This window comes from Macaca nemestrina, chromosome 13 (assembly GCF_043159975.1).
Source record: "Macaca nemestrina isolate mMacNem1 chromosome 13, mMacNem.hap1, whole genome shotgun sequence".
Lineage (NCBI taxonomy): Eukaryota > Metazoa > Chordata > Mammalia > Primates > Cercopithecidae > Macaca > Macaca nemestrina.
The window spans coordinates 121525428-121798579 of record NC_092137.1 but is presented as its reverse complement, the minus strand read 5'-3'; the positions used below and the strand labels follow the sequence as shown (position 1 = coordinate 121798579).

Sequence of the window (273152 nt, the reverse complement as noted above, 5' to 3'; positions counted from 1 at the left end):
ACATAGCAGAGCAGGAGCAAGAGAAAGAGAAAGAGCGTAGGGGGACAGGCACAGTGGCTCACACCGGGAATCCCAGCACTTTGGGAGGCCAAGGTGGCAGATCACTTGAGGTCAGGAGTTTGAGAACAGCCTGGCCAACATGGTTAAACCCTGTCACTACAAAAAAACACAAAAATTAGCTGGGCGTGATGGTGCACACCTGTGATCCCAGCTATTCAGGAGGCTGAGGCCCGAGAATCACTTGAACCCGGAAGGCGGGGGTTGCAGTGAGCCAAGGTTGTGCCACTGCACTGCAGCCTGGGTAACAGAGCGAGACCCTGTCTTAAAAAAAAGAGAGAGAGAGAAAGAGAGCGCAGTGAGGCAGACGCCACACACTTTAAAATGACCAGATCTCGTGTGAACTCAGTTACGATTGCAATGACAGCACCAAGAAGACGGCGCTAAACCATTCATGAGAATTCCACCCCATGTTCCGACCACCTTTCATCAGGCCCCATCTTCAATACTGGGGATTACAAATCCACCTGAGAGTAGGTGGGGTCATGTGTTGAAATTGTGTCGGTGTGTGATTGTGTGTGTTTCCCACTGCACTCAGAATCCACTCATGTGTCATTGACCCCACACCGTCAGGTGGCTGCTGCCAGCCCTCTCCCCTCCTGCAGGCCTCTCCCCTCCTGCAGCCCTCTCCCCTCCTGCAGCCCTCTCCCCCTCTGCAGCCCTCTCCCCTCCTGTCCGCTGAGCCTCCCAGCTCTTCATGCTTCCCCTGCACACTGACCTTTTATATCTGTCCCTGGAGCAAACCAAGCCCATTTCCACCTGCTGTTCCCTCTGCGTGGAATGCTGTGTTCCCAGGTCTCCATTTGTTGACTCTGGGAGAAAAAGCCACTCTGAGAAAGAGGGATCTTAAATATTCACCTTCCATGTGACTTCCGTGTGTCCTTTCCTGACCTCCCGGCATATCCCCCATGTCCCTCTCACTTCAGGGTCTTTTACTGTCTCCACGGCCCTATTGCTTTCGAAAATGATCTCAGTTGTTAATTCCAAAATGGCAGCTCCCTTGGGGAGGGACCTTGCCTTCCGTACCGACCAGATCTCTAGTCTCTAAAGCAATATATAGTAGGTACTCAATAAACATGTACTGCATGAGTAAGTGATCCTTTTTTTTTTTTTTTCTTTTTTTTTTTTTAATGGAGTCTCGCTCTATCACCCAGGCTGGAGTACAATAGCATGATCTCGGCTCACTGCAACCTCCGCCTCCTGGGTTCAAGTGATTCTCCTGCCTCAGCCTCCCAGGTAGCTGGGACTACAGGTGCATGCTGCCACACCCGGCTAATTTTTTTGTATTTTAGTAGAGATGGGGTTTCACCGTATTGCCCAGGCTGGTCTTGAACTCCTGAGCTCAGACAATCCACCCGCCTCAGCCTCCCAAAGTGCTAGGATTACAGGTGTGAGCCACCACACCTGGCCAGATCTCTTTTAGAACGAAAGACAAACTATGACAATTAATCAGTGAGCAACCACAGGACACAAGGTTGGAGGTGCGGGCTAGGTCCTCTTTTTTTTTTTTGAGACGGAGTCTCGCTCTGTCGCCCAGGCTGGAGTGCAGTGGCGCGATCTCGGCTCACTGCAAGCTCCGCCTCCTGGGTTCACGCCATTCTCCTGCCTCAGCCTCCCGAGTAGCTGGGACTACAGGCGCCCGCCACCTTGCCCAGCTAGTTTTTTGTATTTTTAGTAGAGACGGGGTTTCACCATGTTAGCCAGGATGGTCTTGATCTCCTGACCTCATGATCCGCCCGTCTCGGCCTCCTAAAGTGCTGGGATTACAGGCTTGAGCACCGCGCCCGGCCATAGGGCTAGGTACTCTTAAAAGTGCCTAGCAGTGCAGTGCTGGACCAGACCCCTAGCCTGTGTATGCCTCAGCTTCCTCGTCACCAGACAGGCATAATCATCCCTGCCTTGCTTGCTTCACAGGCCTAATGTGGACTGGAGTGCTTTGGAGAAAGTTGAAACTGTACAGGTATCAAAGAATGTCTTCTAGAAGAGCTGCTCCCATAATTCTGCAGACGTATTATGCTTTTTCTTAATCCCCTGCTGAAGCAAATCAGAAGTTCATTGCTTCCTACTAGAATTTGCTACACGTTTGTTTTTCTGTAAGACCAAGACCCCAGGATCCAAGACCCTCTGATTAAAGATCAGAGTCCTGTGTCTCAGCAATGATTCTGTTTATTAAGCAAAGCAGAGACTGTCTGCTCAGCTGCATGTCATGTGTGCTGGATGCACTGTGGACGTCTGACTAGACACGAAGTGCTCCCCTTTGGGATGGACTGTCCCCAGAACTCTTCTCCTTGGATTCTTCCAACAGTCTTGAGTTCATTGAATTTTATATTTTCCATAAAAATGACTTATGAAATAAAAGGTTGCGATTTTTCATTTGTATATCTTTGTAAGATTTCTCACACGAGTAAATCCTCAAATCAGCGGGGGAAAACCTTTATCAGATTAAACGGAACAATATCGTATTTGTGTCTCTCTGGTGGAACTGCCAGGCAGTGACTCTGTCAATGGGTTGATATCTCAACACTCTGTTCATTCTAGACTCAGTGTCTCTTCTCATTTATGACGTTCCCCCACATCTCTGCTGTGACAATTCAGACTTTGTGCGGAGTGGCAGTGGGCAGTGACCGTCACATTTCCAATGAACATAAACGTCCTTTGTTCCGTAGGGATGGTGGCTGGAAAGTTTCCTTCGGAGGCGCTGCTAAACAAGCCGATTTTATTTCCTCAGGAAGGAAATAGAACGGTCTCCCAGATTTCCCTGCTTTTCAGAAGGCTTGGGGGCAAGTTTTTCAAGGTGTTCTGATCCCAAGTTTGCAGCAGCCTTTCCAAACAGAATTTATGCATTTATGAATTTATTTTGAGGCAGGGTCCTGCCCTGTCACCCAGGCTGGAGTGCAGTGGCACAATCATTGCTCACTGTAGCCTCAGCCTCCTGGGCTCAGGCGGTCCTCCCACCTCAGCCTCCCGAGTAGCTACGACTACAGGCGTGTGTCATCACACCAGGCTAATATTTTAATTTTTTGTAGACATGGGGTTTTGTTTTGCCATGTTGCCCAGGCTGGTCTGAAACTCCTGGGCTCAAGCGATCCACCCGCCTCGGCCTCCTGAAGTGCTGGGGTTACAGTTGTGAGCCACTGTGCCCAGCCAAAATCTTTTTGTTACCATCAGAGATGGTTTTCCCTGAATGGGGATGAGCAGGATTCATTTACAACTGGGTTCCTCAAGTGAGATCTAATGACACTTCCTCAGAAATAAAAATATTGCAGGGTCAGGTGCGGTGGTTCACGCCTATAATCCCAGCACTTTTGGGAGGCCAAGGCAGCAGGCGGATCATCTGAGGTCAGCAGTTCAAGACCAGCCTGACCAACATGGTGAAACCCTGTCTCTACTAAAAATACAAAATTTAGCCGGGCGCGGTGGCAGGCACCTGTAATCCCAGCTACCTGCGGGACTGAGAAAGGAGAATCACTTGAACCCGGGACGTCAAGGTTGCGGTGAGATGAGATCGTGCCACTGCACTCCAGCCTGGGTAACAGAGTGAGACTCTGTCTCAAAAAAAAAAAAAAAAAAAAAAAAATTTCAGAACCAGAAAACAGACTGTCCTAGAAGAGAAAGGTGAAGGAACAGAGCTGACCTCCGTCTTCTAGCTGAAGGAGTAATCAGGAGGAAAGACAGTGAGAATCTCATGGCACCCAGAGGAAATGCGGCCACTGTGGAGGAGGAATCGAATCTGCTGAGGCTGAGACACTCGGCTACCCAGTGGGTGTCTCTGGCAAAACACATGAGAAAATGCAAGCCCAGTTAGGGGAATCGTCTATCTCCCTGTTCTGACAGATAAATGAAAGTACTGAATTAATGACATTGCCGTAAAAGATTCCCTCTGGTCTCAGTCATCTCCTATCAAAAATAGGGATGGGTGTTGTATCCAGGTGACAGGAACCTGTGATTTGAACAGAGAATTAACTATAAAATGACGAGTTAATGGGTGCAGCACACCAACATGGCACACGCATACATACGTAACAAACCTGCACGTTGTGCACATGTACCCTGGAACATAAAGCGTAATAATAATAAAAAAGACTTGTTTACAGGTATAGAGTTTTTGACCACCGAAAGGACAAAACGGGAAGTCTAAGGTATCAGGGAAGTAGCAGTGGCTGGAAGCAAGCACCACCTCTAGGGCTGGGAAACTCAGAGATGAAAGAGAAAGATCTAGAGACTTCAAAGAGCTAAAACTCTGACCCTGCTGCTCCGCTGGTGCTGGTGTCTTCAAGGAGCACAATGAGGGGGTTCTGCGAGTGTCGGGAAATCTGCAAACGGCTGCGGAGGGAAGGAACTGGCAATGCCAGGGCGAGGAAGTGTTACAAGGACACGCTCTCAGGGGTGGGAAGCAGACAGGAAGGATCCAGTCCCTTTTCCTCCTGCCCCACAGTCTCCCTCAAATGCCTCTTGGGATAGCCTAACAGGGAGCGTCCGGCAAAGCAGAAGTATGGTTTGCAAAGCCAGACCCCGCATTGCCCAGTGGAGAAGAGTAGGTGGGTTTGGAGCTGAGAGACCGTGACTTAATAGCTGGCACCAGGAAGGGCCCATCTGTAAGGCTGCCCACCCGCTTTGGGCTTCCAGGAGTCTTCCTGCTTTTTACTGTTTCTGAAACAGTATTTACTTATATTGGTTTACCTTTGTGCTGCTGTGACAGCGTACCTGAGGCTGAGTCATTTATCATAAATGGACATGGATTTCTCACGGTTCTGGAGGCAGGTAGGTCCAAGCGGCTTTGGTATCTGGTGAGGGTCTGGTCTGTGTTTCCACAACGATGTCTTGAATGCTGTATCCTCCAGAGGGGAGGAACACTTATCTTCTCACATAGATTTGGGCCCACTATGCTGTTCTCCTCTAAAGGAAATCAGAGCTTGTTGGAAGGTGTCAACACAAGATGTCAGGGCACCCAAGAAGTAAGGTAAGCCTGGAACATGCTGCTGCTGTTAGAAAGAAGGGGAGCTATCTCCTTGTCTCAGGTAATGTTGGAAAGGGATGCGAAGAAGCCACAAATAGAAGACTCCCATTGCTAGAGTGAATTGCAGACTATGCATGGAAAATAATTATAATCATTGGTATAAACTGAGCCATGGGTCCATGAAGCTATTTTTTTTTTTTTTTGAAACGGAGTCTCGCTCTGTCACCCAGGCTGGAGTGCAGTGGTGCGATCTCGGTTCGCTGCAAGCTCCGCCTCCCGGGTTCACGCCATTCTCCTGCCTCAGCCTCCCGAGTAGCTGGGACTACAGGTGCCCGCCACCTCACCCGGCTAATTGTTTGTATTTTTAGTAGAGACGGGGTTTCACCATGTTGACCAGGATGGTCTCCATCTCCTGACCTCGTGATCTGCCCGCCTCGGCCTCCCAAAGTGCTGGGATTAGAGGTGTGAGCCACGGCACCCGGTCGATGGGGGATAGTTTCTTAAAGAAACTCACAGCGAATCTTCCCCGCAGAGCTGGCTGTCTGCTGGGCCTGCAGCTGCCACCTGGCAGGCATGGGAGATGGGGCCAGGCTGCTTCCTGAGGATGGCCGAGGGGTAAGGACGCTCTTTTCCCTCCTGTTTTTTTAAAATTGTACATCGATAATTTATAGTTGTATAAATTGTTGGAGTACAAAGTGATGGTATGACTTATGATTCTTTTTTTAGAGTGTGGGGGTCTTGCTCGGTTACCCAGGCTGGATTTCAGTGCCATGATCATAGCTCACTGCAGCCTCAAACTCCTGGCCTTAAGCGATCCTCTTGCCTCAGCCTCTCAAGTAGCTGGGAGTATAGGCATGTGCCACCACACCTGGCTAATTTTTTATACTTTTTTTTTTTTTTAGAGATAGGGTCTTGCATGTTGCCCAGGCTGGTCTCCAACTTCTGGCTGCAAGTGAACTTCCCGCTTCAGCCCCACAAAGTGCCGGGATTACAGGCATGAGCCTCCGTGCCCATCCATGATTTATGATTCTTGATGGTACCAAATTGAGCTACTAAACTAGCCGACCCGGAGTTGCCCTGCCTCGGGGCTGCCTGCGATGTGGGTTGACAAAGCCTCCTTGGTTAGGTCACTGGAATTAGGTTTCCTGTTGCTCGTGGCTGCAGACATCCTAACAGATATGCGAGGAGACCACCTCCAGCTCACCAAATCCACCCCCCTCCTTTCTTCTCAGTAATCAGTTTGCATTTGCTATTTCGTTCACGCTGTGTTCCCTACCCCCGCCTGCTTCTGCTCAGGTGGAGTGAGCCTCCTCCCAGCCAATTACTGGAAACTTCTGCCAAGCAGCATCTTGGAGCCTCTCTCACCCCAGTTCTCACCAAATACAGGCACTTCCTCGGAGAGGACGGCAGATGGCGCAGATTTAGCTTCTGTCCTGAGAATGAAGGTTCCAAACGGCAAGTCAACAGCAGGCACACTGGAAATGGGGTGCCTCCATCGCCTGGGGCTGTGGGCTGCCATCCCCCGCCAAGCGCTGGCTCTGCCACCAGTTCCGGTGACATGGGCAAGTCACTTCCTGTCGCCCTGGCCCCCAGCTCCTCATGTGTAAACACTGGGGTTGAACGGGCCTCTTCCAACTGGCTGGGTTTCATCTGTTGGCTGAGAACAATGGTCCCAGTGTGCCAGCCAAGAGCAAGCCTTTCACACCCAGACTCAGCCTCAGGGACTGCAGGGGCCAGCTCCCCCAGAGTGGCCCAGGACAATGATGTCAACTCTGAATCAACACCCACACAGAAAGGACCCAGTCCTTTCAGCCTCTCAGACTCTCTCAAACTGTAACGAAATGGCTGGAGGTTTTTTGTTTTGTTTTTGTTTGTTTGTTTGTTTGTTTGAGACAGAGTCTTGCTCCATTGTCCAGGCTGGAGTGCAATGGCGCAATCTCAGCTCACTGCAATCTCTGCCTTCCGGGCTCAAATGATTCTCTTGCCTGACCCTCCTGAGTAACTGGGATTACAGGCTCCTGCAACCTTGACTGGCTAGTTTTTGTATTTTTAATAGAGACGGGGTTTCACCATGTTAGCCAGGCTGGTCTTGATCTCCTGACCTCAAGTGATCCTCCTGCCTCGGCCTCCCAAAGTGCTGGGGTTACAGGTGTGAGCCACTGTGCCTGGCCTGAAATGGTTATTTGAAAGGATACGAGAAGTGGCGTAATCACAGAACCAGACCAAACTGAGCCTACTCTGTTGATAAGAGAATGTCAAGTTATCTGGTAGGTATAACCGAGCCAAAACTGCAAGTCATGTAGTCTGGGCACAATAGAAAAAGCTTTGACCTCTAACAGCACCGGAATCAATGATTTCTTCCTGCAGAGATAACAGGACTGGGACGTGACCAGAACCTGAACGCTGAAACCCTTTCAAAAGCAAGGGGTCCGCGGGCCTGGAAGATCTGGGGCTAAAATCTGCCTCAACATACCTTACCATAAATGGTTAAATTTGAAGCCCTCCGATCAGACCCTGCCAAGCCAACATTCCTAAATACTTCCCTTTGCCCTCTGACCCCTTAAAAAGCGCCCCACACCCCAAATTGGAGAGAGAGATTTGAGCTGTGCTTCCTGTCTCCTTGCTGGTCCGCCTCACAATGAAGCTTTTCTTTTGTCAAAGCTGGAGCGGGAATGTTGGCTTCTGTGCGGTCAGGCAACAAGCCCATTTGCTCGGTAATAGCTGGAGTGAGAGTACTGAGACAGAGATAAGACTTGGCTTCAACTCAACCCCACTGCAGCATTCCCACGGATCGCAGAACCCACACCACTACTCCACGCATGCCATCATGTTTAACCATGCCGTTTACTTAAAGAACTCTGGCCAGGCGCAGTGGCTCACATGTGTAATGCTAGCATTTTGGGAGGCCGAGGCAGGCAGATCGCTTGAGTCCGTAAGTTTTAGACCAGCTTGGGCAACATAACAAAACCCTGTCTCTCCAAAAAAATACAAAAATTAGCTGAGCATAGTGACAAACACATGTAGTCCCAGCTACGCAGGAGTCCGAGGTGGGAGGATCACTTGAGCCCAGGGAGGTCAAGTCTGCAGTGAGTCATGATGGTGCCACTGCACTCCAGCCTGGGCAATAGAGCAAGACCTTATCTCAAAAAAAAAAAAAAAAAAAAAAAAATCCAGGAACTGGCCTTAGGAGATAACCAAGGTTGCACAGTGTCCCCATCCCAGGAAGGAATTCTGAACAATTGATTTAAAGCTTTGTTGCTGCCAGCCAGACCACCAGGTGGCCCATTATTATTAAGGGGTCACAGTTATCCTGACCATGATAACCATGGCAATCAAATACGCTGACCTGAACACCCTACCCCTCATGAGGTCCGCCGGGCTCAGCCTGCTCGCCCTACCCCTGATGTCAATTTCTACGCTTTGTCTAATAAGAACATCTCTACTGGCTCTTTTTGGAGAGTCAGTCAGGAAATTCTCTCTCTCTCTCTCTCTCTCTCTCTCTGTCTCTCTCTCTTTTTATCGCTCTCTCTGCCTTTCTGTCACTGTCTTTCTGTCTCTGTTCTTCTGTCTCTTTCTCTCTCTCTTTGTCTCTCTCTGTCTCTGTCTCTCTCTCTGTCTCTGTCTCTTTCTCTGTCTCTCTGTCTCTTGCTCTCTCTGTCTCTCTGTCACTCTCTCTCTCTCTCTCCTCTCTAGTGCTGCCTCCCTTATGTCCGGGTGTGAGCTCTAATGAAGCCTCGTCTGGGAAAACTGTTTTGGCCTCATGTCAATTTCTCTTGCATGGAGAGCCCAACAACCTGTGGTGGGTAATCATTCCTTCTCTAATTATTTGCCCAGCACCTACCAAGCAGGCCCTGTCAGCGGGAGTCCTGCCTGCACTCCTCCCGGGGCGTATGCTCTCCACTCAGCTAGCTCGGACAGGTGTCCTTGGGGCTCCCCGCCAGGCAGGCACTGACCTCCTGCGGTCCAGCCGCCTTCTGCTCTCAGGGATGCCCCAGCTGGATCTCAGCCCAGCAATCCTGGGTCTCCAGCCTGCCGCTCCCCGCTGGGCTGCCTCCCACCGCCCGCTTGTTCCCAATTGTTCACACACGACATTGACAGGGACTGTCTCTGTTACGGGTTGAATGGCTGTGTTCCCCCTAAAGGAAACAAGAATAGTTCACCCCAAAATATACCTCTTTGGCTTATTTTGAGATGGCTCTTCAGAGAGGCCGCAAACACAAGAAGGGCTTTGAAAAGCTGCCTTTTGTGAGGGAGAGGTGCACCTGGAGAGCAAATCTACATTAGTGAAATCAATGCCCAGGCTTTCTCTGAGGTCTCTGTAAGCAAGTGGGGTATGGGGATTGGGGCATCCCAAGGATTATAGGAATTTAATCAACTGAAGCAATCAGCCTGTTTTGGGGGGTTTTTGTTTTGTTTTGTTTTGTGTTTTTTTGAGACAGAGTCTCACTCTTTCACCCAGGCTGGAGTGCGAGGCTGGAGCCGGGTGTGATCTCGGCTCGCTGAAACCTCCACCTCCTGGGTTCAAGGAATTCTCCTGCCTCAGCGTCCGGAGTAGCTGGGACTACAGGCTCCCGCCACCACGCCCGGCTAATTTTTGCATTTTTAGTAGAGACAGGGCTTCACCATGTTGACCAGGCTGGTCTTCAACTCCTGACCTCAGGTGATCCACCCACCTTGGCCTCCCAAAGTGCTGGATTACAGGCATGAACCACCACGCCCAGACTATCAGCCTGTTTTACAGCCTCCTGCCCTGCAGCCTGTTTCTTCCAAGCCCTGTTTAGAATGCAGTCACCCACTTGGTTCAAACCAGCTCCCAACAGACCCTAGCAACTTACAGATGAACCCAAGTGACCTTTCTTGTTACTGCGCCTGGACCTCTGGGATCCCTCCTCCACACGTGAGGACGCATCCTCTCCCCTCCATCGCCCTGTGAAACCCTCCTGTCACTCTCCCTCGGGGGACACTGCGTTGGAGAAAACGCCCAGGGTCCTCCCTACTTGGACCAGGTAATAAAACTTTCATTGATCAATGACCGGGCACGGTGGCTCAAGCCTGTAATCCCAGCACTTTGGGAGGCCGAGGCGGGCGGATCACGAGGTCAGGAGATCGAGGCCATCCTGGCTAACACGGTGAAACCCTGTCTCTACTAAAAAATACAAAAAACTAGCCGGGCGAGGTGGCGGCGCCTGTAGTCCCAGCTACTCGGGAGGCTGAGGCAGGAGAATGGCGTAAACCCGGGAGGCGGAGCTTGCAGTGAGCTGAGATCCGGCCACTGCACTCCAGCCTGGGCGACAGAGCCAGACTCTGTCTCAAAAAAATTAAAAAATTAAAAAAAAAAAACTTTTATTGATCAAAACCTGCATCCTCATGGAGCGTCGTTTGTTACTCGCCAGGCAAACAAACCTGGTTTTGGGGGTAATGCCTCCCTTATCTGAATCTAGGAAAGATTAACTCAGGAAAAAAAACACTAAAGTCTGACGTTTTTAAAGGTCTCAGAGAGAATCTTTTTACCAAAGGCCGCCATCTATTTTTTTTTTTTTTTTCAGTACAGATGGGGTTTCTTCATGTTGGTCAGGCTGGTCTTGAACTCCTAACCTCAGGTGATCCACCCGCCTCGGCCTCCCAAAGTGCTGGGATTACAGGCGTGAGCCACCGCGCCCGGCCTATCTATTCTTTCTGAGGGCAGTTCTAAGATTACCTGGGATACTTTCTTTATTTTTTTTATTTTTCTTTTTTGAGACAGGGTCTTGCTCTGTTGCCCAGGCTGGAGGGCAGTAGTGCAATGAAAGCTCACTGCAGCCTCAAACTGCCAGGCTCTAAGGATCTTCCCACCTTAGCCTCCCAAGTAGCTGGAACTACAGGTGTGCACCACCATGCCCAGCTAATTTTTAAAAATTATTTTCAGAGATGGAATCTCGCTATGTTGCCAGGGCTGGTCTCAAACTCCTGGGCTCAAGCGATTCTCCTGCCTCGGCCTCCCAAAGTGCTGGGATTACAGGCATTAGCCACAATGTCCGGCTGAGGGATATGTTCATCTGAACCACAAGACAGCTTTTGTTAGGCACACTTTCCCGTAACCTGTGTCTCCACCTCTGTAACCTCAAGATGATGTAAAAACTTCAGTGGCTTGACTCCTCCTTTGAGTCTTATATTTTGTATGTCTCTTGTGTTCATATTCATGTCAATAAATTTGTACATCCACACCAAAAAAAATTATATTTCTCTTTTTCCTGTTGTTTTTTTTTTCTCCTACCTCAACCTCCCTAGTAGCTAGGATTACACACTCAGCTAATTTTTGTATTTATTTATTTATTTATTTATTTTTTGAGACGGAGTCTCGCTCTGTCACCCAGGCTGGAGTGCAGTGGCCGGATCTCAGCTCACTGCAAGCTCCGCCTCCCGGGTTCACGCCATTCTCCTGCCTCAGCCTCCCGAGTAGCTGGGACTACAGGCGCCCGCCACCTCGCCCGGCTAAGTTTTTGTATTTTTAGTAGAGACGGGGTTTCACCGTGTTAGCCAGGATGGTCTCGATCTCCTGACCTCGTGATCCGCCCGTCTCGGCCTCCCAAAGTGCTGGGATTACAGGCTTGAGCCACCGCGCCCGGCCAATTTTTGTATTTATAGTAAAGATGAGGTTTCACCATGTTGGCCAGACTGGTCTTGAACTCCCGACCTCAAGTGATCTGCTCTCCTCGGCCTCCCAAAGTGTTGGGATTACAGGCGGGAGCCACCACACCCGACCCTTTTTTCCTATTGATCTGTCTTTTGTTACAGAGTTGTCCCAGCTAGGAACTTATGAGGGTTGAGAAAATAAATTATACATTTTTTTCTCCCCTTCACATGCAAATTCCTATGTTGATGTCCTCACCACCAGTGTGGCTATACTGGTAGATAGGGCCTATAAGGAAGCAATCAGGGTTAAACGAGGTGAAGTCATGAGAGTGGGACCGTGCTTTGCAGGCTGAGTGACCTTGTAAGAAGAGACACCACGGCTGGGCACGGTGGCTCACGCCTTTATTCCAACACTTGGGGAGGCCAAGGGAGGATGATTGCTTGAGTCCAGGAGTTTGAGACAAGCCTGGGCAACATGCTGAAATGCCATCTCTACAAAAAAGTACACAAATTAGCTGGGTGTGGTGGCACGCACCTGTAACCCCAGCCACTCGGGAGTCTGAGGCGTGAGTATCGCTTGAACCCGGGAGGCAGAGACTGCAGTGAGCTGAGATCGCATCACTGTGTCCGAGGTGTGTTAACCGGAGCAACTCCATCTTGACTAAGAGCTGGGTAAGATGAGGTGGAACCCTACTAGGCTGCTTTCCCATGCAGTTAAGGCATATTCCAAGTCACAGGATGAGACAGGAGGTCCTCACAAGATACAGGTCATAAAGACCTTGCCAATAAAATAGGTTGCAGTAAAGAAGCTGGCCGAATCCTACCAAAACGAAGATGGCCACAAAAGTGATGGTCTTCCTCACTGCTACACTCCCACCAGCGCCATGACAGTTTACAGATGCCATGGCAACATCAGGAAGTTACCCTATATGATCTAATAAAGACGGGCATGAATAATCCACCCCTTGTTTAGCGTATCATCAAGAAATAACCATAAAAATAGGCAACCAGCAGCCCTCGGGGCTGCTCTGTCTATGGAGTAGCCATTCTTTTATTCCTGTACTTTCTTTTTTTTTTTTATTTTTTGGAGACAGAGTCTTGGAGTCTCGCTGTCACCCAGGCTGGAGTGCAGTGGCGCCATCTCGGCTCACTGCAAGCTCCGCCTCCCGGGTTCACACCATTCTCCTGCCTCAGCCTCCCGAGTAGCTGGGACTACAGGCGCCGCCACCATGCCTGGCTAATTTTTTGTATTTTTGGTAGAGACGGGGTTTCACCGTGTTAGTCAGGATGGTCTCGATCTCCTGACCTTGTGATCCGCCGGCCTCGGCCTCCCAAAGTGCTGGGATTACAGGCGCCCGGCCTATTCCATTACTTTCTTAATAAACTTGCTTTCACTTTGCACTGAAGACTCGCCCTGAATTCTTTCTTGCAGGAGATCCAAGAACCTTCTCTTGGGGTCTGGATTGGGACCCCTTTCCTGTAACAACCATACTCAAGCCTGGGTGATGGAGCAAGACCCTGTCTCTAAATAAATAAGTAAGAAGGAAAAAAGAAAAAGCTCCTTTATTCCTTGTTGTGTTTCCGCTGTAACAGTGCCACTTAGAGGACAAGAGCCAGAAGCTTGGTTTGGATAGGGCGTGTAGTCGGTGAACAAACAAGAGACAGGCTCTGGCTGGAACAGGGTGGGTGGTTGGTCCAAGCCCGACAATTTTTCCTTAACATATGATACTCACTGGTTCCAAGTGCTGGGTGCTGTACACCCAGCAGACACATGGGTCCAGAAGACAGAGTTACAGGGAGGTTTAGAGAAGCGAGGGGTCAGGAGAATGGGGCAATGTCCAGGGCTGGGGACCAGGCGTGGCATTCCACTGCTGCAACTGTAGGCCTGTTGATTGTTCCCCTGGGACTGGCCAGAGCAGCCCCATCTTAGCATTCTCTTCCTGTGGCCCCATAAGAACTTGTAGAGTGGTTATAACACGTGTATTGGATTAGAGACTAAGGTACGCCATCCCAAAATAGACTTCTTTGACGTATTTCAAGATGGCTATTCAGAGAGCCCGCAGGCACAGGGGTAGCCCTGAAAAGCTGTCGTTTCGTAAAAGAAATTTACATCCATAAAGGAAATCTACATTAATCAACAGTGGATGCAAGCAGAAGCTTTCTCTAGGACCCCTTAGGTGTCGAAAGTCGGAGCTAGGAAGGATCATGTCACAGAAAGAGACTAGGCACCTGCCCAGACAGAGACTGTCACAAGCCATCACCACTCCGCAGGCAGTTCGAGATTACCTGAGACTTTAGCTGCATAATAAGACTTTTTTTTTTTTTTTTTTTTTTTTTTTTTTTGAGACAGGATCTTGCTCTGTCACCTAGGCTGGAGTGCAGAGGCATGATCATAGCTCATAGCTCACTGCAGCCTTGAACTCCTGAACTCCTGGATTCAGGTAATCGATCCTCCTACCTCAGCCTCCTGAGTAGCCGGAACTAGCAGCATGCACCATCATGCCTGGCTAACTAAAAAAAATTTTAGAGATGGGGGTCTCACCATGTTGCCCAGGCTGGTCTTGAACACCTAGACTCAAGCGATCCTCCTGCCTTGGCCTCCCAAAGTGCCGGGACTACAGGCGTGAGCCACCGCGCCCATACGATATTTTATTCACTATGCATTGCTTCCCCCACCCTCTCACAGCTTGTCACTACCTTCACCATCTGCCACCATCTGGTGTCATAACTCACTGCAGCCAGAAGTTCAAAACCCTATTCCAATGCTATAAAAACTTCAGGCCGGGTGCAGTGGCTCACGCCTGTAATCCCAACACTTTGGGAGGCCGAGGCGGGTGGATCACCTGAGGTCAGCAGTTCGAGACCAGCCTGGCCAACATGGTGAAACACCATCTTTACTAAAAATACAAAAATTAGCCGGGCGTGGTGGTGGATGCCTGTAATCCTAGCTACTCGGGAGGCTGAGACGGGAGAATTGCTTGAACCCGGGAGGCGGAGGTTGCAGTGAGCCGAGATCATGCCATTGCACTCCAGCTGGGCAATAAGAGCGAAACTCCATCTCAAAAAAACAAACAAAAACTTCAATCTTCTGGCCTTTCTTTGAGTCTTAACATTTTGTGAGACTCCCGTGTGTATGCATGTAATACATTTGTATGCTTTTCCTCCCGTTAAACTGTCTACTGTCAGGTGTTTTTATTTTTCTCAGAGACTCAAATATCAAATCTTCAAAGAGTAGGAGGAAAATTGTCTTCTCCCCAGTAGTTACTATTCTAGAGTCTGAGAAAATGTCATCACCACAAATATACTTGGGGAAATAACACAAAGGGAAAGAATTCTTTTCACAAAGGTACTCTTTGTAAAGAGAAGTTAGAATCGAGCTAGTGCCTGAGTCTAGGAAAATGTGTTAATCTTCTCAGGCTGCCATAATAAACATCACAGATTGGGTGGCTTAAACAAAAGAAATTGGCTGGGCGCAGCGGCTCACGCCTGTAATCCCAGCACTTTGGGAGGCCGAGGAGGGTGGATCACCTGAGGTCAGGAGTTTGAGACCAGCCTGACCAATATGGTGAAACCCCTTCTCTACTAAAAATACAAAAATTAGCCAGGTGTGGTGGTGGACGCCTGTAGTCCCAGCTACTCGGGAGGCTGAGACAAGAGAATTGCTTGAACCCGGAGGTGGAAGTTGCAGTGAGCTGAGATAGCAACACTGCACCCTAGCCTGAGTGACAGAGTGAGACTCTGTCTCAAACAAACAAACAAACGAACAAAAACAGAAATTTATTTTCTTCAGAACCATCTTCTCAACTAGGCCTTGCCTTTTAGGTTTCTGTGTTCATCTCTGCATTGTCCAATTTTAGCAAGAACCCTGCTAAGTTGGTTTAGCCAGAACCACCACCCTCATTATCTGATCACCCTTGATATCAGATCAGGTTCCTCATCTTCCCCACCCCCAAGGCGATGTCCCAACACCCTGGCCTGTGAGGTGGGTTTAGACAGAAGCCCTCTGACTCCTGAGGCTTCCTCTTAGTAGTTTTCCAGCCACTGAACCCCATCTGCCCCGGGTAGCTATGCATTTCCCTTTTCCTTGTTACATTTGGAATCAGGCCCACTCTGTCATCCCTGCTGCAGAGGCCCATTGCAGTAGAGCCTAAACCTATAGCCTGAGTAAAATAAACAAGTCTTGAATAAAGTCTGCCTTCCTGCCCTGAACAGGTACCATTTATTAATTTTTCTTTAATAATTAAGGTGCTGTGACTCAGATAGGATCAGTGTATAAGTCCGTTCTCACACTGTGATAAAGAACTGCCCAAGATTGGGTAATTTATAAAGGAAAATGGTTTAATTGATTCGCAGTTCCACAGGGAGGTCTCAGGAAATTTACGGTCATGATGGAAGGGTAAGCAAACACACGTCCTTCTTCACATGACAGCAGCAAGGAGAAGCGCAGAGCAAAGTTGGGGGAAAGCCCCTTATAAAACCATCAGATCTCATGAGGACTCACTCACTATCATCAGAACAGCAGCACAGAAGTAACCACCCCCATGATTCAATTACCTCCCACCGGGTCCCTCCCATCACACTAGGGGATTACAGGAACTACAGCTGAAGATGAGATTTGGGTGGGGACACAGCCAACCCGTATCAATCAGATTCATCGTTGGACTCCCGGGCTTCCCATCCAGCATCCTAAGTGTGCATCACTGAAGCCTTTAGTCTTCACTCCTGACTGATTTGGGATCCACTGGTGAGTCAGACTCCTGAACCATTGCTCCAGTCAACTGACTGTCGAAGTTGGTGAGCACAGATTCCTTTTTTTTCTTTTATTTTTTAATCATTTCTTTTTTTTTTCTTCTTTAAGTTCTGGGATACATGTGCTGAACATGCAGGTTTGTTACATAGGTATACATGTGCCATGGTGGTTTGCTGCACCCATCAATCCATCATCTAGATTTTAAGCCCTGCATGCATTAGGTATTTGTTCTAATGCTCTCCCTCCCCATGTCCCCCACCCCACAACAGGCCCCGGTGTGTGGTGTTCCCCTCCCTGTGTCCATGTGCTCTCATTGTTCAGTTCCCACTTATGAGTGAGAATATGCAGTGTTTGGTTTTCTGTTGCTGTGTTAGTTTGCTGAGGATGATGATTTCCAGCTTCATCCACGTCCCTGCAAAGGACATGAACTCATTCTTTTTTATGGCTGCATAGTATTCCATGGTGTGTATGTGCCACATTTTCTTTATCCAGTCTATCTATTATTGATGGACATTTGGGTTGGTTCCAAGCCTTTGCTATTGTAAATAGTGCTGCAATAAACATATGTGTGCATGTGTCTTTATAGTAGAATGATTTATAATCCTTTGGGTATATATCCAGTAGTGGGATTGCTGAGTCAAATAGTATTTCTGGTTCTAGATCCTTGAGGAATTGCCACACTGTCTTCCACAGTGGTTGAACTAATTTACACTCCCATCAACAATGTAAAAGTGTTCCTATTTCTCTGCATCCTTACCAGCATCTGTTGTTTCCAAACTTAATAACTGCCATTCTAACTGGTATGAGATGGTATCTCATTGTGATTTTGATTTGCATTTCTCTAATGACCAGTGATGATGAGCTTTTTTCATGTTTGTTGGCCGCATGAATGTCTTCTTTTGAGAAGTGTCTGTTCATATACTTCGTCTACTTTTTGATAGGGTTGTTTGTTTTTTTCTTGTAAATTTGTTTAAGCTCCTTGTAGATTCTGGTTATTACACCTTTGTCAGATGGAAAGATTGCAAAAATTTTCTCCCATTCTGTAGGTTACCTGTTCACTCTGATGATAGTTTCTTTTGCTGAGCGGAAGCTCTTTAGTTTAATTAGATCCCATTTGTCAATTTTGGCTTTTGTTGCAGTTGCTTTTGGTGTTTTATTCACGTCATCTTTGCCCATGACTATGCCCTGCATATCATGGCCTAGGTTTTCTTCTAGGGTTTTTATGGTTTTAGGTTTTACATTTAAGTTTTTAATCCATCTTGAGTTAATTTTTGTATAAGGTGTATACAATCTTATATAAGGTGTAAGGAAGGAGTATAAGAAAGATTGTATAAAGTGTATACAATCTTGTATAACATGTAAGGAGGGAGTCCAGTTTCTGTTTTCTGTATATGGCTAGCCAGTTTTCCCAGCACCATTTATTAAATAGGGAATCCTTTCCCGATTGCTCGTTTTTGTCAGGTTTGTCGAAGATGAGGTGGTTGTAGATGTGTGGTGTTATTTCTGAGGCCTCTGTTCTGCTCCATTGGTCTATATATCTGTTTTGGTACCGGTGTCATGCTGTTTTGATTACTGTAACCTTGTAATATAGTTTGAGGCCAAGTAGCATGATGCCTCCAGTTTTGTTGTTTTTGCTTAGTATTGTCTTGGCTACACAGGCTCTGTTTTGGTTCCATATGCAATTTAAAGTAATTTTTCTAGTTCTGTGAAGAAAGTCAATGGTAGCTTGATGGGAATAGCATTGAATCTATAAATTACTTTGGAAAGTATAGCCATTTTTCACGATATTGATTCTTCCTATTCATGAGCATGGAATTTTTTCCATTTGTTTGTATGTTCTCTTATTTCCTTGAGCAGTGATTTGTAGTTCTCCTTGAAGAGTTCCTTCACATCCCTTGTAAGTTGTATTCCTAGGTGTTTTATTTCCTTTGCAGCAGTTGTGAATGGGAGTTCACGCATGATTTGGCTCTCTGCCTGTCGATGACTGGTGTATAGAAATGCTTGTGATTTTTGCACATTGATTTTGTATTCTGAGAATTTGCTGAAGTTATTTATCAGCTTAAGGAGTTTTGGGGTTGAGACAATGGGGTTTTCTAAATATACAATTATGTCATCTGCAAACAGAGACAATTTGACTTCCTCTCTTCCTATTTAAATACCCTTTACTTCTTTCTCTTGCCTGATTGCCCTGGCCAGAACTTCCAATACTATGTTGAATAGGAGTGGTGAGAGAGGGCATCCTTGTCTTCTGCCAGTTTTCAGAGGGAATGCTTCCAGTTTTGTCCATTCGGTATGATGTTGGCTATGGATTTGTCATAAATAGTTCTTATTTTTTTGAGATATGTTCCAATAATACCGAGTTTATTGAGAGTTTTTAGCATGCTGAATTTCATCAAAGGCCTTCTCTGCATCTATTGAGATAATTATGTGGTTTTTGTCATTGGTTCTGTTCATGTGATGGATTACGCTAATTGATTTTCACGTGTTGAACCAGTCTTGCATCCCAGGGATGAAGCCAACTTGATCGTGGTGGATAAGCATTTTGATGTGCTGGTGGATTCGGTTTGCCAGTATTTTATTGAGGATTTTCACATCAATGTTCCTCAGGGATATTGGCCTGAAATTTTCCTTTTTTGTTGTTTCTCTGCCAGGTTTTGGAATCAGGATGATGCTGACTTCCTAAAATGACTTAGGGAGGAGTCCCCTTTTTTTCTGTTGTTTGGAGTAGTTTCAGATGGAATGGTACCAGCTTCCCTTTGTACCTCTGGTAGGATCTGGCTGTGAATCCATCTAGTCCCGGGCTTTTTTTTTGGTTGGTAAGCATTAATTACTGTCTCAATTTCAGAACTTGTTATTGGTCTGTTCAGGGATTTGACTTCTTTCTGGTTTAGTCTTAGAGGGTATGTATGTCCAGGGATTTATCCATTTCTTCTAGATTTTCTAGCTTATTTTTGTAGAGGTGTTCATAAGTATTCTCTGATGGTAGTTTGCATTTTTGTGGGGTCAGTAGTGATCTCCCCTTTATCATTTTTTTCTTGTGTCTATTTGATTCTTCTCTTTTCTTCTTTATTAGTCTGGCTGGTGGTCTATCTATTTTGTTAATCTTTTCAAAAAACAACCTCCTGGATTCATTGATTTTTTTGAAGGGTTTTTCATTTCTATATCTCTCTCAGTTTTGCTCTGATCTTAGTTATTTCTTGTCCTCTGCTAGCTTTTGAATTTGTTTGCTCTTGCTTCTCTAGTTCTTTTAATTGTGATTTTAGGGTGTCAATTTTAGATCTTTCCTACTTTCTGCTGTGGGCAGTTAGTGCTATACATTTCCCTCTAAACACTTCTTTAGATGTGTCCCAGAGATTCTGGTATGTTGTCTTTTTGCTCTCCTTGGTATCAAAGAACTTGTTTATTTCTGCCTTGATTTTGTTATTTACCCAGTAGTCATTCAGGAGCAGGTTGTTCAGTTTCCATGTAGTTGTGAGGTTTTGAGTGAATTTCTTAATCATGGGTTCTAATTTGATTGCACTGTGGTGTGAGAGGTTGCTTGTTATGATTTCCATTCTTTTGCATTTCCAATTTGCATTTCCAATTATGTGGTCAATTTTAGAATAAGTGTGATGTGGTGCTGAGAAGAATGTATATTCTGTTGATTTGGGGTGGAGAGTTCTGTAGATATCTATTAGGTCTGCTTGGTCTAGAGCTGAGTTCAAGTTCTGAATATCTTTGTTAATTTTCTGTCTTGTTGATCTGTCTAATATTGAGAGTGGGGTGTTAAAGTCTCCCCTAGGGAGATGTCATATCATTTACAAATAACGATACTTTATTCTCTTTCCTTTCGATTCTTATCAATTTCAATATTTTACTTTTCTTATTAATGCTGTTGGTCAAAATTTTTTCTGATCTTTATGAAAATCCGTCTCTACTAAAAATACAAAAAATTAGCCGGGCGCGGTGGCGAGCGCCTGTAGTCCCAGCTACTCAGGAGGCTGAGGCAGGAGAATGGCATGAACCCAGGAGGCGGAGCTTGCAGTGAGCCGAGATCGCACCACTGCACTCCAGCCTGGGCAACAGCGTGAGACTCCGTCTCAAACAAAAAAAAAAAAACAAAAAAAAAAAGAAAATCCATGTAAAATTTCTCTACTAAGTATATTATGTGCTGTAGGTTTTGACATTATAACTTTTGTAAAGTTTAGGTAGTTCTTTTTTTATTCCTAGTTTGCTCAGTTTTTAATAATAAATTGTGTTGAACTTTATTAAATGATTTTTCTACACTGAGATAATATTATCACTTTCTACTTTATTTTATTTTATTTTATATATTTTGAGATAGAGTCTCACTGTGTCAGCGGTGCGAACTTGGCTCACTGTAACCTCCACCTCCCAGATTCAAGTGATTCTCCTGCCTCAGCAACCCCAGTAGCTGGAATCACAGACATCTGCCACCACACCCAGCTAATTTTTGTATTTTTAGTGGAGATGGGGTTTTGCCATGTTCACCAGTCTGATCTTGAACTCCTGACCTCAAGTGATCCACCTCCTCAGGACCTCCTAAAGTGCTGGGATTACAGGTGTAAATCACTGTACCCAGCCTCTCTACTGTAGTTTATTAATACGGTGAAATACACTGGTGTATTTTCTGATGTCGAACCATCCTTGCATTTCTGGGTAAACGCTACTGGGTCAATCATGCACCTTGTTAAAAATGCACTGGGAGATTCAGTTAAATAATATTTTATTTATTTATTTATTTATATTTATATTTTTATTTATTTATTTATTTATTTATTTTAGATGGAGTCTCGCTCTGTTGCCCAGGCTGGAGTGCAATGGCATGGTCTCAGCTCACTGCAACTTCCACCTCCTGCGTTCAAGCGATTCTCCTGCCTCAGCCTCCTGAGTAGCTAGGATTAGTAGCTGGGATTACAGGCGCACGCCACCCTGCCCGGCTAATTTTTTGTATTTTTAGTAGAGACGGACTTTCACCATGTTGGTCAGGCTTGTCTCAAACTCTTGACCTTGTGATCCACCTGCCTCGGCCTCCCAAAGTGCTGGAATTACAGACGTGAGCCACCACGCCTGGGCCAATATTTTATTTTATATTTTTACATTTACATTTTTAAGAGAAATAATTACATAGTTTTCTTGTGTTGTCCTTATTTAGTTTTAGAAACAGGGTTATATTATGATAAAATTAACTGGTAAGGTTTGGCTCTTTTTCTGTTTTCTGGAGCTACTTAATAAGAAAATTTTAATGTCTCTTGAAATTTTGGAAGCACTCAACAATAAAATCAACTGGGCCTTTTTGGAAGCGGGGATTTTTGCCTACTACTTCTATTTTTAAAAGACTTAGTGTTCTATTCAAGCTCTCCATTTCTTTTTGTGTCATTCTGTCGTTTTATTTTTTCTAAAATATATCCACTTTCACCTAGTGTATTAGTATATAGTAATTTGTATCATCCTTTTATTATTTTTACATCTCTAGTCTATGTCTTGTTATTTCTACCTTTCTTCCTATATTTTATTTATATCTTCTGTTTTTCTTGATTAGTCTTGCCAAAAACATTATTAGTCTTTCCAAAGAATCAGTTTTAAATTTGTATTAACCTTCTGTATTTCATTGTTTTCAGCTCCTATTCTTATTATTTGCATCATTTTTCTTTCTTTGGTATGCTTTGAAGTTCTTTTCCAATTTATCGAATTGAACATATAGCTCACTTTTTGAAACCTTTCCTGCTTCCTAATGAACATATTTTAAAGTTACAATTTCCTTCTGTGCACCACTTTAGCTGTGTCCCATAAACTTTGAAACACAGCGTATGATTTCTTTCCATTCTTTTCATTCAGTTCTAATACTTCTTTTGTAATTTCCTTTCTAACCTAAAGGTTACTTAGAAATACATTGTTTAGTTTCTAAATAGAGAGATCCCACCATAACTATTTTGAAAATTTTCAAACATGCAGAAAAGTTGAAACAATAGGGCAATGAATGCTTATAGAGCTTACACTTCATTTCAAAAATTGTCCGTATTTTCCCACTTTTACTTTATTGCTATTCCTCTCTCTCTCTTCATTTCCCTTCCCTTTCCTTCATCTCTTATGTTATCTCCCTCCCACTTTCTATCCTTCGTTTGTTAGTGAGCCTTTAAAGGTTCATTGCAGACATGATGACATTTCACCCCAAAATATACTGGCATGAATCTCCTAAGAATAAGGATATTCATTTAGGAATGTTTAAAGCTAACCTTTCCCCCCGATTACATTGCAGACTAGCTGTGTGCTATCCTCTAAATCAGGTATCCTTCTATCTGATGGAAATGTCTGCAATGATGAAAAGGCTCTTCACTACCTAATATGGTAGCTGGTAGGCACAAATAGTTATTGAGCACGTAAAATTCAACTAGTGTCACCCAGGAACTGGATTGTGATTTTTATTTCATTTTAATTTAATTTAGACAACACCATGCAGCTAGTGGCTACTCTAGTGGATGGCACAGTTCTGAAGGGTATTGATCTTTTGGAATTTATTGAACCTTCATTTATGGCTTAACACAGTCTATTCTTGTAAATGTTCTACAAATGCTTGAAAGAATGTAAATTTTCTTAGTGGCTGTTGAATAGTAAGGGTTACCTACATATGATAGCGTGAGCTTAATAGTAAAATTGTTTCAATCTTGTGTTCTTTGATTTTTGTTCATTTGCTCTGTCCGTTTTTAAGAGGGATGTGTTAAAATCTCTAATCATAGATTCTGATCTCCTTCCTATGGTTCTTTCACTTGTTGCTGCTTGGTATATTTTAAAAGTATGTTCTTAGGTGTATTTAGGTTTATAACAGTTTAGCTTCTTGTTCTATTGCTTTTATTTTCTACGATGATATAACTTCCTTATTTGCCTCAAATTCTATTTTATTATATATTAAGATGGCTACCTCAGCTTCTTACTTATCTGGTGTATGTTTTTCTACCATTTTACTTCCAAATTTTCATGTCTTTTTGTTTTAATTGTGTTGTTTATAGTTCATCATTCCTTTTTCTGGATGAATTGTATTCCATTGTCTGTCTATACCACATCTTCTTGATCCATTCATCAGTTGACGGACATTTGTGTTGTGTCCATCTTTTGGCTGCTGTGGGTGGTGCTGCTATGAACATCCATCTACAAGTATTAGTTTGAATATCTGTTTCCAATTTCTGTTTCCAGTTCCTTGCGGTACACATCTAGGAGTAGAATTGCCGGGTCGTTGGGTAATTGTTAATTTTTGAGGAACCATCATACTATTTTCCACAATGGCTGTGACATTTTACATTTCCACCAGTAATGCACAAGGGCTCCAGTTTCTCCACATCCTCATCAACACTTGTTATTTCATTTTTGTTTTGTTTTGTTATGGCCAAGCTAGTGTATATAAAATATCTCATTGTGGCTTTGATTTTCTCTAATGACTAATGATGTTGAGCATCTTTTCATGTCCTTTGCCTTTTTTTTTTTTTTTTTTTTTTTTTTGAGATGGAATTTCGCTCTTTGTTGCCCAGGCTGGAGTGCAGTGGCACAATCTCGGCTCACTGCAACCTCTGCCTCCTGGATTCAAGCGATTCTCCTGTCTCAGCCTCCCAAGTAGCTGGGATTATAGGCGCTTGCCAACACGCCCAGCTAATTTTTGTATTTTTAGTAGAGACAGAGTTTCACCATGTTGGCCAGGCTGATCTCGAACTCCTGACCTCAGGTGATCTGCCCACCTCAGCCTCCCAAAGCGCTGGGATTACAGGCATGAGCCACCACACCCTGCACCCATTTTTTTTTTTTTTTTTTTGAGACGGAGTCTTGCTCTGTCGCCCAGGCTGGTGTACAGTAATGTCATCATAGCTCACTGTGGCCTAGAACTCCTGAGCTCAAGCAATCGTCCCCCACAGTCTTGTGAGTAGCTAGAACTGCAGGGACACACCATCAAGACCAGCTTCCTTTGCCCATTTTAAAACTGGGCTGTTTGGCTTCTTTTTTTTTTAATTGAGTTGTAGGAGTTCTTAATATATTATTGACACTAGACCCTTATCAGATATATAATTTGCAAATATTTTCCCTCATTTTGTGGGTTTATCTCTTTACTATATGGGTAGTGTCTTTTGGTAAACAAAAATGTTTAATTTTGATGGAATCCAGTTTATCTTGTCTTTTTTTTTCTGTTGTTTGTGCTTTTGTTGTCATATATATAGACACACACACACACACATATATATATATATATATATTTTTTAATCCTGAGACAAGGTCTCGCTCTGTCACCCCAGGCTGGAGTGCAGTGGTGCAATCTCAGGCTCGCTGCAACCTCCGCTTCCTGCGTTCAAACCGTTCTCCTGCCTCAGCCTCCCAAGTAGCTGGGACTACAGGCACGGGCCACCACACCCAGCTAATTTTGTGTCATATCTAAGAAACCATTCCCTAATCCAAGTCATGAAGATTTACCCCCATGCTTTTTCTAAGAGTTTCATAGTTTTAGCTCTTACATTGAAGTCTTTGATTTATTTTGAGGTAATTTTTGTATGTTTTTGCATATGTAGGGCTCTGACTTCATTCTTTTGTATGTGGCTATCCAGTTGTCCCAGCACCATTTGAAGAGACCATTCTTTTCTCTGTTGAATTGTTTTGGCAGCCTTGCCAAAAATTAATTGATCATAAATGTAACAGCTTATTTCTGGATTCTCAATTTTATTCCATTAAACGATATGACTATCCTTGTGCCATTACCACTCAGTTTTGATTACTGTAGCTTTAAAATAAGTTTTGAAATCAAGAAGTGTGAGTACTGTAACTTAGTTTTTTCTTCTCAAGATTATTTCAGCTATTTTGGGTCACTTGAATTTCTATTTGAATTTTAGAATCAACTTCTTGATTTCTGCAAAATAGGTGGGAAATTTGATGAATCTGTAAATCAATTTTGGGGAATATTGCCATCATAGCAATATTAGGCTTTCCAATTCATAAACACAGATGTCTCTCCACTTATTTAGCTTTTCTTTAATTTATTTTAGTGATTTTTGGGGGTAGTTTTTAGAGTACAATTATTGCAGCCGGGCGCAGTGGCTCAAGCCTATAATCCCAGCACTTTGGGAGGCCGAGGCGGGTGGATCACTTGAGGTCAGGAGTTTGAAACCAGCCTGGTTAACATGGTGAAACTCTGACTCTACAAAAGATACAAAAATTAGCTGGGCATGACGGTGCATGCCTGTAATTCCAGCTACTCGGGAGGCTGAGGCAGGAGAATTGCTTGAACCCAAAAGGCAGAGGCTGCAGTGAGCCGAGATCACACCACTGTACTCCAGTCTGGGCAACACAGTGAGATTTGGTCTCGAAATAAAAAAAGAAACCCACCTCTACTAAAAATACAAAAATTAGCCAGTCATGGTGGCTTGCAACTGTAGTCCCACCTACTCAGCAGGTGGCTGAGGCACAAGAATCGCTTGAACCTGGGAGGCAGAGGTTGCAGTGAGCCGAGATTGCACCACTGCACTCCAGCCTGGGTGACAGAGTGAGATTCAGTCTCAAAGGAAAAAAAAAGAAAAACTGGCCAGGCGCGGTGGCTCAAGCCTGTAATCCCAGCACTTTGGGAGGCCAAGATGGGCGGATCACGAGGTCAGGAGATCGAGACCATCCTGGCGAACATGGTGAAACCCTGTCTCTACTAAAAATACTAAAAAAAAATGAGCCTGGCGTGGTGGCGGGCGCCTGTAGTCCCAGCTACTTGGGAGGCTGAGGCAGGAGAATGGCATGAACCCGGGAGGCGGAGCTTGCAGTGAGCCCAGATCCGGCCACTGCACTCCAGCCTGGGCGACAGAGCCAGACTCCGTCTCAAAAAAAAAAAAAACTTTTCACCTAGAGCCAGGTGGACCTGAGTTCCGTGGTGGCTCCTCCTCTTCCAGTAACCTCCATTTTCCACCAGAAAAGGGGACAGTTGTGCGGATGAAACCAGCGCTCGAATGGACAGGGTCCAGCATATGGTTAGGTGCTGTGTTGCTATTTCTTCCTTCCTGTTGGCTACCAGCCTCGGGGACAGGCACGGGTGGCCTCAGCCCACCTGGCAGCCTCGCTTCCTGGCCCTGGGCAGCCCCTTCTTTCCCCACCCAGAAAGCACACGAACAAGCCCACCTGGCCACTGTGAGGCCTGGTGCCTCTGATGTAATTCAGCTAAAGAATTCGTGACCAGGTCATGCCCCTCCCAGACACTCCATCTCCTCCCATAACCCTTTCCCAGCTTTTGTTGGTATGAAGGACCTTAAAGCCAGAGAAGGCCGGGCGCGGTGGCTCAAGCCTGTAATCCCAGCACTTTGGGAGGCCGAGACGGGCGGATCACGAGGTCAGGAGATCGAGACCATCCTGGGTAATACAGTGAAACCCCGTCTCTACTAAAAATACAAAAACTTAGCCGGACGAGGTGGCAGGCGCCTGTAGTCCCAGCTACTCCGGAGGCTGAGGCAGGAGAATGGCGTGAACCCGGGAGGCGGAGCTTGCAGTGAGCTGAGATCCGGCCACTGCACTCCAGCCTGGGTGACAGAGCGAGACTCCGTCTCAAAAAAAAAAAAAAAAAAAAAGCCAGAGAAGACCATGAGTAAGACACAGACACTACAACAGTAGCAATTAAATATCTAAGGAAGACGTGGCCTTCCAGACAGGAAAATAGAATCAATCAGGAGATACAAATAATGGCCATGAAAGAAGCTAGCGACACAGCAAGAGTGACACTCAATGTTTTGCACTTGTTTAATACTCTCAGTGTCATCTGATGAAGGAGGCATTATTGTCATCCCCATCTTACAGATGAGGAAATCAAGGCACAGTGAGGCAATTTACCTCATCTGCAAAGTGGGGATGACGCTGAGTGTTGGTGTGAGCATCAAATGCATAACTACGCGTAAAGTGCCTAGAGCAGCTGGTGGGCTGGGAGCAGCGATCTATCTGAAGCACCCTTCTGCAATGTGGTTTTTCCAGTTAACATGGTATTTTTGAGATTCGTCTACGTGACACGCATAGCGCTAGCTCATTCGCTGTGTGACCACACGGCAGTTCACCCATTCTTTTGTTGGACACTGTAGAAGTTGGGTCTTCCCAGAAGCAGATACCAAGACAAAGTTGAACATATGAGACACTGACTGGGGGAAATGCCTGTGAAGGATACAGGGGGGTGAGCTGGCAAATGCTGCACTCAGATGCCTGGGAAAGGAGGGGGAAAGGAAAGAGGGTGGACAGGAAGAGTCTAGGGCTGCGGGGCTATTCTGGGAATTGTTGGGCCAGGCTGATAAGGAGTCCTCTAGACAATGTCACCATAACGGGCATCCCACATCCCCCAGGAAAGGGGATGCCCAGATACTGCCGCCCTGTACTTGCTACTTCTGCCTGGTGCTCCCACGTCAAAGACTGGAAGCAGCGCTGGGAAGCATGGCGTCAGGAAGGATGAGGCGGAGGGAAGCTCGTGACGGGCTGGGTCTGTCAACTGCGCTCCGCACAACAGGAGTCTGAGCAGGGCCTTTCTACAGCTGCCATGGGCGTGTGGGCTATTTCACACTTCTCTCAGCTTTACCCCAAGAAGTAGGGGTGACAGCTGCTCTCACTGCGTGCTGACAGAAATCGAATTTCTGGGCCTCATACGTTCACTGTGGCTGAAAAAACCAGCCTCGGGCCTCTCAGAGGCCAGCCCACAGCCCATCCCCCTAAGAGGATACACACTTCCTGACATCTCCTTGTGGCTGGGAGAACACACATTTGCTACACGGGTATGGGACCCTCCGTCCTCACAAATATCTTAAAAGGGTTCTACCTTAGGGTAAACCAAGGGCCTGCCTCCCCCCATTTTAGCCAATGGTCATATCCTCTTAGTCTCCATTTAGGGAAAGGACGGGCAGTCTGTTTCCTCCAATATAACACTTAGTGTTATGGTTGAATGTCCCCTCTAAAATTTGTGTTGAAGTTTTATTACCATTGTGAAGACCTTAAGAGGTGGGTGATGAGGCCGTGAAGGCTCTGCCCTCATGAGTGAAATACTATTATTATTGCAGGAGTGGGCTAGCCACTGAGGGAGTGGGTTCCTGATAAAAGGGTGAAGTTCAGTCCCCATCTTCCCTCCTACCCTCTGCCTTCCACCTTGGGATAACTCAATATGAAGGCCCTCGCTAGACGCAGGTGCCATGCCCTTGGACTTCACAGAACTGTGAACCAAAGAAACCCTTTTCTTTATAAATTGCCCAGTCTGTGGTGTTCTAACAGCAAAAAAGAAAAAAAGAAAAAAAAAAAAACGGAGTAAGACCCTTGGGCTCCTCCTTCCAAGTCCCTGTCAGCCCCAGGACTGCACATTCTCCTGTGGGGGAGACAGGGAAGGAGCCAAAATGTATTTGATCCTTTAAGTCAGTGGAATCCAAGGGCATCTGGGGGAGTCGGAGCGGTCCTGAACAGAAAGCCAGGAAGATGTTTAGGGCCAGAAACGAGGATTAGGAAGTGCCCTCCTCTCGTGGTCAGTCTCCATCTCAATCACTGTTTGGGTCCAAGTTGGCCCTTTTTTTTTGGGGAACTTTGTGGGGAATGGGGACCATTCAGGTGATCTGCCTCCATGTCAAGCCGTAAATGGCTCTGCTTGAGGCGGAAGGGAGTCTTGGCTGGGACTCAGCGATTCCAGATCTGGTCCCGACCATACCACGGGCTGCTGTGCAGCTGCGGGCAAGTCTTACAAAGTCTCTGCACCGGTTTCCTGGCTATAAAATGAGAATGTCACCCCCGACTGTGCCCCTCCCACTTCACGCAGATCTGAGAGAAACAGGCTGGCTGTGCCAGCAAACCAGAGGCACCAGCTCCAGATTCACGTGGGGACCCTGCCACCCATTCCTTCAAAGGAAGGGACTGGGGAGCAGGGCAGCTGGCAGCTAATCCCCTGTGCAGGTCGGACGGAGGAAGGGACCGTGCGCGGTTCTCTTCCCTCTGCCTCCAGGCTTAGGAGTCATCCCCAACGCGGGGGACCCGCAGGCCCCGCTGTAGACGTCTTCCAAGTGGAATTTCTTCAACAGCCCATCAGCAGACAGGATCAGGGCGTGCAGTGCAGGCGCAGGGGTGGGGGCTGCGAGCGCAGTGCCATCAGGGAGTAACGCCGAGGCCTCCTGAGCACAGCACGCTGGGGCCCTGTGTGCGCTGCGGGCCGGGGGCAGGTGACGTGGTGGACCCGGTCTCTCCCTCCCCCTCCAGCTGCTCTAACAGGAGGCCTGATGTGAAAGTCTGGACGAGGGAATTTTCCCACATCTCCAGGAAGGGGCCGGGGCAGGTGCCTGGAGCCAGCCCGGGCAGGCCTCCGCTTACAGAGGCTGAAGATCCCTGGTTGCAGTTTTACTTTCCTTTTACTGCGCGTATTGTGCCCTTGTGATAATGATGCATGACACGCTTCCTCCACTGTTTCACTCCAGTGACCTCGCGTCAAGGGAACCCATGAGTCTCAGGCTTCTAGGAAAGCGAAACTTAGTTGCAGCCCGCCTCCCTCCCAGCCTTACGGGCACCGCCTCCCACCCGGCCCGCAGAGGGCTCCTGGGGCAGGCCCACCTCGCTTCGCCTCGCCTCTCCCCTCTCCTTGTGCTTGGATCAGTCTGACCTCCCCATAGGCCCCCCAGCGCACCCTGCCTTTGCCATCTCTGCATGTGCGGCGCCTGCTATCTGCAAGACCCGCATCCATCCCCCTCTGCTTTCCAAACTTTCCCTGTAGGACCAGCTCAAAAGGCATCTCTTCTTCAGCTGTTCCTGCTCCCGGGACTAATATCACTAATATCGTCTTCCTCTTTCTCCCCCACTAGCGCTTCTTTGTCTGTTTTGGAGAGGTTTTGTTTTGGATAACTTTTTAATTGAGATGTAACTCACGTTATCGTAATATTCATCTTTTTAAAATGCACAGTTCAATAGTTTCTTGTACTCTATTCACAAAGTTGTGCAACCGACAGCGCAATTAATTTTAGGATATTTTCCTCACCCTAAAAAGAAACTCCTTATCCCTTAGTTGTCACTCCCCATTTCTGCCTCTCCCCGGCCCCTGGAAGCCACTAATCTACTTTCTGTTTCTGGATTTGCCTATTGTGGACACTTCGTATGGATGGAATCATGCGTGTATGGCCTTTGGTGACTGCTTTCCTTCTCTTAGCGTAATGTTTTCAAGGCTCATCATGATGTAGCCTGAATCAGTATTTCATTCCTTTTTAAGGACTAAATAATATTAATTTCCACCTTGGGGCCATTATGAATACTTCTCCTATCAACATTTGTGTGCAAATTGTGTGTGGAAGTGTTTTCAGTTCCCTTGGGTATATACGTAGGAGTGGAATTGCTGGCTCATATAGTCCTTCTGTGTTTAAGTTTTTGAGGAGTCACCACTGTTTTCCAAAGCAACTGTTTTTGGCTTTTTAACCAATATATAAACTCATTCTCATTGTCAAAAAACAAACAAGCAAACAAAAAATCCCCACATGCCAGTGAAATGTGTAAGTCCTCTCAATCACACCCCCATCCCAGTCCTTTCCCAGGGTCACTTCTCTTACCCTCCTGGACCCTTTGCTCTTCATATACCAACACACACACGCATTATTTTATGCACTTTTATATTCATGGCGTTTACTCTATGCTACATTCTGTATGTCAGAAACATAGTGATAACATATTCCTTGGGCTGCATGCAGTGGCTCACACCTGTCATCCCAGCACTTTGGGAGGCTGAATTAGGAGTGCTTGAGCCCAAGGAGTTCAGAACCAGCCTGGGCAACACAGCAAGACTCTGTCTCTACAAAATAATTTTAAAAATTAGCCGGGTGTGGTGGTGCCCACCTGTGGTCCCAGCTACTCGGGAGGCTGAGGTGGGAGGATTGCATGAGCCCAGGAGGTGGAGGCTGTAGTGAACTATAATCACGCCACTGCACTCCAGTCTGGATGACAGAGTGAGACCCTAGTTCCAAACAAAATAAAGTAAAAAAATCAAAAAATAAAAACTTATTCCTTGGAACCACATCACAATGTTCTATAATATGGATAAACCATGGTTGATATAACCACTTTCCTACTGGTAAATACATAAAGTTTGTTTCCAAGTGTTTTCCTGTCACAAGAATCGCTGCCAGGTCATTCTTGCAAGCAGTGAGCGACTTTCTGGAGTAGACACTGGTGGGCAATAGCGTATGAATAGTTTAAATTTTAGTAGATAATGCCTCCAATGTTTTGTGTAATCGATTTCTTTTTTGTTTGTTTTTGGTTTTGTTTTGGACAGGGTCTCAGTCTGCCATCCAGGCTGGAATACAGCGGCATGATCATAGCTCTCTGCAGCCTCAATCTCCTGGGCTCAGGCGATCCTCCCACCTCAGCCTCCCAAGGAGCTGGGACAGCAGGCACAGGCCACCACACCTGGCCAATTTTTAAATTTTTTTGTAGAGACAAAGTCTCCCTGTGTTGCCCAGACTGGACTTGAACTCCTGGGCTTAAGTGATCCTCCTCTCTCAGCCTCCCAAAGTGCTGGGATTACAGGCCTGTGCCACCTTGCCTGGCAGTGGAAAAGTTTTCTAACTGAAATGTTGTACCCTTTCACCATTTCACCATACAAGCAAGTTCTATTGTGTTGGTATCTTGTCGCTGTCCTAATTTGCACTTCCTGGGCTCTTGCAAAGTTTATTCTCATGTTTATTGACCCCATAAGTGATTGGATTGATTTCTCCATATGTGATCTTGAACACTCACTGCCAGCTATCTGTGCTTTTCTTATTGATTGTAGGAGTAAGTGTTTTGTAAGTTTCAACATCACTCCATTCTGTTATATGTGGTGAAAGTCTCTACTTGCCCTCTATTATCTTGCTTCTTAGTTCTATTCATGGTATCTTTTGTCACACAGAAGCTTTTTAAAAAATTCTGAGTAATCAAATTTATCAATCTCTCCTTTATGGCTTTAAAAAATACATGTGGCCAGGTGCGGTGGCTCACACCTGTAATTCTAGGACTTCAGGAGGCCGAGGCAGGAGGATCACCTGAGGTCAGGAGTTCGAGACCAGCCTGGCCAACATGATGAAACCTTGTCTCTACTAAAAATGCAAAAGTTAGCCGGATGTGGTGGTGGGCAACTGTAATCCCAGCTACTCAGGAGACTGAGGCAGGAGAATCGCTTGAACCAGGAGACAGAGGTTGCAGTGAGCCGAGATCATGCCACTGCACTCCAGCCTAGGCAACAGAGCAAGACTCTGACTCAAAAAAATATATATATATATATGTGTGTGTGTGTGTGTATATGTGTATGTATATGTGCATATGTGTGTGTATATATATGTGTATATATGTGTGTGTATATATATGTGTGTGTCTTTACTTCATTCTGCTCTATTGAGCTGTGATTGACAGATAAAATTTTATATACTTAAGGTATACAATATAATGTTTTGATATATGTATACATGATATATGTATATATTGTGATGTGATTACCATAATCAAGCTAATTAACATATCCATCACGTCATATAGTTGCCATTTTGGGAGTCTGGTGAGAACATTTAAGTCCACTATCCTAGCAAATTTCAAGTATACAATACCTTATCATTGTTAACTATGGTGGCCATGTTATACATTTAGGTCTTCAGAACTTATTCATCTTATAACTGAAAGTTTGTGCCCTTTGACCAGCCATCTCCCCATTTTCCCCACCCCCATCTCCTCTTAACCACCTTTCTACTCTGTTTCTATGAGTTCAGCTTTTTCTGTGTCTGGCTTATTTCACTTAGCATAATGTCCTCCGGGTTCAACCATGTTGTTGTAAATGATGGGATTTTCTTTTTTTAAGGCTGAAAAAGAAATACATACATATGACATTTTCTTTTTTTTTTTTTTTTTTTTGAGACGGAGTCTAGCTCTGTTGCCCAGGCTGGAGTGCAGTGGCCGGATCTCAGCTCACTGCAAGCCCCACCTCCCGGGTTCACACCATTCTCCTGCCTCAGCCTCCCGAGTAGCTGGGAGTACAGGCGCCCGCCACCTCGCCCGGCTAATTTTTTTTGTATTTTAGTAGAGACGGGGTTTCACTGTGTTAGCCAGGATGGTCTCGATCTCCTGAACTCGTGATCTGCCCGTCTCGGCCTCCCAAAGTGCTGGGATTACAGGCTTGAGCCACCGCGCCCGGCCACATATGACATTTTCTTTATCCATTCATCTATCAGTGGACACTTATGTTGTTTCCATATCTCGACTATTGTGAATAATGCTGGAGTGAACATAGCAGGGCAGCCATCTCTTCAAGATCCTGCTTCTATTTCCTTTAGATACATACTCAGAAGTGAGACTGTTAGATCATATGATAGTTCTATTCTTAATTTTTTGAGGAACCTGCATATTGTTTTCCTATTTTTTTAAGCCCTGCAATTGGAAACGCACTGTTTTTCGTAATGACTGTACCAGTCTGTATGCCCACCAGCAGTATATAAGGGTTCCTGTTTCTTCTTATCCTCACAACCACTTGTTACCTTTTGACTTTCTGACATTAGACATTCTAACAGGTGTGAGGTGATATCTCGTTATGGTTTTTATTTGCAGTTTTCCTGATGATTAGTGATATTGAGCACCTTTTAATATATGCATTGGCCATTGTTATGTCTTCTTTGGAGAAATGTCTATTCAGGTCTTTTGCCCAGTTTTAAATCAGGTTATTTGTTTTTCTAATATTGAGTTGTATGAGTCCTTTATATATTTTGGATATTAACTTACCCTTATTGAATATATGGTTTGCAAATATTTTCTACTGTTGCTTTTTCATTTTGTTGATTATTTCCTTTGCTATGCAGAAGCTTTTTAGTTTGATGCAGTCCCACTTGTTTTTGCTTTTGTTACCCATGCTTTGGATGTTATATCCAAAAAATCATTCTTCTAGGAGTTTTACAGTTTCAGGTCTTACATTTAAGTCTAATCCATTTTCAGTTGACTTTTGTGCATAGTGTAAGATAGGGTCCAATTTTTTTCTTTTTCATGTGGATATCCAGTTTTCTCCATACCATTGATTGAAGAGACTGCCATTTCCCTATTGTGTATTCTTGGTGCTATGTTGAAGATAAGTTGATCATATATGCATGGGTTTATTTCTGGGATCCTAATTCTGTTTTATGGATCTATTTTTCTGTTTTTATGCCAGTACCATACTGTATTGATTACTATAGCTTTGTAGTATAATTCAAAATCAGAAAGTGTGTTCCCTCAGCAGGTGCAGTGGCTTACACCTGTAATCCCAGCTATTTGGGAGGCTGAAGTCAGAGAATCACTTGAGGTTAAGAGTTTGAGACCAGCCTAGGCAACATACTGAGACTCAGTCTCTACAAATAAAAAAATAAAATAAAATAAAATAGAAAGCCAAGCATGGGCCAGGCGCGGTGGCTCAAGCCTGTAATCCCAGCACTTTGGGAGGCCGAGACGGGCGGATCATGAGGTCAGGAGATCGAGACCATCCTGGCTAACACGGTGAAACCCCGTCTCTACTAAAAAAATACAAAAAACTAGCCGGGCGAGGTGACGGGCGCCTGTAGTCCCAGCTACTTGGGAGGCTGAGGCAGGAGAATGGCGTAAACCCGGGAGGCGGAGCTTGCAGTGAGCTGAGATCCGGCCACTGTACTCCAGCCCCGGCGACAGAGCAAGACTCCGTCTCAAAAAAAAAAAAGCCAAGCATGGTAGCACATGCCTGGAGTACCAGCTACTTGGGAGACTGAAGCAAGAGGATAGCTCAAGCCCAGGAATTTGAGGTTGCAATGAGCTATGATTGTGCCAGCCTGGAGGACAGGGCTAGACTATATACATTTTTAAAAATCCTTTTACCCTCTTTCCTGACTTTTATTGGGCTGCAGGAGTTGAAGTTCTATTATTTTTCGCATGATTTGGAATTTATATATTTTGTTTGTAGCTCTATATTTTGTTTGTATGTTCTTTACCATACAAATTAAACTTTTTTTTTTTTTCATTTCTATTGTTAAAAATAACTTCTTCCTGGCTGGGCGTGGTAGCTCACACCTGTAATCCTAGTACTTTGGGAGGCCGAGGTAGGCAAATCATCTGAGGTCAGGAGTTCAAGACAGCCTGGCCAACATGGTGAAACCTTGTCTACTAAAAATACAAAAATTAGCCAGGCATGGTGGCAGGCACCTGTAATCCTAGCTACTAGGGAGGCTGAGGCAGGAGAATCGCTTGAACCCGGGAGGCAGAGGTTGCAGTGAGCCAAGATCGTAACATTACACTCCAACCTTGGCAGCAAGAGCAAGACTCTGTCTCAAAAAAATTTCAAAAATTTTAAAAACACTCTCCCTGATGAGAAAAGAACCTTAGCATGCTTTTTATTTTTTGCCACTCCACCCATGTTGATACCATCTGTGGTTTTCATTTCAAATTATTATTAATTTTTTACAATTAACGTTTACTTAGATTCAACTTTTTTTGCTTTTAATGGTTACAATCATACTAATTTTTCTTGTTTTTCTCTTTTTTCTGAAGTGATTCTTCTAATCATTTGTTTATAAAGTATCTGCTAAATGATAAACTTTGAGTCTTTTTATATCTGAACATTTCTTCATTTTACTCTCAGATTTGAATGAGGGAGTCGCTGCCTGTAGAATTTTAGATTTCAAAATTATTTCCTTATCAAAATGGAGACTTAAGACCTGTGCATAGGCCAGGCACAGTGGCTCATGCCTATAATCTCAGTACTTTAGGAAGCCAACACAAGTGGATCACTTGGACCCAGGAGTTCAAGACCAGCCTGGGCAAGATTGCAAGATCTCATCTGTACTAAATATTGAAAAATTAGTCAGGTGTGACAGCATGTGCCTGTAGTCCCAGCTTACTCTGAAGGCTGAGGTGAGAGGATCACCTGAGGCCAGGAAGGCGGAGGCTGCAGTGAGCCATGATCGCGCCACTGCACTCCAGCCTGGATGACAGAGTGAGACCCTGTCTCAAAAAGAAAAAAACAAACAAAAAAAGATATGTGCGTATTATTGTAGTAAATATGCTTCAATTAAAGAAAATCCCCCTGAACTTTGAAGGTATTGTTCTAATGTCATTCTGTACCAAGTATTGCTGAGAAACAGCCTACCGATAACATGATTCTAATTCTTTTGTGTGTGATCTGTTTTGGGGTGTTTTTTTTTCTTTTTGGGTTTTCTGTTTATCCCTGGTACTCTGAAATGTCACCAGTATGTGTCAAAATGAAAGTCTTCTTTTTCACTTACTCTGTTTGGCAACTGGTGGGCTTTTTCAACCTGAAAACCTGTGTCTTTCTTCAATTCTGAGAAATTGTTCTCTTATTTTTATTTTTGGTAGAGATGGGAGTCTTCTATCTTGGCCAGGCTGGTCTTGAACTCCTGGCCACAAGCAATCCTCCCACCTTGGCCTCCCAAAGTGCTGGGATTATAGGCATGAGCCACCATGCCCAGCTCTAATCTTTCCTTGAGTATTCTCTTTTGTCCATTTTCTCTGTTTTCTTCTTCTGGAATTCGTATCGAATGGTTATTTGAACTTCATCTATTCTGTTTATTCTCGTTTTATATATTTCATCTCTTGTTAATTTTGGAATGCATTCCGGTTGATTCCAGATCATTAATACATTTTTCAGCTACATACTTTCTGCTACTCACTCTATCTAATATTTTTTTTTAATTTTAATAGTCAAGCTTCTAATTCCAAAGGTATCTAGATTTTTCAATGCAATATCCTTTCACATGATTATAGTTATCCTAAAGCCCGGTTTGCGTGCTTTATTAACTCTGTTTTTTCAGGTATGAAGTCCTTTTTTTGTCAGTCATTTCCCTCATGATACTCACTGTTTTCAAATATTTGGCTTTTCTTGGCTGTGAGTTCACCTTTGGCTCTGAAATTCCTTGTTAGCCTAAGTGGCTGCTTGCAGAAAGGGGTGGGACACACAGCCATGTCTCGGTGCACCTGTGTAAAGTGGAATGAAGGGACGGGATGTGCTGCTGGGCAGGATGAGCCAATGGTGAACCTTCTGGATGTGGAAGCTTCCTGTTATCCATGGGAGTTGTTAATCCCTGGGGCTTTGTCTTGCCTCACACCCAGGTGTTCACCTCTCACTGCTCCCGCCCGTGGGAAGACACTTCTGTGACTCACCGTGTGGCCTCCGGTGAACATCCCTGGCTGTCCACTCTGTGAGCCTCTACGGGTCATGGTCAGCAATCATGGACCGCCTCCTGTTCCCAGCTCACAAGTTCTGAGTTTGAAGCATTCCTAGAGCTGCTCTCACCTTTGGCGGCCGTCCTCTCCTCTGGCTCGGTTTCCATATTTATTCTGATCCCACCTGTTTTCCACCTTTTATTGTGGTTTTGATTCACCAGGTTTTCCCTATGTTGTTTTATAGGGAAGAAATATATTTGTTTAAATGATTCTGAGCAATTTATAGAGACTTGGAATAAAAGGAGACAACCACATGTGCTCAGTCTATCATCTTGAAATGGAAGTTGAAAAGCTCTTAGTACAGGCTATTCTTTTTTTTTTTTTTTTTTTTTTTTTTTTTGACAGAGTCTCGCTCTGTCGTCCAGGCTGGAGTGCAGTGACATGATCTCGGTTCACTGCAACCTCTGCCTCCCAGGTTCAAACGAGTCATCTGCCTCAGCTTCCTGAGTAGCTGGGACTACAGGCACATGCCACCACGCCTGGCTAATTTTTGTATTTTTAGTAGAGATGGCGTTTCACCGTATTGGCCAGGCTGGTTTCACACTCCTGACCTTGTGATCTGCCCACCTCAGCTTCCCAAACTGCTGGGATTATATAGGCTATTCTAACCCTTACCACATTGAATATAATTATTTATTCCCCAATGTTGCTCCCAAGGACATAGGCAAGTCTGTGCTCATGCTAAGATGCCTTCTAGAGTCAGACGTTTCATTGTTCTTGGAATTAATTTGATGAATGAAGGAATGATTGCATCAGTGTGGTTATAACGAGGATCTAATTCTTATCCCATCATTTATAAGATAATTCCTTCTACCTGCCCGTCAGTCTTCCTATCTATAAAATTAAAGAAATGTTAGAGATCATTGCTTTCATTTCAGTCTTAAGGAATCCCATATTTCTTGTAGAGCACATGTGCTGGTAATGAACTCTATGTTTTTGTTTATCTGGGAATATCTTAATTTCTTCTTCACTTTTGAAGACAGCTTTGCTGGATACAGAATTTTTGATTCACAGTCCTTTTCCTCCAGTACTTATATCATTCCACTATCTTCTGGTCCCCATGATTTCTGATGAGAAGTTAGTTATTATTGAGGATAAGTTGTATGCACTTAAGTGGTTTTGTTTGTTTGTTTGTTTTTGTTTTTGTTTGCTACTTTAAAGATCCCATTGTCTTTGGTTTTTGACAATTTGACTACGATATACCTCGGTGTGGATCTCTTTCAGTTTATCCTTCTGAGGGTGGAGGTAGAGGAGCACATAGAGTGAGGACCAGCCTTTAAGTAATCCAACTTGCAATTCATTGAGCTTCTTGGATATATAGATTAATATTTTCAGAAAATTGGCCAGGAGCAGTGGCTCACGCCTGCAATTCCAACACTTTGGGAGGCTGAGGTTGGTGAATTACCTAAGGTCAGGAGTTCAAGACCAGCTGGGCCAACATGGTGAAATGCCGTCTCTACTAAAAATACAAAAATTAGCTGAGCCTTGTGGTGCACACTATAATCCCAGCTACTTAGGAGGCTGAGGCAGGAGAATTGCTTGAACCCAGGAGGCAGAGGATGCAATAAGCTGAGCTCTTACCACTGCACTCCCACTTGGGTGACAGAGTGAGATTCTGTCTCAAATATATATATATATTTTTTTCTTTTTTTTTCTAGAAAATTTGAAAACTCTTTGGACTTTACTTCTATAATTTCTTTCTTCCCCCTTATCTTCCTGTTCTCCTTCTGGTACTCCCTTTACATGTATGTTGGTGCATGTATTTGACAGTGTCTCATAGGTCTCTGGGGCTTTGTTCATTCTTCTTTTTTCCTTCTATACCTCAGACTAAATCATAATCATCTCTGTTAACCTATCTTCAAGTTCATTGATCCTTTCTCCTGCCAGCCTAAATATGCTATTGGACCCCACTAGTATTAGTGAATTTTTCTTCAAGTATTGTACTTTCCAACTCCAGAATTTCTATTTGGTTGTTTTTTTTAATAATTTTTATCTTTCTGATAGATTGATATTATGTATTTGGTGATACATCATTGGCACACTTTAAAAGATTTTTTTAGACATGGCTTTCTGTAGTTCACAGAAGATATTCATAATAGCTGATTTAAAGGTTTTGTCTAGTAAATCTAACATCGAGACTCTCTCAGGGGCAGTTTTTAGTGACTGATTTTTTCCTGTGCATAGGCCATACTTTCATACTTTCATATTTCTTTGCAGATCTCATAATTTTTCTTAAAAAACTAGAGCTTTTTAGGTAATATAATTTGGAAGTCCTGAAAATCAGACACTCACCCTTCCAGGGTTTGTTGTCGTAGCCAGTCTGTTGCTGCTGTTTCTGTGGGGCTTTTGTTGTTGTTGTTTTTCTGTTGTTTTTTGTTCACTTTCCTGGACTAATTCTGTAAAGTCTACATTCCTTGTAATGTGTAGCCAACTGAAGTCTCTGCTCAGTTAGATTAGTGGTCAGCTAATGATCAGACAGAGATTTCCTTAAATGCCTTGAGCTAGTATATCTTCCACCTTTTGACAAGGAGCTCCGTGTGTGGGTTGGGGCACACCTTCAATGCTCAGGTAGTTTCTAACTCTGTCTTACCCTTCGCTTCCTACTTTCACAAGGCCTCAAGGTCAGCCAAAGTGAGAGACTGGGGCCCTCTAAGTCTTTCCTGAGTGTGTATACAGCCTTGTAGATCCCCAGGCATTTATCGTAACTTTTCAAAGTTCTCTACGGACATCTCATTTCACAGATCTTCCTTTTAAATCTCTGGCCAGGCTCTTGTTTGCCTCAGCTAGTATCACAGACTTAGGCAGCTGTAATGTTAAACAATTGAAGCTGATTATGTTTGGCAAATATCCCAGGGACAGGGGTTTCCCATGGAGAGGGCCCCAAGTAGGGTTAAAGAATGACAACGCCCTGTGAATGAAGCTTTTCCAGAGAATGAAGATGTAGGTCAGATAGTGACAATAGTCTAGGGATGGAGTTTCCCGAGGAGCTCCCAGCTGAGTCTGTCCCTCCACCCTGAGTGGCTTCAAGGCTGCTGGTTTTCAAGACTACTGTGGAGCTAGAGGCAGAGGGGTGGGAGGAGTTAACACCACACACCCCCACTGCTCTTAGCAAAGTATAGCAGTTTATCTCATTCTTCAGATTATTGTTAGCCTCTGGTTAATTTCTAGAGTTCTGAAAAGGTTGATTTTGGTAATTTTGCCAGTAGTTTTACTGTTTTTCTGGAAGAATGGGTTTACAGAGGTCCTCACTCCACCGTTCCAGAAGGGTCACCTCTGGTTAGAGATCTTTTCTAAAATCAGGCTTTCTAGATGTTACCTAATAAGGTAGTGTTCACTGGAATTAGAATTAAAGTACTGCCTTCACCCTGAAGCTCTCTGGGCAGAGAAGGGGAAAATAAGACACTTAAAAGCATGAAAATACTTGCTTTAGGATCCATAGAAATCATTCCAAAGTATTGGGGTGACTGGAGGCCCTTGGTGAAAGTCCGTGGGCTACTGGGACTCACACAGGGCCCCTGATAACCATTCCAGTGCACTCTTGGGACCTTCCCCTGGGAGATGCCTTTTCCAGGGAAAGGGAGCTGCCATTTTTGAGTCCTTCTTCTCAGTTAGAAGTTGCATATTCACGCTCCTCACAACTTACTAACGAGAAAATTATCCTATTTCCATTTTACAGATGATGAAACTGAGGCTCATGGAGATCAACTCACATGCCCCAGGTCAGAGCACTCGTGGGTGGCAGTGAGGGGATCCCACTCCAGAGTGAAAGGTACTCAGGTGTCATCAAACCCAGCGTCCTGACCCTCTGTTTGGCTATGCGGTGGGCAGAAAGGCAGTGTGTGGAGGCGCCTCTACTTTCCATTTTGGGCACAACAGGTTCAGATTCCCTTCATGTAGCCCTCTCCCCCTGGAGTGGCCTCCCCAGCAGCCACAGAGCAGGGAACAACAGTAAAGTCACAGGCACAGCTTGCCCCTGCCAGATACCTGCTGAGGTGGGCTCCCAGGCCAACTCCTGCCTGCAGTCAGGGGCCAGAGCCTCAAGGCAGTGCCCCAAAATCAAGGGTGGCAAGGGCAAAAAGTCTGGTTGGGACTTGAGGACTGAAATTACAAGATTACCCCCTTCATGTGCTCAGTCCATGGGCCCGAGTGCCCAGAGGCCCACCCAGGCCACCCACAAGCCCAGATTGTGGGGAAGACAGAATGGCATGTCCCCAAATGCCACATCATCCTGAACAGCCCTCAGCTCCCACCCCACTCCCAGACTGCAAGCAAGAGGACACAGGCACTACAAAATCATTCAGGAAACACAAACTTTATTTTGATATCTCAGAAACTGGCAAGGAAATTACCACAGTGACAACAATACACGTTCACGTTATAAATCATCTTCAGATGCCTGGTCTCGCTGGGACCTCGCGCCCACCCTCAAAGGGAGGCAGGGCAGGTAACTACAGATCCACTCTACCGGGGACTTGTGGGAGGCAACCCAGCTTCCACGTGGAACTTGACGCATTCCATGTAGATACCTCCTGCTTCAAGTCCAGGTTCTTCAGTACCCAGGAGGTACAGGGCTTCACCAGACACGACAGATACCTGAACTCCCTCAGCTATAAAACACGGGATTGGGCCACCCTGTCTCTAAACAAAGCAACCCATCAGAAGGATAGCTCTGGCATGGACAGAAAGGGGTTTTTCCTTGCTCCCCTGTTGCGAAACAGGTGGAGGGAGCAGACAGCACCTCCCTGACTTCCTCTCTGCCGCACCTCTTGCTAATCAGCCCTTCTGACTCTTCCCTAGAAAGAAGGTAGGGCTGCGCCTCCTTCCTCTGCAGGAACCGGACTCAGATCTAGGCCTGGGCTGCCACTCATACTGGGAAGCCTCCTCTCACGAGCCTTCCTCAGTCCTCAGAGCAGGAGGGCCCTGCGTGGGGGCTACCGCCTCGATCTGCCAGCGGCACACAGGGCACTTGGCCGTATCCCTGAAGACCCGCCAGGCACAGCATCTGCAGAAGTATGTGTGGCCGCAGGGCACAAGGCAGGTGTTGGCAGCGTGATAGAAGCAGATGGCACACTCTTCTCCTGGTGTGGCTGGAAGAGGGAACAACACAGGTCAGGGCACATGGGGGAAGGGGCGGGCAACCCACTCACAATGTGACCACAGAGAATGACAGAGAAACATGTAGCTGTATTTTGAAGAATGTTACCTCGTGAGGAAATGCGTACAGTGTGATGAAGTGAAAAAAAGGGGGAAGAAAAAAACATATATATATATATATATATACACACACACACACACACACATACATAATCAAATTCCAATTTAGAGAAGGAAAACAAAGCACAGACAAGTCCCTGTATATACACATGTCTATATCGATGACCGAAAATACTGGAAGAAAATCCACCCAAGAGGTAATGGGTGATTTTTTTTTTAACTTTCCTCTTTATCCTTTAATCTTTTTTACTTTTTAGAGACAGGAGACTGTCACCCAGGCTGGAGTGCAGTGGTGTGATCACAGCTCGCTGCAGCCTCAGTCAGCTGGGCTCAAGCGATCCTTCCACCTCAGCCTCCCGAGTAGCTGGGACCACAGGCATGCCCCACCACCACATTCGGCTAATTTTTGTACTTTTTGTAGAGACAGGGTTTCGCCATGTTGCCCAGGCTGGTCTCAAACTCCTGGGCTCAAGCGATCCTCCTGCCTCGGCCTCCCAAAGTATAGGGATTACAGGTGTGAGCCACTGCACCCCACCTATCCTTTCATCTTTATTTCCATCGGCAAAGCATTTACAATGAATGTGGATGACTTTTTAAAGCAAGAATAACGCTGTCTGTTCATAAAAGTGCTCTTCTAGCTCACAGAGTAGGCCAACGCTCTCAAAGGCAGAGATGCCAGGTTGCTTTTAGGTTTCCAGTAGGCAGAGCCAAATCTTTTGGCCCAAAGCCTGAGAGAGACTTGAATGAACAACCAGGACATGGGCCTTCTCCCTCCTCTCCCAGGTGCTGGATTCCTGGGGAGTCCCTGCTGCTTGGGAAGGCACTCACCTTTGGGCTCAGCCACAGCCTTGTTGCTGAGGTCCCACGGCATGGCTGTTGGGAGCCGGCTGGCTGTGGGATCTGAGGGAGAGAGAGAAACTCAGGCCCAGGACGGCAAGCCCAAGTGCCCCCATCCCTGCTCCTGGCCCCGCAGCAAAGTGTCCAGTCTCCTTTCTTCCCTGGGTTACAATGCTGAGCCCCCATCCCCAAAGTTTAAGACCCTGTCCTGGCCATCCCTTCCCCAGCTTAACCCAGCTGAGAATCCAAGAATCCTTGGGGCTGGAGATTCTTCCTCCTGAGCCACCTTCCTTCAGGCCCCTCTTCTTTGCCCTCCAGCCACTACCTGAGTGGAGCCCCTTGGCCTAGCCACATTCCCAACCCAGATGGGCGTCAACATCTCCCAAGACCCTGGACAAACACAGGTTCAGGGCTCCACCCCAGACCCAGCAAATCACGCGCTTCAGGTGTGAGGCGCTGGCAGCTGTGACAAATGGTTTTAACAAATTTGCTGGTGCGAAGTGGGGATTGGACCACCGCCCAGCCCAGGAATGCCAATGTTTCTTGTTATGGGTATTACTGCCTCTCTGTGCTCCCCTGAAATCCACTTTCTTCTTGGGTGGCTAGAGGGATGGCTCTCCTTTCCCCACCCACTGACTGAGAGACTCAGCTTTCTCCCTGCGGGCACTCTCCATGCACACCTCTAGCCTCACCTGTGTGTTCCCTTTGCTTGCCACCTTTGTCTCTAGTGAACTCCTATTTAGGCTGAGAAGCCCAGCCCAAATGTTTCCTCCTTTGCGAAAGGAGGTGGGCACTCTAACAGGTGTTTTGGTTAACGGATGGCGGGAATGCTGGGCCTATCTGCTTGTCATTCTTTAGGGACAACACTGCCCTCCCTACCACTGGGCCTTGTCTATCTGGTGTCTCCAGTGCCCATCTTCACAGCTAACACTGGGCAGGGCCTGACGGAATAACTGAATGTGAACGTTCTTCCTGTGGCTCTGGATCGGTGTGGGGTGCCCCTGGAGCCCCCATCGCCCCACCTCCCCTGCGGGGTCCCCACGGTCGCCTCACCCAGCAGCTCGATGGCCTTGGTGGTCCCGTACACGTCCATCACGGCCCAGAGCGGGGCGCCCACGGGCACACCCTCGCGCAGCAGGAACCTGCAGCCGGCGTTGACCTTGGCGAAGAGGCGGCCGCGGCGGTCCACCCAGAAGCGGACCACGTCCCCCACGAGCGCGCAGCCCTCAGGCAGTACGGCCGCCCACGTCGGGCTCTGCTCCTCCAGGTCGGGGCACAGGAAGGGCGGCAGGCTGGGCACGGACACGCACGCGGGGTCCAGGCGCGTGAAGCCCACGCGGAGGCCGCCGCACCAGCCGCTCTCCTCCCGTAGAAGGCGCAGCGCCACGGGCTCGCCCAGGCGCACGGGCCGCTGGCTGAACACGATGCCGTCGTGGAACGTGGCGCGCCTGTGCGCGGTGCAGCCACGCGTGTCCAGACGCACCTGCGCGCCCTTGGTCTCGGCATGGAAGCGAAGTGCCTCCCGGGGCGCCTTGGCGTCTGTGGGTTGAGGACGGGGAGTGTCAGTGCTGGCCGGGTCTGGACCCACCAGCTCCCCAGAGAGCCCCCCAGTATCCCAGAGTCCCTCACACCTGAGAGCCACCTCGACCTTTCCCTAGGGACAATTTCCACCTCTCTGTTCCTGCAGAGATGTTGTGAAAACTGTAGGAACTGATGTCTATTTGTGCTCTGCCTGCGACCAATCTAGTAATGGTTATTATTGTTCAAGAGAAAGAGTAGGGTTAGTCAGGCATAAATATCTATACGTTTGTTATAGATGGTTTTTTTGTTTTCTTTTGTTTTGTTTTGTTCTGTTCTGTTTTGTTTTCAGAGATGAGGTCTTGCTGTGTTGCCCTGGCTGGTCTTGAACTCCTGGCCTCAAGTGATCCTCCCGCCTCTGCCTCCCAAAGCGCTAGGATTACAGGCATGAGCCACTGCACCCAGCCCATACATTTATTTATTCTATATGCACCTAAAAATGACGGAAGAGGAGACAGACAGATCTGCTGACTGTGGTCTGCTCCAGGAGGCCATCTGCTATTCCCTCTCTGCTTGTCTCTCCCGTTTTCCCACGGGGAACTGCATCACTTGTGAAAACCACGGCCCCCAGCAATGGTGATGTCCTTGTCCTGGGAGAGAAAGGGGCCTGGCTGCTCCTCACATGGTATGGGTGCAGGCTGGAGAGGGAGTCCCAGGTTAGTCCCTCAGAATCCTGGGTGAGGTCAAGCCTGGCTCTGAAACCAGGGGACTTCCCGCAGGACTCTGCCTGGTGGTCAGGAGTGGAAAGCACCTCACTGGGCAGCCCTTCCTCTCCACTCAGCCTGCAGGAAGCTCGTGGGGATTCCTACCGCAGAACTGCCTTAGCCAGCCTTGCCCCTCCCTTCCTGGCCCTGCGCTTTCTGGGCTGGGGGAGGGAGGCTGGCCGGCTGTTTGCTGTTGAAAATAAAAGGTGAATTCAATCAGAACTTAAGCCAGACCCCAGCCTAAGGAGCAAGGCCACTCCCCTCCCAGATCAGGTCACACTCCCCCGGCAAGGCAGGCACTCTGACCACACACAGGTTTCCACCCTCTAGCGGAGCCCAGGGCCAGGAGGTTCCATCTGGTCAGGCACCAGGACACCTTTGCAGTGACAGTGACTTTGTCCCTGACTTCCACAGGCCAAAGGTAAGCCTACCTGCAGTGACCTTTCCCTGGCATTAGGGACCAGTGCTCACCATGGCCTTGGGACTCTAACAGAGACCTGTGTATCTGCATTCACCCCTCACCCGTGCCCCACCCGTGCCTTCCCTCGATGCACTCATCCCTCCCCGTGAATCCCAGCAGGCCTGCCCAGCTCCCCGTGCCTCAAGGCTGCACCTAGGCAAGGAGAAGTCCCAGAGCCAGCACGCATGGAGAGCTGCAGCCAAGCTGGGGACCCTGACATCAGTGAACCTGGCCTTGTGCCCATGGTTGAGGCTGCTCCATGGAGGGCTGTGGGACCCCGGCTGTGCCATGGTTAACACCCCCATTCCAGACCTGCCCTGCTGCTGGCCCAGGCAGGTCACTGTCCTCCAGGGCCCGGCCTCCTCACCCACAGACAGCAGTGAGGTGCATGTCCAGCAAGGCCAGGCGTCTCGGGACACCTGTCTGGAGTCCTGTTCACTGCCTACCTGGCCAGGCACGGGGCTGGGGGTGCCAGGGCAAGCAGGGGCTCTTGGCACAACCAGCCACAGTCTAGGAGGGCAGAGGCCAGCCCTTTGGCTGCGTCACTGCCCATCCCTGAGGTGGGAACTAGAGAGAAGCTCTGGAGTGGGCCTGGCAAGAGCCTGGAGCAATGGCCCTCGATGAGGGGCAGTGCCAGAGATGGTGGCCGGCATCCGAGCCCTCTCTACAAACTGCCACACCCAATCCTGCTGCCATCCTAAGAGGCACACGGTGGGCAAGTGGCTGGCCCCGGCCCACAGCAATCAGGGGCAGAACTAGCGTCAATGAGGAGTTCTCCCAGCCTCACCCAGTGCAGCCCCTACAGGGAAAGAGGAAACTCTGGGGTCAGGGGAGCTGGAGCCCTGTCACGCTCAGTGCCATGGGCTTAGATGGGAACCAGCAGAGATGAGCCCGTCCTGGTCGGGGATGGAGTTTCCACCCCACCCTCTAGGCAGGTGCCAGGGACAGAGGCTGGCTCCACGCAGGACTGGCTCTGGGGGCGGGGAGGGGTGGAGGACGGGAGGTGACCTCACTGCTCCATTCACTTCCTGGATGAAGTGGGGAACTGGCTGGCTGGAGGCAGTCCAGGGAGGAGGGGAACTCCCCCGGAATGGCCTTAGGGTTGCACGAGGCCCTGGGAGCCCTTGAGAAGCAGGCCTTGCCCTGGAGAATAATTTGACAGTTTGCAAAGCTCCCCAATCCCTGCCTCAGGAGCCTTTTCAGCAGCCCTGTGTGGAGCTAAGTCCTCATGTCACCAGGGCTGGTGGGTGTCAAGGGTATGCGGTGGCTGCACAGGTCACTCCGCAGCCAGGGCACCTAAGCGGCCTCCTCTGTGCTGCTCACTCAGGCTCTGCCCCCTACCTCGGGCAGCTCCCTGGGACCTGGCAGGGCAGCAAAAGGTCCCTTAGGGCACAGCCTCTCATCTATGAAGACTCGGTCTGTCTGCATGGTCATGTCAGCTATTCACTGTGCACCACCAAGGCCGAGTGGGGCTGAAACCCAGCCTCGCCCCGCCAGCCCGGCAAGGGCCCGCAGGACCATGTCCACCTACCTCACACAGGGCTCTGTGCCTGGGCCTGGAGCGGGGTCGGGGCGGCCTGACGGGTGTGATCGCCACCTCCACTCCACCTGCCTCCTCCCACGAGGCCTGCAGGGATCCTCCCACACTTTGACCTGGGCAGCCCGGGACACCTCACTCCCAGGGTGGAGAGTGGCAGAGGTGGGCAGAGGCGGCTCTCCAAGCAGACCTGTCCCCAGTGGCTGGGCTGGCACAGGGTTCAGATCACCCTGGTGCCCAAGCACCCTCACACCTAGAGGCGGCCGCTCTTTCTTTTTTTTTTTTTTTTTTTTTTTTTTGAGACGGAGTCTCGCTCTGTCGCCCAGGCTGGAGTGCAGTGGCCGGATCTCAGCTCACTGCAAGCTGAGGCGGCCGCTCTTTCTATGGGTTCTATTTTCAGGCAGGATCCTGAGCTCAGAGAAGCTGAGTGCCCTGCCCATGGGGGATCTCTCCAATTACTCCACCCGCCCCGGGGTCCCCACTGCTGAGGGGATGGACTGCCTGCCGCAAAGCAGGGCCTCTGGGGTATCTCTACTCCGGGACAGGTAGACTCAGAGTCTAGATTCTCCAGGGTCTTGGAATCTGAGTGGGGCAGGGGCGGCCCCTTGCTCAGCGAGAGCCTCCAGGGATCTCCATCCTCACCACTCCTCCAGGCGTCAAGCCTTTCAGGGTGTCAGGCACCCACAGGCACTTTGCAGACTCTTTTTCTCCTCACCCCGCCTCGGGGGAAGCCCTCAGAGCTCGAGAAGGCTGTGCTAGTCATCTGTGTTTTTGCAGCCAGAAAGTGGGGGATCCCAGCCCTGCTCCTGGCCGCTGCACTCCCACGCCACCTCCTTTCAGGCCTGTCATTTCCCTGCCAAGCAACATTACTGTGACAGCAGCAGTAGCTCTTGGCACAGCCAACTACCAGTCTGTGAACCCATGGTGCCCACCAGGGAACCAAAGGCCCTGAGCCCAGGCTCCCAGCTCTTTACCTGGGAGGGCAGGTCCAGAGATGCCCAACTCCAATCACTGGTGCTAAAAGACCAGGTCCTCTATCTCCCCTGCACATGGCCCTTCCACTCGTGGACACCTGTGGCCTCAGGTGAGGCTCGCAGAGAAGCTTTGGGCCTATCACCCTTTTGATTTGTGTGTTTGATCTTACAAAGATCCCCGTAAGCCAGCAGGCATTGTCTCCAGCCTGGAGATGTAGAAACTGAGGCTCAGGGACAAAGTGACTTGCCCACAGCTCAACTCGGCAGAACGGGGACCCCACCAGCCCCCTAAACTTTACAATGGCCACATCTCTACTCCAGCAATAACACAGAGCACCCCTCCACTACCTGTACCCCCAGTCCAGAGACCAAGCTCAGGGCTCGCAGGAGGTCTACTCACTGGCCTCGAAGCAGAGCTGAGCACCCATCAGTCTAAGGTCCTCGGGCGTAGGTCCCCAGGTCTAGAAGGAACTGCCTGGAGAAGTCTAGTGGACAGTTTACCAAAGATTCAGCAGGTCTGGTTTTTATGGGCCAGAGATCACGTTACAAGGTTGATGATTAATTCGATGGTGCTGTCATGTGTTACTATATCCAGGGGATTTCCCAGTGATTTCTCCTGACTTGCAGCCCGACCTGCTGGAGCTGGCCGGCCTAAGAGAAGGAAGCAGGAATGGGGGACAGGCCTGGGTAGGTCTTACAGTAGCCTTGTTTCTCACTTCTGACCAATCTCAAGCTGGCTGTGCATTGTAATGGTCCAAGCATGTTAATAAATACCTATGCCCAGCCTCGCCCCCAAAGACTCCAGTTCCACTGGCCTGGGGTGGAACCCAGGCATCGGGAGTTTACAGAGCAACCCAGATGATTCTAATATACAGCCAGGGTGGAGATCCATTGCTGCAGACCCTGGTACACAGAAGGAACTCAATCTATGTTGTTGAAGCAGATTGAATTACATGTGCTGTATCCCAGGACCTGCGAAATTGTGCACCTCCAACAGAGAGGAGGGGTAAAGCAGACAGAAGAGGAGAGGAACTGATAGCCCTACAGATGGTCACACCAAAGGTCTAGCTCCCAATGTGTTAGCACTGGAAAAGAAGCCAAAGGTATTCTAGCCCCTCGATTTTTATTTAGGTTAGGAAAACTGAGGCGAAGGAGGCTCACTCTAACCTAGAGTGAGGGAGGGAAGGTGGCTTACTCTAACCTAGTGCTTCTCACTCTCATTGCAACATACTCTCAAATCTCCTAGGGATCTTGTTAAAATGCAGATTGACTCAGAAAGCCTGGGGCCCTAACTGAGATATGTGGACTCGACTTTTTTTTTTTTTTTTTTTTTCCAGGCGAGGTCTCACTGTCATTCAGGCTAGAGTGTAGTGGTGTGATCATGGCTCACTACAACCTCAAACTCCCAAGCTCAAGCGATCCTCCCACCTCAGCACCCTGAGTAGCTGGGACCACAGGTGCACCCCACCATGCCCAGCTAATATTTTTGATATTGTGAAGACAGGTCTAGCTATGTGGCCCAGGCTGGTCTCAAACTCCTGGCCTCAAGCAGTCCTCCCATCTCAGCATCCCCAAGTGCTGAGATTACAGGCACGAGCCACGGCACCTGGCCAAGTGGACCCCACTTTAGGTGGCAAGGGCCTGGTGGGTTTGGAGCCTTGTGAGTGCCCTGACCCTCAACCTGTGGGCTAAGCCCCTCCCAAGACCCCAGATGAAGGCCACAGTCAGTGACTGCTCGCCTAAGGGATGGCTAGCGCCCGGTGCGTGCTCCACCTTAGTGCGGGCTGCCTTGGGTGGTTCCCCAGAGGGCTGGAGTCGTGCACCTTGTTAATAAATCACACTCTCATGAGAGGTATGTATGGCATCTTATCAGGGAATTCACCTCTGAACCTCAGACTGTCTGGAAAGTTACCTGGCAAGCTACGGCCCTCAGGCCACCCAAAGCCAGCAGGCTGGGGTGGTGTAGTCGCATCAGAGGGACCTTGGGCCATGAGGCATCTGGGGGGCAGAGGGGGTCATTCTGAGGAGCTAAAGCCTGCATAAAGCCTCACATCCAGGGGACAGGCATGCCTGCCACACACTCCATGTTTGTTTATTGAACACACTGCCAGGGTTCAGGACATACCACCCCGAAATATGGCACCTTGGCATTTGAGAAAACAGCAGAAGCAGGAAGGCCTCACTCACCTTCCTTTCGCCCAAATCCCCTGAAGTAGGACCATGAGGCCATAAGGCCCATCCTTACCTCTGAAGACACAGGGACAGAGAGAAGAATCTGAACAGGCCTGGCCAACTCTCCCCAGTTTATTACCCCTTCCCCCTAATTTAGCCAATCACTTCTCCACAATGCCCACTCTTCATGAAACCAACGCATAAAAATACATGTCCCCATTTCTTTGGGTCTTCATTTCTGAAGGTCCCTGTGTCATGTAAAATTTACATGAACTAAATTTGTGTGCTTTTCTCTTGTTGACCTGTCTTTTGTTATAGGGGTCCTAGCCATGAACCCAGCAATGGGTGAGGAAAGATTCTAGTTTTCTACTTTTTCTCCCCTGCACAATGCTCCCGTTCTTTTTTTTTTTTTTTTTTTTTTTTTTTTGAGATGGAGTCTCCCTCTGTCGCCCAGACTGGAGTGCAGTGGTGCGATCTCGGCTTACTGCAACCTCTGCCTCCCGGGTTCAAGCAATTCTGCTGTCTCAGCCTCCCAAGTAGCTGGGACTATGGTGCGCTCCACTACGCCCAGCTGATTTTTGTATTTTTAGTAGAGATGGGGTTTCACCATGCTGGCCAGGATGGTCTCGATCTCTTGACCTCGTGATCCACTCGCTTCGGCTTCCCAAAGTGCTGGGATTACAGGCGTGAGCCACCGCGCCTGGCCCGGAATGCTACCGTTCTAAGTCCAGAACTTACCCGGTAGTCCTCATGGCAACTCCTCCAAAAGGTCCTGTTGATTGTCATCATTTCCATTACACACGTGGGGAAACTGAGGCACACGACGGTGACGCAGCTGGTTCAGCTTACTAGGCATGAGGTGACAGGCTGAGGTTCAGCCCAGGTATCGCGGCTGGAGACGGTGTGCCTGGGCCCCTCCACCGCCACTCGCCGCGGAGACTCCCCTCTGGGAGCGCCCCCCAATTAGCAATGTCTCCCCCACTGTACTGCGCGGGCACAGAGCAGGAGCTTTGTGGACAGGCCTGACTGGCTGCTGGGTGGGACGTGGAGGCTGCCCCGCTGCAGACGGCACCCGCCAGCCCCGCTGCAGACCTTTGCTCCGAGACTGGCGGGCGCTGGCCCCGGAGTGCGGGGCGGCCTCGGCCGGGCCGGGACTGCGGCGGCCTCTGCTGGCGGCGCTCAGTACTGCAGGAGGCGCCGAGGGTCCGGGAGCCCCCGAAGCCGGGAGGGGCGCCCCCGAGGCAGGTCCGCCGCGCTGCCGAGGCTCACTGCACCGCAGCTCCCGCACGCCCGCCTCCCGGGGTGGGCGGCAGCCTCGCTGGGACCCCTCCGCAGCAGTCGGTCCCGCTTGCCTAGAGCCCGATCGCTACACCTGTCTTCCCGCAGGTCATCTCTCAAGACGCCGCCCGCGCTCCGGGAAGAGCCGGGCACAGGAGGACGCCGCGGCTGCCCTGCGCCCACGCCCGCCCGCGGCCCCGCGGGACCGGAAACCAGCCCAACCTGGGGCACTGTCAGGCAGCCCGGTCCCTCGTGGGCCCTGCCACTAAGGCCCTGGGACGCCTGCCTGTGACACTTGCCAGCCCTCATCCGTTCCCCGGGCCGAAATCTCAGAGGGCAGAGGCTGCCCCCCCTGGAAACCAGCCCCAGAACATCAGGGCCGCGCGCGCTGTGGGCGGCAGGCCAGGCGCGGAGGGGCCAAACAGGGCAGCGCCGGGAGCTTTTGCACAAGGCACCCCTCTGCCAGCCTCACGGCCCAGCCATGCCACCCCCGTGAAGCCGGTGTGCTGGCCCACAGCAGCGCTCTGCACAGCAGCCCCAGCCTGGAAACAGGCGAATGTCCACTGTCGGGGCAGCTGCACACCTCAGATCCCCAGGAATGCAGGGCCCCTTCCCCGGAGGCCAAGGCCAGTGTCCCCCCCACACCCAGTCCAGGCCTATGCTTCCCCGGGTCTGCCGCCTAAGCAGCCCTGTCCCTGATCTCTGTCTCAGAGGCTGCTCCCGGCCCAGCTCCCCACGCCCATCAGCAGGACCTGAACTGCCACATATGCACGCCATGGAATACTGTGCCAGTGAAAACCAATTACTGCTGCCTGCACCCACGTGGATAAACCTCACCGCCGTGAGGCTGATGTAAGGGAAGACCCAAGAGCACCGCGTGTTGCCACTCATAGGAGGTTCAGGCAAAACCCATCCTTGGTGTTTGAAGCAGGACAAGGCTCCCTTTGGGAGCTGGTGATTGGCAGGGACACGGGAAGCCTGTGGGGAGCTGGAAACGTCCTGCACCTTGATCATGGTCACACCGGTGCGTAGACGCACAAACAAATCCTTCCAGTCGGACCCTCAAATCATACGTAGATCGCGTCTTCGTGTTATGCTGGCTAAGCCCTTCCAGCCCTAACAGTGTCACTCTAGCGGAGCATCCCCACTGCCTGGGACAGGACCGGCTCTGGAGGCTGGAGGGCTTGACCAGCACTGCCGCCCGGTGGCCGGCAGCGGAACTGACCACGGCCTAGTGCCCTGGAGGGAACGGGCCACAAAGGCTCCGCCCGGACTGCACCTGTGCCCTAGGCGCCGCCCTCAGCCACCCAGCCAGCCTGCACCACCAGCACCCAACAACTCTGGGGGTCCAGCAAGCCCTCTGGGCCAATAGCTGCAGCTCCCACGGGGCCTTGGGGGTGGGAGGGAGGAGAGAGAGGCCAGCATGTAGCACAATACCAGCCCAGAGTTATAAACAGGTCTGCACTGTCACCTCCGCCCTGTCGCAGTCCTCCTGGGTCCTGATTCTGCCGGGCGCCTCCACGTCTCTCCGCCCTCCTGGTTCTGCCCCGCCAGCATGGGAGCGCCCACTGGGCATGAATGGGGAGCCTGCCAGAGAGGCGAGCTGGAGGAGAGAGGCACAGCTTCCAGGCCTGGCGTGGCTGCTCATGCCCCCGCGTGAGGGAAGGGTCAAGGGAAAGGTGTACACTCTCTTCTTTTGGTTTCTTGTTTTCCTTTTCCCCGTGCCCTCTCACCCTATACACAATTGTCAGGGTGTCTGTCCTGGGAAGACACCTGGTACCTGCCCTGGTGGTGCCTGCCCTGTGTGGTGTGTGTGTGTGCGTGTGCATGTGCATGCGTGTGTGTTCAACAGGAATTGATTTGGCGCCTGCTATGTGCCAAGCACTGTCCCAGTTCTGGGTAACCAGAGATGGAAGGAAACCCAATCCTCATCCTTCAGCCACTTTGTGCATGCCCTGGAATTTATGTAAGTGCTACAAGAGGCCAAACTGACGGCTGGGAAGACCAGCATTGTCGTGGGGTTGTTATGTCCGGGGAATGGGTGAAGGTTTTGTGGAAGAAGAGATATTAAAATTGTGCCCTGAAAGGTAAATAGGATTTCAACAGCCAAGGAAAGAATGAAAGGCATCTCAGGGAGAAGGAATACACACACAAAAGCATAGGAACGGAGACATGCTGCACGCTCTATGGTTGTATCAGGTAGGATTAGGATTGCCTGCATGCAAGAGAATGTCCAAAAGGACGGTGGCTTGAACAAGGCGTGTTCATTTCTTTTTCACATAAAATAAGCTGAAGACAGGCAGTCCAGCTAGTCGTGACACCTCTGCAGCCACAGGGCACCCAGGCTTTCTCCGCCATTCAGCTCCACCGTTCTGGCACCGGCCTCAAGGTCATATTTCTCAACCCATTCACAGATGCTTGTATGTGTATCATATGTTCACATATTATAAATTAGCAAAGTAGAATGCTTAACAATGTTTTTATCTCATTCAACCTCTGGTTTACAGATAAGGAATGAGTTTCCCAGAGCCTTAAACTCCTGTAGTGACTGAGAGGCATCAGCACCTGCCCCCTGATTCCACCTCAGCCTCACTCCGCCTTCCCAGAAGAAGGAAAAAGGAAGTGACAACAAGGAAGGGGTGAGGCTTACACCAGGAAAGTCAAACTCCCAGAAATCCCCAGCTAACTTCTACTTACATCTCACTGGCCAGTACTGGGTCCTAAGCCTACCCCTAGCTGCAAGGGATGATGGGAAGTGTACCCCTAGCTGCAAGAGATGATGGGAAGTTTGCCACTCCCATCAAAATCAGGGTTCTGCCACATACTTAATTAACAACAAATTAACCTACATTTGTTAAATGGCTACTGTTTTAAGGACCTGGCTCAAGTCTTTACCTCTAGATACCTCCAGATTGGGGATACTCTCCCGTTATGTTGGCCTTGCTGCATTGCATCACACTTACTCACAACTTTCTCCAGTAACTACATGATAAGCTTTCTGAAGTCAAGGACTATTGTGGCAAGGATGAAAATAAGCTAGTGTAGAAAAGCGCTTGTGAAATTTTCTGTGCTGTACATACACAAAGTGATATTTTCATTATCAATGGCAGGAATGCTTTTTACGCAATCTCCCCCACCCCGGCTGCTATGGTTTGAATGTGTTCCCTCAAAATTCATGTGTTGGAAGCTTGTCCTCATTCTGATGGCATTAAGAGGTGAAACCTTTAAGAGGTGATTAGATCATAAGGGCTCTGCCCTCGTGAATGGATTGATGCTATTACGCAAGAGTGAGTGAGGCATTATCGCCGAGGGGTGGGCTCCTGATAAAAAGGATTAATTCGGCCGATTTCCTCTCTCTGTCTCTCCTGCCCTTGCTTTCACCTTCTGCCTTTTGCCACAGAGTGGCCCTCACCAGATGCTGGCACCATGCTTTTGAACTTCCCAGCCTCCAAAACAGTGAGCCGAATAGATTTCCATTCATTATAAATTACCCAGTCTGTGGCATTCTGTGACAGCAGCAGAAAAAGAACTAAGAGGCGAGTGGCACTGTCTTTGCACACAGTGCGCTCAGCGTGTGTGTCTACTCTATCGTTCAGTATAACATTTATACATCCCCCTCCCGCCTCCCACCCTCCAGCTTCTGCTGGGTGTGCAGGAGCTCAGGCACCACGGTGGGCCTCTATATGCCCCAGGATGCTGTCTCCAGGTGGACAAAAGTGAGTCTAAGAGGAGTGGGACACTGAAGCAAGCACTTCCTCATCCCCCTGTGCCAGCGTGGCAGGTCTCCGTATGAAGGCTGGAGGCCTGGGGCGGCCTGTGAGGAGGAAGGGAGAGAAGTGGAGAGGTAAGGACAGACTGAGCTGGAAGGAGAATGAGGGGGGACTGCATACAGATGAGGTCTAGAGATAGCCTTTGCCCCATCCCAGAAACCAAAGCCTACAGTCCTCTGCCCTCAGTCTGCAAGGCTCCGCCCAGCCCCGCACTGGGTGCTTCTCTCAGCAGCCCTGAGCAGAGGGCAGGAGGCAGGCTGTAAGCCTAGGGACTGCACCAGGCTGGCTTTTCACATGCTAGTCTCACTGCATCTTCACATCATCGCCCAGAGGTGTTTCCATTTCACAGGTAAGGAAAGTGAGGCCCAGAGATCTAAGTGGGCTGCCCAAGGCCACCCGGTAAGGGACAGGGCTGGGGGTTGATCTGACTCTGAATTCCATGCCTTTTCACAGGACTGTGCCTCTGACGCAGGCACCAGCAGGCACCGAGGCCTCATCCCTGAGCGGACAGTGCTACACCCGTGGGGGCAAGGCAGCAGCCCTGCAGGGGGAGATGCCTGGTTGCCACCCTCCCCATCTGTGGCTGCTTCCTCCCCCTCCACAGCGGGCAGGAGCAGTTTCATGGAGCTGGGAGTCTTGTGGGTTCCCCACTTCCTGGAGGCTCCTCAACTCTTCAATCTGGATGAATCTGGGGGCAGGTCAGAAAAAGCTGTCTCTTGGACCGGTGCAGTGGCTCACGGCTGTAATCCCAGCACTTTGGGAGGCCAAGGTGGGCTGATCTCTTGAGATCGGGAGTTTAAGACCAGCCTGGCCAACATGGTAGAACCCCGTCTCTACTAAAAAAAAAAAAAAAAAAAAAATTAGCCGTATGTGGTGGTGCACGCTTCTGCAGTCCCAGCTACTTGGGAGGCTAAGGCACGAGGATTGCTTGAACCCAGGAGGCAGAGGCTGCAGTGAGCCAAGATCATTCCACTGTACTCCAGCCTGGACAACAGAGACTCCATTAAAAAAAAAAAAAAGAAAGAAAGAAGGAAGGAAAGAAGGAAGGAAGGAAAGAGGGAAGGAAGGAAGGAGGGAAGGAGGGAAGGAGGGAAGGAAGGGAAGGAAGGGAAAGAAGGGAAGGAAGGAAGGAAAGGAAGGAAGGAAGGAGGGAAGGAGGGAGGGAGGGAAAGATGGAAGGAAGGAAGGAAGGAAGGAAAGGAAGGGAAGGAAAGGAAGGAAAGAAAGGAAGGAGGGAGGGAGGGAGGGAGGAAGGGAAGGAAAGGAAGGAAAGGAAGGAAGGAAGGAGGGAGGGAGGGAGGAAGGGAAGGAAGGGAAGGAAAGAAGGAAGGAAGGAAGGAAGGAAGGAAGGAAGGAAGGAAGGAAGGAAGGAAGGAAGGAAGGAAGGAAGGAAAGGAGAAAGGGAGGGAGGGAAGGAAGGGCTTCCTAGAATGCACCAGGCCAAGACTAAGACCCAGACCCCTCCTCAGCCATCCCAATCTCCCTGTAGTTGCTGGGGATCCAGAGCCTGTCCTGCTCTCTCCCGGCCTGGGGTGCCCTTTCTGCCTTCTCAGTGGCTGGGTCGCCCCCTTCCCTGTCTTTTTCCTGGCTTGGCCTCTGGCAAGGGAGTGGGTCCTGAGCTGTGTGCAGGGGGCATGCGTGACACAGCATGGGGTGGAATAGAATCCTAGGAAGGCTGAGCCCAGGCCCTGCCCTTCATCCTCTGGCCCTTTCCCAGAGGAGACACAACAAACTCAAAGAGAACGTATGGGCTCCAGACCAAAGGTCCTTGGTTCATTGCATGCAGCTCCCACGGCTGCAGCGGCTTTTATGAGAAAGCAGCAAATCATAAGAAAACTATCTGCTTGGGAGGACTTAATTGGGACAGAAACTGAAGATGGATGCCAGATATGCAACGGCATCCAAACCAGAGTCCCAAATTCCCACAAAGATCCTCAGTCAACTCTCCTGTTCCTTTGACCAGGTAATAAGAGTCCTAACAGCAGTAGCAGTGGCTCCATTTCTAAAGCACGCACGGTATGCTATGCACTGCTTTTATTTCTAGTTCCTTTCATTACCTAGAGAGGCATTGCTCTGCACATTTTACAGATAAGGAAACTGAGGTTACTGAGGTTAGGTAACTCAACCAAGGTCACGTATTTAGAAAGTGGTGGAACTTTTCAAAATACTAAGTTGGGGAAATGCTCATCATTTGTAGAAAAATTTTCAATAAGGCATAAGAACACAGGCTTCCAGTTAACCCTCAGTTACCCAGAAAAGTAAATTCCCCAGAACGTCCTGCACATCGTGTATGCCTGTGTACGTGCATGCAGTTGAATATTCTGATTAGCAGAGCTCATGATAAACAGGCCAGACTACAGAGAAAAAAAAAAATGTACAGAAACCAGCAACCATGTTCTCCGAATTCATCGCATGCTTGGAGATCCCCAGGTAAAAAGTTAGCAAAACATACCTTGTTCAAAGCAACTGGCCAGGGATGGGGTGTGAAGCAGCCACCACTGCTAGGGGCACAGCATCCACTGAAGTTCCCTCCTCACTCCTAACGCCCGCGGGCAGCAGATCCAGGGTTGCCGGGCCACCTCCCTCTCCTGACTGCAGTGCGGGAAGAAACGCAGGATGCCGCCAGGCACCAGATCCTGCCCCGCCCCTGATCCACAGTGTGGCCTTGAGCACACCACTTTCCCTCTCTGGGCCTTGATTTTCCCATCTGTAAAATCAGGACACAGTGAACTGTAAAGGGTACGGAGGGAAATTTCATGGATTGGTTGATGATCCCAGGCTGCCGCCCCTTAGAAGCGCTCCTCCCTCCAGAGGGCTCTTGGATCTGGGGATCCCAGGTGGGAGCCTTCCTGGGAAGCGGAAGTGATACCTGAGACCTCTGCAGCTTCTCTCCTACCTCTGAAAGACTGAGCAGGCAGCCTGGTGTCTCAGACACGCCTCATTCCCCTACTTCCCTTCAACAGGGTTAGAGTTCCTACAAAAGCTTCACTGCTATGCAAGAAGGCAGGGTGCTCTCCCACACAGAGGCGCGCCCAGACAGTCCACGGGACACGTGCCCATAAGCCCGAGTGTGCTCAAGCCCCCCCACACCACCGGCACGGCACTATGGCACTCTAAGCAGAAGCTCAGGGACCTTCTGGGCCAGACCTAGGGCAGCCCTTGCCACTCCTCGGTGACAGACCTGTGTCTGGGTACCAGGGCAGTGAGGACTCCCAGAATGTACACAATATGGCAGGACCCGCTCTGCTTCTTGTCCTTCCTCCAAGTTCCCACTCAGCATCGTAAAATGGAGATGCAGCCAGGCTCAGTGGCTCACACCTGTAATCCCAGCACTTTGGGAGACAAAAGTGGGTGGATCACTTGAGCCCAGGAGTTCAAGACCAGTCTGGGTAACATAGCGAGATCCTACCTCCATAAAAATTTTTAAAAGACGGCCGGGCGTGGTGGCTCAAGCCTGTAATCCCAGCACTTTGGGAGGCCGAGGTGGGCGGATCACGAGGTCAGGAGATCGAGACCATCCTGGTTAACATGGTGAAACCCCGTCTCTACTAAAAAAATACAAAAAACTAGCCGGGCGAGGTGGCGGGCGCCTGTAGTCCCAGCTACTCGGGAGGCTGAGGCAGGAGAATAGCGTAAACCCGGGAGGCGGAGCTTGCAGTGAGCTGAGATCCGGCCACTGCACTCCAGCCCGGGTGACAGAGCGAGACTTCGTCTCAAAAAAAAAAAAACTTTTTTAAAGACAAGACAGGCATGGTGGTGCATGTCTATGGTCGTGGCTGCCTGGGAGGCTGAGGTGTGAGAATCACTTGAGCCCAGGAGTCCAAGGCTGTAGTAAGCTGACACTGCACCACTGCACTCCAGTCTGACCCTGTCTCAAAAAAAAAAAAAAGAAGAGAGAGATGCTCCCAGCTTTCTTCGGGAAGTGAGGTGTTCCCTCCACCCCTTGGGATTAACAGTCAACACAGCTCCCTCTAAGCCATTTATTATGATATTGACGTACTTCAGTATCAGTACTAGGGACTGCTCCAAGTCCCAGCGTGACTGGGACCGCCCTGGTGCCTTCCTCTTCTTCAGACTCCTCAGCAGTGTGACAACTGTGTGGGGGGTGACACTAGGTCCTCTGGTAGGTCAGGAGCTGTACTGACCCAGTCCTGCCGGGCCACCCTGTAGCATCACACTGTGGCAGGGAGGCAGGGATTGCAAGCACCTGAGTCCTCGCACGCTCAGCTGACCCCGCAGGTCCCTGACCTCGGCTGTGTTCGGTGCCTGTCCTTGTGCGTGGCAGGCAGCAGCCAGGCCTTGTGTGCAGCACCGTGCCACAGCCGTCTCGCCGTCTGCAGGACTGTTGCTGGTGACAGCAGCTCTGTGTCTGGCCCTTCCTGGGAGCTCAGGAGGGTCCTGCTTACAGGGCGAATTTTGTGCTGAGACAGTGCGCTAGGCTGAGAGGCCAGGTGTTCCGGGTGGCCCAGGAAAACCAGCCGTCAGCATCTCCTGCCCACACCTGTCCTGAGGTCAGAAGGAACTTGAGTCCAGCAGGCTCCCAGAGCCAGAGAGCTTCTGCACCTGCAAAGCCTAAGTCCCTGCTTCAGACTGAAGGGAGGGGGACCTGAAGAGAATATGCATACGGCCATCTCAGACTGCACACATGGGTTGCTGGGGGAGCGGAGGGTTGCCCCTGGGCCCACCCCACCCACGCCACCCACGCCACCCTGGCAATTCAGCCTGAAACAAATGATTAGCCTCTCTGTATAGAATAATGTTTCTCTCCCAGGCATGTCAGTTCAATAAAACCCCGTTCATTTGGGCCTCACTGTGACCTCTAGGACGCTGGCCAAAGGGCAAGCATCACCAGGCCAAGGGGCCTGGGAGTGAAATCGTGGGTAGGGATAGGTGACAGGGGTGTTGAATCGGCCCGAGTGGTTCTTTTCCAGTTAATTTCGAGTCGGTCTCCAGAATGCAAGCTTGTCCAGTGCGTGGCCCACGGCCTGCGACCCGGGAAGGTTTTGAATGCGGCCGAAATTCATAAAGCTTCCTTAAAACGCTGAGGTATGTTCGCGACTTTTTCTTTTAGCTCACCGGCTGCGTAGTGTTCGTGTATTTTATGTATGGTGCAAGACAATTCTTCAACTTCAAAAGGCGGGACGCCCTGCAGTGGGACGCCAGGTTCCTCTAAGAGTGGGTGTAGGCCTCCAAAAGTGTCCACATGATACTTCCAGAACAACTTCACTCACGGAGGTGTGCAGGGAGGTGCGTGCTGCTGGAAAAGAGGCTTCAGGGGTCTGCCCAACGTCCGCAGGGCCCGGGAGAGCAGGGCCCACGGGCACAGGCAGGGAAGGCCTCGGGAGGGTCACCGTCCGACAGTCCGGCCTGCGGGGCTGCAGCACGGCCCGCTCTCAGCGGCTCTTCCTGCCCCTTTCGGTGGTGGGGCTGTGTGGGGCCCGGGGCTTTCGGCGGGGCCCGAGGGGCCGGCGAGGCTGCAGCCCTGGAGCCCCCTGCCTGGCAGCCATTTGGGCCCCAGGGAAATATCGACGCTTTGGCTAACCGAATTATTCTTTCGCTTTGAGCCAGCTCCCCTTTTTGAGTCAGATCCGGCGGCAGGGCCAGAAAAGCGCTTTCTGAAACCCCAGCAAGGTCCCGGGTGGGGGTGGGGTGGGGTGGGGGGCGCGGCCGAGCTGCTGGGGGCCCTCCCCCCCACCCCTAGATCTCCCCCCGCCCCACCCCCGGCTCTCCCCCCCCACCCCCGGCTCTCCCCCCCCACCCCCGGCTCTCCCCCCCGCCCCACCCCCGGCTCTCCCCCCGCCCCACCCCCGGCTCTCCCCCCCCGCCCCCCCGGCTCTCCTCCCCCGCGCCCCCCGGTTCTCCCCCCCGGCTCTCCCCCCGCTCCCCCCTCCCGCCCACCCCCGGCTTTCCCCCCACTCACCCCGCCCCACCCCTGGCTCTCCCCCAGCCCCACCCCCGGCTCTCCCCCAGCCCCACCCCCGGCTCTCTCCCCGCCCCGCCTCCAGCTCTCCCCCCCACTCCCCCTCAGCCCTCTGTGCCCCCCTTGTGCCCCCCCCCCCCCGCCGCAACCCCGGAGCCGGTGCCCAAAAGGGGCCAGGAAGCCTGCCGGGGTCGCTCAGGGCTGGGGCAGGGGCTTGGTCGAACACGCTAGTGCTTAGGGCACCAAAATAGAAAAAGAAGAATGCTTGGAAAGAATTTGATGTTTCCCAAGGAGCATCGAAAATCGCCATTACGGGAAAAGTCAAACTCTTGAGGGACTTCCTTACACTAATGTAACTGTCCTGGGTTGTTTTTATTTCTAATTATGCTGGGGGGATGGGCGTCATGATCTTTTTCAAGGCTTAATGCCCCCTCCACAGTCCCTGGGGGACCTCGGGCCTTGGTGCCTCTCCAGGACATCCTGATGCCTCTGAGGTCCCATTTCAACTCCCTGGGGTCCCGGGCTGCCCAGCTGTTATTTTGCAGAATTTCTCTCCCACAGTGTCACCAGTAGTTCTGCTTATGGCTCCTGCCACTGAGTCACAAGGGGAGGTGGGGATTTCTGAGCTGTTTCAACACTTACCCAGAATATTAGAGGTTTCATGCAGCCCTTGTTTATTTGAAAAAAAGTAAAGAAAGCCCCAAAGCCAACAAAATACAGGAGGGAAGGCAGGGGGTTGGGGGCCTTGCGGAACCAAAAAGTCTCTCTGCTGAGCTGGGGCTGGAGCTGGAAGTCGGGTTTCCTGTCCCCACTCCCCCAGCCTGGGCCCACCCCGTGCCTTCTGTTTCACCCAGGGCTGTGGAAACCAGCTAATGTTTATGGAGTACTTCCTCTCGCCAGTGGGCACAGTTCTAAGCCCTTTATAAGAAATAGCTCATCCAATGCCCGTAATTGCACCCGGAGGCGTGAGGGCTGTTATTGTGCCTGACAGCCGGTTTCATAGATAGGAGACAGCACGGAGAGCTCAACTGCACTGGGCTACTTGGTTTTCCTGTGGAGAAAAATTTGCCCATCGCTTTGGCACAGAATCTGTGCCAAGGCAGTCCTCAGAGTCCAGCCACAGGATGCCCAGAACCTCCCTCCAGCTGAGACAAGCTGGCCAGGGGCTTGGGGCCTCCGAGCTCCTTGGGGAGCTAAGGGGGTGCTGTCCTGGAGTCCAAGACCTGGGCTGTACTCACTACCCCTGGCCAGGATTCAGTAGCAACAGGGATACCCAGGAAAGGGGCTGTGGCCTGAGCAGTCAGCCTGCAGCCATAGGGAGGGTGTGACTCCAGCGAGAGGGGTACATGTGAGGTCAAGGCTCTAGCATCTAGAATGTGCTGCCCTTGACAATGAGGAAGCGCTAATCCCTGGAGAAGGAAGGGCAGATGATGCCTGGTGATGGAGGGAGATGTGGGATGGGGGTGGAGGTGGGTGCCTGGCCTCTTCCTTCTCCCCATCCTCCATGCCCTTCATTCTCCTGTGGATCTTCATTTAGCACCTACTGTGCACCTGCCCTCAGTGGCCTCTCACTTCCTCCCCTTCCTTCCCAATTCCTTTACCAACTCTGAGATCTTCTGAAGCGACTGTGAGACCTTGGCTAAGTCCCTTCCCACTTAGACCCTCAGTTTCCTCTTCTGGAGGAGCAGCGGCCGGGGCTCTGCGGCCCTGTCAGCAGCGTGGCAGATAGTAAAGAGCACTCCTAGCTGGAGACGAGAGGCTTGGGGGCTGCTGGCCAGTCACACAGTGGCATGAGGCCGACCACAGGAGCACGACGTGGCACATGCCACGGCAGAGGTGTGTGCTGAGACCCCTGGGTATCTGCCTCAGGTGGGCCCTTGAAGGATGAGCAGAAGCTCACTGGGTAGATATGGTGGGAACTGGCAAGCTGGGGAAGGCTCCTCCAGGCCCAGAGGGTACAGCTCATGCGCACACGCAGCCCCAGGAACAGCACGGGGCACTGGGGCAAAGCCCTCCCAGTGTGGCTATACTGCCATATTTGCCAGAGAGGGGGGATGCCAAACTAGCTACCTCCATGTCCAGAGCTGTCTTTACCCAGGCCCAAGGCCCAGGGAAGCCCCCTTCATGCAGCCCTCTGCCTTCAGCCGTGGCCACTACCCCTCAGGCAGGTCTCGAAGAGCCTGCTGAGGCCAAGGCGGAGAGAGAGAAGGCAGTTTTAACAGAGCAAAGTCCGTCAGGCTGGCCCCATGGCTGAAGACACCATTGCACAGGTGGGCAACTGGGGTGAGGGAGGGGGGCTGAACAACCCTTCCGGGAGTCCAAGGCAGGCCAGGGTACCCCAGATGTGGGGAAGAACGCGTCAGGGCCTTCTGGGCTGGCTCTCTGGTGAGTTAGTGTATGGATACGTTTGTGCGATCCTACGTGTGAGCTGTGGGCTCCTGGCATGCCAGACCCATGCATAGATGCACAGGCATGTGTGCACAGGTTTGCACACTCGCACCTGGGCCTGCGGCAGCAGAAAGGATACACAGCAGATGCGGGGAGAATGAGAGCTCTTGGGGTGTAGACAGGACCATTTAGACCTGGGTTCACCTTGGATTCTCCCTGCCAGGTACCGTTTCTAACAAAGGTAGTTGGGATGTCAGGCAGGGAGGGCAGTCCTGCCTATGGCAGGTGCCGGGTGGATGACACCATGATGATGAAAGCAGGGGCCTGGGCTTCAGGTCAGGGCTGCAGTGTGGGGGAGCCGCAGTGAGGGTATGAAACCTCGGAGAGATCTGAGTTCTTGGAGCCAGTGGACCCTCGATCATTGCAAGGCTGAAAGTTTTAGTTTTCATATTCGCAAAGTCCCATGAGTTCATCTGGGGAGGAGGAATTAGAGCAGTATCTCCCCGAAAAGCCTGGGCTTCCAGTATCGAAGGGGTTAGTGGGGCCCACTCAGATTGGAGATGAGTCACTGACTTCCCCCACAATTCCTCCCTTCACGCCTGCATCCTGGCCAGAGCCTAGGACCCCACCAGGAACCCGGGGAGCGGGGCCGGGGGGTGCTTCGCAGCTGCTACCCAAAGACCTCGAAAACCTGATCGGGAGTGGGGTCTCAGGGCCCAGCCCCAGGTCATCAGGGCAGGGCCTGAGGAGCACAGAATCCACCCTGCAGAAGTGCTGATGCCACTGGGGAAGGAGGCTGTTCTCGTAGCCGCCACAATAGAATGACCAGTTGTTGAAGGCTTATGTTATTTCTCACCCTCACAGTAATCTTGCAAGCTAGGTATTGCTAACGCCATTTCACACGGGAAAACTGAGGGTTGGAGACAGTGAATAACCCATCCCAGGTCATACCACCTGCAAGGGAGGGTACCCGGATTGCACACCAGTCCGCCTGGCTCCAGAGCCTGGGGAGGTTTCTGTTCTCCGGACTGGTTGAGAAGCTCCCAGGGAGGCATGGACCTCTCCTAGCCTGTTGCTGCAGGAGTCAGCATGTGAGGGGAGCCTGCCTCAAGTGTTTAGGGTCTGCCACCATGAACCTGAGTGATTCCACACTGCCTAGGCATGGCTGGGAGGCCGTTAGGAAGTCTCCGGGCCTCTTTAGGGCTACTGAGGGTGAGATGACGTCTGTGTCCTGCTCACAGCTGAGACCCAATTCACGTTGTGGGTCCTGGCCCAGAGGGCAGGTGTTATAACGAGACTGAGGGCAGCTTTTTTTTTTTTTTAAGCTGGGGTCTGGCTCTGTCGCCCAGGCTAGGGTGCCCTGGTGCAATCAAAGCTCACTGCAGCCTTGAACTCCTGGCTCAAGAGATCCCCTCCCACCTCAGCTCCTGAGTCACTGGGACCACAGGCCCACGCCGCTGCCCCCCACAAGGGTCAGCTTCGTGATCAGCAGCTCTCCCCAGGTCATCACAATCCTGCCCCCAGGATGCGGAAAGTGTCGCTGGCAGTTACCACTGTCCCGTAAGTCTGGCGGATTCCCAGCTCCGCGTTCTCCAAATACAGGGCAACTAAAGGGAAAAGGGGGAAATAGAAATTAAGGCATCACCCCTCACGACTTGGCAGTTAGTCTAGCGGAAAATCGGCACCTCTCCAGAGGTTTGGGGACCCCTCTTTCCCCTCCCTGTGTCCCCAGGCCGATCCCCAGCCCTTTACTCCAACGGTAGACCTGAAGTTGTTGAGATATCAACTCGACATCTTAGGAGGGAGGGGAGAAACACTGAAAGAAAAAACAAAACAAAACCAGCTGCCCCCAGGAGGGACAACGATTCTCTGAAGATCAGGCGGTCCCGAACTTCCCCCAGCACCCTGAACAACGAGGTAAACTGCGGTGTGGCGGGCCGCTCCCTCTACTCCCGCTAGCTGGATGTCAGCGCCCACCGCAAGCCCAGGGCTCAGCTGGCAGGGCCCCGCATGCAGCCCCCACCCGGGGCAGGGCTGAGTGGCAGAGCGTACCAGCCGCGCCCCCTTCCTGGCCGTGCTCCTGCCCGGGCCCCTGGAGCCTGCCTCTCCCCCTCTGATGTAAGCTGATATTTTAATTCTCTTACAAGGAATGGTGTTTAGAGAAATGACTTAACCGGATTACTCATCGTCTCTAATGACTTGGCCGGACTCCGGCGCTATTCCTAGACGTGACGCTTGAGGCTTTGATTCTTTCTCTCTTTTCTTTTGCTCCTTTTTTTTTTTTTTTTTTTTTTTTAAATACCAAGAAATTACAGCCCTGCCTACACAGAGGCCCAGCCCCTACACGCCCCCCTTGCATGGCATCCTGGGAGATGGAGTTCTTTCCTGGCCCCAGTCACGCCCCCATCGCCTAGGGACCCCCATCCCCAGCCCAACTCCTTGCCCCTCTCCCGCCTCATCTTGGTGGGAGATGGGCAGGGTCTGGCTGGGCAGAGGTCATTTAACCTCTACATGCCTTGCTTTACTCTTCTGTCACATGGAAGGGTCACCTGACATACAACAGAGAGTGGAAGGGTCAGTTGAGACCTTATTTTAAGTAAAAGTGTCACACAGACCCAATGGTTTTAAGAGATTCCTTGTCCAGTGCATTTTGTGCTGAGCTCCAGTCAAGACTCCCACAGAGCTTTAGTTACCCTGACCCTGGGACTTACCAGTGCTTGGCCCTCACCCAGCCCACACTTACTCCTTCCTATCTGTGGAGGAGTCTGCGGGCTTGTCCAGCACTTACTCTCTGGTTCTCTGTTGTAATAAAGGGATAGATACAGATACAGCGCCCACTTCAGAGGGCTAGAGCGACATTGAATGAAATGCTCCATGCAAGATGGTGCAGTGTGTGTTGGGGTCAGCCCTGGTCCAAGGCTTTTTCACCCCTTTCAGCACAAGACCTTGGCTGAGTAGCTGGAGCAGGGACTGATTCTTAGCAGCCTGTGAAGTTGGCAAGGGCCACATCTTCTGCTCCACAAGGATATCGACTTCGTTCTGGCCGTGGCTACATCCCATGTCTAGCTCAGTGCTGGCACGTAGTAGGACCACACAACACATATTGGATGAGTGGGTGACTGAAAAAGTGGAGAGTTATCCTGCTTTCCAGAGGAGGAGGCTGAGGCCCTGAGAGGTTCAGTGACTTGTCCAAGGCCACACAGCTGGGCTGTGTCTTCAGTGGGGATGAAAACCCCAGTTTTCTCTCCCTGCCCTCCGTTCCCCTCCCCCAGGGGAATTCAGCTTCCACCATTCAGGCTCAGGAAGTTCAGAACCATGGGTTTCTACCCTGCTGGGACACAGTGGGGAGATGTGGGGTGGAGAGGTGAACCCAGCCCAGCCCTGGCCCAACACAGGAAGTCCTTCCAGATTGGCCGGAGGTTGGAGGGAACCTAGAGCCAGGTGCAGATGCAGTTTCCAGCGTGGACAAAGCTCGGGAAGCTGGTTTACACGCGCCCTGGGGTACAGTGGCCAAAGCTCTTTCAGGCAGGAAGTTGGCCCTTGGTGATCTGGGACTCACAACCACCTCCCCACTGCCTCACCCCCAGCAGTTCCCCAAAGGCCAAAAGCTATTCTTGTCTTTTTCTAAAAGAGGCATTTGAAACCATGAGCCAATTTTTTCCATTCCTGAGCTTGGGTATCATCTATTTCGGGCATTTGTTGTTTTCCATGAGTTGCAAATGCTGCTGTGAAGCTGGCCTTTCCTGGACAGCTAGCTCGGGGAACGAGGAGTTAGGCAAGCAGGGTGGAGCTGCGTTAAAAATACTTCCCTGCTTGGTTTCTCCTTTGAAAACAAAGCCCTAGGGGCCTTTGGCAACTGCTGAGCCTGGGAACTGAGCTTCCCAGGATAGAAGACTGGCTATGCATTCTGTTTCCTGAGGGCACTGGAGGGGTTTGTCGGTCCCAGACGACACAAAAGCACTGATTTTACTGTGTGACTTTAGGCAGTTTGCTTAACCTCTCTGGGCCTGGTGGCCTCCTTTCTAAAATGAGACCAGGTGGACAGATGATCTTGAATGGTCCCTACGGCTCTGAGAGCTCCAGGAGGAGAACCACCCCCGGGGCCAGATTTTCTTCCTAGAAATGGGCTAACAAGAGGTGCTAGGACATGGAAGTGGGAGTTAGAAAGCAGCTTTTAGCTCAGTCTGGGAACACTTTGTGAGCTCTTTAGCCCTGAAACTGTTCTAAGGGGGTCTATAATGTTCTCAGCAGGATTCATGTAATTCCAAAAAGATTAAACGCTATCAAGAGGAGATTAAATACACTGTGCTGGGCACACAGCCCAGCAGTTCCCAAAGAAGCAGATCTGTGTTCTAACAAGGAAAGTCTGTAAGATCTAGCGGTAATCGAAAAAGCAAGTTTCAGAATGCAGCAATGAGAATTGTATTGTTTCCTTAAACATACACATAAAACAAAGCTATATATTTTTCTATACCTGGATACACACATATTTTTGAAAATACATAGGGAAAGTTCTGGAAGACTTCACCCAATCTGACGGGTCCTTAACTCTGGGGCAGGGAGGGAACTGGATTTGGGGTGGCATCAGAGAGGGCCGATCTACTTGCATGTTTTTACAGGAAGAATGTGTTTATTTATTAAGTGATGGTTTGTTTTTCTTATTCTTGAGACACACAAAGAGACATCAGGACACTGAGGGGCTAGGTGACCCCTCTGTAGGCACAGAGGCGTCCTGGCCTGGGACCCTGTGGTTGAAGAGTGCAGGAGGAGGGCGGCTTTGGGCCGGAGTGGAGGTGTGTGAGATGGAGGCTTGAGCAATGGAAGTGTTTACGCTTTTAGCCAGACGAATGAAGATGTCTGTTTTCCGCAGGATTTACGGGCCATTGTAAATTACTTTCTATTGCAAACAGTTGCCTCAGGAAGCAATTAAATTTAGATCCTATCGTTCCCAGGCTGGCACAGGCAGGTGTTGACTTGCTGAGGCTTTGCACAACAGCCCTTGTCTGTCAGAATGTGCCCAGCTGCCCGGATGGCAGAATAACCTTAACGCTTGGTGGGATGAGCTGCTGTCTTATAAGATAGTGAGTTCCTTGTCAGTAGGGGTATCCAACCCACAAGTGAGGGGTTGGCCTAGATTGTGACCCCGGAGGCTGCATCCAGAGCTCCATTCCCAACTTTGGGCCTAGTGCCTGCCAGTGAATGCTTCCAGAATGGACAAAGGTGCTTCCTGATGGCATCCCATCATAGTGTCTTCCACCACAGCCTTAGCTCTTCTGGAGGGGAAAGTGGCTTGTGAACTTGGAAGTGGGATGCATTGTTATAATGACCGTTACGATTGTTCTGGGTGTCTATTACCAACTCTACAGGTGCTGGCTCTTACAAGCCAACCCATTACGAGGTAGACAGGGGATTTATCCTGCAGAGCCCACAGTGTCATCTGCTCTAGACTGAGCCTGCAGACATCTTCCATCCCAGGGCCAAAGAGCAAGGGCCAGGGTTTCAGGTTCACCAAACTGCAGCCCTGGTCCATTCTTTTAGTGTGAGGAGGGGCACCAGTATGACAAGTGGTCAGTAATGGGTGCAAAGTGGGTGGGGGGGATGCCTGGGTATGAGGACTCCTCTTCCTGGGTCTAGCTCTGGCTCCAACACCTACCAGCTGTGTTACTTGAGCTGATCTCTCAGACCTCAGTTTTACCCTACAAAATGAGGACAATGATGGTGTGAAGTGCATACAGCTATTATGAGTATTAAAATTCATCAACGAAGATTTCTGTGTAGCTTCTATGTGCTAGGAACAGTGTTCCCGTCCTAGGTAACCACCTGCTGAGACGGAAACCCTGAGCCTCCGTTTCTTCCTCTTTGGCCTGCACAGGTCCAGGTTGCTGCTATGGCTGGCTGGGCACCTCCTCCTGCCTCCATTCACCCTAGGCCTCATTCCCACCTCCCACAGCCTGAACTCATGCTCCCTCTTAGGACTACTCAGCTTGTAGCTGCCACACTCTGTCTGCATTATGTATGTGGGCATTGACTATTACTGGCAGGCCTGGCCACAGAACCTAGGCCAAGGATTTCCTAGTTCGGTCCTTGTCTAGCTCACACTAACCACCTCTCCTTTTTTTTTTCTTTTTTTTTTGAGGCAGGGTCTCCGTCTGTTGCCCAGGATAGAGTGCAGTGGTGTGATTGCAACACACTACAGCTTCGACCTTCTGGGCTCAAGTGAGCCTCCCGCCTCCGCCTCCCAAAGCACAGGGATTCCTCACCTGGCCTTCTTTGTTGGCCTGGGTGGGGAATGGGAAATGCACAGGGCCACTTTCTTTTTTTTTTTTTTTTTTTGAGACGGAGTCTTGCTCTTGCTCTGTCGCCCAGGCTGGGGTGCAGTGGCCGGATCTGAGCTCACTGCAAGCTCCGCCTCCCGGGTTTACGCCATTCTCCTGCCTCAGCCTCCCGAGTAACTGGGACTACAGGCGCCCGCCACCTCGCCCGGCTAGTTTTTTTTTGTATTTTTTAGTAGAGACGGGGTTTCACCGTGTTAGCCAGGATGGTCTCGATCTCCTGACCTCGCGATCCGCCCGTCTCGGCCTCCCAAAGTGCTGGGATTACAGGCTTGAGCCACCGCGCCCGGCCTGCACAGGGCCACTTTCAAATCAAAGTCAGAAGCACTTTGCTTGCTCCACAGAGCCCTCAGTGCTCTGCTGAAAGCAAGGAGGATTTTTCCAAGGCTCTAGTTTTGCCTCCAGGGAAACTGAGGCACAAGGCATCAATGATTCCTGGGGGTCCTGCCTCCGCTCCTCTAGGTGAGTAGCCTTTTCCATGGGCCCCACTCTGAAAGCCGAGAGGCCAGGGGCACGCACTACAATTCCCAGAGGTCCCCGGGCGCGGGAACGTCCCCCACCCCACGCCTCCCCCGCACGACGGAGCCGGGCCCACCAATGGGAGCCCAGAGTGGGGCGAGCAGGGGCGGATCGGGGCGGGGCTGCGGGGAGGCGGCCGGCGGGCGGCGCCGCGAGCCAGTAGCTCAGAGAGCGCGGGATCCGGACAGCCGCGCGCTGAGGGTCTCGGGGCGAGCGCCGCGGGACGTCGCCGGGCCATGGGTAAGCGGCTCCACGGCGCGGCCCGGGCCGGGGCTCGGCGGCCCTGCAGGGAGGGCCCAGGTGCCGGCGCCGGGTCCCCTCCAGCCCTCGTGGCGGTCGGGGCGCTGTGCGGGGCGGAGAGGGGTCCGCGGTGGGCTGCGGGGCGCGGGCCGAAGGGAGCGAGCCCGGCCCGCGGCTTCAGCGCTCCCGGCCGGCGCGGAAGGGGCGAGGCCGGGCGTCCGCGCGCGTTTCGAGAAAAGGAAAGACAAAAAGTTTTGGCGGCCAGGGGCTTCCCGGGCGTTTATCTCGAAACTCTCTTCGCCGTCTCTTGCCTGAAATGTGCCGAGCCCGGCACGGCGCTGTCGTCCCACTTCCTGCTGCGGTTTCCCCCGCGAGCCGGGCTCAGCTCCTGTGTTGTGACAGCTGCCGGCGGCCGCCCTCCGCCCCTGACACCCCGCGGGTTTCCGAACCGCGGCGCCGCCGGGCGGGCGCAGACTCCGGGTCCGGGGCGCGCGGCCCTTCCCTCTGCGGCGCCGTTTCCTGCAGGGGCTGCGCGGGTGCGAAGAACTTGCTCAATGCGCTGTGAAGGCTCCACGGTTCCTCTTTCGGCCGCGGGCTGCGCCGATGGTCCGGGGCGCCCGGCTTCGCGCCCCTGCCCATTCCTTCTCTTCCGTTCTCTCTTTCCCTCTCCCGTCTCCCCGCCCACCCGCCGCGGCCCCGCAGGAGAGGGGTCGCTTCCCTGGTTCCTCTCCTGTCCCTTGTGTGTCCCCTTCTTTTCCCTCGGTCTGCAGAAGGGACGGGGCGGCGGGTGGGGAGCGCCGGGGAAGAGGGCAAGGGCGCGGGCAGCGATGCCCGGCTTCGCGCTCGGTGGGAGCAGCGGGGCAACCCGGGCCCGCGCTCAGTCCCTCCGCGGTGTCTAGGGGTCGCCCGGTCTGGGGTCGCGTCTTCCTCCGCCCAGCGCCGGCGTGGTGGGGTTTGCGCGATGCAGGACCCCCGAGGGCACGGGGGGTCCCGAGGCGCTGCGGGTCCAGTGTCCCTTTGTTTGCGGAGTCTTGGGTCAGTAAAGAGGGCCCCAGGGGAGGACAACAGGTGCCTCTTGCGCCACCCGGGCCCCACTGGTGGGAGCCCACACGCACGGTGGCGTCTCTGCCTACAGGCAACGCTAGAGCACAGGAGGGGTGGGAGATGGGGCTCGAGGACTTCACCCCACGGCAGAGCTCAGAGCCCAATCCAGGCCGTAGGGACCCGCCTGGGGCCTAGCACTTGGTGTGGCAGAGGTAGAGAGGGCCTCGGACAATCTGCCTCTATAGTTGGGAGACGTCACCTGGCACCTCTGAGCCTCTGTCCCGTAGGTGGAATGGGGACACATGAAGCCATCTGAGGAGCTCTCACTGTCACCACCAAATGTGGTCCAGACTCAGTGGGGAGGGACAGCCCCATCCTGGAATTGGGGCTTTTAGGACATCCCAGAGCCTGGTAAGAGGGACAGGGAGAGTGGGGCTTGGAAGTTGATAGCCTCACATTCAGTGTCCCCCGCACCTCCTTCCCCTTCTGTACCCTCTGGTGGCTCTTGTGGCCTCAGCTGCTCCCAGACCCTGTCTCTCTCGCCCTCCCCCAAGCTGAGGTACTGAGGCCGGGTTGTGGCTTGAGCTGCACCTGTGCCCCGGTATGGAGTGGGGGTCCCAGGCCCATGGCGTTTCTCCTCATTGCTGGCTCCAGCTCAGCCCCTGGCAGGCGCCCCGTCCCCAGACTCCTGGACCAAGCCCCGCGGAGACTCGGCCTGGCCGCCGCTCTCGCGCTGCCAAGTGGACCGGCCGTTTCGCCGCTTCAAAGGCTGTCTTTGTTTCGCTCCAGCTCAAGCTCAGAGAAACTTAAGCCAACAACCTCAGCCGAGGGGGCGGGGCGGCGTCTGCTGGTTGTTATTGAGGCTGCTGTTACCATTATTGTGGTAATTGACGCACTGTTCCCAGTCGGTGACTTTTCATGAAAGGAAGTGTCACTTCCTTCCCATCACACCCAGGGTGAATGGGGCGGGCAGCAGAAAGATGGGGAGGGAGGGAGAGAAGGAAAGGGGTGTGCGCCTCCAGCAGACCCTTAGGCTTGAGAGCTGTGTGGCCGTGTACTAGTCACTGCCCCTCTCTGGGCAACAGGGGTCTGTAAGTCCTGCACCCAGGAGGCTGATGTTTCCGGAGCAGCTGCTGGGCAGCGAGGTGCCTTGGGGAGGGAGCAGGACAAGCAGGCCTCCGGTCTTCTCACTGCGCCTGGCTGTGGTTTGTGGGGGAAGCCTCCTTTCTCTTCTCGATTTCTTCCGCTGAGAACACTGGGCACATTGAGTCTAGCACGCCCATCTTGTGGATGGGAAAGGGAGATATAGAAGCAGTGACCAACTTGGTAAGAGGTGCAGCCATGCGGTGCTAGAGCCCCTTGCTCCGTCTGTCCTCTTGGCCCACTCTCATGTCCTTACAGCTTGATGTCTGCCAGGGCAGGGGCCCGCTGACTTCCCCACATCCACCCACTGCCCGGCCCCATAGCTACCTTCTAGTCCTAGCTAAGCCCCATGAGACACCTTAAGTTTGTCCTCAGTGACTCTCGACCACCGCCCCACTGCCTTCACCTTCCTGCCTTTGCGTACCCCAACTTCACCAGGTTGGCTGGGCCCTGGCCAGAGCTGGCCCCCTACTCCCTTAGGTAACGGAGCAGTTTTTTAAAAGGAATCTCAGTAGGTATCAACAGGTCTTTCCTCCTTCCTCAAGATTATGGAGATAACACCCCTTATTCAAAGATGGTGGGTCCTCTGGGCCCTCCCCCACCCAGGCCAGGGAAGTTGATTCACAGGGTGTGGGGGCTGTGCCCCCCACGCCCCCACTGCCCAGCACTCTCACCAGCCCCCTCCCATCCCTGAGCCTGGATGCCTTAGCAGGCAACACAGACCTGCTCTTGCTAGCAGAGTGACTGCAGCGATATGCTGGGAAACTGCACATCTCCTTGGGGAAAGGGGATGAGTTTGCACCCTCTGAGCACAGATAAGGAACCTGAGGTCTCCCTGCTCCCATTACAAAGAAAAAAGACTTTAGCTGTCAGGGATCAGCGTCTCTCAGGAGTCAGACTACCCTGGTTCTGAATCCCAGCTCTGCCATGGATAAGCTGCGTGGCCCCAGGCAAGTCACTGAACCTCTCTGAGCCTCAGGTATTCTCTCTGTTATATCTGGATGGCTGGGAAGATTCAACAAAGCAGTGTTGTATGAGATGCCCAGCCCACGCCAGCCAGGGCACTGATTTGAGTCGGTGGAGCATATAACTTGAGAACAAGTAGACCTACTGGAGGGAGCGACAGATTAACCTCTTCAGTGCTGGAGTGGTAGGATCTGGGAGTTGAGCTTGACTCAGACAGGCACCATGGAGTTAGAAAGAAATGAGACTCATAGCACAGGAAGAGCCTCAGGCAATCCTCCCGCCCAGCACCCTGCTGCACCCTCTGTCTAGTGAGGGACGGGGTCACTAGGAGCCCAGGCTCGTCTTCTGGTGCAGCCACCTAGCCTGCCCTGGCCCTCTTCCCAGCAGTGAAATGAGGAAATTGCAGGGGGGCTTGTGGAGTGAACTACCGTTGTCAGGGTTTTTCTAACACCATTTTCTAGCTGCACAAAACCCAAGGAACAAACTAGGAATAAACCTCCCCAAGAAAGCACAGGAGCTTTTTAAGAAGGAACTTCTGAGGACTGCAGAGGGAAACCTGAATTACGGAGACACATGATCCTGAAAAGAAAGATGCAGTACTGTAAAGGTATTATTTTTCCTCAATGTAGTTTATAAACTTAAATGCAATCAAAGCCCTAGTAGTGGGAGTTGTTTGTTTGTTTGTTTTGGAGACAGAGTCTCTGTCCCCAGGCTGGAGTGTAGTGGCCTGATCTCAGCTCACTGCAACTTCCACCTCCTGGGTTCAAGTGATTCTCCTGCCTCAGCCTCCCGAGTAACTGGGATGATTGGTGTGTGCCATCATGCCCAGCTAATTTTTGTATTTTTAGTAGAGACGAGGTTTCACCATGTTGGCCAGGATGGTCTCGATTTCTTAACCTCGTGATCTGCCCGCCTCGGCCTCCCAAATGTGTTTTTTTTTTTTAAATTTTTTTGTTTTGTTTTGTTTTAAGAGAATGTAACAGAATTATCCCAAAGTTCAGATGGAATATTTTAAAAAGACAAGTAATATTGGGCAACTTGCCCTCTGGATAGTAAGTTGTTTTGTAAAGCTACAAAAAATTAAAACAGTGTGCACAGGTCCTAGCATTCCACCGTGGATGAAACAGAATAGAAAGTCCAGAAATAGTCCCACATGTGTTCCTTATAAGCATTGACATTGTGGGGAAAGTAGCTTTTTACACCACTGGGGGAGGAGGCCACTCACTGGGACCCCCTAACCAATGGGGAGAAAATATGGCTAGGATCCCTATTTCATCCTGTATACAGGAATAGATTCCAGATGTGTTACGAGTGAGTAATGAGACAGTAATCACCATCATCATCATTATTGCTTGCTGGATGGAGAAAGGTGAAGTCTGGATGACATTCTTATGGAGAGCATTTTTCTTTTTTGCATTTGATCCCCCACTTCTGCTACAAATAAAACATGCAAGGCATTGTGCCAGGAAGGCACCTGCACACAAGGCTGGGAACAGGGCAGCAGTGCGGTGGCTCGTAGCAGCAGCAGCTCTCGGGCAAGTGGGTTTCTCCTGCCTCTGTGGGCTGAGTGGGGCCGGGAGACGGGGCCTCCAGCTCCATAAGCCTTTTCCCTCCTCCGTGGAGCCAGGAGAGGGCCCACCCCACCGCGCAGGTCCTGCCTGCCTGGCTGCCAGCTCTCTACTTCCCAACGCAGGACCTGTGTGGCCCAACATCTATGGCGGTGGGTTTCAAGCTTATTTTTTTATAGCATTTATTACATTTTTTACAAATGTAACCCTGATCTGTGAATGATCAGGGAAAGGGAGAGATTAGGGCAGCGAGGGACAAGACAGAGGACACCCTGAAGACCAAGGGGGAGAGGACTGTCCCTTCTCGTTCATCTAATGCTGCGGAAATGGGGGTCCAAAGGCCTGCAACCCAGAGGGCCCTGGCAGGACAGAGCACCCACGCTGAGAAGGGAGACCGAGTTCATTTGGGGACTTGGCTGGACACAGAGATAGAATGTTTCCCTTTGTGGCTTAAGGCGACAGCTCCAATCCCTTTCCCATCTGGGGTTAAACAGCTCAAACTGGTGACCTCCTTTCCAGGTAACACCAGTGCCTGACTCCGGGAGATCTTCCCCCAGTGTGGTCCAGGCAGAGCTCACAAACTCTGAACCACACAGAAGGGACTAGGGCCCCTCTCGCCCTGTGGCTCGCAGCCTGGCTGCCCACTGGGATGCCCTGGGGAGCTTTGACCCTGCTGCCCCACCTTGGACCTTACATCAGACTCTGAGGGTGGGGCGGGAGCATCAGCGTCTTTCCAAATGCTCCTCCAGGTGATTCTGATGGGCCCTGTCTAACCGCCGTATTTTTCTGAAGCCCAAGGGGCAGCGACTTGCCAGGGTCACATAGCAAGTCAGTGACTGAGAAGCCCCAGTCATACCAAGGAAGATGTGGAGAGGGTCCCTGGATGCCGAGGCTCTGGGGCTGAAGGACTGAGGGGAGGGGATGTGTGAGCCGAGGGCAGCAGGCAGCGGGAGAAGAGCCGGTGGAGGAGGTGCTCCCGGACCTGGAAGGTTTTGGGAATTCACAGATAGCTGGGAGAGAACTCAAGGATCTTCCTCTCCCATTTCACAGCAGGGAAGACTGAGGCACAGAGTCACAGCGGACTTGGCTGGAAAGGCATCAGTCTGGTGGGTCACTTGTTAGTACCCAGGATTTCTGGAGACGGGTGTGTCAGAAGCTAGCCCAAGAGGGTGGCCCCGGTCTCTTTCTCTTTGACAAGCCTTAGGATTGGTTTCTCTCCAGGCTTACTTGGACTCTTCATGAAGGCTTTGCAAATGTTGGTAACCACAGCAACCACTGGACCAGAATCAGACCTTGATTTGAATCCTGGTCCACCAGGGAGTCAAGCGACTTACCCATAACCATTCTGGCTTCAGATTCCCTCTCTTTCAAATGGAATTCCTCCAGGACTGAGGGAGCGAATGTGCAGGCACACCTTGCTCTATCATGCTTTGGTTTATTGTACTTCACAGATACTGCATCTTTTACTCATTGAAGGTTTGTGGCAACCCGGCATCGGGCAAGTCTATCGATGCCATTTTTAACAGCATGCGCTCACTTTTTGTCTCGGTGTCACCGTTTCGTGATTCTTACAACACTTCAAACTTTTTCATTATTGTATCTGTTATGGTGATCTGTGATCAGTGATCTTTGATGTTACTATTGTCATTGTTTTGGGGTACCATGAACCCCACCCACAAAGACAGTGAACTAAATCGATAAATGTTGTGTGTGCTCGTCCTCCACCTGCTCCATCAACCAGCATTCCCCATTTCTCTTCCTCTCTTTCTCTTCTGTGGCCTCCCTGTTGCCTGAGGCACAACAATATTGAAAGTGGGCCAATTAATCCTACAGTGGTCTGTAAGTGTTCAGGTGAAAGGAAGAGTTACAGGTCTTTATCTTTAAATGAAAAACTAGAAATAATTAAGCTTAGTGAGGAAGGCAGGTCGAAAGCCCAGACAGGCCGAAAGCTAGGCCTCTTGCACTGGTTTGCCAAGTTGTGAATGCCAAGGAAAAGCTATTGAAGGAAATCAGAAGTGCTGTTCCAGTGGAACACACATGGTAAGAAAGCGAAAAAGCCTTATTGCTGATAATGGAGAAGGTTTGAGGGGTCGGGATAGAAGATCCGACAAGCCATAACTTAAGCCAAAGCCTCATCCAGACCAAGGCTCTGAATCTCCAATTCTCTGAAGGCTGAGAGAGGTGAGGAAGCTGCGGAAGAAAAGTTGGAAGCTAGCAGAGGTTGCTTCATGAGGTTTAAGGAAAGATGCCATCTCCATCACATAAAAATGCAAGGTGAATCAACCAGGGCTGGTGTAGAAGCTGCTGCAATTTATCCAGAAGATCCAGCTGAGATCATTGATGAAGGTGGCCACACTACCACAGATTTTCCATGTAGATGAAACAGTTTTGTATCAGAAAAAGATGTCATCTAGGACTTTCATAGCTAAGATGTCAATGCATGGCTTCAAAAGACAGGCTGACATGTTAGGGCTAATGCAGCTGGTGGCTTTAAGTTGAAGCCAATCCTCATTTATCATTCCAAAAAAACCTAGAACCTTGAAGAATTATGCTAAATCTACTCACTCTGTTCTACAAATGAAATAACAAAGCCTGGATGACAGCACATCTGTTTATAACGTGGTTTACTGAGTATTTTAAGCCAACTGTTGAGACCTACTGCTCAGAAAAAAGATTCCTTTCAAAATATGACTGCTCATTGACAAGGCAGCAGGTCACCCAAGAGGGCTGATGACAGTGTACCAGGAGCTGCATGTTTCCATGCCTGCTAGCACAACATTTATTCTAGAGCCGAGGATCAAGGAGTGCTTTCAAGTTTCAAGTCTTATTATTGAAGAAATCCATTTTGTAAGGCTATAGCTGCCATAGACAGTGATTCCTCTGATGGATCCGGGCAAAATACATTGAAAACCTCCAGAGAGCATTTAAGGAACATTTGTGATTTGTGGGAGGAGGTCAGAATATCCAAGCATTTGGAAGAAGTTGATTCCAACCTTCACGGATGACTCTGAGGGCTTCAGGATTTCAGTGGAGAAGTCACTGCAGATGCGGTGGAACCTGCAAGAGAACTAGAGTTAGAAGCAGAGCTTGAGAATGAGACTGAATTGCGGCAATCTCATGATCAAACTTGAGTGGATGAGGAGTTGTTTTGTATGGGTGGGCAAAGAAAGTGACTTTTTTGGTTTCTGGTTTTTTCTTTCTTTCTTTTTTTTTTTTTGAGGCAGTCCTATTCCATCGCCCAGACTGGAGTACAGTGGAGTGATCTCGGCTCACTGCAGCCTTCGCCTCCTAGGTTCAAAGGATTCTCCTGCCTCAGCCTCCCAAGTCGCTGGGACTACTGGGACCTGCCCCACACCCAGCTAACTTTTGTGTTTTTAGTAGGGACAGGGTTTTGCCATGTTGGCCAGGCTGGTCTCAAACTCCTGACCTCAGGTGGTCCGCCCACCTCGGCCTCCCAAAGTGCTGGGATGACAGGCATGAGCCACTGTGCCCATCCTAAAGTGCTTCTTGAGGTGGAATCTACTCCTGGTGGAGATGCTGTGAACATTGTCAAAATGACAACAAGGGATTTAGAATGTTACAGAAACTTAGCTGATAAAGCAGCAGCAGGGTTTGAGAGGATGGACATCAGTTTTGAAAGAAGTTTTGCTGTGGATAAAATGCTGTCAAAAACAGCATCACATGCATGTCATGGAAAAATCTTTCACGAAAGGAAGAGTTGCCAGGCACAGCGGCTCACGCCTGTAATCCCAGCACTTTGGGAGGCCGAGGCGGATGGATCATGAGGTCAGGAGTTCGAGACCAGCCTGGCCAATATGGTGAAACCCCGTCTCTACTAAAAATACAAAAATTAGCCGGGCGTGGAGGCGGGCGCCTGTAGTTCCAGCTACTCAGGAGGCTGAGGCAGAAGAATCACTTGAACCCGGGAGGCAGAGATTGCAGTGAACCAAGATCATACCACTGTACTCTAGCCTGGGGGACAGAGCGAGATTCTGTCTCAAAAAAAAAAAAAAAAAAAAAAAGGAAGAGTTAATGGATGTGGCAAACTTCATTGTTGTCTTCTTTTAAGAAATTGCCACAGTCACCCCAGCCTGAGAAACCACCACCCTGAGATCCCTCAGCAGCCGTCGACATGGAGGCAAGACATAAGAACATCTACCAAAGCAGGACCACTTTGGGCCACCCTCTTGGGCTAGCTTCTGATACACCCGTCTCCAGAAATCCTGGGTACTAACAAGTGACCCACCAGCCTGATGCCTTTCCAGCCAAGTCCGCTGTGACTCTGTGCCTCAGTCTTCCCTGCTGTGAAATGGGAGAGGAAGATCCTAGCGTTCTTTGCTAGCCAAGGATTCTACCCCATGCCTCTGAGTACCACTGGCCCCTGGCTTATGCTGCTTTGGGTTTCTTGTTCCCGAGGAGATTCTTTTTCTGTCTGGGATGGAAGGGAAATCTCATAGGTTCCTAACAAAAAGGATGTCCTGGGAGGGAGTGAACCAATTCATACTTGATTAACAAAAGGACAAAGGACAGAAACAAAAGGTTGTCAGAAGCCGTGGGTTCCTGGTCTGGTGTCTGCTGCCAGCCTGCGGTGTGGCCCGAGGCAGTTTCCAATGGTTGTGGTTTTTGCAGTGGCAGAGGTGTTGCGTTTTTGCAGCCATCGGCACATGGTGGTTCTCAGTAAAATACAGCCCACAGCTTCTCCAGCCCACGATGCAGGGTTGTCGTGAGCCTTGCTCATTCCAGCTTGGCACCTGCTGTGTGGGGTACGGGCAGCCTCACCGAGCTACCCGGGAGCCCCAGGAGCCACCGGCAGTTCAGCCAGGATGGCTGTGAGTAGCCAAGGGCCACGGAGGAGCTGCCCATGGCCAGGGGCCGGAGGAGGCCACCCAGAGGAAGGCACTTGTCACAGAGACCTGAGGGGTCACCAGGACCCTTGCAGGTGAGGGGAGCATGTGGCCTAATTAGGGCAGTTAGAACTCTGCAGATGCTCGGGAAGGTCAGATGTTCCCGAATATTCTCAGGGGAACTACTACCCAGGGACCCCATGTGTTGCTTTGGGACCACAGCCATGGGATCCTTTAGCTCTCCAGTGAGACTGAGCTGCTTCTCAATTGTGTCTCAGCATGGGGCAGATTTTGGAGACAGGATTTCCCCAAGCGCCATAGCCCAACCCCGGCCTCCTGTGACTTGACCTCAAGGTGGTTTTGCGTTTCCTTCAAAGATGTGGGGAGATAGCTGGAGCAGAGGAAAGAAAAGGGGCAGGTGTGGAACAGATGCAGTGGGTTGTGGGGGAGTGGGGAGGAGGGTCTCTGTGTGTGTGTGTGTGTGTGTGTGTGTGTGTGTGTGTGTGTGTGTAGCCTGTGTGCAGCCAGGGACACACCCCTTCCCCCTGGCCAATTCTTTTTTTTTTTTTTTAATGATAGAGACGGGATCTCACTATGTTGGCCAGACAGGTCTCGAACTCCTGATATCAGGTGATCGCCTGCCTGGGCCTCCCAAAGTGCTGGGATCACAGGAGTGAGATCACAGTCACCGGCGCCCTCTGACGACTCTCATTGGGGATGGGGAGACTGCTCCTGTTCCTCCTGCTTGCATCTGAGGTGTTCTCTCCCCACCCCGTCTTCCTTCCCTCTCTCCTTGCAGCAGCTCCTGTCAAAGGGAACAGGAAGCAGTCCGCAGAGGGTGACATCCTAGATCCACCTGCATCCCCCAAACCTGTTGGCGAGCAGAACGGGAGCCAGAACCCCATCCCACTGGAGGTGAGTTGAGTCCCTCTGCTGACTCCCTGGGCGTTCTTCCCTGCCACCCTCACCTGTGTTCAGCCTCCAGGTGAACCTGGACACTCCCCAAGCTCTCAGGAGGCAGATATGTTCCTACCCTGGCCCTGTCCAGCAGCCAGGGGACTGACTTGTCTTCTGTGCCAGAGTTATTGAAACCAAGATTGACTTGGTTTTTGTAGCAGACCCCTTTTTTCAAGTGAAGATGACCCACCACCCTGATCCATGAAACAGACAAAAGCGCCAGCCCGTGATGCAAAACCACATTCACATCCATTCATCCAGATGCATAACATGGGCATATAAAGTCACTCGGTGAGACCAACAGGGCTGTTGCGATGAGCAGAGTCTGAAGGGGGCGCTGCAGGCAGCTTTTTCGGAGCACAGTTGGCCTCGGCTTTCATTCATTTTGGCACAGTCTGGAAAAGTATCCAGATTCATGCAGAAAAGTGTTTGCAAATGGTAGTTGTCTTTAGCAGCTTGCTGGAAATTCAGAGTAGAGGCCTGGAGGAGCAGATTGACTTGAGCAGCTATGAGAGAGCCTTCCTTCTGAGGTCTGCACAGACCAGCCCCAGGGCCCCGGCATGTTACGATTTCATGGGTGATATATGAGTTCGTATGTTGTTTCTTCTCAGAGGTCTTTAATACCTTAAAAACACATAACTATTACAGAAGCTATTTACAACAAACAAAAAAAGTAACACTGAAATAAACTTGAATCAATTTTTTTTTTTTTTTAGGCAGAGTCTCACTGTTACCCAGGCTGGAGGGCAGTAGCACAATCTTGGCTCACTGCAACCTCCACCTCCTGGGTTCAAACGATTCTTCTGCCTCAGCCTCCCGAGTAGCTGGGATTACAGGCATGCACTACCAGGCGTGGCTAATTTTTGTATTTTTAGTAGAGATGGGATTTCCCCATGTTGGCCAGGCTGGTCTCGAACTGCTGACCTCGGGTGATGTGCCCACCTCGGCTTCCCAAAGTGCTAGGATTACAGGCGTGAGCCACCATGCCCAGCTGGATCAAATATTTTGGGAACACATGGCTGTCTGCACTATCCTAGTCTAGATGGTTTATGTCCTGGAAGCTGTCTGTTCTCTGACAGGGTGTAGGCCCTGGGCTGTCTGCCCTGAGCCACTTGCTGGATGAAGGCATCAGCGGAGATTGTCCCTCTGGGACCCGCAACCAAAAGCCTGTGCCCCTGGCAGCAGTGTGCAGTTGAAGCCCAGAGCTTCACCTCCTTGTGCTCAGCACGGCAGGCTGGGGCCACACAGAGGCTCGGGGAACGTGGGCCTGACAGAGCAACCCACGGCACCGGAAAGCACCAGGCGCCTTTGTTCCTTCAGCTTTTCCCTCGGCATTGGGGGTAGGGGGGAGGGCGGCGGGGAGTCCCAGGGACACTGAGCCTGCCCTCCAGGAGCTCCTAGTCTGGCAGAGGAGCTGACACATATATGACAAATCAAGAACAAGACAGAGAAGTGATCCTGGCCTGGAGAAGGCCGGGGACTGCTCTTGTGGCCACCTCTGGAGGCAGCTGCTCTGGGGTGCCCAGCCTCTGGGGGGGGTCCTGAGCTCTAGCCCCTGCCCTAGGGCACTGAGGGCTGACACCTGTGCCAGCCGAACCCAGGAACAGTCACTCCCTCCCAGAACAGTGGCCAGGTGCTCTCTGGGAAACTGGGGTTGGGGGCAAGGTACCTTATTCCTCCTGCAGCCAGTGGTTTCTGCACATCCCCAGCAGCCAGCCACCAACTGGGGCCCATCCCAATGCCTCCTGTTCTCTCCCCAGGACTCCCCCGAGGCAGGCGGGGAGCGGGAGGAGGAGCAGGAGCGGGAGGAGGAGCAGGCCTTCCTGGTCAGCCTCTACAAGTTCATGAAGGAGCGACACACGCCCATCGAGAGGGTGCCCCATCTCGGCTTCAAGCAGAGTGCGTCCCTGGGGTGCAGGCAGGGAGGGGGGCCCAGCAGGGAACCCCACCCAGGCAGGGCATCGGGCAGGCACTCCCACTCTGGGTGACCCAGGTTGCAGATAGAAAGGAGGCCTCCCTCCAGGCTGCCACCGGGCCAGCAGTGCACAGGCCACAGCCTGCCCATCTACTGCAGTGGCCCTGCCTGGGTGTGTGCTGCTCTGTGCCCGCGTGTCAGGGCACTAGGAAGGGGTGGCTGCCCCACCTCCCACGGAGGCTGACGGCCAGCCTGCCCCTCTCTCCCCAGTTAACCTGTGGAAGATCTACAAGGCAGTGGAGAAGCTGGGGGCCTATGAGCTGGTAAGGAAGGCACCCCCAGGCCTTGCCAGACTGCATCTCCCTGGGGTGAGCCTGCAGCGCTGTCCTTGCCTCTGGACAGGAGAAGAGCCAGGATCCCCAGTCCTGCCCCTTCCTCCCCGCCTCCCCCGCTGGTTCTCTGCTGCTCAAAGCAGCTTTTCAGCCTTCCCCATCTGTTCTGCCCGCCCCGTGTTGGAAAAACTGCTTGGGCCAGCAGTCCGTGGCCCTGGGAGGGAGAATCAGCCGCTGTCGGAGCCGCAGAGCAGCTGCCAAACCGCAGTGCTTCGGTCCCTGCGAGGGCGGCCAGAGGCGCAAGGACCCCGCCGCCAGGGGGCGCTCGCGGCCGCGCCCTCACCAGGTGCCCTTGCAGGTGACCGGGCGCCGCCTCTGGAAGAACGTGTACGACGAGCTGGGGGGCAGCCCGGGCAGCACCAGCGCGGCCACGTGCACGCGCCGCCACTACGAGAGGTAGGGGGGTGGGCCCGGGTGCTGGACGCCGCCTGCCCTGCGGGGCTCGGTCGACCTTGCCGGGAGGGCTGGGTGGACTCTGTCCGGAGCGGGCGGGGTGGGCGCCGTCCTCAGCGCTGCGGGGGCCCAGGCTGGCTGGGCGCAGCCACCGAGGGAGCTGAGCTTTGGGGCGAGGAGGAGAGGGTCGTCTTCGGCGCCGGCGGGAAAGAGGGGCTCAGAGGAGGCCACAGAGGCCGGTGGAGGGGATGGGCGCCGACCTCCTGGGGGACATGCCCGGTTCCTCCCCAGGCTGGTCCTGCCATATGTGCGGCACCTGAAGGGGGAGGATGACAAGCCGCTGCCCACCTCCAAGCCCAGGAAACAGTACAAGATGGCCAAGGAGAACAGGGGGGATGATGGGGCCACCGAACGGCCGAAGAAGGCCAAGGAGGAGCGGCGCATGGACCAGGTACGCCTGTGGCTGGGTGGGGCCACCCTGTCCCCTGCCTCTTGTAGCCCCCCCACCCCACAACTCCCTGTGGCCACGGAGCTGTCTGCTCAGAACACACCGAACATGCACCCAGGGCGGGACTTGCAAGGTTCCAGGTTCTCCACAGTGCGCAAGTTCTCTACTTGTGCAAGTAGACTGAACTCCAGCCTGCACCCCACCACCAGGCCCTGTGTCCCAACCTGAGGCTGTGTCCGCTCAGAGGACAGGGCTCCTTTGGAAAATTCTGCACAAAGGACTGCAAGAGCTAGCGGGGAACCTGGGCAGGCCTGAAAGTGCCGCCTCCTGCTCCTGAGGTCAGGATGCATGGCTCGGGCAGCCCTGAGGCGTGGCTTTCTCTCATTCCAGATGATGCCAGGAAAGACCAAAGCAGATGTTGCTGACCCAGCACCGCTTCTTAGCCAGGAGCCCCCCAGGAACAGTACAGAACAGCAGGGCCCGGCCTCTGGGTCTTCTGTGTCCTTTGTGGGTGCCAGCGGCTGCCCTGAGGCCTACAAGCGGCTCCTATCCAGCTTCTACTGCAAGGGGACACACGGCATCATGTCACCACTGGCCAAAAAGAAGCTCCTGGCCCAGGTGAGCAAGGTGGAGGCCTTGCAGTGCCAGGAGGAGGGCTGTCGCCATGGGGCAGAGCCCCAGGCGTCCCCAGCTGTTCACCTCCCAGGGAGTCCCCAGAGCCCCAAAGGGCTGACTGAGAATTCCAGGCACCGGCTGACCCCTCAGGAGGGATTGCAGTCCCCGGGTGGCAGCCTCAGGGAGGAGGCGCAGGCGGGCCCCTGCCCGGCAGCCCCCATCTTCACGGGCTGCTTCCACACCCACCCCACCGAGGTGCTGAAGCCTGTCAGCCAGCACCCCAGGGACTTCTTCTCCAGACTTAAAGATGGGGTGCTATTGGGGCCTCCTGGCAAAGAGGGGCTGTCAGTGAAAGAGCCCCAGCTGGTGTGGGGCGGGGACGCCAACCGCCCTTCTGCATTCCACAAAGGCGGCTCCAGAAAGGGCGTTCTCTACCCCAAGCCCAAAGCCTGCTGGGTGTCCCCCATGGCCAAGGTCCCACCCGGGAGCCCCACGCTCCCGCCCACCTTTCCTGGTAGCACAGGCCTGGGCAGCAAGCGCAGCCTGGAGGAAGAGGGTGCTGCCCACAGTGGGAAGAGACTGCGGGCCGTGTCTCCCTTTCTTAAGGAGGCAGATGCCAAGAAATGTGGGGCCAAACCTGCGGGGTCCGGCCTGGTCTCCTGCCTTCTGGGCCCAGCCCTGGGGCCTGTGCCCCCAGAGGCCTACAGGGGCACCATGCTGCACTGCCCGCTGAACTTCACTGGCACCCCAGGCCCCTTGAAGGGCCAGGCTGCACTCCCCTTCAGCCCCCTGGTCATCCCAGCCTTCCCAGCCCACTTCCTGGCCACTGCGGGCCCCTCACCCATGGCCGCTGGCTTGATGCACTTCCCGCCCACGTCCTTTGACAGTGCTCTCCGCCACAGACTTTGCCCGGCCTCATCTGCCTGGCACGCACCACCAGTCACAACCTATGCAGCGCCCCACTTCTTCCACCTCAACACCAAGCTGTAGGCCAGCCCATGTGGAGTCGACCGGGGCCGACAGCGGGCAGGTGCTGTTGCTAGAGGGCTCTGGACTAGTGCCTGTTACCCAGGACACCCAGGCCATGCCCCTGGCTGGGCAGCCTGGCACAAGTGAAGGAGGTGGTGGGAAAACTGGGTGTATCTCAAGGCAGCAGGCTGAGCCCAGAGCAGAGGACCCAGTTGTTACAAGGCCCTGGGAGAGGGTGGGCAGCTCCCACTGCCCCAGAGCAGCGCTTAGAGCACCCAGGTTGCCCACGGAAAATCCAATAAACAGAAACGAATGGGAATCCACATAGCCCTGAGATGCACATGGTATGGGCCTTTGTAACGGCAGGCAAGGCGGGGGTGAGCTCGTGGGTGGGGCTGCCATTAGGGGGCCAAGGAGGTGGACCTGAACGCCACCACCCCGAGAGCAGGCCTAAAGCAAACCCCAGCCTCTGCCCCTGTGCAGGCAGCCTCTGACATCCATCCTTGCCTTCGGTCTGGCTTCCTAGTTGAGCCTCGGGAACACGTCGCCTTTCTCATTGTGGAGATGGGGATTGGAGACCCTGGGAGGGTCAGTGACTTGCCCAGGTTCCCCTGGCAGGAGGGGCAGAGGAGGGCTGCGCAGGCCGTGTGACTCCTGTGCTCTGAGGACCCCAGGCTGTTACCAGTGCCCCCCGGGGTTTGGGGGTGTGACCAGGATGCCTGAGTTGGTCTGCCTTGGTGGTGGATGTAGATTATCTGGGGCCTGTAGCCGAGCCCTCTCTGCAGCACCATCCCACTTGCCTGACCCACATGGACGGTCCAGAATTGGACTGGATTGAAATCACAGGAGGTGCCTGGAGGGAAAGGGGAGCGGATGCCCTGTCTCGGCCTGGGTGTCTGCGTCGGTAACAAGCCCCTGCGGTTTCAGATGTGGTTGCCCCAGGGCTCATCTAGAACCCCTGTGGCCTGATGCCCTGCTTGCTGCAGGCCTGATGGGAGCAGGGCCTTGGCTCAGGAGGAGGGAGGGTGGGTTCTTTTCAGAGGCACCATCCCCTCTCCACAAGCAGCCTGCACCCAAGCAATTTCATATGTAGTCCTGGAAAAGTGGGGCTACTGCTGGTCAAGCAGAGGGTAGATGTCGGGGCATCAGGTGTGAGCAGGTCAGCGGGCAACACACACCACTGGAACTTGCCGTGCCCGCTGGGCCTGGGATACTCATGATCTCCGGCCGTGGGAGGGGCCCCCGTAGTTTGCAGGTAGGGAGGCTGAGGCCAGGGATGGGAAGGGTCTTGCTTGCCCAAGGCCACCATTCACAATGACAGAACCCAGGCCAGGGAACGTGCAGCATGCTTGGCACCAGGGAGTGGGCAGCCAGGCCAAAAGTGCACCCTATCTAGCCCCTGCCCCTGGCCACCTCCTTCAGGAGCAGCCTGTGACCGGTGGAGGGGCAGAGGGTGGTGGTCCCTGCTGTTGAGAGCACTCGGGCTCTGCAGGGGCATCTCCCAAACTTCCACCTCCTTCCTTCTGAGAGGTGCCAAGATGCCAGCCTAAGCACCTGCAGTGACCTGCCCTGAGCTCCCACTGCCACATGCAGTCCTTCTCTCCGAGCTGCAGAGGCTCAGTGGATGATAAAGGATGGGAAGGGGCCGGGTGCGGTGGCTCAAGCCTGTAATCCCAGCACTTTGGGAGGCCAAGGCGGGCAGATCACCTGAGGTCAGGAGTTCGTGAACAGCCTGGCCAACATGGTGAAACTCTGTCTCTACAAAAAATACAAAAATTAGCGGGGCATGGTGGCGGACGCCTGTAATCCCAGCTACTTGGGAGGCTGAGGCGGCAGAATCACTTGAACTCGGGAGGTGGAGGTTGCAGTTAGCCCAGACTGCGCCACTGCACTCCACCTTAGGCAACGAGCAAAACTCAAAAAAAAAAAGGGTGGGGGGGGGGGGCTGAGTTCTGCCCACCCTCCAGGCCCTGGGTGCTGGGCCACAGACCACTGGGGTCAGATCCCCTGGATAAAAGGGGCAGGGTCCCTTCATCTGCAAAGCAACATCGGTCTGGCCCCGGCACAGATGGGCAGGACTTGAGCGCAAGCGGCTCAGCGCTGTGGTCATGGCGCCCTCTGGAGGCCCATCTGGAGAATGCACCTCCCGTGGGGCGTCTGTCCCGGGCAGGTGGGCGCCCTGGGCAGGAGGCAGGGGACCCTGTTTTGGCACAGATGCTAGAGCCCGATGTAGTCATGCTTCCAGGACACCCTCTGGGCCCAGTGCCCCACAGCCTGGTACTAACTGTACCCGATTCTCGGAGGGCAGCATCCCGGCTCACAGCTGGACTAAATGGTGGGTTCCCATCAGTGCCTCTGATTCCTCAGTGAGCAGAGACTGAGGACAGGTACTAGGGCTGGAGACCTGAGGCTGGAGACGAGAATGAGTGATCTCAGACAGGAGCGCCCCCACGCCAGGGCAGTGCCCTGGGGCCTCTGGGCAGCACCAGGTTCCACCTGAGGTTGGCGGCACGGGTTTTGGGTTTCGGCGGGACCAGGCCACCAGCTGTGTGCCGATTCGGAATAGGGGAGAGCCAGGTTCCACCGAGGAGCTGGGCCGGGGAGTCTGGTGCAGCAGAGCGGAACAACGGAGCTGAGGCGAGTGCAGGGAGCCAGGCCAGTGGAGGGCCTGGAGTCGAAGCTGGGTGCGGGGAGCCAAGGACGGGTGGCGGGACTGATGGACCACAGTGGGGCTCCGAGAACCACGGGACTGAAGGAGGTGGGCTGGGAATAAGAGGGCTGGCTGACGTCCCCGGTACCTGGGTGCACTCGTGAGAGTGAGTGGAGGAGAGCAGGCCAAGAAACGAAGGGGCCAGGGCGTGGGAAGCCTTGGAGTCACCGCCTTTGGACCAAGGTCAGGCAAGAAGTGGGGAGGAGGGGCTCGGGGTCCACAGCAAGGCCACGATGCAGGGGCAGCAACATGGGCTGGAAGCAACCCACTTCGGGACAGCGTGGAGAAGCGATCTGCACTGGAGAGAGCTGAGGGAGTGGTCTCTGGGTGGGCAGAGCCACGGGCTGGCAGGGGAGGAAGCAGAGGGGCAGCTGGGAGTCCAGGCAGGGAAGTCAGAGACCTCCACCCCTCAAAACCAGAGGGTGGGCCAGGTGCGATGGCTCATGCCTGTAATCCTAGAACTTCAGGAGGCCAAGGCAGGCAGATCATCTGAGGTCAGGAATTCAACACCAGTCTGGCTAACATGGTGAAACGCCATCTCAACTAAAAATACAAACATCAGCCGGGCGTGGTGGCATGCACCTGTAGTTCCTGCTACTAGGGAGGCTGAGGCAGAAGAATCACTTGAACCCAGGAGGCAGAGTTTTCAGTGAGCTGAGATTGTGCCACTGCACTCCAGCCTGGCGACAAGAGTGAAACCCTGTCTCAAAAAAGCAAAAAAAACAAAAAAAAAAACAAAAAACAGAGGCTGCTGACAGTGCCCTGAGACGTGTTTAAACTTTTTTTTTAAGAGATGGGGGTCTTGCAGTGTTACCCTGGCTGGAGTGGTGCTGTGGCTATTCACAGGCAAGGCTATCATGCATTGCGGCACCCAAACTCCTGGGCTCAAGCAGTCCTCCCGCCTCAGCCTCCCAGGCAGCTGGCACTGCAGGTGCATGTCACAGCAGCCAGCTAAATGTTTTCTTTTTTTTTTTTTTTTTTTTTTTTTTTTGAGACGGAGTCTCGCTCTGCCGCCCAGGCTGGAGTGCAGTGGCCGGATCTCAGCTCACTGCAAGCTCCGCCTCCCGGGTTCACGCCATTCTCCTGCCTCAGCCTCCCGAGTACCTGGGACTACAGGCGCCCGCCACTGCGCCCGGCTAGTTTTTTTGTATTTTTTAGTAGAGACGGGGTTTCACCGTGTTAGCCAGGATGGTCTCGATCTCCTGACCTCGTGATTCGCCCGTCTCGGCCTCCCAAAGTGCTGGGATTACAGGCTTGAGCCACCGCGCCCGGCCTAAATGTTTTCAAATAATTGCCAGAATTTAAAAATCAGATTTCACATAAAAAATGTGGATATCAGGCTTCTCTTTAAAAACCAGAATTTCTGGCCAGGCGCTATGTCTCATGCCTGTAATCCCAGCACTTTGGGAGGCCGAGGCGGGCGGATCAGCTGAGGTCAGGAGTCAAGACCAGCCTGGCCAACATGGTGAAACCCTGTCTCTACTAAAAATACAAAAATTAGCTGGTCGTGGTGGCGGGCGCCTGTAATCCCAGCTACTCGGGAGGCTGAGGCAGGAGAATCGCTTAAACCTGGGAGGCGGAGGTTGCAGTGAGCCGAGATTGTGCCACTGCACTCCAGCCTGGGTGACAGAGTGAGACTCCATCTCAAAAAAAAAAAAAAAAAAATTCTGGCCACGTGGGAGCACTTCCTGGAGGTGAGCAGTTGCTGCTGCCTTTTGGACAGGGTGACCTACCCATTCACCACAGTTGCCCCAGCCCCTAACTCCACAAACCTGAGGGACCCAGCCCTTTGCCCCCTGCCCCAGGCACCCCTGTTCAAGCCAGAGTCCTGTTGCTGCTCAGACAATAGGTGGCAGCTTTTGAGACTCCTTCCCATGTTGGAGGTTCTTGGCTTCACGCCTAGAGTTCCCACCACCTGCTGGGCCTTGTCATCCAGCGCTCAGGGGTCAGCAGATAGAGAGGGAAGCTCAAAGAGCTGAAGCCAGAACACAGGCCCTGAGTCCTGACTCCTCCCCGGGTTCAGTGTGTCCGTAAAGGTTCTCAGGCCCCTTACTGGCAAGCAACAGAAACAAACCCTGACCCAGGTAAGAGGGAGCCTGAGTGACTGAGAACTGCAGGAAGAAGAGAACCCCCAGGCCACCGGGGGTGGGGACAGCAGCCCTGCACCCCTGCACCCCTTCTCTGGCACTGCCATGGGTGAGCTGGAGCCAGCTCCTCCTGGCCCAGAGAGCACACTGCAGGCATCTTTTCCCAGCTCTCGGTTGATGCCTACTGGGAGCTTGAACTAGGCAAGGCAGGAGTATCTACAACCCCCAGAAATCAGCACATGCTGGCTGAGTGCGGTGGCTCACATCTGTAATCCCAGCACTTTGGGAGGCCGAGGCAGGCGGATCACCTGAGGTCAGGAGTTCGAGACCAGCCTGGCCAACATGGTGAAACCCTGTCTCCACTAAAAATACAAGAATTAGCCAGGAGAGTGGCGGGCACCTGTAATCCCAGCTACTGGAAGGCTGAGGCAGGAGAATTGCTTGAACCTGGGAGGCGGAGGTTGCAGTGAGCCAAGATCATGCCATGCACTCCAGCCTGGGCCTCAGAGGGAGACTCTGTCAAAAAAAAAAAAAAAAAAGAAATCAGCACGTGCTACACATCAGGGCTCCCCCCGCCCCCAGCCAGGGGTCAGTCACCTAGCAGCACGCACTGCCGACTCAGCTCCAACTGCCTCCTCTCCCTGGGGTCCCGCTTCAGGATACACTGTGAGGGGAGACTCTTATCTGAGGCCTCTGCTTACCCGGTAACCTCTGAGGCTGTTGCCTCAGAGGAAGCATGTCTTCCAGGTAGACCAAGACAGTAGCTGCCGTGCTGCGTGATGCCAGGTGCATACCCTTCTCTGGGTCTCCGTTCCCTCATCTGTGATGTGGAAATTAGTCACTTCTACCTCAAGAGTGGGGGCATTTAGTGAAAGTGCTCTGTGAACTAAAGTTCTGACGAATGTGGATCATCACCTCCCTCCCCACCGGCAGTGCTGCTCTACCAGCCTGACCGCCCCGCGCCCTGCCCTTTACCTCACTGCTTTTTAACATTCCTGCCCTCCCGCCTGGCTTCTGACTCACAGTCACACTGAACTTCGGATCCTGTCAGCGTCTGGGTCAAGTATGGCCAGTCCGTTCCCCCCAGGTATCAACTTTGACTGATGGTGGCTGTCTGCAGCTTGGGGTTGACTCAGTGTGACAGTGATGCAATTGATTAGTAATGTCTGCCAAGGCCACAGGCAGCGGTGTGGAGGCTCACCTGCCACTTAGTTGCCATCTCTGTCTACATGGAGGATGATCTAACTGTGCCTGATGATGGGCTGTCTGATGTAAGTCCTGACCTCACTGCCTCATCTTAGCCACAGCTCCTGTGCAGAGCCGCCTAGTTTCTCTCCCACAGGAGCAAGGGTTGTGGAGGAGCAGGTCTTGGATTGGGCGGTCAAATCCTAGAAGTCTGGGTTGGACAACCCTTGGCCTTGAGCTACAGAGTTTGATCCCTGGGTAGTCGTCAGGCTGCCTCTTGGGAGAAACCCAGGTAGGTTGTCCAAAAACCAGAAAGGTCTTTCCACAGCAGCTGGAGAGGGATGATCTAGGATCCACACCAATTAGATAGAGTAAAAGTGGCACAATTCTGGTGTCATTTGTAGAGTAACTGCAGTGCTTCTGAGCTGGGGCCTGTGGCCTTGGGTATGGGGATAATCAGTAGACGATAAATTTTTTAAATCATTTCAAGGCCGGGTGTGGTGGCTCATGCCTGTAATCCCAGCACTTTGGGAGGCTGAGGCGGGCAGGTTGCCTGAGGTTAGGAGTTTGAGACCAGCCTGGCCAACATGGCGAAACCCCGTCTCTACTAAAAATACAAAAATTAGCTGGGTGTGGTGGTGGGTGCCTGTAATCCCAGCTACTCAGGAGGCTGAGGCAGGAAAATCGCTTGAACTCGGGAGGTGGAGGTTGCAGTGAGCCAAGATCATGCCACTGCACTCCAGCCTTGGTGAAAGGGAGACACTCCATTCAAAAAAAAAAAAAAAGAAAAAAAGAAAAATTCATTTCAAAGTCCAGCTGTCATCAGCTCACCCCTCTGCATAAACCTGGTCCATGACCTTCCATTGCCCTCAAGTTAAAACCCAAATGCCTCAGTCCGGAAGGCTCTTCATGGGCTCTGCTTCCTTCCCCAGGCTCCTGGCTCACATCCACCCCACCCTCCACCACCCACAGCACCCAAACCCCTGCAGTTTCTGCCTGGGCTGATCCCTGAGGCCCCACTCCAGCTCCCTGGCCTGACTGGCTGTCCCTCAGCTCTAGAAGAACCTTTGCACCCAAAAAAACGTGTCACTGCTCCCACTTTTCCTTCCAGTCTCTCAGAAGTTTCTTCCTCCAGGAAGCCTTCCTGGCTTAGGTACCCATCCCGTGTGCCCCCACAGCACCCAGTGCTTGTCTACCCGCCACTGTGGACCCATGACTTCCTGCATCCCTGCTTCCCCAGACTGTCGGCTCCCTGAGGGCAATTCACAATCCCCGTTGACCACCAACCCCAAGTTATACCTAGCCCCGTACAACAGAGGTCCCTTCCTTGTTTCTCTTTTTACCGAAATTATTTTGGTACATGTGCCCACTAGCAACATTCAGAAACATCCCTGGTAATCCTCCACATCCCAGTGGCTCCCAGAGGGCTCCTGCCTGCTCGGGAGGCAGCCCTAGGTTCTTTGCCACTGCATTTGCCCAGATGGCTGCGGTCCTGGGGAGGAGCAGCTCTTCCCACCAATAACCTCTGCCACATTCCCATCTGGCTTTGGAGAAGGGAGAGAACCCGCCCTTGATTCTTCCTTCAGAAATACAGCCACACCCCATCCCTTCCCCTCCCCACCCTGCACACACCCATGAGACCAAGCAGAGACGTTTCATAAGGTTTTAACAACATTTCTGGGAAGCAGCAGAAGGGACTCAAAACAAGGACACAACCCACGACTGCTTCCTGAAGCTGCCTCAGCCCCACCCATGCAGCACATGCCACACCCAGTTCCTGACGTGGATCTGCATCAGGGTCTAGACCTCCGGACACCACCTGCAGCTCCAGGAGGCTCCGCACCTTGGAACTCACTACTCAGAGGAGGAGGAAGGCTCATCTGGGGCTTTTCTCTAAATCCTCATTTCTAGGATTAACTTCCTAGCTGTGGGTCGACAGTGCCCAACCAATGGTGAAAACGCTTGAATATCTCCTCTGCTGAGAAGCAGCCATCCAATCAAAATGGTGGGTTTGGGTTGACTTCTGCCACTCCTCCACACTGCCCCCCGCAATATGTTGAAGTCCTAACCCTCAGCACTTGAGAATGTGGCCTTATTTGGGAATAGGGTTGTTGTGGGTGTAATTCGTTAAGATGAGGTCACAGTGGAGTAGGGTGGACCCTCATCCACCATGACCGGCATCCTTGTAACGAGACAGTCATGGGAAGATGTGGGCACAAGGAGAGTGCTACGGGAAGACAGGACTGGGCACAGGGAGAGTGCCACATGAAGACAGGACTGGGCAGAGGGACAGTGCCACGTGAAGACAGGACTGGGCACAGGGAGAGTGCCACGTGAACACAGGACTGGGCACAGGGAGAGTGCCACGTGAACACCGGACTGGGCACAGGGAGAGTGCCACGTGAACACAGGACATGGACACAGGCAGAATGCTACGTGAAGACAGGACTGGGCACAGGGATGGTTGTGGGTTTTACTTGGAATATTGTTGTTTTAATGTTCTATTTTCTGAATACATAAAGAGCTCCTTTATCTTAAGCTATCTATAACTCATAACAATTTCGTAGACTATATTCTTATAAACTAAAATGAACATTTGTGTATTGGTCCATTCTGACACTGCTATAAAGAACTACCTGAGACTGGGTAATTTACGGAGAAAAGAGGTTTAATTGACTCACAGTTTGGCAGTTTGGCAGGCTGTACAGGAAGCATGGCTAGGAGGCCTCAAGAAACTTACAATCATGGCGCAAGGCCAAGGGGAAGCAAGCATGTCTTACAATGGCGGCAGGAGAGAGAGTGATGGGGGAAGTGCCACACACTCTCAAACAAACACACCTTGTGAGAACTCACTCACTATCATGAGAACAGCAAGGGGAGATCCGCCCTCATGATCCAGCCATCTCCCACCAGGCCCCTGTGCTGACATGCGGGGATTACAATTCGACATGAAATTTAAGGTGGGGACACAGAGCCAAACCATATCAATTTGCAAATGGTGTATTTTTCTTATTGCCTGATCATTCCAGAATTTGGAAACTCTGAGTATTCTTAATTTCATGGCAATATAATTATTTGCACAGGTTCAATAAGAATCTGTCCTCCTTGTTTATCGGACAGAATTAGAAACATTGGTTATGCAACAAAGGCCTTTAAGTATTTTGTCATCTACAGATAGTTTTTTTCTTTTACTCTGGTGCTTCCCTGAATGTCATGTTAGAGAATGATGCTCATTTAATCAGCTATGAGCAGATACTTTAAAGAACTAAGGCAGCCGGGCGCGGTGGCTCACGCCTGTAATCCCAGCACTTTGGGAGGCCAAGGAGGGCGGATCACGAGGTCAGGAGATCGAGACCATCCTGGCTAACACGGTGAAACCCCGTCTCTATTAAAAATACAAAAAACTAGCCAGGCGTGGTGGCGGGCGCCTGTAGTCCCAGCTACTCGGGAGGCTGAGGCAGGAGAATGGCGTGAACCCGGGAGGTGGGGCTTGCAGTGAGCTGAGATCCGGCCACTGCACTCCAGCCTGGGCGACAGAGTGAGACTCCGTCTCAAAAAAAAAAAAAAAAAAAAAAGGAACTAAGGTTGACTTTTGAGCCAATGTTTACAAAATGCTCTTGGGAAAACTGGCACTGGCTGGAGTACACGGTTTCAGCCACACAGGTGAGTAAGGAAGGTCACTTCCTGACAGTACCTGGAAGCTTAGGATCTTCTGGGGACTCAAGAAAAGAGGAACTTGTCCAAATTTATAGGTACTGCATTTGAAGTATGATGGCAAGTTCTTAGCTTGGCTTCCTGGCCTCAAGAGAATTTTGAAAGCCCAGTCTGAAAGTCCTCATGAAAACTTTCAACAAAGTAAACTTAAGAAGACCTATGTGGCAAATTACCATTCTTCATCTACATAAGTAATCAGTCAAGTCTGAAGAGACCAGCCTTATTTTGTGATCAAGAATAACAGGGTTTTTTTTTTTTGAGACAGTCTCACTCTGTCGCCCAGGTTGGAGTGCAGTGGCATGATCTTGGCTCACTGCAACCTCTAGCTCCTGGGTTCAAACGATTCTCGGGCCTCAGCCTCCTGAGTAGCTGGGACTACAGGTATGCACCACCACGCCCATCGAATTTTTTTTTTTTTTTTTTGTAGTAGACATGAGGTTTCACCATGTTGGCCAGGCTGGTCTTAAACTCCTGACCTAAAGTGATCCGCTCGCCTCAGCCTCCCAAAGTGCTGGGATTACGGAAGTGAGCAGCCGCACCCGGCCAAGAATAACAGTTCTTTGAGATTATTTTTTATCAAGATGGAAGTGACTGTAGAGAGGAATTTTGTATTTCAGTGGAAATCTATGCACACCCATCTAGGTTATCAGATTCTGGCTCTCGTCACTGCTGTTCATTTTGCACCTTTTTATAAATCACAGGTAACTAATTGATATGCAAACTGTTTTGTCTGGTAAAGATTTAACTGACTTTGTTTCACCCTATGGAAAAACCAGTTTTAGTACCTATCTGCAAATTGGACTGGATGCTGTCACCTTGCCTAAATTGTGGATTCTTATCAAATTTTCAATTCTTCCCGATGTCATCAATATCTGGCTATGGTTATCCAAACTAACATTCTTAATTTTCCTACCTCCTGCCTGACTCAGCATCACCAAGAACGGAATGAAGGCTCACCATCTAGAGTCTACGTCAGGACTCCAGGTAGCCTTGCACTGGCCCTTTGTCTAGGATCTGCAGAACCCCCTATAACCTACAGCCCAAAGACTTGATATAAACCTCAAAGGACTCATCACCATGGCAGACCATGCAGGAGCTGAATTATCCCTGCACAGGCCACTGTCTGGACCACTAAGGAAGACCAGCAAAATGCCTGTATATGCATGTCTCTAAATGAGCAGGAACCAAGACTGAACGACACCAAGAGCATCACCATCCTAGCCTGAGCTTCAAGAAACTCAAGAAGCACTGCCGCAAAACCTAAAGGTTTTCCTCCATTGACCACTTGGAATCCAATGAATAGGTTACCCTCAGGCTCTGTACTTCAATTCAACCTTTGATATGAATATTTCTCTTTTACATTTCAGTCATCCTTCTTTAAAGATGCCGGATTTCTAGCACTCTAAAACAACTGATCTTTGCCACCACCTCTCATCAGATGGCTCAACTGACTGCAATCACAACCAACAAGAGCCCTTGGGAAGCCATTTCTTTTTTTTTTTTTTTTTTTTTTTTTTTGAGACGGAGTCTTGCTCTGTCACCCAGGCTGGAGTGCAGTGGCCGGATCTCAGCTCACTGCAAGCTCTGCCTCCCGGGTTCACGCCATTCTCCTGCCTCAGCCTCCCGAGTAGCTGGGACTACAGGCGCCCGCCACCTCGCCCGGCTAGTTTTTTTGTATTTTGTAGTAGAGACGGGGTTTCACCGTGTTAGCCAGGATGGTCTCGATCTCCTGACCTCGTGATCCGCCCGTCTCGGCCTCCCAAAGTGCTGGGATTACAGGCTTGAGCCACCGCGCCCGGCCCATTTCTTTTTTTTTGAGACGGAGTCCTGCTCTGTCGCCCAGGCTGGAGTGCAGTGGCCGGATCTCAGCTCACTGCAAGCTCCGCCTCCCGGGTTCACGCCATTCTCCTGCCTCAGCCTCCGGAGTAGCCCTGGCTAGTTTTTTGTATTTTTTAGTAGAGACGGGGTTTCACCGTGTTAGCCAAGATGGTCTCGATCTCCTGACCTCATGATCTGCCTGTCTCGGCCTCCCAAAGTGCTGGGATTACAGGCTTGAGCCAACGCGCCCGGCCGGGAAGCCATTTCTTATACCTGCTTTGCCCCTCTAAAGCTTTGTGATCACCTCTTAGTTGTTCAGTAATGAATGATACTCATGAACAAAAGAAGGGACTGACAAGAGTGATATCTGCCTGAGCCTCATATGCCTAAAAACAGCAACAGTTAAGAAATCTCCCTATCTTTTTGTGGCTCAGGAAATGGCTAACTGCAAAGTACCGCCCTGCTCTGGCATTTGCCAGGATAAGACCCATCTCCATCCTTCTGCATGACTTCCATAAGATTTGCAGAAGACACAGATGGCTCCCTTGTCTAAGTGCCCCCATAAAACCCTAGGTCTCCCCACTCAAATTCTTTGAGACTGTCTTCATTACTCAATATTCTTCCTATTAATTATTCCTCCTTAATTATCCAGTGCATTTTGTCTTTCATGCCAGCTTTCTACAACTTAGGTGGAAGAGGAACCCTAGTTTTATTTTTAATATGAAGAAGATGTAAACGTTTTTCTAGGCCAAGGTGAGAAACATCGGTAAAGAGGGGAAAAGAGGAAAAGTATAGGTGAGAGGAGAGAACGGAATTACTTACACACTCAACAAATGTTGAGTGTCATACCAGCTGCTAAGATCAATACAAATGTAAATAATACATAATTTCTTCCCTTAAAGAGCCTACAGCCAAGGAAGGCAATGTGGCATGAACATAAACAACTACGATACAAAGCCATATGCGCTGAGTGTTAGGTCACCAATGTCATTATCTTCCAAAATGAAAAAGCAGCTCTGTGGAATTTCCATTTGGGTGAGGGGACAACAAAGAGAACTGGAAAGGGGAGCAGATAGAAGCTGACACAGAAGAAATTTCAAATGATGAGAACTTGGTAACAAAAGTATGCAAGCAGAAGGCCATGGGAGGCGTTAAGGACAAAGTTAGTAGTGCAGTTTAGCAGGAATATAAGGTAGGCATAGGGATTTAAGACCCAGTCATGGAAGGACAAGGGCTAGCCCTGATAACATAAGCACTGGTGAAAAAGTAAAGGCTAATAAAGATTTGGGGGTAAATTACATAGTTGGAGCCACATAATAGGACTACTAAGCTAACTGCAGGGTGGAGGATGGACTGATTATAGGGGAGAGTGGCAGTTATAAGGATGACGGAATGAGGTCCTGAATGAGGGAAATGGCAGGGGGAGTGAGTGGACGCATGAGATTAGAATACTCTGCAGACAGAACCTGGGCTCAGTGATTGAATGGAGGTCTGTGGGCCTGAATCACTCACTGATGTAATGGTTTTATCTTTAGAAACAGTGAGCCCAGCAAGGTAGTGGGCTGAAAGAAGGGAGGCAAGGACCACCTGGTCAGGGCAAGCAGCAGTGTCTAGGAGGAAGACAGAAACGCATGTTTGGAGGCAGATGCATGGTCAGGACAGGAGGCAGAGTCTGAGGAGTCAGCCTCCCTTGACTGTAAGGCTCTGTGAGGCAAGAAATCATGTATTATTTACCTTTGCTTTTCCCTTAGTAGCCGCATGCCATTCAACATTTGTTGAATGTGAAGTCCTGGAAATATATGAGGTGGCCACAGAAGAGCAGAGCCTGAGAAGAGGAACAGCAACAGCAGAAGGTGCCAAAGCCAAACGTGGCAGGGAGAGGTGGAGGCATGAGTGCAAGAGAGACAGAAGAAATCCAGGCATGCACCAGTCATGGATATGAAGGAAGAGGAGAACGCTGACATGCAGGAAGCTCTCAGTGCTTCTTATAGCTGTGTTTGGACCCCCAAGGCTCTGAGAACACCACTGTAGGCATATCCAGGAAACTTCTTCCATCCCAGCCTCTTCAGGGTCAGCCATGCTGCCCAAAATTTCTATGTCTGGAATTCCTACTGTGCCTATTAGCTGTTGCTCAAAAACAGCAGAGTTGGCCTCAAAAAAATAACTTTTTGATAGAGAGATGAGGAGAAAAAGCATGTGCCATTATTAAGTTATTATATCACATATATGACACATAGCATATCTATTATATTTATCGCACAGCATATATAGATATACATGATATGCAGCATATATATTACAGCTGGCCTCCATATCTGTGGGTTCTGCATCCTTGGATTCAACCAATCGTGGGTCAAAAATATTCGGGGGAAAAACTGTACTAAATATGTACAGACTACTTTTTTGTCATTATTCCCTAAACAATACAGTATAACAACTATTTATATAGCATTTACATTATATAAGGTATTATAAGTCATCTAGAGATGATTCAAATGATACAGGAGGATATACATGGGTTATATGCAAATACTATGCCATTTTGTAGCAGAGACTTGGGCATCTATGGATTTTGATATCCACAAGAGGTCCTGGAACCAGTCCCCCTTGGATACTGAGAGATGGCTGTATATGGGAATAACATATAATGCATATATGTATCTCAGCTGCAAACCTACGTTTTCTATTCTGCTTTGTGATGCTGGGGCTGGAACTCTGCAAACCTCATTTCTGCTGTGTGATGTGCTTCCCTGTGGGTCTCTCTAATAGAGGGCACCAGAGGGAGGCTGCAAAGCTGGAGGAGTGAGCAGGGACTTGCGTCTTCTACTCTCTTCTACTCCACTTCTCATAGGCTTCTCCTCCCTGTGTTACGGATGAACAGGCGATAAGTGCACTGAGTCCAGAGTTGAATTACAGTGGACCCAGGAAATCTGCAGATCCATGCCTGTGGTTCAAACCCCAGTTCCTGAATGTATGATTGGCATAGACATCCTGGCACCTGGCTGAATCCCTCCATGCTGGCTTACAGCAGGAAAGGCCAAGTGAAGCTCCTGAGTAGTAATACTGCATCCAGGGGGAACTGCAGAAATCGGTGCTAACATCAAAGACGTGAAAGATGGAGGGGTGGAAGTACCTATCATATCTCCATCTAACTCACCTTTTGGACTGTGAAGAATATACTGAGATCTTGGGTAATGGCTGTGGATTATCATAAAACTAATCAGGTGGTGTGTCTGACTGCAACTCCTGTTCATGATGTAGTATCTTTACTGTAACAAATCAGCAAAGCCCCTGACACCTGGCATGCACCTACTGGCCTAGAAAGTGTTTTTTCCTCTATTCCCCTTGGTAAGAACCATGAGCTTTTACCTGACAGGACCTTCACAGTATTGTGAATTCTCCTCCTCTCTAACATAACACAGTGTGTGGAGATCTTGACATTACACCCATCTGCGAAACTGATGACATTTATACTGACTGGATCTGATGAGCAGAAAGTGCAAATAGTGAGATATCTTAGAGGCATGCACGCAAACAGAAGGTGGGCGATAAACCCCATGAAAATTCAAAGGCTTATGATCTCAACGCTTCTAGAGATCTAGTGTGAGGAGCATGTTAAGATAGCCTCTCCAAGGCAAAAGACAAGTTGCTGTACTTTGCATCACCTACAACGGAAAAATAAAGAAAATCCTTGGTGGATCCTTCTTGGCGTTTGGAGGCAATGCATACCAAACTTCAGTGTGTTATTTCAACCCATTTACTGAGTAACCAATGTTGAGCAGAGACTAAAGCAGCCTCTCGCTCTGCATCAAGCCCAGGCTGAAGAACAAGCCGTATGACCCCACAGATCCAATGCTAGTATAAGTGCCGGTGACGAACAGGCTGGTCTATGGAGCCTGTGACAAGCACTAATAGGACAATCACAGTATACAGAACTCTGGAGTGTGGAGGCAAATCCATGCCCTCTTCTCCAGGTAACTATTATCTATTTGAAAAAGATTCTGCTTTTCTACTGGCCCTCAGTAAAGAAGAAACACTGAACCATGAGATATCAAGTAACCTTGTGACCTGAGCGTCCCATCATGAATGTATAGTTATTGACCCACCTAGCCACAGATTAGACCTGTACAGCAAAAATAGAAAAGGCTGGACTCAAGCAGGTCCAGAGAACACAAGTCAGTCAGACTCCTTCGACACTGACTCCGGCTGCATTTCCTCCTCCCCCCTCAATCCTCATCTATGCCTGCTGGGAGTTCCTTTTGACGAGGCAGCTGAGAAGGAAATAATCTGGGCTTGATTTGCTGGCAGTTCTCCATATGTTGGTACCAACAGAAAGTGGATGGCAATATTACAGTCTCACTCGAGTGACACTGGAGGACAGTGATAAACAGAAGACTTCCTATTGAGCGGAACTTGGAGCTGTCTGGTTGTCCACTTTGTTTGAACTCAGAGATGACCAGAAGTACAGATCTGCTGACTAAAGGAAGATTGCTAATTAATGGCTGGATGGTCATGGAGAGAGAAGGGTTGGAACACTGGTGATGAGATCTGGGGAAATGACATAGATAAACTTCTCAGGCCGGGCACAAAGGGAACAGATATTTGGGTCCCAAATATCTGATGTGGATGCTCACTGGAAGGCATGCATTACAGAGGTTTGCAGCAATAGGCTTGTGGTTCATGAAACTCATTCGTCTTACTAGGGATCCCATCATGAAGAGGTCAGTATGAATAGTGGGATGGCCTACTAGATAATTACCTAGGGCACCAGATGGGAGTCAACACCCTGAAAGAACAGGGTTTTATCTTATAGGATGCAATACATCCTTCAAACCAAAGACATATACATAGTGCTGTCTCTTCATGGGCCCAGGAAGCAAGAACAGAAGAGAGAGCAGGTCTTCCCACTGTCACACAGAATGACCAGTCACTTCCATCTCCACAGTTTTGAGCTCTGCTTGCTTGGAAGGTCTTGGTTCCCAAGGGAGGGGTATTTCCACCAGGGACCCAACAATGGCTCCATCAAACTGGAAGCTGAGACTGCCTCCATTTAGACATTTTTGGGTGTCTCATGACATTAAATCAAAAGACAGCAGTGACTTTGTGGGCTGAAGTGACTGACCCCAATTATCAAGGGAAAATTGGGATTATTACCACACAATTGTGGCAGAGGACTAGGTCTGGAACCCAGGGGATTTTCTGGGGCTCCAGTGAACACTTCTAGCAAAAGTTAATGGTGGCTTCTCCCCCTGCCACATGCATGAATGTTTTCCTTTTTGGCTGTGCATTATTCAGCAGCTTTAGGACTAAACTGCTTAGGAAGAGAGGGAAAAAGACAAGCCTACAGATTTTTGAAATTATTGTCTCTTATTCCAGTTTCCCCTCGCCTTTGCATCTTTTGCTGCTCACTCTTCCCCGTTCTAACTCTCTACTTTTTTTCCATAGGGACCATCTGATCTAGAATGACTGCTGACCTCATCTGAAGTCAATCTCATTTGGTGCTGGGTATCACCCATGTAAAAAGAGTCCCACTCCCCACTGCCCTGGTCTGCTTCTCCACTCTCAGAGAGGGCTCACCATGAGACGCCCTAGCTTAGATGCTCCAGGACAGGTGCTCCCTGGGGAAGTCTGAACACATGGACCAAGAACCAATTGGGCAAGCCTGGTTTCCACCTTCCTCAGTAATCACTTTAAGCCTGACAAGTTATGGGAAAATGGAATGCCTGGCATTGCCAGAGCCTACGACACCCATGTAGGAGCCATCAGACTGTCAACACGACACGACATACAATTCCTCCTCAAAACCAGATTTGGTAAAGAGACTCCCTCTTCCTTGCCTGTTACCACCCATATTTGGCACCTCCCACATGGTCTCTGGGCACCGTGAGCAAGCACACTGTGTATTCTTTTACAGGCCATTTGGATAAGAGGTTTGCAACCAGTCAACCCTTTACCTATCACGGATAGGCCATGAGCTACTATTCAGTTTCTAAGCACAGCAGGCTTACCCACCACAACCCCGGGAGCCGAGTCATTGTGATTAGAGACGAGACTGCTTGACAGTGGGCTTTGCAGCGGACTGCCAGAATTCGGCTATGGTTCTGCCATTCACCAGCTGTGCGACTTGGGCAAGTTACTTAACCTCTCTGTGCCTCAGTTTTTCCCTGAACTATAGAATACCAGTAATGATGGCCTAGGATAAAGCTTGAATGCATTGTTATTGTTCTCCCTACTTGGGGGAGGAGGGGGTGGGCGGAATCAATGCCAAGATGCAAGCAGGACTCAGAATTAACAAATGACACAGAGACAGAGCTGAGAATGGGGGCCAGGGTCCTAATTCTTTTAATTTTTTTTTTTTTTTTTTTGAGATGGAGTCTCGCTCTGCCGCCCAGGCTGGAGTGCAGGGGCGCCATCTCGGCTCACTGCAAGCTCCGCCTCCCAGGTTCATGCCATTCTCCTGCCTCAGCCTCCAGAGTAGCTGGGACTACAGGCGCCTGCCACCTCGCCCGGCTAATTTTTTTGTATTTTTAGTAGAGACAGGGTTTCACCGTGTTCGCCAGGATGGTCTTGATCTCCTGACCTTGTGATCCACCTTGCCTCGGCCTCCCAAAGTGTTGGGATTATAGGCGTGAGCCACTGCGCCCGGCCTTCTTTTAATTTTTTAATTTTTTTTTTTTTTTTTTGAGACAGGGTCTTGCTCTGTCACCCAGGATATGAAGTGCAGTAGCTCAATCATGGCTTACTGAAGTGTTGAACTCTCCGGCTCAAGAAAACTTCCCACCTCAGTCTCTTGAGTAACTGGGACTAGTGCATGCCACCATGTCTGGCTAATTAAAAAAAAATTTTTTTTGGAGACGGGGTCTCACTATGTTACCCAGGCCAGTCCTGAACTCCTGGTCTCAAGTGAGCCTCCCGTCTCCTGAGTAACTGGGTTTACAGGCATGTATCAGTGTGCCCGCCTGGCTAAAGAGTCCTAATTCTTAATCCTTGGCCTTTCTCTTCAAGTTGCAAGTTGGGGCAGGAAACAGAGGTCAATGCAGGGCAGAGAATTTCTCCTCATGTGCCCCTCCCTTTTTATCAGGAGGAAACCCTTCCCAGTAGCCTCTGGCACAGTCCCCTTAAAACTCACTAGCCAGGACTAGGCTACATGCCCGTCCCTCAACAGGGGATGGGTCTCCCTTCCCTGAGAAAGGGACCTCCCCCAAGTCTTCCACAACACGGTAATTCTAGTGGTAGGAAAAATGGGAGAACAAGTCATCAGTTTTGTAGGCCATTCTTAAACCTGCCCCTTGGCCACCCCACCATCAGGATGCTTTTTTAGCCACCTTCTCTTCAAAAGCACCAGTAAATATAAACAAATCCACTTTCTCCTACAGAGATACTAACCATCCTTGGCTTGAGCTACTGTTTAGTCAGAGCCATGTCATCTATTCCAGTTTCTCAAGGAATCTTCCCCAAACCAAAAGCTCTCTTCCCCAAGAGGAATTCTGGTGCCAACTCATTACAAAAACTAGTAAAAAACTACCTGCACGGTGTGATCCCAACTACTGAAAAATACGTACGGAAAAGGACTAGAAACAAACACACTAAAATGTCAACAGATGACGCTTCTGGTTGATGAGATTATAGATATTCTTTTTCTTCTTTATGCTTTTCTATACTTGCCAACATTTCTACTCTCAATATGTATGCCCAGCTAAAAAATACATCTGTCAGGTCAGATATTCTGGTTGCCCCTCCAGATCCATCCTTCTCCCTCATGTCCCTGCTTTGCATCCTAGGAAACTACCCCAGGAGGCTGACCTATATGAACTGCATTGGGTCCCTTATCCTCTGGCTTCCAGCAGGCGATGAGAGGTAAGAGAAGAGATGGAAGTATTTATTTCCAACCTCCCACTCACCCAGCTCTCTCTGCAGCCTCTCCATGGCTACAGCTCTCCCAGAACCCAGTAACACTGCTCCTTCAGGCCTATGGGTGCAAGGCCTGTGGCAGCCCACAGGGCTCTGAGGGGACAGGTGTGCTTCTGGAGGCTGCAGGGATGGCGCCTGATGGCGACGGCTCCTCCCGGCTTCATGAGCTCACTGGGGCCTTGCTGAAGCATTGAGTTTGTGTCCCGGGAGCTTCAAAGCCCCGTGTTTCCCTTCACTCTGACTAAATTGTCCCTTCACCAATTCTAATGTACCCTTTGAGTCTGCCATCTTTTCGTGCCAAGACATGAATTAATGCGTCTGTTAATAATCCTCTGGAAGACACACCTGTCCACTCAGAGTAGCAGAGACTTGAAAGTGTGCCGATTCACTTAGATGTGCACACTGATATGCATATGTAGCTCTTGGCACCTAAATAGGAACAGAACCTATCCTACAGCCTGCTGATGGCTTCCAGAGTAACTTCCTCCTTAGCTGAAGTGCCACTAGAGGAGGAATTCCAATTCTTGTTTTACTGGAACATAGGCTCCTTGGCATCAAAAATTTCCTTTGAAAAGTGCTACAGGCTACAACCTCTCTGGTCAGCAGTTCTGCAGTATGCTAAAGGTGGACATGAGCATATCCTGCAGCCCAACAATTCCACTCCTCCAAGAGAAATGTGTGCACGTATTAACCAAAAGGCATGTACATGGTTGTATTATTTACAACAATCCCAAACTATCATATGAAATAACATTTCAAATGATCTATTACATACAACATGGATGTAATAGATGTTGTATGTAATACATCTATATACTTTCATAATGTTGAAAGAAGCTAGACATGCAAAAATACATAATTCCACCTTTATGAAGTTTAAAAATAGGCAAAACCATCCTATGGTGGTAGAAGTCAGGAAAGAGGTTGTCCTGGAGCAGAAGGATAGTGTGGTAATGTTCTATTTCTTACCTGTTTGTTGGTTAAACGGGTGTGGGTTCTTTGTGAAAATTCATTATACTGTATAGTTTCTATTGGTACACTTTTATGCATGTACATTATATTTGAATATAAAAGTCTGCATTTAAAAAAAGTGTCGGCTGGGCGCGGTGGCTCACGCCTGTAATCCCAGCACTTTGGGAGGCCGAGACGGGCGGATCACGAGGTCAGGAGATCGAGACCATCCTGGCTAACATGGTGAAACCCTGTCTCTACTAAAAAAATACAAAAAACTAGCCGGGCGAGGCGGCGGGCGCCTGTAGTCCCAGCTACTCGGGAGGCTGAGGCCGGAGAATGGCGTAAACCCGGGAGGCGGAGCTTGCAGTGAGCTGAGATCCGGCCACTGCACTCCAGCCTGGGTGACAGAGCGAGACTCCGTCTCAAAAAAAAAAAAAAAAAAAAAAAAAAAAAAGTGTCATGTGTGGAATCCCTGCAGAACAGAGACATCATAGAGCCAAATAATGTTAGGTTTTCTGTGCCTGCAGTGGGCTCCGCAGGAGGTAGAAGACTTCTGTCTCTGCCCTCCAGTAACCAGGATTCCAGCCCATGAGACGACTCAGGCACTCCCTGAGTAAGGCCAATCCAGAGAAGCAGTAGCAAGAACTCAGAACCAATGCTGCCACCTCCTGCTAGGCCGGGACAGTGAGACAGAATGAGCCCTTCTAGAAAACATCTGGCTCCTTCCCAGCCTTCAACCAGCGGCTGTGCAGCCCTGCCGACTCCCTGTTCTGAGTCTCAGATCCCTCCTCTGGGAATTGAGGAGGATGCCTCAGAAGACAGTCCCAAAGCCTAGTGCTTTAGTTTCCCCGCTTTAAGAATCACCTAAGGGGCCAGCTGCGGTGGCTCACGCCTGTAATCCCAGCACTCTGGGAGGCTGAGGCAGGCAGATCACAAGGTCAGGAGCTGGAGACCAGCCTGACCAACATGGTGAAACCCCGTCTCTACTAAAAATACAAAAATTAGCCAGGCATGGTGGTGCATGCCTGTAATCCCAGCTACTCAGGCAGCTGAGGCAGGAGAATCACTTGAACCCAGAAGGCAGAGGTTGCAGTGAGCCAAGATCACACCGCTGTACTCCAGCCTGGGTGATACAGCAAGACTCCATCTCAAAAAAGAAAAAAAAAAAAGGTTTAGATTATATCTTTGTTCTTAAGGTGGTTACTGGTATATTAGCATTCATTCTTATCTTCATATACTATTATAAGCTTCTTAAATTTACCAGTATCTTTCCACCAGCGCTTCAACATGTTGCTTCTTTTTATCTTTTGCTCCCTTATCCCATCCTCATATTGATACTTAGAATTTTAGCTGTAGATGGCTATAGACTATATTTCCTTTGAGGCTTTTAAGGTAGCAATAAACTTTATAGATACTTTAACCACTCTCACTTTCTGTATCTCTGTCTACTTCATCTCGACTTGTGTCTGAGTACTTCTTAATGTTTCTTTCAATATAAATGTTTTGTTTTGAGGATTTTGTTTTTTTAACATTATAAAAAATTTCAAACACAGAGAAAAAAATGGCAAGACTTGTACAGTGAACATCCATATCCTATCACTTAGGCTCAAGGTTAGCCGAGATTCTTGAACCTACAAATTTTGTCTTTCACCAAATATAAAAATACTTCAGCCACTATTCATTTAAATATTTTCCTTGGGGGGCCTCCCTCCTCTTGTCCTTGGACTTTAAAAATTATTTGTACATTAGATCTTTCGATATTGCCCTAAGGTGCTATTATTTTCAATCTTATTTTTCTCTTCCCCAGATAACTGGCTTTTGTCTTAAAAGTCAGTAACTTGGCCAGGTGCGGTGGCTCATGCCTATAATCCCAGCACTTGGGAGGCCAAGACGGGCGAATCACTTGAGGCCTGGAGTTTGAGACCAGCCTGGCCAAATGGTAAGGCTGGTTAAACCCCATCTCTACTAAAAATACAAAAATTAGCCGGGCTTGGTGGCACACGCCTATAATCCCAGCTACTCTAGAGGCTGAGGCAGGAGAATTGCTTGAACCCAGGAGGTGGAGATTGCAGTGAGCGGAGATAGTGCCACTGCACTCCAAACTGGGCAACAGAGTAAGACTCTGTCTCAGAAAACAAAAAAAAAATCAGCAACTCTTTTGTAACTTCCAATCTGCTATTAAGCCCATCCATTTCAAGTATTTAATTTTCCAGTTACAGAATTTCAATTTGGTTTTTTTCTAGTTTGGACTTCTCTTGTGTACTTCTTAGCACTTTCTTCATTATGAGCACTTTCCTTTACATCCTATAGTATAATATTAAGAGTTGCTTTAAATTCCTTGCTTGCTAATTCCAATGTCTGCATCATCTCTGGGTCAGTCTGCCTTTTCTCTTGAGCATGGGTAATATCTGCCTCTTTATTGAATAATTTTGGATCATATTCTGGACAAATGATATGTTCCAAAAATGTTGGATTCTAAAATGTTGCTGAAAAATATTGATTATTCATGCTAATAGGCAGATAACTTTACTAGACTCAAACTGCATACTGCTTGCCTGCAGTCAAAGGCAGCTGAAATTTCAATTCAATTCTTTTAGCCTTAGCTGGACTGCTGGAAGTCTAACACACACATGTGTAGTTTAGGAGCTAAAGGAAGGTTTGGACAGAGTGTGCAGAATATCTCGGCTCACTCTCTTCTTCCTGTGAGTATCCCCTCAATTTCCAGCTGCAATGGTCAACCCAACCTCTGCTATTTTGTTCTGCAAGCTGGACAGAACAGTTATAGCAGCACATTTCTGAGTTTTCACTGCTCTGCATGGTACAGGCTATGGTTTGCCCTCAGACTACAAGCCATACAAACAAAATTCACTGTTTCACTCTCTCTATCCAAGTGTCACCCACTTTCCCATTATCTGTCTGATTCTGTTGCTCTCCAGCAGCTTATGGGAAGTTTTCTATTTTTTATTTATAGTTATTATATGTGCGTGGAATGGTCTGGTAGGAGCTACTTGGCTATTACCAGATGTGGGCCCCTTCTCACTCAATTGAGTCTCAACATTTATATACATCCGTGTAATGTCCATCCGAAACAAGATCTAGAACATTTCCCCCCGACTGAAAAAGTCTCTGTGCTCCTTTCTGGTTACAGTCTCTCAGTCACGCTCTGACTTCTATAACCGCAGACTAGTTTTGTTCAAATTTGGATTTCGTATCAGTGGAGTCATACCATGTAGTCTTTTGGGTCCAGCTTCTGCCATTCAGCCTGCTACTGAGATTCATACAGGTCACTGCATGTCAGTGGTTCATTACCAAATACTGTTCCATTATAGGAAAATACTGCAATGTGTATATCCATTTTCCTGTTAAGGGACATTCAGTCTATTTTCAGTTTTGGGCTATTATGAATAAAGCTGCTATGAATATACTTGTAGAAGTCACTACTTTTGTGGACGTAAGTTGTCATTTCTCTTTTGTATATACATAGGAATGGAACTGCTCAAACAGTTCTTCAAAGTTGTTTACTGTAATAGACTACCACTAGCAATGTCTAAGAGTTCCAGGTGTTCCTTATCCTTGCTAACACTTGGTATTGTTGTTAATTTTAGCCATTCTAGTGAGTGTAAAGTGGTATTTTACTGGTTTAATGTTGCATTTTACTCATGACCAGTGATACTGAAAACTCTTTCATGTGCACATTGGCTACTTGGGTATCTTCTTGTGGAATGTCTCTATTTAAATCTGCAAATATTTATTACATTTAAATTGTGATTTGTAGCAATTATTTTATTTATTCTGGTTATGTGTGTGTCCTCGGTCAAATACGTATTACAAACATTTTATCTGAGTCTGTAGTGTGTCTATTCTTTTTTCACTTTTATTTTAGAGACGCTCTTGCACAGGCTGGAGTGCGGTGGTGACTCATGGTGCCCTGCAGCCTTGAATTCCTGAGCTCAAGAGATACTCCCACCTCAGCCTCCCAAATTGCTAAGATTACAGGCATAAGCCACTGCACTCGGCCTGCTTTTATTATTTTTAATTGGCATATAATTGTATGTATTTATGGGATAGAGTACAGTATTTCAAGACATGTATACAATGTGTAATGATCAAATCAGGATAATTGGCATATCCATCACCTCAAAACATTTCTCATTTCTTTATGCTGGGAACATTCAAAATCTGGTTTTCTAAGAATTTGAAAATCTACAATAAATTGTTAATTATAGTCAGCCTATAGTGTCATAGAACACTAGAAGTTATTCATTCCATCTACACTGCCTACTTCTATAAGATCAGCTTTTTTAGCTCCTACCTGTGGGTGAGAACACACAGTATTTTTCTGTCCAGACTTACTTCACTTAACATGTCCTCCAAGTTCATCCATGATGCTGCAAATGGCAGATTTGTTTTTACTAGGTAGTATTTCATTGTGTATATATATCCCATTTTCTTTATCCCTTCATTTGCTGATGCACACTTAGGTTGATTCTCTATCTAGGCTGCTGCAATAAACACGGGAGTGCACCCACAAGTCTGTGTGTGTCAGACCTTCTGAAGCTGTGGATGCCTGAGGACATTCTTATAATGTCCTAACATTTAAATTCTATGTTCTGTCCTCCAATGTGTTAAAAACATTAATGACTTCTTGAAGCAAAGATTCATGTTGTGATGTCTCACATTAGTCTGATTCTGCCTCAAACTCTGCGGTGGATGTGGATTTTCTCTATGGAAGCCTTTAAGATTTTCTGTCTTTTGTTGGCTTAGGTAAAGAGTTAATGATCAAGAACCCAAAAGCAAATGCAACAAGAACAAAAATAAATAGATGGGATTTAATTAAACTAAAAAGCTTCTGCACAGCAAATGAAAAATCGGAGTACACAGACAACCCACAGAATGGGAGAAAATATTCACAAACTATCCATCTAACAAAGGACCAATAACCAGAATCTACAAGAAACTCAAATCAGCAAGAAGAAAATATGTAATCCCATCACAAAGAGGGCAAAGGACATTACCAGACAATTCTCAAGATATGCAAATGGCTAACAAACATGAAAAAATGCTCAACACCACTAATTATCAGGGAAATGCAAATCGAAGCCAGTGTGAAACCACCTTATTCCAGCAAGAATGGCCATAACTAAAACTTTAAAAATAATAGATGCTGGCACGGATGTGGTGAAAAGGGAACACTTTTACACTGCAGGTGGGAATGTAAACTAGTACAACCACTATGGAGAACAGTATGGAGATTCCTTAAAGAACTAAAATTAGAACTACCATTTGATCCAGCAATCCCACTACTGGGTATCAACCCAAAGCAAAATAGTCATCATATGAAAAAGTCACTTGCACACACATGTCTACAGCAATACAATTTGCAACTGCAAAAATATGGAACCAGTCTAAATGCTCATCAACCGAAGAGTGGATTAAAAAAAATGTGGTATATATATATAACATGGAATACTACTCAGCCATAAAAAGAAACAAAATAATGGTATTTGCACTAACCTGGATGGAGTTGAAGACCATTATTTTAAGTGAAGTAACTCAGGAATGGAAATCCAAATATCGTATGTTCTCATAAGTGGGAGCTAACCTATAAGGACACAAAGGCATAAGAATGATATAATTGGGCTGGGCGCGGTGGCTCATGCCTGTAATCCCAGGACTTTGGGAGACTGAGGTGGGCAGATCACTTGAGGTCAGGAGTTCGAGACCAGCCTGGCCAACATGGTGAAACCACATCTACCAAGAATATAAAAATTAGCTGGGTGTGGTGGCAGGCACCTGTAATCCCAGCTACTTGGGAGGCTGATGCGTAAGAATCCCTTGAACTCGGGAGGTGGAGCTTGTAGTGAGCCGAAATCATGCCACTGTACTCCAGCCTGGATGACAGTGAGACTCAGTCTCAAAAAAAAAAAACAAGAATGATATAACTGACTTTGAGGACTTCGGGGTAAGGGTGAGGGTGGGGGTGATTAAAATACTACACACTGGGTGCAGTGTACACTGCTCAAGTGCCAGGTGCACCAAAATCTCCGAAATCACCACTAAAGAACTTACCCTTGTAACCAAAAACCACCTCTTCCCCAACAACTAATGGAATAAAATTTAAAAGTAAGAAAGATTTTCTGTCTTTGATTATAATGTGTCTAGATGTGGGTTTTCCTTATTGCTCCCAGTTGAGACTCCATGTGAATGCTTTCAAACTGAGGCCTTTCAATTTTCTCTTAATTCTTAGAAATGTTATCCTCCATTATGTAAAAAAATTACTTCCTTGTTTTTTATCTCATTTTCCTTTCATGGTTTTTAAAAATTGAAAAAAGTTTTGAGAGACAGGGTCTCACTATGTTGCCCAGGCTGGAGTGCAGTCGCTACCCACAGGCCTGATCATCGCACACTACAGGCTCAAACGCCTTCCCGAGTAGCCAGCTTTCCCTTCATGACCCTTAATTGTGCTCTACTGTTTCTACTTCTGTCCTCTATACTTCTTGGCTTTTTTGATGCCTTCTGAGAGAATTCCTAATTCTAATCTTCCAGTTAATTCTTTAGCCATATTCCTTCTACTTTTTGTCCCATAATTACTTTGTTTTAGCTATTATATTTTCTATAACTAATATTTCTGGGTTTTTAAATAACAGTTTCCTGTTGTTTCATATCAATATCTGACCAACCATAACTCCTTACATATATTAGTCACATATTAACTTATCTCTTCCAATAATTCTGCTTCAGAAAGTATATGTTGTCCACTGTTGCCTTTTGTGAGGTGGGTATCTCCTCAAATGTTTAGTTATTTGTGGGGTGGTGTTGAAGAAGGCCAAGTGGAAAACTAAAACTTCAATCCCGATGAGTGGTAATAAGGCTCCCAACCCCCAATCCTGTTGTGCCATTTAGAGACCATGTGGTTAGCCTGGAAATCTACCCCCGCCTGGCAATAAGACACACCCCTGTCCCAGCAATTCTCGTGCCTCAGCCTCCTGAGTAGCTGGGATTACAGGCGCCCACCACCACACTCAACTAATTTGTGTATTTTTTCTAGTAGAGACAGGGTTTCACCATGTTGGCCAAGCTGGTCTTGAACTCCTGACCTCAAATGATCTGCCCGCCTCGGCCTTGCAAAGTGCGGGGATTACAGGCGTGAGCCACTGCACCCGGCCCTTCTCTTGTTTTCTGAATTATATTTGAAGCAAAACTTACAACACTGTCTAATGTGGTTGTCAGAGTACATAGATAGTTACACTAGAGGTGGAAGAGGGTAATGTGGATACCAGGAGACTGTGATAAGTTATATAAAGTAACATTTTAGAGCAACCACTAAAAAACTATACAAGGAGATACAACTCAAACCACTATGCACAAACCAAAATTGTATTCTAAAAAAAGTGTTCAAGTAACCCACTTACGGGCAGGAAAACGAAAACAAAAAATGGAACAGAAAACAAAAACTAAAATGGCCGACTTAAGGCCTAACATTACCTATAATTACATGTAAGAAAACAGTCTAAAAACTCTAATTAAAAGAATGAGAATGGTATAGAAGAAAAATCATATGCTACATGCAGTCTACAAGAAATTCACTTGAAATATAATGACATAGGGTGAAACCAAAAGAATAAAAAATATATCATGCAAACATTAATCAAAAGCAAGTAGAATGGGTATAGTGTCAAATAAAGTAGACTTCACGGCAAAGAAAACTGACAGGGACAGAGGGACATTACATAATGATAAAAGGGTCAATCCACCAAAAAGACACAGAAATCCTAAAAGTGTATGTACCAAAAAACAGAACTGAATACTATGTGTAATAAAAACTGACAGAACTGAAAGGAGATATAGACAATTCCACAATTATAGTTGGAAATTTCAACACCACTCTTTCAACAGTTGACAGAATAACTTGACAGAAAATCAGCAAGGATATACAAGAACTTGACAACCCCATCAACCAACAATTTTATCAACATTTATGGAACACTCCACCCAATAGTAAAACACATTTAAGCACCCACAGAATACATATCAAGATAGATCACCCCTGGGCCATAAACCTCAACAAATTTAAAAGACCACAATGAGATACCACTACACACCTATTAGAATGGCTAAAATAAAAAATAAAAGAGGCCAGGCGCGGTGGCTCACACCTGTAATCTCAGCACTTTGGGAGGCTGAGGCGGGTGGATTACCTGAGGTCAGGAGTTCAAGACCAGCCTGGCCAACATGGTGAAACCCCATCTCTACTAAAAACGAAAAAAAAAAAAAAACAATTAGCCAGATGTGGTGGCAGGTGCCTGTAATCCCAGACTAGGGAGGCTGAGGCAGGAGAAGTGCTTGAACCTGGGAGGCCGAGGTTGCAGTGAGCCAAGATCGCGCATTGCACTCCAGCCTGAGTGACAGAGTGAGACTCTGTTTCCCAAAAATAAAATAAAAATAAATCATAAGAGACAATATAGGCCAGGCGCGGTGGCTCAAGCCTGTAATCCCAGCACTTTGGGAGGCCGAGGCGGGTGGATCACGAGGTCAGGAGATCGAGACTATCCTGGCTAACATGGTGAAACCCCGTCTCTACTAAAAATACAAAAAACTAGCCGGGCGTGGTGGCAGGCGCCTGTAGTCTCAGCTACTTGGGAGGCTGAGGCGGGAGAATGGCGTGAACCCGGGAGGCGGAGCTTGCAGTGAGCCGAGATCACGCCACTGCACTCCAGCCTGGGAGACACAGCAAGACTCTGTCTCCAAAAAAAAAAAAAAAAAAAAAAAAAAAAAAGAGACAATATAGAATGCTGGTAGGAATGCAGAGAAAAAGAATCTCTCATACACTGCTGATAGGAATGTAAAATAGTACGACTACTCTGAAAAACAGTGGCAGTTTCTTTTTTCTTCTTTAGAAACAAGGTCTCACTCTGTTGCCCAGGTTGAGTACCATGGCATGATCACAGCTCACTGCAGCCTTGACCTCCCAGGCTCAAGCAATCCTTCCATTTCAGCTTCCCAAGGAGCTGAGACTACCGGTGTGCGGCATGACCCTTGGCTAATTTGTATTTTTGTAGAGTCAGGGTCTATCAAGTTGCCTAGGGGGTTTCAAACTCCTGAGCTCAATCAATCCTCCCATCTTGGCCTCCCAAAGTGCTAGGATTACAGGTGTGAGCCATCAGGCTGGGTTGGCAGTTTCCTAAAAAATTTAAAACCTAACATGTGACCCAGTAATCATGCTCCTGGTCATTTATCATAGAGAAATGAAAACTCATGTTCTCATAAAAAAAAAAACTGCATACAATTGGCCGGGCACAGTGGCTCACACCTGTAATCCCAGCACTCTGAGAGGCCAAGGCGGGAGGAGTTTGAGACCAGTCTAGCCAACATGGTGAAACCCTGTCTCTACTAAAAATACAAAAAAATTAGCTGGGCCTGGTGGTGTGTGCCTGTAATCCCAGCTACTGAGGAGGCTGAGGCAGGGGAATTGCTTGAACCAGGGAGGTGGAGGCTGCGGTGAGCCAAGATCATGCCACTGCACTCCAGCCTGGGTGACAGAGCAAGACTCCGTCTCAAAACAACAACAACAAAAACACTGCATACAATTGCCACAGCAGCTTTATCTGTAATAGCCCCAACAGGGAACAAACTAGATGTCCCTCAATAGGTGAATCAATTGTTACACAAACTGTGCTAAACCCATACCATGAAATACCACTTAGCAATAAAAGGAATAAACTACTCATATACATACAACAACTTGGATGTGTATCAGGGAAATCATACTGAGTGAAAACAAGACAATCTCAAAAGGCCATGCACTGTAGGATTCCATTTATACATCATCTCATTTAGGACAAGCAGAAGAGATTACTGGTTGCTAGGGTCAGGAATGGTGGGGAAGGAGATGGATGTGACTATAAAGGGATGGCATGAGGGAGATCTTTGGGCTGATGGAACCATTCTGTATTTTGTTTATGGCTACAGTGATTAAATGACATAGAACTATACACACACATTGTACCAACTTCCTGGTTTTAATTTTGTATTATAGTTATGTGAGATGTAAGTACCAGGGGAAACTTGGTGAAGGGTGTTATACTATACTATAACTGCAGGTTAAAAACACACATATCTAACAGCCCAGCAGTGTTTTGCTTTGTTTTGTTTAAATCCATCTTCTTCTCCTTAGAAAAGTAATGATTTGAATCACATGACTTCATCTTCTGGATACTATGATTGGACTGGGTGGGAAGAGATAAGGAGAACCAACCCACAAGTGAGAGTGAGCCAATCAGGCTGTCTTCAGAATTTGAACTGAGTGAAAGAGACCAGCCATCCATGAAGGGTTCTGCAGCTGAAAAGTCCTGTGACAACAGGATCAAAACTGGATCCTGGCAAGTCCAAGTCAGTTGAGGTCATGAGGCAAGTAGCAAAAACCGTGAGGCTCCTTGTCTATAAAAATGCCTCATGAGAGAATATTCCCTTTCAGAGCTATTTTGGTGGTGAATAGGTTTCTCCTTCTTGCAGCCATCAACCCTGACCAAAATGTGTGCTTGAAAAAGAGATAAAAAGGTAACAAAGACTTGTCTGCATCATTATTTGCTATGGCCCTGTCCCCATACCCCTGAAGCTTCAGACAGCTGTCATTTTAACAATCTAATCCTCGTCTCGCTTGAGCTGACTGCTCAAGTCAGTGAGACTAGAGTTTGAGGGAGAAGACAGCAAATCAGATGTCTACTAAGGAGGGTAACACGATGTGCCCAGGTATACTGGACACTCCAAGCAGCATACCAGAACTATGGCCTCCACCCAGAGGGCTCCAATGCCAAGGGTAGGGACCTGGAATTTAGGGGTTAGAAGGAAGGTCCTCCGGAACACAAGTTAACGAATAATCTAGAGGTTGGAATTCATTCATTCATCTCTAAATCTTTATGTATTTATTGGGGGTGGGTGGAGGTATGGGAAGTGCAAAGGGATACTGATCTTTCAGGATCAAGGTGGAGGGACCCCACCTACTGACGTAAGCTCAGCCAAGAGCCCCACCATAGCAACATCGATTACTCTTGGCCTGGTGGGAAGTAAACTGAAAAGGTCACGTGCAGGCCAAGCCACCATCTTCTCACCTCTTGGGCTAATCTCTACTTCCAGTCTCCCATCTTAGAACCCTAGCACAGTGCAAAGTAGAAAAGACACCGACATCAGACTACCTGGGTTCCAGTACTGCTTCTGCCATTTCCTGCTGTTTGACTGCCCTGTGCCTGTTTCCTCACTTGTAAACAGGAAATTACAGACTGGGCGCAATGGCTCATGCCTGTAATCCTAACACTTTGGGAGGCTGAGGTGGGCGGATCACAAGGTCAGGAGTTTGAGACCAGCTTGGCCAACATAGTGGAACCCCGTCTCTACTAAAAATACAAAAAAATAGCTGGGTGTGGTGGCGGGCACTTGTAATCCCAGCTACTTGGGAGGCTGAGGCAGGTGAATCGCTTGAACCCAGGAGGCAGAGGTTGCAGTGAGCCAAGATAGCGCCACAGCACTCCCGCCTGAGCAACAGTGAGAGACTCCATCTCAAAAAGAAAAAAACCCCAAAAAAACAAAAAGGAAATTAGAGTACCACCTCACACCACCTGGCATTGGTGAGGTGATGATCACTGGCCTTACAATATCTTAGCTCTATCTTCTGTGCCCACTTCATTGGGTGGTTACCAGAATACATATAAGAAGTCAACTGAAAAGAAGCTGAAGCAATCCAAATGTTGTTTTTGGTGTTTTTAATTGTTTAATGTAAGAACAGAACCATCACAGCCCCTCAGCTCTATAACTCATCCAGCCCAAGACTGTTTTAGTGGTGAGACCAAGAGCAGACAGGTCTTCCTGCCTCAGTGACCTCAAAGCACAAGGACATCTCCATAGGGCATCAACATACATCTGTCATCCAAGAATCTAAGACCTTCCTGATCCTTCCACATTTTCTACCAATAGTATCACTTTCTGAGGTTATGGATTCCAGGTGTTCTAGGAAATAGGTAAACCTTCCTTTTGCGTTCCAAGAAATACAGTTTGCGAAGGGAACTGGAAAACATGACTCTAGGCCTCAGCCACTTCCTCTGTTACCCTGTCCAAGGTGTAGAACAATCCATGTTCTCACAGCTCCCCTTCTTCAGTTGTGAAGTTCTTCAAGGTGAATAGACCACACCTCAGGAAGTCATCCCTTGCAAGCACACTAGAATTTACCATAAAGGCAGGTCGGCTTGTTAGTTTTTCTTTGTCCCCAGCATACACTGAGCCAACAACTTAAGTCATGAACGGGTTGTTCAGGGCTCTGTCTGTCCTAAATGATTCCTAAAAGCTTTATACAGCTCATATAGTCTCACTGTCCACTGCTCTTTTGGTGTGGTATGATCCTACCTGTAAAGCTATCAAACCCCTGGGTCCTGGATGCCTCCTCCAGATTTCATACCTTCCTCAAGTTTACTAAATACTTCCTGAATTTAAGAATTTTGAGAAAGTCACCTACCAGCTAATGCAAAAACACAGCCTAATTCTGTGTGAATCCCTGTTGAGATCAGCTTTTCAGGTCAGGGAGGGAAGGCATGCTGTTTAGGGTACCCTCTCCTATCACACACATCCCCCCTGCCCACAGTACCCTGACCTGCCTTGCCTGAGACTCCTAGACACTATGAGCTCCCTTCTGGCTGCCACTCAGACTGGCCAGGAAGGCTCCCAGATTGAACACAGGTGGCCCGGTGTAGATACACACTGTACTATGGGTCAGGACCATGGACTATTATTTAAGCCACGTCGTAGGCCCTTCCTGCCTACAGAAAAGGACACTTGAGTAGAGTCACACTTGGGTTGCCTAATTTATTACCTTAACTAGAAACATTCTAAGTATGGGAGCCTGTTCTGGAGGATGGCTCCTAAACCAAATCTAAAACTATCTTTGCACACAAGTGTTGGAAGAGGTAAGCAGGGGATCAGAGCTCCATCTTCTGTGACCACTTCTGCAGGGATTGCCACCTATAGGGCTCAGGTTGGTACCAACAGCCCTGCATAGTAGAGTCACTGTCAATCATCTTCCCACTTGTAAGCAGGAAGACAAAAAGTCTCATGAAATAGAAATGAAAACACTGAAGCATGGCCTTCATCATCCTAATGCCACAAGTTTTCTGGGATGGCCAAGATACTACCTTAGCTTGTTGTCCCTGCTTCCCTCCAGAGACTGGAGACAGAGGATTTTCCAGGGTTAGGGTTTCTTCTCTGACTTGGCAAATTCTTCTTTTTATCTCCAGCTGAATCACTAGTTCCTTGGGTGGCAGAGCAGAGACCTAAGCACAAACCACCGGGCTTACTGGCATGTCCTTCGAGCCGCTTCCTCTGCTGTTCTACTCCTCCTCTTCAGCTTACCTGAACCTGCGGACTCTCTGGATACAGAGACTGCCCAAAGCACGGTGAAAAGGACAAAGGGGCCAGGTTTCACCTGGCATCCACCGCTCCCAACATCTAGAGTAAGTCAACGAGGCTGAAAGATGACGGCCCAGTTCTCTTTGCCTTCACTGTGACACTAACAAAAACCAGAAGTTTCAGGTGTCAGCAAGCTACTCAGCATGACGTGGTTTCTAAGGTGGGGTTGCATGGGGAGCACTCTCCCATGGCTGCTGATGAAGGCAACAGTGACGACCTAAACAAGCCCTTCCGGCTCTGAACCACCAGTTGGCAGGTCAGATGACTCCAGTCTTTAGCAAAGGGCTTTCCATTCTAACTCCCGAAACCCCAGACCAGATGGATGTCTCCTCCCAGCTGGGCGCAGAGGGTAGCACAGACTTCCAAAAGGAAACACCTTCATTAAATGCAGCAGGCAGTCCTATATACTGACCCTTGGGTCAAACCACAGCTTTAGCGGGGGAAGAAGTGGCTCTGATCCAGGTACAGCCAGATCTGCTGAGGAGTCTGGGGATCCCAGGAACCAGATCTGCAGATCCTGGACGATGGTGCTTCCCTTGCTGGCACCATATCACCTAACCTAATGGTTTCTCTGAAGACTCAACAGCCCAACTCTGAAGACAGTTGGCGGAGAGGCAAAAATGACTGTCTTAAAGAGGTCTTCAGACACGTGGACGGCTCAGCAGGACCACACACGTGCCCAGGGCCCACCATGAGGCAGCCATCACCAACTTGGTAAGGAGGACATATCACACAGCATCTTCAGGGTGCTGGAGGCAGGCGCTGTGGCAGGAGAGGTAGTGAAGAAGGGTCAAAGCTCTGACAGGTTATCATCACATTCAGACCCTCTAACCCAATCATCTTGACTCCTGAGAATTTATTTTAAAGAAGTAATTCTCAATAGGAAAGAAGCTGGATACACAAGGACATGTGTTGTAGCTGCCAAGTGGTTAACAGAACATGGACTCTAGAGTCAAGAGACTCAACTTTCCACTTTTTAAGGCAAGTGCCTATGTTCTCTGAGCCTCCTTTTCCTTGCCTGTAAGAGGCAGATGACAGCATCTACTTTCCAGGGTCACTGTAAGGATTAAATGAAATAATCCACATAAAGCACCTGAGTGTAATCTGTGCTCAACAACAAAGGTCACCTCTTATTATTATGCATGAGGACAGAAAAGGAATGCAGAAAAAAGGAAATCGGTGAGTTTTTAAGGGCAACAGAACAGAAGGGAAGATCTCCATGACTGTTCTGATTTTGAGGCCTTAGACATGTAGGTGTGGGGGGATGCTATCAATGTTGAGCCCTGCAGCTTAAGAATAAGGAAGTGAGTAGGGAGGTGGCCTTTGTCACCAAGGCTTTCCCCACCTTTCTAAGTCTCCCCACTGGGAAACTCCCAAGAGGTCTCTGAGAATGCAGTAAAGGAGGGAAGGCCAGGTGAGGAGGCTCATGCCTATAATCCCAACACTTTGGGGGGGCCAAGGCAGGAGGACTGCCTGAGCCCAGAAGTTTAAGACCAGCCTGGGCAACTTAGCCCATCTCTACAAAATTTTTTCAAAAATTAGGTGAGCATAGTGCTGCATGCCTATAGGCCCAGCTACTTGGGAGGCCGAGGCCACAGGATTGTTTAAGCCCAAGAGGTTGAGACTGCAGTGAGTCATAATCACACCAATGAAGAAGGGTTTGACAATCAAACCTCATGACTTCAATTCTAGCACTTTGGGAGGCTGAGGTGGGAAGACTGCTGGAGCCCAGGAGTTCCAGACCAACATGGGCAATACAGCAAGACCCCATCTCAATAAAAAACGAAAACAAAACCTCATGGGCTTCCCTGTCCAAAGGCAGGGCTGTGCACAGATGATCACTCTATTCTGATTATGAATACACCTTAGAGTGAGCCAGCTTGCCCACAGCCTGCTACAAGGCTACAGTGAGGCCACTGCCATAGGCCGCCAGCTAGAGATGCTGCTTGCCAGGCTGACAAGGTCCTGGTATGGCCAGCAGGACAGAGATCTTATAACCACAGGTAGGGAGTCCATTTTTTGGACTCTGATGCAGGGCACAACAGAGTCTGTCTGTTCTCTTCCTCCCTGCAGCTTCTCAGCTGAGGAGTACACAACAGTCCATTCCCATGAAGGAAACGCGGTAAACACCAATCCGTGCCAGAAACGAAACAGATAATTAGGTGTTTACACAGATCTTAGAGCAGTCTAATTGGTGTCCACTTTTCTTTTTAAATTCACTCCATCCATAAATATTGCAATATGGAACCCTAAAATTAAAAAGGACCGTTTTAAAATCCTAACAACAATAGCATTATCACACATTAAAAAGGTTAACAATTCTGTAATATCAACAAGTATCCGGTCAGTGTTCAAATTTCCAGTTGCCTCACAAATGTCAAAAGATGGGTAGTTTGTTTCTAAGCATTAAAACACCTAGATTCCCAAAGCCTGAGGAGATTCTGATCCTGCCACCACAACAGTCACTGAATTAAGTCAACTTCCTCACTACACCAGGTAAGAAAACCAAAGCCCAGAAGGCTAGGTGATTTGCCCAGGATCACACAGCTGGCTGAAAACAGACGACCTGACCCATAGTCCAGTGCTCTGTCTGGCAGTCTGAACACTGAGTTAACTATTAGAAGCTTTTGAATCAGCAAGAAGCCTTAATCTAATAACATCCCCTTGCTTGTTAGAAAAGAATCACCACCTGACCCCTCCTAGCAATTACATACTCATTTTATTTATTTATTTACTTATTTTGAGACGGAGTCTGGCTCTGTCGCCCAGGCTGGAGTGCAATGGCGCGATCTCGGCTCACTGCAACCTCCGCCTCCCGGGTTCAAGCGATTCTCTTGCCTCAGCGTCCCGAGTAGCTGGGACTACAGGTGTGCACCCCCATGCCCAGCTAATTTTTGTATTTTTAGTAGAGACGGGTTTTCCCCTCTCATACCATTTTGTATTTTGCCCTCTCATACCATTTTGTATTTTACCCTCTCATACCATTTTGTATTTTGCCCTCTCATACCATTTTGTATTTTGCCCTCTCATACCATTTTGGCCAGGATGGTTTCGATCTCTTGACCTCGTGATCCACCTGCCTCGGCCTCCCAAAGTGCTGGGATCATAGGCGTGAGGCACCAGGCCCAGCCTTCGCCCGTTCTATTAAGATGAAAACTAATCTCATGTTAACATCATCAGTTAGAAGGCCAGACTTCGATCTTTATTCTGTGCTTCAACAGAGCCACGGGCAAGGCGGATTCTCAACGACCTCTACTCTCTTCTCAGTGGTAACCAGCTTGCCCAGGCCATGGCAAGCTGAGACGGGTTACCTAACGCAGGAGGGACCACACGGCAGGATCTGTGTTCTAGTTGTGGATCAACCTGGCATCAGCAAAGGTGAAGACACTCTAAAAACAGGCCCAAATGGCTTTGTAGGTCACGTCTATCAAACCATCAAGGAACTATCATTTCTGTACTATAAAATTGTTTGAGAGTATGAGAGGGGAAAAACACTTCCCATCTCATTCTACAAGGATTGAATTACCCCTTTTACATAACTAGACAAAGAAAAGCACACACACACAAAAGTAGGGGGTGGAGGGGAAGAAAACTATGGGCCAAAGCCTGAATAGATTAATATAGATGACAAAATCCTAAGTAAAATAAAAGCAAATAGAATAGACATGCTTTTCTTTTGAAACGCTTAGCTTCTTTCTTTTTTCATTTTGATAGGGTCTTGTTGCCTTTGTATGTACAATAAAAAGAACAGGACACTATTCTGCCACTGAATCTAGAATTCACACAGTTTGATATTAGGAAACCTATTAAAGTAACTCATCATTTTAACTGATTAAAAGAAAATGTTGGCTGGACGTGATGGCTCACGCCTGTAATCCCAGCACTTTGGGAGTCCGAGGTGGTTGGATCACTTGAGATCAGGAGTTCACGACAAGCCTGGCCAACATGGTGAAACCCCGTCTCTACTAAAAATACAAAAATTAGCTGGGGGTGGTGGCACAAGCCTATAGTCCCAGCTACTCAGGAGCCTGAGGCAGGAGAACCGCTTGAACTTGGGAGGCAGAGGTTGCAGTGCGCTGAGATCACGCCACTGCACTCCAGCCTGGGTGACAAGAGTGAGACTCTGTCTCAAAAAAAGGAAAAAAAAAAAGGGAAATGTTTATCCTAATTCGTTTCATGTGATTCTAAAAGAATAATGGACAAAATTCAAAATTCAAAACTATCAAGAGAAAGGAAAAGAATGAAGATTATCTTAGCAAACTAGAAACAGAATCGACACTCCCTTAACTTCAAGATCCATACTATCAGCCCGTAACAGAAAGCCTGCATAGGATAGATAGATTCAAAATGACAGAACAGGCCCATGTGTGTTCAGTACTTTGGAATGTAAGAGCAGTGGATTCTAGATGAGTGGAGGAATGATGAATGGACTCATCCTTACCTCACTTAACATACAAAAGTGAACTATAAGGAATTAAAGGAAACAAACAAAAGCATTATAAGAAAACACAGAGAGTTTCAGTATGGGATGACAGCAAAGTTCTGCAGATGGATGATGGTGATGGCTGTACCACAATGTGAATGTACTCCATGCTACTGAACTGTAAGCTTAAAACATGGCTAAAATGGTAAATTGTATGTTACAGATGTTTTACCACAATTCAAATTTTAAAAGGAAAAAGGACTACTTTTATATCCTTGTGATAGGGCTAGTTTTCTTAAGGCATAAAACTTTGGAGCTACAAAGGAAAATATTTGAAGATTTTACTATATGAAAAATTTAAATGGCTGTATGATCCAGAAATAAAAGTTAAATGACTGACATTCAATGAATGCTTCAATAGAAGAAAAAAAAAAGATGAGCCACTGACAGGAATAACATATATGCAACTTGCGTAACAGACAAAGAATTAACATCTGAATAAAGCCACTATAATTCACAGAGTATGACAAACATTTCATAAAAGACATAAAACTTCTTAAGTAATCAGGAAAATGCACATTAAAACAATTTCATTTTTCACCCAGATTAATCAAGTTAAAAATATTGATTTCCACAAAATACGAAACAGATATTTTCATCACTGTGGCTAGCATTGTAAAGTAGCAAAAACTTTTGGAAGGGCAGTTAGTGAGCAGCTGCCCAGATATTAGACGTACACATTCTCTACTTACTCTCTAGCCTGGAGAAATGCTCCCAAAGGTACACAAGAATAAGCAAGAGTGTTCACCAGAGCATTATTTAAAATATCAAAAACCAGAATAGAACCCAGCTATCTACCTAACAGAAGGTGGTGACATACATCTTCTTACATCTACTCAGTGAAATACTAGCCAGCCTCTGAAAGACGTAGACAGAGAAATGTGTCATGACATGATTTATAAAAAAGGGCAAGTTACAAAACAGTCCATACTCTGTAATCCCATATTTGTACAAAACAAATAAAATAACATACTTCGTGTAGAAAAAAAAATCTGAATGGATCCATATCAAGCTATTAACAGTGATCATCATCTCTGGGAGTAGCATCATGGGGAAACCTTCCCTTTCTAAATTAATTATTTCTTTTTTTTTTTTTTTTTTTTTTTTTGAGACAGAGTCTCGCGCTGTGTCACCTAGGCTGGAGTGCAGTGGCGCGATCTCGGCTCACTGCAAGCTCCGCCTCCCAGGTTCACGCCATTCTCCTGCCTCAGCCTCCGAGTAGCTGGGACTACAGGCGCCCGCCACCACGCCCGGCTAGTTTTTTGTATTTTTAGTAGAGATGGGGTTTCACCATGTTAGCCAGGATGGTCTCGATCTCCTGACCTCGTGATCCACCCGCCTCGGCCTCCCAAAGTGCTGGGATTACAGGCTTGAGCCACCGCGCCCGGCCTAAATTAATTATTTCTAACATGTTTGAATTATTTAAAATAAGCATAATCATTTTTATAATTGAAAAAATAAGAAACAAGATAAAATTAAAACATTTCCATCCCTCTGCAAAAAAAGGTAGCTATGATCCCAATGAATGTCAGGTGTTGACCTCTGTGCAGTATTTTCCCTAGAGAGGAAGTGACAGAAGAGCTTTTAGAATGGCTCAGGAACTATCACTGCACCTCCAGTTCACAAGCAGGTTAACATGACGGAAAGGACAGGGAGACACAGGACAGGGAGACACAGGAAGGCCTCAGTTGCACAGGAGATACTGAAGGAAAGCACACTCGATACTAGACTCGAACTCTTTTTTGGCTTAACTTCTAATCTTTGAGTGGCTCCTCAGATCACCGTTTTAAGATTAGAAACATTTGACTTGAAAAGGTCACAATGGAAATCAGATCAGCTAAGAGAAACTAATCATGACTTCCTGGGTGAGACCTATAAAAACCTAGCTGTGCCCTAAAAAGACAGCCATACATGCCAAGATACGGGAAGGCACAGTGCTGGAAAGCCAACGTCAAAGAAAGAGTATTATACTTGGGGGCCGAGGCAGGAGGACCACTTAAACCTAGGAGTTCGAGGCCAGCTTGGGCAACATAGTGAGCTATCTCTGTCCCCATGTCCTTAAAAACAAAGAAAGAGGCCGGGCGCGATGGCTCAAGCCTGTAATCCCAGCACTTTGGGAGGCCAAGGCGGGTGGATCACGAGGTCAGGAGATCGAGACCATCCTGGCTAACATGGTGAAACCCCATCTCTATTAAAAATACAAAAAACTAGCCGGGCGTGGTGGCGGGCGCCTGTAGTCCCAGCTACTCGGAGGCTGAGGCAGGAGAATGGCGTGAACCTGGGAGGCGGAGCTTGCAGTGAGCCGAGATCCGGCCCCTGCACTCCAGCCTGGGTGACACAGCGAGACTCCGTCTCAAAAAAAAAAAAAAACAAAGAAAGAGGCCGGGCGCGGTGGCTCACACCTGTAATCCCAGCACTTTGGGAGGCCGAGATGGGCGGATCACGAGGTCAGGAGATCAAGACCATCCAGGCTAACACGGTGAAACGCCGTCTCTACTAAAAAATACAAAAAACTAGCCGGGCGAAGTGGCGGGTGCCTGTAGTCCCAGCTACTCGGGAGGCTGAGGCAGGAGAATGGCGTAAACCTGGGAGGCGGAGCTTGCAGTGAGCTGAGATCCGGCCACTGCACTCCAGCCTGGGCAACAGAGCAGGACTCCGTCTCAAAAAAAAAAAAAAACAAAGGGCCAGGAGCGGTGGCTCACGCCTGTAATCCCAACACTTTCAGAGGCCAAGACAAGTAGATCACTTGAGGTCAGGAGTACGAGGCCAGCCTGGTCAACATGGTGAAACCCTGTTGTAGCCGGGCATGGTGGTGGGTGCCTGTAATCCCAGTTACTTGGGAGGCTGAGGCAGGAGAATTGCTTGAACCAGGGAGGTGGAGGTTGCAGGGAGCCGAGACTGCACCACTGCACTCCAGTTGGGGCGATACAGCAAGACTCCATCTCAAAAAATAAAAATAAAAACAAAGAAAGAGCATTAGCTAAGTAGCCTCTACTCACAACTCTGAAGGATGAAACCAAGGATGAGAAAAAAAATTAAATGAAAGGAAAAGCAACCACTTGAACATACACAATCTTCACAATATCCAGGGAGAGATGTAGAAGAGGAGGCTCAAAGAGGTCCATGATTCGCTCAGTATTACAAAGCCAAACTCCAGAGTTCAGATTTGAATTTGAATCTGAATCTCGTCTGTCCAGTGCATGGGCAGCCCCTCCAATCAGCCAGTCAGCTGGTCTCCAACTTCCCAACAATGAAGCCCACGTCCTCAGTCCTTCCTGGCAGACTCACCTGTGAGCTGGAGGGCAGCACCTGGGAAGAGGGCTCCTCGGATGGGGCTGCTCCTGAGCCCATAGGGCTCAGTGTGGTGATCCTGCTCGGCTGGCCACGAAGTGTCAGAGTAATGGTGGTGGGGACCTTCAAGCCTGAGATAGAGAGAGAGAAGCAGTATTTTTGAGTCACACTCTCCACCTTCTGCTGAGGCTTTCCTTTCCTGGAGAGCTTCTCCCCCACATAACACAGTCCCTTGGCCTCCTCCCCAGCTGGGTCATCTATGCACTATCGGTCAATCTGAAAGGCAACAGGAAACAGCCTGTGTTCGCTCAACCTCTCTGGGGGATGGGTCCACACAGCGGAATCCGAAGGTCAATGCCAGGACCCTGTGGGACTGGTTTCAACATCACACCTTGCCCACATGAGATGGGAAGGTCCTCGGGGGAAGACCCCAGACCTGGGAGTCCCCACAGCTCTCATGAGACTCACCTGATGCTTGGTGAGAGATCTGAGCCAGGCCAGGGAGGCTGCTTGCCAACTTAGCGAGGCCCCCATTGGTCAGCAGCTGGTGGATGGCTGTGGGCTTCCCACCAGGAGTGGCACCCAAGGAGGAGAGAGTGGTGGCCACAGGAATGGTACGGACAATGGTGCTGGTGCCCGTGGTGATGGCACCCAGGCTCTGCATGGGGGTGGGCAACTTCACACTGGTGGCCTGTGGGACACACAAGCCCAGGTGATCAGAAGCTGTCGCCCAACAGCAACGTTCGAGTTTGGAGGGCCCACAGCATATTATTAAAGGCTAACATGTATTGAGTGCCTACTACATGCAAGGTACTCTTCCAGGCATTCTGCATATATTATTTCACTCTTACAACAACTCTATGAGGGAGGTACTATTATTACCTCATTTTATAGACAAGGAAACAAAAACAGAGTGGTCAAGAAACTTGCCCAAGGTCACACAGTAAATGATAGACCTTAACCTTTGGAAGTTCCCTGCTGTGTAGCTAGAAGGCTGTTTGTCCTTGACCCACTTGACTCCAGACCTAGTTTCCCTGCCAAAACCAACTGAGCTGAGGAGGCCTCCTCCCTACACCTGCCCAGCCCAGCAGATGGCAGATGTGCACCTGTGGGGCTGGTCCTGGGGAGGGATTTGCTGGAAGGCCAGAGGTCTTGCTGCTGATATCCTGCAAGCTGAAGCTGAGGCCTTGGAGGAGGCTGCTGGCTGATGTGGCCCCTAAGAGAGGACATAGCAGGAATCAGTAGAGACTCAATCACTTGCACTATCCCAACAGCAGCCACATCCATCCACCCTCACCACCAACTAAAACACCAACGGTGCTTGCCCTTGGACACCCCCGTCCTCAGAAAGAAGGCAAGAAGGTCTCCCCAGCCAGGCACACACGCAGTGGATGCCACACAGGAAAGGTACTGTGCCAGACACTGTCCCGGATTTGCTCTGCACCTGCTGCAAACCATCAGTCATACATTTTGGGCCATTTTGAGAAATCCAAGTTTGTTCCTTTCTTTCCAGGGAAGAAGAACAACTTTTTAAGCCAAAAGAATTCTAAATACCCAACTTTCACTTCGCCTCACACAATCAAAGCAGAAAGGAAGTAGCCTCAAAGCAGTAAAAAAGGTTCTCTTCTCAAGCCTGTAATCCCAGCACTTTGGGAGGCCAAGACGGGCGGATCACGAGGTCAGGAGACCAAGACCATCCTGGCTAACACAGTGAAACCCCGTCTCTACTAAAAAATACAAAAAACTAGCCGGGTGAGGTAGCGGGCGCCTGTAGTCCCAGCTACACGGGAGGCTGAGGCAGGAGAATGGCGTAAACCCGGGAGGCGGAGCTTGCAGTGAGCCAAGATCCAGCCACTGCACTCCAGCCTGGGCGACAGAGCAAGACTCCGTCTCAAAAAAAAAAAAAAAAAAAAAAAAAAAAAAAAAAAAAAGGTTCTCTTAAAGGAGAAGGGTTTCTTTTTTCTTTTTTTTTTTTTTTTTTTTTTTGAGGCGGAGTTTTACTCGTTTCCCAGGCTGGAGTGCAATGGCGCAATCTCCGCTCACTGCAACCTCCACCTCCCGGGTTCAAGCGATTCTCCTGCCTCAGCCTCCCAGGTAGCTGGGTTTACAGATTCCCGCCACCACACCTGGCTAATTTTTTGTATTTTTAGTAGAGACGGGGTTTCACCATATTGGCCAGGCTGGTCTCAAACTCCTGACCTCAGGTGACCCACCCACCTCGGCCTTCCAAAGTGTTGGGATTACAGGCTTGAGCCACCGTGCCTGGCCAGGAGAAGGGTTTCTGCAATGCCTTGGCCCTGCTGGGCTCAGGCAACAGGTCTTTCAAAGTAGCGTTAGTGGGTAGGACAAAATGAGAGACAAGCACAGACAGAAAAATGTCTCATTTTGCTAATGCCCAGTGTAGCACCATTTCCAGTTTTATTCAGTCAGATGTACTTAAAACAGCAAAATAAAACCATAGTCAGCCCTCAATTATCTGTGGGCTTTGCAGCAGATTCGCAGATTCAAACGACCACACGGATAGAAACCTGTAGATATGGAATGCCAACTGTATGACATAGTTTCATATAAGGGACTTGAGCATCCATGGATTTTGGTAGCGGTGAGGGTCCTAGAACCAATCTCCTGTGGATAAGAAAGGCTGACTACACATATACGTCCTATCGGCTATTTCTCCTTACAGTAGAGGATACAGCACCTGTAGACTGGAACATTTAATCACCTGCAGACCAGGACATTTACTCACTGCATTTATTCAAGGCCAAGGAATCCCTCTGCCCAAGCTAATTCCAGTTTCACGTAAAGCCTCTATGATCACTCTTAAGACCCAGAGGCCCATGCTGTGGATTCAGCTCCAGGGATGCTTTCCCAGGACCACCTACCAGCAGCAGACCAAAAATTCTGTGTTGGAAGGGGAGAATGCTGGGCCACAAGATACCTGGGAGGGAGCTGCCAGGAGAGGTGGCCACCAGGCGGCTCTGCAGTGTGTGCAAGGCACTGGGTGCAGTGCTGCTGGAGACCACTGAAGGGGCTGGGCTGGCTGAGACTCCACCTTCAGAAGAACTGGACCTGGAGACAAAGGAAGGAGCTCTGTTATCCAAAGGTCACAGGGCAGCAAGCCCTAGCAACACAGGCAGGGTACAGAGTGGGGCCCAGCAAGGCTTTCAGCAGCAGACACACACCAAGAATCTTCAGCTTCTTTGTTCCCCTTTCTGAACCTGGCCTCTAGTCTTCTAGAAGTCCTTACTTACAGGACTTACAGTAAAAGGCAGGGGACACTTTGGAATCTGAAGTAAAAATGAACTCTGGGTTGACCCAAAAGCAAGACAAAGATCCCTATCAGAAGGAAGTCACATTTCCCAAACTGACAGAACCCAGAATGCATCATTTTCCAAAGCACTAAATGAACCAGAAGCAGAGGGAAGGGAAAAAAGAAGAGACACAGATGGTCCAACAAACACTCACTTGGCTGTGGTAAGAAGTCCTGTGAGCTCCTTGGCCCCTGCTGAAGCCTGCCCCAGTGTCATGGTGATGGGCTTCCCACCTGCAGCTGCAAAAGAGAAAACCCCAAGGCCCCGGTCAGTCCTATTTGGCCACTACATTTGCAGGTTCCACAGTTTAGGCTAAATGCAAGAGATTACGGACAAGAACCGGAAGATGAAAAAAGATGAACTATGCTAGAGTAGAGAGAGCTGGGGTTTTTTCCTTCTATTTTCTAAACTTCCTGAAATATTCTGTACCTTTAATTGAAGCAAACAAAAAAAGAACAAAATATACGATGCTTTGAACTACGGCACAGCTTCCTCTCGTATTCTGCCTGCTGCTTGGTCCTCATTCAGATGGGCTCACGCCCACTTTAACCACATGTATAGCCTCATGCCTTCTTTGCTCCGGGCATCTCTCCAAATGAAGCAAAGGCTGACATGCTGGTGAGTGGCCGCCAAAGGGCAATGCTGTGTACCTAGGAGAGGTCAGTCGTAGCAAGAGAAACTCACCTTCTGGAGCACTTCCTTGGGAAGGAGCACAAGGCCCTCCAGCTGTGTCCCCTTGGGAGATAAGGGACACCTTGATCTTTGGTCGCTTGGAGGTCTTACTGCCAGGAAGGGGACTCGAGGGATGGTGTCGCTTCAGCTGAACCCTAAGATCCTCTTTCTCTCCTTCCTCCGGTGGTTCTGATGAAATGGGAACTAAGAGATGGAGCTGAGTTCAGATCCTCCACAATCCAAAAAAGCCCAACAGACACTCAGTCAATAGCAGCACCAACATAGCCATGTGTAAAACGCACAGGAGAACCACTCTACGTCCAGGGCTACCCCTCAAAGGAGACTGCCCATGCTTCAGGACAACTTCACTCAGGCCCTGCCCGTGGGGGACCCCACTTTGCCCTTCTTAGAGGATGGCTCCCTTCTCATCCCTCATCCTGCACTGGAACTGGAAGGGAAGGGCCTGAGTTGGTAGGAATTAAAAGACAGAAGACACCCCGACCCTGCCTAGCCAAGGTCAATAGCAACAACAACAACAACAGAGGACTCAACGCAGTAAGTAAACAGTCCTTCCCAGACTCAAAAAGTGTGATGATCATCTTCCTGTCTCAAGCCCTCCCCACATCATCACACAGTTGGGGACATTAAACATTCTATGAGAACTCATGGAGGAGCAGGTCATCCAGTTCTAAAAAGCAGAGTTTTCCAAAAGGCTCTCAAGAGTCCCACCCTACCCTAAGAGCCCAGGGTTGAGGATTCACTTGCCAAATAGAGGCAGTGAAGAGGACTGTCACCAGGACTGAAAGCTGGCTATGAGTAGCTACTAGGAGAGAGTACCTCAACCAGGCAACCTCACAGCTCCTGCCCAGAAGTAACAGGGCAACACTGGCCCATGTCACAACCTGGTCCCCAGGTCATGTGTACTAGCACAGACAAAGGCCATCTGTTCACACATGGGCTTCCACTTCCACTGAATCAAACAGGCTCATCATGTATACAGCCAAGCTTTTTGGACTCTTAGGTTATCTTTCAAGCTTCCTCAAAGATTCCCTCCTCTTTAAACCCAGAAGTCTACCCTAGTTCTCTTGTAGCATAGGGAAGCAAAGACTGGGGTGGGGAGGAAGGCAGCAGTCACATGAGGATGGAGGAGGGGTCCTGGCATGAGGTAACAGTCAGGACATAACCAGCTAGAAGGATTGCTTAGGGGACAAATGCATTGGCTAAAATCAGAGTAGGAAGGAGGGTGGAGGGGAAAGGAGTTTCAGGGTCTATGCTGATATGTGACTGGTGGGCTTGTAGCCACCAGATAAACACAGGACAAGAGGCAGGGAGAAAAACACACAAGGAAACTGAGACTCATAGGCAGAGCCACAGGCATACAAAAAAGCAGCAGAGCCAAGACCACAGTGAAAGAAAGAACCACACTAAGAGACAAAAAAGAAAATACCCTAAGAAGCAAACAAAAGAATGAAAAAAGGGCAAAGACTACAGAGTAAGCAACAGGGGTCAGCAAAACAAAAGAACACAAAGAAAAAGAGAGAAAAGAACAGGAGGAAACCAAACTGAGGCAGAAGAGAGGGAGAGATGGAAAATAAATAAGGGGTTGAGGAGCAGAATGCAGTGGACGAGCAGGCAAGAAAGAGTAATACTCACCAAAGAGACAGGAGGAGGTGCCAGGAGGAAGAGCTTTCCTCACCAGCATATTTTGTTTCAGAAAAGCAGCAAACTGTGCTGGAATGAATCAGAAAGAATTACAGAATCACAGCCAGCCAGAGAAGGGAGAAAAAGAGAGGGAATAAGAAAAAAGGTTGTAGAAAATGGCCAATAGGGGCTCCTTCTGAAATTACTGCATGGCAACCTGACTCTGCCATGGAGTCGGTCTGTAGAAGCATCTAAACTGACTAGTACTACCTGCCTCATGGGGCTATGCCAAAACTCAACAAACTACAGCAATGCGAGTGCCATGAAGAAGGACTCCATGTATGTTCGCTATTAGTATTCCCTGTTTGCCCATCAGCTCTGCTAAGCCAGGGTTCTAAAGCTGCTACTCTCCCCCATGAAACCCTAGGTCCCCATTTCAAACCCAGCTTGCCAATCAGCCTTCCAAAGTCCTTAGATTCTCAACTAATCACCCTTTCCAGAAGCACAGCACATCACCAGCTCTGTCTTCATCAGAAGTGTAAAGACACACTGTCCACAAGGGACTTGGCTCTGGCCACCACTCATGAAGATTCATGGCACAGCATCCGCGCAGACCCTCGGGGCCTGGCCTCATTTCTCAACTCCTCCCATCCACTCATACTTTTCTACTCCTTGTTAGTACTACTCTTACAAGCAAACTCACAAGAGGTCTGAGTTTCGGTTCTGATCCTTTGGCTCCACTAAAAGAAACACAGGGAAAGTAAACAGATGAGCCTCCTATCCCCTCCACGTCTGTCTGCCAGACAGCCAGCTCTGGCTGCTGCCTCTTCCCAGGCACCGCTATTCCTGAGAAGCTCAGGTGACACATGCTCCTGGACACATCGTTGAACACCAATGCCCAAGAAGCCTTACATCAAGGCCACCCAACTGGATCAATGTGGGGGAAGGGGGACAGAGCACTGTTTCTTCTTTCCCCACCCAGTGAACTCTCCCTTTTCTATAGCTCCTTTCAGAGCACTTACAGCTCACCAAACTCTTACTTTCGACTATATGAATACTTCCCAGCCTCATCTGAAACCTGTCTGCAGACAACCCTGACAAACTTCACTGAAAGTCTCAGTGTGAGAATCTTAACGCTTCAAGGGTCAAACAAAGAAAGGGCATGATGCCAGGTGAGTTGCCCTAGAATCTGATTAATAAAATCAATCACCCAATACTTATGATCAGAGAGCCCTGACTGGAGGAGTGGCTGGCAAGGTAGAAAAAAGTTTAGGCCAATATACATGTTCATAAAGCCTAGCTTCCCCAGAACAGCAAGACAAAGCTGTAACTAGTGATCACAAAGCCCCACTCACTCAGAGGCCTTGCCATTCATTTCAATAATTAATTTTGAACTTTGCCTGCACAGAAATGTGAGAAAGGGTGCCTCCCATCCGCCTGGAAAAAGCCGTAGATATCAATACTGTGCAGCCGCCACGTGGCATGAACACCAGCAGACAGCCCCAGGAGGAGCCCCCGGCCGGGTGCCTATACCTTGAGCTTGTTTGTGGGTCAGCACAGCTTCTGTCCGCTGCACATGTCTCTTCAGCAGCTGAGAGCTTCCAATCTGACTGGACTTCTGGGCAGAGGTCACCGCAGTCACTTTGGTCTTGGGACTGGAGGTGGGGCTGCTGGACACACTGGAGAGATCCTGAGTAAGGTGAGAAGGCCAAGAGATGAGCCAATGTTATTAGGATCTGACCATGAGTCAGCATGTCCCTCTGGAATTCCCCTTGTAGGAACTCACAGGCCCATGGCACTAACAAGAGAGGCATCCCCAGGAAGTTAAGGAACCAACTCTGTGGTGCTGATTCCCCAGCAAAAGTGCTCCCACCCTGCTCATACTACCTCTGAGCCTGAGGGTGAGGCGGGCAGCTTGGCAGCTGGGGAGGCAGGTCGACTGCCCCGCTCAGGGACTTCAAAGGCCAAGTCTCTGCGGGCCACATCGCGGGGCTTCTTCTTCTTCTCAGCATCCTGATCCCGAGGTTCAGAGCCCATGTGACCCTCAGCACGAGTGAGCACTCCAGTCAGAAAGTCCACAATCTCATCCTAGTGTAGAGAGGAGCCAACCAAGGCCTTTTAGTCCTCATCTGGAGAATGGGAACCTCTCAGATACTTACCAACTAAAAGAAATTCTCCCTCAGCTCTGGCATCTGGATGTGCCAGTCCTTCCCTACTCAAACAAGGCCTGGTGCAAATCCCAGGCTTCTGAGCAACTATGGTCGAGAAGACCAGCAAGTGCCTCTGTCAGGGGGAGCTCCGGGGTGGTCACACTCCACCACTTTTCCAACACTCTCCCTCCTGATGCTTTGCTTACATTAATTCACCACTCTCATTTTTCTTTGCTTTGCTTATGACTGAGACCTACCAGAGGCCCCAGTGGAGGCCTTCAGAGCCAAAGAGGCCACTACTAATAAGACCAAACCTACAAGGCTACAGAAAGGCAAGCCTAGCTGAGAAAAGCACACAAAACAACTGTTTACCTGAATACATCTGTCCACCATGCTCTGAGTCAACCCTTCTGATTTCTTCTTTGCTTTGCTTATTCTAAGAAACAAAATGGATGACATGTTTACTTCTTAATTCCATGGCGTCCTATGAAAATAAGAAAGTAAGGCCGGGCGCGGTGGCTCAAGCCTGTAATCCCGGCACTTTGGGAGGCCGAGGCGGGCGGATCACAAGGTCAGGAGATCGAGACCACAGTGAAACCCCGTCTCTACTAAAAATACAAAAAATTAGCCGGGCGCGGTGGCGGGCGCCTGTAGTCCTAGCTACTCAGGAGGCTGAGGCAGGAGAATGGCGTGAACCCGGGAGGCGGAGCTTGCAGTGAGCCGAGATCGCGCCACTGCACTCCAGCCCGGGCAACAGCGTGAGACTCCGTCTCAAAAAAAAAAAAAAAAAAGAAAAAAAAAGAAAATAAGAAAGTATTTCTTTTCTGGGCTATTTTCTAGCCCCAGGAGGGCCATGTTAGCCTTAAGTAATGCAACCTCTCCAAACCTGTTCCTATGTCTGCAAAATGGGGAATCATAACATCTCATTCATGAAGTTGTGGGGATTAAACAAAATAACATATGTAAAGAAACCAAGCACAGTGCCCAGGACAGTCCACTCCAGAATTCCTGTACCTACAGCTTAATAGGTCAACTCTATCCAGAACCCGGGAGGCAGAGGTTGCAGTGAGCTGAGATTGCACCACTGCACTCCAGCCTAGGCGACAGAGCCAGGCGCCACCTCAAAAAACAAAAAACAAACAAACAAACAAAAAAGCTCAAGGTCGTGAAAGACAAAGATGGAGGAACTCTACCAAATTAAAGGAGATCGAGGAGACATGGCAACTAAATCCAAGTGTGATCCTGGGCTGGATGCTGGACCAGAAAAATGACATTAGGGAAACAACTGATGAAACGTGAGTCTGTAGATTATAGTGTCATGTCGATGTTAATTTCTTGATTTGGGCTATGTAAGATGTTTAACATTTAGAAATCAGGTGAAGGGTATATGGGAATTTTTTTGTACTAGTGTTATAACTTTTTATAAATCTGAAATTTCAAATATTAAACAAGATTTTTTTAATGCTGTCTTTTTTTTTTTTTTTTTGAGACAGAGTCTTGCACTGTTGCCCAGGCTGGCTGGAGCGCAGTGGTGTAATCTTGGCTCACTGCAAGCTCCTCCTCCCAGGTTCACGCCATTCTCCTGCCTCAGCCTCCCGAGAAGCTGGGACTACAGGCGCCCACCACCATGCCTGGCTAATTTTTTGTATTTTTAGTAGAGACAGGGTTTCACCGTGTTAGCCAGGATGGTCGCGATCTCCTTTCCGCCCACCTTGGCCTCCCAAAGTGCTGGGGTTACAGGCATGAGCCACCACGCCTGGCTAATGCTGTCTTTTAACTGAACCAGACTGGTCTGTAGTTACACTGCCAGCTTAGAGGTGTATCTCTAACACTGTAACACAGCTCTCTTGCAGCTCTAGGAGAATCTACCCACCTGAGATTGTCATCAGCTCCCCCAACCACCACCAAGCTGTTCTCAGCTCGGATCTTCTCCCGGAAGTCCTCCATGGCTTCAGGGTGACATTGAAGGGAATTTTGACCAATGACAAAGAGGACCGGGGTCTTCATATCCAAGAGGGGATCATCTACATCCTAAAACAGGTATAGGTTTTAGAATCGGCTTCTTCATATTCACAAAGCACCGACCCGGAAACTCCACTAAGGAGGATCAGCTGTGCAACTGCAGTCGGCCTCAGCATCAGCTTGGACAAGGTACGTATACTCACACTCCCGCTGCCAATGACCCAGCACTCAGCTTTATCACACTCTTACCCCTCTGGGGCCATCCACGGTAAGCAGAGGAAACCCAAGGCACACAACTGCGGTGACATACTCCATCACTGACACCTGTAAATAACGGAACAGTTTGTCTAAAGGTCAATTGAGTTCATGGCACCTCAGCCGACCCAGAATCCAGGAGTGGTCCAGACCCACCAGAGAGTCTCACCTCTTCCTCCCCTGTCCTAATATCCGGGTGCATCTTCTGCCACAACGGCAGCAGTAAGAGCACAAGACACAAGGTATGTCATTCCACAAGCAGCCACTACCTGGAGAACTGGGGCCCCAAGAAGACCCCAGCAGGTGGCTGAACCATAGAATAGAAGGTTCAGTATTCCTACCCTGTCAACTCCCTCGACTAGAGCCCTCCTGCTCCATTTTTCTCCGCAAATAGTAAATATAGTCAAGAGAACACAATGTTGCCACTCACCCTTAAGTGAAAAAAAATTCTCTCTATTGAACTTAATAGATAGTTACCAGACAGCCTAGATTTCTTGGAGCAACTGCTAAGGCCCACCACCCTGGGAGCAGGACTATGGGGACCTTCCTCCTCTCATAGCTATCACTTGACTGGACTGCATGAAGCAAAATTAAGGCTTTGGACACCTGAGGGACACTTACACAAACTGACAGACATACAAATGTATGTAAAATATGAAAAGATTCCTTGATGTCTTGGAAAGGGACTGAAATGAACACAGCATCAAATTCCAGAGCTACTAATATTTGCCAGCTACAATTATTGTTGTTTTTTAGGTGGGAGAACAGTATGGTACTTATGTTTAGAGAAAAAAAGGGATCCTTTTATTTTTTCCACAGATATATGCCAGTGTGTATGTGTGCATGTGTAAATGCTATGATATTTGGGATTTTTCTTCAAAACAATCTGGGGGAGAAAGAAAGTAAGTAGGGTGAGATAAAACAAGCCCAGCCAAGAGTTGATCACTGGTAAACCTGGGTGAGGATCCTGGGGGTTTATTATACTATACCTGCTTTTGTTTCTGCTTAAAGTTTTCCTAAATAAATTAAAAATTGTTTTAATAAAATTTGTCCTCTACAGTTTAAAATGCAATTACATAGGTAAAGTATCTAGCACAGAGCCTGAAACATAGTAAAAGACTCAATGGTAGCTATCATTAGTGGTATTCCATCCCAGAACAACCTCCAAATAAGATAGAAATTACTTACATGACAGGCCACCAAAGCTCCTGTGTTCCAGCCAATCAAGATAATGGGTTTGTGTGGGAAATGGCTGTGAATCTTCATGGGAAGAGAAAGAAGACAGTAAGACAGGAGGCCAAAGATGGGTGCAGAACAACCCCAGAATGCTGGGTATGCCACAGTGCACTGAAACAGGGGCGTTCTCACCTCCAGCACTTTGCTTCTCACTGCCCCAATCATATGCTCAAGACACTGTAGAACTCCTACCCCACTGCCATTGTTCAGCAGATGGGTGGCTACAGGGATGACCTGAAGGAAAGAAGTAGCCCCCACAACAGCAGAGGTAAGTTTCAAATCTTTCAATTCTGTTTGACCTACCCCAAACCCTTTCAACCTTGGAATTCCACATGAAAGAAGGGTTAGAGGAGGCTCCACATTCAAGTTATCCATTTTGACCTCCCTCCCACATATTCTTCTCCTCAATTCTCCAAGACTATATTCCCTGCCAGGAGGGAGTTCCTCCTGCCCCCACACAAACCTTGCCTAAGCAGGAGAGCTGAGACTGCCAGAAGCGGTGGCGGCGTGAAGTGGGAAACACAGAGCTGGAGGGACCAGAGGAGGCGATGAGAATCAGTGGAGAGCCAGGGAGTTTGCTCTAAAGAGGAAGGATCCCACCCAAAAACCAGTGAGTGAGAAGTTTTCTTCCACGAAATTCCAAGTATCCCAATACCTTTCTCATCCCAACCAATGCTCCTTTGCTTGTGAAATATGTTAAGCACTATACAAAACAAATTACTAGTAATAGTTAAAGAAGCCAGTCAGTCGCACCGGCTCACATCTGCAATCCCAGCACTCTGGGAGGCCGAGGCAGGCGGATCACCTGGGGTTAGGAGTTTGAGACCAGCCTGGCCAACGTGGTGAAATCCTGTCATTACTGAAAACACAAAAATTAGCCAGGCATGGTGGTGCATGCCTGTAATCTCAGCTACTCAGGAAGCTGATGCAGGAGAATTGCCTGAACCTGGGAGGCAGAGGTTGCAATAAGCCAAGATCATGCCACTGCACTCTAGCCTGGGCAATAGAGCAAGATTTTGTCGCAAAAAATAATAACAACAGGCCGGGCGCGGTGGCTCACGCCTGTAATCCCAGCACTTTGGGAGGCCGAGACGGGTGGATCACGAGGTCAGGAGATCGAGACCATCCTGGCTAACACGGTGAAACCCCGTCTCTACTAAAAAGAAGTACAAAAAACTAGCCGGGCGAGGTGGCGGGCGCCTGTAGTCCCAGCTACTCGGGAGGCTGAGGCGGGAGAACGGCGTAAACCCGGGAGGCGGAGCTTGCAGTGAGCGGAGATCCGGCCACTGCACTCCAGCCTGGGCGACAGAGCGAGACTCCGTCTCAAAAAAAAAAATAATAATAATAATAATAATAATAACAACAAAAAATAGTTAAAGAAGCCATTTATCCTCCTGCCAAGGTTCTAAGGCTTGAGTCTAAAATTTGTATGTGCCATTGTTAAGTCCTGAGCCATCCAACTTACTGGTTTGTTATGAGAAAGCACGCCCACAGCAGGGTCCCAGGGCCTCTTCAGTAGGAGAGACAAGGCCTCAGCTCCTGCAGCCCCAGTCTTCGTGTTGGATGACACAAGCATCCGGTCAATCAAGGTTGGGATCTACAAAGAAGGAAGAGCAAAGCTGATTCCAGTGTAAAGCAGGAGACCTGCTACCATCAGCAATCAAGCAGAAGAGCAGGGCCCCACTAGAAGCCAGACAGACTTCAACTAAGCCTCTAAAAACCTCCTCAGGAGCAGCAGTATATATAAATAAATGGGCGAAAAGTATGCTCCCACCATGAAAAGTGAATGGGTACAATCCTTTGGAAAGCAGTCTGGATATGTGGCAAGGGACTTAAATGTACTCCCATCCCTTTTCCAAATGTTTCTACTTCTGAGAACCTTTCCAAAGAAAACATATCAGAAACAAAAACACACACAAAAGGATAAGGAGAGTTATACACAGAGACAAATCAACTATGAACAATAATAAAGTAAAAACAATTTAATATATGTATGTATACGTAAGGGAGTAGTTTAGTCAACTATCTACCTAATTGGATATTAACAATTATTTTCAAATATTTACAAGAATTTATTTATTTATTGAGACAAAGTCTCGCTCTGTCACCCAGGCTAGAGTGCAGTGGCCTGATCTTGGCTCACTGCCATCTCTGCCTCCTGGGTTTAAGCGATTTCTTGTTTCTCAGCCTCCCAAGTAGCTGAGATTACAGGCGTGCACCACCATACCCAGTTAATTTTTTGTATTTCTAGTAGAGATGGAGTTTCACCTTATTGGTCAGGCTGGTCTTGAACTCCTGACCTCAAATGATCCACCCGCCTCAGCCTCCTAAAGTGCTAGAATTACAGGCGTCAGCCACTGAGCCCAGCTTTCAAATATTTACAAGAATACATAATAACATATAGCAATAATTTTGCCAAAATGTTACAGGTAAAATAGAAAATATAAAAATTATCTCTACTCAAAGCTGGGCTCAGTGGCTCATGCCTGTAATCCCAGCACTTTTAGGAGCCAAGGTGGGCAGATCACTTGAGGTCAGGAGTTCGAGATAAGCCTGGCCAACATTGTGAAACCCTGTCTCCACTAAAAATACAAAAATTAGCCAGGCGTGGTGGCACACCAGTAATCCCAGCTACTCGGGAAGCTGAGGTACGAGAATCACTTGAACCCAGGAGGTGGAGGTTGTGGTGAGCTGAGGTCATGACACTGCACTCCGGCCTGAGCTGCAGAGTGAGACACTATCTCAAAAAAAAAAAAAAGAAAAAAAAAATTATCTCTACTCAGAAAAAAGACTATAAGAAAATATGCTGCACACCTGTAGTACCAGCTGCTCAGGAGGCTGAGACAGAAGAATCACTTAAACCCAGGAGGCAGAGGTTGCAGTGAGCCAAGAGCGCGCCACTGCACTCCAGCCTGGGCAACAGAGGGAGACTGTCTCAAAAAAAAAAAAAAAGAAGCCAAAATGTTAATAATGATCTCTATAGAGTTTATGGGTGACTTTTTCCTTTACAGATTTCTATGTTCCCTAAATTTCCTCAATGAGTGTCAGTTGATTTTATAATTTTGTTTAAACTCCATTTTCTTCTAGAGTACTGCTTTCAAGCTGTGGTGTACTAAATAAACCTGTTATTATGTACAAAAATATATATCCTGCTATACTATGTACAGTGTACTTTATCTCATGTCTGTTTTTTACCATCTACCAGAAATGTAACATTACAGATGTGCAAATATAAGTTTCAGACATGTTGATGCTTACACTGAGAAGAAATATCTGCGAATTCCATGCTACCCACAAAAGGTCAAAATGACCTAGGGGAAAGGAAAAATGTTTAAATATTAGAGGCAGTTTTCAGAAAAACAAAAAGGTTTTGAAAAATTGGAGAATAAAAAGTACTACGGTTTTGATGCAAGTTGTAAAACTCCAAAAATAGCAGAAGATAAGTTGCTCTTAATTTAAAAACAGAGACACTAAATGGATTTCTATATGTGAAATTAGAGAATTATAACCATTAGACTTTCTCAGTTTAACTTAGGAAACAAATATTCGTGCAACTGCTTTTACAAGGCACGAGGCTAGTACTACAGAGGAATTTATTCTACAAGAGGTAATGAAGACAAACACCCAAATAACGGTGGGGGATGGAAACAGGGAAAGACCGATAACTGCCATGAAAGAAACAGAAGCCCAAACTGCTATGATTCAAACCACCCAACAGAGAAGGAGAAGTTGAGGCAACTTTCATCTAAGATGCAGCATGTGAAATGAGACAGGCTCTTTGGAACAGGCAGGATTCCAACACAAGATGAGAGAAAAGCCTTCCAATCAGACACACCAGCAAGAGGCAAGAACATGCAGAGCTTATTCCAGGCACATATGCACTAAAGTCAAGGATTCAAGCAAGGAAGGAGGAGGATGTAAAAAGCCAGTAGGAAGGATAAGACCAAACCGCAAAGGATCTTCCCGTTCTTTGTAACTCACTCTAGAACTGTGAGCCACTCAACACTTTGAGGCAAAGGATCTGACCCTGGGTTAAGCTTTTGTCTAGCAGTACTGTATAGCTATGAAACCAAAGAGGCTTGAAACTTGCTTCCTGTCAACAAGGGATAATCAATAACTGAATTTGCCACTTGGAGCTGGGAAGACCAAGCTTCCCTGGTATTTCCAGCATTGCATTCACTCTCAACAGCTGACTAAAAGGCTAAGGTCTGTGCCTTCTCTTTATCATAACGGATCTAATGGTGAAAGTAGCTGGGTGAAGAGCATGATTCCATCCACCCGCGCTTTCACATCCAGCAGGCACTTTACAAGTAAAACAATCTTATAATCATTTATATCCTTTGGGAAACAACCAAAGTATTTATTGTGAATCTAAATATAGTCATGGGAAAATAAGAGTCCTATGGCAGAGGAACCACTGTGGAGAGCACAGCCCAGAGAGGATGTTGCCTCAAGTCTGAGGCCCTTGCTCACTGGTGTACCAGCGAGCCTTCTACCATTCCAGCCAACCCACACCATGGCCCAGCAGCATGGGAGGAAAGCACCCAACTATGCATGATGTGGAGTCCCCCCAGTGGTCTGCCAAGGTCATAGTAACTGACATTCACACAGGATATGTCCAGTCAGTAACTTAAATAGGGCAGCAGTACAAATTCCTCCTTAAAGGGAAATTATGCTAGCCATGGTGAGTGAGGCAGGGTCACCAGAGAACTGAGACCCTGGGCACTACCAACACGCATCTCCTACAGTGTATTCACCAATGTTACACTTTTACCATAGGTAGAATGCTGAGGAGAACATATGTGAAGAGGCCTACAATACTTCTGGGCCACCACTGTCTGGGCCCCATACTCTACCTGCCCACCACTCACCTCCCGGGTCCAGGGTTTCTACTACAGGGGAGCAGTACGGGGGAAAGTCTGGGACTCCCTTTTCATTTGTCTCTTTCTTCACTAGAAAATATACTCCACGGCCAGGTGCAGTGGCTCACGCCTGTAATCCCAGCACTTTGGGAGGTCGAGATGGGCGGATCACGAGGTCAGGAGATCGAGACCATCCTGGCTAACCCGGTGAATCCCTGTCTCTACTAAAAAATACAAAAAACTAGCCGAGCGAGGTGGCGGGCGCCTGTAGTCCCAGCTACTCGGGAGGCTGAGGCAGGAGAATGGCGTGAACCCGGGAGGCGGAGCTTGCAGTGAGCTGAGATCCGGCCACTGCACTCCAGCCTGGGCGACAGAGCGAGACTCCGTCTCAAAAAACAAAAAAAGAAAATACACTCCACCAGAGAAGGGACCAGTTTTGTTTTGCTCACCCCAGTACCTGACACACATAGGGCTCCAAATAAGTAACTAATGTCAAATTTCCTACCATGAATATTATTAATGTATCTAGTCCTGAGTTTTATTTCAGCACTAAACCAGTCTTCTAACAAACTTGGCACCCTTTAACTTAAAAACAGATAAGAAACAATGAGTCTGCAAGTTTTGGGGATGGCTGAGGGAACATGTTGGTCAAGCAACTTACAGCAGCAAGATGAGCCAGCTTCCTGCGAAGCATAAAGTAAAACTATTTAAAAAAAAAAAAAAGTCAAAAACTGAATCAGGCTCATGCCTGTATCCCAGCAATTTGGGAGGACAAGGTGGGAGGATTGCTTGAGGCCAGGAATTCAAGACGTGCCTATAGCAAAACCGTCTCTATAAAAAATTAAAAATTTAGCTGGGTGTGGCAGGGTGTGGCGGCTCACGCCTGTAATCCCAGCACTTTGGGAGGCTGAGGTGGGCAGATCACGAGGTCAGGAGATTGAGAGACGATGAAATCCTTGTCTCTACTAAAAATACAAAAAAATTGGCCGGGCAGGGTGACACACGCCTGTAGTCCCAGCTACTCAGGAGGCTGAGGCAGAATTGCTTGAACCCAGGAGGCGGAAGTTGCAGTGAGCCAAGATCATGCCACTGCATTCCAGCCTGGGCAACAGAGTAAGACTCTGTCTCAAAAAAAAAAGAAAATTTTAGCTGGATGTTGTGGTGGCACACACCTCTAGTTCCAGCTACTTGAGAGACTGAGGCAGGCGGATTGCTTGAGCCCAGGAGTTTGAAGTTATAGCGAGCTATGATAGTGCCACTGCACTCCAGCCTGAGTGAGACAGGAAGACCCTGTCTCCAAAGAAAAAAAAAGGCCTCAGACGACTTTGATTGAATCAGTTCTTTCTCTTCTCTATTTTTCTTAGAGACAGGGTCTCCCTCTGTCACCCAGGCTGGAGTGCAGTGATGGGATCAAACTCACTACAGCCTCCTCCCACCAGCCTCCTAAGTAGCTGGGACTACAGGGACGTGCCACCATGCCTGGCTAATTTTTTTATTTTTAGTAGAGACAAGGTCTTGCTATGCTGCTCAGGCTGGTCTCAAACTCCTGAGCTAAAGCGATCCTCCTGCCTCAGCCTCCTGAAGTGCTAGGATAACAGGCATGAGCTACTACACCCATTGGAGAAAACACCCCAAATATTTCAAGAACCTATGAGGGTACTACTTAAATAACTGTTAATAGTTACGGTGGTTCACTGCTTACTATGTGCCCAATTTTGTGTTAAGCACGCTACCTGAATTAACTAATTTAATTTTCACAAAACTCCTAGATAGGTATTATCATCAGCCACATTTTAGAAATGAGACACTAGTCCAAGCTTACACAGCTAATCAGTGACAACGCTGAGATCAGCCGGGCAATCTGCCTCCAGCATCCACATTCTACCACATTGAGGACAGCCTGATGCAATCGCTGGAATCACCAAGAAAAACAGTTTAACTCTGTGCAATACTAAGAAAGCAGGGAACTATAATGATATGTTTGCACTGAATTATAAAAATGTTGCTACTAAAGGCTCATGCCCTGGGGAGCAGAGTTGAAGGCATCACGGCACACTCCCGCTCTGCAATCTCCCAGTGCTCTGAGCACCAAGGGTCTGCTTCTGTCACCTTTCTCAACAAACTTTTCCCTGGTAAACCCTTCATCAACTTCATGATAATTCAATTCAGCCATGACTTCAACCACAGGCTGCAAGGCTAGAAAGGCTAAACATATACTCTGGTTTTCAGGCCCCGTACCTCATCCTGGAGCTAGGAGGGCTGAAAACGTTTAGACCAGACACAAATGTGAAATGATACCCTGTCTCTCAATTTTAATACCAAACCCATTAGTTTTGGCCATGCACCCCAGACCGACCAGATAATTACCTTGCCCAACCCCACATCCTGAACCCACAGGAGAGGCTGGCTATCCCTAGGACAGGGCAGACACCAATCACAGCCTTACCTTCCCCTTCAGCGTCTGCAAAGCATCCAGGTAGGCTGCCAGCATGGGCAGACTCAAGGTCTCCACGAGGGTGGTGTGCAGCCACTGGATCAGCTTGGTGTCCCAGCTCACACTTGCCAGAGCCTGCCGCACTCTCCTTGCACACTTGTCCACAGCAACACGGCGCAGCACTGGCTCATTACAAGCCTGAAGGATGTAAGTGGAAGTGATAAAACATGAGGACTACCTGGTTAACAAGTAGGGGGACAAGTCAGTCAGCCAGTGAGGCCTGAACTACGAAGAGCCCACTGTGGGCGGATTTCTGGTGTCTTACCCCTTCGTTGGCCAAGCGGGCAAGCCGGTCAGACTGCAGGGCTTTGAGGATCTTGTTGAATAGCTTGTTCTGGGCCATTGTCCAGCCAGTCCTATAAGGGAAACTCTGAGGAATTATAGTCAAACCCTGGGGACGCTCCCCATGTATGTATAAAGAATATTATGCTCTAGTTTTATGTCTCCACCATGGAACAGTAAAACGAAGTAGCTTAGTCTAAGACCACTGAGCTAAAACACAAGACCTAGATTCTGGTCCCAATCCTACCAAATGAAATTGTCACAGCACACATTTGTATTAATAACACCCATACATTTCCACACACACACAGTAATATACACAGTACAAGTCAAGACTAGTCATGAATAAAGTCTTTCAGGCTAGTAAAGCTAATGATTTGCTTAGTAGCTAAAATAATCCCAATCGTAAATAAAAGCACAGCACCACTGAACAGACATATTTGAATTTCATAAGTTATATATTTCACACAAAAAGGCAGACAGGATCAGCAAGCATTTTAATGTACTAAAATCTCAGACTAAGGTAACAATTCTTTTTAAACTAGGCTTAAGAACAAAAATATAGCGGAAATATAACCAATAAAGAGGCTATTCTTCCACTCTTCAATAATCTACCCCACACTAATCTCCCTTTACCATATATATTTTTTCTATATGTCACACAATTAGCAAATTTATTTTCGAGAGGCCTGTTCCATATAGGCTAATATGTTATCATCCCAGTATACGGCACTGGCATTCACACATCTACCTTATTGCTTATTGCTTACCTATTACTTACTGAGGCTTTGTGAGTCGCAGACATCTATCCTACTCTTCTCATCTCTACTTCATCACACCCAGTATAGTGATATGGAGCTTATTATTGTCCCCCTTGACCCCACTTCCAGCAATCCTAATTACTCAGATGCTCTAACTCTGGCTAGTGACCTTCCTAAAGATACCAAAAGAAAGGCAATTGAAGATGCTCTATAATATTTACCTATTCTCCCTGCCTTAAAAAAAAGCTGATGATGGCCAGGCGCAGTGCCTCACACCTATAATCCCAGCACTTTGGGAGGCCAAGTGGGGTGGATCGCTTGAGTTCAGGAGTTCAAGACCAATCTGTGCAAATGCCAAAACTCCATCTCTACAAAAAATACAAAAATTAGCTGGGCATGGGTAGTGCATGCCTGTAGCCCCAGCTACTCGGGAGCATGAGGTGGGAGGATCACTTGACCCCAGGAGGTTGAGGCTGCAGTGAGCCGTGATCATGCCATTGCACTCAAAGCTTCAGTGACAGTGAGGCCTTGTCTCAAAAAAAAAAAAAAAAAATTACATGGGTGCTGCACCCAAATGAGACCCTGGAATGGGATCAAGGTAGCATTTCAAATCAGTCTGGATAAAGTCCCTAAATGTAGGGCTGAGACAACCACTGGCCAACTAGAAAAAGAAAATCTGATCCCTACATATCATTCTACATCAAAATAAATTTCAGATGGAAGAAAAAGAAAACATAAAAGGAAGAAAGAGAAATGTAACTACATAAAAATTTCAAACTTTGGCCAGGCATCTGGAATCCCAGCACTTTGGGAAGCCAAGGTGGGTGGATCACGAGATCAGGAGTTCAAGACCAGCCTGGCCAATACGGTGAAACCCCGTCTCTACTAAAAATACAAAAATTAGCTGGGCGTGGTTGCGTGCGCCTGTAGTCCCAGCTACTCGGCAGGCTGAGGCAGAAGAAGTGCTTGAATCCGGGAGGCAGAGGTTGCAGTGAGCCGAGATTGCGCCACTGCACTCCAGCCTGGGTGACAGAGTGAGACTCCGTCTTGGGAAAAAAAAAAACATATTCAAACTTTAAGCTGGGCATGGTAGCATGTGCCTGTAGTTCCACATACTTGGGAGGCTGAGGCAGGAGGAGCCCAGAAGTTCAAGTCTGGCCTGGGCAACATGTCTCTTAAAAAAAAAATTTAAAAAATCAAAAAAGTATAAACAAGATCAAAACACAACGAGAAAATGACTGCCATTTCATTAAAATAGAAAGAGGCTCTAGAAAATAAGAAAAAGATGAAATACTCAAGGGCAAAGAACACAAAAGAAGGTAGGTCACAAAAGAAGTAAAGTCAACTCTACTTCAAAATTAAACAGGCTGGGCGTGGTGGCTCATGCCTGTAATCCCCGCACTTCAGGAGGCCAAGGCGGGCGGATCAAAAGGTCAGGAGTTCAGGACCAGCCTGGCCAACATAGTGAAACCCTGTCTCTACTAAAAATACAAAACTTAGCCGGGTGTGGTGGCGTGCGCCTGCGGTCCCAGCTACTTGGGAGGCTGAGGCAGGAGAATCATCTGAACCTGGGAGGCGGAGGTTGCAGTGAGCTGAGACAGTGCCGTTGCACCCCAGCCTGAGCGAGAGAGAGAGACTCCATCTCAAAAAATAAAAAATAAAATAAAATAAAATAAATGCAGCCAGGCAAGGTCTAAGGCAGGAGGATAGCTTGGACTCAGGAGTTGGAGACCAGCTTGGGCAACAAAGTGAGACCTTGTGGCAGGTGCCCAAAGTTCCAGCTATTCAGGAGGCTAAAGCCGGAGGATGGCTTGAGTCTAGGATATCAAGGCTGTAGTAATGTATGATCATGCCACAGGGCGACAGAGCAAGACCTTGTCTTAAAAAAAAAAAAAAAAAAAAAAAAAAAAAAAAAAAGAACCAACAAGTGCAAATTAATAAAGTATTATTTTTTCACCTATCAAACTGGTAAAAATTAAGTTTAATAATTCTCTGTTGTTGAGAGGGTACAAAAGAACTCTGTATTCTGTTGATGGAAATATAAATTAGTACAACCTTCTGGAAAAGCCAATTTGGAAGAATTAATCGAAAAAACTAAGTCAGATCATGTCACTCCTTTGCTCAAAGTCCTTCAGTGGTCCCAGTTCAATCAGTTAAAAGCCAAAGTCCTTGCAATGGGCTGCATGGACTCCATGTCTTTCAGATCTTACCATCCATGACTGATCCTCATTTACTTCACTCACACTGCCTTTCCTCACAGCCCCCTCCACTCCCCTGCCCTCACACACACAACAGGCACACTCCTGCATCACAGACCAGGGCTCTGCCCTTCATTACGCCAACCTGAAACAATGGCTCCCTCTCTCATCTCCTTCAGGTTGTTGCTCAAATGTCACCTGCTGAGGCTTGCTCTGACCTATCTCTATTTAACACTGTAACCCTCCAGTGTTACCCTGGGATTCACTAACCTGCTTTCCAGAGGTATCACTACCTCATAGTCTATCCATGCTATTTATTTGTTTAGTTTGTTTCTCTCTGCCAAGGTGTAAAAGGCCAAGATGGCCAGGACTTTTGTTGGTTTTGTTTAAGTGCTATATCCACAGCACATAAAACAGAGTCACACACATATTGGGGAGTTAAACATCTGCTGACTAAATAAATGGATGGATTGTGTGCACACTGCATTCTAAGTTCTGTAAACAGCCAGGTCCCTATCCAAAATCTCAGACTCTATACCATGTTAATGCTGAGGAGCAAAGAGGAACACAAGCACATGATCTATGTCCTTCACCAAGACAGTCAGACTGCAGGAACAACAACATCAACAATCTCAGTTTCTCTGGCTTCATAAGAGACCAGCATTCTTTCCATCATATCCCACCCCACAAGATACTCTCATTTCTACAGGTCATTGTTCTAGGAACACCAACAATATGGCCCAGTGAGTATGCAGATGGAGGACAATTACCCTTTGTTATTCACTTTGTACAACTACCTAAAAGTTCCTGGATAGAGCAAATACCCTCTAGAAAGGAGGAAAACAATAGTCAAACTCCTTTTCCTTCTGTAAAATAAAATCTCCACCTACCACACCTCCAGTTTTACAACTTAACCACATTACAGGATCCAGCAGAACCCTACCTAGGGAAAAGGGTTCTATCCCACTCTCTAATAAAGAGCTATGTGCTCTGAGTCTTCTTGTCCATAAAATACATACAGCTAGATTACCTCTAAGTTCCTTCTAACAATAAAACAATTCAGGTTAACTACGATTACTGATAGCAGCAAAAGTTGAGAGCAGTGGAAATCCAAGATTAGAGAACAAAATGGGATGACTATCTTCTTCAGAAGCACCCTCTACCTTCAGAAGCTTTCCTTGCTAGAGCTAAATCCTCTCTTAAGTGCCAAAACCTCCCATCCTTTTGTAACCCCCTTTTGGGGGTACTAGAATCAGTCTGAGGTTTCTTGGAACTGTCCTTTTTCTTATTCTTCCCTCGTTATCTTGGCTTAATCTCTGCTACTTCATCAGCATCTAGTTTTTGGGGTTTGATATTCAGAGATTCTGGACTTCAAAGGTGAGGGGATGAAAGTTTCAACTCAATGTTGGGACTCAGGATGCCTTGGAACTGGGAAGGTTTGTTGAGACCAGAAGCTCCAGCCCCACTGGTTCATTATCTTGTTTTCTGTCACATTATTTAAACGCACAGCAGACTCACAAGAGTAGCAGCTCTCTTACGTACAGTGAGTCTCAGATGGGCTTGAGAATTTGATGGTGGCAGGAGGATAGGAGGAGACAGAGCAGACGCTTACAAGTCATTTGAAAAAGCTCTCTACAGGCCGGGCGCGGTGGCTCAAGCCTGTAATCCCAGCACTTTGGGAGGCCGAGACGGGCGGATCACGAGGTCAGAAGATCGAGACCATCCTGGTTAACACGGTGAAACCTCGTCTCTACTAAAAAAAAATACAAAAAACTAGCCGGGTGAGGTGGCGGGCGCCTGTAGTCCCAGCTACTCGGGAGGCTGAGGCAGGAGAATGGCGTAAACCCGGGAGGCGGAGCTTGCAGTGAGCTGAGATCTGGCCACTGCACTCCAGCCTGGGGGACAGAGCGAGACTCCGTCTCAAAAAAAAAAAAAAAAAAAAAAAAAAAAAAAAGAAAAAGCTCTCTACAAACATGGATATATCTCCACGTTAATACACTTCTTTGTTTTTAAAGGCTAGGTAAGTTGTACCTTATTTGTGGACATTTAGGTTGTGCATTTTTTATTGCAATTTATAAGCCACTGCAGTGACCACCCCTCTCTTCCTCAAATATATACATACACAACTATCTATATTTTATTATTAATTCTTGTTTTTGTTTAGACAAGAGTCTTGCTCTGTTGCCCAGGCTGGAGCGCAATGGTGCAATCTTGGCTCACTGTAACCTCTGCCTCCCAGGTTCAAGTGATTCTCCTGCCTCAGCCTCCAGAGTAGCTAGGACTACAGGGGCACGCCGCCACGCCCAGCTAATTTTTATATTTTTAGTAGAGGCGAGGTTTCACCATGTTGGCCAGGCTGGTCTCGAACTCCTGACCACAAGTGATCCACCGATGTCAGCCTCCCAAAGTGCTGGGATTACAGGTGTGAGTCACCACACCCAGCCCTATCTATCTATATTTTATACACTCACACAAGTATCTCTGTAGGATAAATTTCTTCAAATGGAAATGACCAAAGGCTATCCGTGTTAAAATCTCTGGATAAGGCCGGGCATGGTGGCTCATGCCTGTAATCCCAGCACTTTGGGAGACTGAGGAGGGCGGATCACCTGAGGTCAGAAAGGAGGTGGAGACCAGCGTGGCCAACATGGTGAAACCCCATCTCTACTAAAAACAGAAAAACTAGCTGGGCATGGTGGTACGAGCCTGTAATCCCAGCTACTCGGGAGACTGAGACAGCAGAATCGCTTGAACCCAGGAGGCGGAGGTTGCAGTTAGCTGGGATCACCCCACTATACTCCAGCCTGGATGACAGAATGAGACTCCGTCTCAAAAACAAACAAACAAACCAAAAATCTCTGGATTTCCAGTTCTTTGAAAATAATAGGTATAAAGGACCTGTAGCATCTTGAAAGTAGTATTATATTGCAGCCTTACCTCCAGCAATCATGCTAATTTATAATCAACCAGGTTAAGCAATGAATATAGTTTTTTCACGTTCAACAATCTCTGGAGCTTTCTCAAAGCCTATTGATCACACTGCAAACTTTAATTCCAACAACAGAGAATGAGGTATAATTTATTTATGAAACATCAACAGCATTTCCAAAATTATCCTGTTTTTATTATATAATGATGTTTTCCCGATTTGTTTTTCTTACTCTGTATTAATTCTGCAACCCAAAATTATGGGAGTAAGGAAAATGATGTGAATGCAAGGTGCAGAGGGTTAGAAAGCTATTTAGAAATTATCATCATACACCAATGACAGCTGAAATTAAATTTTAAAACCACAATGTTGAGAGTCCAAAATCCCAGAAAAAGTTCGTAGGATTGCTGCTGGATATACAACAAAGTGACTTCAAGAATTGAAACCTGATCTCTATATTTTGTCAGCTTCGTGGGAGGCTGGAAAATTAAGTGGGCAGAAAAAAATGATCTAAACCAAGATTAAGATAAAGAGCATGCAAGAGATATAATTAGGGAAAATTTTAAAAACAGGAGACAGAATTTTAAATACAAGCCTAAACAGTCAAATAGCTGATGGGAACTGTGGTGAGTCAACTGGCACACCCCACCCCCTGCCCTACCCGCCTATTCAATTTTCATGAGGGCAAAAATGCCTTTTCTTCCTTTCCTAGATGAGATCAGAGAATCTTTTGTTCTCTCTGATCTGACTGAACCTGAATGATATGCTGACCTCTGGCTCATTCTATTCAAAGCAGCTAAAATATAACATTGGTCCTGAAAATATCTGATATTTTCAAATTTTGGATACTGTTTCAAAGGAGACTAATTAATTCAACATTAAAATATCTAAAGGACTTTTTTTTTTTTAACCAGAAGTCAAACAAGGAGACACAAAGGACATCAGATAAACTCAACAGTCATACTTTCCTTTTTCAGATTATAAAATTCTTTGTCTAAACACTAGGAGAAGGGAAGGAATGAAGGAAGGGGAAAGAAAGAGGGTGGGGGAGGGGAAGGAGGGAGGATAACTCAAAGACCTTGGACTTAAAATTTCAAACATCCAACCTAAGATTTATACAGATACATACAATATTGAATATATAATTAAAGAAAGTTCAGAAAAGGAAAATGGGGTGTTTTTGGCTGGAATTCAGAAGTTCTGATTTCTAAGATAAGAAAGTCTGCTTTTGGATACTACATTCTTTCGCTGAAATGTTGGAAATGTCCTAAAATCCATTTGAGCAATGCTGAGAAGTATCATGTGTTAGGAGAATTTTATTAAATATCTTTCAAAAGCTATGCAACTAATGAAACGGCATTTGACAAACATCTGGAGGAAAAAAAAAAAAAAGCTGGCCCAACATCTTCAGGACTACATCACTATGCCAGCAAATAGCAATTATTTTCAAAGGTCCTCTAAGTCACATGCCATGGCACGCAGACACAAGAACATGACCCAGGCAGCTCATTTTTTCTGTAAGAGGCTGGACAGAAATGTTCTAGGGTTTGCAGGCCATATGGTTTCTGCCACTATTCAACTTTGTGGTTTTAGTGCAAAAGTGGCCATGGATAATACCTAATGAATATGACTGTATCCCAATAAAAGTTTGCGCACACTGAAATTTTAATTTCACGTGTCATGAAACAGTATTAAGTTTTTTTGCAACCATTTAAAAATGTAAAAACCATTCCACACAAAAACAAGCAATGGGTCAAATTTAAATCAGCCCACGGTCACAGACAACCCCAATACAGACAATTAAATAAGGTAGCAATATTTAAACCGTTTCACAAAATATCAATCATTAATAAAGAAAGCCAGAGTCGGGGGCAGGGAAGGGAGGAGCATGCTTCTTTTTTTTTTTTTGAGATGGGAGTCTCGCTCTGTTGCCCAGGCTGGAGTGCAGTGGCACGATCTAGGCTCACTGCAACCTCTGCCTTCCAGGTTCAAGAGATTCTCCTGTCTCAGCCTCCCAAGTGGCTGAGATTACAGGCATTCGCCACCACGCCCAGCTAATTTTTATTATTTTTAGTAGAGACAGGGTTTCACTATGTTGGTCAGGCTGGTCTCAAACTCCTGACCTCAAATGATCCTCCCGCCTCAGCCCCCCAAAGTGCTGGGATTACAGGCGAGAGCTACTGTGCCTGGCCTATATACATAAAGTTATTTGAAGACAGTATCTACTGAAATCATTAAAGAGGGAGGAAAAAAGCTCTTAACAAGGAAATTAAGTTTCTGCCTCTACAGACAAACAGCGATTAGTAAACTCTCCGGGAAAAAACTCCAGAGTTCCAGGGAGCCGACCTACACCGTTCATGGAGCTCTTGATGTGGGAAACTAATTTTACATGACTTTATACAAGAAGAAAGGAAGCAGCAATTTAACAATCAAGTCAGGGAAAGAATGGCAACACAATGATTATAATCAGAGCAGAAGGAACTGCAAGCTCCAAACAGGCTACAGACTCAGGGACAGGGTCATAAAATGGTGATCTCTGAAACTGAAGCTAATAAGTGACCATTAAATAAAATCGGCTATATACAAAAGTTACAACCAAAAGAGACGGTTTGTAAGACTGCGGCCAATGAGAGAAGGCCTCCAAAATCTCATCAGACACTAAGAAAACAAATAATCTAGGATCAACTGAGCTTTAATGAATGACATCAATCTGTGGCAATGTCGTAACAGAAGGATGGTGGTCCACAAGGAAACTGGAGAAAGAAAAGCCAAAGATAAGAATCCGTCAGTGCTTCTCTAAAGGACAGGCAAGAGAAAGTGCACCCTGGCCTACTCTGTGGAGCCACCTTGCCTAGAGGAAAGATGTGTACTTCCAGCTATTCTGCTGTGCCTCCCGTGTAGCCTCTCCACTCATCTATTCACTTCTGAAATAAAATAGTTTTCCAGACTTTCCAGCTGAGAACAGACACTCTGGCCAGACCACCCCAGTGTCTCTTATGCTTTGCAGTTCTATCTCTCCTTATAAATGAAGAAACTCGGCCAAGTGCAGGGGCTCACACCTATAATCCCAGCACTTTGGGAGGCCAAGGTGGGCAGATCACTTGAGCCAGGAGTTTGAGACCAGCCTAGGCAGCATGGCGAAACCCAATCTCTACAAAAGCTACAAAAATTAGCCAGAAATGGTGACGTACTCCTGTAGTCCCAGCTACTTGGGAGGCTAAGGTTCCCACCTGTGAGAATCACCTGAGTCCTGGAGGTTGAGGCTTGCAGTGAGCTGAGATTGTGCCACTGCACTCCAGCCTGGGCGACAGAGCGAGACTCCGTCTCAAAAAAAACAAAAAACAAACAAAAAAAAAAACAAAAAAAAAAACTGGTATTTATAGTATTATTAAGTCTCTAATGACTTTGGTAAGTATGAATTGTCCACAAAAACCTCTTAATCATAACCATGGATGAACTGACGACAAAAAAAAAAAAAAAAAAAAAAAAAAAAATCACACAGTTCTCCTATGTACTTTGCAAAATTGCAAAGGAAAAGGTAGTGGAAAATACCACAAAGGGATACATAACCATACGAGGCCACCTTGTTCAGCCACCACTAACTGGTCTTAATCTCTTCTTACTGCCCTTAATTAAGGCAGAGGGTATGGTGGTTGAGAACACTGGGTTCTGGAGTCAGACTGCTTGGTTTGAACAAACTCCTTCTCCATCACTTCCTAATTAAGGTTTCTTAAACACTCTGAGCTCAGTTTCTTCATCCTGTTAAGCAGAGATGAAGGGGGTTATACCTCCAAGCAGAGATGATGGGAGGACTAAGAGACAATGCATTTGAAGAGCCTGATACAATGTCTGGCACCTAGAAAGCACTCAACAAATGCTGGCTCCTTTTTGTTATTACCATCGTTGTTATTTCTATTTTTAACTGTAAAAACTGATAAATCCTTTTGCTGAATATACTGACTCTAGCAATATTCCAGTAGTTGATCTTCATTCATAGCAGTTTAGTTTTCTTCTTTATCTAACGCTCAAAAGAGTTTCTTTTTTTTTTGAGACGGTGTTTCACTCTTGTTGCCCAGGCTGGAATGCAATGGCGTGATCTCAGCTCACCACAACCTCTGCCTCCCAGGTTCAAGCGATTCTCCTGCCTCAGCCTCCCAAGTAGCTGGAATTACAGGCATGATGCGCCACCACACCCGGCTACTTTTGTATTTTTAGCAGAGACAGAGTTCGTCCATGTTGGTCAGGCTGGTTTTGAACTCCCGACCTCAGGTGATCCACCCACCTCAGCCTCCCAAAGTGCTAGGATTACAGGTGTGAGAAAAGAGCTTCTTAAGGCACTAAATTAATTCCAATGCAAGACCCCAACCATGTTCTTCACAAGCTTTTTTCAACCAAGGTGCAGAACTGCTCCTCCCTCAACAGCTGCTGTTTTGATCACACAAGCACACCTGTTCAATCTCATTTCCAACTTCCAACCAGCTTCAGTAATCATGTCAATCACCTCAAACTTTCTACCCCTCTTTCTCTCTCTACATTAGAAAATAAGGGTTCTCTGAAATCGTGGAAAGTTACCACCTACCAACTCCTGATATAAGAAGTAACATTTCCTTATATATAGTAGATATATGGATACACAGACAAAAAGCCATCAACAAAATGTAAGTTGAAACCACAATGAGATGCCACTTTATACCCAGTAGAACGGTTATAATTTTTTTTAAAAAGAAGAAAATTAGTAAGTGTTGTCAAGGATGTGGAGAAACTAGAACCCTCATACACTGCTGGTAGGAATGTAAAATGGTATAGCCAATTTGGAAAACAGTCTGGCAATTCCTCAAAGGTTAAATACAGAGGTATCATATGACCCAACAAGTCCACTCCCAGGTATATAGCTAAGAGAATTAAAAACTTAGATCCACACAAAAACTTGTATGCAGATGTTCATAACAGCATTATTCACAATTGCCAAAAACTGAAAATAACCTAAATATCCATCAACTGATTAATTAATAAATAAAATGTGGGCTATCCATACAATGTAATATCATTTGGCAATAAAAAGAATGAAGTGCTGATACACACAACCACATGGATGAACCTTGAAAATATTATGCGGGGTGAAAGAAGCCAGTAGGAAAAGACCACATATTGCATGATTCCATTTACATGAAATGTTCAGAATAGGCAAATCTATAGAGACAAAGGTCAATTAGTGCTTCCTAGAGACCAGAGAAGCTAGGAGGAAACGGGGAGCGACTGTTTATGGGTATGAGGTTTCTTTCTGGGATGATGAAAATGTTTATCAAATTGATAGTGGTGATGAATATACAACTCTGACTATACTAAAAACCAATGACTGTACACATTAAATAGTTGAATTGTATGGCATATAAATATTCCCAAAAAGATATTATGTGATTAGGTAAATGTTTACCAAATGAACAGGGACAAATGACCAGGAGAGGAGTACTGAGTCCCCTGGGGCAGTAGAAAGCTTGGGAACAAAACTAGCCAATATACTCATGAAAACAGGCTTCAGTGTGCCCTCCATAGCCTGCAAATCTATTTTTAAAAGCCACTCAAACATCTGTTAGCTTTTCATGTGACTTCACAACTTTCATCATCCTAGTTATAAACCATTTAAACACAATACCTTACAAATGTACATTTCATTTTTTTGTAGTTTGGGTAACCCCTATATCATAACTTAAACAACAGAAGCTACTAAAGAGCTAATCATATCTATCAAATTTAATTCACTTATTTATCCAACAAGCATTATATACCTACTGTGTGCCAGACAACGTCCTAGTGTGAAGTATGCAAAGATGGCTGAGATGTAAGCCCTGCTCTCAAGAAGCTCACACACAGCATGGTGAACTGAGAGCTATAATGTGAGACTTTGGAGAACACTCTGACTTGTGTTGCTGCAAATGAAATAAGGTCCTAATAAGTGTTATTTCAATGAAGATGATACGAAATAATTACAGGGCAGTGACCATCCTCCTGATGAGCAGCCTACCTGTTGACATGCTCCTCCCAGTCCTCTGGTGGAGGAGGGGCATCTGCATCAGTCCTGGCAAAGATGACATGCCGTTCACACTCATTCATCACGCTGCGTGCCTTCTGATTGTCATAGAGTGGCATAGGCGTTGACATGACCGTCTCCACATCTATTGGCACATCTGATTCACTGTAAACAGGTGAGGAAATAGGACCGGGCCACACATACTTCACAGGTATTTAACAATCATCTGGTTGACAAAAAATGTATCTTTAATACAGTCAGCTTTAAATTATGTATAAGCACATTATATCCACAAGAAAATTTTGATCCAAAGTCATCTTTCCCACACTTGTCTAGATCTCTGCCTTCTCAGACACGATGGTATGTACTGGAAGAACACAAAGTCATTTTTTCAATGAGTCTATATAAAAAATGATAAACATCTTTTTTTTTTTTAAAGATAAATATGGGCCAGGTGCAGTGGCTCACACCTGTAATACCACCACTTGTGAAGCCGAGGCAGGTGGATCGCTTGAACTCAGGAGTTCAAGACCAGCCTGGGCAACATGAGGAAACCCTGTCTCTACCAAAAATACAAAAATTAGCTGGGCATGTGGCACATGCCTGTGATCCCAGCACTAAGGAGGCTAAGGTGGGAGGACTGTTGGCACCTGGGAAGTCAAGGCTGCAGTGAGCCATGATTGCATCACTGCACTCCAGCCTGGGTGACAGAGCAAGACCTGGTCTCAAAAATAAATAAATAAATAAATAAATAATAAATACGGCCAGGCACAGCAATTCACACCTGTAATCCCAGCACTTTGGAAGGCTGAAGCAGGAGGATCACTTAAGCCCAGGAGTGAGTGAGCTGGTCTCAAAAAATAAATAAATAAATGACAAATATAGCTAGGCACAGTGATTCATACTTGTAATCCCAGCACTTTGGGAGGCTGAGGCAGGACTGCTTAAGCCCAAGAGTTCAAGACCAATCTGGCAACATGGCAAAACCCCGTCTCTACAACAAACACAAAAATTAGACAGGCATGGTGGTGTGTGCCTGCAGTCCCAGCCACTCAGGAAGCTGAGGTGGGAGGATGGCTTGCTTGAGCCCAGGAGGTTGAGGCTACAGTCAGCTGTGATCATGTCACTGCACTCCAGTCTGGGTGACAGAGCAAGACCCAGTCTCAAAAAAAAGGACAATATATTCCATAAGCAAGTTGATTTGACTCTCAAACTAATTTTTTTTTTTTTTTTTTTGAGACGGAGTCTCGCTCTGTCAACCAGGCTGGAGTGCAGTGGCGCGATCTCGGCTCACTGCAACCTCCGCCTCCCATGTTCAAGCGATTCTCCTGCCTCAGCCTACCAAGTAGCTGGGACTACAGGCACCTGCCACCTCGCTCGGCTAGTTTTTTGTATTTTTAATAGAGACGGGGTTTCACCGTGTTTGCCAGGATGGTCTCGATCTCCTGACCTCGTGATCTACCCATCTCAGCCTCCCAAAGTGCTAGGATTACAGGCGTGAGCCACCACGCCCGGCCTCAAACTAATATTTTTAAAAGATCACTTTCAATTTTTGTTTAGTAGGCTACAGCTCAGGAGTGGAATTAGAAGACCAGCGAGGCAGCCACTGCAGTTGACTGAGATAGGCCAGAAATCATGATAGCTTGTTTAGGGACGAGAACAGTACAAATGGAGAGAAGTGGCTAACAAGTTGATTGCCTAGATACTGTCCAATACAGTAGTTACAAGCTACATACGACTACTTAAACTGAGGCAGACGGATCACGAGGTCAGATCAAGACCATCCTGGCTAACAGTGAAACTCCATCTCTACCAAAAATACAAAAAATTAGCCAGGCGTGGTGGCGGGCACCTGTAGTCCCAGCTACTCAGGACACTGAGGCAGGAGAATGGTGTGAACCCAGAAGGTGAGCTTGCAGTGAGACTGCGCCACTGCACTCCAGCCAGGGCAACAGAGTGAGACTCTGTCTCAAAAAAAAAAAAAAAAGAAATTACTGGGCACAAGGGCTCAGGCTTGTAATCCCAGCACTTTGGGAGGCCAAGGTGGCCAGAACGCTTGAGCCCACAAATTCAACAGTGTGGGCAACATAGTGCAAAAATACGGAAATTAGCTTGTGGTCCCAGCCACATGGGAGGCTGAGGTGGGAGGATCAACTGAGCCTGGGAGGCGGAGGTTGCAGTGAGCCAAGATCACACCACTGCACTCACTCCAGTCTGGGTGACAGAGACCTCGGCCCAAAAAAAAAAAAAAAAAAAAAAAAATTAAATAGAATTAAATATTCAGGCTGGGCACAGAGGCTTGCGCCTGTAACCCCAACATTTTGGGAGGCCAAGGCGGGTGGATCACCTGAGGTCAGGAGTTCGAGACAAGCTTGGCCAACATGGTAGAACCCCATCTCTACTAAAAATACAAAAAATAGCTGGGTGTGGTGGCACGTGCCTGTAGTCCCAGCTACTTGGGAGGCTGAGGCAGGAGAATGGTGTGAACTCAGGAGGCAGAGGTTGCAGTGAGCCGAGATCGCACCACTGCACTCCAGCCTGGGCAACACAGTGAGACTCCGTCTCAAAAAAAAAAAAAAAAAAAAAAGGCCGGGCACGGTGGCTCACGCCTGTAATCCCAGCACTCTGGGAGGCAGAGGCGTGTGGATTGCCTGAGCTCAGGACTTTGCAACCAGCCTGGGAAACATGGTGAAACCCCATCTCTACTAAACAACAAAAAATTAGCTGGGTGTGGCAGCAAGCACCTGTAGTCCCAGGTACTTGGGAGACTGTGGCAGAATTGCTTGAACCCAGGGGGCGGAGGTTACAGTGAGCCAAGATCGCACCACTACACTGCAGGCTGGGTGACAGAGCAAAACTCCGTCTCAAAAATATGAAAAAATAAAAAATTCAGTTCCGCAGCGACATTAGCCACATTTCAAGTGTTCAATAGATACATGTGGTGGCAGTTACCATACTGGATATCCCAGGTATAGAAGATTCCTATTATTACAGAGAGTTCTGTTAAACAGTGCTGGTCTAGGGTTTTAAATTCATACAAACTTTCCCTTCCAATAGCAAGTCAACTGGTAGTTATTAATATATGCTGTAAAGTCTATGATTTCCTTCTGTATGATTACCTAAGACAGATGACCTGGAATGCACATACCTTAGCTATTTAGCTCATTTTGTACAGAGCCTAGAACAGAAACAAATATAAATGAACATCTAAAGGTCTTTCATATTTTAAAATGAAATCCAGCCAGGCATGGTGGCTCATGCCTGTAATTCCAGCACTATGGGAGGCCAAGGCAGGTGGATTGCTTAAAGTCAGGAGTTCAAGACGAGCCTGACCAACATGGGGAAACTCTGTCTCTAACAAAAATACAAAAATTAGCCAGGCGTGGTGGCGGGTGCCTATAATCCCAGCTACCTGGGAGGCTGAGGCAGGAGAACTGCTTGAACTTGGGAGGCAGAGGTTGCAATGAGCCAAGATTGTGCCATTGCACTCCAGCCTGGGTAACACAGTGAGACTCTGACTCAAAAAAAAAAGAAAGAAAGAAAGAAAAAAAGAAATACTAGTGCCCCAAGCGTCCTTCCCACTTTATGATATATTGCACCAACTTTGTCACCCCAAATACTATGCCAAACAAACTGGTCTAGTGGCTATCTGCCAAACTTTATGTTAACTTTTTGACCTCAGTGACCTTACTGCATCCATTTCCAATGACTGAAATAATTACATCATTATGAAACGAAATGAAATCACGTGCAGCTAGATTTGGTGGTGGGCAAAAGAGCTGATAATCTTCTCTAGGCCAGACATTGAGCTAGGTACCTAAAAGAGATACGTGTACCTAAAAGAGAACTCTTGATTTCACCATCACAAACCTATCCTCCCCCAGTTTTCCCTAACTCATGGCACCACCCAATTGCTCAAGCCAGAAATCTGTCATCCTAATTTTACCTTTTCCTTTAACCCTGGTTCTTGCTCTTCTTTCCAATTCACTATTGCAGATCCTATTAACCTATTCACTCTACCTATGAAATACATCTCGAAGTCATCTGTATTTCTCCATTTGTACTGTTCCTGCCCGATACAAGATATCATGATTTCTGGCCCATCTCAGTCCATTGCAATGGCAGCCTGCAGCTGATCCTGTAAGTTCTACTCCTGCACTACAACATACTCAACAAAAAATCCAAAATGATCTTTTTAAAGTATAAATTGAATCTCTAGCTTAAGATCCTTCAATGGCTTCTCACCACTCTTAGTATCAGATTCCTTCACGAGGTAACCTCTGCCAACTTCTCCCTACCTCCCACTTATACCCCTACTGCTATTATATTCTGGCCACGCTGGCCTAAAAGAGTTCTTAAAGCATGCCGAATTCTCATTTTCAGGGTCTATATTTGGAGACAGAGATTATAAAAGGAAACAATTTTCTAAGTACCAAAAGAACCAAGTCCACAGAATCTCACTTTAAGAAAATGTCGCCTGGCACAGTGGCTCAAGACTGTAATCCCAGCACTTTGGGAGGCCGAGACGGGCGGATCACGAGGTCAGAAAATCGAGACCATCCTGGCTAACCCGGTGACCCGTCTCTACTAAAAAAAAAAAAATACAAAACACTAGCCGGGCAAGGTGGCGGGCGCCTGTAGTCCCAGCTACTCGGGAGGCTGAGGCAGAATGGCGTGAACCCGGAAGGCAGAGCTTGCAGTGAGCTGAGATCCGGCCACGGCACTCCAGCCTGGGCGACAGAGCTAGACTCCGTCTCAAAAAAAAAAAAAAAAAAAAAAAAAAAAGAAAATGTCATGAGATGTGGCCACAGGAGTTTTAATGTCAGCAAGAAGCTAATATGCAGCCAAAAAGGAAAAGACTTCAACTACTATTTAAAGGAGCTTTTCAGTTACGCCCTAGGCCAGAGGCATCAGGATTATGCTAAATTATTGCCTAAAGTTACAGATTTTATCTCATGTACAACCAAAAAAAGGCAACAAAATTAAAAAGTCATTGGGAAATGAAATAAAAAACACTATTCTGCACGTTTAAAACACACGTAGCGGGTCAGGCGCGGTGGCTCATGCCTGTAATCCCAGCACTTTGGGAGGCTGAGGCGGGTGGACTGCCTGAGGTCAGGAGTTCGAGACCAGCCTGGCTAACATGGTGGGTTAAACCCTGTCTCTACCAAAAATACAAAAATTAGCCAGGCATGGTGGCACATGCCTGTAGTCCCAGCTACTCAGGAGGCTGAGGCAGGAGAATCGCTTGAACCCAGGAGGTGGAGGTTGCAGTGAGCCGAGATCACACCACTGCACTCCAGCCTGGGCAACAGAGCAAGACTCTGTCTCAAAAAAAAAAAAAAAAAAAACCACACACACATCGTCATATCTCTAACTCCTCAGGTCATTAAGGCTCAATTCCAGGAGGGGGGACTCTAAAGAAGCCTCTACAAGGGCTCTAACCCCCCACAAAATTGAAACCAGTGCTTAAGGAAAGATTAAACATTAGGTCAGATCAAAAACAAACAGAAGGCCGGGCACGGTGGCTCACGCCTGTAATCCCAGCACTTTGGGAGGCCGAGACGGGCGGATCACGAGGTCAGGAGATAGAGACTATCCTGGCTAATACGGTGAAACCCCATCTCTACTAAAAAACACAAAAAAACTAGCCGGGCGTGGTGGCGGGCGCCTGTAGTCCCAGCTACTCAGGAGGCTGAGGCAGGAGAATGGCGTAAACCCGGGAGGCGGAGCTTCCAGTGAGCTGAGATCCGGCCACTGCACTCCAGCCTGGGCAACAGAGCGAGGCTCCGTCTCAAAAAAAAAAAAAAAAACAGAAAAAACTCTTCTCCAAAAGTCCTCCTTTGATCACCATAACAGAATATATCAACACATCTTGAAACATAATTAGAGTGCCTTAAAGTGCAAAAGAATTGGCAAACAGGTTTATTTAGACCAAATGTAACTGTATCACACATCAGGTAGTCAATTTATGAAACTTCCTTACCCTATAACATAGGCTGGGTGAAAATACCATTAGACATAAGAAGGGTTTAGATTAACCCATGGATAGCAGCTCTATAACAAGGGAAGAGAAAAAGCAATGTCTTGGGAACTGGCTTCTAACCTTCCTGTGTGAAGCCAAGAAAAGCAAAATGCATTACTATAAAAAGGCTATTGTTGCCACTGTCAAGCAACCCAGAGCACTGGACTAATGTGATAAGGAGTCGTATCCTGTGTGGTAATCTTCTAAAATCAACTTTTCAGTCTTTTTCTTCACCAGTTAAATAACCCTCTGCGATTTTCCCCTTTCCACACATCCTATTATCTAAGTGGAATAGGTCGTCTGCTTTTCATTTCCATGTCTTGCTTTCCTAATTCTTGTTAGCTGTCTCATACAGATATCCACATTCAAGCCTATCCTTATGCTGCTTAAGAGATGCCTGAATTTAACATCCAAACGCCTCATACAATCTCCCCCAGTCAATCCTGAGAAAATCCTCTCTAAATTCCCATCTGATCACTGCCCAGTGATGGCAGCAGCAGCCCTCAGAAGCCCAAACTCACATGGTACTTTCGTGCTGCCGCCGGGGAGTGACAAAGAGCATGCGGGTGGGGCGGGCACTACTGGCATCTGGGTGGGCACTCCAAGGCTTGGCATAGCTATGATCCAGAAAAACCAGGTCCAGCTCTCGTTCGTGCACTGAAAGCTGGAAGAGCAGCGAGGTGCCCATGCGTCGAGCTGAAGTCTGGAAGTCCCTCTCCCCACCCCGGTGGGCCATGTCAGTGGAGGGGCAGAAAGTCAGAGCAAGGGTATCTGCATGCTAGTCACCTGCAGTGAGAAGTTTCAGTTTAGGTCAATTCCAATATTCTGAATTTCTCCCAATCTACACCACCGAACATGCTTACTTTTGTAACCTACTATCATTCCTGTTGAGTATCCATTTCACAGCAGACCTCTGGTGGGGAGGGTTCGTGGAATCCCACACCAACACCAAAAAAAAAGGAAAAAAAAAAAAAAAGAAAAACGAGGTGCCATGAGTTGTCCCATACTCAACCTCTAGCGAACTGAAATTCGCTAACGGGAGAGCTCACCGACCCCGAGGTTCAGAAAGACCTGGCGTGGACAGACACTACACCTGCTTGGCCAGCACAACTTCCTAGGTGGGCAGGAAGAGTTCTGGCAAACGGGAAATCACAAACGTGAGTTCGTCGAAAGCTAAGGTTCTCTGTCGCTTCACATCATCCTCTACCGACGATGCCAACCGAGCCCGGTCCGCAGCAGGAGCGTGGGCACTGCTAAAGGGCAGGGCAACGCGGGCCTCAAAAAAGCGAATCCCAGCTAGGGCTCCATGTCCTTCGAGTCCCTCGTACCGCGTGAAACAAAAGTTCTGTCGGTACTTCGTAATATTCCAGAGTTTATATGAAAAGGAGAGCTCCCCCCACAAAGCCTGTGACAAAATGGTCCCCGTGGAAGCCCTTTCGCCCGCACCCCCGGCGAGGCGTCCCCAGCAAACCGCCCCGGACCCCGGCGGCCCCGCAGGCTTTCCTGCCACTGAGCCTCCATCGAGGAGACACGGCCATGACTCGCATTTTACAGACGAGGTCGCCAGCTCGGGGAACCGAAGCGACTTGGCCAAGGTCATGCAGAGTTCGCGACGAGGAGGAGCCTCCTGGCCCCCGCCCGCCGCCCGCCGCCGCCCGCCGCCTCCCGCCGCCTCCCGCCTCCCGCCTCCCGCTCCCTGGGGCACGGCTCGGCGTCCGCGTCACCGAGGCCCAGACGCGGCCCCCGCCCGCCCCCGGCCCAACCCGCCCGACCAGCCCCGGCAGCCGGCCCTAGCCCGGGCCCCCGCACGCCCCAGGAGCCCTGAAGCCCTCGCCGAGACCCCCGGCCGTCCCAACCAGGGCCGCGAACCCCACGGCCCGCCACTCCCCTCGAAGCCAACGCAGCTCTCACCCGCGCTCTTACGGCCGCGCGCTCGGCCCGGGCCAGATCCCTCAGCGCGTGCGCGTCAACGCCTCCACGCCCCGGCGCTGCGGGCACCGAGTAAAACGCGGAAGCGGCTCACGGCCTGGGAAGGGAGAGGCGGTGAGCCGCAAAGCCCGGAACGGATGAAGCCCCGGCGCCTCAGTCCGGAAGAGGAGCGCCGAGAGCGCGAGAGCGCGAGAGCGTGTCCGAAGCAGAAAGTCAGCACCTGGGCTGGAGTGTCCCCCTCGCGCATTTTCAGTAGGGAAAGCGAGGGCGGAGGACGAGGCTGGCTTCTACGGCCCCAGTTCTCGCCGCCCCCATCGTGTTGGTCCTTTGTGCCCTCTGGGCGGTCGAGCACCCAACTGTCCACCTCCACCAGGGCAGTCCCCTGAATTTCCTCATTAAGAATGTACCTGTGTGGCTCACGCCTGTAATCCCAGCGCTTTGGGAGGCCTAGGCGGGAGGATCTCTTGAGCTCAGGAATTTGAGATGAGCCTGGCCAATATGATGAGACCTCTGTATCTACAAAAAATTTTAGAAATTAGGTATGTGTGATAGTGATGTATGCCTGTAGTCCCAGCTACTCGGGAGGCTGAGGTGGGAGGATCACTTGAGTCTAGGAGGTCCAGGCTGCCATGAGCCATGGTCGCGCCACGGAACTCCAGCCTGGACGACGGAGTGAGACCATGTCTCAAAAAAAAAAAAATAGAATTTTGTTACTGACCCTAGATCGCTTTGTGTGGTTAACTTTCCTATGTGTTTTTGTGTAGAGACAGTAGATCCTCAAAGTCAGGGAAATTAACCTTTGTCTCCTCCAGAGAACATAGAGCCCAGGACATAGGTAATTGTTCAAATGATGACTGATCAATAATTGGTTATTTGGTTGACTGACTGAGAGAGCAAGAGTCATGGTTCAAGATGGTAAATCTCACCCGGGAGCTGTGGCTCATGCCTATCATCCCAGCACGTTGGGAGGCCCAGGTGGGAGGATCGCTTGAGACCAAGAGTTCAAGACCAGCCTGCACAGAACAGTCAGACTTCATTTCTATTTTTTTAAAAAAATTAATTAATTAAATTTTTAAAAATGGCCAGGTGTGGTGGCTCACACCTGTAATCCCAGCACTTTGGGAGGCTGAGGCGGATGGATCACAAGTTCAGGAGTTCAAGACCAGCCTGGCCAACATGGCAAAACCCTGTCTCTACTAAAAATACAAAAATTAGCCACGTGTGGTGGCCCATGCCTGTAATCCCAGCTACTCGGGAGGCTGAGGTAGGAGAATCACTTAAACCCGGGAGGCAGAGATCGGTGAGCCGAGATCGCACCATTGCACTCCAGCCTGGGAGACACAGCAAGACGCTGTCTCTAAAAAAAAGAAAAAGATATGTACAGATATGCAAACACTCGAAACATTCAGAAAGCTACTCAAAGCTGTGTTCCACAAAGATGAGAGGGTAAATTGAGAAAACAGAAGGCATAGGATCGGGGAAGCAGGGTCTAACACAAGAAGCAGACAAGGAATTCTGAAGGTGATGGCAAAGAGTACCCCAGGACAATAGCTGTGCTGCATGACTGGGGACCACCAGTCTCGGCTGGGGGAGAAGAGAAGACCAGGAGGTAGAGCCCCAGGGAAAACAATAAAACTGGGAAAATGCCTCACAGATTTGAAAAAAATCAAGGAATGCTATTTAAATGTGCTGTTTAGAAATATGAAGCTTAATGCCACAGAAATTATCACAAATAGAGCAGCCCCTGCCCCACCTCTCCCTACCCTTAACTTTGTCTCCTGGCGCTTGTTTGGGGCCAGGGTTCTGCTGTTTCTCTACTTATATTTCCATTCCCACTATAAACAAATTTGTGTCTTTTCTCTGCCCCTTTCCTCAGCACACCGTGTTTATCATTTTGTTTCATTCTTTGCCAATTTAAGAGGTGATAAATGGTATCTTATCCCGTTTCTTGGCTTATTAATGAGTTTGATTTTTTGTTTTGTTTTGTTTTGTTGTTGTTGTTGTTGAGACGGGGTCTCGCTCTGTCGGCCAGGCTGGAGTGCAGTGGCGTGATCTCGGCTCACTGCAACCTCCGCCTCCAGGGTTCAAGCGATTCTCCTGCCTCAGCCTCCCGAGTAGCTGAGACCACAGGCGTGTGCCACCACGCCCGGATAATTTTTTTGTATTTTTAGGAGAGACGGGGTTTCACTGTGTTAGCCAGGATGGTCTCCATCTCCTGACCTCGTGATCCACCCACCTCGGCCTCCTAAAGTGCTGGGATTACAGGCGTGAGCCACTGCTCCCAGCTTTTAGATATTCATTAGTTTTCCTTCTAACTATTAAATAAGATGTAATTTATACAACGTTCAACCCTAAAACCTAAAAAACCTTGCTGTGGAGAATAACAGTAAATGCCCCAGCTCCACCTTAATGCTCAGAGGCTCTGACAGCCATAAAGACAGCCACTTCAAAACTGCATGGGCTTCTTCGACCTTCCATAGGAGCTCATTCATTCAAAAGCTAATTTCCTTTTGTCAAAGAGGGTCTCATATGTAAACTTAGGTTTTTCTTAGTAAAAAGGAGGCTTCCACGTTAAGAAGAACTTTCGCTGAGACCTCACAGAAATAGTCCTTGATTTTCCTATCCCTTTTCTCAGGTCGCTTCACTGTTTTCTTATTTTCTCATCTAAATTGTGTGACTTTGGCAATGATTCACTCCAGACAACTTGCTTGTACAAGGAGAAAACATCAACCTTACGTCTGACCTTGAAATCAAAAGGACAGCAAGGAGGGCAGGTGTGGGGTGGGAAAAAAAAAAGGCCAGACTTGGTGGCTCACGCCTGTAATCCCAGCAGTATGGGAGGCCGAGGCAGGCAGATCACCTGAGTTCGAGAATTCCAGACCAACCTGACCAACATAGAGAAACCCCATCTCTACTAAAATTACAAAATTAGCTGGGTGTGGTGGCGCATGCGTGTAATCCCAGCCACTCGGGAGGCTGAGGCAGGAGAATCGCTTGAACTCGGGAGGCGGAGGTTGTGGTGAGCTGAAATCGCACCATTGCACTCCAGCCTGGGCAACAAGAGCAAGACTCCATCTCAAAAAAAAAAAAAAAAAAAAAAAAAAAAAAAAAGCAGAATAGGAGAAAAGAGAAAAGAGGAGGTGAAAGCAACCAGATGATTTTGTTTCTACAGGCCCAGTCACCTATACTGGGTGACACCCATACTGTTCCTCTTCCCCCCTCTTTCCCATTAATTCCTCACCAGAACCGAGAACCGCCCACTTTTGTGACATCCTCTCTGTTGCCAAGCAACAGACAGGAAGTGGGGCTCCACTCACCCCAGGATCCCTGGGAAGAGCCTCGGACTGAGGAGCTCCAAAAAGGAAGCTGTGGCACTGCGGAGGGAACGAGGGAAGAGAGTAGGTCTCCGAGATGCTGCGGCTTGTTGTGCAGTCGGCCAAGATTGACCCACCGCTAGCTCCACTACCCAGGCCCTGCATGTCCATCGACTTCAGAGGTGAGAGCCTCCTTGGGTCCACATAGGAGAGAGAAGCCCCCAGAGGCAACATGCATTCAGTGAAAAAAGAGGTGTAGGGCACCGTACTACGTAAAAGATGCCCTGTATAACACAAAGTGAAGTAGACATTGCCCAGCTCTCTCAAAACTTATTGCTGTCGTTTGATTATGACTTCTCTGCCTCCTACTTTTGCTAGGGAATGGATATGGAAAAAAGAAAGGACGAGTGCTTCTGGACCTTCTTCCATGACCTAGAGCTGCGCCGTAAACTAAGGTTTAAAGAGAAAGTCCCTGCTTCCTCAGATTGATGTGGGGGTTTAAAAAGATAATATGTGTATAGCCCTTAGTATAACTTCTAGTAATAACTGCTTGATCATGTTAGTTCCGTTTGCATGAGCTTTACAACTGACAAAGCGTTTTTTTTGTTTTTTTTTTTGAGACAGACTGTCACTCTGTTACCCAGGCTAGAGTGCAGTGGTGTGATCTTGGCTCACTGCAACCTCTGCCTCCCAGGTTCAAGCAATTCCCCTGCCTCAGCCTCCGAAGTAGCTGGGACTACAAGCGCATGCCACCACACCCGGCTAATTATTGTCATTTTAGTGGACACGGGGTTTCACCATATTGGTCAGGCTGGTCTCGAACTCCTGACCTCAGGGATCCACCCACCTGGGCCTCCCAAAGTGCTGAGATTACAGGTGTGAGCCATGGCACCCAGCTGACAAAGCCTTTTCATATGTACAATGATGTCTGCTGCTCACAGCAATTCCAGAGGTAGATGAAGCAAATTTTATCATCTCCATTTTTTTTTTGTAGATGAAGCAAGTTTTACTATCTCCATTTTTTTTTTTTTTTTTTTTTTTTTTTTAGTTAAGAGAATAGAACCCCAAGAAGGAAGGGAAAGAAAAGGATGAAAGAATTTGTGAGAGGAAATGAGAGAGATGTTAGGTATATTTAGATATCAAAGATCTGGCAGCTAAAAGGAAAGAAAAGAATAAAGGGTGAAAGGATGGGGCATGGTGGCTCACGGTTGTAATCCCAGCACTTTGGGAGGCTGAGGTGGGCAGATCACTGGAGGTCAGGAGTTCGAGACAAGCCTGGTCAACACAGTGAAACCCTGTCTCTATTAAAATATAAAAACTAGCTGGGCGTGGTGGCAGGTGCCTGTAATCCCAGCTACTTGAGAGACTGAGGCGGAAGAATCGCTTGAACCTGGGAGGCGGAGGTTGCAGTGAGCCAAGATCACACCACTGCACTCCAGCCTGGCCAACAGATCAAGAAGTGCCATCTCGAAAGAAAGAAAGAAAAACGAAAAAAGGGTGAAAGTATGTAGGTGGAGATACAGGACGGTGGATACAGGCAAATAGGTTTTACAGGGACAGTTGGTAGGGAGAAAACCCAGACCAAGAGAAAAGAGGACACAGTAGTTCCTACAGGAGATGTGAGTGAAGAATGGAATTTCTTTATTTTATGTTATGCTGTTGTTCTGTGAAACTAGGCTTGTTGAACACAGCAATATTCAGAGACTGAACATTTGGGACTCTGGGCTCACAGGGTCATACATGCTGATGTCCTCAGTCTGCAGGTTTCAAGAGGGGCGGTGCGAGTTCAGGATGAATTTGCCCTGCTTGACTAATTCTCCAGTTAGCCAGGTGAGGGGTTGCCAGTTCTTCTCTGATTCTGAGCCATCTTCCCCACCAACTCATGGGCACCATCTTTCTCATTCCAGAAATATCTCTCACAAAGATGCCTAAAACTCAGAACCCTGGGTTCACCCACAGATTCTTCTGATTGTATGTTTATGTTTGACACTTTGTACTCCTTTTGTCCTTCTCAGCCTCTTCCTTCATATGCTGTCCACTAACCTGCTCCCCTTCCCACTGCTTGGAGGGCCTTTTACCCATTATGGATGTTTCAGGATGTCTTCGTTAGGGTACACTGGGCTTTGCTCCGGCAATAAATAAAACCTTAATTTTCAGTGGGTTAACGATGAAAGTTTACCTCTTGCTTACACCAAGTCCTGCATGGATGGTGCTGGTCAGACAGCTCTCCTGGGTAGCTCCTACAAATGGTAGTTTAGGGACTAGCCACGTGCTCCTTGTGGCTGCAAAGTTAGCAGGTCACGAGGGTGGCTATAGGGAGAGGAGAGAGGAGAATGAAGAATCTCATGGAAATTGAGAACCAGACCTGGCAGTGGCAAATATCATATCCATACCCCATTGGCCAGAGTGAGTCACACGGCCCTGCTTAGCTGCAAGACACTGAAAACTCCGGAAGAAAATGAAATGGGCCAGGCGCGGCGGCTTTCACCTGTAATCCCAACAATTTGGGAGGCTGAGGCAGGCAGATAGCTTGAGTCCGGGAGTTTGAGACCAGCCTGGGTGACATGGTAAAACCCTGTCTCTACAAAAAATACAAAAATTAGCCGGGTATGGTGGCGTGTAGTCCAGGCTACTTGGGAGGTGGGAGGATGGCTTGAGCCTGGGAGACAGAGGTTGCATTGAGCCCAGATCATGCCACTGTACTCCAGCCTGGGTGACAGAGTAAGACCTCATGTCACACACACACACACAAGTAAAGAAAAAAGAAAAAGAGAAACGAAGAAAGAAAATGAAATGAACATATAGCATTATCTGTCACAGTGATAAAATCAAGAAATGTTGAAACCCCACAAGAAAGAAAGAAGTGATGCCATTTCACACCCGCCAATGTTGACTTGAAGTTTTCTTAGAGTGTCCTAGTTCTCTTTACTCCACTCCGACCCAGACATTGAAATATTTCCTACCATCAATGCCAGCCCCTTGGTTTCTTTGCAGATGTCAAGAAAAGAACTCGTGTGGTGGAAGGGAATGATCCCGTGTGGAATGAGGTAGACACCAGGGCAAGCCCAGAAGAGTAAATAACAATCCCAACAGCAAGGAGGCAAGGGTGGGGCCCAGGCAGGTGCTCGGAGGTCTAGGGAGAGGACCTGCAGCCTCACAAGTGTTCCTCAAGGCTGGGCATCTTGGCCTGGGAGTAGTAGCCTCTGACCCGACAAGGCTGTGAAGGCCACACCTGCCCACGACTGTTGGTGGACTTCTCCCCCACTCTGAGGATGGACCATGTTATGGCCTATCAACTCGTCCAGCTGGGCCATCTTGACGTTCCTAGAAGCCTGAAGCCGAGTGAAGGCTCCCTTTGCATGACTCCCTCTCATCTGCCATCACTCCATGTTGCCCCTCGCCCCATTCCTAGTCCCCAAACCCTTAATTCTCAGCGTGCCCGCGATACTGCAGTTCAAGTCACAGAAGCCCAGTGGGATGTGCACAGCTTGGTGAAAGGTAGCAAGCGCCATCTCCTGAGGAAGTTAGACATGAGGGAAGTGCACAGCTTGGCGAAAGATAGCAAGCGCCATCTCCTGAGGAAGTTAGACATGAGGGAGGTTCCTCAGTCTCAGAGAAACGCAGTGCTAGCCCGTTCCCCACATCTTTCCTCATTTCCTAGAAACATGGGATGGGAAGGGAAGGGCAGAGGAAGGATGCTGACCTCTCTATGCCCCCCACAGACCCTAATCTGGCACCTCTGGAACCGCCCCCTGGAAAATGACTCCTTCCTGCAAGTCACCCTTCAGGACACGGGCTCACAAAAGGAAGAAAGGTGAGGCAGAGAGAGGCAGGAGGAGCCTAACTACTGACCAACGCAGCAGCAGGTTATGTGACCCTTGTCTCTAATCCACAACTCATTCACATGAAGGACCGGAACCCACTCCAGCCAGCTAAAGAGAAAAAAGAGGGGTGGGTACTGAAAGGGTAGCCAGGGCAAGATTGCAAATCAGCTGGGACAGGAACTTGGGAACTCAGCAGCAGCTCTGTCCATCTGAAGCCACGTAGCTCAAATTTCTGCTTCTCTCTGCCCAACCCCGGCTTCTTATCACAGCCTCATCTAGAGCCCAGCTGAGACTCACATGCCCTGAGACTGAGGCTATGACATCCCAGGTCAAAATTCCTAGGACATAGAATCCTGTTGTCCCAGCTCTAGCCAGGTGTCCATCCCTGGTCCAATCAACTGTTACTTGCCTAGGAGCCCCAAGACAGTTCCCAGAGCCAGGAGCCCTGTGCCCTGTCGTGGATCCCCAGCCCCACTGCATTCTTCTCCAGCCTCTCTCTGAGGACAGCACAGCCCTGGGAGGAAACCGTCTCTAGCTAAAGCCCTGCCCGGGAGAGAGGAGGACGCCTTTCCCCTGGCTCGGGATCTCACACCTGCTCCTTGTCTCCCCAGCTTCATTGGCCTGGCCACAGTCCTGCTCAAGCCATTGTGGAAACAACCAAGCAAGGTCCTTTTTGTGAAGGATCTGACCCTGCTCAACCATTCCATGAAGCCCACAGATGTGAGTCAGGCCCAGGAAGGCCCAGGCAGGGTGACTGGAGGAAGGGGGGCAGCTGGGGAAGCGGCCCACACCACAAGAGGGCTTCCTGCCTGGGGGGCCCCATCACACCGCCTTCCTCTCCTGACCACCCCCCTTGCCATCATCTACCCCCACCACAACCCACCTATTTAGATGAATTGACCACCTTCCGTGGAGAGTCAACCACTGTGCTAGGACCTGTGGTACAAAATTGCCTGAAGCCCATGGTCTGTTGGAGTACGCTGCATTCACAGTGACAGGCGCTCCAGTGCCCATGAGACAAGCTTCAGTAAAGCAAGGCCACTGGCTGAGGTCAGGAAGGAGTGAACGATTTGTCTCAGGAGGTCATGGACAGTTTACAGACGGGGTGATGTTTAAGACATACGGAAATGTAGGAAGAGCACCCAAATGAGAACAAGCAAAGGCTGTTTATTCAGAGCTTGTGCTAGCAAGGGACTCGTTCATCATCATTTGTGTTTTGGTAGAGACTCAGAGGCAGCCAGGGGAGCGGGAGAGCTTCGCAGTGGACAGAAGGGAAGGCTGCAGATGTGCCCTGATGGGAGGCTACGGGGGAGCCCAAGGCAGGCTAGCTAGAAACAGGGCCTCCCATGTGATTGGTTAGAGGGGCATGTTTGGCTCTCTCTGGTTGGTCCTAAGTTGGAAGTGGGGACAAAAATTAAGGCAGCTGCCAGTTATTAATCAAGGCCTGGCCATTTGGAGCTGATCATTATTGCTTGGCTTCCTGGATTATTGCTAGAGACAGTAGTCTGACCTCCTACAAGTCTGACTTGGAGCAGGCTGGCTTCCTGGGCTGGTTACTGTAGATAACAGGTTGGTTTCCCGGGCTGGTTGCTGCAGATGTGGATCTGAGTCTTATTTTATGTGTGGTTTGACCATTGTCCATTTGTATGCAGACAGTCTGTGACTTACAATGGATGGACACACGATATTGTTGACTTACAATGAGTTTATCAGGATGTGATCCCATCGTAAGCCAAGGCGCATTCAGTCTGTCAGTTGAGTTGTAAGCAGAGGCCTGAGTTTCCCCAATGGACAGGAGTGGAAGACCAGCCCAGGCAGGGGCATAAAGTGGGTGGAGCAGGAGGCAGGATGAGGGAAGGTATGCTGCACTGTTGGCACCGGAAGGGGGGCACGTGGAGGTGGGAGAACTGAGGTTGTGTGGGCGACCAAGAGCTAGAGGTGAAGGGCCTTGTGGTCCACGCTGGTGAATTGCCATTTAACTTTGATCATTTAGACACTTGGGGTGTTCAGGGGCCATCCTGGTGACAGTCTGGAGGCTGGGTGGGTCATGGGAACACATGAAGAAAGGAGCTCAATTAAAAGGCAGGAGTGGGGCCGGGCGCGGTGGCTCAAGCCTGTAATCCCAGCACTTTGGGAGGCCGAGACGGGCGGATCACGAGGTCAGGAGATCGAGACCATCCTGGCTAACACAGTGAAACCCCGTCTCTACTAAAAATACAAAAAATTAGCCAGGCGTGGTGGCGGCGCCTGTAGTCCCAGCTACACGGGAGGCTGAGGCAGGAGAATGGCGGGAACCCGGGAGGCGGAGCTTGCAGTGAGCTGAGATCCGGCCACTGCACTCCAGCCTGGGCGACAGAGCGAGACTCCGCCTCAAAAAAAAAAAAAAAAAAAAAAAAAAAAAAAAAAAAAAGGCAGGAGTGTGCAGGGGCCCCACATGAGCTCATGAGATGTTGGGCTCAGGGAAGAACTGCTAGCATCTGTGTTCTGGGCTCAAGTCACCTCTCCTCCCCACTCTCCTGCATCCTTTTCTGCCACCATCACCACCATGTGGCTGCTTTAATCTACAAACATCCTCTCCACTGTAACCCATTGCTCTCTCCTCACCCATTTATAACCTCCCTCCACCCAGACTGTGCAGATGCCTGTGGTGTGGCCCCATCCCATGGCTAGCATCACGGCCCCCACCGGGAGGACCAGGCGTGAACCCAGCCAGACTGTGCAGGGCTTGGGTGCTGTGTCCTAGGATGGTGGGGTCTGGCTTACAGCTCCCCGGCCTTTGTCTTGCAGTGTACTGTCACCCTACAGGTGGCCCACATGAGCCACCGGGATATTGAGAAGACAGGTATGTCCTTCCCTGGAGCTTACCCTTAAGGGCTTACCCTGCCTTTCTCCATGCACAGCTGGATGGCTTCTTAGGGACCTTCAAAACCCAGCCCTTGAGGCCTACAGAAGGAATGTGACCGGGCTAGGGTCCCTGGAAGCTACAGGGTCTAGATGCCAGATCTCCAGACATCTGGCTGAGGCCATCCCAATATGCCTATTTGTCATCTCTAGACATAAGACCCATAAGATACAAGACGTAAGTCTCCAAGGGGCTGCAGAGAGATGAGGATGGTCATCTCCAACAGCCCCACTGTGTGGAGCGAGGTCCAGGAATCCACAATTCCTGAGGGTGGGGGGGGCCCATGGTAATGTTCTGCAGAGAACATGCGTCCCTGTTGGGGCCTCTTGGCCATGCTTTTAGTCAGGAGACGGTCACTGGGGACAGAATGGTGGAATGGGGAAAATGCCTCAAACCTCCTGGGCCCCGGGCCTTTCAGCCCACCCTGGACTATGTCCCTCTAGGGGCTGAAGACCTCCTGGGCATAACGGCAAGAGAGGCGGCCAGGCAGAAACTGATGGTCCCTGGCTCCACCGCGCACAGGGCTCTGTCCTCAAAGCCTCAGCACTTTCAGGTGAGGACCCTCCAGGTTGCAAGTTCAGGTGACCCACTTGACACCCTTGCTTGCTGTGTTCCCAGGCCGTCCTCACCCCTCCCCAAGGTCATGGTAGAAGGGCAGAGCTTCAGACCCAGCTTCAGGCCCTCAGATCCTTGCCACATCCCCTGCTCCTCCCGTGGCCATTCTGGAAACTTCTGCCTGTAGCTGAAGCCACAGGGCTCCAGTGAGGCAGTAGGAGGGCTGGCTGTGCATTGGCAGGCCCTGGTACCTGCTGGGGAAGCAGCGCAGATGACAGGGATCCTGCCCTCTCAGAGTCCTTGGTTGTTGGCAAAACGCAGTAGGGCACAGGGAAGGTTAAATTAACTGTACAGAAGAGGCTGGGGACTGAGGGGACCTGTGGGAAGGCCCACATTTCCGTGTGGATTCAGGAACCCTCATCCCATGGCTTATCAACTTCCCTCTACCTTCTAGCCTGTGGACTAACATTCCTGCCATGGTTTTACCTGCTCCCCGGCCTGCTCCTTGCCCAGGAGGCAGGGAGGCTCCTGGACCGCTCCTCTTCCTGCACCCAGCCAAGTCCTAGCTCTTTTTTTTTTTTTTTTTTTTGAGACGGAGTCTCGCTCTGTCGCCCAGGCTGGAGTGCAGTGGCCGGGTCTCAGCTCACTGCAAGCTCCGCCTCCCGGGTTCCCGCCATTCTCCTGCCTCAGCCTCCTGGGTATCTGGGACTACAGGCGCCCGCCACCTCGCCCGGCTAGTTTTTTGTATTTTTAGTAGAGACGGGGTTTCACCATGTTAGCCAGGATGGTCTCGATCTCCTGACCTTGTGATCCGCCCGTCTCGGCCTCCCAAAGTGCTGGGATTACAGGCTTGAGCCACCGCACCCGGCCTCAAGTCCTAGCTCTTAACGTCACCCAGCTGCTCCCATTTCCCCCCCACCATTTCCATTCCCTGGCCTGAGCCACCACCATCTCTTCCCTGGACCACATCACAAGCCTTCTCCTGAACCCCCAGCCTCCAGCTCTCTCCTGTCCGTTCTTCAACCAAAATGGCCTTTCAAAGATGTCACTCTTATCACGCCAAGCACCTTCTTCAAAAGCCCCAGTGTCCTCCTCACAAGATCCAATTCCTTTTACAACGGCTTCCTGGGCCTTGATAACCCAAGCCTGTCTCTCCAAGCCTTTCCAAGTCCATTGCCTCCTAGCCTTCTCCCAGTGGATTGTCTCTCTCCACTGTGGTACGGAGAGAATATTTATTCTTTCTTTTTTTTTTCTTTTTTTCTTCTCTTTTATTTTCTTTCTTTCTTTCTTCCTTCCTTCCTTCTTTTTTCTTTCTTCCTTCCTTCTTTCCTCTCTCTTCTTTCTCTTTTTCTTTTCTTTCCTTTCTTCCTTTATTTTCCTTCCTTCCTTCCTTTTCTCCTTCCTTCCTTCCTTCTTTCCTTCCTTCCTTTCCCTCTCTCTCTTCTTTCTCTTCCTTCCTTCCTTCCTTTCTTTTCTTTTCTTTTCTTTCTTTCTTTCTTCTTTTTATTTGAGACGGAGTCTTGCTCAGTTGCCCAAGCTGGAGTGCAGTGGCACAATCACAGCTCACTGCAGTCTAGACCTCTGGGCTCAGGTATCCTCCCACCTCAGCCTCCCAAGTAGCTGGGATTACAGACAGGCACGCACCACCACGCCCAGCTAATTTTTTGTAGAGACGGGGTTTTGCCATGTTGCCCAGTCAATCTGGTCTCAAACTCCTGGGCTCAAGCGATTCTCCCACCTTGGCCTCCCAAAGTGCTGGAATTACAGGCATGAGCCACTCACTGCACCTGGCCTAGAATGTTTTCTTATCAGAACATTGTGTCCCAGCTGGGGAAGGCGGGGCCAAGGTCCTCAACGTCAGCTCCCCATGTGTTCTCCCCTTAGGTTCGAGTGAAGGTGTTTGAAGCCCGACAGCTCATGGGCAACAACATCAAACCAGTGGTGAAGGTGTCCATCGCAGGCCAGCAGCACCAGACACGCATCAAGATGGGGAACAACCCTTTCTTTAACGAGGTGGGCTGAACGGGGCACCTCAGGCAAGGAGCCAGCCAAGGGCTGGGCATCCCGGGCGGGCAGCCTGCAAGCTTGCTCCTTGACTAGGGTGTCATCATGTGTTTGTTCCACAAGCATTTACTGAGTGTCTCCTGAGGGCCAAGCACTGAAAATACAGAACAGGATAACTCAGAGCCCTGCATCTGAGCAGCTGGTGGGCTGGTGGGGGCACAGCTCATGAATCCATAAACAATTACAGTGGAGCAGATCGTGGTTTGCAGAGGTCTGGGAGCATTGTTACTGGAGGTCTGAAGCAGAGACCCAGACCATGTATGTCCCATTGCTGCTGGAGCCCCAAATGGTAGCACTGTGCCTGATGTACAGTAGGTGCTCCATAAATGCCTGTTGAATTAGTTAGTAAATAAACAAATAAAAGATAAAAGCACAGTGGAAGCTGGGAGGAGTAAGTGAGTAATGAGGCTGGGGGTGACGGAGAGGACTCAGAAGGGCTCCAGCAACCCTGCAGGAAGATTTTACCAGGGAAAGACGGATGGGATGGGAAAAGATAATTCAGGAAAAAGGGATGGTGTTTTCAAAGGCCTAGAACCAAGCAAGCCGCAGACTTGACAGCAGAACTATAGCTATGGGTGTGGCTGGAGGAGACTGGCTGGAGGGGAGCCTACAGTGTGGGCTGGGGTCCCATCCTGGACACTACTCAGGAGCCATGGAGGACTTCGGCAACGGAGTGACAGGCCTAGGTTTGCATTTGGGAAAGGAGTTTCTAGCTGCCACGGGGAGCAGGGACAGAGTGGACTGGCAGGGCAATCTAGAAGGAGGTGTGGGCTCAAATCTCCATCCTAGGCAGCTAGCTGGGTCCTGAGTTCTCCAGGGATCTCCTACCATTCCCCATTCTGGGCAGAAAACCCTCCAGGAGACTGGGCATGGTGGCTCATGCCTGTAATTCCAGAACTTTGGGAGGCCGTGGTGAGTGGATCACCTGAGGTCCGGAGTTCGAGACCAGCCTGACCAATATGGTGAAACCCTGTCTCTTTTGTAAAAAGACAAAAAATAGCCACACGCAGTGGCGGGTGCCTGTAATCCCATCTACTCAGGAGGCTGAGGCAGGAGAATCGTTTGAACCCAGGAGGTGGAGCTTGCAGTGAGTTCAGATTGCACCACCACACTCCCACCTGGGCAACAGAGCAAGACTCCCCCTAAACAAACAAACAAACAAACAAAAAAACCTGGGAAATCCCTCTAGCAGCCCGGGAGACCTCTGCTTCTAGAGGAGCATGAGAGAAGTGGCACAAGTTGAGTATCCCTTACCCAAAATGCATGGTATCAGAAGTGTTTTGGATTTCAGACTTTTTTGGGAATCTGGAATATTTGCATTGTACCGGTTCAGCATTCGTAACATAAAAATCCAAAACCCGGCCGGGCGCGGTGGCTCAAGCCTGTAATCCCAGCACTTTGGGAGGCCGAGGCGGGCGGATCACAAGGTCAGGAGATCGAGACCACGGTGAAACCCCGTCTCTACTAAAAATACAAAAAATTAGCCGGGCGCGGTGGCGGGCGCCTGTAGTCCCAGCTACTCAGGAGGCTGAGGCAGGAGAATGGCGGGAACCCGGGAGGCGGAGCTTGCAGTGAGCCAAGATCGCGCCACTGCACTCCAGCCTGGGCAACAGCGTGAGACTCCGTCTCAAAAAAAAAAAAAAAAAAAAAAAAAAAAATCCAAAACCCAGAACGCTCCAGTCAGCATTTCCTTTCAGGGTCATGTTGGCACTCAGAAAGTTTCAGATTTTGGAGCATTTTTGATTTCAGATTTGTGGATTAAGAATACTCAACCTGTTCTCGTAAACCCATTGAAATGGGTAAAGTTGTGGGAAGAAGCACATTATTCTGAGCTTTCGGGTTTACCGGGTGCTTGGGTGAAGTGGTGGAAGACATCGTCCACTCTACCCCAATTCTCTCTGCCTCAGATCTTCTTCCAGAATTTTCACGAGGTTCCTGCAAAGTTCTTTGATGAGACCATCTTAATTCAGGTGAGGAGCCAAACTGGTCCCCAGCAAGGTGTGTTTCTTGTCCCACTTCAATACTGGGAAGCGCTGCAGCTCCAGCCCCCGCCCTTAGAGCCAGGGGCACTTCAGATTGTCTTCCTCACCCGCCCCCCAACTTTCTTCACCCCCTGGCACCCAGATTATTCATTCATTTACTCATTCCCTCAACAAACGTTGTGGACTGCCAACTGCCCGGCCCTGAACTGGGCGCCAAGGTGAACAGGGCAGCCCCTTCCCATGTACCAGGATTCTCAAGCCACCAAAGGCCCTTGTGAGTAGAATACTCCATTCCCTAACCAAAGGGAGCCCAGTAACAACGGTGAACATGTGGTCATCAGGTGTCTGCCATGTGCCCAGCACGGGGCCAAAGAGAACAAAGAGGACTCTTCCTTTGAAGAATTTACATGTTCTTGGGAACAAAGGCACAGAAGAAACAACCAGGAGAGCATGTGATGGATAATGCTGAGTGCAACACCTTGCTTTATGTTGACTTGGGGCCAGGAAATTGACCTCTCTGATCAATTTCCTCATCAGTAAAATGGAATTAAAAATGTGAACCTCACAGGGTTCCTCTGGGAGTGAAGGGAGAGCACCCATGTGCAAGTGTCAGCCCCATTAAGAAGCATTCAGCACGTCAGGAGGATCCCGGATGTGCCTTTGCTATTCCTCTTACAGGGGCTGAGGGAAATTGGGATCGTGAATAATTAAAATATTTCTGGGAACTCCCTTGCAGGTGGTGAACTCCTCAGTAATGAGATACAAAGCAGAGATCGGGAGATTTCAAGTGAGTACTGTACATGGGAGGACGTTCGGTGAAACAGTTATAGCAGAGACCCACGCTGGGCTCCATGCCCAAGTCTAGGGAAAAGGACTGGGATTTTCATCGGCTGGGTGCAGTGGCTCACGCCTGTAATCCCAGCACTTTGGGAGGCCGAGGCAGGCAGATCACGAGGTCAGGAGATCGAGACCATCCTGGCTAACTCGGTGAAACCCCGTCTCTACTAAAAATACAAAAAATTAGCCAGGCATGGTGGCGGGCGCCTGTAGTCCTAGCTACTTGGGAGGCTGAGTCAGGAGAATGGCGTGAACCCGGGAGGCGGAGCTTGCAGTGAGCCGAGATCACAGCCACTGCACTCCAGCCTGGGCAACAGAGTGAGACTCCGTCTCAAAAAGAAAAAAAAGAAAAGAAAAAAGAAAGATCCACACTTGTATCCACCTACCAACTGGGTGACTTAACAGAAGTTATTCTGAGCCTCTACTTCCTCATCTGTAAAAGGGGGATAATAATATACTCAATCTGGAGGGTGATTGTGAGGATTAAAGTATATATAACATTTATAAAGCTCGGGGTGTCATGTTGATTTCCACACAGCCATGATACTATGGACACAGTTCAAATCTCTGCCTCCAGGAAGTAGAAGCAGAGGATCCAAAAGGTCAGCTTATATGTTAGGGAAACTCAGAGAAAGATTGCTGCCTTTGAGGACAGAGTGAAAAGATGTGATTTGGAAAGACAGGCTGAGAGATTAGGAGAGTTTGCAGTCATGATGGACTAAACTAACATTCTCCAAATCCAAAAAGATCAGGAAAAGCGCCGGGCGCGGTGGCTCAAGCCTGTAATCCCAGCACTTTGGGAGGCCGAGACAGGCGGATCATGAGGTCAGGAGATGGAGACCATCCTGGCTAACCCGGTGAAACCCCGTCTCTACTAAAAAATACAAAAAAAAACTAGCCGGGCGTGGTGGCGTGCACCTGTAGTCCCAGCTACTCGGGAGGCTGAGGCAGAAGAATGGCGTAAACCTGGGAGGCGGAGCTTGCAGTGAGCTGAGATCCGGCCACTGCACTCCAGCCTGGGCGACAGAGCGAGACTCTGTCTCAAAAAAAAAAAAAAAAAAAATCAGGAAAAGGTAGGTTGCTACGTTAAATACAGGATGCCCGGTTACATTTAATCTCAGATAAACAAAAAAATACATTTTAAATATAAGTATATCCCAAATATTACATGGCTTCTCACCAAATATTGCAGGGACATATGTGTATTAACCAAGTCGTCATTGTTTATGTGAAATTTTAATTTAAGTGGGTCTCTTCTATTTTTATTTACTAAATCTACAACGTTAGTAAAGGGGGACCACCCTTGGAAAAAACATAGAGAGGGATTCTAGAAATGTTAGATGGTAGGAGGTGAAAAATGTTGTGCTCTTGACAAAGGCCACCGCATGATTTCTAGACAGTGACCAGTGACATAAACTGACTAAGTTATAGAGGTCACAGAAAACCTGAGTTTAACCGAGCTTCTTTTTTTTTTTCCTTTGAGATGTGATCTTGCTTTGTCACCCAGGCTGGAGTGCAGTGATGCGATCACGGCTCACTGCAGCCTCGAACTCCCAGGCTCAAGCAGTCCTCCCACCTCAGCCTCCCAAGTAGCTAGGGCTACAGGTGTGCACCACCATACCTGGCTAATTTTTAAATTTTTTTTGTAGCGAGTGGGTCTCACTATGTTACCCAGCCTAGTCTAGAACTCCTAGACTCAAGCCGTCCTCCCACCTCAGCCTCCCAACGTGCTGGGATTACGGGCATGTGCCCACCGCACCCAGCCGAGCTTATTTTTTTTTTATTTTTATTTTGGTATCATGAACTCCCATATCCTCATCACTCATCTTCATCAATTCACAGTCAATTGTGTTTTACCTACACCTAGCCCCCTTCCCCTTCACCACTGAATTATTTTGAATCAAATCTCAAGCATCATATCATTTTATCTTTCTACATTTCAGTATGTATTGCGAAAACATAAGGATTTTATTAAGCATAACCACATACAATTATCACATCTAAAAACCTTCATAATTCCTAGGTAGCATTAAATACCTAGTCAGTGTTCAAATTCCCCTAATTGTTTTACATATTCCTTTTACACTTTGTTCAAATCAAGATTCCAGGCTGGGCACAGTGGCTTACACCTGTAATCCCAGAACTTTGGGAGGCCAATGCAGGCGGATCACCTGAGGTCAGGAGTTCAAGACCAGCATGGCCAACATGGCCATCTCTACTAAAAATACAGAAATTAGCTGGGCATGGTGGCACATGCTTGTAATCCCAGCTACTCCTGAGGCCGAGGCAGGTGAATCATTTGAAACCAGGAGGTACAGGTTGCAGTGAGCCAAGATTTTGCCACTGCACTCCACTCTGAGCGACAGAGAGAGACTCTGTCTCATAAAAACAAAAACAAAAAACAAATCAGGATTCCAAACCAGATCCATTCATTGCAAGTGGTTAATATGCATTTTAGTTTCCTTTTACTCTGTTGGTCCTCTCTGTTCCCCCCACTTCCTCTTCTTTTTTTTAATTTGCAACTTATTTGTTAAAGAAACTGGGTAGTTGGACCTGTAGCATTTTCTCTGGTCTGGGTTTTGCTGATTTCATCTTCAGGGGATCATTTTGCATTCCCCCCACCCCGCTTCCCTATCTAGAGTTTAGATCAGTCTCAACCAATTAGTTGGCAAAGGGACTTTAACAGAAGGCACAAAATGTCTGCTGGTCTCTCATTTTATGTTGTTAACGACTAATGATGATCACCGTCTGGATCTGTTGCTTCACTAGAAGTGACTGAGTTTTTATTCTGTTTTTTTTTTTTTTTTTTTTTTTTTTGAGACGGAGTCTCGCTCTGTCGCCCAGGCTGGAGTGCAGTGGCGCAATCTCGGCTTACTGCAAGCTCCGCCTCCCGGGTTCACGCCATTCTCCTGCCTCAGCCTCCCGAGTAGCTGGGACTACAGGCGCCCGCCCCTGCGCCCGGCTAATTTTTTTTCTATCTTTAGTAGAGACAGGGTTTCACCATGGTCTCGATCTCCTGACCTTGTGATCCGCCCACCTCGGCCTCCCAAAGTGCTGGGATTACAGGCGTGAGCCACCACGCCCGGCCTTATTCTGTTTTTTTATTTTTTAATTTATATATATATATATATATATATATATAGAGAGAGAGAGAGAGAGAGAGAGAGAGAGAGAGAGAGAGAGAGGGCGAGAGAGAGACAGTCTTGCTCTGTCACCCAGGCTTGAGTGCTGTGGTGCAATCTCGGCTCACTGCATCCTCTGCCTCCCGGGTTCAAGCGATTCTCCCGCCAAAGCCCCCCAGGATAGCTGGAACCACAGGCATGCGCCACCACGCCCGGCAAATTTTTGTATTTTTAGTAGAGATGGGGTTTCACCATGTTGACCAGGCTCGTCTCAAACTCCTGGCTTCAAGTGATCCACCCGCCTCTGCCTCCCAAAGCGCTGGGATTACAGGCATGAGCCACCGTGCCTTGCCCTGTTTTTTTTATATTATGGATTTATTGAAGTGTCATTGACATACAATGAATTGTACATATTTAAAATGTGCAACTTGATATATTAAAAATATGTGCACACCCAGGAAGAAAACATCATCACAATTAAGATAATGGATATACCCATCACATCTGTCACCTCCAAAAGTTGCCTAATGCGCCTTGGGAATCACTCTGTCTCATTCCCCATCCCACCCCCTTGCATTCCCAGACAATCACTGATCTGCTTTCTGTTATTATGCGAACGTTTCTTTCCTAGAGTTCACATTAATAGATAATTATTTCCTTTAGTTCTTATCAATAGAATCATACATTCTCTACCCTTTTGTGCCTGCTTTCTTTCCCTCAGCATTGCTATTCTGAGATTCACCCATGTTGTTGCATTTGTCAGTAGTGCATTCCTTTTTACTGCTGAGTAATAGTCCAGCGTATGGATGTACCGCAGTTTAATTATCCATTCCCTTGTGAATGGACATTTAGATTGTTTCCAGTCTGAGGCTGCTATAATGAGGCTGTGTAAACATTTGTGTACAAATCTGAGTGTAGACATAAGCTTTAATTTCTCTTGGGAAAATATGTAGAAGCAGAATGACTAAATCATACGGTAGGTATATGTGGTACATGTTTAACTTTTTTTTTTTTTGGAGTTGGAGTCTTGCCCTATCACCCAGGCTGGAGTAATGGCTTGATCTCAGCTCACTGCAACCTCCCTCTCCTGGGTTCAAATGATTTTCCTGCCTCAGCCTTCCAAGTAGCTGGGATTACAGGCACCTGCCACTACGTGTGGCTAATTTTTGTATTTTTAGTAGAGACTGTTGACCAGGCTGGTCTCGAACTCCTGACCTTGTGATCCACCTGCCTTGGCCTCCCAAAGTGCTGGGATTACAGGCGTGAGCCACCGCACCCAGTCAACTTTTTTTTTTTTTTTTTTTGAGACAGAGTTTCACTCTGTCACCAAGGTTGGAGTGCAGCGGTGCAATCTCAGCTCACTGCAGCCTCCACCTCCCAGGTTCAAGCGATTCTCCTGCCTCAACCTCCCGAGTAGCTGGGATTACAGGTGCATGCCGCCATGCCTGGCTAATTTTTGTATTAGTCTGCCTTGGCCTCCCAAAGTGCTGGGATTACAGGTATGAGCCACTGCACCCAGAGGTGTGTGTTTAACTTTTGAAGGAAATTTTCTAAAAGTTTTTTTCCAAAATTCCAAATAGGTTGTGCCACTGTACATGCCCACCAGCAGTGTATTAGAGTTCCAGTTGCCCCACATTCTCCACAATACTTGATCTAGTCCATCTTTTCTATTTTAGCCATTCTAACGGTGTGTAGTAGTATTTCGTTGTGATTTTAATTTAAACCTTCCTGATGACTAATGATGTTGAACATCTTTTCATGTGCTCGTCATCTGTATATCTTCTTTGGTGAAGTGTCTGTTCAAACCTTTAGCTTGTTTTCCTTGGATTGTTTGTTTTCTAACTATTGATATATGATTTGCTAATATTTTCTTCCAGAGTATGACAGCCCATTCATTTTCTTTCTTTTTTTTTTTTTTCGAGACAGAGTCTTGCTCTGTCACCCAGGCTGGAGTGCAGTGGCACAATCTCGGCTCACTGCAAGCTCTGCCTCCCAGGTTCACGCTATTCTCCTGCCTGAGCCTCCCCAGTAGCTGGGACTACAGGCGCCCGCCACCTCGCCCGGCTAATTTTTTTGTAGTTTTAGTAGAGACGGGGTTTCACCATATTAGCTGGGATGGTCTCGATCTCCTGACTTCGTGATCCACCCGCCTCGGCCTCCCAAAGTGCTGGGATTCCAGGAGTGAGCCACCACACCCGGCCAACAGCCTGTTCATTTTCTTTTCTTTTTTTTTTTTTTTTTTGAGACGGAGTCTCGCTCTGCCGCCCAGGCTGGAGAGCAGTGGCCAGATCTCAGTTCACTGCAAGCTCCGCCTCCCGGGTTCACGTCATTCTCCTGCCTCAGCCTCCCAAGTAGCTGGGACTACAGGCGCCCGCCACCTCGCCCGGCTAGTGGTTTTTTTTGTGTGTGTGTGTGTATTTTTTAGTAGAGATGGGGTTTCACCGTGTTAGCCAGGATGACTCGATCTCCTGACCTCGTGATCCGCCCATCTCGGCCTCCCAAAGTGCTGGGATTACAGGCTTGAGCCACCGTGCCCGGCCAGCCTATTCATTTTCTTAACGGTGTCTTTCAAAAGCAAAAATTTTCCTTTTGATGAAGTCCAATTTATCAAGCTTTTCTTTGATGGACTGTGCTGTGTTGCTGTATCTAAGAACACAGTATGGGTGGCCCTAATGTTCCGTAGCAGCTTGCCCCACATATGTCACCTTCCATCCCGAACCACATTCCTCAAACCTCTGTGTCAGAAACTGTCTCCAAGGGGAAAGAGAAAACCCGTAGTTTCTTTATCAACTCCTACCTCTTACCTTAACCATCCTCTTCCCCAGGAGCAGTGAGCCCTTCCCGGACCCAGGAGTAGGGTAGAGTCGGGCTGTGTTGGCCGAGGGGGTGGCACAGCGCAGTGTTGAGGACATTTTCCATGCAGGCTTTCTCACTGGCTGGTTGTAAGACTTTGGGCACCTCTCTCAAACTCAGTATCTTCCTCTGCAGAGTAGAGGTGATAATGGGCCTACCTCCCAGGCTGCTGTAAAGATGAAAGGAGTTAGGGCAGAGAACATACTGAAGCCCCAACAGCTAGTAGTTGGGTCAGGTTAGTTGATATTACAAATCTTGGCTGCAGGCCCTAACTAATTCTCACCCCACTCTTGTCTTTCCAGACAGATATTGGGTTTATCTACCATTCTCCGGGTAGGTAACACTTATGGCAAATATGTATGTCTTCTGAGAAAAATCAGGCCAGGGGTCAGAATACCTTAAAATCCCCATACGTCCAACACATGGGTGGAGGGAAGTATTAGAGGTTGTAAATGATTTTCTGTATTTGATAATATTTTACTGTACATTGTGGTATTTTATTTTACCTTATGTTTTAATTTAATTATATTTTTTGAGATGGAGTCTCGCTCTGTCACCCAGGCTGGAGTGCAGTGGCTCGATCTCGGCTCACTGCAACCTCTGCCTACTGGGTTCAAGCGATTCTCCTGCTTCAGCCTCCCAAGTAGCTGGGACTACAGGCATGCGCCACCATACCCAGCTAATTTTTTATTTTTAGTAGAGATGGGGTTTCACCACATTGGCCAGGCTGATCTCGAACTCCTGACCTCAGGTGATCCACCCACTTCAGCCTCCCAAAGTGCTGGGATTACAGGCGTGAGCCACCGCGCCTGGCCTGTTTTACTTTATAATAGTAGCATCTTTCTCCGAAAAACTCAGGGCATCCCTTTCAGTCAAGTGCTGGCCTTTTATTACCATCCTGGGTTAGATTTCTATTTTTTGAGGCCAGTATTGGGAGATTAAAGTTTGAGTGGAAGTTCCCACCCTACCTGGCTATAACATACACACCAGGTTGAGGAAAATGGTTGCCTCTACAGTGCCTGGTTCCAGACCAGGCCACAGTAAGAACAGTAGGTTCCCAAGGCATAAACAGGGGTCCCTGTTTCCTAGAGGCAACAGCTGGCAGCCTTGTGAGCACGCTATCATTGCTTCATGGTACACGTGACTCCCCTTTTCCTCCGCCACTGGGTAGAACACAGGATGCCTGAGACGTATTTCCACCTTCCCCTCCTCCTAAAACAAAGGCTGGTTTCAGGGGAGAGGGAAGGAGGCTGGAGGCAGATCTCCCATGGCCCCTCTGCCTCTCCAGGTCACACACTCCTAAGGAAATGGCTAGGCCTCTGCCAACCAAATAACCCCGGCAGTGGTGTGACAGGCTACCTGAAAGTCACCATCTGTGCCCTCGGTGTGGGAGACCAGGCCCTGGTGAGCTGCCCCTAATGCCCCAGGAACCTATCCTATCCTGGCTGCCTCCTGGGGGCACCCCTGAGCCTCACCCTGGGCGTTGACCATCAGATCTCTCCTTTGTCCGCTGAGCCACTGTGGGGTCTCTCCTTTGTCCGCTGAGCCACTGTAGGGTCTCTCCTTTGTCCGCTGAGCCACTGTGGGGTCTCTCCTTTGTCCGCTGAGCCACTGTGGGGTCTCTCCTTTGTCCGCTGAGCCACTGTGGGGTTGTCCCATCCCCCTGCACCAAGTGGGAGGTTGGGGAAGCAAAGTCTGGGGTCCTTACCTGTGACCTCCACATGACCTTGACTATATCAGCTCTCTGGTCCCTCCAGATAGATCAAAAGCAGCTGTATGGGGCCGATGACACCGATATTCAGATCTTCAAGTCAGCGGTAGTCCCGATCAACATGGCTTACTTACAGTTCTTCATCTACTGCGCAGAGGACCTTCACCTCAGTGAGAGTCCGGGTGCAGGGGAGGGAGCAGCCCTGAGGTTCCCTACACGGTGGTACCCTGGATCCTCATGGAATTTCCTCATTCCTTTTGATACTAAACTACGGTTTGGGGTAGGGGGACAGGGTGAGACTGGAATGTCCCGAGACTTGTCCTGTGGAAGTGCCATGGACACCCTTTCAAATGGGCCTCACACCCCCGGCCTATGACGGCCAGATGCAGACTCAAGGCTCCCTATGTCCCCCCACCCCATGCCATTGTGTGGAAGAAGAAGGGGCGTGGTGGTAACTGGAGACAGGTCTGCCCGGGGGGCACCCCTCTAAATTATAGGGGAGGGTTTTCAGTTGTTCTGTCTCCACTCTATTCCCTCCCCCTGAAAAAATATGCTGCTGGCTCAGATGTCTTTTAACTTGTTGTTCATAGAGAAACAGCAGTCAGTGAATCCTCAGTTGGAGGTGGAACTAATTGGGGAAAAGGTAAGTGTAGAAATGTTCTGAGACCTAGAGAGACTGGCACCTAGAGAAAGTAGTGTGGAGAGGAGGGTGGCCCGGTAGGCAAGACCACAGGAGTCATCTCCCAGTCACCCACTGAGAGAAGCATGCACCCCTGCACCTGGACCTCTGTGCAGGTGGAGGCCATGTCTTATTCTCTGCATGCCACATGCCCCCCCAAAACCAAATACATGTAGAAGAATGAGTGCATGAGTGAAACATGCCAATGAGTGAACAACACTGAAACTGTCACCATTCCTCAGTTTCTTCATGTGTAAACGAAGGTTCTGGGCGAGAGAGTTGCTGACATTCCGTGAACCTCTATGAATACAGAATAGCATTTTCCAAAGTGTGCTGTTGGGTGTCATGGGTGAAAAAGGGTCCTATGTTCAGATTCGGAGAATGCTAGGTTAAAGGTAAATAGATTTGTTTCCGTATTTGCCAAGCAGAATTTCTACCACATTCTATTTTTTGCAAGCAAGTCATTAAATCCAGCCCACACATAAGTAGAGAGAAAATAATGTCTATCTTTTGAAGGGAGGAGTACCAAAGAAATTGTGGACATATTTAAAACCACCATACTGAGTATGTCCCAGTGAGTGGTTGGGTACCTCCAAGGCTAGGTGAAACGTTCTCAGGTGGTAAGTGACACACAGTTTTCAAAAATTTTGATACTTCTGTGTTCATCTTGTGTACCTTAAAAGGTTTAATAAGGCCAAGTAACACTTGGTTTCACAGATACCACTGCTTAAAAATGAAGTCAACTGATGGTTTTGAAAGAGGCGTGCTGCTGCCATTAGCTGTGTTTTTACCCATTTTTCTTTTGGAATCTTAGAATTTATCTAGCAAAATCTATGTGTATACACTCATATAGTAAGGTTAGTAGCCCTACAGCATATAGTAAGGTTAGTAGCCCTACAGCTGTTTAAAAATGAGGTCTATTGAAAGCTGACTTAAGGAAAAATATGAGGAATCTAAATCTGGCAAACACTTCGGATAAGTACACAGAGGACTGGTGCTGTTGCTGCTGAGAAGTTGTGCAGGTGTCTTGAGAGCAGGGATGAGCCCGAGCACGTCTGTGTGCAGACAGTGGCCACCGGGGGCTGGACAGGAAGAGCTGGAAGGTGAGGCCAGTGGAGGGAGGAGGGGCAGGCTGGCACCAACACTGCTTTGGCACATTCCAGCTTAGGACGCACATGCAGACGCAAACCGACAACCCGATATGGAACCAGATCCTGACCTTCCGGATTCAGGTACGGCTCCTCCATCATGCCCACTCTTCTCCTACATCCCCTAACATAGAAGGGAAGTTTGGATGGTTGTGTGCGGGTGAAGACAAGAGGGTGGGGGCCAAGAAGCATGGCAAGGGGGACTCTGCCTGATAGGGAGCATGAGGAAGCCCAGGACATATTATGGAAAACTTTACCTTTTATAGCTTTACTGAGTTATCATTGACATACCTATGTCAATGGTATGTATGACTTGTAGATATTTAAAAGGTACAATTTGGCCGGGCACGGTGGCTTACACCTGTAATCCTAGCACTTTGGGAGGCTGAGGTGGGCAGCTCACTTGAGCTCCAGAGTTTGAGACCAGCCTGGCCAACAGTGGCGAAACCCAACTCTACTAAAAAGATAAAAATTAGTCGGGCATGGTGACATGCGCCTGTAGTTCCAGCTACTCAGGAGGGTGACGCAGGAGAATTGCTAGAACCTGGGAGGTGGAAGTTGCAGTGAGCTGAGCTGAGGTGGTATCACCTACTTATCTGAGCAAACACCAGCTCAGTAGGTGATAACAGCCTGTTGCCCAAGCCGAGCCACTGCATTCCAGCCTGCACAACGGGGAGAGTCAGTCTCAGAAAAATATAAAAGAAGAAAGAAAGAAGGAAGGAAGTAGAAAGAAAGAAAGAATGAGTAGCTGGGACTATAGGTGCCTACCACCAAGCCTGGCTAATTTTCATACTTCTAGAAGAAAGAAAAAGAGAGAGAGAGAGAGAGAGAGAAAGAGAAGGAAGGAAGGAAGGAAAAAGGGAAGGAAAGGGAAGGAAGGAAAAGAGAAAGAGAAAGAAAGAAAGGGAGGGAGGGAAGGAAGGAAGGAAGGAAGGAAATGTACAATTTGATACATTTTAAAATATGTACACATCCAGGAAACCCACCATTACAATCAACATGATGAATATATCTATAACCTCCAAAAGTTGCCTCATGCCCCTTGGGAATCCCTCCCTGTGATTCCCGTTCCACCCCCTCCCATCCCCAGGCAACCACCAATCTGCTTTCTGTTACTACGGATTAGCTTGCATTTCCTAGTGTTTCATAGAAATGGAATCGTTCAGTAAGTACGCTTATTTGTTTGACTTCTTTCACTCAGCATAATTATTCTGAAATTAATTCATGCTGTTGCTGTGTATCCGTGGTTCATTCTTTTTGTTGCTGAGTAATATTCTATTGTATGGATGTACCACAGTTTGCTTATCCCTTTCCTTGTTTATGATCGTTTCCAGTTTGCAGCTGTTACAGTGAATCTGTAAACACTTGTGTGCAACCCTTAGCATAGACATATGCTTTCATTTCTCTTAGGTAAATATGTAAATTCATAATCACTAGATTCAGAATGACTAGATTCTGGTAGCTATATTAAGCAATGAGTGGGTCATACAACTGAACTTTCCAGAGAACTTAAATGTGCCTTTCACCCACATATAAAAACAAAACAAATCCCTTTAAAGACCCATTTTAAATGATAATATACATTTTCTTATCTTCTCAGCAACTTGCCCTGAATATAATTAGAGCTTTTCATTGATGGCCTGGAGCCATTACAGGAACATAGTTATTATCCTGGGCTATCTGCAGTACTGAGCTACTTGTTCCTACACTAAATGGCTCCCAGACGCTTTCTTTGTGGGATTCTGTAGTCTGATTTTGATCACCTTTCAATCTGTCTCGTCACCTATCAGCTGTTGTGGATGACAGTTCTCTTGAAGGTGGAGCCTTACTGGCCTTTTGACTCTAAGTCAGGCTTCTAAGAGCTGTGTGTAAAATCAGAACACAGTTCTGAGAGAGAACTTGAGCTCTCTCATAAGTGCAGGCACATAGAAATTTGTGTGACACGGATTTGGCAACCCAGAGAGTGTTTTGCTTCCTCATATGTTGTGAAATACAAAATTAGCTAATGAGCTCTCCTTCTGCCTCCTGTGAACTCCCCTCCTTGATGCTTCTAGTAGTTACCCAGTCTGCCTTCTTGTGAGTCATCATTTTCAACCATTCCTCCTAATCCCTGCCTCCTTGGATGATTTTATAGACTCTGAAAGTAGGAAGACATTTCAGAGGAGGCCTGGTCCGTCCACCATCCTTGCCAAGCTCCCTCCCACCTTTTGCGGCCTGTGGTGAGGGCACAGGGCTGGGATCCTCAGATGCTCTGTGGCTGTTCAGAGCCTTGGGAAATCCTCTTTTTTCATCTTCTGTGTTCATCTTTTTTTTTTTTTTTTTTTTTTTTCTGAGACAGAGTTTCACTGTTGTCACCCAGGCGGGAGTGCAATGGCTCGATCTCGGCTCGTGCAATCTCCGCCTCCTGGGTTCAAGCTATGAGTAGCTGGGACTACAGGTGCCTACCACCAAGCCCAGCTAATTTTCATACTTTTAGTAGAGACGGGGTTTCACCATGTTGGCCAGGCTGGTCTCGAACACCTGACCTCAGGTGATCCGCCCGCCTTGGCCTCCCACAGTGCTGGGATTACAGGTGTGAGCCACCGTGCCCAGCCATTGTCATCTTCTTACAGGCTCAGAACCAATGGCACAGGCCAGGCCCTCCCTCATCCTTGAGAGAGGCCGAGGCCTTCCAACATTTGAAGACGTCCAAACACCCCCTGGAACCTCATCCATTTTCCCCAGAACACAGTCTCCAGGGTGGGGCCCTTTGGATACCGCCCTTTGGAAATGCAGCAGGCAGGTGTGAACCGCACTCTGAAGAGGCAGAACAGCCAACCACACAGATGGTAGCATCTGAGGCCAGGTGGTCAGAGAGGGAGCAGAGCCCGGGACACTGCAGAAAACTGGCCTGTGCCAATGGTCAGTCCGAGGGCCCCAGGGCAGAAGGGGAGGCCGCACACTAGATGAGGAACTGAGAAGCAGGAGGAGAATTATTAGCAGGATGGATGGAAAGGTGGTTCGGCCATAAATGTGAACTTGGAGGATTCTTAACTTTGGAAGACCTGGATGCCTTCTGGTGCCCACCTCTCCCCTTCCAATGTCCTCCCTTAGCCTGGAAATTTCCTCCTTTCTTACTAACTAGCTGCTCAAAAGCCCTTTCCTCTTCTCCTTGGCCCCTTAGCTGTCAGGACCCGGGGAGAATTGGATGAAGAAAATGGAAAGCTGGGAGGTTCCCAGCCGTACCCCAAGAACTGCTGTAAGGAGAAGAGGCCCCAGCGGAGAGGACTGAGGATTTGGGGTCACGCTCTGGCCTCAACCCCACAGCTCTATTTTACACATGGACACATGGATTTTTTTTCTTCTATTTTTTTTTCTTTTTTTCTTTCTTTTTTTTGAGACAGAGTCTCGCTCTGTTGCCCAGGCAGGACTACAGCGACACAATCTCAGGTCACTGCAACCTCCGCGTCCTGGGTTCAAGCAATTCTTGTGCCTCAGCCTCCCGAGTAGCTGGGACTACATGCACGAGCCACCATGCCCAGCTAATTTTTTGTGTTTTTGATAGAGATGGGGTCTCACTATGTTGCCCAGGCTGGTCTTGAACTCCTGGCCTCAAGCAATCCTCCTACTTCAGCCCCCAAAGTGCTGGGATGACAGGCGTGAACCACCGCATATGGCCTCTTTCCTTTCTTTCTTTTTAAAAATAATTAAGGAAACCATATTGTAGAGTGAAGATAGGACACAGAAGCTTGGGTGGGAATCCTGACTCCACCCCTTACTATGTGACCTTGAGCAAGTCCCTCTGCCTCTCTAGGCCTCATTCCCCATCTCTTTATAGGGACAATCACGGCCCCCACAGGGTTACAGCAGAGTGGTTAGGGGCTCTGAGGCTTTGGTGACTGTATGTAGCATGAGAACTTCACGAGCTCAACCTCTCTGATCTCAGCTTTCCCATGTGAAAATGGGAATAATCATAGCACCTGGTTCAAGAGGTTTTTAGGGGAGCCCACTCAGCTGGTCTACAGAATTTGTTTAGCACAAGCCAGGGGCAACAGAAACCTCCTAAAGAGGCAGCTATTATTATTTATTCTTTTTTTTTTTTTCTTTTGACAAGGAGTTTCGCTCTTGCCGCCCAGGCTGGAGTGCAATGGCGTGATCTCGGCTCACTGCAACCTCCGCCTCCTGGGTTCAAGCGATTCTTCTGCCTCAGCCTCCCGACTAGCTGAGATTACAGGCATGCATCACCATGCCCAGCTAATTTTGTATTTTTAGTAGAGATGGGATTTCTCCATGTTGACCAGGCTGGTCTCGAACTCCTGATCTCAGGTGATCTGCCCACCCTGGCCTCCCAAAGTGTTGGGATTACAGGCTTGCGCCACCGTGCCTGGCTTATTTATTCTTTGAGGAGACAGATATACCACTGTTTAAAAAGTTGATGGCTAGACATGATGAAGACATTCCGGGCCCACGGCCTCTCCATGAGATGGTTTGGTGAATGTGCATTCATACTGAAAGGGGCTGTGTGAGGACAGTAATATCTACCAGCCCACAGTCAGGGCAGACTCAGGGGTCGGAGGGCCTGAAGCTTATGCAATTAGGGGACATTTTTTTTTTTCTTTTTTGAAACAAGGTCTCGTTCGGTCACCCAGGTTGGAGTACGGTGGCACAATCATGGTTCACTGTAGCCCCAACCTCATGGGCTCAAGCAATCCTCCCACCTCAGCCTCCTGAGTAGCTGGGACTCTAGGTGAGTGCCACCACACCCAGCTAATTTTTGTATTTTTTGTAGGGAGAGGATTTCATCATGTTGCCCAGGCTGCTCAAGTGATCTGCCCACTTCAGCCCCCTAAAGTGCTGGAATTACAGGTGTGAGCCACCATGCCTGGCCAGAGGGCCATTTTAAAAACATAAATACAAAACGATCATATGACAAGTTCCAGGCCCCTCCCAGGACCCTGCAAGGGGCCCATTCAAATGGGAGGCCCAGCTGGGCGAGGTGGCTCACACCTATAATCCCAACATTTTGAGAGCCTGACACAGGAGGATTGCTTTTGCCCAGGAGTTCGAGACCAGCTTGGGCAACATAGTAAGGCACCTGTCTCTACAAGAAAAAAAAAAAAAGTTTTTAATTACCCAAGTTTGGCGGCAGGTGCCTGTAGTTCCAGCTACTCAGGAGGCTGAGGCGGGAGGATGCTTGAGCCTGAGAGGTGTAGGCTGCAGTGAGCTATGATCATGCCACTGCACTCCAGTCTGGGTGACAGAGGAGGACCCTGTCTCAAAACAAAACAAACCCCCAGAAAACAAATAAGAGGCCCTAAAGCCAAAGCTCCATCAGCCTGGTTGGAAATCCAGCTTTTCTATGATTAAGTGGCTCGCTGGTAACTGAGCCAGGAGTTGGTCCCAGACCCGCGAGTCCTTACCTGTTGTTAAAATCTCCACGAGGACCAGACCATCCGAATGTGTACCCACCACTCCTCTGTCCTTCCCCCGACAGCTACCCTGCCTCTCCAGCTACATCAAGTTCAGAGTCTTGGACTGGTGAGCAACCTGGTGGAGGGTGAAGCACACAGGGAAGGAGGAAATGAGAGCTGGGCCAGGGGCTCAGCGTGAGGAGTGTTTCTCTCCAGCCACAGGAAGGACTGCTCGGATGAGATTGGGACTGCCAGTCTGTCCCTCAACCAGATCTCGTCCACCGGAGAAGAGATCGAAGGCAAGCAAAGTCTCGAGCGCACGTCCCACACCCCTCGTCCTGCGCCCGACCCTTCTCACTCTCTCTCCTTCCAGGAGTGTACTCTGGCTTCCTGCCCTGCTTTGGCCCCAGCTTCCTGACTCTGCACGGGGGTAAAAAGGCCCCTTTCAGGATCCAGGAAGAAGGCGCTGTAAGCTTGTCACATCAGCTCTAGGGGACAGCGGAGGTAGAGCTGCCCCCAGTAAAGCACTAGGGCCTGGGACGTGCCCTGGTTTCTGTCCCTCGGGGTCTTGGAGAGGACGTGAAGCCTGTCCATGAGCAGCCACATGCATGTGGGACAGGCGTGGGGGCACCAGAAAGAAGCAGGCGGAAGCTCTGGGCTTTCCCTGAGGAAGGGGCTTTGAGAGGAAACCATGGTAGGATTTTCAGCAGGCGGGAAGGGCGCACAGGACAGAGGACACAGCATAGGCAAGTGTGAGGAAGCACGAGGTTATTCAGGAATGGCGGTAAATGCCAGAAACCCAACTCACACTGTCTTAAACCCAGGGAAAAACAAGACTCCTGTCTGCCCGGATCTACTGTGGATCCCAGTTTCTGACAGTGCAAAGAGGCCCTGGGAAGGAACGAGGCAGGGAAGGATGCTGAGGAAGAACCACAGGCACTGGCCCTCAAGGCCACTGGGAGGCCCTCCCTCTCCTTTCCCCACCCCACCCCGCCTCATTCCCTCCTCCCGCAGTCAGGCCTCCGGGCTGGAAACCTCACCACACCGCCTCCAGCGGGGAAGGCCGGGGAGGCGTTCTAATTGGCCTCCTTAGGGCTTGTGTGCTCCCCTCGGATCCCTGTGGCCAAGGAGGCGGGGCGGGCTCTGATTGGCCCGGCAGGGAGCACAGACTGAGTGATGGCAGTTCCCACCCAGCCTGAAGCATTGTGGGAACACAGTTCCCACCCAGCCTGAAGCATTGTGGGAACACAGTTCCCACCCAGCCTGAAGCATTGTGGGAACACGGGCCTCCATGGGGCAGGCAGGTTCCCAGGGTGCAGAAGAGGGCTCAGTGCCCAGAGGTTTCCTGGCATGGAGGTGTCTGGAATTCTCTGGGATTGTGGTTGGAGTAAGTCCCGGGCAGGCAGTGACTGGACAACCTTGTCTTTGCCTCAGGGGTTTCAAAGGAGATTGGCCTGTTCTTTTTCTCTCACCCTTTTTCTCCGTTTTTCTCTCGCTTGCCCTAGCGTATTCCCGACTCTGTTAGGGATGGTTTAGCTTATCGAGGCCGAGTCTTCCTGGAGTTAGTCACCCAAATCAAGTCCTGTCAAGACTCCACGATAAAAGATCTCTCCCATGAAGTGACCAGGATAGAGGTAACTGCGGGAAACAGGTAACCCAGGGAAAAACACGAGCTCTGTCTGCCCCAGATCTACTGTGGATCCCAGTTTCTGACCGTGCAAAGAGGCCCTGGCCACTGGCTGTTGAGTGTGTAAGGATGCTTAACCAATCAGCCTGATTATTTACTAAACCCCTGCTAGTGGCTTCCTGCTGCAGCAAATCCCGGTGGTTGGGGGACCCTGATGGAAAAAATAAGGTTTCAGTTTAAGAAATGCCTAATCTGGGCCAGGCGCTGTGGCTCACACCTGTAATCCCAGCACTTTGGGAGACCCAGGAGAGAGGATCACTTGAGCCCAGGAGTTTGAGACCAGCCTGGGCAACATGGTGAAACCCTGTCTTTACTAAAAATACAAAAAAAAAAAAAAAAAAAAAAAATTAGCTGAGCATGGTGGTGCATGCCTGTAGTCCCAGCTACTTGGGAGGCTGAGGCAGGAGGATTGCTTGAACCCAGGAGGTGGAGGTTACAGTGAGCCAGGATCATGCCACTGCACTCCAGCCTGGGTGACAGAGCGAGACTCCATCTCCAAAAAAAAAAAAAAAATCTCTGATATGGTTAAGGAGAAATGGTGTTAATTCGTGACCTAGTTTCTCAGGGCTTTGTAAAACAATCTAAGGGATTTGAGTTTCTTCCTGAAGACAGTGGAGGGCTACTTACTGAGGCAGGAAGGGGCAGGAGGAGCAGTAACAATAGACTGGTGGAGAGTAAGTTGGGGTCACACAGTCAAGAGAAGCAGGAATACAGCCTCATTGGCAGAGAGCTGGAGAGGAGGTGGGTAGGTTTCAGAGACCCTTTGGAAACAGAATGTCCAGAGCCAGTGACCAACAGAACGTAATAAGTGAGGCTGACTCCCCTTGCTGAGGCCCATTTTTCTGCCATGGGTGATGAGGTGGTCAGGGGTGCGATGCATCAAGGTGGGCTCTCTAAAGAAGGAGAAGATATGAGGGAAATGGTTAACCCCATCTCTGACATGTAGTGTGAGACATCAACATAGACCAGCTCTGGAGCCTGCTAGACACAGGGATGTGACATCAACACACCAAGGTTTGAACCTGTGGTTGTGGAAGAAACTGCCTGAGGAGAGTAGGTGGAATGAAAGGAGAAGGAAGTTTCGAGGATGCCGCAGTCTTTAGAGGCAGGTGAAAGAAGAGAAGGGGTTTGTAGAAGAGGTTGGAGAGGAACCTGCAGAGGTGGACTCAGGAGTGGAGATTTGCAGAAAGGAGTGACAAGCAATCTCAAATGTGGCAGAGAGAAAGGGCGAGGACGGAGAGACATATGCTGGTTATTAGGAAGAGGTCAGTAGCCTTGGAGATTGGCTAGGAGAGAAGCTGGGCTGCCATAGGTGGGAGGGAGAGGTAGGAGCCAGTGCACAGAGACAAACCTTCTAAGAAACCTGATTAAAAGCCAAGTGTGGGAGTCTGAGATAGGAGGATCACTTGAGCCCCAGGAGTTTGAGACCAGCCTGGGCAACATAGTGAAACCACATCTCTAGAAAATAAAAGTTTGGCCAGGCACGGTGGCTCACGCCTATAATCCCAGCACTTTGGGAGGCCGAGACGGGAGGATCACGAGGTCAGGAGATCGAGACCATCCTGGCTAACACGGTGAAACCCCATCTCTACTAAAAAAATACAAAAAAAAAAAAAAGTTAGCCAGGCATGGTGGTGGGCGCCTGTAGTCCCAGCTACTCGGGAGGCTGAGGCAGGAGAATGGCATAAACCCGGGAGGCGGAGCTTGTAGTGAGCTGAGATCCAGCCACTGCACTCCAGCCTGGGCGACAGAGTGAGACTCCGTCTCAAAAAAACTAAAATAGGCCGGGCGCGGTGGCTCAAGCCTGTAATCCCAGCACTTTGGGAGGCCGAGACGGGCGGATCATGAGGTCAGGAGATCGAGACCATCCTGGCTAACACGGTGAAACCCCGTCTCTACTAAAAAATACAAAAAACTAGCCGGGCGAAGTGGCAGGTGCCTGTAGTCCCAGCTACTGGGGAGGCTGAGGCAGGAGAATGGCGTGAACCCGAGAGGAGGAGCTTGCAGTGGGCTGAGATCCGGCCACTGCACTCCAGCCTGGGTGACAGAGCAAGACTCCGTCTCAAAAAAAAAAAAAACTAAAATAAAATAAAAGCTTTTTTTTTTTTTTTTTTTGAGACAGAGTTTGGCTCTTGTTGCCCAGGCTGGAGTGCAGTGGCACAATCTCAGCTCACCGCAACCTCCGCCTCCTGGGTTCAAGCGATTCTCCTGTCTCAGCCTCCCGAGTAGCTGGGATTACAGGCATGCGCCACCACGCCCAGCTAATTTTGTATTTTTAGTAGAGACGGGGTTTCACCATGTTGGCCAGGATGGTCTCAATCTCCTGACCTCGTGATCCGCCCGCCTCAGCCTCCCAAAGTGCTGGGATTACAGGTGTGAGCCACTGCGCCTGGCCTCAAAGTAAATTTTTTTTTAACGTGAAAGGAAATGAGAACAGGTGATAGCTAAATGGGGTTCAGATGGGAGAAGGAAAGTTATTTTTTTTAAATAGGGGAGACCTGAGCTAGTGAACAGACTGGGGGATGCAAGAATGGGGCAGAGGTTGGCAACAGAAGCAAGAGGGACTAATATGACGGACAGGAGGCCCAAGCAGGCACCTGGTGAGAACAGCCGAGGTTGGGGGGATAGTGGGCAGCTGGAGCAGGCAGTGGGAAGGTTCAACCTTTCTGGTAGTATGCATGTATGTGTGTGTATGGGCGGGGGTGGGTGGGTGTGGTTGTGTGTAAAATCTCAGCTCTACACCCCTATCCACATTGTGTCTTCTGAGGGAAAGGGTTTAGTCAAAAAAGAAGCAGCATCTCTACTTGGAATGGGGATGAGGTGGTCCAACCCAGAGCCTACCCTGACAAGGGAGGAGACCACCCCCTTCCCAGCCCCCTGATTTCAGGAAGGGAGGGAACCAGGGCTGGCTGGGTGGAGGGGCCAGGTGATGGAAGTCCTGGAGGAACTGCCCTGCATCAGCCGGGTGTGAGGGAGCCTCTGAAGGCCTTTGAGAGGGAGAGAAGGGAAGATGGCTTTGAAAGAGAGAGAGAACCTCATCCTTGCTTCCCTGCCCATCAGTCTAACCCCTGGCTTATGTACTGGGGATGGGGGGTGGGGCGGTTATTGTTTTAGAAGCACCAGAACCGCCAAAAGTATGGGCTGTGCGTCATCTTCCTCTCCTGCACCATGATGCCCAACTTTGAAGACCTGATCCATTTCGAGGTCAGCATCGGTCACTATGGGAACAAGATGGACCTGAATTACAAGCCTCTAGTCTCAAGCACACAGTACAGCCCAGTGATATATGATGGTAATTGTCAGATTCTGGCAAAGAGTAGAGAGCAGCCACTGCATGCCAGACCCTGTGCTGGGCTCTCTCAGGGGTATTAGCTCATGGAAGATTCATAGGCATTATTTACCTATATTTCACACATGAAAAAATGTAGTCATTTGCCTAACCGTATAGCTAGCAGGTGGTGAACCCAAGAGTTGAAACTAGGTCTTGACATGAAGTCCTTCTCTACACTGCTTTCCCCTACTACTCTGAACCACCTCCCATCCATCCATCCTCCACCCACCAGTTCATGCATCCGTCTATTTTTTTATCCATCCATTCAACCACTCAACTCTCACCTACCCACTTACCCCAACATCCAACCAACTACCCCTGCAGCCATTCATTCACTCCTCCAGTACATACTTATTGCACACCTATATGGGCACTACAGAGCAGCGGTTCTCAGAGAGCAAACCCTAGGCCAGCAGCATCAACATCACCTGGGAGCTTGTTAGCAATGCAGGTTCTCGACCCCACGCTAGACCTAGAGAATCCAGTAACCTGGGGAAGGACCCCAGCCTGTGTTTTATCAAGCCCTCCAGGTGACTGGGGTGCATGCCCCAGTTTGAGAACCACTGCTGCAGAGCACTCCTGTCTCACTTTCATCTTTTTCAGCTTTACCGTCTCATCACCCATTCTGAGCCTTTCTGGGCATCCCACTTCCCTACCTCTCTTTTTAAAAAAGTTTTATTGAGATATAATATACAAGCCATACAATTCGCCCATTTAAGTTTGTACAATAGTTTTTTAGTATATTCGCAGAGTCGTACAACCATCACCACAATCAATTTTAGAACATTTCCTTATCCGGAAAAGGAACCCTATGGCCGTTGGCAGTCACCCCCCATTTATCTCCCACCTCCCTAGTCCTAGGCAACCACTAATCCACTTTCTTTTTTTTTTTTTTTTTTTTTTGAGACGGAGTCTCGCTCTGTCACCCAGGCTGGAGTGCAGTGGCACGATCTCGGCTCACTGCAAGCTCCGCCTCCCGGGTTTACGCCATTCTCCTGCCTCAGCCTCCCAAGTAGCTGGGACTACAGGCGCCCGCCACCTTGCCCGGCTAGTTTTTTGTATTTTTTAGTAGAGATGGGGTTTCACCGTGTTAGCCAGGATGGTCTCGATCTCCTGACCACATGATCCGCCTGTCTCGGCCTCCCAAAGTGCTGGGATTACAGGCTTGAGCCACCGCGCCCGGCCCACTAATCCACTTTCTTTTTCTTTTCTTTTCTTTTTTTTTTTTTTGAGACAGAGTCTCTCTCTGTTGCCCAGGCTGGAGTGCAGTGGCGCAATCTTGGCTCACTGCAACCTCCGCCTCCCAGGCACGTGCCACCACGCCTGGCTAATCTTTTTTTTTTTTTTTTTTTTTTGAGACGGAGTCTCGCTCTGTCGCCCAGGCTGGAGTGCAGTGGCCGGATCTCAGCTCACTGCAAGCTCTGCCTCCCGAGTTTACGCCATTCTCCTGCCTCAGCCTCCCTAGTAGCTGGGACTACAGGTGCCCGCCACCTCACCCGGCTAGTTTTTTGTATTTTTTAGTAGAGACGGGGTTTCACTGGGTTAGCCAGGATGGTCTCCATCTCCTGACCTCGTGATCCGCCCATCTCGGCCTCCCAAAGTGCTGGGATTACAGGCTTGAGCCACCGCGCCCGGCCTAATCTTTTGTATTTTTAGTAGAGGTGGGATTTCACTGTGTTAGCCAGAATGGTCTCGATCTCCTGACCTCAAGTATCCACCTGCCTCAGCCTCCCAAAGTGCTGGGATTACAGGCATGAGCCACTGCGCCCAGCCATCTACTTTCTGTGATTGTAGATGTTCCTATCCCAGACATGTCACATATGGAACATATAATATGTGGTTTTTTGTGAATGGCTTCTTTCACTTAGCGTGATCTACTTGGTTTTTGTTTTATGAAATATATATACAAAAAGCAAATGAATGTGTATGTGTAGTTTAAAGAAGAAGAATAAAATGAGGGAGGGTGAGGTGGGAGGATCACCTGCGCCTGGGAGGCAGAGGTTGCAGTGAGCAGAGATCGCACCAATGCACTCCAGCCTGGGTGACAGAGTGAGACCCTGTTTAACCAAAAAATAAAAAATAATGATAATAAAATGAGTACCCATGAACTCTCCACTCTGCTTAAAATATAGAAAACTATCAGCATCTTAGAAAGGGTCCGTTTGCTCTTCCCAGATCCCTTCACCCAAGAAGTAACCATGACCCTGACTCTTGTATTAATCACCTTCTTGCTTTTCTTTTTAATTCTTCACCTATGAATGAAATCCTGAACATGATACAGTTTTTATATTTTACATAAATGGGCTGGGCGTGGTGGTGCTCTTTCGGTCCGTATTCATCTGTCTTGCATCTTCTGCTCAACGTTAAACTTTGTATGTGGGTATGTGTACTGCAGTTCATTTTCACTTCTGCATAAATTCCACTGTGTATGTGGTATATTCCACAAAGTATGTGGTATATGTAGGCATTTAGGTTGTATCTTTTTTGCTATTATAATAATTTTGTTGTAAACATTCTTGTGCATGTCTCCTGGTGACAAGTGCAAGACTTCCTCTAAATTATATACCTAGGAGTGGAGCAAAAGTGATTATACCAAATTACACTCTCTTCAGCTTGGTATGAGAATTCCTATTACTCTATGTTCTCACCAGTACTTGATATATTGCCTAGCCTTTTTAAAAAAATTAATTAATTTTTTTTTTTTGAGATGGAGTCTTGTTCTGTCGCTCAGGTGGGAGTGCAATGTTGCAATCTCAGCTCACTGCAACCTCCACCTCCCAGGTTCAAGCGATTCTCCTGCCTCAGCCTCCCAAGTAGCTGGGACTATAGGCGCCCACCACCACGCCCGGCTAATTTTTGTATTTTTGGTAGAGGTGGGGTTTTGCCATGTTGGCCAGGCTGGCCTTGAACTCCTGACCTCAAGTGATCTGTCTGTCTTGGCCTCCCAAAGTGCTAGGATTACACTAGCGTGAGACACTGTGCCCGGCCTATTTTTAAAATTGTTTATGGAGACAGGGTCTCACCATGTGGCCCAGGCTAGCACCACCACACCCAGCTAATTTTTTGCAGAGATGGAATTTCACCACGTTGCCCAGGCTGGTCTCAAACTCCCGAGCTCAAGTAGTCCACCCGCCTGGGCCTCCCAAAGTGCTGGTATTACAGGTGTGAGCCACTGCGCCCAGCCCTATTGATTATCTTTAATTTTGTAGTTAGTACATTATGTGGTCTAAGAAATATCTATCTCAAGATCATGAAAATTGTCTCCTCTGTTTCATTCTACAAGCTTTATCATTTTATCTTTTTGTGTTTGGGTTTATGATTCAATTTGACTTAATTTTTGCGTATGGTATGAGGGAGGAATTGAGATTATTTTTCTCTATACAGATATACACGTTCTTTTTCTGTACACAGATAACCAGTTCAGCACCATTTGCCTGAAAGACTATTCAGTCCCACATTGAATTACTTTGCCACCTTTGTTGAAAATCAGTTAACCATATTGATCTATCTGCCTATCCTTATCCACCACAACCTCCGTCTCCTGGGTTCAAGCGATTCTCCTGCCTTAGCCTCCCAAGTAGCTGGGATTACAGGCATGCGCCACCACGCCTGACTAATTTTGCATTTTTAGTAGAGATAGGGTTTCTCCATGTTGGTCAGGCTCGTCTCAAACTCCCGAACTAAGGTGATCCGCCCACCTCAGCCTCCCAAAGTGCTGAGATTACAGGCGTGAGCCACTGCACCCAGCCTAGTTGTTCCTTTACAAAATAATTTTGGCTATTGTACAAGTCTTTGGGTTGGACTTTGGTTGAAAATGAGTTCCTTCCCATTTTCCTATTTTAGCATAAGCTCGACAATTTCTCCAAAAAAGGCCACTGGAATTTCCTGTGTTCTTTTGTTTTCATCAGGTATTTTTTGTTTGGTTTTTAGTATTATATTCTATCTATTGACAATATGTATCTTTGGATTATTTTTAGTGGTTGCTTAGGGAATTACAATATTGACCCTTGACTCGTCATAGTCTACTTTGAGTTAATAATATGCCACCTCCCAGAAATAATTGTTTTATTATATGTAATATACCATGCAATTAATTACAGTATAATTGCATTGACAGCTTACATTACCTTTGTTATACCTTTTTAAAAATATTTTTGGGACTGGCCGGGCGCGGTGGCTCAAGCCTGTAATCCCAGCACTTTGGGAGGCCGAGATGGGCGGATCACGAGGTCAGGAGATCAAGACCATCCTGGCTAACACGGTGAAACCCCGTCTCTACTAAAAAATACAAAAAAAATTGCCAGGCGAGGTGGCGGGCGCCTGTAGTCCCAGCTACACGGGAGGCTGAGGCAGGAGAATGGCGTAAACCAGGGAGGCGGAGCTTGCAGTGAGCTGAGTTCCGGCCACTGCACTCCAGCCTGGGCAACAGAGCAAGACTCCGTCTCCAAAAAAAATATATATATATTTTTGGGACGGAGTCTCACTCTGTCACCGAGGTTGGAGTGCAGTGGTCTGCCTCCTGGATTCCCGGGTTCAAGTGATTCTCCTGCCTCAGCCTCCCGAGTAGCTGGGATTACAGGAGTGTGCCACCATGCCTGGCTAATTTTTGTATTTTTAGTAGAGATGGGGTTTTGCCGTGTTGGCCAGGCTGGTCTCGAACTCCTGACCTCAGGTAGTCCACTCCCCTCAGCTTCCTAAACTGCTGGGATTACAGGCGTGAGCCACCATGCCCGTCCTATCTTTGTTATGCATTCTGGAATTAGTTTGCTAATATTTTGTTGAGGATTTTGCATCTATGTGTATGAGTAAAATCTGATTTTGTTAGTAATTTATTTAGTGATGTAATTTACAAACCACAGAATTCTCTTGTTTTGTAGCCACTCTCCTGTTCCCACCCCCAGGTCAACACAACTACTAATGTACTTTTGTCTCTGCATATTTACTTTTCCTGGATATTTCATATAAATGAAATTATACCATATGTCATCTTTTGCATCTGGCTTCCTTCACTTGGCTTAATGTTTTCCAGGTTTATCCATGACGTAGCATGTATCAGTACTCCATTCCCTTTTCATTGCCAAATAGTATTCCATCATATGGGTGTACCATCCATCATTTGTTAATCCATTCATCAGTTGATGGACATTGCTCCCCCTTCTTAGCTATTAAGAATAAAGCTGGCCGAGCCTGGTGGCTCACTCCTGTAATCCCAGCACTTTGGGAGGCCGAGGCGGGTGGATCACCTGAGGTCGGGAGTTCGAGACCAGCCTGAGCAACTTGGTGAAACCCTGTCTCTACTAAAAATACAAAATTAGCCGGACGTGGTGTCGCATGCCTGTAATCCCAGCTACTCAGGAGGCTGAGGCAGGAGAATCACTTGAACCCAGAAGGCGGAGGTTATGGTGAGCTGAGATCGCACCATTGCACTCCAGCCTGGGCAACAAGAGCGAAACTCCATCTCAAAAAAAAAAAAAAAAAAAAAAGAATAAAGCCGCTGTGAACATTCGTATACAAGTCTTTAAGTGGAATGGCTTTTTAAGAAACTGCCAAGCTTTTCTAAAGCGGCCACATCATTTTATATTCTCCCAGCAATGTAAGATGATTTCAGTTTCTCATCCTCATCAATGTTTGTTATTATCTGTCTTTATTTATTATAGTAGGCACGCAGTGGTACCTCATCGTTGGTTTTTTTTTTTTTTTTTTTGAGACGGAGTCTCGCTCTGTCACCCAGGCTGGAGTGCAATGGCTTGATCTCAGCTCACTGCAAGCTCCGCCTCCTGGGTTCCTGCCATTCCCCTGCCTCAGCCTCCGGAGTAGCTGGGACTACAGGCGCCCGCCACCATGCCTGGCTAATTTTTTTTTTTTTTTTTTTTTTGAGACAGAGTCTTGCTCTGTCGCCCAGGCTGAAGTGCAGTGGCCGGATCTCAGCTCACTGCAAGCTCCGCCTCCCGGGTTTAGACCATTCTCCTGCCTCAGCCTCCTGAGTAGCTGGGACTACAGGCGCCCGCCACCTCGCCCAGCTAGTTTTTTGTATTTTTTAGTAGAGACGGGGTTTCACCGTGTTAGCCAGGATGGTCTCGATCTCCTGACCTCATGATCCGCCCGTCTCGGCCTCCCAAAGTGCTGGGATTACAGGCTTGAGCCACCGCGCCCGGCCTACCTGGCTAATTTTTTATATTTTTAGTAGAGACGGGGTTTCACTGTGTTAGCTGGGATAGTCTTGATCTCCTGACCTCGTGATCCGCCCATCTCGGCCTCCCAAAGTGCTGGGATTACAGACATGAGCCACCACTCCCGGCCTTCATCATTGTTTTAATCTGCATTTCATGTAATGACACTGAGCATCTTTTCTTTTTTTTCTAATTTTTATTATTTATTTATTTATTTTTTTGAGACCAAGTCTCGCTCTGTCACCCAGACTGGAGTGCAGTGGGGCAATCCCGGCTCACTGCAGCCTCCACCCCCAGGGTTCAAGTAATTCTCTTGCCTCAGTCCCACCAAGTAGTTGGGACTACAGGCATGTGCCACCATGCCTGACTAATTTTTGTATTTTTCATAGAGACAGGGTTTCACCATGTTGCCCAGGCCGGTGTCAAAACTCCTGGGCTCAAGCAGTCCACCCACCTTGGCCTCCCGACGTGCTGGGATTACAGGCGTGAGCTACCGCGCCCGGCCTTCCTCATGTGTTTTCTTAGGTTACATGTTAAAATACTTACTCTGTTCTATTATTTAATTTTCTACATCAGAGGCTCCATTTATGGGTTTAGTGATCCTCTTCGGTTTTATCTATATCTGTCATTTTCTCCCTGATTCTTTTTTGACCTATTCTTTCCATTTCATTTCGGTCACTTGTCTCATTTCTATCCTTGTTTCCATGCCTCTCACTGAAGTGTCCGCAGCGTCTAATCTCCCGTGGACTACTTAAGCTACCTTCCCGTCTCTGTTTTTGTTTTCTCTGCTACTTGTTTTCTGAGGTTCGCGGGCTCACATTGCCTCATGTGTGTCCTGAGCTCCTTCAGGCAGTGTGTTTTTGCTGGCACTTTCTGCAATCTGCCCCTACTCAGAGCGCTTCCCGCTGTCTGTCCTGCTAGTCGTGTCCGCCAGGCAGCTGCTGCTGCTGCTCTTCACGCCTTGGCTTCGGTGGCGGTCACAGTTGCTTTTGGCAGTCCTCACGTGTATTTTGAGTCTGCAGATTATATCTGTCTCCTTGTTTTGCTGAAAATTGAGTTATTTTCCTTCTCCTTGTTGCTTTTGTAAGTTCTCCAAGAGTCGGAGAGGAAAACTGCTGTTGTGTATCCTCACACCGAGAGCCCCAGGCACGCGTCCCTGCTTATTTATCATTCTTGTCATTCACACAAAGGCCAGGGTCTGAAACTGATGTTTTCCAAAAATCCTGGAAAATTATATTTTTCCTTTGAAAATTACCTCTTCCCCACTATATCTCCTTCCGGAACTCACTCTGTCCTCTGTGGACCTTCTCCTTCTGTCCTTCATATTTTTAAATCTCTTCCATATTTTTCTTTTTTTTTTTTTTGAGACGGAGTCTCACTCTGTCACCCAGGCTGGAGTGCAGTGGCCGGATCTCAGCTCACTGCAAGCTCCACCTCCCGAGTTGACGCCATTCTCCTGCCTCAGCCTCCCAAGTAGCTGGGACTACAGGCGCCCGACTCCTCGCCCGGCTAGTTTTTTGTATTTTTTAGTAGAGACGGGGTTTCACCGTGTAGGCCAGGATGGTCTCGATCTCCTGACCTCGTGATCCGCCCGTCTCGGCCTCCCAAAGTGCTGGGATTACAGGCTTGAGCCACCGTGCCCGGCCTCTTCCATATTTTTCATCTTGTCCTCTCTCTGGGCTACATTCTAGCTGATTTCTTCTAGATGTTCGTAGAAAGTCCTTAGGTGACCATTCTATTTAAATTACTCAGCATCTCCCTTCTTCCCTTCCCTGCTTTTCTCCTTAGCATTTTCCATCTTCGACACACTGTATTTTACGTACTGATTTTGGGTGTTTTGTCCCACTATTTTTTAATTTAAGTAAACTTTCAATTCAAGTAGAACATACTTATGGAAAAGTACACAAATCGAAGTGTCAAGCTCAGTGAATTATCACAAAGCAAACATGCCCTTGTAATAGCACTCAGATCATGGAGCGGGAGCACTTCAGAGGCCCGTGTGCCCACCCCACCCCTCCAGGGCCCTCTAGATCATTTGGATCGAAAGGAGCAAGTATCAAGCACGCATACATGCAGCTCAAAACACTTTGCTCAGCCACAGCCACTCCTCACCTCCATGGCATGACCATAGTTCACTGCAGCCTTGAACTCCTGGCCTCAGCTTCCCAAAGCACTGGGATTGCAGGCACAAGCAGGCATGAGCTGCCGTGCCCTGCCTTTTTAAAAAATAATAATTGTTGTTATTATATAAAAAATATTGTGTGTATTATTTTGTATCTGGTTTCTTTTGCTCACTGTTCTGTTTGTGCAGTGTGTTCACAGATCCAGATGACATAGGGTAGTCATAGCTCATTCACTGACTGCTGTGTATTATTCTATTGTGTAAATGTAGCATAATTTATTTATCCTTTCTACTACTGAAAGAGATTTTTGAGAGATTTTTTTTTTCTTTCTTTTTTTGAGAAGGAGTCTTGCTCCGTCGCCCAGGCTGGAGTGCAGTGGCTGGATCTCGGCTCACTGTAAGCTCCGCCTTCCGGGTTCACGCCATTCTCCTGCCTCAGCCTCCCGAGTAGCTGGGACTACAGGCACCCGCCACCTCGCCCGGCTAGTTTTTTTTTTTTTTTTTTTTTTTTGAGACGGAGTCTGGCTCTGTCGCCCGGGCTGGAGTGCAGTGGCCGGATCTCAGCTCACTGCAAGCTCCGCCTCCCGGGTTCCCGCCATTCTCCTGCCTCAGCCTCCCGAATAGCTGGGACCACAGGCGCCCGCCACCTCGCCCGGCTAGTTTTTTGTATTTTTAGTAGAGACGGGGTTTCACCGTATTAGCCAGGAAGGTCTCGATCTCCTGACCTCGTGATCCGCCCGTCTCGGCCTCCCAAAGTGCTGGGATTACAGGCTTGAGCCACCACACCCGGCTGAAAGATTATTTTATTTATTTATTTATTTATTTATTTGAGCAGGAGTCTCGCTCTGTTGCCCAGGCTGGAGTGCAGTGGCGTTATCTCGGCTCACTACATCCTCCGCCTCTTGGGTTCAAGTGATTCTCCTGCCTCAGCCTCCAAAGTAGCTGGGATTACAGGCACCCACCACCAATCCCAGCTAATTTTCGTATTTTTAATAGAGATGGGGTTTCACCATGTTGACCAGGCTGTCTTGAACTCCTAACCTCAGGTAATCCACCCGCCTTGGCCTCCCAAAGTGCTGGTATTATAGGCATGAGTCACTGTGACTGGCCCTTTTTTGTTGTTGTTTTCAAGATGGGGTCTCACTCTGTTGCCCAGGCTGGAGTGCAGTGGTGCAATCTCAGCTCACTGCAACCTCCGCCTCCTAGGTTCAAGTGATTCTCCTGCCTCAGCCTCCCAGGTAGCTGGGATTACAGCTGCCCACTACCACACTCGGCTAATTCTTTTTTTCATATTTTTAGTAGAGACAGAGTTTCGCCATGTTGGGCAGGCTGGTCTCAAACTCCAGACCTCAGGTGATCCTCCTGCCTCGGCCTCCCAAAGTGCTGGGATTACAGGCATGAGCCACTGCGCCTGGCCAAGAGATTTTTTGAGAGCTATTTTGGCTGTTTCCAACTTTTGGCTGTTGTGATGAGAGCTGCCATGAACATTATTCTCCGTGTGTCTCAATGATGCTGTACAGCCCTTCTCTTGGGTGTATACCTAGGAGTGGAGTTGCTGGGTTAGGAGCGTGTACGCTGGTTCTCAGCTGCTCACTTTCTTGGAACTTTGTGGGCGTTCTCTGAGGTCTGGCTAACGTTGCTTCTTCCAGCTACCTGGGGCACTGCCAAGCAGGGACCACTGTATTTTTATTTACTTATGACCACTTTATTTTATCGATTGGTTGAGACACAGTCTCACTCCGTCACCCAGGCTGCAGTGCCGCGGCATGATCACGGTTCATCATAGCCTCAAACTCCTGGGCTCAAGCCCACCCCAGCCTCCTGAGTAGCTAGGACTACAGGTGTGAGCCACCTGGTTGGCTAATTAGAGACAGGGTCTCGCTATGTTACCCAGGCTGGTAACAATCTACTTGAGACCACTTTAAATTAAATTTTTTAATTCTTTTTTTTTTTTGATACGGAGTCTTGCTCTGTCACCCAGGCTGGAGTGCAGTGGCCGGATCTCAGCTCACAGCAAGCTCCGCCTCCCGGGTTCACGCCATTCTCCTGCCTCAGCCTCCCGAGTAGCTGGGACTACAGGCGCCCGCCACCTTGCCCGGCTAGTTTTTTGTATTTTTTAGTAGAGACGGGGTTTCACCGTGTTAGCCAGGATGGTCTCGATCTCCTGACCTCGTGATCCGCCCATCTCGGCCTCCCAAAGTGCTGGGATTACAGGCTTGAGCCACCGCGCCTGGCCTAAATTAAATTTTTTGTTGGACACTCTTCAAGCTACACAGATAACATGAGCACTGAATGCCAATATCCGTGAGGCCCCACTTGCTATAAATTTTGGGGAAGATTTCTTCCCCTCCACCCAGAGAGCCACACTGGAGACAGGCAAGCTTCCCCACTGTCCCCTCCCGCGTGATGGGTCAGTTCTCATTCCCCCGGCCCCAACGGCTCAGGATTTGGAGCTCGTGCTCTGCATGGTGTATTACTGCCATAACAAAGCCCTACAAACCAGGTGGTTTTAGACAACAGAAACTCATTCTTCCACGGGTCTGGAGGCCAGAAGTTCAAAGTCAGGGTGTCAGTGTTGATCCCTGCCGAGGGCTCTGAGGGAGAATCTGGCCACGGCTCCCTCCTGGCTTGTGGCGGTTGCTGTGGTCCTTGGTGTTCCCAGGCTCGCAGCTGCGTCCTGCCAGTCTCTGCCTCCGCCCTCACACAGTGTCTCCCTGTGTCTGTCCTCACTCAACTGCCGTCTCTCTGTCTCCCTTCTTATAAAGACACCAGTCATTAAGGGCCCACCTGCTCATCCTAACTCATTACATCTGCAAAGACACCCCTTCTCCAAATAAGGCCACATTCTGAGGTCCTGGGGTTTAGGACTTGAGTACGCCTTTCCGTGGGGGGCATAGCCAGTCTGTAGCACGTCGGTCCCTGTTAGACTGCCCGCCCCGGTCAGCCCTAGGCTTTCTCTTCTGCCCCCTGTTCCTCCTGTAGTTGCCAAAGAAAAGCACAAGTTCTCCAAGAAGTTTCCAGAAATTTGGAGAACAAAAGTCCGCTTTGGCTTTCGCTTGCCTCACAGATTTTCTGCAGGTTACATGTTCATTTCTGTGGATTTCTGCCTCGAAGGCCGACTCGGCGGCAGTGTGGTTCAGAATCCTTTACGTTTGGTCTTGCTTCCCCCTCATTTCAATAAGGAACATGGCGAGGGAACCCAGTCTGTGGCACCCATCAGTGGTGTTTATCTATACGTGTCCCCCTGCCCCCGTCCCACCCGGAGTCGTGCCCCGTGCCCCTACTCCTGGCGTCTCGCTTGAGGTTCAAAACCCAGGGCTCTGGAGCTAGGCGCCTGCGCTTTGACCGCCTGGCTATGCCACCTCAGGGAAACTGCTTCCCATTGCTAGCATGGATTTCCCCACTGTAAACTGGGGACTCTGGAAGATCATGTGACAATGAAAGGTCAAAGTGCACACATTCTCACATTCTCAGGCCCCGGCCCAGCCTCCCAGCTGGAGGGCTCCAGTTAGCATTGTTAGCAAATCGCATCTTTGAGGGTGAAGTGGTCCAGAGAGGTCCTCGAGAGAACAGTGAGAAGAGACCTCCCAGAATCCCCCAGACACCCCATCCCTCCATGTGTCTGTGTCTCAGGGAACATCTACCATTATGTGCCCTGGTACAACATCAAGCCTGTCGTGGCCGTGACCTCCAACTGGGAGGACGTCAGCTTCCGCATGAACTGCCTCAACCTCCTCCACTTCACTCGGGACCGCCTGGTGAGTGGTGCGGGAGCTGATGCTGGGAAGGGTTCAGAGTGTGGCTGGGAGACTTGGGAAACTGCATCACAGTGGCAGGAAACTGGTCACACAGCTCATTCATGCATTCATTCCACACTGTCGAGAAGAACGTGCCAGAAGCAGGGCTATGCACTGAAGACACAAGGATGATTAAACACAGCCCCTGTCCTCACCGTCTAGGGAAGTTGGACATGCAGGCAGTGACTGTGCAGTGCAACTAGGGCTATGATGGAGATGCAGGTACCAGGTGCTATAGGGTCAGAGAAGGTGGGGAGAGGAGAGGAAGAGAAGATAGTCAGAGGAGGTGTGCACAAAAGAGATGACACATTAGGCCGGGTGCGGTGGCTCACGCCTGTAATCCCAGCACTTTGGGAGGCCGAGACGGGCGGATCACGAGGTCAGGAGATTGAGACCATCCTGGCTAACACGGTGAAACCCCGTCTCTACTAAAAATACAAAAAAAAAAAAAAAACACTAGCCGGGCGAGGTGGCGGACGCCTGTAGTCCCAGCTACTCGGGAGGCTGAGGCAGGAGAATGGCGTGAACCCGGGAGGCGGAGCTTGCAGCGAGCTGAGATCCGGCCACGGAACTCCAGCCTGGGCGACAGAGTGAGACTCCGTCTCAAAAAAAAAAAAAAAAAAAGAGATGACACATCAGCAGGGTTTTGAAGAATGCATAGGAGTTTGTTGGGGGCTGGGTGGGGGTAGAAGGGAATAACATGCAAAGCCACAGCAATGTGCTGGTTTTTGAAGTTCGACAGGGTCGGGGGGAGGCATGGAGGTGACATGAAGATCCGACCATGGAAGCTGGAAGGAGTGAGATCACAAACGGTCTCAGGTGGCTGTCGGGAGTGTAGTTCTCGGGAGCCACCTGGGGCTGGGACCTCCGGCATGACTTTCTCACGCCTGTGTGGAGGTCAGTGCTCTGCACTGCTTCCCAGTCTTACCCCGTCCCAGCCTCTTGCCACCTGTTTCTTCTGTTGGGTAGCAGGAAGGATGTGGGGGGGTCCTAGCCTCGGAGTTGTGGACGACCTTGAACCGATATCACCAAGTTATCCCTCAAAGTTCCCAAGGTCGTGGCTGGAAACATCTTGGGCCAATCAGCCCTGTGGCCTGTCCAGCTCGGCTCCACGCTGAGGCGGGCTCTCTTACCGTTTCTCTCCTGCTGGGCAGAAAGCCAACCTGGACACCTTGAAATCCACGCGGAATCCGAAGGACCCAGCTCTCCTCTGCCAGTGGGAGAAACTGCTGAGGGAGCTGGTGGAGGACTGCAAGTAGGAGTAGGGGCACTCTGGGGTACAGCTGGCCTGGAGCTGAGCCAGATCCAGGCCTGGGGGCTCAGAGCAGTGCCCTGAACACCTGCCCCCACCCTCCTTGGGGAGGAGCACTGCTCAGACCTCTCCCCAGCAGGAAACCCCAAGAGTCACTTCTCCCTTCCCATTCAGGCCCCCTGACCGCCCCATCAGAATGGTCCCTGCTGCCCCACACCCACGCCCGAGGCTCCTACCGAGTCAACCTGTCCCCTTCCTGCAGACAAGCCCGCACAGCCCCACCTCCCTGCAGGCCATGGTAGAGGGCTGGATGAGAACCCAGGGCTGGACGCACAGCGAGCAGGCTTCCTACGGAGCGGTGGGAAGGGCTCCCGGGCCAGGCCAGCAGCAGATGGGGGGCAGGATGTTGAGGTCAGGAGGGGCACGCTGGCCTAAGGCAGGGCTCTGGTGACACTGGGAGGCAGTAGAGAGGTCCAGCCCCTGCTACCCTGTCCTGGCCACAGGCGCCCTCTGCCCTGCATGACCGACCAGCCCAAAGCCACCAACCTGGACAGGAAGAGGTGGCAGCTCCGCAGCCTCCTCCTGCAAGAACTGGCCCAAAAGGCCAAGCAAGCCATGCCCAGGGACATGGTGGCCACAGCGGAGGACTGGCTGTACCGCCTCAACGCTGTGCTCCCTGAGGTGGGTGCTGCACACACCGGCCTGGAGCTGGGAGCCAGCCGCGCAGGGCCTGACGTTCTCCCACCTTGGCAGCCCCAGATGGGCCTTCCTGACGTGATGATTTGGCTGGTGGCCAAGGAACAGCGAGTGGCCTACGCACAGGTGCCTGCCCACTCCGTCCTCTTCTCCCGGGCAGGGGCCCTGCACTCCGGCAGGCTCTGTGGGAAGATACAGACACTCCTCCTCCAGGTGGGAATCAAGGGGTCCTCAGGGGAGGACAGGGCCGAGAAATGCCCCCGGGGGAGCCCCTGAACTTGCAGGGCAGCCCCTATGGGGCTTCTTTCCCTGGTCCCTTAACCAGGTGGAATGGGGTTGAAGCCGTCCCCAGAGGAAGAGAGGGGTCTGTGGCTGCCAGCATGTTGGGTGATGCCAGGTCCATGTACCTCATAAATGTTCCCCAAATCTACCTCCTCGTGAGCGCGGTGGCTCACAGGTAATCCCAGCACTTTGGGAGGCTGAGGCGGGTGGATCATCTGAGGTCAGGAGTTCAAGACCCAGCCTGACCAACATGGTGAAATCCCGTCTCCACTAAAAATACCAAAAATCAGCCGGGCATGGTGGCGCTTGCCTGTAATCCCAGTTACACGGGAGGCTGAGGCAGGAGAATCGCTTGAACCTGGGAGACGGAGGTTGCAGTGAGCCGAGATCATGACGCTGCTCCAGCCTGGGTGACAGAGCGAGACTCCATCTCAAAAAAAAAAAAAAAAAACGAAACAAAACCAGAAAACAAATCCACCTCCTCCATCATCCTCATGGCCGCCACTTGGTCCAGCCCTTTGTCATCTCTTCCCTGGACCATGACAGGGTGATCTCCAAAATATTGAATGTCTGTAAGATTTGGCACCAGCCCATCATATCAGATGCAAGCTATAAATAAGACTAAACACCCTAGGTGTTTACTCTATAAATAAGAGTGACCACCCTCACTTCTGGTCGTGACAGTGGCCTCCCTGCTTCTGATCCTCCCGGGGGAACGTGGGGGCCACTCCCTCCCCCCATCAGAGACTCCCTGGCTCCCCACTGCCTCCTGGAGAAGGTGCCACCTTGTGGCCTGGCCCCTGTGCCTGCATCCATTCTCTCTAGCCCATACTCCCAACAGTAAGGACACTCTGGGCTTTCCCTGGCCCCAACTGTACCTGCCCTTTGCCCTCTCCACCAATGTGCAAAGCTCCTTCCATGCCCACCAGAGTCCTTTGCATCCTGCAAGAACCCCTGAGACATGAATCCTGGCTCTGTGTGGCCCTAGGCCAACTCCTGACCATGTCCAGCCCTCAGTGTGCTGCTCTGTAGAATGGCCCTGACAATCACCATGCCCTCCTCGTGGTGGGCTGTGAGGATCCAGGCCTACGATGCACACGGGGCAGCTGGCACAGTGCCGGCCCATAACAAACTCACAAGGCGTGTCCGTCAGTCCCATTATCAACGTCCCTGCTACTCCCTCTGCGAGGCACTCCCAGCCTCTCTGCTTCATGGCTGCCAAGGTGGAGCCACCCTGCTCTGGAGGGCAGAACAGAACTCCATGCCATTCACTTACGGCTCCAGCACTCAGCTCAGTGAGGGCCCCGCTCCCAGGGCTCCGGGGGAAGGGGCAGGTACAGCCCACTTGGGGGGTGGCTGGGGTGGCGTTCAGGGTGTTTAGTGCCCCTATGGGACCGATCGGCCTCTGACTCAGTACCCAGAGGGTGAAGGACAGAAGGATGTGCTCCCAGCTCACCTCCGGGTCTGCATGTGGCTTGGCAATGTCACAGACAGCAAGGACCTGCAGCTTCTCTGCCAGGGTGACATGGCAGTGTACGCCGAGACGGTGAGTGGCGAGCGGCAGCCCAAGGCCAGGGCAGGCATGCAGGGGTGGGGGTGGGGTGGCCTGGCAGGGAAGGGATGGCCTCCCTGCAGGGCATGTCGCGTGATGAGGGAGGGTGAAGCTGTAGTAGCCCTGCACTGAAGAGGGAGAAAAAATTCCTGACCGAAACTGAGGGCGAGGAGAGAGTCTGATGGAGGAGGCAGCGACTAAAGCAATCTTGGACGCTGCCAGCTCTGGTCTCTAGTTGATCCTCCACACAGGTGTGGAGACAAAGGGGGCAACTAAGTGGCCTCCAGGGCCTGATCCCCCTCTCCCTGATGCAGGTTTATTCCGAGCTTTCTCCTAGTTCATCAACAGCACATGAAGTGAGCAAGGCTCTGACTTGCAGGGGCCTCACCCATCACCAACAGGGCAGCCCGGGACCCCTGCAGGCCCCAGCAGGGTCCCAGGAGGTGAAGGCCTAGCACGGTAGAGGAGCAGGATCTGAGGCATCTGCCCACAGAGCCATCAACCCGGGGAGTGGGTGGGCAGCAGCCAGGGACTGCTCTGGAACCAGAGGAGGGGAGATGTCCTGGGCTCCCTGAGGGAGGACAGGGCTCAGGAAGCCATGTGAACAGCAGAGGGGAAATAAGGTTTGAGTGTCAGGCTTTTTATTTTATTTTATTTTTTATTTTTTTTTTAAATTTTTTTTGTTTTTGAGACGGAGTCTTCGCTCTGTCACCCAGGCTGGAGTACAGTGGCCGGATCTCAGCTCACTGCAAGCTCCGCCTCCCGGGTTTACGCCATTCTCCTGCCTCAGCCTCCCGAGTAGCTGGGACTACAGGCACCGCCACCACACCCAGCTAGTTTTTTGTATTTTTTAGTAGAGACGGGGTTTCACCGTGTTAGCCAGGATGGTCTCGATCTCCTGACCTCGTGATCCGCCCGTCTCGGCCTCCCAAAGTGCTGGGATTACAGGCTTGAGCCACCGCGCCTGGCCGAGTGTCAGGCTTTTTAACTTACTGAATTAAAACATGTTTGCAGTGTCTAAGTTGCATGTGTAGATGGATACATTACAATATGTCTAACCAGCTCTGTAGGTCTTGGAGGTGCAGAGGCAGAAAGGGGTTCAGGGTGAGGAGCAGGGAGCAGGGCCTATATGCTCAGCAGGCACCAGAGGACTGGGCCGGTGCCTTTGATGGCAGCTGCCTGCTCTCTCGTCACTGCAGACCCTGGGGAGCCCAGCCCTCCTGCACCATTTGGCCACCGTTGCTGCCTCTGGGCCTTTTCATCCACACTCTCCCCGCTGAGCACACAGGCCCTGCTCCCTCCCCTTCAACCCAGACCTCTCTCCACATCTGTGCCTCCAAGCACTACATAGATGTTTTATGATATTTCTGTCCAAACACGCAGCACCCACTCCACTCTGCCAGCTGAGTGGCCCAGGGCAGGGTTGACCTCTGAGCCTCAGTGCCCTCACCTGTGCAATGGGGACATGGCCCTTTCTTGCCTGGCTACCACAGTTTTAGGATGCCCCTGCAGCCCAGAGTCAGGGGGTCTGGGGAGGCCCATGTCCCCGCACTTTGCGCTGGAGGAGGCGGCCGCCCTGACGAGCTTCCCTCCCCTAGTATGAGAATCAGGCCAAGTATAAAGACCAGTGGGGGCAGCAGGGGCTGTATCGCTGCCCCAACTTCTCAGATGTCATGGGGAACAAGACCCTCCCCATGACGGATTTCCAGCCACCCCTGGGATGGCACTGGCAGGACAGCTGGACAGTGGAACCTCAGAGGAGGTAAGGAGGGGGCAGGCCCCACCGGAGGGGACACTTTTCACCTGGGAGGGCCAGTCCACGTCAGCCCAGAAAGATGGGTACCCAGCCCCTAAGCCTGGGGCCAGAGGGCCGAGGTGCACCAGGCCAAGCGCCCTGCCCACCACCCTGCCCTGCCCAGAGCAGATGGGGATACCAGGTATGGGAACGCTTGGCCAGCAGAAGACGGCCCCAGGGGCTGCTCAGGGAGGTGTGCTGGGAACTTGGGGTCTCACTACCCCCAGACTCCTCCTGGACACAGACATCAACAAGAGCCAGGTGCTGGAGGAGGTATATGAGAACCAGGGCCGCGACATCAGAGGCGCCTGGGGGCCTGCCGCCATCCCAAACACAGACGTGGTGAGTAGGGCTGAAGCTGCCTCAGGGGTTGGGGGGCAAGCAAGGCCACCAGGCGGGGCGCCTTGGAAGCTGGGGGTCCCAGTGGAAAGGGTCTGAGCCCTATGCCCTGCACTATGCGTGGGGCCCTGGGTGAGCGCACCAGCCCGCAGGCTGTCAGCACTGACGGGGTGAGGGGTTTGTAGAAATACCTTAAATAAGACTGAAAAACAACAAAAGGGAGCAGTGGTTCCTCCTAGGCTTCCTTCAAAGGTACTGCTGACCCCGAAGGAGAGAATCTGCTTGGGATGGGCTAACCCAGCACTGTCCAGTAGAACTCTCCGTGATGATGGAAATCTTCTGTATCTGCACGTGTGGCCACTGAGCGCTTAAAATGGGGCACTAGTGAGATGAAGGAACTAAACTTTGAATTTTAATTCATTTAAGCTAGAGTAGCCCCAGGCGGCTGGTGGCTACTGTGTTGGGCAGTGTGGGTTTAACTGATCTCAAAAGCATGCTAGTCTCCCCTTTACAATGAGGAGGAGCAGTTTCCAGCACAGAGAGGCAGGTCTTTGGAGCGTATTCTGATGGCTCTGGTGGCATGAGGTGTGGCAAGCATGGTCTGGCCTGGAGTGGGAGGCTGCTGCGGCCACGGCAGGCACGCACACAGGTGTGGGAAGAGGGAGGGAGGGCGGCCTTCTCCCAGCTCATGTGCCCCTTGCTCGCCCTCTCTGTCCACCTGCAGAACGGACAGCCCACGGAGGCCCGGGAGAACGTGAAGTGCCCCCAAGGCTGGCACTTTAAGAAGGACTGGGTGGTGGAGCTGAATCATGCAGTGGACAGTAAGGGTCAGTCCTTTGGTCAGGGTTGGGATCGGGAGAGACCAGGGCCTCAAAATCACGGCAGCCAGCAGGGCGGGATCAGAGCAGCCAAGCCCTCAGTGGGATAGGCCTCAATTCCTGCGGCCCCCCAGCCTCCAGAGCGGGGTCTCCAGCGTTTCCCTACGCATGGGCCCCAGTTTTAAGACAGCACAGGCCCTCGGTGTGTCCTGAAGCCTGGCCCAGAGCAAGGCCTGGCAGATGCTGGTGACCAGGAGGCTGTCACGTGGCGGCTGAATTCACCCACAGCAGCTCCAGGGCTGCAAGTCTCAAGGCCCGGGCTCAGGATGTAAGCTTTGCTGCCTATGGGCTGTGTGGCCTTGCGCCAGTCACAGGACTTCTCTGAGCCTCGCCTGCCTCATTCGTAAGTTGGGCAGCTGGTCCCCGGCCATTCAGGTGACACAGTGTAGCCACTCTGCTCTCCACAGCTCAGGGCAAGAGGCCGGGCTGCGAGGGAAGTCATGCCCCTCTAGGGCCTGTCTCCGGGGCCTGTCCGGTCCTCCCAACCCGCGGGCACCTGCGGACTCAGGGCCGTGGTCCCCCGCCGCAGGCTGGGAGTATGGCGTGGGCATCCCCCCCTCGGGCCTGCCCCAGGTCTGGAGCCCGGTGGAGAAGACCTACCACTCGTGCCGCCGGCGGCGCTGGGCGCGCGTGCGCTTCCGGAACCGCGGGGAGCTGAGCCGCGAGCAGGAGACCGTCTCCTTCCTGCAGCTGGTGAGGCGTCCGCGGGGGCCCTGGCGGGGGCTGCGGGCAGAGCCCCCTTCGCGGCTGCGGGAACACAGCCCTGCGCTCCTCCCCACCGCAGGGCCCGGCCGAGGGCGAGGAGGACGGCTGGGAGTACGACGCCTTCGGCTCCAAGTTCCACCTCCACCCTCAGCCCCGGAGCCGCTTCCGCCGCCGCTGCTGGCGCCGCAGGCTGGTGCCCGACAAGGACAAGGGCGTCGCGCCCGTCTTCCTCCTGGAGGGCTCCTTGGTAAAGACTCGCAGGCTGGGGGCGCCTGCCTGCAACCCCCTCCCAGAGAGGCCAGGGCCTGGCCCGGCTGGGGCGCCGATGGTGGAGGAAGGGCCTCTGCGCCTCAGGCTGGCGAGGGTGGCAGCGTGCGGGAGGAGGGTGGCAGCGTGCGGGAGGAGGGCGACCGGGCCTGGGCTAGAGGACACAGGAGCAGCACCTGAGGGCCTCAGGGGAGACTGTCCTGGCTACAGGCCATGGATCTGAAACACCGAGCTGGGAAGGAAGAGGAGAGCAAGCCATGGCCTTGGGGTCTGGACAGACAGTTCAGGGACCCCCAGAGGCAGGACGCCCGGCCCCCCAACATGCCTTTCATCTACTGCACCTTTAACAGTAAGTGCTGGCTCAGGAGGCTGCTTGAATGGCCCCAGAGGCCAGTGCCCAGGGCAGGGGGTGGGGAAGCGGTGGGGGCAGCCAGAGGGAGCCGCTGGGGTCCTGGGGAGGTGACAGGCATGGCTCCTCTTTCCCCAGAGCCCCACTACTACCAGCTCTTCTGCTACATCTACCAGGCCCGGAACCTGGTGTCCAATCAGATCCTGACATTCCAAGGTAGGTGGCAGGCAGCCTTGTCCCCAGCTGAGGACCAGGCCTCAGGGAGGAGAGCAGGGTCCTCTTCCTGCTTGCAGTCCCAGCCAGGGCCCCTGCCCGCTGGCCCCTCACCAGCTGCGAGCCTTGTCCCTGGGTCCTGGTGTCACAGCTGCTCAGCAGTGTAAAGACGGAGGCATGGATGAGGGTGACGGAGATGCAGACCCGTCTCCCAATCAGCTCATGGTGCTGGTTTGGGGAAAAGACACAAAACCAAAACTTCGAGGCAGGGCCGTTCTTGAGGCACAACCCTGGTGCTGTGGAATTAGAAGCGGGAGCTGAGGGGGCTCCATCCCAGTGGTGGCCACTTAGCTGGGCATGGAAGAGGAGCTGCCTGGCAGTGCTGGTGGGGCATGAGGGCAAGAGAGAGGGCAGTATGCTTGGGAACCATGTGCCACTCTGTTTGGACAGTAGGGGCCGAGAGGGCCTGTGGGGAGGGCCTGTCCTTGGTCCTGTGAGGATGCCCCAGTGAGAGTTTCAGGAGACAAGCCACGTGCTCCAGCCTGGTCCTCAGTGCTGTTTGTAGGGAGCGGGGACAGTAGGTGGCAGGGCTCCAAGGATGTCTGCTGGGAGTTGTATCCCTTGGGCTTCACCAGCCACATCGAGAGGCCCCTGTGGTGCTCCCTGATGCCAGGCCACTTGCCGCTGCCATGAAAGAGCAGCCACAGAGCCGGGCGCGGTGGCTCACACCTGTAATCCCCACGCTTTGGGAGGCCGAGGTGGGCAGATCACGAGGTCAGGAGTTCAAGACCAGCCTGGCCAACATGGTGAAACCCTGTCTCTACTAAAAATACAAAAATTAGCTGGGCATGGTGGCGCGTGCCTGTAATCCCAGCTATTTGGGAGGCTGAGGCAGGAGAATCACTTGAACCCGGGAGGCAGAGGTTGCAGTGAGCTGAGATTGCACCACTTCACTCCAGCCTGGGCGAAAGAGCGAAACTCTGACCACAAAAAAAAAAAAAAAAGAAAAAGGGCAGCCACAAGTGACCTCCTCCCTAGAACTCCTCCAGAGGAGCCCCTGCCCTCCATCTCTGTGAGGCCCAGGCCTCAACCCTGGGAGGCACACAGAACTCGTGGATGGGACCAGATGATGCCTGGCCTCTGGTGACAGACCCCGGTGCTCTGCAGCTGACTCTGACGGGGCCCTGGGAGGCCTCAGTGGCTGCCCTGCCTGACCCTCCCTGGCCCCACTGGGTCCAGCGCCTGCAGCAGCAAAAGACAGGAAAGCCCCTCTTCCCAGCTCAAGACACTGCTCCCTCGTCCTCCACCCCTCCAGGGCCCTTCATTCGGGTGGTCTTCCTGAACCACAGCCAGTGCACCCAAACCCTGAGGAGCTCTGCAGGCCCCACATGGGCCCAGACACTCATCTTCCAGCACCTCCTTCTGTACGAGAACCCGCAGGACACCAAAGAGAGCCCGCCGCTCGTGGTGCTAGAGCTGTGGCAGCGTGACTCCTGGGTAAGGTGGGCTGGGCAGAGCAGGAGGAAGAGGACCTACCTTGCAGAGTGGCTGAGGGGATTTATTTTAGAGGAAAATGTATGGAAATTTCTCCCATGCGGCCTGACGTGCAGAGAGCACCGTGGAAATTCGTCTGCCAGCTGTCGCCCTTGCCTTGAGAAGCCCGGGCAGAGCTGGGCCCTGCCAGCGTGGTCTCCGTGTTTTGTGAACTTCCCCCCTCCAGGGCAAGGAGAGCTTGTGGGGACGAAGCATGTGGCCCCCAGTGGTCTGGCTGGATCTCCAGGACCGGATCCTGCCCCCCATGAGGTGGCACCCCCTTATGAAGGAGCTGGGGAAGGAAGAGGGCGAGATCTTGGCATCCTGTGAGCTGATCCTCCAGACTGAGGTATTGAGAGGGCCTGGCTGGGAAGTGTGGTGCTCAGTGCCTGTCCCTGTCCCATCCCCAGCCAGCGGGGGCCAACTCCACCCTGTCAGGAAACGCCTGGGGCCCAGGATCCAGAGCTGTGGGCTTGGTGACGCTGGCCTGCCCAGCCTCTCCCCTAAGTCCCCCTGCCAACCCCTACCCATGGGGCTCTGGGCTCGGTGGGGCCTCTGAGGGACCTGCTTGAGGTGGGGGTGAGGGCAGTAGGACCAGCCCAGAGGACCTCATGCTCCCTGCCCTCCCCCAGAAGCTTGGCGAGAAGCAGCTGCCTATCTTAAGCGTTCCCTGGAAGAATGGGGCATACACACTCCCCAAGAGCATCCAGCCCACGATAAAGAGGATGGCCATTGAGGTGCTGGCGACGTGGGATGGGGATGGTGGGCAGGGCAGACGGGGGTGGTCTGGAGTGCGCTGCAGCTTTCTGACTACCGGATCCAAAGCTCGCACCCCGAGAAAGACTACCTGGGAGGTGGAGGGAGACAGGAGAGAAATGAAGAGGTTCTGGTGTAACACTGGAAATAATTTTTTTTTTTTTTTTTTTTTTTTTGAGACGGAGTCTCGCTCTGCCGCCCAGGCTGGAGTGCAGTGGCCAGATCTCGGCTCACTGCAAGCTCCACATCCCGGGTTCATGCCATTCTCCTGCCTCAGCCTCCCGAGTATCTGGGACTACAGGCGCCCGCCACCTCGCCCGGCTAGTTTTTTGTATTTTTTAGTAGAGACGGGGTTTCACCGTGTCAGCCAGGATGGTCTCGATCTCCTGACCTCATGATCCGCCCGTCTCGGCCTCCCAACACTGGAAATCATTTTACCACAAACCTCTGCAGTGGGGAGTGGGCACAGGGCTGTAGCGTGCGTGATCGGACTCACGCTGCCCCTGCACAGCAGGAACTACTTTGCAGAGAAGGAAATAGAGGCTCCAAGAGACAACACATTCCATGCACAGTGACGCAGGGACTACGTGACAGCAAATGCTGTCTGACTGCAAATGCCAGTCGCCTCACCTCTGAGAGTAGCATGGGGATCCTCCTTCAGAACGCGTGTGCCCTGCTGCAGATGTGGCAAAGAGCACAAGATGGTCAGGCCTCTGGGACTGACGGCTTCCCCGAGATCAGGCAACTTGGCTGGTTCCCGCTTTGGGCCCCGAGGAGGCCCTCATGAGTCAGGGTGCAGCTATGTCCTGGCAGGGTGCCAGGTCACCGAATGGCCATGGGGTCCTCAGTGAGCTAGACAGCATAGGGGCCCTGAGAAATTCAGGCACTTCCTGCTTCTTTGGGCCTCAGAGGCAGTCGGCCTCAGGAACTTACACCTGAGAACTGATGAGGCCAGACAAGGCAGCGGTGAGGAGGGGCAATGCCTGCGGGCTATGGAGGTCAGTGGAGGATGCAGCCAGTGGCCGGAGGGCACCTCCGTCATGGGTCGGGGGACAGCGTCCCAGCCCCAGGACACGCACTGATCCCTCACAGGACGGGGAAGCCTGTCCTTGTGTGCCTTCGGACACTGGCTCCTCTGCAGCCCCATTCCCTGGCCCTGCAGCTCCTGCTGCACCGCTATTGCCCCTCAGCCCCCTTCTCTGGCCAGGACCCCATTACAGAGGCGCTGCCTGCCCCTTGTCCTGCCCTCCTTCTTGATTCTGGTAGATCCTGGCCTGGGGCCTTCGGAACATGAAGAAGGCAAGCTCCCCCCAGCTCCTGGTGGAATTCGGGGAAGAGTCCCTGAGGACAGAACCCATCAGAGACTTTCAGACCAACCCCAACTTCCCCGAGTCCGAGTCTGTCCTAGTCCTCATAGTGGTAAGAGGCCCTAGGGCAGGGGCTGGGCAGCCCTCTTCTTCTGTGGGTCTTACACTCCTCACATCTCCTTGGGGCTGCAGCTCATGCCCACGGAGGAGGCCTACGCACTGCCCCTCGTGGTGAAGGTGGTGGACAACTGGGCCTTCGGCCAACAGACCGTGACGGGCCAGGCCAACATCGACTTCCTCCAGCCCTACTTCTGTGACCCCTGGGCTCAGGACTACGTGCACCCAAAGCTTCCAAGTACGGCCCTTCCTCCGTGCCCTTCCCCAGGCCTCACAAAGCGAGCCCGCACTGGGAGTGGGGTAGGCCCTGCTCCCCGACGGGTTGGCGCTTCCTCCTCAGCCCTCTCCCCATCTGAGACTCGTCCCTGTGCTCTCTCCGCACAGGGCTGTCTGGGAAGAAGCACCAGGACGTAAGTAAGGGCTGCAGGCCCACCTTCTCCCACACTGCTGACGGGGCGTAACCCTTGGGCCTAAGGAAGGGTGTTCATTAGACAGAGTCCAGATATCCGTGCCCAACTGTGAGGCCCACCTCGCACTGTAGGGTCCTCAGCCTGTAGGGTCTCTGTAGGTCTCTCAGCCTGACTGCACATTAGAATCACCTAAGAGTTTTTTTTTTTTTTAACTTTTGAATCCTTTTTTTTTTTTTTGAGAGAGAGTTTTGCTCTTGTTGCCCAGGCCGGAGTGCAGTGGTGTGATCTCGGCTCACTGCAACCTCCGCCTCCCGGGTTCAAGCAGTTCTCTTGTCTCAGCCTCCTGAGTAGCTGGGATTAGAGGCACACGCCACCATGCCTGGCTAATTTTTTGTATTTTTAGTAGATACAGGGTTTCATCATGTTGGCCAGGCTGGTCTTGAACTCCTGATCTCAGGTGATCCATCCGCCCTGGCCTCCCAAAGTACAGCAATTACAGGCGTGAGCCACCGTGCTTGGCCTTAAATCTTTAAAAAAATTTTTTTTGGCTGGGTGCAGTGGTTCACACCTGTAATCCCAGCACTTTGGGAGGCTGAGGCAGGCAGATTACTTAAGGTCACCGAGTTCAAGACTGGCCTGGCCAACACGGTGAAACCCCCTCTCTACTAAAAAATACAAAAAAAAAAAAAATGAGCCGGGCATGCTGGTGCATACCTGTAATTCCAGCTACTCGGGAGGCTGAGGCACAAGAATCGCTTGAACCCTGGAGGTGGAGGTTGCAGTGAACCAAGATCCCACTGCTGCACTCCAGCCTGGGCAACAGAGTGAGACTTCCATCCCCCACTTAAAAAAAAAAATTTAGGCCGGGCGTGGTGGCTCACGCCTGTTAATCCCAGCACTTTGGGAGGCCGAGGTGGATGGATCACGAGGTGAGGAGATCCAGACCATCCTGGCTAACACGGTGAAACCCTATTAAAAACACAAAAAATTAGCCAGGCATGGTGGCGGGCACCTGTAGTCCCAGCTACTCAGGAAGCTGCGGCAGGAGAATGGTGTGAGGCATTCTCGGGAGGCGGAGCTTGCAGTGAGCTGAGATCGTGCCACTGCACTCCAGCCTGGGCGACAGAGCAAGACTCCGTCTCAAAAAAAAAAAAAATTATAGAGACAGGGATCTTGCTGTTGCCCAGGCTGGTCTTGAACTCCTTAGCTCAAGCAATCCTCCCACCTTGGCCTCCCAAAGTGCTGGGGTTACACAGCCTTACCTGAGAGTTTTAAAACTCCTGAGGCCTAGGCCGCTGATCTATCAGAATCGCTGAGGTAGGACCCAGGCATCAAAATTTTTTCCAACCCCTTCCACACAGGTGATTCCAATGTGCTTTCAGGGTTCTCAACTATTGCTCTAAAGTGGTACTTGTCAAACTTGAATGTGCAGGAATCCTCCAGACACTGTCACCAAAAGCAGACTCTCAGTAGGTCAGGGTGGGGCTTGAGGTTCTGCATTTCTGAGCGCCTTCCAGAATCTAGTCTGCAGCTATGGGCAATGAGGACAAAGAACTGTGTCCCCTTCTTCTTGCTCCCTAGATCCCATTTCTAAAGACCCCTGAATTAAAAGGTCTATGTGAAAGGCAAGGGCAAGGGCGCCAGGGGAACCCTGGCCTCGACCGCCTCTCTCCTCCCTGAAGTCAGAGCCCGTGAGCGAGCGATGGCTTTCCCTTGCTCACCCTCTCCTTTTTCAGTTCCTAGGCTACCTCTCCAGAAAGTTCTGGTTCAAGTCCAGTAAAGCAGAGGTGATGAAGGCTCAGCCCCAGGGAACGAGGAGCAGCCCCGTTCAGTGCAGGGAGGTCGGGGGCTGCCCCCGCCCAAGGCCAGAACGATCCTCTTCTCCACCAGGATGAGTATGAGCACGAGGTGGACTGGTGGAGCAAGCTGTTCTGGGCCACAGATGAGCACAAGTCCCTGAAGTACAAGTACAAAGACTACCACACCCTCAAGGTTTGAAGGAGGGAAGAAAGGGGGATGGAATCAAATCGCCCACTGCAGGAGGCCAGCAGAGCTATAGCCTCGATTCCTCCGGGAAGCCTCCAGTCGGGGGTGGTTCCCGCACTGTCTCCCAGAGACAGCTCCAGCTGCCACCGTCTGAAGCGCACAGTGCTGGCCCCAGGGCCGCTGCCTGCCAGAGGCTTTGGAGCGAGGCCTGGGAGCCGGTGGTCCCTCCATCTCCTGATCTCGGGAGCAGTCCCTGACAGCCAGGGTTCCACACACCCCTGCAGGTGTACGACTGTGAGCTGGAGGCCGTGCCAGCCTTCCAGGGCCTGCAGGACTTCTGCCAGACCTTCAAGCTCTACCAGGAGCAGCCCAAGCTGGACAGCCCCGTGGTAGGGGAGTTCAAGGTGTGTGTCCACCCCAGCTTAGCTGCCCCCGTCTCCTTGTGCCCCTTGTGTCCCCGGAAGACAAATAAAAGCCCCGGCTCTATATGCTCGTCGTGAAGATGGAGCAGGGCTTGAGAAAGTTCTGGGAGTGGAGGAGATTCGCCCCCACAGGGACTCAGGGGGCGCTCCCCTTCCCCTCCCCGCTCTGGCCTACGCTGGCCTCCCAAGGCCGCAAAGCCACAGGGGACAAGCCCGAACCTGAAGGGATAGATGGGGTGGAGTGAGTCCACAGCGGCACAGACGGGGAACTCACCTGCTGACTGCGGGTCCTTTGCTGACACCCTGACTCAACATAGTGGGCCCTGCTGAACACCGTGCTGTGCCTGCCTCCACTGTCCTCATGGCCTTCTGTTCCTGCCACCCTCAGCCCAACCCTCTCGCTCCTGAACACGGGCTGGGGCGCCTCCCGGATGGCTTTACAGCCAGCACTGCCAGGCTGGGACCCCAACACCCCTCCCCCGCCAGGGCCTCTTCCGTGTCTACCCCTTTCCTGAGAATCCAGACGCCCCGAAGCCCCCGCTCCAGTTCTTGGCTTGGCCAGAGAGAGAGGACTTCCCCCAGCCATGCCTGGTGCGGGTGTACGTGGTACGAGCCATCAACCTGCAGCCCCAGGACTACAACGGCCTGGTAAAGAACAGTACCTGCCCCGCACAGGTGCCCCACACGCTCCCCTCACCCCGTCTCCGGGAGCCCCTCCAACTACCGACACACACAACGCCAGCGCCCCACAGGCGCCATGTGGTGCAAGGGGCTTGTTTCCACCCCCTCCCACCCTCCCCAGTTCCGATCCCTCCCCCACTTGTATCTGACCCCAGTGTGACCCTTACGTGATCCTGAAACTGGGCAAGACAGAGCTTGGCAGCCGGGACATGTACCAGCCCAACACTCTGGATCCCATCTTCGGCACGTGAGCTGCCCCAACCCCCAAGACCCCTTCTCCACTCCCACCCCCTCCACACCGGAAGTCGGCTGGAGAAGGCACAGAACGCTGGCACTCCTGGCCAGCCTCCACGTTCCTACCACAGCGTCTTACACGCCCTGGTGCTCAACAGATAGAAGACAAATGCATGGGTGGGCCGGTACTACCGTTTGGCACTCTGGCTGGGAGGGGAGCTGAGATCCCCACACCAGGCCTATCCAAAGTCATTTTCAACCATAACCAGGGGATGGCGATTGGCAGAAGGCAGCTTACCCCATGCTCTGCTCTCCACAATCTCCATGAACAAACAAGGGGCCTACGGGGCCAAGACACCGGTCAGGGAGCGGGCACAGAGACACTGCCCACATCCTCTGCCGTCTTCAACACCTCGCCCCTAGGATGTTTGAACTCACCTGCAACATCCCCCTGGAGAAGGACCTAGAGATCCAGCTCTATGACTTCGACCTATTTTCACCTGATGATAAGATAGGAACCACAGTCATCGACCTTGAAAACCGACTCCTGTCTGGCTTTGGAGCTCACTGTGGGCTCTCCAAATCCTACTGCCAGTGAGCGTGGGCCTGTCCAGGGGAAGGGAGTCAGGTGGGGTGGAAGAGTGAGCCCACAGCTCCCTTGGGAGAAGCCGGCATCCTGGGCAGGAAACAGGGCCCAGACCTGCCCAGTCTCCACCCAAGCTTCCACCCATGGTCAGCCTGCAGCTCACAACGGTGTTCTTCAGGACCCGAACCTCCAGACTTCTTCCTCTCACATCCCCCAGGTCAGGACCCTTTAGATGGCGGGATCAGATGCCCCCAAGCTACCTCCTAGAACGCTATGCCAAGCGCAAAGGGCTGCCTCCGCCTCTGTTCAGTCCTGAGGAAGATGCTGTTTTCTATAACGGGAAAAAATTCAAGCTGCAAAGCTTTGGTGAGCTGCGCAGAACGCTAGCAGAAAGCAGACGCAGGCCTCTGGAAGCTGTGAGGCTCCAGAATGGAAGAGCTACAGACTCGGGGGAGAAAGGGGAGGACCAGGAAAGAGCTCCCTGGAGCCAGAGGCCAGCCCACCCCTCTCCCCTCACTCCTGCCCAGGCTGTGGTGGGGAGGGTGATAGGAAGGCTAATGACCTCACAACCCCCTCCTTCCATCCCTCTCCAATCCAGAACCCAAAACCCCTACTGTTCATGGTTTGGGGCCCAAGAAGGAACGCCTTGCACTCCACCTCCTGCACACCCAGGGGCTGGTGCCTGAGCACGTGGAGACCCGCACACTGTACAGTGCCAGCCAGCCAGGCATCGACCAGGTATGAGACTGGAGGGGCCGCTCCTGGCTCCTATGGGAGGAGCTAGATCAGGAGACAGAGATGCCCGTCCACCCAGGACGTAGCCCACGAGAGGGGAAGGGCAGGCCAAACATTCGGTAATGTACATGCACGGAAGACAAGCATGCTGTGCACGTTAATAAGCAAGAAGTTCTGGTGATGTCACTTAGAATGGAGAATTTCAGAGCTGGAAAGGTCATCTACAAGAAACAGAGGCCATGCACCAGCTGTGGGAGGCACTAGGGAGCCAGTCAACGTCTCCGTTGCCTTAAGTCTCTCCCGAGGGGTGGGAAGGTGGCGCTCAGGTCAGACAGTGCAGACGTGACAACGCTGGTTCTGGCTGTTAATTGCAGGCTGTGTCTTCTCCACAGCAAAGAACCCCAAACAGAGAAATACAAATCCCCAAAGGCACCTAATCATCATTCACTCTGCAGCCACCATAATGGCTCATCTCATTCTCCAAACTTCTCAAGCTCTACCACATTCCAGACAGAAAGTCCTCTCTGAGCAAAATGTTTAAAAAACCATTCTCTGGCCAGGTGCGGTGGCTCACACCTGTAATCCCAGCCTGTAGGAGGCCGAGGCGGGCAGATCTCTTGAGGCCAGGAGTTTGAGACCAGCCTGGCCAACATGTCAAAACCTCTTTACTAAAAATATAAAAATTAGCCGGGCGTGGTGGCTCAAGCCTGTAATCCCAGCACTTTGGGAGGCCGAGACGGGTGGATCACGAGGTCAGGAGATCGAGACCATCCTGGCTAACACGGTGAAACCCCGTCTCTACTAAAAATACAAAAAAAAAACTAGCCGGGCGAGGTGGCGGGCGCCTGTAGTCCCAGCTACTCAGGAGGCTGAGGCAGGAGAATGGCGTGAACCCGGGAGGCGGAGCTTGCAGTGAGCTGAGATCCGGCCACTGCACTTCAGCCTGGGCGACAGAGCGAGACTCCGTATCAAAAAAAAAAAAAAAAAAAAAAAAAATTATATATATATATATATATATATATATATATATATATATATAAATTAGCTCGGCATGGTGGCAGGTGCCTGTAATCCCAGCTACTCAGGAGGCTGAGGCATGAGAATTGCTTGAGCCTGAGAGGCAGAGGCTGCAGTGAGCTGAGATTGTGCCACTGCGCTACAGCCTGGGTGACAGAGGGAAACTGTCTCAAAAAACATATAAAATAAAAAACCATTCTCGTTAAACCTGATTTCTCAAATGGGTCACTTCAAAAGAATATAATTAGGTCAGGTAGTCTGAAAGGCAGAACGTATTTGTGTGTTTTCAATGTTAGCAGTTCTGTCCTTTTTCTTTCCTTTTCTCCCCCTTTTCATCCCTTACCTTCTTTCCTCTGTATGTGTGGCTAGCTTAATACCCTTAGGTTGTAGTTCATAACACAAAATGACCTGAAAGTCTGGACTGGTTTCCTCATACTCGAGGCTATCAAGCAACACCAAGCTGCTTGATAAATGAAGCCCCAACCCCGATCTGGAGCCCAGTCCAGACAGGCCATCTAGCATGACCTAGGGAGTGGCATTCCCCCTCCAGACCTGTTGTAAGTGGAATCCCAGCACCATGCCGTCAGCCCCAAAGTTACTCTGTTTCAATCTCACTGCGCTACTCTCTCAGTCCAAAGAAAGGGGGAAGCTGGTGGGTGGTCGCCTGCGGCCTCACAGGTATCTCTGTGCCCTACCCCTTGGTGTTGGGAACACAACCTCAACAGACCTCAGAACCTGGGACAGGGAACCCCAGGCCAGCCTGCTGAGAACAGAGGCTAGCAACCCCCAACCAGCCAATGTATCCCGGCTCTAGGGAAAGGTGCAAATGTGGGTGGACATCTTCCCCAAGAAGCTGGGGCCTCCTGGCCCCCCAGTCAACATCAACCCCAGAAAGCCTAAACGGTGAGTGACAGCCCACTTCCCAATTGCTGCATTTCACAGTTCAGCCTCCCCCCAGTGCAGGGCACCACTCTCCTCAGGTACTGAGCTGCAGTCATTTGTTTCTCTGCCGGGAAGGGAGGAAGCTCTCCTGGGAGCTTTCTTGCCCTGAATTCCCCACATTGAGCAAGAGCACACAGGGCGGCCTCGCAGGCCTCTCCGCCCTCACCGAGGCTGCGGCTGGGGAGCTCCTCCTTGGCAAAGCCTCAGAGCGCAGTGGCCACAGGTATGAGCTGCGCTGCGTCATCTGGAAAACCGCCAATGTGGACCTGGTGGATGACAATTTAAGTAGAGAGAAGACGAGCGACATCTACATCAAAGGGTAAGAGGAGTCAGGCTCCGGCGAGCCCCTCAGTTCCCCAGTTCTGTCATCCTGCTGACACGGCCCAGTCCTGAATGGGACACCTCTCCACTTCCGGCTGGGCCTGGTGTCGGCTGGGCCGCCCTTCCCACGGGCTGCAGCGGGGGATGGGGACAGTGCACCTGAGCCGCAGGTGACAGGACTCTGGCCCCAGGTGGCTGTATGGGCTGGAGAAGGACATGCAGAAGACAGATATCCACTACCACTCGCTGACCGGGGAGGCGAACTTCAACTGGCGGTTCATCTTTACCATGGACTACCTGGCGGCGGAGCGCGTGTGTGTCCAGAGCCAGAAGGTAACAGGCTGGGGCATGGGGGCGGGGGGGGGGGCAAAAGGCCACACACGAACAGACTCCGGCTCCTGGAGCTCCTCCCCTCACCCCTCCAGAGGCTCGCAATCTGTCCCAGAACATCAGAAACATGTCCTCAGGTGGAAACTCTCTCCCTTGATAGTCTGTCACTGCTGGGTGGAGGGCCACTGAGGGGTGCAAGGGAAACGTCCAGGAGACAGGCCGGTAACATGCTCTTCCGCCATTGCCCCAGGATTACATATGGAGCCTGGATGCCACGTCCATGAAGTTCCCAGCCCGACTTATCATCCAGGTCTGGGACAATGACATCTTCTCCCCCGACGACTTCCTAGGTGAGGTCCTGACACGGGGCTTGTGACCACAGGACAGAGAGCTCCTTCTTGCTGATGTCATTTTTCTGGGCTCAGGGGTCCTGGAGTTGGATTTGTCTGACATGCCCCTCCCGGCTCGGCACGCCCAGCAGTGCTCCATCAGGATGATGGACGCTGACCCCAAGTGGCCCTATTTCCTCCAATACAAGCACTTCTCCCTCTTTAAGAAGAAGACTGTGACTGGCTGGTGGCCTTGCCAGGTCCTCGATGGTGGCAAATGGCGCTTGTCGGTAGGAGCTGGGGAAAGTGTCTACTGGTTAGGACTGCTGTGCCGCATGTCCTGGCTCTAGCAGACATCTAGGGACCTAGCTAAATCCCTTTTCCTTTCTTGGTCCCGGGAAGAGGCCCTAAAACTACCCAGCTCTGCTGTCTGAACTCAGCCTCCCCCTCACCATGGTGTTCCTAGGGCAAGGTGAAGATGAGCCTGGAGATTCTGTCAGAGAAGGAAGCCTTAATCAAGCCAGCCGGGCGAGGCCAGTCAGAACCCAACCAGTACCCTACACTTCACCCTCCCCTGTAAGGGTCCTTGGGGCAAAAGCACCAGATCCGTCTTGCTCCTCCGTGTGTATGGGGTGGTGACCAGTGGGCCTACCGTGGAGAGGTGGTAACTACCTCCCACCCCACAGCTCTGTGCTCAATCAGCAAAGAACAGACTTGGGGTGAGAGCTGGGGTAAGCAGAAGTTGGTTTTTTTTTTTTTTTTTGAGATAATTGTCTCACTCTGTCACCCAGGCTCGAGTGTGGTGGCACAGTCTCTGCTCGCTGCAATCTCTGCCTCCTGGGTTCAAGCGATTCTCCTGCCTCAGCCTCCTGAGTAGCTGGGATTACAGGGGCCTGCCACCATGCCCGGCTAATTTTTGTATTTTTAGTAGACGGGGTTTCACCATGTTAGCCAGGCTGGTCTCAAACTCCTGACCTCAGGTGATCCACTCACCTCGGCCTCCCAAACTGTTGGGATTACAGGCGTGAGCCACTGCGCCTAGCCCAGAAGTTGCTTTTTTTAAAAAGAAAGCTCTTTGCATCAGATTGCTTGACCTGAAGGTTCTCTCTGCCATTCTCTGCCATTTCCCTGGCTCCTGGACAGACGCCCCTACACCTCTTTCATCTGGTTGCAGTCACCAGTTCAACACTTCTGCTCTGTTTTCTGGAAACGCTATCGCTTCAAACTCATAGCCTTTATGGTCATATCGATTCTAGCACTTTTGCTGTTCAACTTTATCTATTCAGCTCCGGTGAGTGGCAGCCCTGCAGGCAAGGACAGAGGTGGTCTCAGGATGACTCTGGGGAGAGCGTCTTCAGCTCGCCACCCCAGGCTAACTGTTGTCTGTTCTCTCTAGCACTATTTGGCCATGAGCTGGATCAAACCTCAACTTCAGCTATATCCTCCCATTAAAATATTCAATATCATCACTTCACTAAACACCAGCAATGCCAGCTCTTCCATCCTTCCCACCCAGGATCCAAACCTAAAGCCTACAACAGACCATGAGTGGAAACTCCATCCAGGACCTACCAATCACCTGAGTAACATTTTCCCAGAACTTCCAGCCCCAGAAGACTAATTAGCCCACGCTGCCCGGCTTTCCTCCTCTACCAACAGCCCTCCCCTTGGGCCGCCTACCAGTTCTTTGTTTCTGTCTTCTAGGATAGATGCAAGGTGCTAGGAATATTCTGGCTATTGTGTTCAGAAATCACTTCCAACAAGAAGAGCAGAGCCATAATTTTCCACTGAAATAAACAAGTTCCGTAACAGAGAGCCATCTTGTAATTTGGGGGTGCTGAAGATAGCGTGAAAGGCTGAAAATGCCAGCCCTTCAGACAAGACTCACGGGGACAGGGAGTGACGTCATCTTTATGTCCCACCCCTAGGCCACAGGGTCTCTCATACTAAGAGGCTTGGAATCGGAGCCTCTTCGTATGGAGGGAAAGGGTGATTGTGAGAAGTGGCCCTTATGGGTAAGCAGCAAGCCGAGGCACTGGCTCTCACCCACAGCATGTACAGAACAGCCCGACCACGGACCAGGCAGCTCCCTCCTCTAGCACACAGCTAGGATGACACTGCCCAGGACAACATTCCGCCCATTCATGATGGGAAACATTTGTTTCTAGAACAAAAAGCAAGAGCCAAAAAGCAGGACATCCGATGCCAGGTCAGGTGGTTTTCCTGCACCACACATTTCTCTAAAGGTCCCCAAGGCAGGTGGGGACTGCATCTCATGTCTTCCCTGACCTCTTTAAAAAGCCTTAAGGTACTCATGAGCTGGAATCATACAAACCCCACAGGCGCCATCTTTCTCACTCCACCCCTCCCCTCTGATGAGACCCCTTCCACCTGCACTGCTGCCTTGGCCATATCAAGAGCCTACCTAGGTCCCCCCACGGGTCCATACAATCTCCCCTTCAACTCAAAAAAGACAAAACCACCATTCTCTTTTGCAGTTCTCCCTGTTCCAAGGCCAAGCTCTAGGTCACAGTTTGTCCTCTGGCACCCTGGAGCCATTCTGCTATTGTGGAGGGGAGGTGGTAGGAGGATGCCTCGTCTCTGCCTCACCTGAATCCCACCTGCAGGAGAGCACTCCAGCCTGTGCTGCTTAACTAAGTGCATGGGAAGGAAAGAGCCTGAAGAGACAGAGAGCTATGCCTAGCCAAGGTGACCCCTTTTCCTTCTGAGCTGAGCTGAGGGCTTTTCCAACCCAGGAGAAGGCAAAACAACGGTTGATGGCCTTGAAGCTCAGAAAAAAGGCCTGCTCAGAATAAAGGCCTGACTGTTCCCCAGACCCACTCCTAGAAGAAAGAACATAGTCAGAAGCTCATGTTTGGTTCCATCGGCGATTTTAAGAATTTCACTTAGGCTACAGAGGTTCATAGGAGGACTGAGTTCCAGGCCCTCCAAGGAGACTCTGGCCTGTAACTGATGTAATCCCAGGGCAGTAAGGTGAGCAGCATGTGACCCCTTGTCAGATAAGGCAGTGGAATACGGGTTGACACGCAGAGGACAGCGCTCAGGCTGTGCTGCTCAGTGACAATGAACTCTTCCAGGCACAGATGATGAGGGTCTCTTGCTCTCAGAGTTGGAACATGAGAACAGCAAGTGTTTCTTGTCCATTAAGAAAAAAAAAAAGCCAAATTTCTTCTCTGGGCAGTATCCAAGCCCAAGATATAAGAAGAAAGCTTCCTTACACTTTCAACACTCAAAGTGGGATTCCAAAAATCGTAACTACAAAACATGCAGCTAAGCAGGCTCTAGCAAGTCCAGAAATATCTCCACATGGTCAGACCACATGACAAATATTGCTTTTGGTATCAGACCTGGAGTTGGTCAGTTTCACAGTTAATCCACGGCATCTATGATGTCTTCCAGGCTTCTCTGGATTTTTACACCAACCTTTAGCCAAACTTGACTGAGGGCCTGAAGAGACTTGATGGGGGAAGTCGATAGACCCAGGGCCCATGCTAGAGAACAGGAGCTGGAACAGGGATCCAAAGCAGAAACCCCTCTCCCTAGGGCCGCTAATGAAGCCCGTGAAACGCAGGTGCGTTCTGCAGCCCCAGGCCCCAACAGAGAGGCATCCAAATGCCTTCGCGGCTCAGGTAGCACAGAGAGAGGACAATGAATCAATGAATGCAGTGAAAGGAAGGTGAGGCAGGGAAGAAGTTTCCATCCTGGTTTCCAAAGAAAGCTCCTCAGGTAGGCAGAGGGTTGGGTAAAATGCAAAATCCAGTGAATGGATGGTCAGAAAGTATGTGGTGTTACCAGCTTTTAATTCTTTGTGGATTCAAAAATGAAGTAGAAGGGCTCTCGGAGTCAAATAACAAGGAGGCCTGGGCTACGAAATTCCGTTCTGTGATTTTGGCATCACAACCGCGTACATTCTCTTCACGCCTCTGCTCCCACGTGGAAGGACTGCAGGGAAAGGCACGTCACAGCAGCATTGCCTGGGGTGGGTGCTTCCCAGACCAGAGTTAGATGTCCCCATGCACAACCATGGGAATGCGGGGTCCCTGCATTCAAAACTCCAGTGACAGAATATAGTCCCTAACCAGCTGCTAGAGACGAGAAGGCCCTCCAGGCTGCACGCTCAGGCCAGTGTCTGCTCCCTCCATACCTCACGGGTGACAGTCACAGAAGTGGTGGCAGGAGGGCTCAGTAGAAGCGCTTTCGGCTCTGTTCCTGCCATTTGTTGTAGAGTATGATACCAATGACTATGGCAAATACAGAAAACACCAGGGAGAAAAAGACGATGAGGAAGAGGGCCAGGCCACTCAAGGGCGGCAGTGGAGCTGTCACTAAGGAAGCAAGAGAGAAGCAAGTCAGAAAACAGGGAGCCCACCCAGTAGGGAAGGATCAAACTACAGGCTGTCCGGCCCCCCATTTCTGTCATCTGTTTCTGGGAAGCCCGACCTTAGACCCCCGCTTTCCAACTGAGAAACAAAGCAGCCCTCCAGCTGCTCATCTGTAACTTGAAGGGGAAAAGCAGATGCATGTGCTCCTACCCCTCAGAGGAATACACAGAGCAGAGACCGCCCTGTGAGCTACGGGTGCAAGTCCCCTCCGGAGCCATGCAGCACTGCGAGCTCCTCCCCAGCTATGGGCCATTTCCTGGGGGCCCCTGTGCTCACTCTCGGGCAGCTTCATGTTGTCCACGGAGGGCAGGAACACATCTCGATGCAGCTTTTCCTCTTCTGGGGTTCGCTCCACCGTCAGCTCAAACAGCTTCAGGGAAATGACATCATGATTATCTGAAGAAAAATGGAAGGAGGAGGACTTGAGCCACTTGAAAAAGAGGTATGTTTCTTGAAGTCAGTATCTTAGTTCAAGCCTCTGAATCACAGCTAACCAGCAGCGACCTTGAAAAAATAATTGAAACCTCTCCATTTTGCAACTAAAAATAAGGATGGGGAACAAGGCATATTCTGTATTCTTCTGTATTCAAGGTTTTAATCAACAAGCATGCATTACCTGTATAGAAGATCCCTGACTTAAAATGGTTCGACTTACAATTTGCCGACTTTATGATGGTGTGAAAGGAATCTGCGCTCCACAGAAACCACACTTCAAATTTTGAGATTTGATCTTTTCCTGGGCTAGTGATGTGTAGTACGACACTCTGTACTGAGGCTGGGCAGCAGCAGTGAGCTGTAGCGCCCAGTGAGCCACACAATCACAAGGGTAAACAACCGGCACTACATCGTGTACCGTATTCCATACGTCACATCAGACATTCAACACTTGGTTACAAAACAGACTTTGTGTTAGATGATTTTGCCCAACTGTAGGCTAATGTAAATGTTCTAAGCACATTTAAGGTAGACTAGGCTAAGCTATGATGTGCAGTAGGGTAGGTATATTGAATGCATTTTCCACTTAGAATATCTACAACCTACAATGAGTTTATTGGGACATACACCATTGCACGTCAAGAAGCATGTGTGTATAATGGAAAAATTTAGAGATAAAACAAGAATTAAATCCCAAATGTTAAACCTTCCAGCACAGTAAGAAGAGACGCAGTAGGACTGCAGCTACCCCGCTGGTGAAGAGCACACACACGTGCACACACACGTGCACACACACGTGCCACAGGAAAGGGTCTCATGGCCGCTGTTTAATGGGCCACGGGCAGGGCACAGCTATGGGCATGGGATACACTGCCCTTCTGGATGATGCCTGTTTCTCTGTGGCTTCTTGTAACTGTGACTCTTAATTTCCCTAATAATTACCAGAGAGAAGATCAAGCAATTAGGGACTAGATTTCTCTCTTTAAAGTATCATTATAAACTCCTACATTTAACCATATCTGATGTGTTGCAATGCACTAAAGTTAAGACTGTTGGCCGGGCGCGGTGGCTCAAGCTTGTAATCCCAGCACTTTGGGAGGCCGAGACGGGCGGATCATGAGGTCAGCAGATCGAGACCATCCTGGCTAACACAGTGAAACCCCGTCTCTACTAAAAAATACAAAAAAAAAAAAACTAGCCGGGCGAGGTGGCAGGCGCCTGTAGTCCCAGCTACTCGGGAGGCTGAGGCAGGAGAATGGCGCAAACCCGGGAGGCGGAGCTTGCAGTGAGCTGAGATCTGACCATTGCACTCCAGTCCGGCGACAGCGCGAGACTCCGTCTCAAAAAAAAAAAAAAAAAAAAAAAAAACAACAAAAAAGTTAAGACTGTTACTGATGCTCAACTCACCTGTCTTTGTCCAGTAGGAGCCTATTGGCTCCTGAGTCTCTTTACATAAACCCAGAAGGTTTTTTTTTTTCAATACTTTCTTTTTTTTTTTTAATTTATTTTTTATCATACTTTAAGTTTTAGGGTACATGTGCACAACGTGCAGGTTTGTTATATATGTATACATGTGCCATGTTGGTGTGCTGTACCCACTAACTCGTCATTTACATTAGGTATATCTCCTAATGCTATCCCTCCCTGCTCCCCCCACCCCACGACAGGCCCTGGTGTGTGATGTTCCCCTTCCTGCGTAAACCCAGAATTTTTTATAACTTCCTTGCTTTTCTGGGAAGTTCCAACTTACAGATTTCCTACCTCGAAACTTGCATCAGCCATTTCTCAAGGAAGCTGCAGTTCCTTTTAGTGGGAATTGGTATTTAGAGACCACAAATCTGAGTGCTAGGGTGCTCATTGCTACTGGCTTGGTTATTGACTGGGGCCTGGACTTCTGGTCATTTACGTTATTAGGAGAGCATCCACAGCTGCTTGGACTGCTAGAATCTTTAGCAGATTCCTAGGTAGTGAAAAACTGGATTCATCTTCATTGGAAAAATGTTAACTGTCAGAGTTTAAACTGTCTCAGTTTAAACCATGGGACAGGATAAAAGGCCAGGGCAGTGCTCCTCACGCAATGCAGGGCATTAAAGCCTGGAACAGCGGGGAAACATCCTAACTTTCTCAGCAGTTTTCAACAACCCACTACACAACAAGTGAGAGGATGGCAACAAGAAAGACCTCAAAGGAAAGAAACAACTTGCATTTAGGGATACTCTATGGGCAGAGAACACCGACTTACTAACTTGGGTGTTCTCACTAAAGACCTAGGGCAAAAAACTTAGAATAGACAAAAAGTTATTCTCTCCTGCCATTTCTGACAGTTGGAGACTTTCCATTAAAAAAGTACTTCAGGAGGTTAACCCAGAAACCTGTAAGCTCAAAGGAAAATGTGTAGTCATATAATGAGATTACATAGCAAAGATCTCCAGCCTGTGCCTCCTACCCCCTGCCAAGGCTAGATTCTTCCCACAGGTCTGGCCTGCTTCCGTACTTAGAACCTAACTGCCAAAACCAATCTCCCTACGTGACAGAAAGCAGATCAGTGGTTGCCTGGAATCCGAGGCAGCGGGGAGTACTGCAAAGGGGGATAGATAATAAGGCTTTCGGCAGATGATGAAAACATTCATATCTCATTTGTGATGGTGACTACATAGGTGTAAATATTTGTCAAAACTCTTCAAACTGTATTTTTCTGTTGTATGGAAAGCACACCCCAATAAAGTTGATTAAAGAAAAAAAATCAGATGCCAGAGTTTTAAAGACCAGCAGATTGCATTTTAAAAATCCAGATTTCCAGGCTGGGCTCGGTGGCTCATGCCTGTAATCCTAGCACTTTCGGAAGCCAAGGCAGGCAGATCACGAGGTCAAGATGGAGACCATTGGGCCGGGCGCAGTGGCTCAAGCCTGTAATCCCAGCACTTTGGGAGGCTGAGACGGGCGGATCACGAGGTCAGGAGATCGAGACCATCCTGGCTAACACGGTGAAACCCCGTCTCTACTAAAAATACAAAAAACTAGCCAGGCGAGGTGGTGGACGCCTGTAGTCCCAGCTACTCGGGAGGCTGAGGCAGGAGAATGGCGTCAACCCGGGAGGCAGAGCTTGCAGTGAGCTGAGATCCGGCCACTGCACTCCAGCCTGGGGGACAGAGCGAGACTCCGTCTCAAAAAAAAAAAAAAAAAGATGGAGACCATTCTGGCCAACATGGTGAAACCCCGTTTCTACTAAAAATACAAAAATTAGCTGGGTGTGGTAGTGTGCGCCTGTAGTCCCAGCTACTTGGGAGGCTGACACAGGAGAATCGCTTGAATCCAGAAGGTGGAGGTTGCAGTGAGCCAAGATGGCAGCACTACACCCTAGCCTGGCGACAGAGCGAGACTCTGTATATATATATAAAAAAAAAAAAACACCTGGCGCGGTGGCTCAAGCCCGTAATCCTAGCACTTTGGGAGGCTGACACGGGTGGATCGAGACCATCCTGGCTGACATGGTGAAACCCTGTCTCTACTAAAAAATACAAAAAAACTAGCCAGGCGAGGTGGCGGCGCCTGTAGTCCCGGCTACTCAGGAGGCTGAGGCAGGAAAATGGCGTGAACCCAGGAGGCGGAGCTTGCAGTGAGCTGAGATCCGGCCACTGCACTCCAGCCTGGGCGACAGAGGGAGACTCCGTCTCAAAAAAAAAAAAAAAATCCAGATTTCCAGCTTCTCTTGAAAAACTGGAAGATTTGGCCTCACTGAGCTGACACTTCCTTTTTGCTACAATGGCTGGAGCTCACTAGCTGTTGGCTGTTTCAGATGGGTATCTGCCTTTCCATTTTGCCACAAGAAACTTCTATTCCAAACTAGCTTTATCCAGAACAAACTATATTAATCAAAAGAAACAGAAGTTCAGTTCCTTTTCTCTTCCCAAAAGATGTTATGACTGGGGCTAAAGCAAAGAGAGTAAGTGTATAAATGAGAAGCTAAGAATCAGGCATAAGCAGAAAAAGAAACAAAAGGAGATGGAAAAGTAAAAGAGCCAGGTGCTATTAATGTCACGTAAGTCAAGAAGGCAAGAGTTTCAGAGTAATGGGTTAAATGAACTGAGGAGGACAAAGGGTGAGAATGAGAACAGAGCAATGAATATGGCAAGGAAACAGAATGACCTTTCATGAGAATGGTGTTAGTGTAATAGCAAGGTAGAGCACGGGTCTGAGTCAGCATGTTAAGGAGGTGGACAGCTAGGAAACAAAAGCAGCTGTACACAAACATTCAAAAGTCTCAGCAAAAGGACAGTCTGGGGTCAGAAGAGGGACGGCAGAGTCAAGGAAAAGCTTTGTTAAGGAAGGGGAACAGGGAACATTAGCGAGTGGAAGGAGAGGAGCCTGACAGCAGAAATTAGACAGCAAGGAACTCAGGATACAGGCTAGAAGAGCCAGCTTAATGAAGGGACAAACATTGCTTTCTATTAGCACCAACCATCTTCTAGTGACCACTGTACTAGGAAAGCCTGGCCTGGGTTTTTTAAGGAATGTGGATATAAGAATGTAGAAAGAGAAGCAGTCTTGAGGCATCTCCTTCCACAGCACTGCTCCTCTGGCTCTCCCCTGTGAGAGGCCTCAACAAGGCATGGGTATTGAGAACAGGCCTCAGTCAGGGCAAACCAAGAGTGCGTGTGGCAGTACCTGAGAGATCCCCGGTGATGGAGGAGGTGCCGAAGTAGTAGCCACGGGGCAGGCGGACTCCGGGCACTTCAATGCAGTCCCTCCACTCGTGCTTGCCATCAATATCCATCATTATCTAGAATAAAAGGACAGATAAATCAGGGTCAGGCCATGGAAGCAAGGGCGACACAGCCCACACCACCATCCGGTCCAGGACAAGGACTCACCGTCAAATGCCTCTTGACATAGCGAATCACCAGGAAGGTGTCGTAATGAAGATTGCGGACAATGGCCGTGCAGCCTCCCAGCTCTGTAGGCCGCCCATCCCGCTCGTGATCGTAGCTGAGGGAGCCGTTGTTCACCATGGCTGAGATGTAGGGGAATACCCGCTGGGAAGCAGAGGGGGTAAGCAGACGCTAAGGAAGAGCACGTAGGAACACCTGCACAAACAGCAACATGAATTCTGCACACACAAGTTGAGTCCCTCACAGCAGAACAGGCAGCCACTCAACTTCATTGTCAGCAGCCCCTGAGAGCCCACATTCAGATGGTCTCTCAAGGGAAACAGCCCAGGAAGCGACTACACTCGGTTGTTGTCTTCAGTAATTCTCTTGGCTCCTGAACTGGGGTGGGCCTGAAATGGCCCCCCTAAAACGCTGGAGTCTGACTTGAATGTCCCACGGTCACCATTTGGCTCTTATGTGCTGTCTAATACTAGGGGTTTCCTTTTCATGTCTATGTACCTATCTCCCCAACTGCCACATAAGATTCTTGAAGAAAAAAATTCACTCATCACATACCTTCATATGTCTAAACTTCAGCCCCATCTCCTCCCAACCACGGTTCTGCACACAGCGGGTATTCTAAAAATACCTGTTTGAGCAGGGGAATCTTTCCATTCAGATAGCTCTTTTCAATTCTAAAATTCTACAAGCATATGAGGCTAAATGGACTAGAGCTCAGAAAGAACATGGAATGGGGTTGCTGGATGGGCTCAGCCAGCCACAATGACTGTCCTTAGTCAAAAGACTTTCCAGCCCACTTAAGCCTCCTCCACACATCACTTCTCCCAATCATAATAAGAGGGCAAGGTTCTCCCTTAACGGGGAGAAAACTGCAAATTTCCCCATAAACCACTCATTTTCCCATCTATTTCACAGGCCCTCTCTCCCCAGTAGAGTTGTAGGAGCAATTCTTCCTTAGAAATGGCAAACTCATCATTCCAGAACAAGCCCAATGCCAAGGCAGTGCAGACGGGCAGGGTGTGAGGCGGTGAAGGGGTAACATGAGGCATGCCACTCCTTTGGTGAGTATTTATCCCTTTGTCCCACATGGTCAACATGCAAGGTGGAGACGCAGTGAGACCAGAGACCGGGGACTCCCGGGACAACCACATGGACTTGAAACAGCAACAAACGTTGGATGGACACATGGGAATGAGGGATGCTCATGATGAACCAAGAACTGAGTACCTGGACTCCTGGAGAATACCGCCTCTTCTGGGCCTGAGAGGGTCCAGCAGGTTATGATAAAAACAAGAGAGGGCACAGAAGACAGGAGACCAAGTCAGAAAGACACAGCCACAGAAGAGCTATGACCCAGCTGTGATGGATGAAAAAACCAACTGAAATCCCCAAACAGAATTTGAGGGTCCCTGAAGGGCATCCGTGAAGCATCTGCGCCCTCAAGATGACAGGCAAAACCATATGCACAGGCGCTTGCACATTTTTCTGAGGAGAGGGTCTGTTACTGTATCAGATTCTCAAAGGGGTCCCCCAGGAAGACCGCTCTAGCCCATAGAGGGTCCTGAAGCTTGTGGAAGGCGCTTTATAAAACACATAGCAGTACGCTGTCCAGGCACGCCCCACTTATGTCTCTGGGAGTCAGTCTCAAGTTTGTCTGTACCCAGCCTACTGTATTTCTATAGCAAGGGGAAAGAAGAGACAAACAGGGCTAAATTCTTCCAAATTCAAGACATCCTTCACTATCCAGGATCTCAGGAAACAGCTCCTGCCCAGAAGACCAAAATCCTGCCACTTGAGAGACTATGAAACTCACTCTAATCCAAAGGGATCATTTGCCCTCTAACTGAGCCTTATGAGTCATATTCCCAAATAACTGTTCTCATTCTAACCTACAACACATAGGCAGGGAAGACGCTCCACGGCGGCGCTGCAGAATGGGATTTAGAAAATCATCGGGCGTGAGGGTATTAAACTCTGCTCCAGGAAACAGCCGCAGTTCTAAGCCATCAGCAAGAGGCACCTATAGAGTTCAGCTCAGCTCTGCCCTGTGGGACAGGCAGGCGAGGGTACCGACCTCAAACCCTTCCCTCCTTTAATACAGTGAACACCTACTACAAGCCAGGTACTGTTCCAGATGCTGAGGGTCCAAAGAGAAACAAGACAGACAGGAATGGAATCAAGATCAGAGCGGAAGAGACAAACAAACAAGCAAATAAAATGATTTCAGATAGTGATAAATGCTACGAGGAAAATAAAATAGGCAATACAAGGGACTGGCGAGGGAACCTCTCCCCGAGGAGGCAGTATCTGAGCTGAGACTCAAGTAATTAGAGGGAGTCCACCAAAAGATCTGAGGCACAAGCAGCATGAGGGCGGCACACTCAAGATACTGGAAAAAGATGAGTCAGAATCACAGCTTGTGAGAAGAGGCTGCCGTGAGGCGAGGCAGCACCCACGGCCCTGCACTCCATGGGCCACAGCCAGGAGTCCGAGGCTGCAGCGCGGCTCCTCTGCTGTCCTCCTCTTACACCACTGGCAGAATTCATACAGGACACAGAAAGGCATCACATCAATCAGTGGATGATTAAACTGGCATAAAGTTACTCTTCAACAACTACCATTTAGAACAAGGAAACGGTGAACACGTTATCAAGCAGTTTACAGCAACTGGCATCTCAGAGATTGCTCATAATTTCAGTGACAGTTAAGGAAAAGGGATTAAAAATGCCCTGTGGAGCTCTGATGAGCCCAAGGCTTGCTTCACTCATCACCTCCAGTAACCCTGATTAGAAGTTTAAGTTGCAACTTTAAAGAGATAGCAGCCTCCTATGTTAGCTTGCTTAGAAAATAAACAAATAATAAAGCGACAGCAATCGCTAGCCTAAGGGTGCCTTACTCTTCCCAAGGCTGGTGTGGACCCAGTTCCAGGTGACAGCCAGAGGCATGCTGGGCCTTGGGATCACCTGAAGGAGCTTGTTAACTGGACATATACGTGGGTCCCTCAGTCAAACTGTCTCATTCAGTAGGGCTAGAGTAGGGTGCAGGATTTTTGTTGTTGTTGTTGCTGTTTGTTTTTTTGAGATGGAGTCTCGCTCTGTCACCTAGGCTGCAGTGCAGTGGTGCGATCTTGGCTCACTGCAACCTCCACCTCCTGGGTTCAAGCGATTCTCCTGCCTCAGCCTTATGAGGTAGCTGGGATTACAGGCACTCACCACCATGCCCAGCTAATTTTTGTATTTTTAGTAGAGACAGGGTTTCACCATGTTGCTCAGGCTGCTCTAGAACTCCTGATCTCGTGATCCACCCGCCTCAGCCTCCCAAAGTGCTGGGATTACAAGCATGAGCCACCGCACCCGGCCAGGATTAAGTATTTTTAAGAAGCACCACAGAAGGCTGTGATATGCAACCAAATTGAAGAAATGCTGCACCAGATAGGGAGCCCCACAGCTTTGCAACTAGAGAGAATCTGTCTGCTTCGGCAGCACACGAGTTGGCCTTCAACTTTTAACCTCACATTAGTGTAAGTCACTAAATGCCATCTTATTTTCTACTCCTAGTCAAGAGTTCTTGGAAGCATTTCTTGGATAACCACTAATTTCACACAGGAGCAATTTTGTTTTCCCCTAGAAAGCAGTCTGTAAGTTAGAACCAAAGATTGAAAAATCACACTGGTTCAGGCAAGGTGGCAGTTTTATTCCTAATTTAAGAGTCACCAGAAAGGAGAAATTCTCACCTGTCTTATCGTCCAAAGGATTGTCGTTCAAAGGGTGGAGAAATGTTTTCAACTTTTTGTACTATAAGACTACTTTTTAAAAAGTGTTTTTTGAAGACCTCTACAGGATAACTGTATCTCCAGCATATTTTGATGGAAAAGACACCCATTAGCTTGTGGATTTATGGATGCTAGGCTAAAATTCCAAATGGCCTCTGTAATTAGGGAGACCTGAGTTCTAACTGCAGTTATGTCACTCACAGCTGTGTAACCTTGGGTGGATTACATCACCTCTTCGAGACTCTATTTCCTCACTGTAAACAGAACAATACAAAGCTCACAGGGTTCATTATGAAGATGAAATGAGATATGCAAAGCATTTAGTACAATGTCTGGCATTCAAGGGGGAGTCAATAAACATTCAATCAGTGACTAGTGCATTTCTGGACACAAATATCGTTCACAGGTACTCATATACACATAAACACAAAGCCAAACAAACATCTTTTAAAGCATGAATTCCCAGACCACTGGCTGTCATTAACCATTAGTATTTCCAAAAATATTTTGGAGAGTATTAGATTTGGTTTCTTTTTATTGCCTACTAAAAATATTAAAATACAATAATGACAGAACAATCATCTGTAATAAACATCATTTTACAAAAGGACATTTTAACACCAAAAGATGAGAACCATGTAATTTCATAATGAAACAACGGAATACATTTAGCACTTAAGAAAAAGAACTTTACTGTCATGATTCTTGCACCAGTGAGAACTGTCACCAAACAACAGGCGCTCACACACCAGCTCTTTCAGAGCAGTGTTTTCCATCTCAAACCATATCATTTTCTAGTAAGCGGACCATATGCTTTCTGGAACCCAGACGTGAAGAAAAGAAGGGGAGGAGGGCAGAGGAAGAGAGAACAGAACTAAGATGTTTGCAACATGTCCCTTAGGAGTCCACTGAATGGTGTGAATAATAGCTAGCGTTTACTGAGCACTTAGTCTGTGCCAGGTACTGAATTCAGTAATGAGCACTTTTGCATTTAATTCTCACAATCCTATGAGGTAGTATCAGTACTCCTCATTTCACAGGTAAAAAAACTTGCCCAGGATAACACAGGCATTAAGTAGTGAAATCAGGATTTGAAACCAAGTATTCTGGCTCCAGAGCCCTGACTCAATCACTGGGATATACTGCATTCAATCTCTCTCAATATGGAAAAATGTTTCATATGTACAATTTTTTAAAAATCAGCTCTAAACAGTATGTACTCTGAAGCACAAAGAGAACACTGAGAATAGTTCCAGATTAAAGGAGAGGAGAGATGTAACAACTGAATACAACACAGGATCTGGGACTTTCTTTCATTATAGAGGACATATCGGGACAATTGGTGAAATATGAATAAGGACTGAAGATTAGATAATGGTATTGTTACAAACGTTAACTTCCTGACTTTGATCACTGTGCTGTGGCTATACAAAATAACTTTTTTTTTTTAAACACACACACACACACACTCAAGTATTTAGGATTAAGGAGGCATCACGACAGCAATTTACTCTTAGTTCAGAAAAAAAGACACAAGCACAAACACACACACAAGACACATACACACACAGACACACACACAAAGAAAGAGTTAAAGAAAAGGATGGCCAGTGTAGTGGCTCACACCTGTAATACCAGCACTTTGGGAAATGAAGGCAGGAGGATTGCTTGACCCTAGGAGTTTGAGACCAACCTGGGCAACATGGCAAAACCCCATCTCTACAAAAAGATAGCTGGGCTTGGTGGCATGCACCTGTAGTCCCAGCTACTTGGGAGGCTGAGATGGGAGGCTCTATTGAGCCCGGGCGGTTGAGGCTACAGTGAGCTGTGATTGTGCCACTGCACTCCACCCTGGGTGACAGAACAAAACCCTCTCTCGAAAAAAAAAAATAAAAAAAATAAGGACAGCCAGGTGCAGTAGCTCACACCTGTAATCCCAGCACTTTGGGAGACCAAGGCAGGCGGATCACCTGAGGTCGGGAGTTTGAGACCAGCCCGACCAACATGGAGAAACCCCATTTCTATTAAAAATACGCAATTAGCCAGGCGTGGTAGCATATGCCTGTAATCCCAGCTACTCGGGAGGCTGAGGCAGGAGAATCGCTTGAACCAGGGAGACGGAGGCCACGATGAGCCAAGATCGCGCCACTGCACACCAGTCTGGGCAACAAGAGCAAAACTCTGTCTCAAAAAAAAAAAAAAAAAAAAAAAAAAAAAAGGGCCGGGCACGGTGGCTCACGCCTGTAATCCCAGCACTTTGGGAGGCCGAGGCGGGCGGATCACAAGGTCAGGAGATCGAGACCACGGTGAAACCCCGTCTCTACTAAAAATACAAAAAAATTAGCCGGGCGCGGTTGTGGGTGCCTGTAGTCCCAGCTACTCGGGAGGCTGAGGCAGGAGAATGGCGTGAACCCGGGAGGCGGAGCTTGCAGTGAGCCGAGATCGCGCCACTGCACTCCAGCCTGGGCGACAGAGCGAGACTCCGTCTCAAAAAAAAAAAAAAAAAAAAAAAGACAAAGCAAATGTAGTAAAACATTAACATTTTCGGAAATCTGGGTGAAGAACAACATTCCAAAATTCTCTGCTGTATTTTTTTTTTCGCCCAAAGGACCAACTTTTTTTTTTTTTTTGAGACGAAATCTCACTCTTATCCTCCAGGCTGGAGTACAATGGTGTGATCTCGGCTCACTGCAACCTCCACCTCCTGGGTTCAAGCAATTCTCCTGCCTCAGTCTCCCAAGTAGCTGGGATTACAGGTGCCTGCCACCACGCCCGGCTAATTTTTGTATTTTTAGTAGAGACGGGGTTTCACCATGTTGCCCAGGCTGGTCTCGAACTCCTGACCTCAGGTGATCCACCCGCCTCAGCCTCCCAAAGTGCTGGGATTACAGGCGTGAGTCACCGCGGCCAGCCTGTTGTATTCTTATAACTTAATCCTAAGTACAAAATTATTATCAAATAAAGAATAATCTGAATCTAGTATTTACCATACACTCAATTTTTGTTTTTCTCAATTTTTCTATGTATCTGCAAATTTTAAAAAATTTAAAAAGGTTTTAAAAACAATATTTACAACATGATGCAATGTCTTTGTTCTTAAAGATGTTTGTACACTTTCGTTTTTTTCAGCATTTTCCAATTTTTCTGTAATGTCTATAAAAATAATTAACAAAACAAATGCCTTCTACTAGATGCTACTAGATGTGAAGCATCTCCCACCACACCTCCATTTCATCCTCCCTGGAACCACTAGCAGAACACACTATCAATTCCACAGGTAGGCCTGTCACTGTTTAGACTTTCAAAGCCATATAAGCTGCTGGTCCTACAATAATCTTCATCTAGCCCTTTATGCAGAAATCCGGACGGAGGAGACAATACCCATCCTGTTTAAAGTGAGAAGATGATCAGTGAGATTCTTCGCACACTTCTACGCCGCCTGAGAAGGCCCTTGCTCTGTAAGCCCCCAGACTCCCATAAAGCTATGCTAGGGACCCTCCCCAGGACTCACAGCTTCTCGACTGGACGACACAGAAAAGTGGCACTTCCAGGTCTGGAAACCTTCATATAAATGAATATCATCATGCTGTCTTAAGAAACTCATGGAGCCGGGCGCGGTGGCTCACGCCTGTAATCCCAGCACTTTGGGAGGCCGAGGCGGGCGGATCACAAGGTCAGGAGATCGAGACCACGGTGAAACCCCGTCTCTACTAAAAATACAAAAAATTAGCCGGGCGGGGTTGTGGGCGCCTGTAGTCCCAGCTACTTGGGAGGCTGAGGCAGGAGAATGGCGTGAACCCGGGAGGCGGAGCTTGCAGTGAGCCGAGATCACGCCACTGCACTCCAGCCTGGGCGACAGAGCGAGACTCAAAAAAAAAAAAAAAAAGAAACTCATGGAATGAGCTCAATCTCATTTATCTTAGTTGTGACCCTACTAGAGCAAACTCAAATCAAGTAATTTGAGGACTTCAATAAGGAGTACTCCAAAATCAGGAGACTAAATGTGAGGTGTGCCCCAAGCACTGACCTTTATAACCTGCCCACCCAGATTACAATACCAAGATTCAGAATACAGTCCATTATGTATGTCTTAATTTCACTGCTGACCATCATTCTGATAGTACGCCAATACTTCTTGTGAATGAGAACAACCATCAATTCTATAGAACAGGGGATCTTCAGATCTCCTAAAATCATGTCAACTCCTTTGTGTATGTGCCTCTTTCTGTGGGTCCAATACTTTAATCGGAGTCTCGAAAGGGTCAAAGCCCAAAGAAAAGTAAAGAACTAACCCAGGGATAAGCATCCTCTGGAGCACCGGCCCTTGCTTTCTTCCTCTCGCCCTCTTTCACTGTCTCAGAAAAGAAACATGTAAAATTCTCTCTGCCAACAGTAAAGAGACCACTTTGGGATCAGTGTCTTCATCAACACAAAGACTTGAGGGGACCGAGTGTGGTGGCTCATGGCTGTATTCCTAGCACTTTGGGAGGCCAAGGCAGGAGGTAGCTTGAGTCCAGGAGTTTGAGACCAGCCTCGACAACATAGCAAGACTCTGTCTTGGCCGGGTGTGGTGGCTGACGCCGGCAATCCCAGCACTTTGGGAGGCCGAGGTGGGCGGATCACGAAGTCAGGAGATCGAGACCATTCTGGCTAACACAGTGAAACTGCATCTCTACTAAAAATACAAAAAAATTAGCCAGGCATGGTGGCGGGCGCCTGTAGTCCCAGCTACTTGGGAAGTTGAGGCAGGAGAATGGCATGAACCCCGGGATGCGGAGCTTGCAGTGAGCTGAGATGGCATCACTGCACTCCAGCCTGGGCGACAGAGTGATACTCCGTCTCAAAAAAACCCAAAAATCATGGTAATAATAATAAATAAATAGATAAATTTGTTTCTTTTTTTGAGACCGAGTCTCACTCCGTCGCCCATGCTGGAGTTCAGTGGCATAATATCGGCTCACTGCAACCTCCGCCTCCTGGGTTCAAACGATTCTCCTGTCTCAGCCTCCCAAGTAGCTGGGATTACAGGCATGCACCATCACGCCAGGCTAACTGTTGTATTCTTAGTCGAGACGGGGTTTCACCATGTTGGCCAGGTTGGTCTCGAACTCCTGACCTCAAGTGCTGGGGTTATAGGCACTGGGCACTGCACCTGGCCAAAACAGTAAAAATTAACCAGGCATGATGGCACACCTGTAGTCCCAGCTACTCAGGAGGCTGAGGCACGAAGACAGCTTAAGCCCAGGAGTTCGAGGCCGCAGTGAGCTACCACTGTGCGACTGCACTCCATCCTGGGCGACAGAATGCAAGAGTCTCTCTCAAAACAAAACAAAAAAAAAGACTTGAGGAAATGTTTTTTTAACTGGATGGCGTGGTATTGTTAATTTTCTTCCAGTTCAAAGGAGGAAAAAACAATCATCACATCAAAAAAAAGTATGGGAAGTACCTCAAAGTTTGGGGAATACCTCAGAAACGACTGCCAAGCTGTTCTCCCCACTCTCTAGCTGTTCCTGCCTCCCCAGGGGTGAGGCCCAAACATCTCACAGAAAAGAATGAAGGCCAAGACTACAATGGTTGCACTCTGCTCTCATTCATTACACTCTGATTTCATCGGACACACACTGTAGCTCCAAGATTGCTACTGACTTCCCTCCAACTTTTCACCAACATCCGGGTGGGTTCCTGTGAGAAAGTGATGATCGTCAGCTGATGACTTGATAGTGCCAAGAAAAGATAATCAGGTTGTCTTTACTTTTTTTTTTTTTTTTTTTGATTTTTTGTAGAGATGACTCGCTATGTTGCCTAGGCTGGTTTCAAATGCCTGGACTCAATCCTGCCTTGGCTTCCCAAAGTGCTGGGATTACAGGCATGAGCTACTGTGTCTGGCCACTGGTGATCTTTTAATCAACATTAAAAAATAACTACAATACAGCCAGGCGCGGTGGCTCATGCCTGTAATCCCAGTACTTTGGGAGGCTGAGGCGTGCAGATCACAAGGTCAGGAGTTCGAGACCAGCCTGGGCAACATGGTGAAACTCCGTCTCTACTAAAAGTACAAAAATTAGCCAGGCGTGCTGGCAGGCACCTGTAATCCCAGCTACTCAGGAGGCTGAGGCAGGAGAATCACTTGAATCTGGGAGATGGAGGTTTCAGAGAGTCCATATCAAACCACTGCACTCCAGCCTGGGCGACAGGGTGAGACTTAGTCTCCAAAAAAATAAATAAATAAAATTAGTTAACTACAACACTGAGATATAATTCACAGACCACACAATTCACTTAAAGTATATAATTCAATGGCGTTTAGTAAATTCAGAGTTAAGATTATGATTACCACAACCAATTTTAAAACATTTTCATCACCCAAAAAAAAAAATCCCATGCCCACTAGTAGTCACTCTCCTCATCTCCACCCCACATTACCCCAGCCCTAGACAACCACTAATCTACTTTCTGTCTCTACAGATTTGCCTATTCTTGACATTTCATATGCATGGCATCATACTATGTGTTGGTCTTTTGTGACCGGCTTCTTCCATTTAACAATGTTTTCAAGGGTCATCAATGTTGGAGCACATATGGATAGTTAATTTCTTTCAGTCTTTTTTTTTTTTTTTTTTTTTTTGAGACAGGGTCTTGCTCTGTCACCCAGGCTGGAGTACAGTGGTGTGATCAAGGCTCATTGCAACCTTGACGTCCTGGGCTCAGGTGACGCACTCACCTTGGTCTCCTAAAGTGCTAGAATTACAAAGGTGAGCCACCGTGCCTGGCAATTACTCCTACCTTTTTTTTCTTTTGAGACAGTCTTGCTCCATTGCCCAGACTACAGTGTACTGGCAATCATAGCTCACTATAGCCTTGACCTCCCGGACTCAAGCAATCCTCCTGCCTCAGCCTGCAAAGTAGTTGGAATCAGCTAATTTTTTTTGTTTTTTGTAAAGATGGGGTCTCCCTGTATTGCCCAACTGGTCTAAAACTCCTAGGCTCAAGCAATCCTTCCACTTTGGCCTCCCAAAGTGTTGGGATTATAGGCACGAGCCACCACACCCAGTGATACTTAATTCTTTTCATTGCTGGTAATTCCGTTGTATCAATAGATCCCATTTTGTGTATCCTCTAATCCAGTAGTCTTCAACCTTTTTGGCACCAGGGACTGGTACATTTATTGCGTACTTCTTTTTTTTTTTTGAGATGGAGTCTTGCTCTGCTGCCCAGGCTGGAGTTCAGTGGCATGATCTTGGCTCGCTGCAAGCTCCGCCTCCTGGGTTCACGCCATTCTCCTGCCTCAGCCTCCCAAGTAGCTGGGACTACAGGCGCCCGTCACCGTGCCCGGCTAACTTTTTGTACTTTTAGTAGAGACGGGGTTTCACTGTGTTAGCCAGGATGGTCTCAATCTCCTGACCTCGTGATCCGCCCGCCTCGGCCTCCCAAAGTGCTGGGATTACAGGTGTGAGCCACTGCGCCCGGCCAGAAGCCAGCGAAGTTTTTGAGAGGTAAGGACTGCACAGAGCAACGTGGGGAGTACTGCCATCTTAACAATACCAAGTCTTCCAATCCATGCCATAGGATATCTTTCCATTTACATGGATCTTCTTTAATTTCTTCCAATAATGTTTTTTTACTCTATTTCATTTTTGAGACAGGTTCTTGCTCTGTTACTGAGGCTGGAGTGCAGTGGTGCAATCACGGCTCACTGTGGCCTCGACCTCCTGAGCGAACCTCCACCTCAGCCTCCCAGGTGGCATGCATCACCCACCACACCAGGCTAATTTTTTTTGAGACAGAGTCTTGTTCTGTCGCCCAGGGTCGAGTGCAGTGGCGCAATCTCGGCTCACTGCAGCCTCTGCCTCCCGGGTTCAAGCAATTCTCCTGCCTCTGCCCCCTGAGTAACTGGGACTATAGGTGCACACTGCCAAGCCCGGCCAATTTTTTTGTATTCTTAGTAGAGACGGGGTTTCACCATCAAGAGGGGTCTTAATCTCCTGACCTCATGATCCACCTGTCTCAGCCTCCCAAAGTCCCTCTCCTGTTGGGATTACATGTGTGAGCCACCACGCCCGGCCTAATTTTATTTTTTGTAGAGACAAGGTCTTGCTATGTTGCCCAGGCTCATTTCAAATGCCTGGCTTAAGGTGATTCTCCCACTTCTGCCTCCCATAAGTGCTGGGATTACAGGTGTGGGCCACCTGGCCCCAACAAAATTTTGTAGTTGTCAGAGTTTTTCTGTTAAATGTACTCTTTTTTTCTTTTTTTTTTTTGAGACGGAGTCTCATTCTGTCGCCCAGGCTGGAGTGCAGTGGCACGATCTCGGCTCACTGCAACCTCCGCCTCCCAGATTCACGCCATTCTCCTGCCTCAGCCTCCTTAGTAGCTGGGACTACAGGCGCCTGCCACCACATCTGGCTAATTTTTTTGTATTTTTTTTAGTAGAGACAGGGTTTCACCACATTAGCCAGAATGGTCTCGATCTCCTGACCTCATGATCCGCCCGCCTCGGCCTCAAAAGTGCTGGGATTACAGGCATAAGCCACCACACCTGGTCAAATTTACTTCTAAGTATTTTATTCTTTTTTATAATAGTGCAAATGGAGTTGTTTTCTCATTTCATTTTCAGATTGTTCATTGAAAATATATAGAAATAAACCTGATTTGCCAGGTGCGGTACCTCAAGCCTGTAATCCCAGCACTGTGGGAGGCCGAGGCAGGTGGATCATGAGGTCAGGAGTTCAAGAACAGCCTGACCAACATGGTGAACCCCCATCTCTACTAAAAATACAGAAATTAGCTGGGTATGGTAGCGCATGCCTGTAATCCCAGCTACTCTGGAGGCTGAGGTAGAAGAATCACTTGAACCCAGGAGGCAGAGGTGGCAATGAGCAGATATCATGATACTGAACTCCAACTTGTGCAACACAGCAAGACTCCGTCTCAAAAAAAAAAAAGAAAAAGAAAGAAGAAATAAACCTGATTTTTGCATACTGATCTTTTATCCTGCAACCTTGCTAAACTCATTTAGTAGTTCTAATAGTTTTGTGTGTGGATTGCTTAGGATTTTCCATATTCTGTCATCTGCAAATAGAAATAGTTTTACTTCCTTTCCAATCTTGATGTCTTTTATTTCATTTTCATGTCTCTTGCCCTGGCTAGATCCTCCAGTACAATGTTAAACAGAAGTGGTAAGAGTCAATATCCTCGTTTTATTCCTGATCTTAGAAGGAAATAATTCAACTGTTTACCATTAAATATGTTAGCTGTGGGTTTTTCTAGCCAAGCACAGGAGCTCATGCCTGTAATTCCAGCACTTTGGGAGGCCAAGATGGGCAGATCACCTGAGGTCAGGAGTTCGAGACCAGCCTGGCCAACATGGCAAACTCCTGTCACTATTAAAAATACAAAAACTGGCCGGGCACGGTGGCTCAAGCCTGTAATCCCAGCACTTTGGGAGGCCGAGGCGGGTGGATCACGAGGTCAGGAGATCGAGACTATCCTGGCTAACATGGTGAAACCCCGTCTCTACTAAAAAAAAAATACAAAAAACTAGCCGGGTGTGGTGGCGGGCGCCTGTAGTCTCAGCTACTTGGGAGGCTGAGGCGGGAGAATGGCGTGAACCCGGGAGGCGGAGCTTGCAGTGAGCCGAGATCACGCCACTGCACTCCAGCCTGGGAGACACGGCGAGACTCCGTCTCAAAAAAAAAAAAATACAAAAACTTAGCCGGAAGTGGTAGCAGGCGCCTATAATCGCAGCTGCTCAGGAGGCTGAGGCAGGAGAATTGCTTGAACCCAGGAGGTGGAGGTTGCAATGGGCAGAGATCATGCCACTGCACTCCAGCCTGGGTGACAGAGTGAGACTCTGTCTCAAAAAAACAAAAAGGTTGGGCGCAGTGGCTCACTCACGCCTGTAATCCCAGCACTTTGGGAGGTCGAGACGAGCAGATCACTTCAGGTCAGGAGTTTAAGACTAGCCTGATCAACATGGTGATACCCCGTCTCCACTAAAAACACAAAAATTAACCAGGTGTGGTGGTGCATGTCTGTAATCTCAGCTACTTGGGAGGCTGAGGCAGGAGAATTGCTTGAACCCAGGAGGCAGAGGCTGCAGTGAGCCAAGATCACACCAATGCACTCCAGCCCAGGCGACAGAGCGAGATTCTATCTCAAAAAATAAAATAAAAATAAAAAATGTGTGTGTGACACACACACACACACACACACATATATGTTAGCTGTGAGTTTTTCATAGATGTCCTTTATCAGGTTGAGGAAATCCTCTTCTATTCCTAATTTGTTGAGTGTTTTATTATCAAGAGGTATGAAATTTTGTCACTTTTTCTCTATCTTTTGAGATGATTATATGTTGTTTCTCCTTTAGTCTATTAATATGGTATATTAATTTTCAGATGTTAAACCACAGTTGAGGGGCCGGGTGCAGTGGCTCATGCCTGTAATCCCAGCACCTTGGGGGGCCAAGGTAGGCAAATCACTTGAGCATAGCAGTTTGAGACCAGCCTAGGCAACATGGCAAAACCCTATCTCTACAAAAATACAAAAATTAGCCAGGTGTGGTGGCGCATGCCCGTGGTCCCAGCTACTGGGAAGGAGGCTGAGGTGGGAGGACTGAGCCTATATACTGAAGTCTCTCACCCTCTTTTCAGATGCATTACTGGTTGCTATGATTTTCCCAATATTTTCTCATGAACAAATGTGGTAAGAAGTTGAGCAATAGCGTCATGTGGACTCTGGTGACAAGGAAACAAGAAACCAGAAAAACGTTTTCACCACTATCTTGAGGAATTTCATGCATTGTTCCGCACACCCTCCTACCTGCTCCTTGTCTTCCTTGTCTGGGACATCTTCTGCACACATACCACCGTCATTTGTAAGTTTCTCAAAAGGTACGGTATTTGTCACCTTCCTTTAACGAGCTCAAAATAATAAAGCAGTAACAATCAGACTGGAGTCTCTGGAGTCAGACCCACTATGTGTGTGACACTAACAAGCTGTGTAATCTTTCTACATGCACTTCAGTTTCTTACCCATAAAATAGAGATAATACTATCATCTACCCCAAAAGGTTGTTATGATAAGTAAATAACGTATGTGAAAGTGCTTAGAACAATGCCTGGTGCCGTTTTGTATATCGAAGTAAAACATGCCACTGACAAACACATTTGATTTTACCCTCTGAGACAGTTGTAGGGTGTTGGGATGTAGAAAGGAAGATACTTTCTATACTCTCTGGACTGAATATAAGTGCTAAGAACTGAAATTGCAGAGGACAGCATATAAACATAATATTAACAGGCTGGGTGTGGCTCATGCCTGCAATCCTAGCACTTTGGGAGGCCGAGGTGGGCAGATTACTTGAGGTCTGGAGTTTGAGACCAGCCTGGTCAATGTGGTGAAACCCCGTCTCTACTAAAAATACAACAATTAGCCAGATGTGGTGGTGTGTGCCTGTAATCAGCCAGACTGGGTGGAGTGTGCCTGAAATCCCAGCTACCCCAAAGGCTGAGGCAGGAGAATCACTGAACCCAGGAGGCGGAGGTTGCAGTGATCCGAGATCGTGCCACCGCACTCCAGCCTGGGCAACAGAGCAAGACTCCATTTCAAAAAAATGAAATAAGGCCAGGCGCAGTGGCTCACCTCTGTATTCCCAGCACTTTGGGAGGCCAAGGCGGGTGGATCATGAGGTCAGGAGATCAAGACCATCCTGGCTAACACGGTGAAACCTCATCTCTACTAAAAATATAAAAAATTAGCCAGGCATGGTGGTGGGCACCTGTAGTCTCAGCTACTCAGGAGGCTGAAGCAGGAGAATGGCGCGAACCCGGGAGGCAGAGCTTGCAGTGAGCCGAGATTGCGCCACTGCACTCCAGCCTGGGTGACAGAGTGAGACTGCGTCTCAAAAAAATAAATAAATAAAATAAAATAATAACAATAATAATAAATGTCTCCATTCTCAAGAAAGAAAACAATCTGAGAGAGAAAAAAAAAAAGGATGGGAGATGGTAGACCATCATAGATAAAAGCACAGCTTCTGGAATCTGGTGGACCTGTGCTTCACTTTATATTGACTATTACCTTGAAACAGACACTTAACTTCTCTAAGCCTTTGTTTACTCACTGGTAAAATGTGAAAAATACAGACTATAAGGAGGTTTGACAAGGATTAAGACAATATTTGCAAAGTACCTGGCACACAGCAGCCATCTAATAATCGGGAAGTTTTTTTTGTTTTGTTTTGTTTTGTTTTATGGTTGTTGTTTTTGAGACGGAGTCTTGCTCTTGTCGCCCAGGCTGGAGTGCAATATCTTGGCTCCCAGGTAACCTCTGCCTTCCAGGTTCAAGCCATTCTCCTGCCTCAGCCTCCCGAGTAGCTGGGACTACAGGCATGTGCCACCACGCCTGGCTAATTTTTGTATTTTTAGTAGAGACAGGGTATCACTATGTTGGCCAGGCTGGTCTCGAACTCCTGACCTCATGCTCTGTCTGCCTCGACCTTCCAAAGTCCTGGGATTACAGGAGTGAGCCACCGCACTCGGCCTTAAATTTAGTTTCACAAGGAAAAAAGGGACCCATGTTAGTCCAGGGTTCTCAGCCTCGGCTATACATGTGAATCCCCCGGAGAGCTTTAGAAAAGGAAGGCTGCCTAGACTGCACTTCAGACGAACTGAATCAGAAGCTCTGGGGTCGGGACTGGATATCAATAGTTTTAAAAGTTCTCCAGGGAATTACAATGTGCACTTGGAAGTAAGAACCACAACAGCAAGCCAGAAAAGATGTCCCTATTGTTACCATCCAAAATCAATTTTTTTAAATTAACATCTACAAAATCCTTACAAAATAAACCCAAATCAGAATCTCTACTTTCTCAAATCAGAATTACTACTATCTCATGGTGAAATGGGAGCTAACAGAGTTTGAACAATTTGTTTCTGGAAGAAACAGAGAGACAAGTTTAAAACTCCTGTCAAGCCCTAAAGCTGACAACTCTTATTCGGACGCATCTCTAACTACCGCTATTTCCTAGCGTGACTACAAATCCAGTCATGATCCTCTTCAATAAAATCCTTTAATGCACCTACCCCTTCAGAACCAAGTCCAGACTCTTCAACGGGAACACAATCCTTCAGAACCCAGCCCCACGTGGTGTACGGTGAGCATGAGTCACACACGTTCAGCCTGCCCTGGCTCTCGTCTAAACAGTTCAACCACCAACCACCCAATCAGACGCTGCTCAGCCTCAGTGGCTAACATGCCGAAGCTACGGTGTTAATACTATGGAATGCAAGGTGAACGGCAGCCCCAGGAACTGTGCAACATGACAAGACTACTGGCCCTGCTTTTCATTCTAGCCTCATCTGTCTCTGATTCTACTTTATTTCCACACACTCATCATCCCCTCTCTTTTTTTTTTTTTTTTTTGAGATGGAGTCTCACTCTATCGCCCAGGCTGGAGTGCTGCGGCACGATCTTGACTCACACTCCAACCTCCACCTCCCAGGTTCAAGCGATTCTCCTGCTTCAGCCTCCTGAGTAGCTGGGATTACAGAAGCACGCCACCACGCCTGGCTAAATTTTGTATTTTTAGTAGAGACGGGATTTCCCCATGTTGGCCAGGGTAGTCTCGATCTCCTGACCTCGTGAAACACCCGCCTCGGCCTCCCAAAGTGCTGGGATTACAGGCATGAGCCACCGCGCCCGGCCTCATCATTCCCCCTCTTAACCTTAGGACCTTACACATGCTTTTTTCCCTCTGCATGGGACGCTGGTTCCTTACTCTACAGACCTCAACCTAAAGGCACTTCCTGGAAGAAGCCCTCCCCAGCAGCAGCAGCAGCAGCACTACTGCCCCGCCTCAGGTTGGAAGCCTGCTGTGTCCTCCCACAGTGCCCCAGAGTTCCCCCATCAGCATTCTCAGGGCTACGGAGTACAAGGACCATGTTATCCTGCTCACTAATCCCCAGGGCCTGGCACCTAGAAAGTGGTTAATGTATGTGGAATGAAGAACAGCCCAGAAGGAACACAGAGAAGCAGCTGGAACTGATCCACAACAAAAGGTGATTCTCCTAACTCAGGTCTCACGTTCCACCCCCTCTAAAGTGAGCTCGCTGGGCGCGGTGGCTCATACCTGTAACCTCACCACTTCGGGAGGCCGGGGTGGGCGAATCACCTGAGGTCAAGAGATGGAGACCATCCTAGCCAACATGGTGAAACCCTGTCGCTACTAAAAATACAAAAATTAGGGCCGGGCACGGTGGCTCAAGCCTGTAATCCCAGCACTTTGGGAGGCCGAGATGGGCGGATCACGAGGTCAGGAGATCGAGACCATCCTGGCTAACATGGCAAAACCCCGTTTCTACTAAAAAATACAAAAAAAAATTAGCCGGGCGAGGTGGCGGGCACCTGTAGTCCTGGCTATTTGGGAGGCTGAGGCAGGAGAATGGCGTGAACCCGGGAGGCGGAGCTTGCAGTGGGCTGAGATCCCGCCACTGCACTACAGCCTGGGCGACAGAGCGAGACTCCGTCTCAAAAAAAAAAAAAAAAAAAAAAAAATTAGCTGGGCATGGTGGCATGTGCCTATAGTCCTAGTTACTCGGGAGGCCTGAGGCAGGAGAATGGCTTGAATCCGGGAGGTGGAGGTTGCAGTGAGCCGAGATTGCGCCACTGCACTCCAGCCTGGAGACGAGCAAGACTCCATCTCAAAAACTAAATATAAATAAAAAATAAAGTGAGCTATGTGGGAAATGTTAACAACTGTTGAATCACAGATACAATGATCATTCTCTATCCTTCTAATTTTTTTGTTTGTTTTGGTGACAATCTCGCTCTGTTGCCTAGGCTGGAGTGCAGTGGTGCGATCTCAGCTCACTGCAACCTCCGCCTCCCGGATTCAAGCCATTCTCCTGACTCAGCATCCCGAGTAGCTGGGATTATCGGCTGGAGTGCAATGGCGTGCTCTCAGCTCACTGCAACCTCCACCTCCCAGGTTCAAGTGACTCTCCCACCACAGCCTCCCAAGTAGCTGGGACTACAGGTTAATACTAACAAAATACTAATACTAATACTAACAAAAATACTAATTTTTGTATTTTTAGTGGAGACAGGGTTTCACAGTGTTGGCCAGGCTGGTCTCGAACTCCTAACCTCAAGTAATCTGCCCACCTCGGCCTCCCAAAGTGCTGGGATTACAGGCGTGAGCCACCATGCCCAGCTTTCTAATGTTCCTTAAGTTTGAAATTTTTCATAATAAACCTTTGGGGGAAAAATAATGTGACCTTTGCCTCTATTTCTAATCCTGCTTTCCTCGCTAGGTATTACTTAGCTAACGGATACCCAGCAACAACCTGTCATAATTTCCCACCATCTGATGGCAGTGCCATAGGACACAGAAAGAGTACAAACCCACTGTCAATATAAGAAAGCAATAGCCAGGCATGGTGGCTCATGCCTGTAATCCTAGCACTTTGGGAGGACGAGGCGGGCAGATCACGAGGTCAGGGGTTCGAGACCAGCCTGACCAACAAGGTGAAACCCCGTCTCTACTAAAAACACAAAAATTAGCCAGGTGTGGTGGCACACACCTGTAGTCCCAGCTACTCAGGAGGCTGAGGGGGGAGAATGGTTTGAACCTGGGAGGCGGAGCTTGCAGTGAGCCAAGATCACGCCACTGCCCTCCAGCCTGGGCGACAGAGCAAGACTCCATCTCAAAAAAAAATTATAAAAAAAAAAAAAGCAAGCACCAAAAAACCCTTAGGGTCAGGTAACAAAAAGGCTCGCCAACAGCCAGATACTAGGTTCCAATAAAATGCTGGGCTTTCATCAATTTCCTTCCCTTATAGCCTTTTCTTCTTTCTTTTCTTTCTTTCCTTTTTTTTTTTGAGACAGTCTCACTCTGCTGCCCAGGGAGCTAGTGCAGTGGTGTGCAGTGGTCTGATTCTCCTGCCTCAGCCTCCCAAGTAGCTGAGATTACAGGCACCCGCCACCACACCCGTCTAATTTTTGTATATTTAGTAGAGACGGGGTTTCACCATGTTGGCAAAGCTGGTCTCAAACTCCTGACCTCAGGTGATCTGCCAGCCTCGGCCTCCCAAAGTGCTGGGCTTACAGGTATGAGCCACTGCTCCTGGTCAATTATAGCCTTTTCTATAGGCAGGAGACCTGTTCTTCAGGTCTGAGATGAGGAAGAAGAAAAAGATGCTGAAAAGTGTGTGCAAGTTGCAGAAGAGAGCACAGCACTGATGGATTAGAAGTCACGGGAGGCTGAGTTACATAAATCCGGCTTGCTCTGGAGCAGCCAAATCACCAACCAACCAAACACGCTCAATTTCAGTGGCTATCTAATAGGCAAAAGAGAGAACATGATTCACACTAAAGAAAAAGCCCTTGTTCAAGACAGCTATTCCCAAAGGACTGTGCACTCCTAAACAGTTCCTCTAGAAAAAACACTGACAAGGACATTAACTTTCGAAGTTCAATAGATGAAGAACCCCTCAACTTTCTATCCCCTTTGTTCCCTCCTGTACAACATTCCTGAGGCAAAGAACTGTGATGTCAGTGCAGCTGATCTAGGCTCTGACACTTGCCATTACCTCTTGCTGCTTCTCCTCATTGGGGTAGGTGTCTACAAATACTCCCAGCCCCACAAATTTGTCCATGTTTCCAAACACAGGCCCTAGAGAGAGAGAACAGATGATGAACAATGAAATAAAGCTAAGAGTTGATAAAGGAATAACATTTCACTATGATGGAGGAAAAAGTAAAATTCAAAAGACTCCCAAGCCTCTCTCAAGATGAGAAAACACATGTACAAGTACTCAGCAAAGCACATGGCCTGTAACAATGTCCAGTAAATATCTGTAATTGTTTGTTGTTGGAGGCGAGGGAAAGAGAGAAGGCCACTGCAACCTTATTTAGCACTCAGGCAGCTTCCTCATCCAAACTGGTTGCTAGGGTGCCCCTACAGAATTCTGCTTTACAAACACTTGGTAAAGACTATGCCCCCAAGAGAGAACTGAATTCCCTAGTTCTTCTTCTTGTTGCAAAAGAGATCAGGTCAAATCAGGTTGAGCCTGCCATCTACGTGGAGCAATAATAGCTCCTACACAAGGAAAATAGATAACTCTTCTCTTGACTCAGCAGTGCTGAGATCATTCACTGTGAATGCTCAGAAGAAATCAGCTCACCCAATCGTCAGTGTTCAGGAGAGCCAGTGCTTTCATCCAGCCAACAGGCCAGGTAGTTTCACAAGGAAACTCAGAAAGAAGTAACAAGCAAGCAACTGCCTCAGGATGAGCCAAATTCAGCTGCTTATGAGGACTCAGATCCCATTCTAGAGACTAGAGAGGCCAGTGTTCATCCACATACATTAAAGGAGAGGGAAAACAGCTGGCACAGTGGGGAAGGAAACTTTTCAAAAAGAGGGCACATGAAAAAGCAGGTTGTCACACCCACACAAGAGTAACACAGGGTCCCAATACCTGGCTGCATCCGATCCTTTGTGTACCAGATTGCCAAGCCGTCCCCATGCAGATTCTTCTTTCCTTGTCCATGGATTTTGAAGTGCACCTGCAACTCCCAGTCTCTCAGGAAACAGGGCTAAAGTAAAAAAGACATTAGAATCAACAAGGAGCATGAAATGCAAAACCCCTCAAGCCTGCATCAGCAATCAGCAGACTCGGAAAACACACAGATGCAGGTAACACGAGGCTAAGGGTTAAAACCTAAATCTAAGACTTGCTAGTGTTCACGTCATAAAATTAGACGGATTCAACCACTCAACTGTTTAGAGATTTAATATGAAAATGAATAAACCCCCCAATTATCTTCAACATTTCCCAACAGAAACCGGACAGAACTCCAAAGCTGGGAAAGACAAGAGTATACCAAACTCCACTCCTGTGATCCTACATCCCCCCAGCAAAGTAGCTCGGCTTTTAGAGTACAGATGGCTGAATCCATACTCATTTACAACTCAAGATCACCCCTCAGACAGAAAGACTCTGAAAAGCTGGATTTAAAGAAAGGTCAAAGCCTAATTTATTATAGTAGAAAAAGAAAAGCTAAGCTATTATGCAAAGGTTTCCAGGAATAATTAGCAGATACTACAAGCAACTCTAATTAGCTAGACCTGGCCCTCTGCCAAGCTGAGGGGTAAACCAGAATTCTCACAAGAAGAGCAAGTTACAGTTCCCCAAATCCTCCCATCCATGGCCAAGAAGCTTAAATGCACCTGGAGAAGGATGCGAGCGGATGGTTAAGTGTTTTAAACAGTTGAACGGTTTCAAGAAAAAAATGAGAGTGGGTAGTTGATTTAGGGAAGCTTCTGGTTAAAAGTCTACTGTGAAGAAAGAAGTGAAGGAAGAACAGACAGACCAGCTGGGTTCAGCCAAAGGCTCTCCAAATAGACTGTTCTGGGCAACATATTGCTAGATCATTTTCAGTTTTCATTTTTTATTTCTGGGATATTTTCCAAAAGTATTCATATTAGAAGTACATAGTCAAAATGAAAGGAGGTTGGGTACTCCTGCATTTAGCAAGGGGCCCTGAAATCTCCAATAGGTTATCCTACTCTAATGAGCCAGTCTCTGTCTTGTCACTCCGGATTCTTAGCTCTCTGCTGTTTCATTAAGATTTCAGACGGCCGGGTGCGGTGGCTCACGCCTGTAATCTCAGCACTTTGGGAGGCCGAGGCGGGCGCAGATCACGGAGGTTAGGAGATCGAGACTATCCTGGCTAACACGGTGAAACCCCGTCTCTACTGAAAATACAAAAAAAAAGTAGGCAGCCGTGGTGGCGGGCACCTGTAGTCCCAGCTACTCAGGAGGCTGAGGCAGGAGACTGGCATGAACCCAGGAGGTGGAGCTTGCAGTGAGCCGAGATGGCGCCACTGTACTCCAGCCTGGGTGACAGAGTGAGACTCCGTCTCAAAAAAAAAAAAAAAAAAAAAAGATTTCAGAGAAAGGGCCCAGCACAGTGGCTGACGCCTTTAATCCCAGCACTTTGGGAGGCCAAGGCGGGCAGATCACAAGGTCAGGAGATCAAAATCATCCTGGCTAACATGGTGAAACCCCGTCTCTACTAAAAAATACAAAAAATTAGCTGGGTGTGGTGGCGGGCGCCTGTAGTCCCACCTACTTGGGAGGCTGAGGTAGGAGAATGGTGTGAACCCAGGAGGTGGAGCTTGCAGTGAGCCAAGATCGCGCCACTACACTCCAGCCTGGGCAACACAGGGAGACTCCATCTCAAAAAAAAAAGAAAAGATTTCAGAGAAAGGCCAGGCACAGTAGTTCACACCAGTAATCCAAGCATTTTGAGAGGCTACGGTGGGAGGATAACTTGAGCCCAGGAGGTCCAGACTGCAGTGAGCTGTGACAGTGCCACTGCACTCCAGCCTAGCTTACAGAGTGATGAGACCCTGTCTCAAAAAAAAAAAAAAACTTTCGGAGAAAGAGTGAAATTCAGTGGGGCAGGAAGCTGCCAGGAGGTAGGTATTATGCCCCTGGGAACAGGGCAGTGTCACAGAAGTTCTCAGTGAGCCAAGAGGTGTCTGTCACTGATTCTTGGCCTCCTACAGCACAATGCTATACTGTTTTGCCCAGGACCATATATAATTGTGTTTCTGAAATTCTGCCACACACTGGATTCACCTAGGCAGTTTTAAAAAATCCCAATGGCCAAGCTGCACCCTATTCCAATTAGATCAGAATCTCTGGGGGTGACACCCAGGCATCAATTCCAATGGATAGCCAAATTTGAGAACCACTGCTCAAACAAATGGATCCCATTCAAATAACTCAGAAATAAGCCCACAGTCATGGTGATAGCCACATAACAGCAAATACAGGTATCAGAAATCTGAAAAAGGGAAGAACTAGAGGCTATACTAGAACTGAGGCTACAAGTTATGTAGAGACAGAGAGCCAGCAAGACAGCAGCGGAGTATCAAGCCTTGAACATAATCATCCGGTAACCCACAAGAGCCCCACCAACAAACTTATACAAGTGTAATGACATAACACATATTTCTGTAACCATTTTAACTTGCCACAGTCTTTTCATGTCTATCGTCTTATTTTATTCTCACAACAAGCCCAGTGGGCAAGTAAAACAGGTATTCTAAAGCTCATTTATCAGATGGAGGAACAGAAAACTAAGAGGTTAAATAATCTGCTGAGGGCTCACAGGAGGACTGTAACAGACCTGGACCAAGAACCCCAGTCTTTCAACTGTCCTTTATCTCTCCTACCAAAACACAATGCTCTGTACTCTGTCCAAAAATGAGCTCAGCACTATGATCTAGGTTAAGGGGCCAGTTTGTGCAGATGGCTAATGTAGAAATTTCTCTTGCCCTCCTGAACAAGGAAAAGAAATCGTTCTCTTTTCTGAGATTCACTTATCTACAACCAATGAGAAAAGCCATGTAAAAGTAGGTTCTTAGTTTATGAGAGCTCCAGAGAAAGTATCAAAGGATGCCAGTCATGCCCAAAAGTAAACTGGTCATAAAAGATTTAGAAAGAGCCCTGGAAACAGAAAAGAAAGCATCATCTTACACTTGTACAAAATCACAGTGCAGCCACACCAGGAATACTGCATTCACTTCTTGTCGCCATACCTCAAGGAAGACAATGCAGCTAGAAAAGGTCCAGAGAAGTACAAATAAAATGACCAATAGCTCAGAGTGGCTTTCACATGAAAATAAAATTTTATATCAGACTCTTCAAATTGAGATAACAAGGTGGGGATGCTGGGATAAGGTTTGGGATCAATTTGAGAGAGTACTCTCAACGAGGCCTGGTGGCTCACACCTGTAATCCCAGACCTTTGGGAGGCCAAGGCAGGAGGACTGTTTGAGACCAAGAATTTGAGACCAGCCTGGGCAACACAGCAAGATCCCATCTCTACAAAAAATATTTTTAAGATGAGCCAGGTGCAGTGGCACATGCCTGTAGTCTCAGCTACTCAGGAGGCTGAGGGAGGAGGATCCCTTAAACCCAGGAGTTTGAGGCTGTAGTGAGCTATGATTGTGCCACTGTACTCTGGTCTTCTTACAATCTTCTTACAAAGTGGTTAAGCAGGAGTTAAGTTACTATTAAACCCTAAGGAGTAGTACTATTGGGCCAATCAGGAATTAAAGACATTTCAGGGGGGGAAAAAAAAATGAATTATTTGCTATAATTAAATAGCATTTTCCTAAATACCTGATTTATTTATTATGAAGGTCAGAATAATCTCAAAAATAAAGATCCTTGATATCCACAGAAGACGGAATACCAGGGGGATAGACAGTAAAATTAAATCAGTATGCCACTGCTGAACCTTTTAGGTCTTTCTGGGTCACCAACACAGGAGGGAGAAAGATTCTTACCACCCGGTTCCACAAGGCACCCTGTTTACTTTGCATATCTGGGGTAAGGCGGATATACTGGGTCATCACCATGGCATTGCCCATCAGATTCCACAGTGAGGAACTGCCAGTGCCCACACCTACAGGAAGGAAGTAGATCAGTTCATACTCTTCAACACCAATCCATTCGGAAAGCAGCCACCACAGAGCCTCTGAAAGCTGAGCCATCATCTTTTTCCCCCTTTAATGTCACTCAGTCTCCTATCTTGTCACTCATGAGTCTTAAATCCTTACAATTTCTACAACTTTCACAAGGCCTTTATCAGGTGAGGACCCCAAAAGTACATCAGAACTATCACTTTATGCATGCTACAGTAACCATAGCTCACATCCATTCTTCCCGTTGTAATATGTGAATAAACTTCAGCATCGTAAAAGAAAAAAATTTTCCTGAGTTACATCAAAAAGAGTTTGACAGGTCAGGTGCAGTGGCTCACCCCTGTAATCCCCACTCTTTAAGACGCTGAGGAGGGAGGGCATCTTGAGGTCAGCAGTTTGAGACCAGTCTAGGCAACATAGAAAGACCCTGTCTTTACCAAAAAAATAAAAATTAGCCAGGTGTGGTTGTCCTTGTCTATAGTCCTAGCTACTCAGGAGGCTGAGGTGGCAGGATCGCTTGGGCCCAGGAGGGTGAAACTGCATGAGCCATGATTGTGCCACTGCACTCCAGCCTAGGCAATGGAACAAGACCCTGTCTCTAAAAATATATAAATAAAAACAAAAAGAGTTTGACCCTCACCTCTCTGGCGCTTAGTCACATTCTTTCTTTTCTTTTCTTTTTTTGAGATGGAGTCTCGCTCTGTTGCCCAGGCTGAAGTGCAGTGGCGCATCTCAGCTCACTGCAAGCTCCGCCTCCCAGGTTCACACCATTCTCCTGCCTCGGCCTCCCCAGCAGCTGGGACTACAGGCGCCCGCCACCACACCCGGCTAATTTTTTTGTATTTTTAGTAGAGACGGGGTTTCACCGTGTTAGCCAGGATGGTCTCGATCTCCTGACCTCGTGATCCGCCCGTCTCGGCCTCCCCAAGTGCTGGGATTACAGGCGGGAGCCACCGCACCCGGCTGTCACATTCTTTCTTTAAACAACCCTTAAAGTGTGAAGCTACTCCCTGTACCCTCAACTATAAACTTCTTTAAGAGTGAAAACTTCGTGTCTGCAAACTCATGAATATTAGCAAAGAGATCAGCACACAGGCTATCCAGGCATGTAAGGGAATAAATGATTACCCTTAGTAGTAGCGTATACTCTTGCACTTTGAACTGTTTTGTGTCCCACTACTTATGCCTTAGTGGGGAAAGACTTGTGTTAGTTAAGCCATCTGCACTAGTTTGTCAACGTTTTGTAGCTAACTGTATCAATTTTCTGGCCGATAAGCTGTGCTTAGAGTTGTGTAAACCCTAACCTCTTCCATCAATAGGGCCCCTAGGCTGCAGAAGAGAAGGTGGTTCTACCCAGCAGCATAATTTTATCATCTTTCTTCTCATTCCGTTCAAGTTCTACCCCAGTTCTTCCTCCTGCTTTATTTCTAGCACATCCACAGGTCCATCTGGAGACCGGCTCATTGCTAGTAGCCCTCAATTACCCCTCATCATTCTCAATTCTCTCCTCTTCCCAAACTCCTCCTGTCTAACTCCAGGCCTAGCACTAGTGGCACCCGACAGCCCTGCCTTTACCTACTGGAAACTTCCAGAGCTTGGCAGGCACACCTAACTCCTGACTTTCAGACCTGTGGCTCCCAAACGCGGAGGGAGTCCCCGTGGGCCCCACCACCGCCAGCAGTTTCCTCCGGGCCACGAAGCCCTTCGCCGCCCCCGCCTCTACCCCTGAAATCAAGTCCCGAAGCCCGCCCCACTGCACGACCACCTCACCCTGGGCGCCTCACCCTGGTAGGGCTTCGACAGCGAATGCTCCCGTTTCAAGTACTCGAACGTCTGACCCGCCCCGACTTGCTGTGGCCCCTGCCCAGACCCCAACAAAAGAAGAAGGAGTAACATCCTGGACCCATCCCGAGCCGACAAACATCGCCGCCACTTCTGCCACCACCCAAGGGGTCCCAGAGTCGCCGCCATCTTTCCCACCGCCGACCCTTCATCAAAAGCCCGCCCTGTCGCCCAACCCATTGGCCCGAAGAACAACCGTCCCCGCGTTCTATTGGCTCTCGTCAAGCCCCGCCCCTGCAGGTGAGCATATTACCGATTGGCTGGCTTGGGTATCAGTTGCCTTGCCAACCCAGAAAAGGGGCGTAGCCGAATGCCCAGACTCCCTTATTTGCATTTGCCCTGAGTTCCGCTAGGCTTGCTGGGATACGTAGTTTATTCCTACTTTGTTTTCTGCGTACGAGAGTAAATTTAAAGAGATAAAACGTTTCTTCTGGTCCCAAACATTCTATCCTCTCTGCAATAGTACGGTCCTAACTGCAGCTCTCTGAATCAGTTTGGAAGATATAGCAGTGAAAGGAGAAATAGACAAATCCATAAAATAACTGGAAAATTATCAATTTATAAAAGACTTGAACAGTACTGCCAACTAACTTGACCTGATGATATTTATAGAAACTCCATCTAACAACTGCGGAAGACACATTCTCTTCAAATGCAAATGACTCCTTTGCCGTGATAGTCTGGGCCATCAAGCAACCTACAGATATAGAAGAATTGAAAGCACACAAATTAATTAATTCTAAAAGCCATCACCTCCTTCCCTCCTTTTCTTTCCTTTTTTGTTTGAAACGAGGTCTTGGCCGGGCGCTGTGGCTCACGCCTGTAATTCCAGCACTTTGGGAGTCGGAGACGGGTGGATCACCTGAGGTTGGAAGCTCGAGACCAGCCTGACCAACATGGAGAAACCCCATCTCTATTAAAAATACAGAAAAAAAAAAAAATTGCCAGGCGTGGTGGCACCTGTAATCCCAGCTACCGGGAGGCTGAGGCAGGAGAATCGCTTGAACCCAGGAGGCAGAGGTTGCCGTGAGCAAAGACTAAGCCACTGCACTCCCCTGAGCCACAAAAGCAAAACTCCGTCTCAAAAAAAAGAGAGAGAGACAGAGAGACAAGGTCTTGCTCTGTTGCCCACGCTGGAGTGCAGTGGCACAGTCTCAGCTCCAGCCTCTACCTCCCTGGCTCAAGTGATCCTGCCACCTTAGCCTCCTGAGTAACTGGGACTACAGGCACATCCCTTCATCTTTATCCGGCACCACAACAGCATGTGTCCAGACTGGTCTCCACGTAGCCACTAAAGTGATCAAAACCATCTAACCATGGTGAGTGTCAGGGTTAAATGAGTCAATATTGGTAAACCTCTTAGAACAATGCCTTGCATGTAGTAAGCACTATTTCTTTCTTTTTTATTTTCTTTTTTTTTGTTTTTGTGTTTGAAACAGGGTCTCTCTCTGTCGTCCAGGCTGGAGTGCAGTGGCATGGCCACAGCCTCAACCTCCTGGGCTCAAGGGATCTTCCCACTTCAGCCTCTCAAGTAGCTGGGACGACAGGTATGTGTCACCACGCCTGGCTAATTTTTAATTTTTTGTAGCAATGGGGTGTGTGTGGGGGGGGGGAGTCTCACTAAGTTGCCCAGATTTGTCTCAAACTTCTGGACTTCAGGGATCGCCCTCCTCAGCCTCCTAAAGTGCTGGGATTAGAGGTGTAAACCACC

The 273152-nt window shown here is 49.2% G+C and overlaps 5 protein-coding genes, 1 long non-coding RNA gene and 1 pseudogene across 58 annotated transcripts; 3 read left to right on the top strand and 4 right to left on the bottom strand.

Moving 5' to 3' along the window:
• Window positions 1-41855: 41855 nt before the first annotated feature.
• LOC105490038 (neuralized E3 ubiquitin protein ligase 3) lies at window positions 41856-50136 on the bottom strand. Its single transcript, XM_011755259.3, has 4 exons — window positions 49264-50136; window positions 44664-45149; window positions 43602-43673; window positions 41856-42646 (listed from the first exon to the last, which is right to left on the bottom strand). The coding sequence occupies exons 1-4, from the start codon at window positions 49289-49291 to the stop codon at window positions 42444-42446; spliced, it is 789 nt and encodes a 262-aa protein (XP_011753561.2). The 5' UTR covers window positions 49292-50136; the 3' UTR covers window positions 41856-42443.
• Window positions 50137-62279: 12143 nt separating this feature from the next.
• Window positions 62280-66645, bottom strand: LOC112428095 (uncharacterized). The gene is made up of 3 exons (XR_003019990.2): window positions 66566-66645; window positions 64074-64183; window positions 62280-62597 (listed from the first exon to the last, which is right to left on the bottom strand). It is a non-coding gene; the product is annotated as an uncharacterized lncRNA (long non-coding RNA).
• A 4748-nt stretch (window positions 66646-71393) lies between these two features.
• On the top strand, window positions 71394-87060 carry LOC105490040 (AT-rich interaction domain 5A). 2 transcript variants are annotated; one of them, XM_011755260.2, is made up of 7 exons: window positions 71405-71482; window positions 81847-81962; window positions 83765-83903; window positions 84190-84242; window positions 84610-84707; window positions 84996-85155; window positions 85543-87060. In XM_011755260.2, exons 1-7 carry the CDS (start codon window positions 71479-71481, stop codon window positions 86755-86757), a joined length of 1785 nt encoding a protein of 594 aa, XP_011753562.2. In that variant the 5' UTR covers window positions 71405-71478; the 3' UTR covers window positions 86758-87060. The 2 variants fall into 2 exon arrangements, with proteins under 2 accessions (XP_011753563.2, XP_011753562.2); XM_011755261.2 differs by lacking the exons at window positions 83765-83903; window positions 84190-84242 and having other exon boundaries at window positions 71394-71482.
• LOC105490039 (uncharacterized) lies at window positions 71632-80839 on the top strand (annotated as a pseudogene).
• LOC105490041 (KAT8 regulatory NSL complex subunit 3) lies at window positions 76369-167148 on the bottom strand. Of its 23 annotated transcripts, none has more exons than XR_011612129.1 (24): window positions 167056-167148; window positions 165666-165930; window positions 159114-159284; window positions 147187-147277; window positions 146874-147059; window positions 141031-141162; window positions 140029-140145; window positions 139698-139799; window positions 139518-139589; window positions 138324-138398; window positions 137986-138143; window positions 136485-136548; window positions 135850-136050; window positions 135496-135652; window positions 133975-134052; window positions 132334-132525; window positions 131804-131888; window positions 131277-131407; window positions 129445-129554; window positions 128807-129029; window positions 128336-128469; window positions 92235-92353; window positions 91934-92049; window positions 82229-90146 (listed from the first exon to the last, which is right to left on the bottom strand). XR_011612129.1 is itself a non-coding variant. In XM_071077343.1 (22 exons), exons 2-22 carry the CDS (start codon window positions 165878-165880, stop codon window positions 121306-121308), a joined length of 2715 nt encoding a protein of 904 aa, XP_070933444.1. In that variant the 5' UTR covers window positions 165881-165930; window positions 167056-167148; the 3' UTR covers window positions 118855-121305. The 23 variants fall into 23 exon arrangements, 8 of the variants coding, with proteins under 8 accessions (XP_070933445.1, XP_011753567.2, XP_070933444.1 ...); XR_011612130.1 differs by lacking the exon at window positions 167056-167148 and adding an exon at window positions 166008-166761; XR_011612131.1 differs by lacking the exon at window positions 167056-167148 and adding an exon at window positions 166021-166761.
• Window positions 167149-170376: 3228 nt separating this feature from the next.
• LOC105490045 (fer-1 like family member 5) lies at window positions 170377-236408 on the top strand. Of its 19 annotated transcripts, none has more exons than XM_071077321.1 (53): window positions 170379-170569; window positions 173382-173434; window positions 174110-174201; window positions 174823-174931; window positions 176999-177053; window positions 177557-177666; window positions 179553-179681; window positions 181640-181702; window positions 182451-182501; window positions 188829-188859; window positions 189815-189930; window positions 190284-190407; window positions 190828-190880; window positions 192080-192148; window positions 197538-197581; window positions 197671-197753; window positions 197828-197922; window positions 198960-199088; window positions 202256-202433; window positions 214398-214522; window positions 215716-215816; window positions 216317-216494; window positions 216567-216722; window positions 218206-218337; window positions 219942-220105; window positions 220366-220480; window positions 221202-221304; window positions 221885-222048; window positions 222140-222307; window positions 222538-222676; window positions 222815-222892; window positions 224205-224386; window positions 224610-224771; window positions 225058-225159; window positions 226445-226597; window positions 226678-226840; window positions 226987-227012; window positions 228749-228799; window positions 228903-229004; window positions 229283-229402; window positions 229907-230068; window positions 230257-230348; window positions 230759-230929; window positions 231139-231287; window positions 231520-231659; window positions 233488-233576; window positions 233839-233934; window positions 234128-234269; window positions 234517-234616; window positions 234692-234885; window positions 235062-235171; window positions 235739-235886; window positions 235992-236408. In XM_071077321.1, exons 1-53 carry the CDS (start codon window positions 170485-170487, stop codon window positions 236214-236216), a joined length of 6171 nt encoding a protein of 2056 aa, XP_070933422.1. In that variant the 5' UTR covers window positions 170379-170484; the 3' UTR covers window positions 236217-236408. The 19 variants fall into 19 exon arrangements, with proteins under 19 accessions (XP_070933439.1, XP_070933432.1, XP_070933428.1 ...); XM_071077322.1 differs by having other exon boundaries at window positions 225055-225159; window positions 226445-226594; XM_071077320.1 differs by having other exon boundaries at window positions 225055-225159.
• LOC105490043 (lectin, mannose binding 2 like) lies at window positions 232794-271595 on the bottom strand. Of its 12 annotated transcripts, XM_024795458.2 has the most exons (10): window positions 271384-271594; window positions 269462-269580; window positions 268647-268727; window positions 265575-265692; window positions 264687-264769; window positions 245550-245582; window positions 244305-244466; window positions 244099-244213; window positions 239275-239394; window positions 232794-238941 (listed from the first exon to the last, which is right to left on the bottom strand). In XM_024795458.2, exons 4-10 carry the CDS (start codon window positions 265582-265584, stop codon window positions 238799-238801), a joined length of 666 nt encoding a protein of 221 aa, XP_024651226.1. In that variant the 5' UTR covers window positions 265585-265692; window positions 268647-268727; window positions 269462-269580; window positions 271384-271594; the 3' UTR covers window positions 232794-238798. The 12 variants fall into 12 exon arrangements, with proteins under 12 accessions (XP_024651226.1, XP_011753573.1, XP_011753574.1 ...); XM_011755271.2 differs by lacking the exon at window positions 268647-268727 and having other exon boundaries at window positions 271384-271595; XM_011755272.2 differs by lacking the exons at window positions 245550-245582; window positions 268647-268727 and having other exon boundaries at window positions 271384-271595.
• Window positions 271596-273152: the final 1557 nt, after the last annotated feature.

Bases quoted from the DNA above. Each gene is read 5' to 3' on its own strand.
- LOC105490038 (XM_011755259.3), bottom strand. From the start codon at position 49,291: ATGGGTGCTCAGCTCTGCTTCGAGGCCA. The intron at 45,150-49,263 runs GTGAGTAGACCT...CTCAACCCACAG, and splicing joins TCAGCTCTGCTTCGAGGCCA to ACGCCAAGGCGCCCCGGGAG. The intron at 43,674-44,663 runs GTGAGGCGACCG...TCTCTCCCTCAG, and splicing joins CAAGGCCATCGAGCTGCTGG to ATCCCACAGCCAGCCGGCTC.
- LOC105490040 (XM_011755260.2), top strand. The intron at 83,904-84,189 runs GTGCGTCCCTGG...CTCTCTCCCCAG, and splicing joins CCATCTCGGCTTCAAGCAGA to TTAACCTGTGGAAGATCTAC. The intron at 84,243-84,609 runs GTAAGGAAGGCA...GTGCCCTTGCAG, and splicing joins AGCTGGGGGCCTATGAGCTG to GTGACCGGGCGCCGCCTCTG.
- LOC105490041 (XM_071077343.1), bottom strand. From the start codon at position 165,880: ATGGCCCACCGGGGTGGGGAGAGGGACTTCCAGACTTCAGCTCGACGC. The intron at 147,060-147,186 runs GTAAGACACCAG...TACATCCTTCAG, and splicing joins CCCGCTTGGCCAACGAAGGG to GCTTGTAATGAGCCAGTGCT. The intron at 136,051-136,484 runs GTAAACAGTTGT...TCTCTACACTAG, and splicing joins TGGTGGACAGATGTATTCAG to GATGAGATTGTGGACTTTCT.
- LOC105490045 (XM_071077320.1), top strand. From the start codon at position 170,485: ATGCTGCGGCTTGTTGTGCAGTCGGCCAAGATTGACCCACCGCTAGCT. The intron at 170,570-173,381 runs GTGAGAGCCTCC...GTTTCTTTGCAG, and splicing joins CATGTCCATCGACTTCAGAG to ATGTCAAGAAAAGAACTCGT. The intron at 202,434-214,397 runs GTAATTGTCAGA...TCTGTGTCTCAG, and splicing joins CAGCCCAGTGATATATGATG to GGAACATCTACCATTATGTG.
- LOC105490043 (XM_011755271.2), bottom strand. From the start codon at position 271,570: ATGGCGGCGACTCTGGGACCCCTTGGGTGGTGGCAGAAGTGGCGGCGA. The intron at 265,693-269,461 runs GTAAGAATCTTT...TTTTTACTTTAG, and splicing joins GTGCCTTGTGGAACCGGGTG to CCCTGTTTCCTGAGAGACTG. The intron at 244,214-244,304 runs GTGAGTCCTTGT...CTTTTATTCTAG, and splicing joins ATGTCAAGAGGCATTTGACG to ATAATGATGGATATTGATGG.